Source organism: Rhinolophus hipposideros (assembly GCF_964194185.1).
Source record: "Rhinolophus hipposideros genome assembly, chromosome: 2".
Taxonomy (NCBI): Eukaryota; Metazoa; Chordata; class Mammalia; order Chiroptera; family Rhinolophidae; genus Rhinolophus; species Rhinolophus hipposideros.
Window position 1 is genome coordinate 48,436,533 of NC_138048.1, and position 222,489 is coordinate 48,659,021.

General features: G+C 38.5%; 3 protein-coding genes and 1 pseudogene across 5 annotated transcripts; 2 read left to right on the top strand and 2 right to left on the bottom strand.

Annotated features, from left to right (window-relative positions):
• Positions 1 to 23,891: 23,891 nt before the first annotated feature.
• On the top strand, positions 23,892 to 74,247 carry PARP14 (poly(ADP-ribose) polymerase family member 14). The gene is made up of 17 exons (XM_081067694.1): positions 23,892 to 24,155; positions 28,980 to 29,113; positions 29,875 to 29,908; positions 34,168 to 34,407; positions 36,712 to 36,948; positions 40,341 to 42,589; positions 44,576 to 44,812; positions 45,365 to 45,586; positions 48,540 to 48,618; positions 57,387 to 57,536; positions 57,874 to 57,936; positions 58,287 to 58,454; positions 61,919 to 62,125; positions 64,670 to 65,266; positions 66,564 to 66,697; positions 72,434 to 72,614; positions 72,936 to 74,247. Exons 1-17 carry the CDS (start codon positions 23,969 to 23,971, stop codon positions 73,223 to 73,225), a joined length of 5,409 nt encoding a protein of 1,802 aa, XP_080923820.1. The 5' UTR covers positions 23,892 to 23,968; the 3' UTR covers positions 73,226 to 74,247.
• Positions 74,248 to 76,298: 2,051 nt separating this feature from the next.
• HSPBAP1 (HSPB1 associated protein 1) lies at positions 76,299 to 116,407 on the bottom strand. Of its 2 annotated transcripts, XM_081028719.1 has the most exons (9): positions 115,865 to 116,061; positions 114,656 to 114,760; positions 104,250 to 104,435; positions 95,647 to 95,828; positions 88,138 to 88,274; positions 85,042 to 85,213; positions 82,395 to 82,478; positions 77,773 to 77,883; positions 76,299 to 77,647 (listed from the first exon to the last, which is right to left on the bottom strand). In XM_081028719.1, the coding sequence occupies exons 2-9, from the start codon at positions 114,705 to 114,707 to the stop codon at positions 77,114 to 77,116; spliced, it is 1,458 nt and encodes a 485-aa protein (XP_080884845.1). In that variant the 5' UTR covers positions 114,708 to 114,760; positions 115,865 to 116,061; the 3' UTR covers positions 76,299 to 77,113. The 2 variants fall into 2 exon arrangements, with proteins under 2 accessions (XP_080884845.1, XP_080884844.1); XM_081028718.1 differs by lacking the exon at positions 114,656 to 114,760 and having other exon boundaries at positions 115,865 to 116,407.
• Positions 116,408 to 117,340: 933 nt separating this feature from the next.
• Positions 117,341 to 191,961, top strand: SLC49A4 (solute carrier family 49 member 4). The gene is made up of 9 exons (XM_081028734.1): positions 117,341 to 117,824; positions 128,055 to 128,148; positions 143,495 to 143,760; positions 148,082 to 148,211; positions 156,111 to 156,219; positions 165,740 to 165,807; positions 169,000 to 169,127; positions 180,819 to 181,001; positions 189,727 to 191,961. The coding sequence occupies exons 1-9, from the start codon at positions 117,470 to 117,472 to the stop codon at positions 189,840 to 189,842; spliced, it is 1,449 nt and encodes a 482-aa protein (XP_080884860.1). The 5' UTR covers positions 117,341 to 117,469; the 3' UTR covers positions 189,843 to 191,961.
• Positions 160,546 to 162,442, bottom strand: LOC308506269 (thioredoxin-like; annotated as a pseudogene). The gene is made up of 2 exons: positions 162,439 to 162,442; positions 160,546 to 160,901 (listed from the first exon to the last, which is right to left on the bottom strand). The product of its transcript is annotated as a thioredoxin-like (transcript).
• Positions 191,962 to 222,489: the final 30,528 nt, after the last annotated feature.

The window sequence follows — 222,489 nt, forward strand, 5'->3', positions numbered from 1 at the left end:
GCTTAATTTATTAAATTATTTATAAGCTGTTTAGGAAAAACTCACTCTTCCTGTGTGTTTCTCCTTTACTCTCACACTACTACCACACAACACTTCTGACAAGCAATTCTCTGCAACATCAGCGTGGTGTCCCACGATTTTTAAATATATATATATTTTTTATTTTTCAATTACAGTTGACATACATTATATTAGTTTCAGCTGTACAACATACTGATTAGAGATTTATATAACTTACAAAGTGATCAATCCAATACATCTAGTATCTATCTGACACCATACATTGTTATTACAATATTATTGACTATATTCCTTATGAAATACTTTACACCCCCATGACTATTTTATAACTACCAGTTTGTACTTCTTGACCTCTTCCCCTATTTGACACCCAACGCCCCTCCTATCTGGCAACCATCAAGATGTTCTCTATATCTATGTGTTTGTTTCTGTTTATTTGTGCATTATTTTGTTCTTTAGACTCCATATATGTGAAATTATATGGCCTTTGTCTTCTGTTTGACTTACTCCACTCAGCACAATACCCTCTAGGTCCATCCATGTTGTTGTAGATAGCAAGATTTCATTCTTTTTTTATGGCTGATTGTATTTATGTACCAATGGTACATAAATACAATTTTGATTCTATTTATGTACCAATTATTTACCCATTCATCTATTGATGGACACTTAGGTTGTTTCCATATCTTGGCTATTGTAAATAATGCTGCAATAAACATATGGATGCACATGTCCTTTCAAATTAGGGTTTAGGGATTCTTCAGATAAATACCCTGAAGTGGGATTACTGGGTCCTTTGTCTCTTGTTATAGGCTTTGTCTTAAAGTCTATTTTTGTCTGGTATAAGTACTGCTATCCCGGATTTTTGGTTAATTGTTTCCATTTTCTTAAAATATCTTTTTCCATCTCTTTACTTTCAGTCTGTGTGTGCCTTTCTATCTGAAGTGGGTCTCTTGTAGGCAGCATATGTAAGGGTTTTGTTTTCTTATCCATTCAGCCACCTTACATCTTTCAATTGGAGCGTTTAATCCATTTAAATTTAAAGTAACTGTTGATAAAGATGTAATTATTGTCATTTTCTTATTCATAGTTTTGACCTTTTTTTCCTTCTTCTTAAAGAAGTCACTTTAACATTTCTTGTAATACTGATTTGGTGGTGAACTCCTTTAGCTTTTTCTTGTCTGGGAAGCTCTTTATCTGTCCTTTGATTCTAAATGATAGCTTTGTTGGGTAGAGTAATCTTGGTTGTAGATCCTTTCTTTTTATCACTTTGAAGATTTCGTGCCAATCCCTTCTGGCCTGCCAAGTTTCTGTCGAGAAATCAGCTGACAATCCTTTGAGAGCAGTTAGTAAGTAAATAACTGCTTTTCTCTTGCTGATTTTAAGATTCTCTCTTTGTCTTTAACCTTCAGCATTTTAATTATGATGTGTCTTGGTGGGGGCATCTTTAGATTTCTCTTGTTTGGGACCCTGTACTTCCTGGGCTTGTATGTTTATTTCCTCTGTAAGGTTAGGGAAGCTTTCCATTATTATTCAAATAGGTTTTAAATTCCTTGCTTTCTCTCTTCTCTTTCTGGTACCCCTATGATGTGAATATTGGTACACTTGGTATTGTCCCAGAGGCTCCTTAAAATATTGTCATTTTTTTGGATTATTTTTTTCATTTTTGCTGTTCTTTTTTTTCTTTTTTCTTTTTTTAAACTTTTATTTACTTTAAGTGTGTTTTTCCAGGACCCATCAGCTCCAAGTTAAGTAGTTGTTTCAATCTAGTTGTGGAGGGCACAGCTCACACTGGCCCATGCGGGGATCAAACTGGCAAACCTGGTGTTATGAGCACTGCGCTCTAATCAACTGAGCTAATCGACCGCCCCTTCTTTTTGTTGTTCTGATTGGGTATTTTCTGCTAGCTTACTTTCCAAACAGCTGATTCTATCCTGCTTCATTGAATTTGCTATTGATTTCCTTTAATATAGCCTTTATTTTGGTTATTTTATTCTTTATTTCTGGCTGATTCTTTTTAATATTTCCTATCTCTTTGTTGAAGTTCTCACTGAGCATCCTTATAACCAGTGTTTTAGTTCTGCATTTGGTAGATTGTTTCTCTTCGTTTTGTTTAGTTTTTTATTCTGGTGCTTCCTTCTGTTCTTTCATTTGGAAAATGTTTCATTATTTTCCTATTTTGGCTGTCTCCCTGTTTTTATTTCTGTGTATTAGGTAGAGCTGCTATGTCTCCAGGTCTTAATAGAGTGGCCTTATGTAGTAGGTATCCTGTGGGGCTGAGTGGCATAGCCTCTGGTCACCTGAGCCAGGTGCTACAGGTATGTCCTTTGTGTGGGTTGTGTGTGCCCTCATGTTGTAGTTGAGCCTTGGTTGCTGTTTGTACCACAGTGGGAGGCATTGACCTTCAGGCAGATTTGTTGTGAGGGCTCTCTATGACTACAGTGGAGGAGCTGTTGTGCAGGGGTTGACCCTACAGAGCAGGATTCACTTTAGTGGGGCTCTGGTGCCTGCCTAGTCTTCCCTTTGGGTGTATCACTTGTAGAAGTATTGGGGTGGTACTCTGGTGTGGTCTGAAATTGGCCACCAGGTGTGTTGATTCTGGGGCCTTTTGGAAGGAGCTCTGTTCCAGGCCAAAGTCAGCTGCTGCCTGTGCCTTGCTTGGAGCCACTTGATTGAGCTACAAAGTGATCTGTAGATAGTTGCCACTTGTGCTGGGCTTGGCGGTGCCTAGGAGAGACTGAGCTGTGAACCAAGGGACACTAATTTTATAGGGGTTTTTTCTAATAGATTACCAGTCTGGAAAGAATGCTAAGCCATAATGATTACAATCAGCAAGCATGGGGACAATGAATCACAAGTTTCAGGGTAATTATCTGGGGTAGAAGGCAGGGAATATAATTTAGGTAGTTTCACAATGTACATGAGGTTACTATGGCCACAGGACAACTTACGTGATCCTATTCGTGCGTTCCACCAGCGGGTCAACTATTGTTCAACAAGTGAGGCTGGCGAGTCCTCCCCGAGATTACTCCTGCTGACTGGGGAGTCAATGTCCGGGTGCCACCCAGACAGAGCATTCCTCTGATGCAACAAGTGGAAGGCACAAAGGGGCACCTAAGTCACATTATATTTACTTTATACCCCTCCACACATACACATACACGCACACACACACTCATTTCAGATGCTAATCACAAGTCCGAGGTGGTACCTGTACTTCTGCCTGACTGGGGTTCCCAGAACCCCCTTCTTGGGTTCAATTATTTGCTAGAATGGCTTACAGAACTCAGGGAAACACTCACTTACATTTACTAGTTGATTACGAAAAATATGACAAAGGATACAATGAACATTCAGATGGAATGTTACATAGGGTAAAGTATGTGGGAAAGGACATGGAGTGTCCATGCTTTCTCAGAGCACACTATTTTTCCAGCACTTCCAAATGTTCACCAATTCAGAATCTCCTTGAACTTTATATCTTTGGGATTTTTATGGAGGCTTCATCACATAGGCATGATCAATTATTAACTCAATTTCCAGTCCCTCTTCCCTTTCTGGAGAATAGTTAATGGGGTGGAAAGTTTTGTAAAAAATTAATAATAGATTACCTCAACCATATTGGAATGGGGAGGGCCTGTAGTGGAGCTTTCACGCCTACGTCAATGTCAAAGCCCTATAGGAAGAACTCTTTGGTTATCAAAACCCTTCTAACTTCCTTTTACCATCTATAAAAGAACTTCCTCCCCATATTGCATTGTACAAAGACCCAAAAGACTAATATTATACAGGTAAGGGCCTAAGGATCAGCAAGCCACACACCTAAGAAATAATTAGAAGTGAGGCCAACCCATTTTCTTAGATCATTCTGTGCTGCCAGACTATCCAGGGATTTGGGATCATTATACTTTCCCATCAGTAATCAATATAAAGCCAACACATTAAGAAGGAATAGATTGGTGTGCAAATCAGGTTGAAAGACAATATTAAAAATCAAGATGTAAATACACCAAAATTTTGGAAATAAAAACAAGAAAGAAACAAAACTAGTTTTAAAATATTGACAGGTCGCATTACTTACTACTGGCCTAGTGTTGGTAGACCTGGATTTAATTCTGACCCCAGAACTAATGTGCTAATTGGGTAAACTTGGGCAAATTGCTTAAACTCTCAGAGTCTTGGTTCTTCATATTTAAAATTAGGATAATAATTTCTGCCTTGCTAGTTTCCAGGGTTAAATAAGGTAATACCAGGGCCGGCTATATTAAGTGAAGTTCTAATCAAAACTCGAGTTACTCATCTCTGGGTACTCCCATGTGTGACATGCATGGTGCACAGGTTAATAAACTTCTGTTTGTTTTTGGTAGGGCAATTTGCAGGGCCCTAGGTGGAGAATCTAAAATGGGCAGAGGAAGAGATTTTCCCTCTTCTATAGGAATATGTCAAACACAAACAAGATTTTTAAAGTGTTAGTTAATGCTACAGTAGCAATCATATTTCAATATATAAATCTATCAAACCAACCTATGTACACCTTAACTTACACAATGTTATATGTCAATTACATCTCAATTTTTAAAAAGTTGTTGGCTTTAAAATATAAGAAGGTAAAATGAAATTGTTTAAGGTGAAATGAACCTGTTTTCTTTCTTTTTTTTTTTTTTATTAATTAATTTATTTATTAGTTTCAGGTGTACAAAACAAGGTAATACTTAGACGTTCATCATTTATATCCCTCATACTGTGAACCCCCCTCCCCCCATCCACTATCCCTCCGACCTCACACTGAACCATCACATTATATATATAAAATTATAGTTATGAACCTGTTTTCGAATACGATGGATTAGTTAGTGACAGACAAGCGCTCACATCTCAACCAACCAGAAAATAGAAACAAAATAGAGAAATCATCTATTTTAAGGCAGAGGAGAACTACTGAGTCAGTGAGAACTGGAGAGGCTCAGACTCCACAAAGGGAGAAACTTGGAGAGGGACAGCTGGCTTCTGCAGCCACTTTACTCAGGGGTCATTTGCTGATTCTGGGCATTGGCCAGAGACTGATAATTCTGGGCCTTGAACCCATGGAGGACCATTGCTAGGAGACAGACCAGCAGAGCTATTGGAGGAGATTTGGGAGGACCCTTCAGGACACCTGTTAAATCCTGGGGATGCACCAGGCTGGAGTTTAAAAATAGAAACAGAAAGCTTCTGAAAGCAGAACGGAGCCTTCAGAAAATTCGTGGGACAAATATTAGAATTACTGAATTTACCAGTGGAATTTCTGCTGAAAATCCTAAAGAGAAAGCAGTAAAATAGAAGTAGACTGAGCCTTATGAGTGCTGCAACCCAGCGTCAGCTCAGCATGCTACATTATTGGATTCAGGTGACCAGCCACCAATTAGAAATAAGATGCTTTATAAAATTAATGTAATTTTTATTTTATATGTGAATATAAATGAGTAAGAACATCAAACAGTATTCCAGATGCAAAAGAGATCATGAGAAGATCTCATTAGATCTAATTTGTCCTAGCAGACATTAAAATGTATTGGTAACCAATTCGAGACCCCAAATGAATCCTGGGTAAAGTGGCTGCAGAAGACAGCTGTCCCTCTCCAAGTTTCTCCCTCTGTGGAGTCTGAGCCTCTCCAGATCTCATTGTCTCAGCAGTTCTCCTTTGCCTTAAAATAGATGATTTCTCTATTTTGTTTCTATTTTCTGGTTGGTTGAGATGTGAGCACTTGTCTGTCACTAGCTAATCTATTGTATCCAGAAACAGATTAATTTCACCTTAAATAATTTCATTTTACCTTCTTACATTTTAAAATAAAAAACCAAACAGAAATTTATTATTAATATTTTGGAATGTCCAAAAAATTCCAAGTGGATTGAAGTTAAACTTAAAAATCAAAAGAAATACACTTTCACACATGTGAATAGATTAACACAAGGGGAAATCACTTTTTGACTGTTGATGGAATAGAAATTAAAAAAAAACATGGACAGGTTCATTACCTAGATAGTTTTAGCTTTGATGGAATGAATACCAATAAAGCTGAGATTTAAAAATTCAGAAGAATGGGGAAAATGTTTGCATATAAACACAAAAGTTCAGTAACTAAAAAGTATAGATAACTAGAAGAGTTCATACAAGAAGAAACTTGATTTTAAATCATGATTTTTAAAATATTCAGTCAACCTTGTTGGTAAAATAACTGCAAATTAAACCTACTGTGGAGTTTTACTTTGTACCTAAAAAAATAATTAGAAAAACTTTTAAATGATAAAACCTCAAACCTGCAATGCTTCAGGAAAGCAGACACGCTCATGTATTAATGATAGCAATGTATATATAGCCAGTCTTTCTGAAGGACAAAATGGAACCTTATTGAAAGAGTCATAAATTATGCCTAACCCCTGACCAAATAATAGAATTTATCCTGAGGAAATTACGTTTAATAAGAAACAAAAAAATAAATATACGTTTATTTTATGATAATAAAACTGGAAGAAAACTAGGATCCCCAAAATACAGAAATATGGAAGCTAACTGTGGTATACCAAAATGATATACTCTAGTGATATACTAAGAATTATAAATATAAAGATGATATAAGAAATAGAAAACACTGGTTAAATCATGTTACATAAAAGGAAGAATACCAAATTGTGTGTACACACCCATAATAACTATAAAAGGACCATGAATATGTGTGGGTACAGGTGGCAAGAGCACAGATACAGGGAATGTTTCCAGTTGGGTTAAGATCAATAGACTTGTAGTGAACTGTTCTGTGAAGTTGTTAAAATTAGGTTTTTAAAGAATTTATTATACTTTCAGCTGTGGCCACTGCCGGGGTTGGAGTGCCCCTGCGGAGTTCCGGACACGTGCAGAGGGGCTGGTTGTGGACTTTGGACAGATGTAGTACCAGGACGACTTGAAAGTAGGGCATCCTTGGCCCTCCTGAAGAGAAAATTAGTGGCAGGTGTACAGTCTGTATGGAGTTTTCAGATGCCTTCACCTGAATGAGAAACCTGCCTCCATCATGACCTCATGTCTGACAGCCAGCCCTGTGTGATACCAAGATAACTAATGTATGTCGTCCTTTTGTCATGAGCCAATGTGAGGATATGTATTCATTCATTCACGAGTATTTATGAAGTGACTACTAAATGCCAAGCACTGTGGTAGACAGTACGAAGCAGGGAAGGCGTGGAGCACAGGCCCTGCTTCACGGGAGTCATGAGTTCACACCAGAGTTTAGACCCGCAGCAGCAACATCACCAGGGAACTTGTCAGGAAGACAGCTTCTCAAGCCCCATCGAAAGGTGAGGCCCAGCCATCTATGTAGCAGCAAGCCCTTCAGGTAATTTTGATGCACAGTAAAGCTTGAGAACTGATTTAGAGGAAGGAAAATTTCACTGTGAGCTGCAGTTTCATGGAAGAGGAAGGATTTGAATAGTATCAAAGCTCACGCCTGGGACGGCATGTGAGCAGTAGGTGGTCATCTAAATACCGTCTTGCTGATTTCTTGTTTTTTTAAAAAAAAAAATTCATGCTGTATTTTCCCTTCAAAGATTCACAGCCATCTCTGAGCAAATAAAATTATTGAATTTTTCAGACACACAAAAAAAAAAAAAAAAAAAAAAAGAATTTATTATTGCTATAATGAGAGCATTATAATCATCTATTCTTTGCAGGGCATTGGACTGGCTTATAGAAATATACTTATTTGCTGCCTTCTTAACTGGACAGATGGAAAGATGATGGTATTTCCATTTAGTTATGTGAACTTTATTAAAACTATATTTTCATAGAAAGAAAAAAGGTCAGAGGTCAACAATGGTCAGAGTGGATCACCCATTCCAGGGTAATGTTCTGTAGAAGAGGAAAAATAATTTCCCCTCTACCCTTCTGAGTCCTTGGCTGAGACCCCTGTAATAAAAGAATACTTACTAAGAGAAGTTTATTAACATGTATGCCTCATATAAACGTGGAAAAGCCCCAGGAAGAATGAATAACTCCCGGAGGTAGCTTAGAATTCAGACTTAAATGCTGTCTTAATAGCTATAGGGATTGCAGATCTGTTAGGGGAGAGTAAGTGATTTTTAGGAAAGATGAAGGGCCCTTAGAAGAATGAGATGGGAGGTATGATAGTGTGAAGTTTGTCTGGGTATTGTGTCAACTTCTAGTCTCTCCTGTGAAGAGTCAATCTTCCTGGTTCATGAAACTCCCAGGGAGGGGGTTTATGACAACTGAGTTCCTTTTGGAGGATCTGTCTTTAGATACATAAAGGGAGTTCAGAGAAAGCCTCTCCCTGTACTTCCTGCTTTAGAAGTCTCTAAAGCTCAAAATAATGAATATACTAAAGTAGCATATTTTGCGGGTGGCCTGGTCTGAACTCCTACAGTCATACTTTGGGGTGGCATATTCTATTACCCTTTTGTTCCAAATGAGAGTGTTAACAATAAAGTATGTTTCCTAGTTAGTGAGCAGAAAGGAAGAGTTAGGTCCTAGCCACTTGCCAGGAAGAAATCTGAGAAGTGGAACTATAGTGATTAGAATTGTGTTCCCCAAAAGGTATGTTGAAGTCTTAACCCCAATGCCTGTGAATGTGACTTTTGGAAACAGGATCTTTGATGATGTCATCATCCTAAAATGAACTCATACTGTATTAGGGTAACCCCCTAATCTGATGATTGGTGTCCTGGTAAGAAGATGGAAATCTGAACACAGGAGGATATCAGGAAAAATACTATGTGACAATGGAAGCAGAGACTAGAGTGATAGGCTGCAAGCCAAGGAAGGCCAAGGATTGGAGACAAGCAGCAAAAGCTAGGAGAGAGGCAGGGGAAGGTTCCCCCACCACGCCCCCACAGCCCTCAGTAGGAACCACCCCTGCTGACATTTTGCTTTCAGACTTCTGGCTTCTAGAACTGTGAGAGAATAAATTTGTGGTTTTTAAGCTACCCAGATTGTGGTACTTTGTTACAGCAGCTCTAGGAAATTAATACAGGGACTTAATGTGTACAGAATGGCAGAAATACTAATTAAAACCCAAACTGACCACGGCTGACTACTGGGTTCCAAGGCAGTAGCAAAATCCATGGTTCATTGTTTTTAGGACAGCACCTTATATGAAGGCCCCACCCCTGCCATAGTCTAGGTCAGGGGTTGGCAAAACTATGTGTGGCCTGCAAATCTAGCCCACTGCCTGCATGTTGAAGGTGGTTTTTACATTTTTAAATGGTTGGGGGGGGAATTTTTTAAAGAGTAATATTTTATGGCATGTGAAAATTAAATGAAATTTAAGTCTCTGTGTCCTTAATAGAGTTTTACTAAAAAAGTCATACTCATTTGTTTACATATACTCTATGGCTACATAAGGGTGAATATAAATAAAAAATTAATTTGCTCAGGCGTTAGAAAGGGAAGAAATCTCGCCTCCACTTTCCATTTTTACTTTCGAAAACTTGCAGTTAATTCTTTCTCTGCCTCTTTGAGATGTACACAAATCTTGTTGAAAGCCAAAAAAAAAAAAAGAAGAAGAAGAAAAAAAGGCTCTTGACAGTTTTACAACCCAGGAATGTTTTCTCAAGGATCTGGGAACCATCTGTTTGAAATGCAATCATCAAGGAAGGTGGCGCCCCACCTCCGTTTTCCTGACAGGGCGGTGGTCTAAGTTCTACCTGCATCTGGCTCCAAGCTGGAATTAAAACCTGTCATAGAGACATGAGAAATTGTGTTATTCTTTTGGATAAAGGCAATTAGCTAACACAGATGGACACCCCAATTGCCAGGTGATTTTTACTTGAGGACTAGTTATCATTTATCTCGAGAACATGTGTATAATGGGTTGTATCTGCCTGGGTACATAAAAAGGTGAGATTTCATTCTGTCTTTGCAATCCCTTTAGTGGATTGCTTATGCTGAGCATCACACTAGGGTTTAATGCTTAATCAATAAAAACTATTTTTCTTTCTCTTCTTCTTGGTGAAGGGCTTTCGGGGCTATCAGATGATTTGTTTTTTAATTACATTTTCCCTCAAACTTGCTTCTGATCTATGATGGCAGAATTGAGTAGTTGCAACAGAGACCATATAAATGATCCAAAATACTTACTATTTGGCTCTTTATAGAAAAAGATTGCTGCTGACCCCCTGTCTAGGTGACTAGGTGTGTAAGCAAGATACCTGGGAAAGCTGTAATAATATAGTAAGAGGAATTTGGGGCTTGTCTAGTAAAGTGAGAGGAATTTGGGATTTGTGTGGGTGGCCCAAAGAGAGGTGGTAGGGGCCTGGAACCTGGAGAAGGTGTGGAGAAGGAAGTGGAGGGAAAGGGGTTGCAAACCCAAATGTCTAGAGGGGCTGGAAGTTAAAATAAATGCGTGAAGTGGGCCCAATGAAAATTTTAGGGAACAGAAGCCAGGAGTTGTCAGCTGGTCCTGGCTCCACTTGACTGCTGACATATGAGGAAGTAAACCAACCAAGTGTTGGCAAACCATCCGATTTTTTTCCAAGAGCTGCTGGAAATCTGAGGTTTGATATGAAAACTCATATTGCTAAAATGTTAGCATCTAGTTCAGATTCAAAAGCAGGCCTTCAGGACAGGCTTCAGTTTGGTGGCCACCAACTTTTAACTTCTAGAGAATAGGGGAGGATCTCTCCATGTTAACAGTGAATGAGGAAATGGTTCCGATAGGAAATAGCTGAAAAATTCCTAGAAATACTTATGTGTGACATTGACCTGGGAGTTGATTCCTACACTGAGATGTAATTAGTAAACTTAAACCTTCAGTGCATGTGTTAGTGATGATTTGAAGGAAAGAAAAGAGGTGGTGTCTCTAGCATAGGAGCAGGGCAGAAATAGGAACCAAAACCAAATTTCAATGTGGACTTTCTCTGGAAAAATGTAATCACCTGAAAAGAGGGTTCTGGAACTTCCCGCAGTACATTGAATGGGGACTTGGGATATTTTGTTTGGATATTAGTGAAGAATAATTCAAATAGGGTAGAGGACTTGGGGACTTAAAATATTTGACTAGCATATAAGCCCTCAGTAAACTTTGGCTCTTCTAACTAGCTATTGTTTTCTGGAATACACAAGGAAACAGTTCATTTGGCCAGGCTGCAACACCTGCCAAGAAAGAAACAAAGGAAGTGCAACTGTTTTTAGTTCAAAAGGAAATGGTTTGATGTTTTTAAAAAATGTCTGCAAATTCTTAAACACTCCTCCCATGAAGAAATGGAGTCTAATTCTCCTTTCCTTGAATGTGGACTGGACTTAGTGACTCATTTTTAATGAATAAAATGCTGGAGAAGTGACACTGATAACTTCCGGCAGCTAGGTCATAAAAAATGATACAGCTTTGCCTTTTCTTTGTCTCTGCTTCTCTCCACCCCTCTCTCACCCATGCCATAGGAGTTGAACTGCCATGTTAAAAGTCCAGCTACTTTGAACCTGCCATGCTGGAAGACCATGAGATGAGCCCACATATTGATAGAGATGCCAGAGGAGCCCCAGCTGCTCCAGTCCCTTGCTGTTTGAATTGTCCCAGTCTAGGGACATGTTAGAGAAACATAGCCTTTGGGATGACTCCAGCCTCACTCACAAACACATAAGAGACTTTGTAGGAGATTGCCCAGATGAGCCCAGGCAATCCCCAGAATCTCGAGAGATAGTAGTAATAAGTGGTTGTGGTTGTTTTATGCCACTAAATTTGGGGGAGGATAGTTAAGCAGCAAAATATAGCTGGAATAATGTACTCAGCTCAAGAATTTTTTAAAATATAGGTTCATTGCCTGCTATAAAAAGAACAATTTATACTGAAATTTCTTTATGTTTATGTCTTTATTTCACTGACAGATTATTGGATTCTGGGAAGAAGTTGATATGCAGGATGGAGATTTCATTTGTTTTCATTTGGGCATATGACTGACTCATGGAAACAGAAGTGTGTACAGAATAACTCATAAGATTGTCCTTTCTGATTGATGATAGATATAATATCCAAATATCCTGAATTTGGGACTGCAAGGCGGAAGGACACTGCTGATTTCTTCAGAAGGTGTTCTGGTTGGGCTGTGAAAGACACATGGATTGAGCAGATGGCACTTGTTCCCAATCACCAATGCTTTAAAATGTCAAACCCAATTACGTTACAGGCTGGCTTCTCTAGGGATTAGACTCTGACATGAAATGTAATGTGCACGATGTTTATTAGGGAGTGTCCTTAGGTCCACACTTGTGGAAGGGAGACAGAGGAAGCAGAATTGAGCAAAGTGGTCAAGCTGAAATGCTGTACTAGAAACAGTCTCAGTTGACCCCAAGGGGTGCTTGAGCACTAAAAGGGCCCATCTGAGTTGTCCCATGTTGGGTTGGAAATGCTGAGCCTTTATACTCCCAATGAATCAGTCATTGGATGGGTGTTTCCCCAGGAAGGCCATGACCTTGGGCAAGGTAGCTCTGCAGATGATGCAGTCCTTAATGGCTGAGAACTGAAGGCTGTTAGCAGATAGAACTTCCAGCAGCTGACTCAACAGGTCCTTCCTTAAAAGGGCCTCTGCGTGTTACATCACTGTGACTTTGGCCTGTGAACCTCAGCATTCCAACCAGGGCGATGAGTTCCAAGTGGAACTGACTGAGCCATGAGAAAAGGAGACTCAAGGAGAGGATATTGTCTCACTGGAGTTTTAGAGATGATTTTATGAACCCCTGAATTATTCTGAAATTTCTGGCTTTGTGGCCAAATTCTGGGCAGTTTGTGTCAATTCAAGTTTGTGAATATATTTTAGTTTCTGGCTAAGAAGTGCATTTTTATGACTCTTCTTTTGGCTAAGTTTGGGTTTGACCATATCCGTCACTGCTCACTAGACTTGAAAAACTTTTTTGAAGTAAAATTAGTAAAGGCACGGGATTTAATAAAAACAAATTTGAATGTTGCATTGTTAAAAGATGCTTTTCTTATATTCTACGACTTATTTGGTTATAGAAAACTTGTAATCCCATGTGACCACATTGTATTTCAAGTTACCACTTTGAAGAATATCATTGTGGGGACAGAGCCAGCAGTGCAGTTTCCAGGCTCTCGGCCTCACGTGGAAAGGTGCTCACTCAGGTAGTAAATGGCCATCAACTGTGATCAGATGGCCACCAGCTGTGGCTAGTTGGCCATCAGCTGTAACCAGTGAGCCATTGGCCACTAATATAACTGCTGTGGCTACGCTAGCAGCAAATGGGGGCTAGCAAGAAGATGGTGGCTGAGCTAACAATAGCGGATTGCAGTTAGCAAGTGAGGTTGGTTGGCAGAGAAACGGACGGCGGTTGCGGATTGTGAGGCTCCTGCTTCCTGTGTCTCCAACCCAGCCGCCAGTGAGAGTATCGTGGTATAGATCCCCTATCTATGGCTCCGTGGGTGTTTCTTTTTGGCCTCACCATGTCTTGCGTTCTTATGTGGGGAGCGGGACAGGAGACCCCGCATGACACCCTGCATGACCATCGTTTAATCCAGTTGATTTGGCAGGAACATGCTTTTGCAGGAAAAAAAGAGTTAACGTAGCATGCCTGAGACAGTTATCCTTAGAAAGGCCTGCTTGCAAGGTTGGCCACTGGCTTGCATCTGAATTTAGATCTGGGGAGGGCTCCCACAATTCCCTAAATACTAAGAGCGGCTCACAGACACTACAAACAACATGGTTTGTGTTGTACACCTGCTTTCCTTTGGGAAGTCTGGATTTTTGGTATATGCTCAGCAGAGGCTGCCCACATGATCGGCGCTACATGGAAACTTTGGGCACTGAGTTTCCAGTGAGTTTCCCTAGTATACAACTGTAATGCGGGGTCTCCGGTCCTGCTCCCCGCATAAGAATGCAGGAGATGGCAAGGCCAAAGAGGAACACCCATGGAGCCATAGATAGGGGAGTCATACCACTATATTCTGGCTGGCGGCTGGATTGGAGACACAGGAAGCAGGAGCCACACAATGCGCAATCCACCGTCCGCTTCTCTGCCAACCAACCCACCAATGAACAACCCCCTTGCCAGTATAGCCACGGCAGTTATATTAGTGGCCAATGGCTAACTGGTAACAGCTGATGGCCACCCACCTACAGCGGATGGCCATCAGATTACAGCTGATGGATATTTAATAACAGTGCCAGCACCTTTCCATGTGAGTCCGAGAGCCTGGAAACTGCTCTCTGGGGCTCTGTCCCTACAACAACATTTCACATGTGTTGTCACAATTCAGCGCTTGAGGAAAGAAGCACATTCTCTGGGACTCCACTGGGAGAAGGCCCTTGGAAGCTTGTGTCTGGTTTCCTCTAGACTTCTCCCCATACACTTTTCCCTCTGCTGATTTTGCTTTGTATCCTTTTATTACAATAAATTACAGCTGTGAGTTAACTGTATGCTGAATCCTGTGAGTTCTAGAGAATTACTGAACCCAGAAGAGGGGCTTAGGGATCCCCAACACAATGATTTTGTATTGTATATGTAATACATAATAATATGTGTAGGGATAGAGCCAGAAGTGCAGTTTCCAGGCTCTTGGCCTCACAAGGAAAGGTGCTCACTCGGGTAGTAAATGGCCATCAACTGTGATTGGATGGTCATCAGCTGTGGCTAGTTGGCCATCAGCTGTAACCAGTGAGCCACTGGCCACTAATATAACTGTCGTGGCTACGCTAGTAGAAAATGGGGGCTAGCAAGAAGATGGTGGCTGAGCTAGCAAGAGCGGATTACAGCTAGCAGGTGAGGTCGGTTGGCAGAGAGAAGTGGATGGCAGGTTGCGGATAGTGTGGCTCCTGCTTCCTGTGTCTCCAACCCAGCCACCAGTGAGAATATAGTGGTATGACTCCCCTGTCTATGGCTCCACGGGTGTTCCTTTTTGGCTTCACTGTATCCTGCATTCTTATGCAGGGAGCAGGACCAGAGACCCTGCACGACACCCTGCATGACAATATGTAATTAAATCATATTTCTGCCTGATATTCTACAGGTGTAACCTGTAGTTCTCAATTGTACTTCTTCCTTAATGAAATCCAGAAATAGTAATATTTGCTCATAAAATTAAGTGAATAAAGGCTTTGTGGTTAATATAGTAGACAAGGGATAGATTTTAAGGGCTAACTATAGAAAGAGCTATATCTACTATTAGCCATTTCCTTAGAACGGATAAACAATCTGGGACCTAGTCTGTAACCAAGAATTCCAGTGTATTTTCTAAGGAGGCCCAGAAAGAAGTCTTCACCTCACCAATCCTTATCACACCTTTGTACCCTCCATCCCAAACAAAGGCTGGGATACAGCTCAAACGGTACTAAGTGGGAAAATTATAACATTATAATGTAAGATATTTATATCTAAAATAAGAGAAAGGCCTCACGTCAGTGATATAAACTTCTACTTAAGAAACTAGAAAAAGAGCAAGTTAATTACAAAACAAGCCAAAGAAAGGAAACTTAAAGATAAATGCAGAAATCAGTGCAATCAAACATAGAAAAAGAATAGAGAAAAAAATCAATAAATCTGAAAGCCAGTGCCTCTGAAAATATCAATAAGTTGATAGACCTCTAGCAGACTAATAAAACATAACAGCATAATTAAAACTTGGGTCAGGCACTATATAATGTTCTTTCTATATTTGTCTTTTTATCTTATGTAATCCCGAAACCTACCCTTCCTAATAAATAATATTATGCCTATTTTTGAAAGATAAGAAAACTAAGATTTATAGCTTTTGGTTAATTTGCCCAAGGTCACATAGCTGGTAAAATCCAGAATTAGTCTTGAACCCAAGTCTGTGTGACACAGACCTTAACCATCATGTTACTCTAACTCTTAATACCATGAAGAACATACAGTGTGTCCATCCAGATCACCATGTTAGGAATAACTAACTTTTCTCTCAGCTGCTAGGAATATCTGCTGCTGACAGGTCACAGCTGCATCCCTCACTGGAAATTAACCTGAGCCTGCAGAGAACTGCCTCCCAGAAAAAGATTCAAAGGAGAGAAGCTCTTTCCTACCTTTGGGACAACTACAAAAGCTGTCTTAGTTCCAGAGTTCCTCATGGGATCCTTTGAGGCTTCAATTGCAATTATATTGCCAGTCAGTTTCTCCCAGTGCCCAGACCTGCCTCTCTTAATTCTTCACAGATATGCTTCCCAAACTTGCTCCTTAATAAACCTCCGCACTCAACTCTCTCTCTGAGTTTGCTTTTAGGGGAAACAATTAAGACATGTTCTTTCCATTTTATGGTTTGCTTTTCTAAATAAAATATCAACTACTTATAATAAATCAATACACTTATACATGATGGGAAATAACAATCATGTCAATGACTTACTTTCAAATCATTCAGAAAAAAATGTTCTTTGTACTACTCTTGCAACGTTTCTGAAAGGTAAAAATTATTTCAAAGTAAAAATTATCTTTAAGATTAAAGATGTTTTCAGACAAACAGAATGAGGAAGTTCACCATCCATAACCTCTTGCAAAGAAAATCGCAAAGGATAAGTATCTACTTTAGGAAGAAGAAAATTGAATGAGGAAGAAAAGAGAGGGTTTAAAAAACAGACATTGTTAAATATGTTGATAAATCTAAGTAAACATTGACCAGTTTTAAGAAGACTAATTTAAAATTTTTATAAAAGTAATAGCAAAAGGATAGCAAGGTAGAGATAAATTTTTCTCAGGTTTTTATATTGTTTGAGAAGATGGATTTATTAACTTTAGACTTTGTTAAATCTAAGATCTGCAAAAAGATAAATACAGAACTTATAAATTCAAACCAAATACAGAGTGAAAGAGGGAATAAAGAAAAACTATCAATCTAAGAAAGGAGGAAAAATAAGCAAGTAAAAACAGTTAATTTAAAAACTTGCAAAATAAAATGTTGGGAATAAGTCTGACTATATTAGTCATTTGTAATGCCTATAAATTTATATTTACTAACTAAAATAAATTGGATTAAAAATAATTCAGCCATAGGAGATCCAAGACGGCAGACTAGATAAACACTGTGCCTGCTTCCTTCCACGAACACATTAAAATTACAATGGAATTATAGAACAACCTGGAGAACCATCTGAAGTCTGGCTGACCAGAAGTTTTATAACTAAGTATATAAAGAAGAAGCTATGTTGAGACTGGTAGGAGGAGCAGAGATACATAATGGGCTGGCCCCAAATCTCTGTGTGGCAGTTGAGAATCAGAAGGGATATCTCAGCCATGGAGGTTCCCCCCAGGGGAGTGAGGGACCCCAGCCCCACACCAGGCTCCCCAGCCCAGACTACTGGTTCTGGGAAGAGGAGCTCCCACAACACCTGGCTGTGAAAAATAGTGTGAATTCCTACCATCCAGGTGGGACAGAAGGCTGCAGAAAACCCAGATATCCTCTTAAACAGCCCAAGCACAGACTCTCTCACTTGCAGGCACTCAACCTGGGCTTCGGTGGAGCGATAATGATCTGGGGGGGCATCGGAGGCATGCTGGAGGCAGACTGAGGTGTGTGGCTACAGAGCAAGAGCTTCATGACAGTTGGCATTTTTCTTCTTTGGGGTTCTCCTTCCATGCAGCTGGTAGGTGGGCTCCATCTTTCCTGTGCTGAGCCCTTCCTCACACAGTCAAATCTGAATCTGATTGGTCTGGTGAGCTCCGCTGGGACCACCCCCACCCACTTCCTCCAGTGCTGGAGGCACTTACACCTGAGCAGCCAGCCTCGCCCACATTGCATTCTTTCTTGGAAAACTATGGAGTCTGGATGACCCAGGTGGGTGGCGACTGGCCTTGGTGTGCTGAGACTTCTGCTGAGTAGCTCCAGGCTCAGAACTGGCACCAAACCAGAGTCTACATTAACCTGGTGACCACAACTCTTCCCACTCTAGTGACTCCCTGAGGCCCTGCCTCACACAACGTGCATACTGCATGAAGCTTTATCAGTGGCTGAACCTTAAGGGAGTTGGCAGGTGGCAGCAGGCCTCAGGGTGTCCTGGCTTTTTGTGGAGCTATCCCAGGCCTAGTACTGGTGGCAGCCATCTTAGGTTCCCAGTGTGGCCTCTCCCATGTGCCTTCTACTTTAAGCACAGGCAGAGAACAACTGCGAATAACTTTGTAGCTCCTACCGGGTAGTCCCCAGCTGGTCACAGGCAGTGGGTAACCTGGGCCTGCACTGGAGCCCCTCCCAAGAGGCCCCAGAACCAACATATCTTGAGGTTGGCTTTACTGAATGCCTAACTAAAAGAGGCTTAAACAATAAGGATATTTACTGACTCACTTAATAAGGAATTTGTAGATAGGTGATTCTAGGGCTGGTTCTGCTGCTCAGTGATGCCATCAAGACCCAAGGCTCTATCTATCTTTCCACTTTTCCATTCTCAGTGTTTCTAAGATATTGGCCTTCATCTTTATAAAATGGCTGCAGTATCTCCATTATCCATCCCACTTGATAACATCCACCCCAAAAAAGGCGGGAAAAAGGGTTTCTCCCTAAGTGTCTCTATTTATGGAGGAGAAAGTATTTTCTAGGAGCAGATAGCAGACTTCCCTTTATACCTCTTTCCTAGAACTGCATCACATGGCCATTCCTAAATCAATCCCATTAGAAGGGAATGAGATGACTAAAACTGGCTTATAAGTATATTATAATTGTTCTATTTTATTATTGGTTATCATTGTTAATCTCTTACTATGCCTAATTTATAAATTAAACTTTATCATAGGTAAGTATGTATAGGAAAAACATAGTATATATAGGGTTCTGTACTAGCTGCACTTTCAGGCATCCACTGGGCGGTCTTGGAATGTATTCCCTGAATATAAGGGGGGACTACTGAACAAAGAGAAATTAAATCACACACCACATATGAGAGACTGCATTTCCCCATACCTTTCTTACCACAGCTTTGTTATTTGGACCACATAAGTATGATATGGTTAAGTCAGTCTGGGGGTAGAACTAGACTCAAATGTAGGAGACAGAAATATTCTCTGCCATGAGGAAACTATAGATAGGAGAGAGGAGGCAAAGGCGAGGCCAGTGTGGGATATGCTGTGAGCTGTCAACAACTCCAGCAGCTGGAGAATGGGGTTTGTCACCCTAAAGAAAGGATCTAAACAAAGCATCGCTATGTACGTATAGCAGCATAATGTTGCGTTCTAGAGCAAGAATACCTAGGTTTATATCCTAGCTTGACCATTCACTAGCCGTGTGACCTTGGGACAAGATATTTAACCTTTTTGTGCCTCAATTTCCTCATAGTAAAATGGAGTTAACATTAATTTTCTTAGAAGTTTTTTGTGCATATTATTACACTTTAATTTTTTTAAACTACATTTGTCCTTTTCTATGATTTTTAAGGACATTTATTTCTTCCAGAATAGATCAATGAGTGTTTGTCTTGGTGACTAATTGGCTGTGGGAATGAAGAGAAGCAATCAGCTTTAAAACCTATTTGACTAGGAGAATATCAGTACAGCAATTGCACTAAGATGTGTGTGTGGGCGGGGGGGGTGGTACTAGTGGGGTAGATTGTACTGTGTGCTCTAACTGATAACACTACCTCTGTTGATAGAACAGACAGTTTTATGTTGGAGCCAGCGCATACTGGCTCAGTTGAGCTGATTGTTAAATTTTCAGAACTTTTGTGAACCAGTTGTTAACCACCATTATTTAGAATTACATTGTATAAACTTATAATAAAATAGATTATATTTAAAAAAAATAAATACTGAAAATTCATCATTTCCTAATTACTACACTTTACTGTTAGCTATACTCTTGAGTTATTGATGTCTGTTGTATCTGTTTGGTAGAAGTATTATGTAAGGGTGTGCTACTGGTCAACTCTTCCCAACTCTTCATTCAGTGATACCACATTGGGAACTGAAAATCGGCCATGGCAGGAATCTTTACACCATGGAATTGGCAAACACTACAAGTCAGGGTTTGATTTCTTCTTTTGTTGATTGTCTAGAATTAAGACAGTGATGGAGAATAGCTAATAAGGCAGAGTAAATTTAAAAGTCTGTCATGTCTGTAGTTATTACATTGTAAAGAACACAAACAATTGAAGAATATTCTACTATGTGAAAACTATTATCTACTCCAACAAATCAGGAGCTCATGTCACTGACAAATAAGAGAAGTTCTGACATATGTCTTCCTTGTCTCATTTTCATTTCACTTGTTAATGTAAACAAAAGTACTAAACAACATTTATGTCAAAATTATACTCATTCATTATTCGCAACCAGAGAATGGCTACAAACATGAGCCGGGCAAAAATCTTTGAAACATTCTGTAGGATTTATTCTGTGGGAATAAATCATCTAGTTGAAATTTACCATAAAGAGTGTTGTATATTTTATTATTATTTGTAAATTATGTGCTATACAACCTTTATATTCATAAAATTTTAATAAAAAAGGTATATTTATAAACTTTTTTTCTCAGAGAGCTGCCTGTTCAGCATTTAATAGCAAATCACTGGTGGAGATCATGCATGGCATGGTTTGAAAACAAAATATTTCATGTTTTTCTTCTTTAATATGATCTAGGCTATACTCTCTCTGAAAGTTAATGCTTGTCTTGAAACATATGTATGTATGTTTGATTCAATGGTAACCTACTGGATAACCAGGAAGGATCTTTACTCTGCTTTATTCTTCATCTCACAGGAACTTAGAAAGATCCAATCTCTTCTACAGATGCCTTCCTCTACTTTCCACTCAATGGTAGTATTAGTAAACTTACATGACTCCTTTTCGGGAAAATGTACCACTAGGGATTACTGTACTGGCAGAGTGAGAGGTATTGGAGACTTTCTCTGTGCAGGTTTGAAGATGAAGCTCCTGAAAGGGGCCTGAGCACAGGGAATAAGGGCAGAAATTGGGTGTGTCTATCAGGTGACCCTTTAAGGACTGAACTTGGAGTAGTAACCGAGAGGATGGCTTGCTTTACTTCTTCTGAGGTCACATGCTATTTGGTGGTGGTGGTGATGGGGCTGGGCCAGGAGTTTCAGGGGCAACTTGAGACAGAGAGGTAGGTATGAGGAGCTCACAACTCCCTGATTCAGGATAGATGGGAAAGCCCCTTTTCCCCAATATACAATGCAATGGGAGGAATGGAGAGATTAGGGAAGTTTATAGAAAAGCTTGTAGAGAAGTTGAAAGGAGCTTGATACTAGAAGTTTGCAGAGAAGCTGAAATAGGAAATTTAGATGAAGCAGAAAAAGAGAAGTGCTGCCCCAAAACTCAGATGTGGGTTGTTATATTAAGATCAGCTGTGCCCATAAGGTGGCAGGAGAATCGAGAAACAGCCATGTGAACATGGCCACTCCTATGCTGGAGGGCCACCATTCCCAGGCCCGGAGAGGACACTTGCTTCATTGGAAGAAAATGAGTTTCAGGAGGTAGACAGCCCTTGGAGACAGAGAATTGAGAGAGAAGATAAGCACACTGGGAGAGGAGAAAGGTACAAGTTTAACAGTGAATAGGGTTAAAACAACTTAGGAGAGAAGACAGAGTACTTCCTGGGCTGACGATGGTCAATAATATGCTTCTTGTAGAATTTTCTTTCCTTGACTTTTAAGACCGGCCATCCTGATCCTCTGATAGTGTTTTCCCAGTCTGCCCTGGGATGATGAGCAGACCTCGAGTGGCAATGCACATTGCTGATAAATAAATAAATCCTTGAAAGAAAAACAGAAATTGGCCAGCTAAAACTTCTACTATAAATAAAGGGTTTCAGTTTTACTCTGATTTTATTTCTTGTAAATGATAATATGAGGAAAAATATAAACTGTTCGCCCAGTTCTGGACCCCCAAACTCTGGGGTGAGAAGGATATTGATTTTAGTTGTGGTTTGGGGTGGAATGCCTTGTGGGGAAACAGTCACTATTGTGTGGCTGAGAGCTGTGACTGGCCCTTATGTGTCCTTCCCACTTCCTCCATTGGGGACCAGGGTGGTTTGGACTGGATGATGAGCGCCACCTGTAGGTAGGAAACTGGAGGCAGAGGACAATATGGGAATAGTTTATTATGGATCAGGAATAAAAGTCCAGTAAACTCTCTTTGGCCCATATCTGGTTCTCTTCATTTTGAAATTTAGTTTCATTGTGATTAAGAGACAATATGCCAAGCCCCGTCCTGTGGGAAGAAGCAGCTCTAACTTTGGCTGCTTCTAAGAGCCAAAGACCTAAGAGTCTAAGACCTGACCACTTCCTCACAGAGAAAACTCCCATACCGTCCTATTAAGTCGTTCAGAATTATCAACATCTGTAATCAATCTCCACCTTGTTCCTGGCGCAGTGGGAAAAGTGTCCCCTTCCTAGAGATAATGCTTTCAGGGTCCACTCCCATCTTTTTCGACCACTTGTGGAAACCTTCACTTCTTTCTATCAGTATTTAAATATGCCTAGGACTCTTCCATCTTAAAAATGTTTTAAAAGCCAGAAAATTAACATAACAAATGCCTGATTCTGTAACCCCATAAGCTGCTGCCTAACTCATTTTTCCTCTTCACAGTCACACGTCTGGAAATAGCTGACTAAGCTTGTTGCCTCCACTTCCTTCCTTGTTTTCAGTCCTCTGTCCACTCATTTCTGTCTCCTGCTCCCTCAGGGGGTGTCTAGGAGACAGTGCTTGACAGGTCCCCAGAAGTCCAAGAGACACTTCTCTTACCTGATATCTTGGTAGTGTTTGAATGATAATCCCTCCTTTTCCCTGGAAACACTCTTTTATTATGGGTCAAGGATACACACATTCCTAGCCTCTCTCCCACATTTCTGGCCTCCCGTTGGTGCTCCCATCTGGTAGACATCACTATTATTGAGCCAGTTGCTCAGGCCATCCATGGACGACCATGGAGTCATCCTTGAGCATCTTCTCTCACTGCCCACATCCTTTAGTAAGTCCTGCAGCTGTGCCTTCAACAACCATGGGGAATTCCATTTTTTCTCAGAAGGTCCTCCTCTGTCAGAACCCTGGTCTCAGCCACCCTCATCTCTCACCTGGCACACTACAGTAGCCACTTAGTGATCTCCTTGCCTCTACTCTAGGTACCACACAGCAGCTAGAGCGTTTCTGCACAAATAAATCATATTACCGACCTCCCTTTTTTCACCCCTCCAAGGTTATCCCCATCATCCTTAGGCCTCAGGTTACATGTCACTTCCCCATAAACCCTCTTGAGCTCCTCCTAATTTGTTCTGGAAGCACCTGTATGTTCCTTCCAAGAGCACTTATTTCAGTGTGTCCTAACTCTTCTGTTTCCCACTGCTTTGTGAGGTCAGAGAGGGCAGAAACTGTGTTCATCTGTTGAATCCATCCCAAGTACATGGCACCTAGTAAATATTCCATAAAAAACTGTGACTGTACTGTCCCATTCCCCAATTTCTAGACAAATGATATTAACAGATCAGGGAACAAACTTCAATAGAAGGAAAGCAAGGAAAATTCTGTCAATTAATTGATTGTTGTAAGAAGTTCCCCAATGGGCTCTAAACATTCTAAAGCGTCATGGTTTTGATGAGCCATTTTATTTTCTTGTAAAATGTCAGCCTGTGGCAAAAATAAAACTTTGTGGTTGCCCGAGGTCCTGTGACCCAAAGCTGCTGATTTCACCTGTGGCACAGGTGTGAGTGGCACATAAGCCCTGAGCTTAGGGACCCGTGTACACAAATGGAGGGAGATCCACTGCAGGGAGTGGCAATGGCCAGCCTTTGCTGTGGTGCCCAGATGAAGGTGAAGATTTGGGGGGGGGGGCAGGGGGGGGGTAAGGGGGTGGAGGGGGGTGTCTAAATCCGGGTCTGCTTTTTACAGTTAAAGGCAGAACCTAAGGGCAGGGAGGAGTTTTCCAGGAAACGAAAGCGAAAGAGGCAAAGTTAACCGCCGGGAGTTGGGGTGGAATTGGCAGTCCAGCGCGGGCGAGCTGAACCGAGGATGGCCGAGCCCGGCCGCTTCCCGTTGCTGGTGGAGGGGTCCTGGGGCCCCGACCCACCGAAGAACTTGAGCACCAAGTTGCAGATGTACTTCCAGAGCCCGAAAAGATCGGGAGGCGGGGAGTGTGAGGTCCGCCAAGAGCCGGGAAGCCCGGCCCGCTTCCTGGTGCTCTTCTCCCCGGACGACGGTGAGCGCCCGGGCGGTGGATGAGAGGGGGCACCCGGGCTTTTTCCCCAGGGAAACTTGGAACTGGGGCACGCAGCGGGAGACTGTGCCTCGCTCCAGCAGCGGCGATAGGGGAGGGCCTGAGGGGTTGCAGAATGGACAAAGCATGGCCGGGGGTGGGAGGGAGGTGGCGCTGGGGTCCCTCTCTCCTGCGCTTCCAGGCGCTCACCGGTGCTGCTTGGGGGGAGCCTCAGAACCGCGCAAGGTGGAACAGAAAATAGCGGACTGGTAGCTGATTCACTCACCTCTTTTTTTTCAAGGCTACAGAGTGTGTTAATGGCAGAGTTGCAATTCCATTGCAATTTTTGTCTTCTGCCTATTTATGCAGCAGTTCTAGAGCTCCAGAGGTTTATGGAAGCACGATTTTAAGGGAAGATAAAGTTTCCAGGGACAGTCACATCTGTCTCCGGAGGGTGAATTCAGTTCCTGAGAGGCGAAATATTAGGGAGGCTCTTCAGATGGTAGCACCCTGCATGAATAAGTGCTGGGGGCAGGAAAGCACAAGGCATCTTTCAGGGAACATGCAGGATGGCTTGACCAGAGGGTGGTCTACTAACCCCTGTGCACAAGGAAGTCTGAAGACTAGATAATAAAGAGAACATGTGGGCTCTGCAAAATTTTGTAAGATTGCAACGGAGGTTCTTGTTTTTAAAAAATCTTAGGCCTTCTATTATTAAACCTTTTGTGAAGAGGTGAGGATGAAAGTTGGGTTGAGATGATAGAGGACCTTATCTGTAAGATACCACAAGAGGTATGAACTTTCCCCTACAGGTAGGCAGGGGAGAGACATGTCCTTATACTTTAGGGAGATAAATTTGGTTGAAAATGAGTACATTGATTTCTGTTGGGAGAGTATGAAAATAAGCCCTTTTAAGAGATTGATGCAGTGATCTAAGTGAGGGCCAGTGAGTCCTTGAAAGTCAGTGTGGGGATAAAAGATACATATTTGTGTACTGTTCTGGATTTGGTAATTGATACTGTGGGAATGGTCAATGCTCCATTTGAGAAGGAAGGAGAAGGAGGGTCCCTTTTATTTCTGTTAATTTTTAGGTGGTGAAGGTGAGGGGTTAAGCCATGTGAGAAGTCATGGGGATTTCCCCATGGGTCAGGGAGATTCCCAGTGGTTTAGGATTACCTGGGAGAGCGGCAGAGGCACTGCCTAAAATCACATTCGCTGGGTGAAATAGTTATTGGAGGGGGAAGGCAGCGTGCTGTTGATCAACACAATATTGAGTTCCTCTGGCACTTCTTCCCTCAGTTTCAAGGTAGACCTCAGACTGGGTTAAAAGTGGTTGGGAGTTTTAAGCTTTTGAGGGGGAAGGTTCCTCCCCACAGGCAATTGAGCAGCTGACTTCTCCCCTCCTCCCCTTGCTGCTGCCATTTAAGAAAGGGGGTGGACAAATACCCATCAAGTATCTGCTTGCTTAAGATACCCACCAGGTCCTGTACTGGAGGTACATGACCTGCGGCTTCTAGAGCACACACTTTTTCCTTTGGAATCTCATTGGAAAGGATGTGGACAACTCCTGATCCTGCTTTCCTGTTACTGGATTTGGAGAAGCATTTGGGCCAGAAGAGAGGCAAGGAGGCTTACCAGGCCCTGAGAGCAATTGGAATGCTCTAGGCAGGGATCTAGAAAGGGAAACTGAAACCGAGAGAGCAGAGGGGTGCACAGATAAGAGTGAAGGAAGTGAGGTGGGAAGGGGACAGGAGACCCGCTTGGCTCAGAGCCTTTATGAAAACATACAAAGTTTTCCAAGGACTAATTTCACCAAGGGATGCTCAGAAAGGCAGCTGTGCATTGTAAGTCTTTTCCTCAAGGGATGTTACCACTTTGATTCTAGCTGTTAACATCACCATGGGCCTGCCCTTTAGGGACATTTCTCACTTCCTCAGCATCCCATTATCCTCAGGAGTAGTTCTCAAATTGGGGCCACACACCCCCTGCATCCCTACTCACAGTTGTTTAAGCAGCCACAGCCCCAGCTCTGTGTAGAGACTCAGGAATGCTGAGTGTGGCTGGGTGGGAGTTTGCACTTGGAATCAGCACCCCAGGTGACCTAGCTGTACTAAAGTTTAGGAATCCCTGTTGTTTGTTGATGACCCTGAATGAACAAAAAGGGAAATGATTATAGAAAATAGAAACAGCTTAAAAATACAACCAGTGACCCCAGGTGACCTAGCTGTACTAAAGTTTAGGAATCCCTGTTGTTTGTTGATGACCCTGAATGAACAAAAAGGGAAATGATTATAGAAAATAGAAACAGCTTAAAAATACAACCAGTGACCCCAGGTGACCTAGCTGTACTAAAGTTTAGGAATCCCTGTTGTTTGTTGATGACCCTGAATGAACAAAAAGGGAAATGATTATAGAAAATAGAAACAGCTTAAAAATACAACCAGTGCAATATATAATTTTGTGATGATAACATCATTCTGTTCTAGCCCCTCAAAGCAGAACTGATTTCAGTCTCCTGCCAGACTTTTTCCTTCACATCTCCCAGCCCAAGACCCCCTTCCTCCACCCCCAGGCCACTCCCATGGCCCCTTCATGTTACTCTCAGCACAGGTAGGTATCTCAGAACTCAGTGCAACTCAAGATCTTTTATGGTCAAAGTTCTTGAAATGTGGAAAGTCCCTATTCAGTTTCAGTTTCCTACCAGGAGAACCGCTTTCTGAGCAGCAAGTTGCCAGGAATTTGCTAACAATGAGTGACCTGCCCTAGCTGTCCTAGGGCAAGAGTTCTGCAGTGATTCTCTCCCCCTCTATGACAGGAAGTGGCCACAGCAGGCCCATAGTGTAACATGACTTTAGTCATATAATTCACATAATAAGAATGAGCCCACCAACATTTCTCTGTAGAAATTAGAGCACCCAGGAACTATTTAGAAACTGTATTTTACTTTTATATGGTTTAACTAAATTTCTGAAAAGTTGCATATAAATTGATTTAGAAGATTCTAAACCCCGTTTTAGAGGTGTACATGTATCATCCTTTCTGGTCATGATTTGGCCCCTGGTTATTGTCAGTCTCTGTGGTAAGAGGACCCATCTTCTCTATAAAGTTAGTGTGGGTGGTCTGAGGTTGGTGCAGAAGGGAGATGTCCACATGGGTAAGGGTGGTTGGACATCAGAGTTTCAGCTCTTTTTCCTCCCAGATTCACCTTGTTAGGGAGCACTTACTGATATTGCTGCCATCTGCTCTCTTGCAGTGGTATTGCCCACACATACATATTATACACAGCACAGGTTGGCACATTTAGATGCCTGGATAGGACTCTACCAAACTCTAAGGAATAATAAAAGGAATGCATTACAGAGGTCCATGGAGGTCTGGACAACTTGGCTTACAGAACATAGCTTCCTCTGTGGCTTCAGGGGTCTTCTCCTGTCCTCATTCTACCTCAGGGCAGCGCCTTAGGAGGCCTCGTGAAAACATCTTCCCTCCCATAAAGAGTGAAATTAGAGACTGGTGTTCCTTCTTATATTGTTTTTGGGGTCTGTTTCATCCAGTTGGCATCCAGTTAAGGCCTCACCTCCCCCATCCCTTCATGGATTGTTGAGGTGCAAAAGCTATTCAAGCCCCTCTTTTTGAAAGATTGCTATCTGTAGCCTTGGCCTGTTCAGGCCAACCATATCAGAATATAACATGGTAACCCAACTTTTATGGCAGAGTTACACCTGTGAACAGTAGGACACTCTGAGGGTTCCCCTTCCCTCTGACCTATTTGTACCATCTGACTCTGTCAAGCACGCCTCCTGGTTGAAGCTCATTCATTTTCTGCCCTCCACAGTCTGAAGCATACTGTTTACCCTTTCTCTCTCTAGCTACTTCTTTTTATAATTATAACTTATATTTGCATAGCTCTTGTGGGTGTTATAAAATTCATTCACAGTCACTGGGTTAAGTGAAGAAACAGACTTAAGAAAAATTGAGATATTTTCTCAATGTCACTCATCTAGTTTGTGACAGAGATGGAATTTCAATCCAGGTTTTTGAATGCTTATGTCCACTGTTCAGTTTTTTCACTGCAGCCCTCTGCCTGATGTGCTAATTAAAAAAAAAAAAAAGTATCTCCCATTCCTTCTTCTCTACTCCTTTTACTAATGAATGTGAGGCTCGTATCTTCACAGGTTAAATAATGAATTGAAACAGCTTTTTACCTAGTTCCCTGGTCATTCTTTCTCCTAGCCATCCACATCACCTTCCTAAAACATGGCTTTTATCATGCCAGGCCCCAACACCCAGGCTTCACTAGCTAACCATAAGGGATGCTGTAATTATTTCCCTTTACTGTAGAATAAATATTGTTCCCTTTCTGAGTACCTACTGAGCATCAGGTTCTGTACTAAATTCTTTATAATGTTTCTTCAACTTAATCCACATAACACCCATATAAGACAGTCCTCATTAATTATTTATTAATATACAAGAAGACTGAGGCTTTTGAATATGCTGAAGTTAAAAAAAAATAAGTTTAAAGATGGAATTCAAATCCAAGTCTGCTTGCCAAACTTTACCTCTTTTCACTACACAAGACCTCTCTTGGGAAACTGACCAAATCATTGATTGATGATGACAAAGCCTGTAGAAATCATGGAATAATTTTTGTGAGTACAGATTTATTGACAAGTGGCTTCTTCTTCTTCTTCTTCTTCTTCTTCTTCTTCTTCTTCTTCTTCTTCTTCTTCTTCTCCTCCTCCTCTTCCTCCTCCTCCTCCTCCTCCTCCCCCTCCTCCTCCTCCTCCTTCTCCTTCTCCTTCTTCTTCTTTTTTAATATTTCAGTTCGGCAGAAAGTTCTGGAGAGACAGAACCACGAGTTAGTATGGCCAGGGAAAGGAACATTCAAGTTAACTCTCCAGTTGCCCACAGCCCCAGATGACGTCCATGATGACTCTGAGGGGAAAATCTCAATGAAGGTGAGTAAGGGAATGAGTAAAAGGGAAGAAAGATGTTTTCCCAAGGTATCCGGGTGGGGAAGCACAATGAGGAAAATCTAGTGGAATGCAAAGTGTAAATCAATATGGGGTGAGAAAAGCAACTTACAGATGTGGAGGGAGGGAGACTAGTGGGAGGGTAGGTATGAAATAATGAAGGAGGGGGCACTTTTTGTTTGATTTTTAGACACTTGGAAAAGTCAAGATTTGAGAGTTGTAATAAGGGTGGTTCGAGATGTGAACTTTTGTGTCTGTTTGTCCTGGGTGCTCTTAACCTGGAACTTGCTTATTTGTTTAATTTTTACATTGTTTTGAGGGGATAGTGAGCCATACTGCATGTACTAAGTATTTCCTCAGTTGTAAAATGGTATAGTAATAGTACCTACTTTGTTGGATTGTTGTGAAGATTAGATGAGGCAATCTCTGTAAAGCAAATGGCACAATGCTTGTCCACAGGCAACATTCAAGAAATGTTAAATGGAAGAAAGATAAGTCTTACCCCATACCCCGGACACTTAGTGTTTATTGGGGTTCTGTTATTTGTGACTCACTTTTACCAGTGATTTTTGTGCTGAGTAAATGGATATGCCCCTATCCATGAGGTGCATTCAACGGCATCATTGCCAGAACTTTTCATTATCGTTTCTATTGACCCTACATCTTCAGACTGGTCGCAGCACATTTTCTTAATGTAAATAATTTATTTGTAATTTATTAATGCTACTTTATTGTTTGGATTTTAGGAATCCAAGACCAATGAACGTGCCAAAGAACCAGGTAAGATCTCGGTTGAGATGATTGGCCTTCACCAAGCAGTTTTACTGTTATTAAAGATGGCACTTGTAGACGTCATCCTTATCTTCTTGACTTCACAAGGCAGGGTTTGCTCAGCTTGGAGATGCTTTGGGCTGCACCATCTATATGCTCTCAGCCAGCTGTGCAGAGGGTGAACACTAGGGAAGCCTCTTGAGTTGTAAGGGCTCAGGTCAGAAGGATGGGCACAGCTTTTTCTGTGGGGACTGGGAGACACCTTGCAATTGATGGGAGGCCAATGAGGTGCTTGGAAAGTGGTGATGAACTGACCTTTAGAGTCCCTGTGCCCAACCTGCCATTAAGAAGCAAGGACATTATGTGTCATGGGTGCCATGTGTGGCTAAGTCAGTTTCTGAGCACTGAGTGTGGAAAGTGCTGTTCTCTCGAGCCACAACAGGAAGGTGTAGTTTCACTGTGTATGAAAGATCCTGGGTGCTGAGAGTAGGATGTGGGTGCAGCCCTGCAGACCAGCAGCAACTCTTCTGGTCCCATCTGCTGTAGGAAACAGCCTAACACCTAGTAGCTGTTGTAGACTCTGCTGCCTGACTAGTGTCTGGGCATTGGCCTATAGTACCACCTGACATTTACTAAAGAAGTGATTAGTTTTCCTGGCTAAGTATGCTGTTATAAAGGGGAGGAAATGATGAACTGTATTGAATGGCTGAGCAAGAAAGATAAAGTGATACTTATATCCAGATCTTAGGGAAAAGGAATTCTGAAAAATATGTAAATATTGGCCTCTATAGTTGAAATTGTCTTGAGAACATGTTCCAATTTTTGCAATTTTTCTTTTTGAAAATGGTGCTAGGGTGAGAACTGCCTTTACTTGATAAAACGACTGGATAATTTATATATATATATATATATATATATATATATATATAATTTTTACCTAGCATGGATGTACTGTTAAACTGTAGAATCTAGGGTGCATGGTTTCCTTAAAAATCTCATGGTTCTTATGAGATAGGATTTTTTTTTCTTTTTGGTCTCTTTAGTGTAATTTCTGCTTTCCATTCTTCAGATATTGGACTGGTTCACCCAACTCCCAATGTTCACTAACTCCCAATAGATAAATCCTTATCTATTTCTTGGAAGATGCCTTAGATGCTGTACCCTCAAGTTCAATTTTAGACCAGGAAGTGGTTTTATATTTCTGTATTTATATCTGTACCATTTCCTGCATCTAGAATTTAATCAAGTCTGTGTTTCTTATGGTTTCATAGATTTTACCCTAACTCTGTCTTAACTGATTTCTTGGCGCTGTTTCAGATTTGCTTAAAACCCCAAGTGTGTGTATTCTCAGGAAGAGCCATCCAGCCCCACTCCACCAATGGACTTTTCATTGTCCTGGAAGTTTTAGACCCATTTACTAACCTGACCTAAACTCTAACGATAGTAACCAGCCAGGAAGTTGGGTAGTCTTCAACAAGATACTTAAGTTGACCCTTTTAAGAAATGGAAAAGCAGGTCCTTTGTGGAATGGTTGCTCCACACTGAGTTCTGACAATAGCTCTAAGAATAGGACTCTTGAAATTAATTGGAATGGTTTAGACAATTTTCAGAACTGAGCAAAATGAAGGTGGAGGGTGATTATCTAATAGGTCCCATATCTCACGGATGAGGAGATCAGAGAATGCTGCACCATTAAGGCACTAGGCATGCCTGAAACCCAGAGCTTTAAGTTAAAGATTGGCATGCAGCTGACAGAGCAGAGAAAGTTCTATCAAGGCACACACCAGCATCAGGGGATGTGAGCACTACGCCAATGTCCTGTTCCAGGCTAAGCTGAGTCAGGCTGGGCCAGAAAGGTAGAAACCAGCAAGTGAGAGAATCAGAAGAGACATACTGGTCACTTGTGGTTGGCAAATTCTGATTTTTCCAAGTCTGTGTTTCTAGCCTGAACTCTTTTCTAAATTCCAGACCTTGTGTCTGACACTCCTGTTAGAAAATGTGTTAGAGCCAATATGTTTGAAGCCACCTGTGTCGTCGGCTTCTCCAAACCAGTGCCCTCTTCTGGCTTCGTTATTTCTCTTGAAGTACAAAACTAGTCTTCCCATTACCTATTAGAAATTTCAGTCATTTCTCCTCTTTGAGCTTTCACGTATACTGGTCACAGAAATGTATCAATTTTTAAAAAAAAGTTTTCCTCATCCATTCCTTTTTCACCCCAGACTCCTATTATTACCTCACAAATCCCGGATAGCAGGAGCACCCTGCTTAGTCTCTCTATATCTGATGTCTTTCTCCTTAATTCTGATCAGTTCTTTGTACTGTTGCTGGATATCACGTCATCCTTTTCACAGAAACATTCCCTTACTTACCCTTACCACCAACAGCAAGATAAAGTCCAAACCACATTCTGGATGAAGCTTTATTGGTCACATCACCATTTTCTAAATAGTTTGGTGCAGTTACGACACTCTGCCTGTACTTCTGTTGTTCACAATACTCTCTACCCCACTTTTCTATACCCTTCAAGATATACTCAGTTTCCTCCTCTTCTCTAAAGCCTTCTAAGCCAACCCAATCCCTTTATCTCTTTTTCAGGGAATCTTGGCTTAATTGTTGATGCTCTTTATTTGGCAGGGAACCAAGCTTCCCTTGTGAAGAAGCTTTGATAGTCATGGGGTCATAAAACTATATCGCTGGAAAGGCTCTTAATATTTGCTTAGTCCAATAGTCTCATTTCATAATTAAGAGATGTGCCTGAGGTCACCTGGCTAAAGAATGGTGGAATCAGGGGTTGAACTCATATAGCCTCACCCTCAGCCCAGTAGTCATTTTGGTTTGTCAGACCTGTCTCATTGAGTGCTACTTTATATTGTTATTGAATCCTTAAGCTATTTTTTATTTGGCATGAGGGTGTGTGCGTGGTGTCACCTGCAGCACATAGCAGGAGCGTTTGTCAGAGTGATCTAACTGTTGTAACAAACAGCCCTCCACATCCCAGTTCGTGTAGTGGGCACCTCGGGTCACGTGGGGAGTCTAGACCTCGTCATGCAGTCATTCAGAAATCCAAGCTTCTTCCCAGATCACTGCAATGGAGAATGGAGATCCACATGAAGGAGACTTGTGTTGGCCGAGCTTGCAAGTGAAATTGACCACTTCCACCCATATTCCATTAGCCACGTGAACTCTACTGTAGGAACTGAACTGTACAAAATCTTGGAAATATTTCACGAAAGAAAACTAAATGCATTTGATGAGTACATAGCACTTTACTCTGCCATAATAAACATTTACATACGTCAGTTCCCTTTCTCATTTTTCTTAAATACTTCCATGAGAAATGCTGTTCGTTCCTTATCTAATGTCTATTGTATGCATCCCTCTCCCCACTTTCAGTGCCTTGAACATAATTAGGACCCCAATTGAATAATTGCTCAAAGAATGTCTAAAGATCATTTACCGTGTTTCCCCGAAGATAAGACCTAACCAGAAAATAAGTCCTAGCATGATTTTTCAGGATGATATCCCCTGAACATAAGCTTTAATGCTTCTTTTGGAGCATAAATTAATGTAAGACCTGGTCTTATTTTCGAGGAAACACGGTAGTACCCATCATGCTTTACTGCACTGGACAAGCTTAGAGTGAGACTGACCTCATACATATGTATAATTCACTTATAGTCAACAGTAGAGAGGAACAAACTGGCTGGAATGATTGCTATTCAATGAGTTTGATATATGCATACAGCTCTCTAGGCTGTTTTACCTTCTATTTGTATTCCTTAGTCATTCAGTGCAAGTATCTTTTTTTTTTTTCTTCAGTGATGAGAAAGTATTGCCTTTCAGAGCATAATGTGTTAGATGATGCCCATATTTGGGCATCATCAGATATTCTTGCTTTCCTGCAGTGGTCTAAGCATTAAATCTCCAATTCAGCAAACTTTTATTGAGCCTCAAGTATATATATACTATGTGCCAACAATACAAGGATACATAAACATGTTCCTTTCTCTGAGAAACTGAGTTCAATAATTATAATATGATAGAAATATATGTCACTAGAAAAGGGTGTAATACAATTGAAAATAATAATAATAACATGGTGCATTTTGTTTTTAATTAATTTATGTGAAAAGCCTTATAAAATCTGTTTTTGTTTGGGTTAGCCAAGAAATTGGGAAGGAAAGAGAGCAGTGTCTCATGATAATTTAATTTGCTAAGACCATGGTAGTAAATATAACATTGTGACTTCTTTTACATCCTAAAATCAGATACGTCAGAAGAACTGGAAGAAATCTCTCTCAATAGAAGATCAGAGAAAAAGGAAGACATCCCAGAACAATGTGAAAATATTCCCTCTTTGGTTGCATTTAAAAATCTCCAAGCAAATGTGACTGATATAATGTTAATCTTGTTAGTGGAGAACATAAGTGGCCTGTCCAGTGATGATTTTCAAGTTGAAGTAATACGAGATTTTGATGTTGCCGTAGTTACCTTTCAAAAATATATAGGTAAGATTAATTGATGCTTCATTTGCCAGTCTTCTTTGCACCCCACTTTTGGGATTTGGGACACCCAGCTAATGGACTATCTCTGAAAATTTGACTCTTTCTAGTAGCTAGTAAGAGAGGACTTCTAGTTAACATAGATCCTTTTTTATTTGAAAAAGAAGCAAATTTGGTTTGAATACAAATTCTCGTATGTTTAGTAGATCCAACTTGATTGGATGACGTGTGTGTGTGTGTGTGTGTGTGTGTGTGTGTGTGTGTGTGAGAGAGAGAGAGAGAGAGAGAGAGAGAGAGAGATAACACATCCAAATAGAAATCTACAGTCTAAGGTTATTAAAGCGATTCCAGGCAGAGGAGTCAGCATTTTCACAACCTCATTGGGAGAAGTAAATATTGATCTGAGTTACCAAACTGGACTTGAAAGTAATAATAATAGCAAATATTCATATAATGTTATTATAAGTCAGGTATTATGCTAAGCTCTTTACACATGTTAATTGACTTGTTCCTTTCAACAACCTTTTGAGATTATTATTATTCCTCATTTTACACTTGAGGAGACAGAGGTGCAGAGATGCTAATAAATGGAACGATTGGATTTAAACCCAGGCCGCACACCTCTGTACAGCCTCTTCTCTTATCCCCTTTACCACGTATTTTCTTAGTACTTTCCTGCTCATCCACATATGCAGGGAGAGAAAGTGCATGTGATGCAGAAAATGAGCGCTCATTGAGATCTGTGTGAGGAGTCTGTGGACAATCTCTGAGGTTAGAAGAGCCATCTCCAGAAAGACAAGGACATTTTCCAATTCCAAACTCTCACTACTCATAGTCATGACAGTGGAATGGTTAATTAAGAGCATAGGGTATGAAGTCAAAATTCTAGCTTCACTATTATCTAAGTTGGCCAAGTTACTGCCTCTGTGTGTTTTACTTTCCTCACTTATAAAATGGAGATAATAGTACCTACACAGAGTTTGTGTGGAGATTAAATGAAATAATGTTTGAAAAACTCATAACATAGTACCTGAGACATGGGAAGGACTTAATAAAGGGAGCTATTCTTATTTTAAATTTATGATTATGTCTTATAAAGGTAACACTAAACAGACTGGCTATTGTTCATTGATCAAAAATCTCGAATACCTACTGTAGTTCACTAGTCTAGGTGCTGTGGGTACAGAGATGAGTAATTCTTGGAGATGAGTTCCTGCTCTTGAGGAACTCATATGGGGCAGGGAGGAAACCCATATGTTAATGAATAATGAAGATGCAAAAGGAGAAGCTGCCTTCCTCGGCTGTGAACAGCAAGCTGTGGAGAATGGGAGGAAAGGGGACCCAAACAAGGAGGCTTGGTTTTGCCCTGCCTACTCACTTCTATGAAGTTTATACTCCAGAAGTACCAGTCTATCAGGTCCCAAATACACTATGTTGTTTCATGCCACTGTTGTTCCCTCTGCCTGAAATGTTTTCTCCTCTTATTTGTCTGGTAAACTTTCCTTCATCCTTCAAAACTCAGATCAGTGAACACTTACTCTGGGAATCCTTAATCTTCCCACCTCATTTGATCCCACAATCAGACATTTGTTTGATTTTAAGACTTCCTCAGTCCTGGATGGTGAATGGTTACGGATTTGTTATATTCATTACTCTGTCTCCAGCTCCTAGCCGAGTGCCTGCTACATTGTAGGCCCACCATCAATATTTATTTATTTGAAAGCGATAATTGGGCTGAGTCCTGAAGGAGGAATAGGACCAGGATAAAAAAATTCGAGAAGGGCATTTCAGGCACAGGATATTGTATGTACACAGGCAAAAGAGAATGGGTTTTCAAAATAATGACTACTTTTTGTGGCGATATGGAAAATAAAATGGCAGACCATAACCCGAGGTGATATTTGAAAATTAGTTTGGAGTTAAATAGCCAAGGGCATCGTAAGCCTAGCTAAGGAGTGTGAACTCATGGCTGCGAGTAATGGGGAGCCACTGAAGGACTTTAGAAAGGGGTGAAATAAGATTTGTATTATAGAAAGAGTACTCAGGTGGTGATGTCAAGGAGGGTTGGAGAGGGTTGTGAGCAGAGGCAGGCACACGGCTCAGTGGCAGTAATCCAGGTAAGACAGTCATATGTGCTTTGTTGTTCAGAGATTGGGAGTTTTAGGCATGTAAATTCTCATTTAGGAATTAAAATCTTGCATCTAAAAATTGAGTGCTTAGCTCCTCCCTTATCTTAATTCATATTCAATTTCTTCTGTATAATATAAAGATATAATCATAACTTTATGATTGATTGATTTTGTTTTGTAGATACCATGAAATTTGTTAATGACTGTATCAAGCACCATTCAGTGAAAAAACTTCAACTGTCTCCAATACTTTTGGAAGTGACAAAAACAATCAGGGTTGAAAACCTGCCGCCTGGTGTTGATGACTATAATTTAAAACATTTATTTGAAAATCCTCAAAATGGAGGGGGAAGAGTTGCCAGTATTGAGTATTTTCCTGAAGAGAGTTCAGCTCTGATTGAATTTTTTGACAAAAAAGGTAATATCTATTTGCCTTATTTTGTAAACCTGGCATAATCTAAACCATTTTAGCAGATCTTAACAGTTTATCAATTGAATTTTGATATATTTTGTTTTTTATTTTCATATTTCATTGGTAATCCAATTAGTAATCCTATTCGTGTGGGATATGATGCGTAATGAGTCCAGTGATTCAAACTTTAGGAAACTAATGTCAAGTTTTTATCTAAGGATATTCTCTCATGAGTCTCTACCTATGATGAACTGAAAAACATATAATTTTTACAATCTTGGAAATACTGTATTAAAAGAGATGATTTGTTTTTAAGCTGTGCACTTGGTAGAAATTCTCAAGTTAATTTCAACAAAATTAGGTAAACAAATGCTCAGAAACACATACAATTCCTATAAAGTATCAACACTTCTCCTGGAACTTGTCAGTGCCATCATTCAGAAATGAATAGGGATGATTTCACACGATCAGTGGATGTCCGCTGGATTGTTCTTTGCAGTGAACCAGTGTAAACCATGTCCAGCTGAACCTTAGGAAAACACTTGTGAGGGTTTTGCAGACATAGATTGCCCATTCTCTGAGGCATTTGCAAAGTCATCTTGGAGAGTCCATTGATGTTCAGAGGTCAAGGCTGAGGAGTAGGAATTAAGGAGCCAGATGTCTTAGGGAAAGAAGGAACATTGTGCTTGGGATTAACTGGGGGAGCATGAAACAGGATCATGTGGTATGCCACCCACTTAAGGTAAATTGTTTCATGGGGTACTTGGAAGAGCCTCCTTTCAGCTTTTATGAGTTGGAGAAAATGGGGTGAAGGTATGGTTTAGATTAAAATGGAATGGAAGACCTAGTGTTCCTTGGGCAAAGGGACAAAAGATGATCCTCTGTTGCATGTTCTTTATATCTCCCTCAGCCTGGTCTTGTGTTCAGGGAAAGAGCTACATAAAGCTGTCTCCTCGAGAAGTGAACCGCCCAGCTTATGGTGGGAGTTGACAACTTTGGGGATTTTGAACATCTCACGGGCAGGGGGCAGTTGGGTGTGTCCTCAGAATGTCTAGTTACATGTGTACAACTAATAATAAGAACTATTTAGTTAAGGTTTATTTTATGCCAGAGCTACACCTGTTAACAGAGGCACTCTCAAAGGTTTCATTTCTCTTGACCTCTTTGCACCATCTGACTATGTTGACCATTCCTTTTACTCTAAGCTCACTCATTCCCTATTCTCCACAGTCTGAGATACGTGGATTTCCCCTTGCTCTCTCTAGATGTTCCTTCTTAGAGCTGTGACTTATGTAGCTCTGCAGGGTGCTACAAAGTACATTCACAGACGTTGCTTTATGGGCATTGTTATTACAATCCCTATTTTACAAATAAAGAAACGGAGGCACAAAAAGGTCAAACAACCTGACCAGAGTTACACAGTAAGTGACAGAGCCAAGATTTCAACCTGGGTAGTCTGGCCTCATACTCTATGCTCCTAACTTCTCCACTTTTTCCCAATCTCTTCTTCACCTATAATACTAATTTTTCCTGTGGGATATTTCACCCCTTACAGTGGTTTACCAATACTGAGGCAAATTGTAGATAAAGCTGGATCAAGAACAGAATTTATTTTGCAATATTGTATTTTATGTAGACTATTTGAGAGGAATGTTAGGCACTTCACTGTGAAATTATTTGGGTCAACTTCATAAAATCTGATTCATAAAATCTAAAGGAAAGGAACTTTTATTAAACACCTATTGCATATGAGATTTTTTTTTTTTTGCTGCATTTTCTACCACAGTATCTCACTGAATCCCCATAATAACCTGCACAGTTAGCTATAGTTACTTTTTCTTTACAGAAGACGAAACAGGATGGAGAACCTAAGGCACATTAAAGTGACATCTATGATGGTTCTTGGATCAGATAGACCCAAGTTCAAAACCTGGCTTTGGTGCTTACTAGCTTAGTGATCTTGGGCAAATTACCTTAACCCGCCAAATCCTCTGTTTTTTCATCTGTAAAACAGAGTTCATGTTACTACTTACCTCAGAGGAATGTTGTGAGGATTAAATGAAATTGTACTTGCAAAGTGCTTATTATATGGTAGGTAATCAGTATATGTTAGTGGTCACTGGTATTGCCCAGACTTGGAGCCTGTAGGGGGCCATGTTGGGAAGTTAAAATTATGTGTCTGGACCTCCGAAGGCCATGTTCTTATTGTGTCTGTCTCAAGGCCTAGGAGCCAATCATGCACAGGTGAAGTTATTTTTACCATTTTTCCACAAGAAGGTTATTTTAATCCAAGTTGTTACTGGAACTCATTTCAATTCCCTTCCTTTTTAGACCCCTTTTACCTGTCTAATAAATAACACAAAATGAGGAGGGGCTTTGGAGAGTACACCCCCTGCACTCGCTCTCTGTCTCTGTCTCTCTCTCTCTCTCTCTTTCTCTGTCTCTGTCCTTCTCACACACACGCGCACACACACATACACACGCGCACACGTGCACACAAACACTTATATGTCCCACCCTATGCACTGTCCCAGTAAAAGTGTCAGGAGGTGGACTGTAGCAGGGACAGGGAAGCAGGGTGAGGACTTACTGAATCAGAGTCTCTGGCTGGGCTTTCTGATGACTTTGGGGGTGACCTTGGTTTGGACTCCCTGGTAGAAAAGCAAGAGCATGAGCTTTGGGGTCAGATAGATTGGCTTGAATCTTAGCTCAGACATTAACATTCTACATGACCTTATTCAAGTTATCTAACCTTCCCTAGCCTCAGCTTTATCATTTGTAAGTAGGGATGATGATAATAGTCTCTACCTCAAGGGGTTGTTGTGTGGATCAAATTAATTAAATATATGTAAAGCACTTAGAATAGCGTCTGACACATGGTAAGCTATGATAATGATTACTGTGTTCCTCCCCCTAGAAGTATTAATGGAATCTAAGTCATCTACGAAGCCTCAAGTTGTGAGACGTGCAAGAAGCAGCAAATAGTATGATTCTTAGACAAGCTTTGCTTTCAACACCAAAATATTCTTCACACTGGAGTAAACATTATCCCCTTCTTGTGACCAAAGTCCTATTTGGTTCTTAACCAGGTGGTGATATATCAGTGTTATCAGAAAAACAGAAAATAGAATTGATGTGACAGAATTTCAACATAGAGTGATCTTGGCTGGAAAGTATTTACTCCATTAAACAAGGGATACCTATGCAGTGTTAATACATATCAATTTATATTTGAGTACTTGGAGAGTAGAGCTGCTTTTTAATAACATGTTGTAACATCAAAGTTCTACAAACATTAGAATTTTTTCCCCTCTAGAGTAGGAAATTTGTTTTCTTGTTTGCTTTCCTTTGAAACATAGTACCCTGGGATTACCTTATTTTCTCTCTTTCCTTTTAAGTGTTAGGCACCATCATGACCAAGAAACTTCACTTGAATAATATGCCACTGTCTGTGTTCCCATACTATGCCTATTTGGGCACAGCTTTGTATGGAAAGGAGAAGCCTCTGATCAAACTTCCAGCACCATTTACAGAATCACTGGATCTTCCTTTATGGAAGTTCTTGTACAAAAATAATCACCTGATTGAAGAGATAAACGAAGAAGTGAGACGTTGTCACTGTGAGCTAACATGGTCCGAAATCAGTAGTGAAGTTACCGTGAGACCTGCAGCCACCTTAGTCAATCAAGGCAGACTAAGAATCAAGAAGTGGAAGAAAGATGCTTGCACAGCATTCTCTGACATCAGGTCTAGATATAAAGTGACACCATTTAAAGTGGATCCAGTAGTGTGGGACACCATGAAAAACGATTTAGAAGCTGACAGGATTTTGATTGAATTTGATGCACTTATGGGGATTGTAACCTTAGTGGGGAAATCAGAGGATGTGCAAAGCATGGAGCCACAAATCAAGGAATTAATAGAAAACACCACTCAAAGAATTAAAAGAGAAGAGCAAAGTCTAAAGGAAAAAGTGGCCATTTCTCCAGGAAAGTATTCTCTTTTGTGCCACAGCGGTATACAGGAGCGTTTCCACACGGAGTTCCCAGACATGGAGATTTTTTATGATGAAGCCACTCAACACATGTACTTGAAAGGATTCCACTCAGATGTGTATAAAGTAAAGTGTGAAATCCAGGAAAAGGTGTACAACATGGCTCAGAAAAACATTCAGCTTCCCCCTGAGGTTTTCCAGTTTTTGCAACAGGTCGACTGGGCAGAATTCTCTAATTCTCTTTTTATAGCACAAAAAATTCTTGCAATTTATGAACTAGAGGGTACAACTGTTCTCTTAACCGGCATTTCTTCTGAAGTCCTATTAGAAGCTGAAAAGCAAATGGTCAGTGCCCTGAATTATAAGCGCATAGACATCGAGGACAGAGAATTCCTGAATGACAAGAAGTGGAAAGACATCACTCACCATTTGCATAGGAAATACAAGTCTTCCTCAAAGACTGTGATAATCAATGAATTAACTTCAGAAACCACAGCTGCGGTCATCATCGCAGGCTGTGTGAGAGAAGTAAACGACACTCACAGCTTCCTTCTTGACTTTTTGGAAAGAAACGTGAAAATAGAGAGATTTGTTGAAGTAAAGCCTCCCTTAGTTATTCATTATTTAAAGGCAAAGAAGAAGCTCTTCTTGCAAAAGACAAAGAAGATAAATGTCCAGGTAGAGTTCAATCCTGCTGGCAAACAAAAAGGCATTTTACTAACTGGCTCAAAGACTCAAGTCATGGAGGGAATAAACATCCTCAAGCAAGTTAGGGATTCAGTTTGTGTTAAAAGCATCTGTATTGATAAGCCAGGCACCAGCCAGTTGTTCCAAAAAGATGCAGGGAATTATAAAAGACAGGCCAAACAGTTATTTGATTGTTTTATAGAACTACAGCAAAATGAAGAAGAGGAGAAGGGAGGTGGCGCTGACGGACAGAAGCGTTTCTCCCGGGCAGACTTAGCCCCTGGAGTCTCGCTGATTGTACAACAGGGCGACTTGACCCAGTTTCCTGTCGATGTGGTGGTGAATTCGGCAAATGGGGACCTCCGGCACAGCGGTGGTCTTGCCGCTGCTCTTTCAAAAGCAGCTGGCCATGAGCTCCAAGCAGACTGTGAGCAGATAGTGAAGAACAAAGGCAAAGTCCTACCTGGCCATGCTACCATCTCAAAAGCAGGAAAGCTCCCATACCACCATGTGATCCATGCCATAGGGCCCAAGTGGAAAGAAAGCGATGTCCAGGGATGTGTGTTCCTATTAAAGAGGGCCGTGGAAGAAAGTCTCCATTTGGCTGAAAAACACCAGTACAGATCCATAGCCATCCCTGCCATTAGTTCTGGAATCTTTGGCTTTCCTTTATCCCAGTGTGTGGAGACCATTGTTTTGGCCATTAAGGAAAACTTCCAATATAACTGGGAAGGACGCACCTTGAAAGAGATTTACCTTGTGGATGCAGCTGAGAAGACTGTTGAGGCCTTTGCTGAAACTGTGAAAACTATGTTTAAAAACACTCTGCCTGAAACTGCTTCCCCGCCCAGTGTACCAGCAGCAGTTCAGCCCCTCTTGAGAAAAGATCATGGGAACAGACAAATGCTGTTGTGCCCCGGAGGCCTGAAGATCCGGTGGTTGCAAGAAGAGGTGCAAAATGCTACAGTGAGTGTCCCTATTTACAGAACACCCACCAAGGGGCTGCAAGTCCAATTAGGCTGTTGCCAAAGGAAGATTAGGATACAGGTTGAATTTTGAATCAAGGGGGAGAATCCCATGCCCTCCCTCCTGGTCTGGGAGCAGATTTCCTTTAAAAATTGGGCTACTTGGTTGTGGCATTTACTGAAAGAGATTGGCCAGTTATGCGTGGGAACTAGAAGTGTATTCAGATCACTAGGTTTAGGGTAAATGTGAAAATCCACAATACCTCACGTGTACAAGGCTCTCTATCCTTTTTCAGTGCCTTAACATCTGTCATATTTTGATGAATCTAAGGTTAATTTCCTGTCAAATTTACTGATAGCAGTTACAGAAAAAATAGAGCATAGGATGGGTGCAGAGGACAGGAATGTTGTTAATGAAGCTGAACCAGGGTGGGCGGGGCGGGGCTTTGTCTGAGGGATCGTTGGCACCCAACACCAGTAAGAAAATATGGAAAGCACAGTGGGCAGTGGACCTGGGAAGGGTCTGGGTAATATGTAGGGATAATTCTTGTAGGTCTGCCAAGGGGTGACATGTTTTCAAAAAATGTATTTAACAACCTTTGCAACACAGGCTCAACTAATGGGAACAGCAGCCCTGGAAGCCCCTGCTGTGCCAATTGTTACTTCTTTAATTTGGGGACTGTGGGCAGGAGGGATTCCTAGGGAAGGCCATTTGCATATCTCCTTTGGAGAAATGTCTATTCAGATCCTTTGCCTACTTTTAAATTGGGTTGTCTTTTTTATCACTGAATTTTTAAGAGTTCTTTATATATTTTGGACACAGGTCCCTTACCAGTTATATGATTTGTAAATATTTTCTCCCATTCTGTGGGTTATCCTCCCTATATAGTAACTTTAAATAATAATTACAAGAATAATAGCTGACATTGAATATTTAGTATGTGCCAGGCATTATACCAAGTGCTTGGCATGCATTTTCTCATTCAATGCCCTAAGGTAGAGTCCAAGATTATTATTCTTCTCACTTCACAGATGAAAGAATGAGACTCAGAGGGTTTAAGTAATTTGCCCATGCCCAACTGCTAACAAATGGCGGATCAGGATTGGAATTTGTTTCGGCTCTTAACCATTGCACTATTATTTCAAAATGTTAAAAATAATTTGGTTTCTCATTTAAAAAAACAAACAAATAAACAGGAAACTTTTGACCAAGCGTCAGTAATTAGAATGGGTTCCGTTCCTCATCTGCCTTGAACACTGAATAATAGTAAGACATTCCTTCCATTCCTTTTATTCCCATAGATGTTTTGGCTTCTGATGCCACAGTATCTGCTATGCCTTGGTCCTTGGTGACTCTTTTGAAAATCACTTGGTCATATGCCTTCTCCTCTCTTCTACTGAGGTCTTAATCTAGCCAATTAATCTGCTCACATTAACTGTCCTGCTGAAAAGCTTCCATGGCTCCTCACTGTCTGTGGGGAAGTCCAGTTGGCCTGGCACTCAAAGCCCTCCTCAGTCTCACCCCAGTGAAACATTTCTAGGCTGGCTTGCAGCATTTTCCTGCAGAAACTCTCTATTAGGTCAAATTAATCTGCTCACGGCTCATGACCTACCATACATAAATGTTCCTGCCGTTCCCCCTTCTGAGTGACTTCCCTGTCTCTCTGTGCCTGCCGCCACTATTCCCAGGTCTTAGAATCCACATCACCCATGGTGTCTTCACTAGCCACTGAAGGCACTCCCTCTGGGCTCCCTCAGTGATCCCACACCATTTATACATTGCTTTGTGTCAGCTCTCTTTTTGTCCTGGAGTGTTATTTAAATGAAAATCTAATAACACTTAATCTTTGGGGTGGTATTTTAAATCTCTGAAAACTTAATCATCTTGTTGTTCCCCATTGTGCCAAGCCTGGGGGCTCAAATATAGCAATTGTTGATGAATGCTTTTTGTTAGAATTTGAAACAAATTGTTGGTTTTGTCTTTAAGACCGATGTTATCGTCAACTCCATTTCCTCGGATCTTGTGCTTAATAGAGGGCCCCTTTCTCAAGCCCTCTTGGGAAAAGCTGGGCCAAAGCTCCAGGAAGAAGTGAACACAACAGGACAAGCGATGACTGTTGACGTGGGCACAATTCTCCAAACCAGTGGTTGCAATCTGCATTGCCACCTTGTGCTTCACGTGGTGGCTCCGGACTGGCAAAATGGCAGCACATCTTCAAGGGCGGTAGGGCATGGTTTTAAATTCTCAGGAAATTGGGTACCCCTTTGGACTCCTTTCAGTATAATGTGGATTGAACCCTGTCTGTTTCTCTTCTGTAATAACGTCCCATCCTTAGCAGATTTCGTTATTATGGCTCTTTCTTTCAACTGTAGCTGACTTCTCCTGAAGACTACTTAATAATATAAATTAATTATAGTACTCAATCATTGGGGGTTAGGGAAGAATATTAAAGATAACACATCTTTTGTGAAGAAGACAAGGCAAGGTCACGAACAATGGAAGAGCGTGGGGGATGAGAAGAGTAGTTGTTTTGCTTCTTTCCTTCATTGCTGAGTGAGTTTGAATCTTTTTGGAGGGTTTCTCAGATTGTCTTTTCCTCTTCCTCATCTATTCCTATTTTTCTTTTCACTTCTGACTGCCCTTAAACTGCCTTTTGTTGAAAGCAAAAAAGGAGTAGACAGAGATCACAAAGTTGCTAAATTCTTCTTATTTCTTTTTTGGTCCTAACTCCCATTTCTAGGCAAAATGTGTAAGGATGTGCTTTGTATTTTTCAGATCATGGAAGACATCATCAAAGAATGTTTGACAATCACTGAGAACTTGTCCTTAAAATCAATTGCATTTCCAGCCATAGGAACAGGAAATTTGGGGTTTCCTAAAACTGTTTTTGCTGAATTAATCATTTCAGAAGTGTTCAAATTTAGTAGCAAACATCAACCGACAGCTTTACAAGAGGTTTGCTTTCTCCTGCACCCGAATGATCTCGAAAATATTCAGGTACAGCCTTACTCATTTCTGGTTATTGTGGCAACTGACCCTTAATGGCCTCCAATGTCTTCATCATCTCATAGATTATTTCTTTCATGTATTTTCCATACAGGAAAGTAAATGAGTAGTATACTAGTTGTAGCATGGCAAATTTCAAGCAAATATATGGATATAGAAAAAAAATTAACTTCTTATTAAGGGAAATTTCAACCACATACAAAAGCAGACAAAACAGTATAATAAACTCCCTTGGATCCATCACTTAATCTTCATAATTATTAAACAATGGCCAAAATGTTTCATCTCCATCTCCACTTATTTTCCTTCCTCCCATATTATTTTGAAGCAAATCCCAGATATACATTTTACCCATGAACAATTCAGTATGTATTTTAGACATTAGAATTCTTTTTAAAATGTCACATAACCACAATACTATTTCACAGATAAAAGAAATTGACAATCATACTTTTATTTCATTAATTATCAAGTCAGTGTTCAAATTTTCAACTGTCTCATAAATGTTTTATTTTTACAGCTTGTTTGTTTGAATCAGATGAGGTCCATGTATTGCAATCGAGTTGACATATCCCCTAACCCTCTTTTAATCTACAGGATTCCTTTCCATATGAACACAGAAATTGTAATACATAATATAAAAGCACAGTTGTGGTCCTATATGTAGGAGATTTTCAGGGTGAGATACACTGAAGGGTGTGATTAGAATGAACTCAGCACATCCCCATGGAAATAGGGAGTTGGGACCAGAAATACCAGAACTATCTTCAGTCATAGAGAGTCTGTCGACCTTCTTATACTTGCTGAACATCAGCTGTGGGTGAGCCGCTGGACTCAACATTACGGGATGACAAGAGGCATTTAATAAGAGGCTGTTATCCCTGTCCTACAAGTCATTAGAGTCCAGTAGAGTAAATGACATTAAACATTTGAAAAGTCCCATAATGATGCAAGAATTAAACAGATTAAGGCTAGCAACCCAGAAAATGTCTATGGATCATTGGACCATCTGAATTTTTAGATCATACTTAATTTTTTTCTGGATCTAGACACAATCTTTAAGTTCTTTGGAAGCAAAAATCTAATCTAAATTCTAATCAGACAGCCAAACCACCCAGGCAAATGTGTGATCCATTTAATTGGTCTGCATAACTATAGTAATTCCTAGTCAATAAATACTTTTTGAACAACCTCTGTAGATTTGCATTATACAAGGTTGTATGGATCATGGAATTGGTATGTAACACATAATTTTTCTCCTATAAGTCACAATGACTTTGGGAGCTAAGATGTATACATATGAAATGAACTAAATTAGAGATATAAAGTGCTGAGAGTTTTTGCTTTTTTTTTTTTTTTTTTTTTTTTTTGAGAGCCCACTGGCCCCATGTGGGAATCGAACCGGCAGCCTTCGGAGTTAGGAGCATGGAGCTTTAACCACCTGAGCCACCGGGTCGGCCCCATGCTGAGAGTTTTTGAATGGGTGAATAGGGGAGCGAGTCCTGTGACACGGACCTGAACCTTCAAATCTCACTATTTCTGTGCAACCCCAGATCCTATTTTCTTTCCTAAGGACTCAGAGTCCTCTGCAAGTATTCTATAAAAGGATTAGTCTACACAGACACTTTTATTGCCATTAGAAACAGTATTGATTCTCCATAGATGGCCATGATACTTTTTCCTCTGAAGACTTTTAAAGACAGTTAAACTTTGGTTATCTTTGCACAAAAATCAACAAAACTTATTGAGATGTGTATAGGTAGACACTGTAAGAGAGGTTGCAAAACAGCAGTCCATGGTCTGAACACGGCCTCTAGATGTGCTTTGTTTGAGCTATTTTTAAAAAATTGAATCAGTTGCTAACCGTTAAAAAATCAAACATTTCACGTAAAGCTCCAGGTGTCCACTGTAACCTAAAAATTCAAATGTGCTGGCACATTGGGCGTGGATTTCTGCCTGAAGTGTTTGCTGTGGCTGAGTGGCAGGTGCTGTGTAGTCCAGAATCACCTCAGTCCAGCTTTCCACTTGTAGCTTCCCTTCCTGGCCCCTGGAGGTCTATGAGCCTGACACCTTGGCTGAGTAGTCTCTGCTGGTCCCTCTCCCTTGATCGTATCAGCCTTTTAGCCAAGATTTTCACTTATTGTTTTCCAACAAAATTATCTGTGGCTTGTTTACAGGGAGGAAGAAAGTGATGATTCGGGGGTGTCACTACCAGGCAAAGAAATGGAATTCACAGGTTCATTAACCCTAACATACACCAGCCTCTTGCTCAAAAAAGCAATACTCCCCTAGCCATTCCTCTTCTGGTACAAATGAGAAGTTAAAAATCGAAGTGTTGTGATTGTCTTTCTCTTAACCCTGTATTTTTAACAACTGGAAAGTTATTTGCTCTTACTTACAACGAAAGTAATACATGTTCATTGTAGAAACTTTGAATAATACAAAATGTGTAAAGTATTTTAGTGTATTTCATTCCAGTCTTCTATACATGTGTACTTTGTAAAATGGTGTTATATAACATAATTAATGTTATTCTTCTTTCATTTAATAATGTAAAATGAGTATTTTCCTATTCCATTACATAGTCTTTGAAAGTGCAATTCTTAATGGCTGCTAAGTATTTTAACAGGTAAATATACTAAAATTTATTTAACCATTTCCCTGTTGGGTTTTAAACTGTTTTATTTTTTCTTGATTATCAATGGCATTGTAATGAATTTTTTTGTATTTGTATCTTTGTTTACATTGTTAATTTCCATAGGATGCATTTGTAGAAATAATATATGTATTGTTTTCATAACTTTAAAAATCTGTAATGATAATAAATAATACTTTGAGAATTGTTCTCCTAAATATTTGTGCATATAGGATCAAAAGCCATGATGAATCAAATTCATTCATCTACTGAGGATTATAGTAGTAAAAAATGTCTTTGTGTCTCCAGGCATTTTCAGATGAATTCGACAAAAGAACGAATGGAAATTTCGTCAGTGACAAAATTCCCAAGGCTGAAAATACACAAGGTTCAGTAAAGCTTTTAAATTGAGAAATTATTTCAAATTACTAAATAGCTATTTAGTGATAAGTGAAAGATGGTAGTGATGAGTCTTATGAAAAAATAGCTTTGATAAAAAAGATATTAAATTATGTCCATATACCTGAGCTGGAAGACACTGGCCATGTTTGTGTGATTTAGAGTGAAAGAGTAGGCAGGCCTAGTTAGATAATCTGTACAATGGGTTTTTTTTTTTTTTTTTTTTTTTTTTTTTTTTTTTTTTTTTTTTTTTTTTTTTGTCATTTACAGCTTTATTTTATAAAACACAGAAATACGCTTTTTTTCTATTTTTTCTGTTCCTTTTTTTTTTTTTTTTTTTTTCTTTTTAATTTTTTTTTTTTTAATTTATTTATTGGGGTGACAATTGTTAATGAAATTACATAATTTCAGGTGTACAATTCCGTATTACATCATCAATAAATCCCATTGTGTGTTCACCACCCAGAGTCAGTTCTCCTTCCATCACCATATATTTGATCCCCCTTACCCTCATCTCCCTCCCCCCACCCCCCTTACCCTCTGGTAACCACTAAACTATGTCTGTGTCTATGAGTTCTTGTTTCTCATTTGTTTGTCTTGTTTTTGGTTTATATACCACATATCAGTGAAATCATAGGGTTCTCTGCTTTTTCTGTCTGACTTATTTCGCTTAGCATTATATTCTCAAGATCCATCCATGTTGTCAGAAATGTTCCTATATCATCTTTCCTTAACGCTGAATAGTATTCCATTGTGTATATGTACCACAACTTCTTTATCCATTCATCTATCGAAGGACATTTTGGTTGTTTCCATGTCTTGGCCACCGTAAACAAAGCTGCAATGAACATTGGAGTACACGTGTCTCTATAGAGAAATGCTTTTATATTTTTGGGGTAGATACCCAGGAGAGCGATTGCTGGGTCATATGGTAATTCTATTCGTAATTTCTTGAGGAACCTCCACACTGCCTTCCATAGCGGCTGCACCAGTCTGCATTCCCACCAACAGTGTATGAGGGTTCCTTTTTCTCCACAGCCTCTCCAACACTTGTTGCTATTTGTCTTGTTGATGATAGCCATTCTGACTGGGGTGAGGTGATATCTCATTGTGGTTTTTATTTGCATTTCTCTGATGATTAGTGATGTTGAGCATTTTTTCATATGTTTATTTGCCATTTGTAAGTCCTCTTTAGAGAAATGTCTCTTTAGGTCCTCTGCCCATTTTTCAATTGGGTTGTTCGTTTTTTTGTTGTTGAGTTTCATGAGTTCCTTGTATATTTTGGATATTAGACCCTTATCGGAGGAACTATTTGCAAAAATCTTCTCCCATTCAGTCGGTAGCCTCTTTATTTTGTCGATGGTTTCTTTTGCTGTGCAGAAACTTTTAAGTTTCATATAGTCCCATTTGTTTATTTTATCTTTTACTTCCATTGCCTTTGGAGTCAAATTCATAAAATGCTCTTTGAACCCAAGGTCCATAAGTTTAGTACCTATGTTTTCTTCAATGCAGTTTATTGTGTCAGGTCTTATGCTTAAGTCTTTGATCCATTTTGAATTAATTTTGGTACATGGTGACAGATAGCAGTCCAGTTTCATTCTTTTGCACGTGGCTATCCAATTCTGCCAGCACCATTTATTGAAGAGGCTGTCATTCCTCCATTGTATGTTTTTAGCTTCTTTGTCAAAAATTATCTGTCCATATTTATGTGGTTTTATTTCTGGGTTCTCAATTCTATTCCATTGGTCTACGTGTCTGTTTTTCCGCCAATACCATGCTGTTTTGATTATTGTAGCCCTGTAGTACAAGCTAAAGTCAGGCAGTGTGATACCTCCAGCACTGTTCTTTTTTCTTAAGATTGCTTTGGCTATTCGGGGTCTTTTGTGGTTCCAAACAAATCTGATGATTTTTTGTTCTATTTCTTTAAAAAATGCCATTGGGATTTTGATGGGGATTGCATTAAATCTGTATATTGCTTTGGGTAATATGGCCATTTTAACTATGTTGATTCTTCCAAGCCATGAGCACGGAATGTCCTTCCATTTCTTTGTGTCATCTTCAATTTCTTTCAAAAATGTCTTATAGTTTTCAGCATATAAATCCTTCACATCCTTGGTTAAGTTTATTCCTAGGTATTTTATTCTTTTTGCTGCAATTGCAAAAGGAATTGTTTTTTCTATCTCTTTTTCTGAGATTTCATTGTTGGTATATAGGAAAGCAATGGACTTTTGTACGTTGATTTTGTAGCCAGCAACTTTACTGTATTCATTGATTGTTTCTAATAGCTTTTTGGTGGAGTCTTTAGGGTTTTCTATGTATAGCATCATGTCATCTGCAAAGAGTGACAATTTAACTTCTTCATTCGCAATTTGGATGCCTTTTATTTCTTTCTCTTGCCTGATAGCTCTGGCGAGGACTTCCAACACTATGTTGAAAAGCAGAGGTGATAGGGGACAACCTTGTCGTGTTCCTGAACGTAGAGCAAAGGGCTTCAGCTTTTCACCATTAATTATGAGGTTAGCTGAGGGCTTGTCGTATATGGCCTTTATTATGTTGAGGTATTTTCCTTCTATACCAATTTTAGTAAGTGTTTTAATCATAAATGGATGTTGTATCTTATCAAATGCTTTTTCTGCATCAATTGATAGAATCATATGATTTTTGTCCTTTATTTTGTTTATGTGATGTATCACATTGATGGATTTGCGAATGTTGAACCATCCTTGTGCCCCGGGGATGAACCCCACTTGGTCGTGATGAATAATCTTTTTAATGCATTGTTGTATTCGATTTGCTAGAATTTTGTTTAGGATTTTAGCATCTGTATTCATCAGAGATATAGGTCTGTAGTTTTCTTTTTTTGTGTTGTCCTTACCAGGTTTTGGTATCAGGGTAATGTTGGCCTCATAAAATGAGTTAGGGAGTACTGACTCTTCTTCAATTTTTTGGAAGAGTTTGAGCAGGATTGGTATTAGATCCTCTTTGAAGGTTTGGTAGAATTCACTGGTGAAGCCATCTGGTCCAGGACTTTTGATTTTGGGAAGGTTTTTGATGACTGATTCAATTTCCTTACTGGTGATCGGCCTGTTAAGATTTTCCAGTTCTTCATGATTCAGCCTTGGAAGGCTATATGTTTCTAAGAACTTGTCCATTTCTTCTAAGTTATTAAATTTGGTGGCATATAGTCCTTCATAGTATTCTTGGATAATCCTTTGTATTTCTGTGGTGTCCGTGATAACTTCCCCTTTTTCATTTCTGATTTTGTTAATTAGTGTCTTCTCTCTTTTTATCTTAGTGAGTCTAGCCAAGGGTTTGTCGATTTTGTTAATCTTTTCAAAGAACCAGCTTTTTGTCACATTAATTTTTTCTATTGTCTTTTTGTTCTCTATTTCATTTAGTTCTGCTCTGATTTTTGTTATTTCCTTTCTTCTGCTGACCTTGGGTTTCGCTTGTTCTTCTTTTTCTAGTTTTTTAAGGTGTAACATGAGGTTATTTATTTGGGATTTTTCTTGTTTCTTGAGATAGGCCTGTAATGATATAAATTTCCCTCTTATAACTGCTTTCGCCGCATCCCAAAAATTTTGGTAGGATGTATTTTCATTGTCATTTGTTTCTATATATCTTTTGATCTCTCCTCTAATTTCTTCTTTGACCCAGTCGTTCTTTAAAAGTATGTTGTTTAATCTCCATGTATTTGTGTTTCTTTTTGCTTTCTTTTCGCAGTTGATATCCAATTTCAAAGCCTTGTGATCAGAGAATATGCTTGGTATGATTTCAATCTTCTTAAATTTGCTGAGGCTGCTTTTATGTCCCAATATATGGTCTATCCTTGAGAATGTTCCATGTACACTCGAAAAGAATGTATAATCTGATGTTGTAGGATGAAGTGCTCTATATATGTCAATGATGTCCATTTCATTTAATGTGTCATTTAGTGCTGCAATTTCGTTATTTATTTTCTGTTTGGATGATCTATCCATAGCTGTCAATGATGTATTTAAGTCCCCTAGTATAATTGTGTTTTGGTCAATTTCTCCCTTTAGTTCTGTTAGTAGTTGCTTGGTGTATTTTGGTGCTCCCTGATTGGGGGCATAAATATTGATGACTGTTATGTCTTCTTGTTGTATAGTCCCCTTTACCATTATGAAATGTCCATCTTTGTCTCTTGTTATCTTTTTCACCCTGAAGTCTGTTTCATCTGATATCATTATGGCTACACCTGATTTTCTCTGGGTACCATTTGCTTGGAGTGCCAGTTTCCACCCTTTCACTTTGAGTCTATGCTTGTCCTTGTAGCTGAGATGTGTCTCTTGGAGACAGCATATGGTTGGGTTTAGTTTTTTGATCCAATCTGCTACTCTGTGCCTTTTTATTGGTGAGTTCAGTCCATTTACATTTAGGGTGATTATTGATACGTGAGGATTTCCTGTCATTCTATCTTTAGTTTTCTGGTAAGGCTGTGTCTCCATTGTTTCTTTGCCTTTTTGTTGTTGTCTATTATTTCTGTGTGGTGGTATTCTATGATGTTTCCCTCTGTTTCTTCTTTTATTACAGTATATATTTCAGTTCTGGATTTTTTTTGAGTGGTTACCCTTAAGATTATGTAAAAGTAAGTTTGATATTTAGAGTATTCCATTTTCTTCAGCACGCTTACTTTCTCCATTCCCATATTCCGGTTCAGGCCTTTACTCTCCCCCTTTTTATGTTTCGGTTGCCACAAATTGTCCCTGTTGATGGTGGTTTAATAGCCTCCTTTAGTATTTCTTGTAGTGCAGGTCGTGTATTAGAAAATTCCCTCAGCTTCTGTATGTCTGGAAAGGTCTTTATTCCTCCTTCATATCTAAAGGATATCTTCGCTGGATATATTATTCTTGGCTCATGATTTCTCTCTTTCAATAGTTTGAATATTTGGTTCCACTCCCTCCTGGCTTGTAGAGTTTCTGCTGAAAAATCGGATGATAATCTAATGGGCTTTCCTTTGTAGGTTACCGTCTTCTTTTCCCTGGCTGCCTTGAGGATTCTTTCTTTGGAGTTAATTTTAGACAGCTTGAATACAATGTGTCTTGGAGAAGGCCTGTTGGGATTGAGGTAATTAGGTGTTCTATTTGCTTCTTGGATTCGAGGATCCAGTTCTGTCCACAAATTTGGGAAGTTCTCATTGACAATTTCTTTGAGTATATTCTCTGTTCCCTTCTCTCTTTCTTCTCCTTCTGGTATGCCCATTATTCTTATATTGCTCTTTCTGATGGAGTCAGAAAGTTCTTGTAGAGTTCTTTCGTTTCTTTTAAGTCTCAAGTCTCTTTCTTCTTCCATCTGTGTAATTTCCAGGTTTCTATCTTCGATGTCACTGATTCTTTCTTCCATCTGGTCAACTCTACTACCTAAGCTGGTTATTTCATTCTTAATTTCTTCTATTGAGTTCTTAATCTCCAGAAATTCCATTTGGTTCTTTTTTAAAATTTCAATCTCTTTCGTAAAATGCTCATGTTGTTCTTTGATTGCGTTTCTGAGTTCATTAAATTGCCTTTCTGTGTTTTCTTGCATCTCTTTGAGGTTTTTCAGAACTGCAATCTTGAATTCTCTATCATTTAAGTCACATATTTCCATATCTCTAAGTTCCTTTTCTGGAGACTTTTCACTTTCTTTTTGAGCTGTCTTGTTGCCTTGGTTATTCATGGCAATTACTGATTTATTATTTCTCTTCCTAGACATCTACAGGAGTGGTTTATTCAACAGGTTGATAGGAAGAGGTCTCTCTGACACAGTAGTGCTATATTTTCTCTGCACTTTTCCAGCTTCTCACACGATGGGGGGATTCCCTGGGAGACGGGCCTCTCCTCTGTTAACAGTTCACCTGGGTCATAGGGCGTCACCTCCCTGTGGGGGTGCGGAGAGCTTTTGAAGTTCCAAAGCTCTTTCTGCACCCGATTCAGAGCCCGTATGTTTCAGCAGTTCTGTTTACTCCTGCAGGGATCCGCCCAGATAGGTGGGGCCAGGGGCGGGGTGGGTTGTGAGAGGTGGCCCAGAGCAATGGCGGCGACCACCACCACAGCTGGTCCTGCTTCCACAGCTCCCTCCCCTTTGCCGTAACTAGTTGGGCTGCGAATCTGTTTCTGCAGTCCACAGTTCTCAGAACAGCAAAGATCCTGTCCTTGTGATCTGACACTGCTAGTTTATCGCTTCTAGCACCGGGCAGGTGGGGGTGGGGCGAGCTCTGGGAGGGTAGGGAGGGGCGGCTAGTCTCAGTGCCTAAGGCTTCCGTTCTCCGCTCGGCAGTGAGGGCTTAATCACAGTTTTCAGCCTTCTTCCCTCAGTCTTTTCTCCGAGGTCTGCCGTGAACGTTGGGTTCAGCTGTGCTATATGCTGCCCCCTCAGCCCTGTGGGCCGTAAGCGGAGCCCTAGCAGTCCGAGTCCTTCCCTCTCCCGCAGCTGCGGTAGTTCCGGGATGCAGCGATCTCGGAGCACTGAGCTAGGTCTTTGTCCTGCGCCCGCGGGGCTCCGTCCCGCACTTCTCCCTTCCCTCCTCCCCCGCTCGCGCGATTCACCCACCTGGAGGTGAATTCAGTAGTGGACCTCTTCGTCTTGCCTGTCTGCTGTGCAGGGAGTGTTTTGTGGAGTTATTGTTGTCCAATTAGTTGTAAATTCCAGGAGAGCTTTACAGAGGCTCACCTCACGCCGCCATTTTGATCCGGATTCCACAATGGGTTTTTAAGTAGTGATGAGGCTATTTTCTAAGAATGATGTGACATGTGTTTTTGGAAATAGATACATTTAAAGAGACAATACCAACCAAATGCTTTTTCTCTGTTAAATTTGCTGTTGTTTATTTGAGTTTATCCTATCTGGTATTTGCCGAGGATTCTTAAATCTGACTATATATGTCTTCCATCAAATTTGGGAATTTTTCAGTTATTTATTCAAATATTTGTCCTGCAGTGATCTTTTTTCTCCTCTCCTAACATAAATAGTAAGTGCTAACATAAATAGTAACATAAACTAAGTGCTAACATAAATAGTAAGCCTTTTAATAGGGTCCTACTGGTCCCTGAGGATCTGTTCTTTTTTCTTTAAAAAAAGATTTTTTTTCTCTATTTTTCAGATTGGATAATTTTTATTGATCTACCTCCAAGTTCAATGACTCATTTCTCTGTCTGCTACACGATTGAGCCTCTGCAGTGAATTTTTTTATATCAGATACTGTATTTTTAAGTTGTAAAATGTCCTTTTGATTTTATAATTTATATTTTTCTGCAGAGACTCCTATTTTTCCATTCATTTCAAATCATTTCCATGCATTCAGATGTGTTTACTTTGACCTCAAGGAGCATAGTTATAGTAGGTACTTCAAAGTTTGTCTAGTAATTCTGACATCTGGATCATGTGGAGATTAGCATGTATAGTGAGTGTTTTTATTCTTGAGAATTCGTCACATTTTCTTGGTTCTTTGTATGACAAGCAATTTTGGCTTATAGACTGGTTATTTTCATTATTATGTTGTGCAACTTGGGTCTGGTTAAAATCTGGAAAATGGTGATTTTTTTTTAGCAGGCAGTTAATTGGTTAAGTTCATTCTAAGAGTTCTGTCTCACCTTCTGGGTGAGACCTTCCAGTATCACTTCAGGTCTGAAAACCTTTGCTATGCTGCTTGGGTCTGACTCCATATATGTAGCTCTGGAGTGAGCTCAGGATTTATTTCAGTTCATGCACAGAATAGGGGATCACTTTCTCTAGCTCTCCCCTCTCTAGGATTCCCCTTATACTCTCTGGCTTGTAGGAGCCCATTTTGCAGGTCTTCTCACCAGAAAGACAGGGTTCGCTTGGAGTTTAAGCTGCCTGTTCTGTTGCCTCATAATTTTGTGTGATCAGTGTTGCCCTTGGGCAAAGTGGAGAGAGAAACGAGAGAGAGAGAGAGAGAGAGAGAGAGAGAGAGAGAGAGAGAGAGAGAGAGAGAAAAGTAACAGAGATTTCCCTCTCCCCCCACCCCCCATATATACACTATTCAGACCACAAAAGTCCTTTTTCCTGATTCTTCCGGATAGAAATACAGAATGACTCTCAGAGTTTTAGCTCTGTGTGGTGCCACTGTGGAGTTCTGCAGCGGTGGTCACCTTGGAGGTAGGGCCTGGATTAAAAAAGAAAAAAAAATAGGGAAAATAAGAAGGATCCCTGCCATACTCATCAGCTCACAGGGACCCTTTTTCTCAATCCTCTGGCCATAAAGACAGGGATTCTCTGAGAGTTTTGCTACCAGTGCTTGTTGTGCAGTTCTGCAACTAGGACCACCCTTGGGTTCAACCTGGAAGAGAAAAAGAAAAAAATTCTCAAAACAAAGTGGGAAACTCCCCTCTATACAAGTTGCCTCTTCAGATTTTGACTCCCCTCCCCAATCTGTCTGCTGTTTACTTTTCAGTCCTCCATTAGTGGCTTTTTGTATTAGTGCCATGTTTTTAGTTGTGATCAGCAGGAGATATAGGCTTTAGTGGACTAACTTCACCTTGACCAGCACCAGAAGTCCATGTTTGATATGTATTATATTTTATAATCCTTTTTCAAAAACAGAGCATCACTGGGGCTGAGAGTCAGGGCCAGGTTAAAGGCCAGAGATGAGAGAGAGAAAGGGAGAGAGAGGGAGGCGGGGAGGGAGGGGGGAGAGAAAAAGAGAAGTATGGCAGGGGCACATGTGGGAGCATGAGACCTAAGTCATTCTTGCTGTAGTTGACTTGGTTATTGACTTCATTATTTTCTTTTTCTTTTCAGGTTTCTATAAAACTGTTTCTAGCCCTGACTTAGGACTGCATGAAATGAAAATTGGCCCCATCACCTTCCAGGTGGCCTCAGGAGATATCACGAAAGAAGAGGCAGATGTGATCGTAAATACGACATCAAAAGCATTTACTCTCAAAGCAGGTATTGTAGGACTTTGACTGGTATAATAGTCACAGCAGATCTCATGAAGGAGGGTTATTATAGCCAAACTATTCTACACTTGCTATAGCCAAACTGGCTTCTACAACTTTGGCATATTAATATTAATTAATACTTTTAAAATTATTTTGACATGGTTTCTTGTAATCAGTAACAATTTTTTTATGAACTTCTCTTGTTTGTGAACAGAAATACCCAGGTTATAGGATTCTTTTGATGATGGGGAAAGTGTTTAGATAATGAGGCAATTATTCTGATCCAAATATACTGTTTCTGAGTTTTTGTTTGTGTTTGTAACCATCTTGATGGTCTCATGTAGGGGTCTCCAAAGCAATTTTGGAACAGGCTGGACAAAATGTTGAAATGGAATGTTCTCGTCTAGGTAAGGCGCAGTGCTGTTTTTTGATCCTAAATTATAAGTGGAAGCTCAATGTGGGGGACTGTAGAGAGGCTGGGGAACGTCTTGGGATTGAGGAGACAATATATTGATCTTAAAATCATACATTTTACTAAAGAATTCCAGTCATAGAGAATTAGAAATGAAAAGAAATGAAAGGTGAAATCATGGTTAAAAAGAGAAGGTAAGCAAGAAAGATTCATCCATGGTAATATTTTAGGAGTCTCTTATTTACATTAAATTCTTTATTTGCCAAACTAGACATTTTGCATTCTAAACAACCAAAGAGTGGGTTCAGCACATGACTTTGCATGTTTTTGTTTTATGTTTCTTAGCTCAACTGGGCAACAATGAGTATATAATTACCGAAGGTGGATTATTGAAGTGCAAGAATATTATTCATGTCATAGGCGGAAATGATGTCAAGAAATCGGTTTCCTATGTTTTGCAGGAGTGTGAAAAGCGGAATTACTCATCCATTTGCCTCCCAGCCATTGGGACAGGTTTGTAACCTCTCAAGACTGAATCCCTAGGTGACCCCTTTCCCTTGATTTGGTGATGACTTTAATATAGTTCATGCTGAGTGTTCGTAAGAGCAGCTTCTGATCCCAAGGCAGCTGCTGAGGGAATGAGCAAAGCCTGTGGGTGTTTTAAGTAAAAGAGGGAAAAATGAAGAAAACTGAAGAGACTGTTGGAATATTAGAGAGAATTTGCTCTCTAATATAGAGGGGAAAGGAGAGAAAGGGAGGGGAAGAAAAGGGAGGAATGAGTAAGAAAGGCCATCTCTCCTCTTTCAGCAGTTCCTTTTTCTTTTTTTCCATCCCCTATACAACCCCCATTTTAGTCCTTCACTTCCTCCTCCATCCTCTCCATGGACAATATGTTAATTGGCTTCCACCTCCCTGTAGCTGACTCCCAGATGAGCATTTCCAGCCCTCTTCTCTCACCTCTTCCACAGTGGCTGTGTAGGTTGGCCTTAGGACATCTCTGCACAGAGATAACTCAATGGGTTCTAATGGGTCAGAAACTCCATTCGCCACTCTCTTTTCAGCCTACTTGCCTCTTTCGATTTCTAGTTTTCCTCAAAGTATATGATTGTGTGATTCTTCAGATAGAAGGATGGTGCTTTGGGTTTATCATTAGAAAGGTGATGCGCTTTGAGCTCTTTTCCTGGGAATCTGAGTCATGAGCATTGATCAGGATTTCCTACTTGATCTCCCTTAATTGAGCTGGTCAGGGGAGGCAAACAGCCTTAGCTTTAAGTGGAATGGAACTGACCTGTCTCAGAGAGAGAACACTGGGCACTGGATTGGTCATTTCAGTGCTCAGGATTCTGAGTTTGAATGTCTACACTGGCATGTTAGGCCCTCCAGAAGTTTAGCCTCAATAAACTTAACCATCCTTGTCACTTTCTGGGCCTTCTTCAAATCCTCTCTGTCACATATTTTGATTTGTGTAATTCTCGACCATTCCTCTTAATGTTCCCATGTGGAATGTTATGTCTACTTTATTACTTTTCTATTTCTAAAAATATAATTTATAGCCCGTTTGTGTTTTTATTCCCCTTGTAGTATCATCCAGTCCTAGTAGATTAGCCAACATGTTATCTGTCTATCTATCTCTGTATTTGTCATCTTTTATGGACACCCACTGATGACTTCCCAGTCTTTGTCTCAACTGCTTTTTCCTCTTTGCTCTGGTCTTGTGTTTCCACCTTAACTTTATTTGGGCCAAGAAAACAGGCAGTCCACAGGTGGCACAGACTTTTCCAAGGGAGTCCCTGGGTGGACTCAAAGATGACACAAGGAAATGAGGTGGTTTTAGTTTAGTATAAATATATACACATGTTTGAGTATTTCTGCAAACCTGTTGTTTCTTCCACTGATCTGGGGGCATTGCTAGTCTGCACAGATTCACCTCGCTTGTCTTCTTTACCTATTTCTATCATCACCTGAGCTGGTCCTTAGACTAATGGGTGGGGAAACTTTTCCCCTTTAGTGGCATTTATGAGTTGAGTGAGGCTGTGAACAAGACAGCTTCTGGCTGTAAAAGAAGCCCTCTTCCTATTACCTACAGATGCTTGTCTTAGGGGAGAGAACGTTTGGTCAGTGATACCTGAAAGCACCTCAAGATCAATGTAAACTCCAAACTACAATTCACTGTCTTCTCCCCCAAACCTGCCCTTCCTCTTACATCTCTGATTATGTTAAAAGCATCAATTTCTATCTAGAATTCTTGACTGTACCCTCTTTATCACTCCTATATTCATTAACTTATTAATTAGTTTGATCAAATAGTTACTGAATGCTTGTCATGTATCAGGCACCACTAAAAAGGGGTCCAGTCCACATAGAGCAGCACCTACCCTATTGTGAGAGACAGACATGTAAATAAATAACCTTAATATAGCGTGCCCATGACGTACACATGAAGGCATGTTGGTGGCAAAAGAGGGGGAACAAGAGATCAAAGTTGGTCACTAGGTCCTGCTGAGTTTACTTCCTAAATGTCTCAATCCCTCCACCTGAGTCTTCATTCTTGCCCCCTCTCTTTGTTCAACTCTTGTCTTTTGCCTAAACTTGTTATATTCCCCTCTAGACCTGCTTGATCCGGGCTCTCTGTTTTAGTGCCTCCTCCACCCCATCTCTCCTACCCCAGTCTTATTTTTCTCAAAAATAGATCTATTTCTCTGAGCACACTAGGTTGAATCTCTCACACCCATTACACATTTCTATCTGACTTGGGTGTTCCCTCATTTTTCCACACTTCACCTACGGAACACCTGTTCAACCTTACACATCACATCCTCTTGTCCTAGTGCCTAGATGAGCATGAGTCTGTGATGGGACACAGTAAATTTTTATTGAGAGTGAATGAATATATCTGAACACTCCCATTCAAATTCTCCCAAATATCATGAGATAACGCAGTTTTGCAAAGGAGAATTTCCCTCTTTTCCTGCTCATCCAATAAAAACCAACCAAACAAACAAACAAAACCCTGAGTAAACCCTCTTGGTTTGTTTTATATGGGGTTTGTCTACGTCCCCCAATTGTCTACATAGCCAAGTAAAAGAGGCCTACTCTTGTTTCTGTAATAATGGTGAGCACCTTCAGCAGGGATAATCCAAATGGACCCTTAGTCTATCACACTAGATTGGTCAGGGGACTTACACAATGCCACCCTCCCTGCCATGTGAGAGCTGTCATTCATATGGGACTACTTCCCTGGTTTTGCATGAGACTTTTCGAGGAACCTGTCATGATCTTACCTAGGCAGTAGGCCTGAGAAACAAGATATGGAACATGCTTAATTAGGAAAAGACCTGCTCAGGTAACAATCTTGAACCCTGCTAGCCAGTTAAAATCTCACTGAGTGTGCAAGGAAAGACTTCCTGGAGGCTTGTGGATAACTTACGTGCAAAAAAGTATAGATTATAACAAATAGCTCCAGGTGTCTTACAAAATTAGCTTAGTTTAAATCAAGTCCCCAAAGATACCTTGGAAAATAAGAATACATATGTAAAGTCAAGTGATGACTGAGCAAAAAAAAAAAAATCGTGGTTCTCTTTAAAGAGCATAATATTTCCACATATTGTAGCATCTTTTACTTTTTATGGATCTTTTGAGGACACTAGTGGGCTAAGATAGATTAACTGTGCTGTGTGACACAGAGGAATACAGTGAGCTGGGATCTGCTGAATAGAGTAGACATGAATGTCAGATACCAAAACATTAGGTCCTTTATTCATTTGTTGGGCTGTTGGCTTCCTGACATCCTGGGACAAAATCTCCCCATTGCATCTAGGACTTCAAAAACGTTTGCTGATGCATTGTTAGAAAGGTCTACAGTGATGAAAGAGCTGGGGAGTGGGTATTTAGTTTGTGAGAATTGGAATCCCTAATTTATTCCTCAGCCTTTTTCAGATCTTTTTTCCCCCAGTCATTTTTATCGTTTGCTTTCCCAGGAAGTGCCAAACAAGACCCAGATAAGGTTGCTGAAGCCATAATTAATGCCATTGAAGACTTTGTCCAGAAAGGATCAGTTCGGTCGGTGACAAAAGTTAAAGTTGTTATCTTTCTGCCTCAAATACTGGACGTGTTTTATGCTAACATGAAAAAAAGAGAAGGTTCTCAAGCTCCTCCCCAACAGTCTATGATGTCTAAATTTGCATGTGAGTTGTTCATTTTTATGAAATACACGTTCCTAATATTGATATCATATGAGAAATAGCTAATGTTTTTAATCTAAATTCTTTTTTTGGTAGTTTATTGGCTCCACCCCCAGTTTTATTGAGATATAATTGATACACATCACTGTAGACGTTTAAGGTATATAACATAATGATTTGACTTCTTATATTGTGAAATGATTATGGCAAAAAGTTTAGTTTACTATCATCATCTCATATAGATATATTTCTATCCATCATCTCATATAGATACAATGACAAGAGAAAGCAAAAAAGGAAAAAGGAGTTTTTTCCTTGTGATTAGAACTCTTGGAATTTACTTTCTTAACGACTTTCATATGTATCATACAGTGGTTTGAACTATAGTTATCATGCTGGACATTACAACCCTAGTACTTATTTACCTTTTAACTGGAAGTGTGTATCTTTTGACCACCTTCCTCCAATTCCCCCTCCCCCCACCCTCTACGTCTGATAACTATGAATCTGATCTCTTTTTCTATGAGTTTGGGGTTTTTTGGGGGGGGTGAAGTGGGGAGGTGTTTGCTTTTTTAGATTTCACATATAAGTAAAATCATACAGTATTTGTCTTTGACTTGAAATAGCTAATCTGTAATGAACTATCAGAAAGTGAAATTTTAAAAAAATTTCATTTACAATTACATAAAAAAGAATTAAATACCTAGGAATAAATTTAACCAAGGAGGTGAAAACTATAAGATACCAATGAAAGAAATTGAGGAAGACACAAATAAATGGAAAGATCTTTTGTGTTTCTGGATTGGAAGAATCAATATTGTTAAAATATCCACACTGACTAAAGCAATCTACAGATTTAATGTAATTCCTATCAAAATTCCAATGACATTTTTTCACAGAAATAGAACAAGCCATCCTAAAATTTGTATGGAACCACAAAGGACCCCAAATAGCTAAAGCAATCTTGAAAAAGAACTACAAAGTTGGAGGCATCAAGTCATCACACTTCCTGATTTCAAACTATATTAAAAGCCATAGTAATCAAAACAGTATGGTATTGGCATAAAAACAGACATAGATCAATAGAGGAGGATAGACAACCCAGAAATAAACCCATGCATGTATGGTCAATTAATTTGCAACAAAAGAGACAAGAATATACAATGGGGAAAGGATAGTCTCTTCAATATAGTGTTGGATGCTTGCTTCAGCACTACATATACTAAAATAAATGGTGTTGGGAAAACTAGACAGCCACGCAAAAGGATGAAATCGGACCACTATTGTACACCACACACACAAATCCACTCAAAACGGATTAAAAACTTGAATATAAGACCTGAAACCATAAAACGTCTACAAGAAAACACAGGGGGTAAGCTCCTCCACATTGGTCTTGGCAATAATTTTTTGGATTTGACACCAAAAGTACAAACAGCAAAAGCAAAAGCAAAAATAAGCAAGCAGCACTAAATCAAACTAAAAAGCTCCTGTACAGCAAGGAACGGTCAATAAGATGAAAAGGCAACCTATAGAATGGGAGAAAATATTTGTAAATCATCTAATTGATAAGGGGTTAATATCCAAAAATATATTAAAAACTCATATAGCTCAATAGAAAAACAACAACAATCTGATAAAAAAAATGGGCAGAGGATCTGAATAGACATTTTTCCAAAGAGGACATAGAATGCAGATGGCCAACAGGTACATGAAAAGGTGCTCAATATCTCTAATCATCAGGGAAATGCAAATCAAAATCACAATGAAATATCGCCTCATAGATGTTAAATGGCTATTATGAAAAAAACAATAAGAAATAAACAAGTGTTGGCAAGGATGTGGAGAAAAGGGAACCTCTCCACATTGCTGGTGGGACTGTAGAGCTGTTCAACCACTATGGAAACCAGTATGGAGGTTCCTCAACAAATTAAAAATAGAACTTCTAAGTTCTATTCCACTTCTGGGTATTTATCTGAAGGAAACACAATCATTATCTCAAGAAGATATTTGCACCCCCCATGTTCATTGCAGTATTATTTACAATAACCAAGACATGGAAACAGTTTAAGTGTCCATTGGCAAATGAATAAAAGAAAAATAGAAAATGGAATATCATTCATCCATAGAAAAGAGTGAAATCTTGCCATTTGTGACAATATGGATAGACCTTGAGGGCATGAGGCTAAATGAAATAAGTCAGACAGAGAAAGACAAATACTGTATGATAATCGCTTATACATGGAATCTTAAAAAATAACCCAAACTCATAGATACAGAGGACTAATTGATGGTTAATAGAGGCCCACCTCTAATAAAGGCCCACCTCTGGGTGGGAGTGGGGTTTGGGAAGTGGGCGAAATGGGTGAATGGGGTCAAAAGGTACAAACTTCCAGCTATAAGATAAATAAGTCTTGGGGGTGTAATGGACAGCATGGAGACAAAGAAAAAAAAAGGAAAAGAAAAAAATAACGAATTTTCCTTTCTTTTTTTAATTTTCATTTTATTCAAAGCATCTGTTGCATCCCCTTTTTTCTTCTTCTTTAGCATTTTTTGGCTTCTCAAAGCAGTCTCACTCCCCAAAAAATCGTTTGGTTTTGGAAAAGAAAACAGAATCAGCAATTTTTCAGGTGTGTGGTGAAAATGAAATATCTGTGGAATCCACCCTCTCTTGGATACAGGAAATTATTAAAAAGGAAGAGAGTCATTACACCAGTGAAGAAGAATGTATCAAACACTTTGATGACAAGGAACATCAAGAATTGATTAAGCTGCAGAGGAACTTAAATATTGATATTTGCTTGGACCTTGAAAGACCTCTGATTAAAGTTTCCGGAATTAACAGAGATGTGGAACAGGCCAGAAATGCAATTGAGAAAATGATCAAGACAGTTCGATTGGCCAAAGAGCAGGAATCCAGAGCAGATTGTATTAGTGAATACGTACAATGGCAATATAATGACAATAACACTTTTCATTGTTTCGACAAAATAACCAACCTGCAATTGGAGGAAGCAAGACAAAAGAAGGGGACAGTCAAGGTGGAAATTAATCACCATAGCTACACAGTGGACGTGAACAAATGCGTTGCGAAAAATGCAAAGGGACATAGTTTACCTGTTCAGCGCATCGCGAAACATGAAGGTCAGTCAAACTTTCATGCTTGTTATCCGTTAGTTTACACTTTGGGCTCAACACCATTTTGTACATACATCAAAATGGTATTCAAGTAGATAAAATTCAAAGAACCCTATGGAATAAAATAGAAAACTTGGTATCTGAGCTTAAGGAGCTTACCTTATGGCTGGAAAAATACAGCATGGGCATGCCCAACCACCTGAGGACGACCGTCTTAGTGATAACACTAGCCAAACCTTGCGTTTTTAGAGTTCACAAGCTGCCCAGAGCTAGTTCTTCTGCAGAGGTAATGGCTGCCTCAGTCAGGAGAGGGAAAGCCGTGGGCTTTAAAGAAAAGTGGCCCAAGGTTTTCTAGACCAAAAGGGAGAAGACAGCCTGGTCAGAGAGTGGGCGCTTTCTGCGTCTGCAACTGATACCCAAAGAGGATCAGGAGCCTTGTAGAATCATCTCCCAGAGGTCACTTCCTCCTCTGCCCTGAAAATAAGGTTCCTTGACACACATCAGGAGGCAGCCTTCAGATTCTCTGACTGGATGTGCTCCCTGAGAAGGGAATGCTTGTGTAGACAACCATTCCTGCTTTCAAACCACGGAAGTCCCCCACTGAAAACAAGTAAATTGGCTTCCCTCCCAGTGCATTATCTTCATTTCTTGTGAGATTAGTGTGAATGAATTCCTCAGACTCTGAGCAGCCCTGGGGAAATGATAATAATAATAGTCTGTTTAGCAGATGGGGAGACAGAGCTGCCACCACAACCTGCCACATAGCAAAACCTGCTACCCACTCAACTCTTGAAGGAAACTGTGAAGAATGATGAAGGAACAGGTGTGGAGGACCTTGTGGTGGTGTGGAGTTCTGGCAAAAAGCCATGAGTTTGTAAACAAGACGGTAGCAACTATTTAACACATTGTAGGGAAATAATTTGTTAAATTATTAAATTATGGCAGATCAGAGGCTTAACAGAATATGTAGCTGAATTACACTACAGCAGCAGTTCTCAAATCTGAACATGATGAAAACTTGTTAAGAGGTAGGTACACAGGTTCAACCCCTCAGAAATTTTGATTCGATAGATCTGTGGGTTTTTTGTTTTTTTAACAAGCATTATAGTTGGTTCTGTGGTCCACGCTTCTGCTTTGAAAAACAGTCCCCTAGAAAGATAAGGAATTTCTTGAATACACTGAAATAGGAGATTGTAAAACAAGAACACAAATGATACTCAATTTTTCAAAGCATACCAGGAATGTGGACCGTGTAGATGAGCCTTCCCGGGTGCGAGGGTGTCCTTAAATGTCTACTTTACAGTTGAGATCCCTGTGCACTGGAGTGATATGAAGCAACAGGATGTCTGCCTGGTTGAGCTACAGCCTGGTCATGCAGAATATGACATGGTGGCAAAAAAGTTTAATCAGACCTGCTCACAATTCAAGATAGAGAAGGTAAGCCTTCTGCTGACATGGAATTTTCTTAAAGGTGGAAATAAGGGGTATCGTGGTCCTGGATAAATACATTTTGATTCATTTCCTATCACATTTTTAAATCCAGAATTAGAATATATTATGGTAATTAGATGTTAGATTCTAGATTCTACTCATGTCACCATAATTACTGAGACATTAAGATTGAGATTCTTGTGACAATTATTACAATATAAAAATAGATTGCAATATATTATCATACTAAAGGCATATATTTCCTTTGTGAACAAAGCTAACAAAAATTCAAAGATACGGGTTCAAAGTTGGAGTTGATAACTAGCAAACCACGACGAAGAGACACGTGGAGGCTCCTCAGGTTAGATTATGTGGCCCTGCCCCACCATTCACAGATCAACAGGGCTTCCTTCCTTAATATATCCAGTGGTTCTTTCTTTGTCCATCTCATTTATTTTGGTATCTTCCATTTTTAAACATTAATGTTGCTCTGTGAAATTACATTCTCCCTTTATGGCAGTATTATTTTGATGCTTTTTTCTTCTTTAATTCTCCTTTCATTATCACTGGTATCTGTTTCTCCTCTAAACCCCAAATCCTAGATTTACCCACAGGATTTATGCTTTGGTCTTCTGTCTCTGCACTTCTGTCCCTGCACCAGGAAATGTTTTTACCCTCCTTGACTTCAGCTAATATTTTAATGTTGATAGCTCCCAAATCAACATATCAACAACTTGGATTTTTCACTCCAGCTGTAGAACATATTCCCAGTAGCCTAAAAAACCTCTGCTGGATTATCTATTTGCTAAATCAATTTCCCTAAAACTTAACTCATTGTCTCTAAGTAATGGTCTTTCCCCTTCCTTATCCATTTCTGTCCTCGGTTCCACCACTTTCTGAGTAAAGCTAGAGATCTCTGAGTACCTTCCCTTTGTCCATAATAATGAGTCTACTGGTAAATCCTCCATTTTCTTTCTTTGCAAATTTTCTCTTACTTTCTATTTGCACCACCACCATTCTGTTTACCCATCTGGTTAAGCACATATAATTCAAAAAAGATTTGAAATGCCCTACAAAGATATATATCATACCTTCAGATAAAATAAATAGATGAAGGAAAATGGACAAAGAGAAAAAGTAAGGAAAATAACACAGAAGTATTGTTAGTTCACAAAAATACATGACATGAAGTCCTAGATAGCTACAAGAGGAGGACCACAAATTTGTCCCTGAGCTTCTTTTTTTTTTAAATTTATTGGGGTGACAATTGTTAGTGAAATTACATAGATTTCAGGTGTATTACAGAAATTACATAGGTTTCAGGTGTATTACAGAATTGTACACCTGAGCTTCTTAGTAGACAAAGCAAAGAAGTAAACAGCCAGCTACAAGATTCATAGTCTTGTCCATAAATCAAAAAACAAACCACTTGGTCAGGAAACTCACAGCTTTTCACAATACTGAGACTGACTCCTGAGAGATTTATCCTGTGAATCAAGTACTGCAGAATATATTCAAAATCATCTTTATCATAAATTCAATATCCAATTTTATACCACTGTGGTTTTGGTTTTGGTTTTTTTTAAAGTCCCTCATTGTAAACCTGTTGCACAGAACAATTCTGTGAGTTACTAAGACAATGTGATTCAAGCATGCAGCCTTTTGATGATCTGGTTCTGAGATGACAAGTAAGTGTCATTCCACATACATCTACACTGGCTGACTGGCACATGGTGATGAGATGCCACACCCAGGTTGAGCAGCAGTGTCTGCAGTGCACCCTGGAGGCTGGCCATGTGTTGGCAGATCTTGGCCAGATAAATGATTTCACTACTTTTTTCACAGCCCTTTTTTCAAATAAAATTTCATGTGAAATCCTAGTGTATGACACTGATAAAATCAGAGCTTAAGATAAAAGCAGTACTTAAGACACCTCTGTGGAGGTCTCTAGTGAAAACATTAACATGAAAAATGGATGGTCTGTCACCCTCCATGACAGTTATGTCTGTGACTAAGATTTTTAACATCCATAAACTTCCACCTGGATTAAAAAATGTTGCCACATTTGCTTTTTTTCCCTCTCAGTTTTTGCTGAAGCATTTGAAAGTAGGTTGCAGACATCATGACACTCCTAAATATTTTAGCACATATCTCCTAAGAATAAAGACATTCTCCTAAATAACAATATCATTATCCTGTGTAAGAAAATTAATCCCATGAATTAAAATTAATTCAACAATATCCAATATGGAGTCCATATTCGAATTTCCCCAACTGCCCAGAACATCTGTTTTATAACTCTCATCCCCCGCCCACCCTAATCTGGGTTCATATACTGCATTTGGTCATTATGTTTCTTTCATCTCTTCTGATCTAGAACAGTATTACTGCACTTTAAAAAATGATTTTTCATATTGAATTTTTTAAAGAGTTTAAGCCAGTGTTTTTTAAAGAACCCAAACCAGCTTTTATATAGGTTCCAGATTTGTCTGATTATTCATGGTGTCATTTAATTTATTCCTCTATTCTCTTTATTTCTGGTAAACAGGGAGTTAGGTTGAAGGGCTTGGGTAAGTTCAGATAAATATTTTTTGCGAGAATATTTCATAGGTGATACATCACATCAAAGCCTCGGATGGTGAGGTTGTCTCACTATTAATGATGCTAAGTTTGATCACTAGTTAGGGTGGTAACCACCATATCTCTCCACTGGAACCAGTAGTAATCTGTGGGATGATACCTTGTCACTGTATAGTAAGTACTCTGTTCCCCAACAATCTTTTACCCATTAACTTTAACATTCTTTGATGATCCTTTCTTGAATCCATTATTACATGGGAGGTGCAAAATGTAATTTTCTAGTTCTGTCATTCTTTCTACATTTATTATCTGGCATTTTTATAAAGAAGAAATTTTTCCCCCGGCTTGTAAAAAAGTTCACTATCTTATATTTAATTACAGTGATTATTCTTTCAGATGCACAAGTGATCCTACATTTGATTAATAGGGGCCCTTTTAAGTTGGCTGCCATGTCCTTTTCATGACCCCATTCATCTCTGAACATTTCTTCACTTTCTGCCACAAGATCTCTTCAGCTCACCTTGTACTTTCTCTGTCTCAGGCTGGCATCAGACATTTCTCTAAGAAGTCCTGATTCCTTTTAGTGAGGAATAGTAGTGAGAAACCAAGATCTGTGTGCTGGATATGCTCACTGCTACTGAAGTGTTCATTGCTTCCAGGCTCTTGCATAGCTAGAGCTAAGAAAACCATGAGTTCATATTGATGTTTTCAATTAAAAGTTAATATTATAGATTTTTCTGAAGTTTTTATATTATATTAATCTTTTACTGTACAATAGAAATTTTGGTTTCTAATAATATTACATATTTATTTGTTTTTTTATCCTATAGTATATATAAATTTTTTTCAAAATTATGACACCAAAATTATTATTAGCAATATTAAAATAGCTATGCCAAGTTTCTTTTGGTTATTGTTAGCATGCTGTATCTTTCTGTACCCCCTTTTTTTTTAACCATCTGGTAACTGTATGTTTAAGATGTGTCTTAGCAGCATATACTTGAGTTTTGTTTTTCTTCTTCCAGTCGGACAATCTTTGGCTTTTAATTGGAGTACTTATTCTGTTTAATGTATTTACTGTATTTACTGGTATGTTTGGGTTTAAATATACCATATTAATCTTTGTTTTCTATTTATCAGATCTATTCTTTGTTCCCTTTCCTCTTTTTTCCTACCTTCTTTTGCATTAAGTATTTTTATTATTCCACTTTATGCCCTATTAGATTGTTAATGCCCTATTAGATTACATTATAATTCTTTAACTGTTTACCTAGAGACATAGTGTTCATCTTTGACTTATTAAACTTTGATGCAAATTAGTATGTTTATCATTTCTCAAACAATACAATGAACTTTGAACACTTTAAATTCATTTATCGCCTCCTGCCTGATGTACTGCTTTTAACATGTATTTTAATTCTATGTATACTTGAAACTCTATAAAATATTTTAATTTTTTTAATACAGTCAGTATTTATTTATATTTACCAACATATTTAACTTTTAATCCCGCTGCCCTTCAATTCTTCTTGTATTTCCATGCCTCCAACTTGGGATTATTTTCCTTCTGGTTTTAGTTTATCTTTCAGTGTAGACTGGTAGTGATGTTTCTGGTAGTCTCAGTTTTAGTTCATCTGAAATTGTCCTCATTTCACTTTAATTCTTTGAAGGATATTTTTGCTGAGTGTAGATTCTGGATTGGCAGTTATTTTCTTTACGGATTTTGAAGAAATTATTATATTGTCTTCTGACTTTGTTTCACTCTGCAGTGCCCTTCAATCTCAGAATTTGCCCCATCAAATCCTGTTGCCTTCAAACAGACATTTCCCTCGTCCAGCTCTTCTAGTAGTTTTTGGCAAGTGGATTGCTCTGATACAAGTAGTCTACCATAGCCAGAAGTCTGCTGTTAAAATAAACCTCTAAATAGAGTTTAAGATTGATGGTGGTTTTCTTTTTTTACTTCATAATTTATCCCACTAGAAATATAGAATCAGATTACTGTTTTCAAAATTACTTGAAATAATTCTTTTCTTTGTGTGGTTATTAAATTTTAAAAGGGTGAGTGTTTGCTTTAGTAGCACATATACTAAAAAAAGTGAGAAACAAAGAATGAGAAGACTAAGACTGGTTTCAAAACTCTGTAAGAAGAAATTTTTAAGGCTTTTGAAAGATGTGTAAAATAAATAAAATTTAAGGTAAATAGAAACAAAATAGAAGTAGGCAGTTTCAAGATTAGAAAATTAATAGTAGGTAAAAAAGAAAAATCAATTTTAAAATCACAAATGAGATCAACAAAATACATGATTATGCCAAGACTTTGAGATAGAGAGCAAATTGTATCTTAATTAAAAATAAGAAACCCCAAACTGAAAATAAATACATAACCAGAGGGAGGCAGTATTTGTGTTAACCAAGAATTCTCTAGAATGGAAAAAGATTCTGTCAACATGGAACCTTCACCTTGCGCCTTTTCATGAAGGGCCTAGCCCCCCCTCACCCATCCCTTACTCTTTCCCAGGACAACTTTATGAAATGACCACTACCTCGTGATTAGGGAAGTTTGAAGCTGATCTGCAATCCAGGATCCAAGGAGTTTCCACCGTCCTGAAAACCACTGTGCAAAGAGGATGGTCAAAGCATGGCCACTTGGGTCTGCAACCAGATTAGACTCCCTTCCCTCAGGATTCATGCCCCACTCTTCCAACTGGACGAGAGATTAATTTTCAGTAATTAATTTCCTTCTTGCCTAGATACTCTAGTATTTCTCCCAGTTAGAATTTGGCTAGGTAAACCAGTATCTCTTAAGGACTGAAGGGGAGACAGGCAAAGTGACAAAGTGAGGTAGACAGCAACAGGAGCAGTTACTCCAGTGAAGGTAAAAAGCAGGAGTTGGAGCGGCTTGGTTGGCCAAGATCCTAAATGTTGTTTGCTCTCATGTGGTGCATAAAAGATGTTAAAAATTAAATTAACATTCTTCCCAAGGCCTGATTTGTGAAACACTGGATCTGAAAAAGAATTCTGAATGCAGAAAGCTGCCATCTGGCATTGAATTTGCTGTTTATTGTAATTTCTAGTTAGAAAAAATAGTGGTCATGTTTCATTTGCTGTATCTTGCCAAGGGCTCTTGGCACTAACATAATATTTTTCCTCATTGATTTGCAGATTGAGAGGATCCAGAATCCACGTCTCTGGAAGAGCTACCAGATACAGAAAAGAATCATGGATGACAAGAATAAACATACAACAACAACAAATGAGCAGCAGCTTTTCCATGGGACAGATGCCGACTCGTTACCACACGTCAACCAACATGGCTTTAACCGCAGTTATGCTGGAAAGAATGGTAAGGAAGCGAGTAATGTGGGTGCTCCCAATGAGGTGTCAGCCGTGTGACCCCAAACTGGCTGCGGGACCATGTAGACTGTGCTGTGTTCCCTCATGGTTGGTGGCCATGTTGTAGCCAAAGTTTCAGGTCTAACTAACTATGACCAGCCCTCTGGGGTGGAGGAATGATTGTCTTTTATTAGAAACACAGAAAAAAAAGTTTTTTAAGAGGCTTTAGAGAGAACTGAATATGATGTTAACATTATTTGACATATTGGGTCAATGTGTCAAGTTACAGACTAAATTGAAATGCTTAAAACTGTTGTTTTTCTCTTCACAGCTGTGGCATATGGAAAGGGAACCTATTTTGCAGTTCATGCCAATTATTCTGCCAATAATACATACTCCAAACCAGACGTAAATGGGAAAAAGCATATGTATTATGTGCGAGTACTTACTGGAGTCTACACACTTGGAAACGCATCATTACTTGTGCCTCCTCTAAAGAACCCTCAAAATTCTGCTGACCAGTATGACAGTGTCACAGATCGCATGCAAAATCCAAGTTTATTTGTGATATTTTATGACCATCATTCTTACCCAGAGTATCTCATTACTTTTAAACAATAACATTTTGGTATCCTTCACAGATGATATTATACGTCTATACCTATCCAGTTGTAAAACAAGTTTTAGATGTTTTCCCTCTTAACAGCTTTGTCTAAGCTCAAAGGATCCTTGCCACTGACATCAGACTTTCTTCAGCTTCTCTTTCATAACTGGAATGAACCTACCTTGAAAGCAATAAATTTGAGAATTTAAATCCAATCACTTAGTTACAATTGTGTGTCCACAATCATGAACATCAAATCTGTAGAAGAATGGAACAGGTTTATATTCTCAGGAAGGAGAGAGTAATATTAATCTTAAAAGCAAAGGGCACAGCTCTGCAATTTCAGCTGCCCCTGACGCAGATACCTGGTATCCCGTCAGGATGCCATATTGCTGTGGGAGCACAGTATTATTAAGTGGGTGGGACTGCTATCTTTCCTGGGACCAGGGAGTGTGTCTGGCTCATTATCCCTGAAGTCTGTACATGATGTACAATGGATACTCCAGAAATGTTTCATAAACCAATTAAGAATGAAAAAAGTCTAGTCAGAGTCTTAACCAAGTAGGAACCATTTCTGCAACATCCTTGACTTACTGTCACTTTGCCTCAAATTGAACATATTCCATGACAGGGAACTTTGGTTTTCATGAATCAGCCCATGACATACGGGACAGCTGCAGTCAGGACTCTGGGACTGCAATGCAGCTGTGCCCTGCACAGCCCAGGGACCATGGCCTGGCGTGTGGTCTGTGGGAACTGTGTCCCATGGACTTGTGCAGTGCAGCTGCCCTGGCTCCAACTGGTCCTTTGTATGTTGGACCCAAATTTGCCTTATCACTCCTACTCATTGGTCTTAGTTTTTTCCGATGAAAACAGTGGGGCAATTAATGCCTGCTGCTACATCTTCAGTGTGAAACCCTTCTATGTGAAGATTAAATGAATTCTAAGGTTATTAAATGTCATATTTTCCCTGGCAACCTAGCTTTTGATGATTTTAAAGGTACCTAAATAAAAGAATTAAACATATTGCTAATTTGCTACTCAGTATCTATTGAATGGTCAAGGGAAGTTTCTTTTTTAACTTTCCCAGGTAAATTTCAGATTCAGACACTATTTATTGAGCACTTAGCTTGTATCAGATAGTGCAATAAGTAGATGCTTTCACATACAATATTCATTTTATTTCCCCAAACAATCCTGTGAGGTAAGAATTTTAAACATACTGGGTCAGAACCATTTTAACATGGTTTCCCATTTTAAAGCTGAGGAATCTGATGCTGAGAGTGCAAGGAAATTCCTCACCTGGGGGTCACCTAGGTAATAGCCCTCAGAGACAGCAACTGAATCTTGGTCCCTGTGTCATCAAGCCCTTTGTTCTTCCCACTACAGAAAATGGCACTAGATTGACATTACTGATTCAGGAACATCTCAGAGAATCTGTGAATGACCCTTTTGGCTCCTTGGTTTTTTTCCTTCTGGCTTTGGTTTCTATTATAGAAACTGATACCATGTTTCCCCGAAAATAAGACCTAGTTGGACCATCAGCTCTAACGTGTCTTTTGGAGCAAAAATTAATATAAGACCCAGTATTATATTATTATATAAGACCGCGTCTTATATTAATTATATTAATATAATTATAACGATTAAATTATATTACATTAATATAAGATGCGGTCTTAGATTAATTTTTGTTCCAAAAGACACATTCGAGCTGATGGTCCGGCTAGGTCTTGTTTTCGGGGAAACATTTTATAAACATGAATGTAATCAAGGCTGTTTCTAAAACATTTTTGTGGGTCCTTGAAAGCTCGTGGGTCCTAGCCACTGTGCCTATTGGATAGGTCGGCCCTGATACGTGGATACTGTGACTATAGGTAACTCTGAGCTTGTATTCTTTAATCCCTCTGGCCTCTAGAGGAGCAGTGTGTTTATTTAATAGTTGATTTCACTCACTCAGGCATGCTCATCTGAGAAATGCAGGATGAAACGGGGCTCAGTTATCTTATGGGTGTCCGACAGCCTCCCCCTTTCACTATCTTCTCTCACTCTCAACACCCTCCTTTTGCAGGTAGCCAGGATCTCTTGCTGTGTCATAATCTCTCTCCAAATATAAAATGAGGAAATTTTCTCTCATCACGTTTCCATTCATATCAATGTCTTAACTCTCCAGGGCTCCGCAAGTCAAAACCTATAACCTCTAGCTGAATTGAATGCTTTGCCTCAGAACAACGTTCAAACTTTTCTGACCCCAACCTACTAAGAAATACATTTTATATCAGGTTCAATACACACACAGATATAACTGAAGTTTTGTGAAATACATTTACCCTGAAGAAAATACTTTTCCTGGAAAGTTTCACATAATATTTAGATTTACTATTGAATTCACTCAAATTACTTCTGTTTCATTTTTAAATAAATGCTGGTTTCGCCCACTAAACTGATTTTATGACTCACTAATGGGTCACAACCTGCAACTTGAAAAACTGGTCAAAGGAGTAACAAACATAAAAAATACAATATCTGAAGACAAAGAGATGTCTATTTCTGCAATAGGAATATACTTACTAAGGGTAACAGACATCTTACCCTTGGTCACAGCATACTCTGCCCCAGTGTATTTGATGGAGTATTATTGCAAACAAGGTCTCCTTTTTAAAATAATCCACTCAGTTGAATATTTTAATGAGCACCTACCACATGCTGGGCACTGATCTAGGCTCTGCAAATACAGCAATAATCACAACAAAGTCCAGACCCTCATGTAGTGACATTTTGGTTGGGGGACGTAGAAACAATCAAAGAAATAGATAAATATATACTGGTCAGATGGTGGTAAGTGCTACAGAAGGGTTTCTTCCAGAGCCTTCTTTTCCTGGGCATGTTCACATAATAACACCTCCCTCCCTCCCTTTCCCAGAAGGTACATACTTTATTTGGATTGATAACCCCAGTCTGAAGACTGAGAAAGATGGGGCCATTGGTCAGATCATCTAAAAAGGTGACTTTGTGTATCTTTTCTATTATGTATTTGTTTCATGAATGGTTACTCAGAGATCAATATACTTTTTTAATTTCTAAATTCTTAGTCAGTAATGGTAGCAAAATCTTGCAAAATGGTAGCAAGATCTTGCAAAAGTAATGAGAGTGGGATCAACTTCACCAAACCAAGCTTTTAGTCAGTTTCAGGAGTCAGTAGCAGCCAGTCCTTTTCTATTCTCAGGATTGGTGTTCCTGGGTGTCCCAGTTCCTCTCATAAGACCTCCTTGTACTGGACCCCCACTTACTTTTCTCCTGATTGGTACCCGTCTCTGGATGCAGGGGTTATCCAGTGAGAATTATGCAGGTGTTAGAAGTGTGATCCCTTCAAATCAAAGCTAGAATTCACCCAATGGATGCATTAGGCCGGGGATTGCCAAAATTTTTCTGTAAGGCAATAGTGAATATTTTCATCTTTTTGTGCCATATAGTCTCTGTTAAGACTCAACTCTTCCACTGTAACCCTAAAGCCACCATAGACAATCTGTAAACAAATAGCATGGCTGTGACCCAATAAAACTTTATTTATAAAAACAAGTAGCTGGCTAACCCCTGCTGAGGCTGATGGAGAGATTACTTCCTGTTGAGAACACTTGGGGCTTACATTTGAGGTAGGCTGAAGGGATGGGATGGCAGAAGAAAAGAAAAGGCACAGAGAGAAGGTCTAACAAATAACAAAGAGCCAGTTTGGCCAAAAAGCAATGTGCATACAAGAAGGTGGCAAGAGACTGAAATTTAACTAGGTAAGAATAAGTACATTTACAAGCATATGAAAATTGACTTTTTACTATTTTATCTTTTAAACACCATATTGTTTAAAAATACTTTAAAAATATTATTTAAAAAGTCGTTTTCTATTACAATTACAAACTTCTTCCTTGTATCAAAAGTTGTGCCACTATCTTGGTTACTTGGGGATTCACCAAGCAGTCCAGCACGTCATCTGTAGAAATGAATGTTTGAGAATGGGCCGGAGCATGATTTGAAGCAATCTGTTCCACAGTTGCATTCTCACTTTTACTCATCCTTCGTTGCCTCTTGGTACAATGCAATTTTCCAAAGTGTTCTCCACCTTTGCCAACAAAGTCTTTATCATCATTTTCAAATATGCCTCCACTTTCTGAGGGTGGTTTTTCAGAACTTGGTAGCACAGGAAGCAGGTCAGGGACAAAGGGGCCTGCTGCCTCCTGTTTTACTGTTTCCAAGGTTAAGTTCGGGCTACCTGTTTGTTCCACCTCCATAAGGTGGTGAACATTTAATTCGTCCTTTTTCATGTCCTCTCCATTTGTTTTGAGTTCTTGGGTTTCTACCACCTTAGATGTTCTGGAATGATCGAAAAAGGCAGAAATAGCTCCATTTAAGTAGCGACAATTGACTTCATGGGATGTTTCTTCAACCTAAGAAATAAAAAACCCTTTAGAATGGTTATATGCACTTACATAAATTGGAAAACAAATGTTCTGGCCAGGGTTGATTTATCACAGGAAACTAACTGCCATGATGAAAACCAGAAGTGGCCCACCTCAGTTGGGTTTAACCAAGCTCTGGTATTGTGTGGATCCTCGGCACTTTTCAGGGCACATACAAGCATGCGGGTGATTGCCTCTTCTACCCTGGCTTGATGGTCCTCTTCCTAAATTGAGATAAAAAACAACAATAACATTGCTTTCATTTGTCTCTGTGTCCCCTGGCTTAAAACAGAGTAGGAGTTCTCTTACTTGTGTTCCATTTTCTCATTAATATAAGCTTTGTTACAGAAGGAATGTGTTGTTGACAGACCACAGTTTTTATGTGTTCACTGTCATTTGCCATCTAGAAGAGCTGTAGAATATTTCAACAATGAAATTTAAGTATGTATCTGGTCTATAAGACACAGGCCATAAGTGTGAAGCACACTGTGATGTTTTTCCAATCTTTTCCATTCTCTAACATGTTTAAAGTTAAAAAAAAAAAAGTATAACATACAGAGGAATAATCCCTAGCAAGTCTGAAAAGCTAATTGTTTGAGGAGTGGAAGAAAATTAAAAAAACACACACATGCTTAGCCACAAGAATGAGATGGATAAACATGTAATTATGTTTTTCTAAGATACAGTTAGTATAAACTATAGCATCACTGATAAATTACATTAGCATCAACAACTTCTGCTCATCAAAAGAAACCATAGAAGAAAAAAACAAACAGATGTCTGTAACATGTATAATTGATATGAGATTAATATATAGAATATATAAAGAATCTATAGCCATCAATAAGACAACAGACCCAATTTTTTAAAATGGTCAAAAGACATGAGGACAACTATTTTTTAAAAAAGCAATCATATGACGAATAAACATAAAAGTATGTCAAACCTCATGAATAATAAGGGAAATGTAAATTGAGAAACCCACGAAATTGGCAAAAGAGGGTCTGATAATTCCAAGTGATGGAAAAATGTGCACTGACAAACAGAAATCTCATACACTGATGATGGGAGTGCAAACTCAGAGAGGCATTTGGAAAACATACTGGTATTATCTTGTAAACTTGAGTATTGTACACCCTACAGGCCAACATTTGCATTCTGAGATAAATATATACTCTCCAGAGAAACGCTTGAACATTTGTACAAGAATATTCTAGTTATAAAAGTGAAAAAAAAATTGGAAACATCCCAATTATCCATCAATAGAACAATGAACCAATAAATTGTGATACATTTACACAAGAGAACATTGTACCACATTGAAATGAATGAACAGCTACCTGTGACAACACAGATGAATCTTAGAAACGTAGTATTAAATTGAAAAAGCAAATCCCCATGATGAGACACCACTTCACACTAGGATGGCTATAATTAAAAGACAGATAACTGCAAGTGTTGGTGAGGATGTGGAGAAATCAGAATCTTCATATATTGCTGGTGGGAATGTAAATGGTGCAGCTGCTTTGGAAAATAGCCTGGCATTTCCTCAAAAGGTTAAACAGAGCTGTCATAAGTGATGGTTAATTTTATGAGTCAACTTGATTAGGTTATGGTGCCCAGTTGTTTGGTCAAGCACTAGCAGAGACGTTACCAGGAAGATATTTATAGATGTGATTAAAATTTATAATTGGTTGACTTTAAGTAAAGTCTTGTATCTTACAAATATGCTACATACATATATAGATGTATACACACACACACACAAAAATTATGTATATTTTAAGAAAGAAAAAACTATTAAAATTGTAATACAATGAATGACGCTAGCATTCATTTAACGCCATCTTTTGAGTGAATGTCATACTCTACATTGCTACTGTAATTCCACTTCGAAAATTAATGCATAGATGACATCTCTTAAAATGTGTACATTTTTTTGGCACCCCGGTATATATAAAACACATAATAAAGAAAAATTAGGAGAGTGAGAGGAAAGCCTTTAAAAGTAACAAAAATATTTTCTAAAAATTGTTTGGAAAAAATACTGATAAAATAAATACATTTCGAAACTAAAAGAATAAGGAGGTAAAATGGATGAAAAAGGCACCATCAAGAAGAACTGACAACATACTTTATTCCCTAGAATATATTAGGACAGAATCTACATTTCTTTAAACTGAGAAACTGAGAAGGGATGAAGGCTACACCATCTGAACAGAACTATTATCTACTTTTTTCCCAAATTTGTGACAGGAATACCATGGCCTGGAGTTAGCTTGAATTATATGAAGATGGTAGATAGGCTTTAAGACCTAAGGGCTTTGGGGGGCTCAATTTTGGGGGGCAACAAGAAGGAATTATGGCCCTGTATTTGAAGAGGCAATGATAGACAGAGGAAGATATAATTACTGAACTCCTATTTTGCACTCTAGTTTTTCAAGAAAGAATAAGTGGTCTTCAAACTGTGATGTATTCTGAAAGAAGTTACAATACCAATCCTTTGGAAAATTCTAGGAGACAACTAAATAGATGGAATACAACAAGCTTTTAAAAAGACCAGGGTGACGGCTTTCAAGCTCTTGAGGCCATGTAAATCCAAATCTAAATAAAATATGAACAAACAGTATTCTTCAGTACATTAAAAAATAACACATTACAACCAAGTGGAATTTGTTCCAGAAATTAAGGATGGATCAATATTAGGAAATCCATTGATATAATTTACTACAACACCAGATATTTACTAATGAGAAATATTATTTGATCATCTCCATTGATGTTTAAAAGGCATTCAACAAAATTCAACACGTTTTCCTCATTAAAAAAAAGGTAATGAAATAGGAATTCAGAGATACTTAACATGAGATAAAATATATATGCAACTCTGCCCCAAATCCAGCATCTTATTTAAAGAGAAATCACTAGAGGAATTCCCTCTAAAGTCAGAAAAAGACAAGGATGCCCATTATCTCCACTAATATTTCTTAGTGAATTGGTTATTACCCAAATCAACATGATCAAAACTAACAGAGATGACTAAAGTACAGGATTTAGGTGTAAAGAGCCAGTTTTACAGGTTCAGGATGGAGGACCATCTGACATGGCAGCTGATCATCTGAACAAAAAAACAACCATGGGTGTTTTAGAGCTGAATAGGAACCCAAAGTGAGATAAGACGACTGAAAAATCTAATGTCATATTACAAGCAGCTCTGAAGATCTAAGTCCCCTGAGGTAGAAATATTACACACCACCAAATAAGGCCCCCTGGTATTCAGCTTTAGATGCTATACATTAAGTGGGCTATTCTTGACATAATAGCTCTTCCTACGCGGCATAGCAATTTCTATTTTTAAACACTTCCCATGTGCCAGGTGCTGTGTTAGATGCTTATATGTTTTGCCCAATTAAAGCCTCACAACCACCCTATTGAGGTGGATGCAATTATAATTCTTGTTCTACAAGTGAGGAAATTTAGCCTTGATGAGATTAAGTAACCACCCTAGGTTAAACGGCTAACAAAGGTAAAGACCTATAACTTAAATCTGCCTCATTCCAAAGTCTACAACCAAAATGGTGAAGCGTCTGAAAAGAAAACCACATAAAAAACATCTTTCAAGAATCCAGAGGTTTTGAGCCTGGAAAAGAAAAGATTAAGGGGACACATGGTATCTTCAAATATTCAAAAGGGAAAAAAATTCTGTCTAGTTTCAGGAATAACTGGTATGGTTACGAGCAGGCAGATGGCAGCCCCACTGTTTAACAACAGAATGGGCTACCCTGGAGGAAAAGCATCTGTCAGGGCTACTGTAGACGTGACTGGTGCTGGGAGTAGAAGTGGAATTCCTGGACTCTACCTTGACAACTCTTCCCACTCCAAATCTGCATGCTTCAAGCAGGACTTCAGTGAGCCTACTGATCTCTCATCATACCTCTCACCTTAATGCCTCAGGGTTACAAATCTTCCCTCAGCTCACACACTACAGCTTCTTGTTACGTTACTCCTTTATGTTCCACCTATGCCAAAGCCCTTATCATTACCAGAGGGTAAGAAGAACCTGACTCAGGGAGGGTGCAACTGCCAAAGAGGAGATGCAATCAGGCTTTGGGTAGAGGAGATCACAGATGCAATCAAAGCCTCTTGTTAACGAGCGCACAGGTGCAGTCAAAACCTCTGGTTAAAGACAGCACAGATGCAATTAAGGAGTTGGGTGGAAGAGACAGGCTTGCTCCGTAATGGGCAGCTATTTTAATAGCATATTGGAGGGAAAAAGCCTCTGGCAGAAACAAAATGATTAAAACCCTAGCACTGAAAGACTCTGCTTTGAGAAAGTGTATAAGCCAGGCCTGAGAATTCTGCTATTAATTAGAGAACCCTGAACCGAGAAGCAGATGTGTCCTGCCCAGATGGTGTGGGATGGGACTGGCGACATGGGACACACATGGCAGATCAGCCGGGGCCAACCCAATTCTAACAACACTGGTCAAAGGAGAGGATCCCGCATGACAACATCAGTGCCCACTGCATGTCCTTAAAGGAAGGAGAACAGCGCATCACCAAAAATCCTATTGCCAACCTACACTTCCATCAACACAGCATGGAATACATAAACTACAGCATGTCAAAACACAGTAACACTGGACTTTTAGTTATATTAATCACCAAATTTTACAGATAGGCTGCTCTGTGTATCTTGAAAGTAAGGATTACATTTATTTTTTTAAAAACGTACCAGCTCAATCCATGAGTTTATACTGACGGTGACAGGATCAGTGCATTCTACGTAATGCCACCAGTGTCTGGGAACAAACAGAACCTGAAAAGCAAACAAAAAAGGGTTAGCATAAGAACAGGACATTTTATTTCTATGTAAGAATCAAACCCAACTTGAAGTTGCCAGGGGGTTAAAAATGAACTTATAGTAATATTGCTGTAGGCAACGGAAACAAGAAAACTCCACAACCTTTTTATTAACAAGTTGCAGCATCTCTAGTCTTTACTCTCGTGAATCCTGGACCTCTTCTGTCTGCATCTAAATCTTTGTAAAGGATTCTGTGATTCTAATTTTTCTTCTTTTCCATTGCGAAATAGTTGCATGCATTCTGAGAAAGGACATAGGTGAAAATATAGGACCTAATTTCTGTCTTCTCAAAGTCTAAAATCTGGCCAATGAAGAAATAATACAGAGAAAGGTGGCCTTGTCTAAGTGGTAAATCAGAGGAGTGGACACTGGTACAAGAGAACTTCAGAGGTAGGAGAAGCAGCCATGAACGAGGGCGGTCAGGGGCAACCTGGATGGAGGAAGTGTGATTTGAGCCAGGGCTGGTAGAGAATTTAGACAGAGAAAAACAGGGGGACATGCCAGGAGGGAGAAGTGGCACAGGAAAAGGAGGAGGTGGGACTGCTGAGGGACAGCGAGGAGTGCAGTCTTACTGCTGCAAAAAGAGTAACGAGAGATAAGGGAGGAGAATTAGTTAGGTTAGGTCTGTGGAGGGCTCCGAATTCAGAATAAGGAATCTGCATTTTATCCCTAGGCACTAGGAGCTGCTGAGAAATTTTGAGTAGGGGAATGGTTAAAATAGTGACATTATGGGAAGGACAGGAGATCATTGCAATGGTCCAATAATTAGACGTTAAGATCTAAATAGGAAGGTGTAGTAAACAAAAGCACTGGTCAGAGTCAAGGAGGACTGCATTTGTCCAGGCTCAGGATGAGACTTCCTCTGGAGGGCTGAGCAGAGCAGATGGAAATGACCTGAAGCTTTTGCGCTTCATATTTAGGAAACTGGTGACACTTGCTATGGACAAGGTAGAGCTGAGAGAGGGGAAGAGAGATCCTTTGAGTACAACTGGGCACTAAAAACGACTGTTGGATTTATCATTAGGAGGTCATGAATGTCCTATCCAGAGTATACTTTCAATAAAGTGCTGGGAGAGAGAACCAGCTTGTGGTAGATTACGAAATGAGGAGGATGTAATGAGGAAAACTGATACAATAAACAGAAACCCTCAGTCAAATTTGGCTATTAAAACTGAAAAACAAATGAATTAGCAACCACCTCACACCTACTAGAATGTTGTGAAGGAGAAAGAGAGGGAGGAGGAGGAGGAGGAGGAGGAGGAAGAGGAGGAGGAGGAGGAGAAGGAGAAGGAGAAGGAAAAGCAGAAGGGAAATAACAAGTGTTGGTGAGGACATGGTGAAACTGGAATCCTCATACATTGCTGATGGGAAGGTGAAATGGTGCAGCTGCTGTAGAAAAGTTTGGCAATTTCCCAAAAAGTTAAACACAGAGTTACTATATGACTGGCAATTACACTCCTAGGTATATATACCCAAGATAACTGAAGACATATGTTCATACAAAAACTTGTACACAAATGTTCATAGCGGCATTATTCATAAAAGCCAAAAAGTGGAAACAACCAAAATGTTCATCAACCGATTAAAGGATAAACAAAATGCATCTCCACACAATGGACTATGTTAAGCCATAAAAAGGAATGAAGTTCTGATAACATTTTACAACATGGAAGAACATCTGAAAACATTATGCTATGTGAAAGAAGCCAGTCACAAAAGCTCGCAAGTTGTATGACTGCACTAACATGAAATGTCCAGAATAGGCAAATCTATACAGAAAAAAAATAGATGAGTGGTTGTCAGGCGCTGGGGGGTCAGGTGGTGGGGTGTAACTACTAATAGGTTGAGGCAACACGGTCTAGTAAAATTGTTTGAGTTGGCCTACTCTAGTGTGAAGGAAGCAGGAAAGAAACCAGCGAGAACGGAGCAAAGGAGGGAAAACAGGCAGGGGAGAGGGATAATCGAGGGACTAAAATCTCAGTAAGAGGCAAAGAAAACCTTTCAAATTGTTAATAAAACATCAGACAGCAAATGTCAGTGTTGTAAAGGTGACTTTCCCCACTGGGCAGCCGCACTATACAGAAGCAGTACCATACCTTTGGAAATGTTTCAGAGACTGTTGCAAAAGCAACAGCCAGCCATTCCTGCTTCCAAGCAAGTCATTCTCAGTTCATCCTGCGTCTTGTTGGCCCAGTAGGTGCTTAAGTACCAGGCCTCGACACTTTCTCTTAACCTGAATAAAAATGACTGTTTTCTTCCTCCAGTTCATTCTCCTCTTTACCAGGAGGTGGAGCAATGTTCCCTCCTCCCGTCTTTCTACCGCCTGAGAAGCAGAAAACAGTGTGTGAAGCCTATAGGTGGGGAAGCTACCTTCCAACAGCAGAGCACTAGGGAAGGAAACCATTCTCAGTTGTGTTGCGGAGGAGGGGGAAGAGTCACGTGGCACAATAACAGAGAAGTTATAGCTACGGTGTCCTCTGACACCAGAGGTCATCAAGGTTTTAAAGCCCCCATTTACCTGTCCTGGGTTCAGCGTAACCACATGTCTTCGAGCTTTCTGGAACTGAGGAAAACGTTTTAAATCAGGATTGACAGCATTGACTTTACTGAACACGCTAGATTCTTCATAAGGGATTCTAGTTGGATAAAGGAAAGGAGTATCTTCAGGAGGAAAGAGATGCCATCTTTTCCTAATTAAAAAACAAACAAACAAATTAATACTCTGAACTGGAGACAAAACATGCAAGAAAGCAGCAGCTAAGGGTCAGTGGTCACCTGGCCCACCTCTCCCCTGCTGGAAGCTGGTGGAGGTCGGGCAGGAACTGGTGAGTAGCTCATGATGCCCCTTTGCTGGAACAGGATCTAGTTCGGAAGATCATTTTTTCTTATCTCAAAACAAAGTGGTCATAAATTGTTTCTATCCCCTGATGCTAGAACTACACAGAATAACCCCCCAGCCTTTCAAATATTTGTATTCTTAACTTATCCAGGGCAACCGCCAAATAGTTTCCAGATTTCTTCCTGTTTTGTTTGAGTTGTAAATTCCTTAAGTTAAACACTTGTTAAGTTAATCCATTCAGGGAAAGAAATGCACAAATAATGCCACACAACTGAAAAGTAGTACAATATGGGAATGTTCAAAAAGAGAAAACTATAAAATGTTTCAAGTCACTTAAGACATTTTTGAAAAATGGAGGTGATAAATTTTAACTTATAAAACACAAGACACTTCAAGCTAATAGAGGTTGGGCATCGGAGGCAAAGAAGAAAGCGGTGTGAAAAAGGGAGAGATACAGACAGAAATACACAGATGGGGAAGCAAAGAGAAAGATTAAAAAAGACCTCTAGTTCCGAGAAAAGCTCCAAAGCCCTCTAGTGACCCTATGCAGATATAGTGAGGCTATTAGGTCCTTTCAGAATTAGAAGTTCACTGCTATTTTCAAACGAAGAAGTATATATTAAAGTCTTATTTTGCCTTAGAGATAATCCAGTGTACCTATGGCTAGTTTAGGAGAATTTTCAGCATTTAGTATGTTTAGAATGTTAGAGTTAGAAGGACCCTTAAGAGATCATCAGTCTAATTTCACTTCAAAGTAGTGGAAGAGGGACCCAGTCCTTGCTCAGGTCATTCACTGAGCTAGTGGTTAGTTGTGAAACCAGGACTAGGTCACAGATCTCCTGACCTCTCCAGGTTCCAGCTCCTACCTCTGCACCATAGCTGTGTTTCCCAAAGGAAGAGCCACAAAGATAACCATCCCATACAATCTGCTTTGCTTGGCTTAAAATGTAATATGTATGCATCCTTCCTTTGTTAATCAGAAAACTCAGCCAATCATCATGTCAGCCCCTGCTCAAAAAAACCTCTGATGGTTCTGCAGGCTGAAAGAACAGAGACTAAGCAGTATTCTCCTGGGAGTCAAAGACTCAGGCTCCAACCTGCCTTTCTGGCCTAATCCCTCTGTCTCCAACACACAAGTTACACTGGACCACTCACAGGTGCTCTGTATGCCCCGTCCATCCCCAGGGCTCTGCTCAAGTTGGTCCCTCTGCCCCTCCTGTCTGTGTCTTTTGAATACTCACCCATCCTTCAAAGTCCATCACAAAAGGCACATCCTCTCTAAAATCTTCCCTAATCTTTCCAATAGGAATGGTCCCTTTTCTACTGTTCCGTTCCACAGCTCTGTGAAACCTTCCTCAAGAGTATGTTCATTCTGCCTTACATCACAGCTCTCTGTGGGCTTGCCTGCGCTCTAACTGTAAACTCTGAGGGCAGAGAGGCGTCTCACTCACATCTGTTTCTGCTGTAACACACGGTACCTGCACGGCAGGACATTCGATGAATATTTACTGAATAGTTATTTCTGACTCCAGAGCTATATAAGGCCAGAAGATAGGCTCTATTACAAAGTTAAAATAAATATACGTTAATTTTATAACATTGGAAAGAATCTAGGTGTTTTTGGTAATCTTTTTCCAACCTGAATTTCTCTGGCTTATTTCCCAGTTCAGAACACATGGAAAGTGGCTACTTAAAATGATGCCCTCTCTTACCAAGTTTAAGGTTAGTCTATTAGCTTCACGAGGGCAGGGACCATGTGCACTTGATTTCCTGCTGCATCCAGTGTGTAGGACTGCACCCAAGATTTTCTAGGCCTTTTAATAAAGACTTGATGAGTCTAAGAGTGGACTACCTTCTACAATTTTATAGTTTTTCAAAGTAGTTCACATGTGAAATCTATTCACATACTTTCTCACTGTTTCTCTTGGATCCACTCATAATCCTTTCGTGTCTAAAGGGTCTGAGAACTTGGACATGGTCATTTCTGGTTTTCCCTCTGTGCTGTCCTATAAATGTCCTGAAAGGTCAGGAGAGGAGACTGATGTATCATTAATTTGGGGAAACTAAGACTGCACGTACAACCGCCAGAGTACATCCTCCACCTGGGAGAAACACTTAAACCCTCACATAACTCCTAGAACTAGGGACTATCAAAAGTATTACCTGGCTTAGCTCTTTTATCTCTTAGGGTACACAGATAGATGGAGGTAGTAAAAAAAAATACTGCATTGTGTCCATAAGTAGGTACAAAATAAAATTTAGAGTTCAAAGAGGCCACAAATACCATCTGGTCCAGCAGTTCTCAAACCAGGCTCCCTGGCATCCCCTCAGGGGCCCGGGGGTAGCAGCAAAGCCTCTTGCTTTCAATAAACTGCTCTGCTCTTAGTTATTTAGGTTTGAAGAAAGGGTGTTCCTGCTTTTAAATAAAAGTTTAAAAACACAAATGCAGGCTTTTATGTAAAAGAGCAAAGCAGAGAGCTGTCTAGCTGAACTGGGAGTGGAATCCTCAAGTTCTAGGATTAGCTTTCAGAAGGCAATCCTGAACATGGCTAAGAAACACTCATGGAAACCATCATTTAACTGTTCTCACTTCACAAAGCAGGAAACTGAACTGGAGGTCAGGAGATCTGTCCTGGTCATAAGGCAGGCTGACAGGATAGAGCTGGGACTAAACCTTGGGGTCCTGCCGCCTACTCAGTACTCATTCCTCTTCCTGCGCAACAGATAGTCTCTCTCTCTCTCTCTCTCTCTCTCTCTCATACACATGTGTATTACCTTCCTTGTACCTGGAAGACTAAGTTGCAACCATAGGAGTCCAGATGACAGGGTGTATGGGCCCCCAGGGAGCCGATCCACAATGTACTTTCCCGTCCATTTCTTCCAGGAAACCCGAAGTCAGACCATATCACATCCTATTTTGAAAATAAAGTTACAGTCCATCAAGAACCAAGTCCTCTATATGGCAGTGTTGTACAACTTCACTTGCACATCTTGTTTTTGGATTTTGGAATACTCTCTTACAAAAAATGCTATAGATGGAGGAGGTTAGGTTTCCAGGGCAGTGTAAGAAATCTTTTTAACCAATAAGATGCCTGAATTACCTCACTAATAGTAGTTATTCAACAAATACTTACTGAAGATCCACAACATGCCAGGCACTGTTCTAGAAGCTTATGACAAATCCATGAATAAAACAGACAAAAATGCTCACCCAAACGAAGCTTACGTTTTAAAGGTTAGAGACAGACAATAAACAATCGACGTAATTATGCAGCTATCTAGGGTGTTTCAGGCAGTGGGAACAGTGACTGCACTAGAAATAGTATTTTAATATTGCTGACGTTCAACTCAGGAAGCCAGAAAGCCATATTCCTTCTACGCAATGCAGGTATGTCTGGGCATAAATAATGTATGAACTCTGTGCACTTCATATGACCACATAAAAGAAGCCTTCTCTTAGGTTAGGGGAATTATGTAAACTATAGATGATGCCTTAGTTCATACCTACTAAATCAGAGTCTCCAGGTGAGGGTGCCACAGCATATCGTTTGAAATACATATCCATAAATGACTTTGGCTATCATCCCAAGTCATGAACTCCTTACGTGTAAGGAACTTGAAAACAGAGAGAGCACAACATTCTAGACTTTGCTCTCCTTATGCCTGGCTCTCTGGACAGATCATGACCAAGTCAACCACTGACCCACAGATACCATGTGGTCCAGCAGTTCTCAAACCAGGCTCCCTGGCATCCCCTCAGGGGCCCAGGGGTAGCGGCAGAGCCTCTTGCTTTCAATAGACTGCTCTAAGTCATTTAGGTTGGAAGAAAGGGTGTTCCTGCTTTTAAATAAAACTACAAACATAGTTTGACATAAACCCAAATCCGTGGAATTAAAAATATGCATAAGCTAGAAAAGAATAAACTAGTGAACGAGGCATGTAGATTTTGTTCTTTTTTTAAAACCACAAATTTTTTGTACTGAGTTTTAAAAAAAATGAGACAGGACGAAAAACACTTCTGTGTGCAAAACATGGTCCTAAACGCTGACACTGCTTTTATCTGGGTCTTCAATCTATATTTTCTATTTTTAGAAGCAAACCATTAACAGCTGTATTCAAAGAGAAAGGGGGTTTGGGGGAAACATTTAATAGATGGCTCGGAGGAAAACTAGAAAGAGGATTTTCATTTTTGTTTCGAGTGATGAAAATTGCGTAACGTGCACATAATGAATGTCTGTCATAGGAGGGGTAGTTTTTGCAAGGTCGGCACCATTGTAAATGCACATGACTCATGTGCAGCAGCTCTAGGGAATGGCAAAAATCATGCGCCCTCTGGATACAGCCCAAAAGCTCCATGCTGTGAGCTTACCTCTGTATCTAACACCTAACATAATAATACTTGGCTCAGTGTAAGTGCTTAAAACATCATCTGCCTGGGAAGGAAAAAGAGCCTGCTGGCTGATTATGGATAAATGGTTCAGGTCAATAACATTTTTAAGCATCTGCCACATACCAAGTAAGATGCTAGGTGTTTGCAATACAAAAAAAGTAATACAATACAGGCCCACCCTTCAAATCTAATAAAGGGAGACAGTCCCATAAACGGACCCTTTCACCATAATGTGGCAAATGCTCTGACAGAAGTGAACAGAAGGTGCTCTAAGATCATAGAAGGGCTCCTGGTCCCAAGCTTGTGGAAGGCTTCCAATTAACTCGGCTCTTGTTGAACAATTCACTACACCTCAGTCTGGAATTTAACTAAAGGCAGCTTATGCAGTATAAAAACAAAAAAGTAGGGATTTGCCTTAGCTACAAGGTATAATCAAACAACATGGTGAATGTTTAAATAAAAAAAAATTATTACAGTAAAAGACACATTGCCATTAACCCCCCTCAGAAGACTCCCCCTCGCTTCAAACACATCCCATCGTCCTTGCCACTTTCTGAAGCAGTTCTGGAAGTCCTCTTTTGTGAGTGTCTTTAGTTGTGCTGTTGTGGCTGCCTCAATGTCCTGAATCTTTTTGACTTTGGGGAAGAGCCAGAAGTCACATGGTGCCAGCTGTGGTGAATAAGGTAGATGAGGATGCACTGTAATGTTTTTATTTGACAGAAATTATACCAGAAGCGATGTGTGACATGGAGCATTGTTATGATGGAGGATGATTAATGGCACGCTTTAAAATATACCTTCTCTCAACCGTAGCTCACACCTGACTGATTGCACCGAACAAGTTGAAACTTGTCACACAGTTACTAAGGTTCAAAGTGCCGCTTCCTGTACTGAAGATCCCTGCCTTTCCACTGGATGGCACTCGGCAGCAGCATTCACCATATTTTGTGATCACAACAGAAAGGCTTCATGTCACACATTGCTTCTGGTATATGGCAATTTCTGTCAAATAAAACCATTATGGTGTGTCCTCATCTACCTTATTCACCAGATCTGGCACCGTGCGCCTTCTGGCTCTTCCCCAAAGTCAAATTACCATGAAAGGATAATGTTTTGAATGGATTCAGGACACTGAGGCAGCCACGACAGCACAACTAAAGACACTCACGAAGAGGACTTCCAGAACTGCTTCAGAAAGTGGCAAGAACAATGGGATAAACGTGTTCGAAGTAAGGGGGAGTGTTTTGAAGGGGACTAATGGCAATGTGTCTTTTACTGTAATAAATTATTTCTTAAATTTAAACATTCACCGTAGTTTTTGATCACACCTCCTAAGAAGAGGCTGGTTTAAGTGATTCTTAATCTCCTTCTAGATACACTCCTTTGGGAAGCTAATGAATGCCATCACCCCTCGCCTCAGAGAAATGCACACACACAAAAAATTTTATATATACTTTGAGGGAGTCAATGGACTGACCCCAGGTGAGAAACTGCTCGAGAGCACTGCTTCAGGAAGAATCACAGAAAAAAGATTTTTCTACAGGGTAGGGGTGGGGATGGAGTTACTGTATGAGAAACTGACAAGAGGCTTCCCTGACCTTTTATCTAACACAATAATGACTAAAAAGGGAAAATTATTTTGGAATGATTAGATTAAGGTGACCTAAATTACCTAAAATTTAGCAGCAAACTGGCTGGGAAAACCAAAGGATTGGGGTGGGGGTTGGGGTAGGTAGAGTTGCAGAGAGAGAGAGTCAAAGTAAATGTGTCAGAAAATAGTATCTGAGGTACCTATTTTGTTTCTTTTCTCATAGGCTCTCAAAGAGTTGGGTCTTTCTTGCCAGTTGAGTTCAGCTACTTACAGGTAACCAAATGTTTGAAATCAATGTGGGCCCAGGAGGAATTGGCCTTAAGTCTTACTAAAGTCAAGTCAGTGAGACCAACAGTGAGCACTGCACAGAGAGCACGGCATCAGTGAGACCAACACAGGTGATCGATGGGGTGATCCATTGATCTTCCCGATTGTCTCATCTACTTCAAGAGTTGGAAAAATCTTTAGAAATAGCTATATTAAAAAAATTCTATTCTAATACCACCCCTGAAAAGAGCAATCAAGTGTCTAGTTAACTGCTTACTAAAAACACACCATCTGCTTTCTTGTAACTTCCATAAGAAAGTCCTAGATTTGTTTTCTACAGATACTGACCAGTTTATTTTCTCTTCTTCCAAAACCTGCTATCCTAAATTATCTGAAAAATTGTCACGTCTTTTCCATTATCTTCCTTCCTCCCCTCCCTTCCTTCCAGAAAGTTCCCTCTTACTCCTGTACAGTCAATTCTGCTGCTTCCACTCTCCGCCCACAGCAATCATTGATCTGCTCTCTATTATCACAATCATTTGAAACTGGATTCCTTTCGGTACACATAATAAATGACAATGAGGTTCAGTTTTGAAAATTGCTCAATTAAAAATGTTCCCAACATTTTAAACAAAATTAGAGACTCTGAAAAAATCTGGTTGTAATAAAAAAAAATTCAAGAAAATATATGCTTCAGTATTGTTGATCATGTGTAATATTCTAAAATTACAACGTTTAAGTGATAAAATAATGTCAGAAACAGTATTGAACTATTCAAAGCACATTTGATATGCGTCTACCTTAAGGCTCAGCTTCCGCATTTAATATTAAAGTCCCATGGGGTCCCAATTTCATTCACGTTGGCATCTCTAGTACCTACCTAACACAGTCAGCATAACAAATGATAAAAAATTGCTCAATTACTGATCTAGGTAACTAGATCTATTTTTATCCTTAGCATTGTCTACAGCTGTTCCAATTAACAAGTTAAATAATTGTTGCAGAATCAAACACCATTTTTAAAATGCTGTACAAATTCTCCATAATTTTACAGTTTTAACCAAAACCTGGTAAGATGCTTATAATAGAGAATGGTGGCATTTTTTGGCCTACCATGTAAACTAATCATCAAAATAATTAATGCTTAAGTTGTTTAGTTCTAGCAGATGGTATACCACTTGGTAAAATATGCACTTAAATAATATTGCCACATATGCATTATTACTTTCATTCCTGTGTCACAGATAAGAAATCTAAGGTTCAAACAGGTTAAATAAGGGTACACTAGCTCATATTGAATCTAAGCTCTGAGAGCACCCCAACTCAAAAGTATTTGTTCTTTTACATATAGCATGCTATTTGGGTAACTTGTGATCATGGTTAATTTGAGTCCGTCACATTAAAAGTTGTCTTCTATTTTTCTCCATGCCTACCTAAATCATAAATACTATAGGAAAACTGATTACACATAATTCTGTAATTAACTTATATCTGAACAGAGAACCCTATGATTTCACTGATATGTGGTATATAAACCAAAAACAACAAAAGAACAAGACAAACAAATGAGAAAGAAAAACTCATAGACACAGATAATAGTTTAGTGGTTACCAGAGGGTAAGGGGGGAGAGGGGTGGTAGATGAGGGTAAAGGGGATCAAATATATGGTGATGGAAGGAGAACTGACTCTGGGTGGTGAACACACAATGGGATTTATAGATGATGTAATACAGAATTGTACACCTGAAATCTATGTAACTTTACTAACAATTGTCACCCCAATAAACTTTAATTAAAAAATAATAATAATTTAAAAAAAGAAATGCTTGTGTTCAAGTTAGCCTTATTTAATAACAGCCCCAAGCCATTCCCATAACTTTGATTACAGTGTATTATAATTGTTCTATTTTATTTTTAGTCATTGTTGTGGATTTTTTACATTGTTGTGCCTAATTTATAAATTAAACTTTATCATAGGCATGTATGGTTAGGCAAAAAACCATAATATGTATAGGGTTCTGGACTATCTATGGTTTCAGGCATCCACTGGGGGTCTTGGAACAAATCCCCCACAGATAAGGGGAATTTCTGTATTTAGCACTATGTTAGCAGTTTTGGGGAATAAAAAAAATATAAAACATAATCCCTGTTTTCCAAAGAGGTTATAATTGTTAGATGAATTCTATGCCACATACCAATTAAATAACAATCCAAGTAAAACACAGAGGAATGAAGGCAAGGGATGACTGGATGTGGATACATGTGGCTGAGGTTTCATATCCAAGGCTGAATCTGAGCCGGCCCCGCCTCACCCAGAGGGTCTATGGGCCACTTTAAGAACCTCTGGTCTACCACATCACTTCTGAAATTATTCCTTATTCTTCCAGTTTTGGGGGTAGCCTGCTTGGGTTACTCTTTTCTTAGTTGTATGAGTATATTTTTAGAAAAGGGTTACTTATCACTTTGTGTTTCATTTTTCTTAAAATAGGGATCATTATTAAATCATAGGGTTACTGTGAGGATTATAAATGTAAAGCACTTAGAACAGCACCACGTACAAGACAGTACTTGATAAACATTACTATTATACAATGATTTACCTCAAACCTGGAGTAAAAAAGTCTAATCTAATCTACAGGGTGGGTGGGGATATGAAATATAATGAAATACACTAAAAGTTAACTTTTATCTAAAAGTTATAAACTTGATAAAAGTTAAAACTTGACATCTAAAAGTTCCAGAGTTAAAGATCCATAAAGTGATCACAACTAAGGTGGTAAGAAAAAAAAATTACCTCAAAATTATCATTTAAAAATGAGTCAAGAGTAGATTTGGGATAGACTTTGGATTCAGAAAGCATCTACTGAATGTTTTCAAAACTGATGCATTTCCTTCATGATTTTGAAAATAAAAATATATCTTCAATTAACAGTTATGAAGCAAATGATATACTTTTCATTTTTTTAATGAAAAGCAAAATTAGTAGACATTTAAAAAATGTAATAAAGGAAAGCTACAAAGTACTGACACTTGTATTATAGCAACTATGTAAACACCAGCATCCACACCTTGAATCAAAGTGAAAAAGAAAAATATAGGCTGAATGAAAAACTAGTCAGGAGTCCGAGACCTATCAGCCTATGTGAGAGGGAAGTACTGAGAGGGGGTGGTGGTGACCATCAGGAGGAAAGGAGTGGGGGTTAACAGCCTGCAGTGATGGCGAAATACTTCTGTCCACAACGGATTGGGGGCAGGATAAAGGACTCTAGAGCCTTCACCTAATTGTGGGCAAGGCAGAGCCATCCAAACAGCTTCCTGGGACTATTCCCATTCCTGCCCCAGGCCTAAGACACACACAGAAAGCAGAGCAGGGAGTTTGCAAAATCACCCCACAAAATAAACTGGCAGTTTGAGGTAGCAAACACTGAAAAGCTAAAAGAGGATATTGTAGTCTGCAAACTCTGCTGTCAATTATGTGAAAACATGGCAGAGAACTTCCACATTCTTACTTCTGCAAGAGCTCCCACACTTCTGCAGGACTTCTACAATCATATTCTGGGAGTCCAGCATCTGACTCAGGCAGTAAACCTGTACTAAACCCCAAGAGCAGGGAAAAATGGAAGCAGCAGCCTGGAATGCTTCTAGGATTCTAGGAGTGCTTCTTCATGTAATCAGCTTTATGCCTCCATCGGCCTCACTGACAGAACACGAACTTACATATAGGTAAGGTGAAAATGAAGTTTTATGCACATCCTATGTTTCTAATATATTCCAAACCAGCTCAGGTGCTGTTTAAACGCACAGGAGGAGACGTATAGGAAATTTGGTGAGTAGAAAAACAGTGAGAAGGCTACTCATCAGTGTGAGCCAAACGTTACACTTCTCTTGAGCAAATCTTTCGGATAAAATACTCAACACTCACCATGATTACTTCTGAGAGGAAAAGACAGTGAAGGACAAAGGCACCAGGGGAATTCTAATTTGTGATCTTTTCTCAAAAACAATTAGCATGATTAAAAGGAATGTATTGACTTACCTGGAAAATATCTGTCTTGTCTTCAAATAGACTGACAAAATATTTATAGTCAGCATAAGCCCAGAATTTGGAATGATCATAATCCCTGAATGGTCCAGAAATACCAGAGTGGTCACAGTTCCAGGCCAGAAACTCTTCAATTGTAGCTTCTACGTAACTACATGTAGTTTCAAACTGAGGAACTGCAATGTAAGAGATCCAACTTTAAAAGTATATGGAACACAGTTCCAAATATTTTGGTTTTTTCAAATGAACACAATTTCAACCAAAAATGTTAGCTATCATTTAACATTAATTAAAAGCTAATTTTGTACTTGTTATATAATTAAAACCATTTACAACACTCATAACACCCATGATTAAACACAAAAGTAACAAACATGGTTTTAACTTTACTAAGGCACATTCATGTTAAAAATTAAAATCTGCATATTTAAGAACTGATTCAATTTGATAATTTTTGAGAAGCACTTAGAACAGTGCCTGGCACACAGTACCCCATCAATATGTAGAAGCTTTTAGTATTATCAACATCATCAAGAATTTACCATAACATAGTTTTTTTACATAGTTTTTTTTTACAAATACTTTTTTAACAAACAAAAACCTATGTGGCAAGAAAGCCGTATGATGCTGAGAAATAGAAGTCATGTCTAAATCATCAGTAAGTTCCAATGTAAGCCTGAAGACATTGCACGGTCTTGCGAGTTTTCACTTCATAGAATTCAACCCCACTGATCCCACTGAATGCAAAAGCCATTACTTGAGCCACTTGCTCTTGGCGTGGACTGGCCACAGTTAAGGCCAGGTGGTAGGCAGTCTGCACTGCAGCCTCATCAGGGGACTTCATTTTCTGTCACAGCTGGCTCTGTACTTTAAAAAATGAAAAGCTAAAAATGCAAAATTTACGCATAGAACTGTTACTGTCATGGGAAAATTGCAATGAATGGAATGAATGGAAATGACAGACTTTTTCATTTACATAGTGATTTCAAAACAGAATCTTTTCACTCCTTCCTGGTAGTAGCAGCACCAAAGGTACTGTTTTCATTTTGTTATCATGACAATGTCTGTCTGGGTAGTACAGTTGTTTTCTTTATTTATTCTATGCAATGGAATTGTTCCTTTCTAACTTCATTATTATTGTTCTTTCATTTAACATTGAAGTAGCCTAAGCAGCTGCAACTTTCATCCCACTTACTGTCAAAGAATTAAGAAGATTCTCAACTGAGTTTAGTTTGGAAATAGTGTTTAACTGAGTTTGCTTTTAACTCTCATAAAAGGGAGTCTTAAAGTATTTTTTGTCCAACAGGGAAACAAATACTTCTCCATTTTGTTAGACTTCTTCATTTTATAAGCAAGAAACACTGCAAGGATTATAGGTACTGAGTAGGACTTTTGATCATCAATCTACCCCCTATCTACAAATGTTTAGAGTTATTTCTAAAATTGCTTGCCTAATTACCGCTAGCTGAGTTATAGTGTTGCCACTGAGCACTTATGTTGGTAAATTTGATCCACATGGTTTCTAAGAGTTACTTGATATCATCTACTTCCTAAAATAAGCTAAGAAGTACATTATATTCAAATATGCTAATTATTATTAATATTATTTCAAGCATTCTAAAAAAATTCTAACCAATGCCTAAAACAGAAATAAACTCAATAGAAAAGGAACCAAGTTATCATTGCTTATAAAATTATATGCCTGTGCTCCTAGAAAACCCACAAGAATAAACTAAAAAACTATGTATACTAATAAGTGGCTGGATAAAAAATAAACATGCAAAAATAAGTGGTTTTTATTTATGCACCAATCACAACTAGTTAGAAAAATATAATAGGCTAAAAAAATTCCTCATGACAGCTATAAAAATTTTCAATGTCTTAAGAAATCTGTAGACCTACATGAAAACTCCAAATCTTTTTACTGAGAGATAAAATGAACTTAATAAGTGAAGATAACATGTTGTATAGAAAGATACAGTAGTATTACAAGGTAGATTTGTTACTGTAGGCAGAAAGAATAGGGCTGTGGAGTGGGGGGGAGAAGAAGGGAAGGAGTAAGTGTGGGAAACGAAGGAGGAGATGAGACCATTCTTAAGAAAAGGTGCAGCCACAGCAAATTGTAATAGATTATAATACTATTAGCATTGCGGTCAGGGAAAAATCTCCACCCCCTGTGTCACCATGACAGTTCTGATAAGGGCGATGTAAAAACCTCCCTATGGGAGGGAGTGCTCAACTAGGATCGGCCTGGGAACACCTGCAATGCCACCCCTAAAACTTGAATATTTCACGCCCTCCTTAGAATAAAATCCTAAGCTTCCTTGTTCTTTGGAGCAGTTGCCCTCCTTCAGGCCTGCCCACGCCCACTATTTTGGGAGTGCACTCTTTTTCTTTACTTTAATAAATCCACTGCTTGCTTGGCTTTGTTCGTGTGGCTTATTTGTACATCCTGCAATGCCTTCCTACGATGGTACAAGAACCCTTTTTCTCCGGGAACAGATTCTTCCCAAATTAATTTATAGCATTTAATACATTTTCATTTAAAATCTGAATAGGATTTGTTTAATGTGAATATATTATTTAACTCTAAAATTCATTCAGAGGAATAAAATTCAGTAATATCTAAGAAAATACTGAGAAAGAAGAGTAATTTAGAGAGCACGAGTTATTCTTCCAAATATTAAAATATATACCAGTTGCTAAACTAGTTTTTTAAAAGTGTTTTTTAAAAACTGATAGCTCAATTTGTGGTCCAAAAACATGCTAGAATATATAATAATATAGTAACATAATAAAGATGGTTTCAAAGTCAGTATGGGAAAAAAAGTATTATTCAGTAAATGGTACTGAAATAAAAGGTATTGATATTTCCAACTTAACTATTGGAAAAGTCAGTGAACACCATATACTGAAATAAATATGGAATAAATAAAGAGTAAAATGTAAAAATGAAATCACTAAGTTATTAGAAGAAAATATTAGGATAATAATCTATTCTCAGGATACAGGAGACATTTTTAAATAAATAAAAATAAGATTTAAAATGTTAATGAAACATTATTTAATTTGACTATTTAAATGTAAAAATGTGAAGCAAAATTAAAAGCCAAGCAATAGGGGCGGCTGGATGGCTCAGTTGGTTAAGAGCGCGGGCTCTCAACAAGGTTGCTGGTTCAATTCCCGCATGGGATGGTGGGCTGCGCCCCCTGCAACTAAAGATTGAAAACGACAACTGGACTTGGAGCTGAGCTGCGCCCTCCACAACTAGATTGAAGGACAACGACTTGGAGCTGATGGGCCCTAGAAAACACGCTGTTCCCCAATATTCCCCAATAAAAATAAAAATTTTTTTTAAAAAGTTAAAAAAAGCCAAACAATAAACTGAGAAACATATTAGTAACAAATACAGTATTCTTAATATATAAAGAATTTATTTTTTAAAAAAATCCAGAAACCCCCAATAAGGAATAGTCAAAGAACAATTACCAGAAAAAAAAAATACAAATTACTAATAAACATGAATACATGTTCAACATCACCAGCAATCAAAGGACTGTTAATTAAAATCATGAGATACCATTTTTCACCTATCAGCAAGATTATTTTTTAAAAAGCACTTTCTTCAAAGCATTTGACCATAGTATGAAATACCTTTCAATCTTTCCCTCCACAAATACCTGAATGTCCACTAGGTGCTCGACCTACGATGACACATGGCCCTCACAAAGGTGACCTTCTTGAGGGGAAGAGAGACTTTAAACAGTTAATACATAACCAACCATGTGATTATAACTGTGCTAAGGGTTACTAAGAAATATAAGGTGCTCTAAGATAAATAGTCAAACTGCTTTGGGGCGTGGGAGAGGGAGGTGTAGTCAGGAAAGACTTCCATGAGAAAATGACATGTGAGCTAAGAGCTGAAGGAAGAAGAGGAATAAACTAGCACAAGCAGGGGTAAGGGGAACTGGGAGCAGAGAGAATGGCTAGACTACATATGCAAAGGCCCTGAAGTAAGAAGAGCAACCTCTGGAAATACAAAAACTTAAGAAATGCTTGTTTGGTCTGAGCTCAGGCAGGGGGATTACGCTGAGGCTAACAGAGCTTTCCACACCACCATAAAAATGTTGGTCTTCAGCATAAGCGTAATGGGAAACCACTGCAACATTTTAAGCTGAGAAATAAGATGAAATTTGCTTTTTAAAAACTGTCTCTGGTTTCAGCATGAAGAATGGCCTAGGTGGGGAGTGCAGGCAGTGCAGAAGGACAAGGAATTCGGCTACTGCCACTATGGAGGTGAGAAAGCAGGGTAACCCAACGAGAGGATGGCCATGGAGAAAGAGAGAAGCACGTGAACACTAGATATTTAGGGTGTAAGTTACTGAGTCACAGCCACCATTTAGGAGAGGCATTCAGAACGACTCACACGTTTCTTGTGTAAGAAGCAGCTTCAAGGATATTGCTGCTACTGATGATAATAATCAGACCCGTTGACCCAGTCATTCTCCTTCTAAGACTCTATCCTACAGAAATAATCAGCAAGTTGGACAAGATTTATTTTCAAAGATGTTCACTACAGTACAGTCTTATTTATAAATGTAAAACTTGTAAGCAACTTAAAAACAATCACTAATAATGCCAAGTGCTAGAAAAGATGCGAAACAACTAGAATACTTCATTGATGGGAAAGCAAAATGGCACAGGGACTCTTGAAACAGTTTTCTAGTTTCGTATAAACATATATTTATATACACATAACCTAGAAATCCCCCTTCTGGGTACTTACCCTAGGAACAAATGTTTGTGTGTACTCAGAAACCTATACAAGAATGTTTATAGCAGCTCTACTCGTAGCAGAGAGAGAGAGAGAGAGAGAGAGAGAGAGAGAGAGAGAGAGAGAGAGGGAGAGAGGGAGGGAGGGAGGAACAACATAAATATACATTGGCAGGTGAACAGATAAACTGTGATGGATAATATTTCATAATATGATGGAATGTTATTCAACAGCAAAAAGGAACAAACTACTGATAAGTGCAACAATATGGATGAATCTCAAAATCATTATGCCGAGTGAATGAAGTCAGACGCAAAAGAGTACCTAGTGCATAATTCCATTTATTTGAAAGGCTAGAAAAAGCAAAACTAATTTATAATGACAGAGCAGATTAGTTGTTGCCTATGGGAGTGAGAGCTCTTTGGAATGATGGGAAAGTTCTATGTCATGATCAGGATAGTGATTGCATGGGTATATACATTTATCAAAACTCAAAGTTGAAATGGTCATATCTTAAGACTTAGCCAGCTCATTTTTAGGTATAGAGCAACATTTATCAAACTGCTTATAGAGACCTATTATTAGTGAACCATTAAATCAATCTAGTGTGTCTACTCAGAGGGATATTTACCCTAAAACTAATAAAGCTTGTTTCAGGCCCTCTCACTTGCAAAGCTTTTTCCAAGGCCTAGTTACTAATTTTTCATTTATAATTTTGTATTCTTTTTCTAAAGAGGGCCCTCAAATTATAAACTTTAGGCCCCCAAAAGCAGGATGTGTATTTGGATGACCAGAATTTTTTTTTAATGAAATGGAATAGAAAATATGAGACTGTTTTGTAAAACTTTTGTTTCAGTTTATATAATGGATCATAAAATTTTAATTTTTTTTTTATCAGGGTTTGTGTTTAAGAAAAGAAAAACAAAATGAAATTTGGAAAAAAAACAAAAAAAAAACTTCTAAGCAACTAAATAATCAAAATCAGAGGATTTTAAAAATCAATTACGATACTATCATCCAATGGAATATTAGGTAGCTATTTAAAAGTCACGTTTACTACCAAGAAAAGCTGCTCAGAATATGTTAAGAAAAAAAGAAGCAGGCTGTGAAAATTAATAAAGCTTTATTTTTAAAATACAAAAAGACTTGCATGGACATACGTACACTTTGGTAATAGGAGCGAGTATCTTTATCTCTTGGTAACAGGACCAAGTGTTTAAAGTTTCTTTGGATCTTCCCATTTTTTCAATGTTCTCTACAATGAGGAAGTCATACCTTTTTAACGATTTCTAATTTTAAATAACATTTGTTGAGCATTTACTATGTGCTAGGCATTATTCTAAATGTTTTATGCATACAGACGCATTTAATCTTGAAAACATTTCTAAGATAGAGAAAAGTTAAGTGATTTGCCCAAAGTCACATAGTAAGTCAAAATTTGACCCAGTCAGTTCTTTTATACCACTCTACCCTATATTGTTTGTGGAAGTATTGCATTTGTACTCAAGTAATAACTTTAAATAGAACAAATTAAGACAACCCACAGAATGGGAGAATATATTTGCAAGTCATCTGTCTGATAAGGGTCTAGTATCCAGAACATATAAAGAAACCTTTTACAATTCAACAATAAAACAAAAAAACCAAAAAACCCCAAAAGCAAAAAACATCTCAATTAGAAAATGGGCAAAGGATCTGAATAGGCATTTCTCCAAAGAAGATATCTAAACCAGTATGTCAAAACCGAATGAGATAATACTTTACACCCACACTAGGATGGCTAGAATAAGAGACGGAATAAGAGTTGGCAAGGGTGGAGAAATTAGAACCCTCAGACATTGGCGTGGGAATGTAAAATGGTTCAGCTACTTTGGAAAGCAGTTTGGTAGTTCCTCAAAAAGTTTAAACAGAGTTACTGTATGACTCGGCAATTCCACTTCTAGGTATAAATCCAAGAGAAATGAAAACATATGTCCATACAAAAACATGTACATAAATGTTCATAGCAGCATTATGCATAATAGCCGAAAAGTGGAAACACCCATATGTCCGTCAACTGATGAATGAATAAACAAAATGTGATACATACATACAATGGAATATTATTCAGCAATAAAAATAAATGAAGTACAGATACATGCCACAACATGGATGAATCTTGAAAACACGCTATGTGAAAGAAGCTACACACAAAAAGCCACATATTGTATAATTCCATTTATATGCTCTGTCCAGAATAGGCAAATCAATAAAAACGGAAAACAGATAGATTAGTGGTTGCCAGGTGCTGGGGGAAAGGTGGAATAGAGTGACTGCTTAAGGGGTATTGGGCTTCCTTATGGGGTGATGAAAATGTTCTGCAATTAGAATTAGATTAGATGGTTACACAACATTGTGAATATGGTAAAACCACTGACTGTGATTTTTAAATTATGTGAATTTCATCTGAATTTTTTAAAAGGAACAAATTATCTTTAGTTAAAAACTCAGCGGAGTTGCTCACAACTGCAGAGACTTTCTACTTTCTTTTTCTTTTATGCTTAAGTATTAACTTGGAAATGTCAAATTACTGTGCCTAATCTATAAAACAAGATAATATTAGTACATTTTAAGAGGCTTTTAGAAGATTAAGAGAGTTAATATGTATAAAGCACTCAGAACAGTGCCTGACACAACAGCTCTCAATAACTGTTAGCTATTAGTAATATTATTGTGTATTTGGAGTCTAACCAGAATACAAAAAAAAGTTATAATTTCTACTTTTCCCCAAATTATTGTCTAACAGACATTTCAATGATTGGAAGATTTATTTCACTACAATCAAAAAGGAAAACGCACAGGCTGATTTTTATGTGGCTGCTGCTGGTCTAGCATTTAATTTTAAAATACAATAACCATTTTGGTCTGTGATTGGAATGAGATGCCAAAGAGTTTCAGGTATATTAGTCCTGATTTACCTGTCATTGGAGTACAAGGGGGCTCTAGACACCGAAAACCAAATCATTCTAAGAGATCTACTAGAAGGTGAACATGAAAGAAAGAAGCTTGGAGAAGATGGGTAATTCTCTAGCCCCTTCTGGCTTATTAACAGATATTCATAGAGCCACTTATCGTGAAACTTAAAACCCTCAATTGCTAGACTACCAAACTTTACCCGTATTTAAACAGAGGTTAAACATACATTCTGAAGCCAGACAATGGTTATGGACTCCTTTAGATGAGAGACAGCACTACTTTCCTTTAAATTAACTATTTTTAGAGTTAACAGTAATTGCTTTATCTGACTATAAAGCAAAAAATCAAAATGTTACAAGTCTTCCGGGAGGAAGAGTGAGCTGGCAAAATCTAATTGCTTAAGGAAATGAAAAAACAGCTTTCCCTATGCTTCAGTTAAGCAATGCAATAGAGGTCAGGCTGTTGATAAAGCAGATAAAATTACAACCAAGACTGAGCACTATAAATAGTGCCTAAAGCCACAAATAAAAGGACACATTCTATGTGAGTCAAAGGGGAAGCGACTATTAGGTTAGTAATGGTCTTTTTCAATCACATGGGTACAGAAATAATAGCACATTAACAAATATTTATTAAGTGTCTACCACATTCAATGAATCATGGTATGTGAACAAACACATTTTTATATGAGGTTATAAACTACAGACTGTTTATTCTGAAAAAAACATGTTAATACATACTGTCCTTCTAAAATTTCCAATAAAATATCCCTATCTGCAAAGGATTCTCTAGAGATAAAGAAACGACTGCTGGGAATGTGGAAATGCTACTGAAGAGACATAATTATTATGATTATCTTTGGTCCTACCTGTATCTGTGCTTTTCATTCCCATCCTGAATCGTATCTGCTTGCCATGGAGGACCTCAGAAAGGTATTTAGCAGTCCAGTGTCGTGCTGGCCAATCAAAAACCATGTTACAGAAGATTGCAGGTTGTTGTAAGGACATGACAATTTCTTTTGCTTTCTCTGGCGTAAAAGGTTTGACAAGTTCACCTGCAGAGAGAAATAAATAGAGCAATAGATAGACAACTATAAAGTTATTTCATATAATATTAAAAAATAGCAATATTGTTTCTATTATGGCAAATCTTTCTGTGTAATTACACTGCACTTTATGCGTCATTTATTACTGTTTATATAAATATTTGGCCTTAAAGAACTGTAATTGTTGAATGATTTTTCTCATATTAAATTTTAAATGTTGGAAAATATTTACAATTTTCAATGTGAAAAGTGTTTTTAAAGAAGGCTTGCCAACTATTTAACTTTAAAAAGATGCAATTTGTTTGAAAACATTATTTCCCAAATAGAGGAGTATATAAGAAATGCTGATGGAAGCTACTCTAGAACAGTTGGAGTTGCTTGAGTCAGCAACAATTCTACTTGCTATATCACGCGTTCATGCCAAAAAGACCACCGAATTAATAAAAATACATCAGTCAATTGGAAAAGGGGAATTCCTTTTATTGCAAGATTTTAAAAGATAGAAAATGTGCTAGGATGAATATCAGTGTTAATCCTTGGCTTCAATTGCACCTACTTGTATAAACAGTAAAGGGGATATGCACAAACTGAGTACCTCACTAAATTTCACAAAAGCATGGAATATTGACTCTAGATAGGATAGTAAAGATTTGTATTTGTTAAATAAAAGAAAAGTAAGTTTCTCCTTAAAGATACCTTAAGATGAAAGTTTGGGGGGAAAGTTAAAGAGTGCTTCATTCTCTGATCCCCAAAACATATAACGGGGGTACCAAAAAAATGCATACAAGTGGATAGTTTGGTCAATGTTGCTCAAGCAGTAATTAGCCGTTATCAGAAGTAACCACTTTGAGTAAAGTGGTAACCACTTTGAGCACCTCTTGTAATTACAGAAGTCAAACTGACTTGTATTCATCTTTTGTTATCAATATATACTGAGTATTACAATTTTAATACAGTTTTCCTTTCTTAAAATGTATATACATTTTTTGGCACCCCATGTATTTATGATTCTCTAGAACAATTAGCTAAACCCTCTATTTCAGTTACCTTATATGTGATTATACTTAATTCAAAGAATTAAGAAGAGCTCATAAATAACCCAAATTCTCTCATCATCCAACTTTCTTCTAAACTTTCTGATAAAAGGAAAAAGGAAAGGAAAAGATTCATTGAGGAACTTGAGTAATTCGTACTGGCCTGAATGTAAGTCTTGTTTTTAAAGAAAATGAAATTTTAAGTCCATTTGGCCTCCTTTCTCAGTCCAGAGCAAAAACTTGGAATCCTTTCCCAAACCCTTGGTAAAAGGGAGCAGGCTCTCAGCCCTCTGCAGTTGACATTGAGACCGATCTGTCACCTTCTATACAGACAGGGCTTCCAAGTGAGATCAGTGTGGATGCTTACAGGGAGAGGGCAGGTAAAAGAGCGGGGAACTACGTGAGAGGGGAAGGGAGAAGGCACCGTAAGGTCTGGATGTAAAAGAAGCCCCGAGTCTATTTTTAACTGACCTTTAAGTACTAAAGAGCCCGGTTAAGGAAAAGAGGATGTGACCAAGAATAACATTTTCTGTCTTTCCTTGGGATTTTTCCCTCACTTTGACATATATGATAAATTCACATTAAAGACCTGAACCCATACTAGCCTATAAATGTAAATACAAGGGTAAGGAAGACTGTAATGCCCCAAATCTTCCTGGACTTGGGAGTGCCTGGATTCCATATGTATGAAAACGGACCAGTTGCGCTTTTATTATATATTTTTAAAGTTTTGCTAGACTATGAAAAGCTATAACACATTCCTGATAATACTTTGTTGTTTGTGGCATATAAATTAGAATTATCCTTTGGGGAACAACTAAGAAAATGAAGGAGTCTCAAAGAACCACCCATTAACCTGGTAACTCATGTTATAGGAATTTGCTTTTAACAAAATAATTAATCATAAGCTATATGCATATTCACATATATTATAAATGTATACACATACACATAAAATATCTACTACTACAATGTAAAACTCAAAATATAAACAACCTAATGTCTAAAGGTAGAAAAATATGTATTCAATATTTTCCCCATGGTACATTATACCCATTAACAATTAAAATGAGGGCTACATAGAAATGTGTGGAGATGTAGGGACTGGAATTGACCCAGAGAGCCACTGCAATAGCCAAGTGAGACGTGTGATAATAAGGCCCTGAACAACAATGGGTAGCAGTGAGGAAGGCAGAAGATTGTAGAGATGGAGAAATACTAAGAGAATAATATCAAAGACTGTTACGATCAAAGAGACGTGGGGTGGGAGGCAGATGCAGCTGTAAGGAAGACTGAGGTTTCCTTACTTTGTGACTTACCGTAAGAGAAAAGTCAGAAGCAACAGCTGGACATGCTGGGAAGATGAAGAGTTTGGTTTCGAAAATCATCATCCTAACAGTACCATATATATATTGTATAATGCATTACTATTTGCCACATATTTTTATATACATTGAAATAAAAGTGCTCATGTGACTCTCTAAGAAGCCTGTAAAACAGAGGCACAGAAGGTATTTTATTATCATTATCCAAAGGAAGAAATGGAAGCTCAGAGATCAAAGATCAACACCCCAGTGATGAACTGGACCTATAAGTCAGGTTCCCTGATTCCAAGTGCAGTGCTCTTTCTACTGCACAATCCTACTTCCAGAGAGCTAAAACTGAAGGCCTTACACTAGCACTAAGAACTCAGGAGAGATAGTAGAACCTGAAAAAATAAATAGGTTCGGGAAAGTTTTAGATCAATTCATAGATAATGAATCTATGTGTGCAACTGAGAGGGAAGAATGCTTTGGTTTGCATGTGCGAGCCTATGTGTGTGTGTGTGTGTGTGTGTGTGCATGTGCGTGTGTGTATGTATACGTGTGTTGGGAGAAGTACTAATATCTGCAGTAGAGACTAAGAGTTGGCTACCTTACCCAATACCCATTTTCTTCTTCCTTACTAACAGAACTTTGGGCACTGGAAGTGGCTGAAAAATTACATTTCCTAGACTCCTTTGCAGACAGGAGTGGCTAGAGATATGTATCTAGAAGTTGCTGAGTCAGCCTTTTTGCCCTTATTCTCCTCTCCTATCTTCTGCCTGGAAAACAGACATAGTGGTTAGCCACGCTGAGAGATAAAAGAAAGACCCAGGGAACTGCAACCTCAGCTTGCAAAGATGTCCATCTTTGTGTCACTGAGCCAAAACCAGCAAAATTCTACGTCCTGAATCCTTTCACAAAAAACTAACTCTTAGAGTTAAGACTCTGGTATTAGTTCATAACTGGTATAACGTTCTGAGGCTATCATTTTCAAGGACAACCATACTCTCCCTGTTAGAAACAAGACAACAGGCCCCAGATAGAGCTGCTTATGTAAGCCCCACATCACCAAACCAAGACCTACAGGTTCGGCCTCTCTCAGCAGTGGAAACTTAAACCAGTCCATCAGGAAGCATCTGGTCAGTACTAGTGCGGTAATCTGCCCAGGAAACCTCTGCCACCCACTAAAGGAAAATGACCTTGCCACAACTAACCCACTTTCTGCTGTAGGGTAACTTCCTTATTCCCATTCCCTTCTGCCTTTCATTTTGTACAGCTCCTCGGAGCTCCTTTCTATCTGTGAGATGGAATGGTGTCCAATTCAGGAAACTTTGGATAAAGCCAGTAAGATCTTGCACAGTTGAATTTTTTTAAGCCTAAATTTTAATAACTGTTAGATTTAAATTACTAGTTTTCAACCTTATTCAAAAACATTCAGAAGGTGACATAAGAGTAAGCCACAAGTTATAATACAGAAACTCACCATAGTGACACAACATGAATAAAAAACTGGGTTCTGGCATGGGGAGCTAATTTATTTCTAAATATATATACATGCCTATGATGGCTTTATCAATCTGACAACTATTCTATAAACATACAAGCAACTTAAAAACCTTTGGAATGGTAGATATTAGGGTGAAAAATAATGAACCATATTGGGGCCATGTCAGAAAAACACGGATGGGATTATTCAAGTATTGTTTAACAAAATGACTGCAGTGTTTGTGCTAAACACTGAATGGTAAAACTTATACCGAAGATAATATTTTATTTTATAGTCACTATTTCAAACTGTCAATACAAACTGGAAAATTCTCCTGGAAGTTAACTTAAGGCTTAAGTAAAATGATGAAGTTATAAACCCTTTGAATTTCAAGCTCTCGAAAGTGGAGCCACTGAAGAAACCACAAAAGAAATGCTGAGGTGTTAGGATGTGAAGTCGCCAATACCAATGCTTAGTGTGGTAGTGAGCACCCCAGCACATTCATTTGGGGAAAGGAGACAGCCACCATCCTCTTCTCATCTTCGTCTCATCACTCTCGCCCAGCTTATCCAGAAAATTGTCTTATCCTCCTCACTTCAATCCATTTATGAGCCAGAAAATGGCTCCTAAACATTTATAAGTTCAAAGTAATACTGGTCCTAAACCTAAAGCAAGAAAAAGTAAATCTATATTATAAATGAAGTTAATACTAGAAAGAATGATGTCTCGAAAACTAAAGCTCTTTAAAATGTTCCAAAGTATCTTCAAAATTTCTACCAAATGTTTCCATCTTTTCAGCTTCCAATAAGTAAATTTTCCACAATCCAAAATAAACTGGTTATTTCATCTCACTTTTCATATCCAACAGCGGAATCTTGAAGAGATATGTGCACACCCATATTCATAGCAGCACTATTCATAATAGCAAAAGGTAGAAGCAACCCAAATGTACACTAACTGACAAACGGATAAATAAAATGTTTATCCATACAGAGGAATATTGTTCAGTCTTAAAAAGGAAGGAAATTCTGCCACATGCTACAACATGGATGAACCTTGAGGATATTATGCTAAGTGAAAAAAACAGTCACGAAAAAGCAAATACCGTATTATTCCATTTATACAAGGTATCCGAAACAGTCAAATTCATAGAAACAGAAAGTAGAATGGCAGTACCAGAGCTGATGGGAGAGGGGAAAAGGGAGTTGTTTACTGATTTATAAGGTGCAAAGGTCCTGGAGATTTGTTTCACAACAGTATGAATATACTTAACACTAGTGAATTGTACTCTTAACATAATAAACTTTATGTTATTTGGTTTTTACCACAGTTAAAAAATATTCAATAGTATTGTTTCACTAATGGTCATCATTATCAAATATAAAGTATTTTAACCTACATACGAATTACATATGTGCTCTAGCATGGAAATTTTTTTACTTTTTGAGGTCAGAGAGGTTTTTCCTTGCTTCCCCCTGCCCTTTTTAAAAATGAGAACAAGAATGACATGGAGAGTATCTCAAACTGAAGAGGAGTAAATCTAGTTAAGTAAGAGTGTCAGCTGTATATGAAACTCAAGTCTGTATAATCCTGGAAGGAGATAGTTCTTTGGGAAGGACTGGAAGAACAGTTACAAAGAATTCATCGTTTTCTTCATCAAGGCAGAAACCTGGATATAACTAAAGCTATGAGAGCCCAATAGAAATATAAGAACCACCATCTGAAAGACAGAATCAGATTCAAAGAATTGCAATTTTTAAGTTCACAGAAATGCTTCGATCAATGTGCGATCCTAGAAGTAACATCTCACACTCAGAATTTAAGTTGATTCTTAAGAGTAAGCAGTTTCATGTTTGTTTGAGGTGATTTTTAGAGTAGTTTTAGTTTTACAACAAAATTAAGAGGAAGATTTCCTATGTACCCCCTCCACTCATACATGTACCCCCATTGTCAACATCACTCACCAGAATGGTACTTTTTTTTTTAACCAAGGATGAACCTAAATTGACACATCATAATCACCCAAAGTCCACAGTTCATCTTAGGGTTCATTCTTGGTCTTGTGCAGTCTATGGATTTGGACAAAAGTATAATGATATATACATCATTATAACATCATATAAAATATTTTTGCTGCCCTCCAAATTCTGTGCTCTGCCTACTCATCTCATGTTTGTTTTTAATAATTTCCAACCTGTTGCTTCAAACAAAAAATATCACATCCTTGAAAGCAAACCTGTTACTTTCATATATTTAGAGCTTTTAGCACAGTGCTTGGGAGAAACTAATGCTAAATAAATGCTTCCTGAATTCACACCTTACTTTTAGCAGCGTACAAAGATTTCTTAAAACTGACCATTTGCCGTCTCCACTTTTGCATAATGAACTATTAAGCACAATCAGACACAGTCTCTAAACAAAGGGATCAGGTCAACAATTTCATGCTCACCTCTGCAAGTTCCCTTTCCTGGTCCCAATCACACTATCAGTGATTCCTAATCACCCTCGCCCCTACAGCAATCATTCCAAAGCCTCTTCACTCTCCAATCCTCAATACCTCTCTCCACTTCCTCACTCTATGTGGTGCCTTGCTCTATTTTTCTGAGAAAACTGAAACCTATGATTTCACTCTTTTCGCTTCAACATTTCTGGTTCTCGTTGCTCTTCTTTGGTCTCAAATAACACAATCTTCCTCCTTTTCACCTGCATACTCTGCCACACTTCCACTCGAATGGAACGAGTCTGTCTCCTCACTCCCCTCCCCTGCCTGCCCCTACATGCCTCAGGCCTCGGCCTTGGTCTTTTCTCCCCTCACTTTCACTCCTGGCCTCGCTTCACCAGAAATTGCCTCTTTCATTCATTTCCAGAGTCAAATTACAGTCATGAGCCACATAACAATGTTTTGGTCAAAGAAGGACGGTGGCCCCATAAGATTATAATGGAGCTGAACAATTCCTATCGCCTAGTGATGTCACAGTCATCTTAACATTGTAGCGCAATGCATTCCTTACTCAGCTGTTTTGGGATGCTGGAGGAAACACACCTACTGCTCTGACAATTGTGTTAAAAGTATAGCACATACAACTCGGTACAGTACATAATACTTGATAATGATAACAACTGTTACTGGTTTATATATTTACTATACTATACTTTTTATCGTTTAGAGTGTACTCTTCCTACTTATAAAAAAAAAGTTTGTGGTAAAACAGTATGCCATGTGACACCAGCAGCCGCCTCATCCATCTCGTTTACCGCCTCTCTTGATTATATTGTTTTCTCTTGTGCTTGATTGAATCTCATGTTGTTTTGTAGAGTAACATGCGGTGCAGCCTTATAGTCTAGGAGCAATGGGCTCCATGTAGCCTAGGTGTGAGTCGGCCATACTATCTAGGTTTGTGTGAGTGCACTCTGTGTGTGCAAAATGACAAAACTGCCTAACGATACATGTCTCAGAACATATCCCATCGTTAAGTGGTGAATGACTTTATACCAAAATCTTCAAATTACTCTAAGAAGCACAGACACAATCCAATTTTTATTAGTTCTTTCTTCTCTCAGCCCCCAAAGCACTTAATGTGTGTAATATTTACCTCCCATCTAATTAATGGCTTCCTGCCTTGTGGATATGTCTTATCCTACAACTCTTTTTATCCATGTCTTTTCTCCCCAAACTGTATTTAGAAGCTATTTTGGGGCAGGACTGTCGTCTATCTCACTGTATGAAAGCATCTCCTGTTTATAGTGTACATACAAATTTTTGGATAATGGTGTGGTAATGAATTTGCTCAGAAATAACTTTTCTATGACTCCCATAATATTCGTCGTTATACTGACCATACAGACCATTTCACATGTATTTGATTATTGTATGTTTTTGTACCTTTTATTCATATAAACTTTTTCTAATTTAAAAGAAAGCTTTTATCTTCCAGTAGAATTTTGCTCATTTAATTTACTTCATAATGGTAATAAGTAGTCACCCCAAACTGGTGTTTCTGGAAAGGATGAGATTAAAATAGGGCTGAAGTTCCACAGATAGGATTCAGAGAATCCTTTAACACAAAAATTTGAAGTCACTTGCAAAAATATGTATGCATGCTGCATCTTTCAGGGAAGCAAATCCATACCTTCATCAGATTTCCCTCCTTAGGACTTCAAGATTAAGAATTACCAGTTTCCTCAAAAAGTTAAATATAGAATTATCATATAACCCAGAAATTCTCCTCTTAGATATATAACCAAGAGAATGAAAACACATGCTCATATAAAAACTTGTATATGAATGTTCACAGTAGCATTAGTCACAATTGCCCAAAAGTGGAAACAACCCACACGCCCATCAACTGATAAATGGATGAACAAAATGCAGTATATCTATACTATGTATGGACCATAAAGGAATGAAGTATCGATACATGCTACAACACAGATGAAACTTGAAAACATTACGCTGTGTGAAAGAAGTCTGACACAAAAGGCCATATATCGTATGATTCCATTTATATGAAATGTCCAGAACAGGCAAACGTGGAACAGAGAGTACACTAGTGATTGCCAGGAGCTGGAAAGAGGGGCAAATGGGGAGTGACTGCTAATGGGTAACAGGTTTCTTTTTGGTATGATGGAAATGTTCTGGAATTATAGTAGTGATGGCTGCACCGCTTTGTGAACATAATAAAAACCACCGAGTGGTACACTTTAAAAGGGTAAATTTATGGTATGTGCATACCATTAAAAAACAAAACAAAACCCTTTCTCTTCCCCTGCTGCACGTTTGACATCCCTTGCAGCACCCTTCCAAACGTAAGCTACATTAAAACTCAACGGTGCTCTCCCAATGACCTCCTCTTCATGTTTCTCAGGCTGGATCAATTTCAGATACCGCTAATTTCTTTTCTTTCAGTTTCAACAGCAGTTAGTCACCAATGACAGCCAGCACTTTCCATTAATAATAAAAATGCTTACCATCCTTGAATACACAATTCCTGCCAGATACCATGTTAGATGATCTACAATTATCTTTAATTTTCACAACAGTCCTGCATTTTACAGAGAAGAAAACTGAGACGAAGGGGGATGATGTACCTCGTCTTTCAAGCCGTTCTCCCTCTAAGCTTATCCTCCACCCTTCAGCCAGAGTGATCTTCCAAAAACTAAATTTGATCATGTCACTCCCCCACCTAAAACTCTTCAAAGGCTTCCCAATGTCACAAAGTCCACACTCCTTAACTTGGTATAAGATGCCATTCGGGATCCTTCTTCTTCCACCACTCCTCACAACAACTTTGTTCAGTTCCTGGGCCATGCCAAGCTTTTTCTCCTCTTGCCTACGGACTTGGCACAGGGTTCCCGCAACAAATATGTATTAAGTGCCCACTATACCTGGCATTGTACTTGCTGCTTGAACACATGCCTTGAACAAAACAGATATATGTCCTGACCTCAAGGTACTTAAGGTTCTAATAGAAGAAACCATAAACAAGTAATTACAGGTTGTGGTAAGTGAACTGAAGGAAGCAGCGTGCTGTATTATAGAACATCTAAGATTAGAGGTCAGGGGAAAACTATAATGACTATTTTAAATAGGATGGTCTGGTAAGGTCTCAGGTGGGAACATACTCTGAAACCTGAAGATTAAGGAACCAGCTATGTGAAAGCAGGTAAGAGGAAGGGGTGTGTGACAAGAGGTGATCCTGGAGACAACAGCAGAGCTCAGACCAAGGATTTTTGTAGGCCATGGTTAGGACTTTGGATTTTAGTCTAAGTTTTAAGGGCAGTGGAATTCAGTAAAGAATTTTAAGGAAGGAAGTGTCACTTTTTGCTGCTGAATGGAAAAGGGATTGGAGGAGTACAAAATAGGAAACAGGGACACACGGCCTGAAGATATACCGTGTTTTCCTGAAAATGAGACCTAGCCAGACAATCAGCTCTAATGCATCTTTTGGAGCAAAAATTAATATAAGACCTGGGATTATACTTATATTATATTAATTATATTATATTAATTTATATTCATTTATATTATATTATATTACATTATATTATATTATATTAAATTATACCCGGTCTTATAGTAAAATAAGACCAGGTATTATATTATATTATATAAGACCCGGTCTTACATTATAGCAAAATAAGACAAAGTCTTATATTAGTTTTTGCTCCAAAAGAAACATTAGAGCTGATTGTCTGGCTAGGTCTTATTTTTGGGGAAACACGGTAGTAGAGGTTTAAGTGAGAAATGTGGATAATTTGGACAAGGGTCTGATAGTGAAGGAGGAAAAAATAGACAGATTAAATGCAGAATTGACCAGCCTTACAAAGTCATCAGCTGGAAATGAGAAAGAAATGAAGAGAGGACATAGTTTGGGGAATTGTCACTGGAAAAGAAAGTAGGCTTACCACAGAAATGGAAGATCAGAAGGCTCTCAGGACCATTCAAGAGATTGACCATTTTTATTTTACCGTGTCATCAATTTGTCCAGGACTTTTTCCAGCGAAGTTCAGCTATACAGATGCAGGTGCAGAAGGCAAAAAATTGGGTTCATCCAGAGAAGGGGTTTTGCCAGAAGAATAAAAGGCAATGAGGGATAAGAAATAGTGTATTTTCAAGGGAGAGATCATAATGATATAAACTATTACATGCACTCTCAACTGTCTTGGGGGTACAGATGGGCAGAAAATAGAAGGATCAATGAATTGGAGGTATAGATGAAGTTCATGAATTGTCTCCTCGGGGTGCATAAGTGAGTTATAAAGGTAGGAGTTCAGAGAGTTAAAAGTTATCATTTGTTTTTTTCTGCTTGGAATGCTCATCTCCCCCTCTAGGCACACGATCATTTGATCTCCAGCCATATCCAACCTGTGCTTTCCTGCTCCCTGTCTTCCCAGGATTCACCATTACTACCACCTAAGATGGTCACTACTATCTCATCCAACACAAACGCCCACCTCAAACTATTCTCTGCTTGACTCATTTATGTTCTTCCCACTGGGATCTGTCTCCTGGTGACAGCCCTCATGCAGTGTGTACTACTGATAGTATTCATGTTACCACGTATATTAATCATTGTTTTTTCCTTTTTAGGCCTCTTCACTCAATTGGGAAAAAACGTTGTTATAAACAGTCAAAGTCTCTTGATCCCGTATAGGTCCCCAGAGCAGTTCCAGGAACGGAGCAACCATTCACTAAATGCTAACAAGAATCTCAGGCTCATGGGCCTCCAAACCTCACTCCTTTTCTAACGCAGGATCCCACCGAATCCAACAAAAGCTTGTAATCCCTGTTCACAAAGGTCCCAGATGTCTCCATTTACTTCAAGGGGGGGCTCCAACTTCACAAATTAATGATAATCCATTGTAGCATTCAGAAACACCGTCCTGCGTTTAACAGCACCGGTAGGATGCAGGGATACGGGGCCTGTACAATGATCTGGATACAACTTGAGAAAAGCCACAAGAAAACAAATACACGTAATTTTCCTCCGAGCTTAATGCAGGGCCAGACAGACCTGGGATAAACGATAGACCAAACGGTCACATGAGAGATGCCCAGAGCAAGTGGGCACAGGGTCGTAATCATTCATTGGTCTGACTCAGCCCGGCCCCTACCTTCCTCCTCTCCGGCTCCAGCTGCAGGGCCCGTATCAGTGGTCGCTCCCGGGCCTGTCGCCATGGCCAGCAAGACGCGAGCACCGCTCGAACCCCAGAAGTGGAGTGGGGCGTGAGTGGGGTCCGAAGAAGATCGAAATCCCCAGTCTGAGGCTGCCACACAAGAAGCGGTCGCAGAGGTTGCTGCGCGGCTCTCCAGGAAGCGCCGCGCGCGGGAAAGTCATGTGACCGGCGCTGGGCAGGGCCACGCGGGTTTGTTTTGATCCCCGGGATGTGGAAATGTAAGCACGTGGTCTCGGTTGGGGCGGTTTTTGCCTTCCCCAGAATCTACTGTCCCCTCTTTCAATGTAGTCTTTTCTTAGCTTCGTTTCTGCTGCTCCTCGTTTTCCAGCCGGTCAGGTCCTTCCTCTCCACCTTGGCGCTTTCCTGATCCCAACTGTTTTGGAGTTTTAGGGAATGTTTGGTTTTTGTGTGGAGCTAGGAGCAGTGGAATGTGGCTCTGTGTTCGTTTACTCTGCAGCAGCGCTTACCGCCTTGGATCCCAAGAGAGGTCATGCTTCGCTTCCCACTTCTTTTGCCCTTTTGGCAGCAACATAACTCCATCTGGTTTTCGTGGCTGCCAGGGCATATGAACCTCAGGCAAATGTCCTTTAATTGTGTTCCTCATGACTCATTTCCCCGCCCAGACATGTCAAGTCGCTTAGGTTTTCAAGGACACTAACCAACAGCTGTCAGATTTCTGGATTTGGGTATAAAAATAAACAACCGGCTGTTTGATCAAGAGATCAACAACTCTCACCCTTCTCGTTTACTCTTCCTCAGGTCAAAATCGTATTAACTGGAGCTGGATCTAGGTCATTTGGGGACAGATATGTTCCAGTCGGAACATATTTTTACTGATCGCCTATTAATGACAGGGAAAAGAGTAGAAACATATCTATAACTTTTATATCTATGAATGTAATTGGCTAGTTTATAATCTCATTCGGTAAGATAAAAAGCTGGTAAAACTAGGCAGTATTTACTGTACATTAAAAAAAAAACCCACAAGATTTTCAAGTGGCAATCCTCTGCGTCCCTAGTAAGCCTCCGTTTATACTATTTTCCCCCATAATTTCTGAAGTTATAAGCCCAACAAAAAAAAAGAAACCAAATATAGAAGCAAACATTAGCTTCAGTGACCGGAGGCCACCAAGTTGTTTATTAGGCACATGATGTAAAACTTGGACACTTCCTCCATCAACACAGGTTCCTTGCCCAACAGCCTCTCCGGGAGTTTCCTTTTCCCTGGGCTCAGCCGCGCTCCTCCCTGCCTTTCCAATTCCTCCCCACCTCCCTTCGGAGGCCGGATCCCTTCCGTCTCCTGCCTCCCGGGGTGCTGGGGGCGGTCCCACTCCCGCTCCCCCCCCCCCCCAGCCCCGCGGCACCTGCCACCCCGCCCTGCCAGGGGCCTCCCCGTTCCGCGCAGGCGTACTAGGCGCGGCCGCGAGGCCGAGGGCGACCGACGCTGTCTCGGCCTCCACCTCCTCCGGACCCATCCGCGCGCGGCTGGTCGGCGGCCACTCGGATCGCGCTGGGCAGGGGCCCCGCGGCCAGCGCGCAGCCATGGGCTCCGGCTGGAGCAGCGAGGAGGAGCGGCAGCCGCTGCTGGGGCCCGGGCTGGGGCCTGCGCCGGCGACTGCTCGGCGCACCCGGGAGGCGGCGGCGGGGCCGGCGGCGGCTGCACTGCCCGCGGCCGCCCCGGGACCCGGGCGGGTGTACGGGCGCCGCTGGCTGGTACTTCTGCTCTTCTCGCTGCTGGGGTTCGCGCAGGGCCTGGTCTGGAACACCTGGGGCCCCATCCAGAACTCGGCGCGCCAGGCCTATGGCTTCTCCAGCTGGGACATCGCGCTGCTCGTGCTGTGGGGACCCATCGGCTTCCTGCCCTGCTTCGCGTTCATGTGGCTCCTGGACAAGAGAGGTGAGGGGCTCCGGGGAACACCGGCCGGCACTGTCACCCCTGGGGGAGCTTGCTCCCTCACCTTCGCCTTGGGGGTTGTGTGAGATGACAGAGTGTCGCTGGCATCCCATTCCTGACTAGGAACCCTCCGTACCCAAATCGACAAATACGGGAATGCTTTTTTGCAGCTATTATGTTTTTATCAGGGCCCAAAGCAACAGCCGGGATTAAGCCTTCTCTAAATGTTCATGTTGATGCATGTCGTGGACATCAGAGCATTCCCGTGCACGGGCGATGTATGTTTTTCACACCACCCAAAAAATGACTGATGCTTTGACTTCAAAAGGATTTGGGAATGTGGAGGGTGATAGGTCAGAAAATAGATAAATGATGCCCAGATATAAGGAAGTAATGAGTTGGCTTTGAATAATAGATGACTCCAGCCCATAAAGAGCTGTTGGGAAACTTGGATCTGTTTCATTGGTTTCTGGGAAATGGTGCACGGCAGCTTTAAAGTGTGTATATGTGCCCAGGTGGATGTGTTAGTTGAAATTTATAACTGGTAAAGCTGGCAGAGGAATGGAGACTCTTCATACAGGAATACTCTGAACAGACATCTCACTATACAACTTGCCAGTGTGCTTCTGTGAGGACACAAAAAAGGTCATAGGATTGAATGGTAAGGTATTGGATTATACCACACAAGTGTGCGTAAATGATTCGTGATGGATGTGATGTAGCTTCTGAAAAATGAAGGACAATTTTAGGCAGAGTGTAGCTTCTGAAAAATGAAGGACAATTTTAGGCAGAGAAGCATAGTGTCAAAAAGAAGGGAAATAATTGGATATGCTCTACTTCAGTGTTCAGTTCTGAGCATTAATTTTAAGAAGGCCATTGACAAATTTGAGTCCTTTAAAAGTTGTGTGAGAAGAATGATAAAGGATGTAAACGTCAAAATGTGTAAGATAAAGGGAACTGGGTGTGTCAAGCTTCAAAAAGAAACTTGAGGCAGAATATAAAATATGTGGAGATCAAGTAAAAGAGGAATTAGACGTCATGTGTGTAGTTCTAGAAGGAAGAACTAACACAAATGAAGTTACAAAGGGATGTAACTCAAAGCTGTACAAGGAAGAACCTTCTAACAATGAAAGGCACCCAGCCCTGGGAGGTGTGTCATGATTGTCGTGGAACTTCCAGGTAGAGCAAATACTTAAGCAGAGGATGTGTGCTAGATGCTGGGAAAGAGTTTCTTGTGCTGAATGGAGGTTTTCTTTGTTTGGGCTTTTTTGTTTGCTCTTAAATTAGATTATAGACTTTATTTGGATTTCACCAGTTTTACCACGAATGTCTTTTATTCCCTGTCCCAAGGATTCAGTTGAGCGTCCCAAATTGCATTTAGTTGTCATTTCTCCTTAACCTCCTCCAATCTGTGGCAATTCCTCAGTCATTTCTTACAAGTTTGGCTAAATTTAGGGGGAAATGCAATTTTGTTGTTTCTTTTTATTTATCTTTTTATTAGAAGCATTTTTCAATATTATTCACTAAATTTAGCCAACCTTGTTTTTATGGTAGAAAATTGTTAATTTTTACTCTTCTTATAATTAGGGACTGCCTATTTGCTTTATAGAATAAGTTACTTTAGGAGTTCTTTCAGAGTTCCTGTGACTACATGGTGAATTCAGTTTTGTATTTTCCATTGATTGAAGCAATAAAAAATAAACTTAAAAATTTCTTTCAGTAGGGGAAAGCTAATACACTGTCATACGCTGGCTGTCCTGCTGCAGATGTTTTATCTGCATACATAGAAAGTGAGCTCCCATTATCCCTGGGTACTGAAGTATCTTTCTCCCTGCTACCTAGAAGGTAGGTAGTTATTTGGCCTTCCTCCTGTGGTAGCCAGCTGGTAGTCAGCTTAGAGTAGAAGACTGCTTATCTTCCTGAGATTGGTTTTGTACTCTCCCACCCCTTTCCATTTTCCATCAAGGAGACAAAAAGGACTAATAGTGAGCTAATAGGAGAGCCAAAAGCGAGTGTTCCCTCAAAGTCAAGTGAAGAAGGATTCAAGAAGGAGATAGCACCTAAATGTATGCTAAGCACTGGGGAGAGATAGTCCTCACAGAGCATACATTCTAGTGACAAGATCCAGGCACAAAACAACAATAAAATTAAATATTTAGTGTGTCAGATGGTAATAGTGCTTTGGAGAAAAAGAAAGCAAGGCAAGGGAGACGAGGATGTGATTCACTGATACTCTATATAAGTGTCATGGCCTTACTGATAACATGTGTTTGAGCAGAGTTCTAGACAAGACTGTTTTGGGAAAAGACAAAGGTCCTACACTTGTTGGGCATATCCAAGAAAGAGGCTTGTGTGGCTGGAGATCAGTCATGAGAGAAACAACAGCAGGAGGTGAGGTCAGAGGTGGTGGGAGGCTGAATCATGCAGGGCCTCGTAGGCCACTGTGCGGACATTGGCCATTGAGGAGCGAAGAGGGCTCTCTCCACCGGGAGGCTTTGAGCAGAAGCGTGAGAAGATGATTCTGCTGTTGTCTTGGGAACCAGAGCCAGAGCAGGGAGACCAGTAAGGATTTACTGGACTAACCCAGATGGGGCTGGTGGTGACTTCCAACTCGGGTGATAGTAGTGGAGGATTTGATAAGTGATTAGATTTCTGATATATGTGGAAAGTAGATGTTTCTCAACTTTTTAGCATTAGTAAATGGGAGAATCAAGCTGCAACTTTCTGAGATACAGAAGATTATAGAAGGAGCAATTGGGGGGGGCAGATGGCTTGAAAATCAGGGGTTCGAAATGCCTATTAGATATCCAAGTGGACAGGTTAAATTGTCTGTTGGGTTTATAAATAGGAGTGCAGGGGAAAGGCCTGAGCACTTAATTTGGAATTTATCAGCCTATAATGGTATTCAGTCTTAGGGCTGAATGAGATCACCTGTGGTGGTCATTAGATGGGCGTTGCTTCAGGAGAGGGCTGACCCTGGGGGCATTCCAACATTTAGAGATTGTACAGGTAAGGAAGAACCAGCTAGTCATGACTGACAGTAGAACCTTGGATTTAGCAACACGGAACTCTTTGGTATCCTTTAAACAAATGGTCTCACTGGAGTGGTGGTGGTGAGTGCAAAATAAATTGCAAGATGATTGGAGACAGTGTTTATATTTCTTTCAAGCAGTTATACTGTAAAGGGCAGCAGAGAAATGGGGCAGTAGCCAGAGGGACTGTAGCTACTGAGAAGGTATTTTTAAAGATAAGAGACATTAAAGCATATCTCTGTAATGCAGTATCCTCATGGAGCTAGAGGAAAGCGGGAATTTAACAATACTGGTAGGAGAGGGAAGAACTACTGTAGCCATACGCTTGAGTAAGCAAGAGGAGATGCAACTCTCCAGAGCACAGGTAGACAGGTTGGCCTTAGATAAAAGTGGTGACAGCTAATTCTCCAGTAGTAACAGAAGAGAAGAGAAGAGTGGATAGATATAGATGCAGATGGTGGGTGGTAGGAGCTTATGGAAGTTATCTTTTCTTATAGTTCTCAGAAAATAGGAAGCAAAATTATCACCTGACAAGTGAGGATAGGGAAGCAGTTATTGGAGGATTGAAGAGAGATGATAAATTGTGAAACTATTTCCTAGGAAAGTGGAGAACACATGGACTAGGAAATTATAGTCATGCACCCTTGAACCATGGGTATATGTTCTGAGAAATGCATCATTAGGCGATTTTATTTTGCGAATAGCATAGAGTACACTTACACAAACCTAGACTGTGTAGCCTACTACACACCTAGTAGCCTATTGGAGTAGCCTATTTTCCTAGGCTACCAGTCTGTACAGCATGTCACTGTACAAAATAACATGAGATTAAATCAAGCATAGGAGAAAATGATGCCATCAAGAGATGTGGTAACCGCGAGATGTCTGAGGCTGCTGCTGCCTGTATAACATGGATACTGTTCTACAGCAAGCTTTTTTTTATAAGTAGAACAAATACACTCTAAAATAACAATAACAAGTATAGTAAATGCATAAACTAGTAATAGTGGTTTATTATCATTATCAAGTATGTACTGTACATTATTGTATGTGCTACACTCTTATATGACTGGCAGCACAGTAGGTTTGTTTACACGGGCATGACCACAAACATGTGAGTAATACTTTGTGCTACGATGTTACAACAGCTATGACACCACTAGGAAATAGGAATTTTTCAGCTCCGTTGTAATCTTATGGGACCACCATTCATTGTATATGTCCGTCGTTGTCCAAAACGTCAATATGTTTAGTAGGATTGTTGGGCACTAAGGGCCTGCTTTAAGTTACTGGGCGTTAATTTCAGTAGAGACCAATCAGCATGGTTGTGTGTTTTCCTCCAGCCTGTTCTGTCAGGCAAGCGCAAGCATGGATAGAGTTGGCAGAGAGAGATTTAACCACAGTTGCAGGTTACCAGGTGAGTAGGACTAAGAAAGTGCAGACCAAGAGTAGAGGGTTATGTATAGAGTGATATAACAATGGAACATGAGTATCGACTGGGTAAAGGATAAAAGGAAATGTATTGTGTAGATGACAAAACATAGTAAGATCCAAAATTGTCATCCCCAATTGGTTGAAGATTTAGAGTACCAGAGGGAATGAGTGGGAAAGAAAGGTCATGGTTGAATAATGGAATGCTCAAAATTGAGATTATGTCATAGATGCAATTATTGTAAAATTAAGGTCAGACTGTAACCAAGAGAGTGAACAACTGAGGTAGAGTAAAGGGCATGATCATGGAATAAGAAGTCAGGGGACCATGGGGCCAGGATATTGAAAGGATCGTCTAGTGGATATTGAAATCACCAGATTTATGAAAGAAACAGTGTCCTAAAGAAGAAGAATAAGCCAGCACATTTTCAGGTAGTGAGGGTGAATGACCTGAAGGCAGGTATGTGGTGGTCTATAGACAATTGCATCAATGAGTGGTGAGTATTACAGTCAGATAGAATTAAATCAAAGGCTGTTCTGGCCATGATGGAGTAACAGGGACTGGATTTATCCTTCCATCTTAAAAAACTGAGAACAAAATCAAAATTTATGAAACAATGGTTTTCAGACATTGGACAACAGGCAGAGCAGGTCGGTGATCCCTATGATTATTTCAGCTTACTGCCTAGAGAGACTTTCTAAGCAGCACTGAAAAGATGGGGAGCCCAAACAGAGCCCCGCAGTTTTCTTGAGTTGAGGAGACAGTTGAGAATTCAAAGAGGCCAACATAGCTAGAATTTTTAGGGTAGCATACAGAGAGGAAAAAGCTTCACAGAGAGAAAGTTCTAGATCTACCATGTTTTCTCGAAATAAGCCCAGACAATCCACTCTACTGCGTCTTTTGGAGCAAACATTAATATAAGACCCGGTATTATACTATATTATATATATATTTATTATATTATATTATATTATATTATACTTATATTATATTATGTTATATTATATTGTATTATATCTGGTCTTATATTATGGTAAAATAAGACCAGGTCTTATATTAATTTTTGCTCCAAAAGACACATTAGAGCTGATTGTCTGGCTAGGTCTTATTTTCGGGGAAAGATGGTATTGGGAGTTCCTCTTGAGTCTTCAACTAAGCACTGATTAGTGGATACATGTGAGGAAATTACCCAAGTTTAGAGAAATGATCACCAAAAAAGGAGCAGGCAAAACAGTTCCCAAAGATTATACAAGGCTGGGAATAGTTCACTTTCCCAAGAGCCAGAATGGAAAAACCTCACATTACATAGGAGGTTGGGTTGAATACCCAGAAGGGCCTCAGTAGTAAAGGCAGCTGATCCCTAGATTAAAGCTGCTGTGGTTCCACCTAGTAAAGCTTAAAAGTACTCCTTGAAAAGATCAAAGGTAACTTAACTGTGTCCTAGAACATTGTTCAAAAATATTTAAAGAAATGGAAAAAAAAATTCATCACCCAACAAAGTAAAATTCAGAATGCCTGACATCCAAATCAGAAATTACTACGCATGCAAAGAAACAACAAAATTCAACCCTTACAGAGGAGAAAAAGGTATCAATAGAAACAGACCTAGAAATGGCACAGATGATCGAATTAGTAAACAGGGACATCAAAATAGCTAGTAGTAGAAATATACTACCGTGTTTCCCCGAAAATAAGACCTAAGTGGAAAATAAGTCCTAGCATGATTTTTCAGGATGCTTGTAATGTAAAATAAGCCCTACCATATTTCCCCGAAAATAAGACCAAGTCTTATATTAATTTTTGCTCCAAAAGACGCATTAGGGCTTATTTTATATTATGAGCATCCTGAAAAATCATGCTAGTGCTTATTTTCCAGTTAGGTCTTATTTCCTGGGAACCACGGTATATGTATTCAAGAAGATAGAAAAAAGCCTGAGCATGTTAAAGACAGGGAAAAAAGACCAACATTAAAACTTATAGAGATTTTTTGGTCTGAGACCAAAAAATATATACTGGACAGGATTTAACAGCAGATTAGACCTTTCAGAAGAAAAGGTAAGTAAACTTGAAGACATAGCAATAAATACTATCTAAAATGGAACACAGAATAAAAAGCTAAAACCCCCACAAGCATCAGTGAGCTGTAGGACAGTTTTAAGTGGGCTAATAATATGTATGTAATTGGAGTCCCAGAGAAGAAGAGAGAGGTAATGGGAGAGGGCATGGAGTGAGATGAGGTAGAGGGAAAAATGAAATAATGGCAGAAAAATTACCACATTTGATATCTATAAACCCATAAATTTAAAAATTTAAGAATCTCAGGAGAAGAAACGTGAAGAAAACTACACACATCATAATCATATTGCTTAAAACCAGAGAAAATCTTAAAAGCATCAAGAGAAAAGAGACTGGAGAACTTTAGGAAGGAGAGAGTAAACTAATCTAGAAGTGACTGGGGAAGCAGTGTAGAGGAGGCTTCAGTGGGAGTTAAAAGGTAAAAAGAATGTTTAGAGAAGAGCTTGAGAATATAGGGATTCTGCTCTTCCACTGGTTCTGAGTACTCCAGAAAGATTTCAGGAGTTGGGGAGGTGGCAAAGATAAGGTCAGATTATGGGATATATGAACCATGATGGGATAAGGACGACCTGTGAATCTTGAATCTCTCCTGACCGATGTAAACAGGGAAAACAAGTGCAATGTGATTAGTCCTGATGGGGTCTCCAAGGCAAATTGTGGTGGCAAGGATGTGACTGTTGGAGATAGGAAGACTAGGGATCTTGCCAGGAACAAACAGTTTGTCTTCAGTCCAACAGATGGAAGTATGGAGGCTGGGAAGGGCAGTCTTACCAGATAAACTTTGGGGCTATAACTCATTTCCGATGTATCTGCTATGTGTGTGTGTGCGCGCGCAGATGAGTTTAACTTTTGCATCCAATTAACTCTGCATCCTGATTTTCTAGGCATCTGTTGCACAGACTCCATTGCTTTAACCAAATAGGTTCCCAGCAAGAGGAGTTATCTCATCCATTGGAAGGAAGTTTCCTGCAGTGTCTAGATGCCATATTTGAATAGAATTTATTTTTATTTTCAGTTATGTTTGCTTTCCCCAAATTGTTCTAATACGTTTCATCAAATGGTTTTTGCACTTACATCCTAATAATGTAATCACGTAGGATCTACATATACAAGGTGTGATTGAAAAATACGGTGAATGTTTAAATTTAAAAAAATTTATTACAGTAAAAGACACATGGCCATTAATCTCCCTCAGAAGACTCCCCCTCGCTTTGAACACATTATCCCATCGTTCTTGTCACTTTCTAAAGCAGTTCTGCAAGTCCTCTTTCGTGAGTCTACTTCATCCTCCATCATGACAATGCTCCGTGTCACACATCGCTTCTGGTACAGCAATTTCTGTCAAATAAAAATATTATGGTGTGTCCTCATCCATCTTATTCACCGGATCTGGCACCATGTGACTTCTAGCTCTTCCCCAAAGTCAAAATGACCACGAAAGGAAAACATTTCGAATTGATTCAGGACATCGCGACAGCCATGACAGCGGAACTAAAGACATTCACGAAAGAGAATTACAGAACTGCTTCAGAAAGTGGCAAGAGCGATGGGATAAGTGTATTTGAAGCAGGATGGGGGAATTTTGTGTGCTTTTTTTTATTTGAACATTCACTGTATTTTTAAAATCATACTTCATATATTAAATGTCCCAGATGTCTCATAAGCCTGTTTTCCTGGGGTCCTCATACCTCTCCTTCCCAAAGTCATTTGATATCTTTTTGATTACATGCAATTGTAGAGTGCTGCCTTGTCGCGATTTGAATGAGATAAAGAAAGCATTCTATTAAAAACTGAGCATCAGCGGGGGTGGGTTAAGTAATACTTGGCAACAATTAAAAATAAGCAAGAAAGCCAGAAACTACCTGTGAGGTTGCTTTAATAATCAGCTTTTCACAACTTCTTTATTCTTAAATGTTTATAGTAGCCATTATATTGTCATTTGTTTGATAAAAAGCATAGTTGAGTAGAAAAGTGTGCTAGCTTTGTAGTGATAGGTAACCTGGTTATTTGGACCATATGGCAATAAACAATGCCACACTGCTCACTTGGTGGCTGCTTATCTTAATTACAAACCAAATATTTAGGAAAAAAAATAAACATCACGTAGAATATAAGCCTTACAGTCCCAAATCTGTAAAATTTTATTCAGTATTTCATAGGGCGTCCAGTATAACCTTAGAAGAGCCACATTTTGCAAGTTTAAGGTATTTATGACCATGAGTGTACTTTTTGTTAATTACACTCTATTTTCTGTGGCTGTAATACGGTTTTAAAATCTGTGTTCTTTTAGTAGAAGCAGTAAATGAGTAGTATGTATGCATTACTTGTTACCGAAAAGCACAATTTTCTGTGTTATTCCTTTTGCCAAATTGTGTTAATCATGTTTGGATCATATAAGAATATTACAAAGTTAACTCAGTTCATATCACAAATCATCCTCAAAGTAGCATGTGTGTGCCTGATCCAGATCTCAAGATTGTTTTCCTTAGTAGGTTTAATCTGCATAGTTACAGTTTTGTTGACTTTCAGTTTCCTTCAAGCAGAGAAGCCCTTTGAAAACCACACATTTAACCATCTCCCCTTTGCCAAAAAAAGAAAGGTTCGAAAAAGAAAAAAAAATGCATTATACAGTTTAAGTCTGTTCACTTTGAAATGCTTTCAAAGAGGTGTTGAATTTGGGAGAAATTGGAAGAAATGTTGCTACCTTTGCCACCCACTCAGTCTGAGCCACCTCTGTGATGTGGCTGCCACAAGCAGTAAGGTAGTATTAGTTTAGTAGTAACAGAAGTACAGCATTCCAATAGTATTAGTTGGTGCAAAAGTAATTCCGGTTTTTGCAATTATTTTTAACCTTTTAAACCGCAGTTACTTTTGCACCAACCTAATAGAAAGCTATAGCCCCGTTATATTACTCTGCCATAACCTGACTATTGTGTCTATTTTTGGTTACCTTATTTTTATATTCTCTTTTATCTTGTGACCAGCCATTGGCACACATTTTGAAAATAATTGGTCATACTAGGATACAATAGGAAAAACTGTCGGATCCACAATATCTTCTAAAATCCTAAACCATGTTTTTTTTTAAATGGCGTAATTCTGTAAGTTGAAAGCCATCTGATAAGTCAAGAAAAATAAAAAGACCATTGTATTAATAATCAAAGGGTTTTAAAGGACTACCACCTATGACCCTATAACAAGGATTCACTTATCCTAGTTATAATATAAAATACATAATTGGCCAGCTGTCATTTTTTGAGAAAACTTAAAGTAATGATCTATCACCTTAAAAAACATTTTAGGGACAGATTAGAGTTTTGTAACTTGCATTTGAAAATTAGAAATTTTATATTGAAGATATAAAACTAAAATACCTAGTTTTTTTAAATTGTTTTTTAGTGTTACATGTGAACAAAACATTCTAGCCATTTACTGTGAAAAACTGGAGCTAATGGAACTTCTTTCTCTATCCTTGATGTGATCATTCAAGTTTTCTATTAAAGTTAGAATAATTTCATTTTGACCATGTAGAGGATTTTTCCCCCCATGTTAGGCATTATAGCCCAAAGCCATAATATTAGAATATAGTATCAGTATGATTGAGTAATAAAAAAAAAAAAAAAACCTTTGTTAACATTGGACTTACTTGAAGAGAAAATAGAAAATAATGCAGATGTTTATGTTTCCTTTTAGGTCTTCGGATAACTGTGCTTCTGACGTCTTTCCTTATGGTTTTGGGAACTGGTCTAAGATGCATACCTGTGTCAGACTTAATGCTCAAAAGAAGGTAAATCCTATCAATAGCTTAAAAATGTTCCTCCATTTTTCCTTTTGTTATGAGTATATTATATATGGTTGGTTATAAACTTTTAGTGAACACTTCCATTTTTAAGATGATCAGTAGAAGGTTGTATTTATAGTGGTATTTATTTTATTCACTATTTGATGATTCAATATAGACATTTATTAGTTGTCATAGGGAAGATACTATGCTAGTTCCATAAATAAAAAGAGAACAAGTTCATCTTCATGCTATCCAGCAGTATAATAACCACAGGAAAACAATAGTGTAATATAAGGAAGAGTAATGTATTTAATGCCATAGGAGAGGTATAAAATTGCCCTGAGAAACTGAGAGACGTTTTAGCTGAGGGTATCAAAAAGAAGAGTTCTTAAGGAAGGTGATAATTAAACTAGGCATTGAAGGATGAGTAGAATTTTAATAACTATAGTTAGGGAAAGGATATTCTGGGGTAGAGGAACAGCAGGAGCAAAGGCATGGAGGCAGGTAAGCATAGGCCTCTTCTGGGATGGGTACCGTGTTTCCCCAAAAATAAGACCTAGCCAGACTATCAGCTCTAATGCGTCTTTTGGAGCAAAAATTAATGTAAGACCCAGTATTATATTATACCCAGTATTATATTATATTATATTATATTATATTATATTATATTATATTATATTATATTATATTATATTCAGTCTTATATAAGAAAGACCCGGTCTTATAGTAAAATAAGACAGGGTCTTATATTAATTTTTGCTCCAAAAGATACATTAGAGCTGATTGTCCGGCTAGTTCTTATTTTCGGGGAAATACGGTAGGTAGTTTCATTTCTGCAACTGGGGTCCTTGGATTTATTCTCAGGGGGTGCAAGGTATATGAAGATTTTAAAATTTTGTTTTCCTTTTGGTTATAATATTAAAATTATTTTGCCAGTAATAATCTATAATTAAAAGACATTTTTATTCACCAGAACATTTCTTTGACCATAATTTCTTAAATTAGTGTTTCTCAAACTGGGATCCTTGGATGTGACCTTGAAAGCCATTGAGAAGTTTTTTCCCTTTAAAAAGAACCCATAAATTGTTTAAGTTTGGGAGACAGGTCTACAGAATAAACTATAAGAATGGAATATAAAGAGATGAGTGTAGAGCAGGGTCTCTAGATTATGAAAGATCTTGATGCTATCCTATAGAATTGTATTTTCCTCACTAGACAGTTGGGAGCCACTTAGGTTCTTAATCAGAGTAGCAATAGAATCAGACCTATGTTAGGTAAACTACTGATTTGAGGTATATAAGATTAATTACAGATACTGCCAGCAAGAGACTAGGAAAGATGCAATGAGAGCCCAAGCTGGAATCATTCTTTTGTTTGTTTATTCATTTATTAGTTCATTCATTCAACACAATATACAGAGCTCTCACTGTGTGTTCTGGACATGGGGAATACATCAGAGAACACAGTAGACAAATCACTGCCTCGTGGAGTTTACTTTCCAGTTGTGGAGACTTACAATAAACTAGGTAAATAAGAAAAATATATATTATGTGCTATGGAAAAAAAAAAGAAAGAATGATTTAAAATGTCAGGGGAAGGATGGTAAAGTTTCAGAAAGAATGGCTGAAAAAAACCTGGAAAGATCACGTTTTCAGATAAAAACCTGAAGGAATGATGCATATCTAGGAGACAAGAGAGAAGAGCAAGGGTAAAGAGTGGGAAGGGAAGAACACAACTCGCAGGGAGGCTGGTATTGCTGGAGCTGAGTGAAAGACTTTATGGGAATGGTGGTAGGAAATGAGACCAGAACTAGTATGCATGGTGCTGGGAGTGCGAGGCAAAGTCCTTTAAGACTGTCAGCTTTTTCTGAACTAGGAAACCACTGGAACCTAGCTCAGTTTTGAGCTGAGGAGAACCATAGTCACAGTCTGCTTTATTGAGAATAGACTGAAGTTGAAGCAATGGCAGGAGTAAGGAGACCTGTTAGGAAACCAGTGCAGTAAACTAGGTGAGAGATGATGGTGACTTGGGCCATAGTGATGGCAGTGGTGGTGGTGAGAAATGGTCAAATTCTGATTATATTTTGAAGGATTTGCTGATGGATTGGATAAGGGGAATAAGAAAGAGTGGAGCTCTGCAAAGTGAAAAACATACCATAACTTAATAAAGGCCATATACGACAAACCTGCAGCTAACATCATACTCAAAAAGAACTAAAAGTGTTGTGTTCTCCTTAAGATCAGAAACAAGACAAGAATGCCCACTTTTACCACTTTTATTCAACATAGTTTCGGAAGTCCTAGTCACAGCGATCAGACAAGAAAAAGAAATAAAAGGTATCCAAATTGGAAAGGAAGAAGTAAAATTATCATTATTTACAGATGACATCATAATATATACAGAGAACCCCAAAGATTCTACCTAAAAACTGTTCAAACTGATAAATGAATTCACTAAAGTAAGAGGATACAAAATTAATATTCAGAAATTGGCTGTATTTTTGTACACCAATAATGAACCGTCAGAAAGAGAAATGAAGAAAACAATCCCATTTACAATTGCACCAAAAACAAAACAAAACATAAAAAAACCTAGGAATAAATGTAACCAAGTAGGTAAAAGACCTGTACTTAGAAAACTGTAAGACACTGAAGAAAGAAATTGAAGAAGATACAAATAAATGGAAGCCTATACTGTGCTCATGGATAGGAAGAATTAACATCATTAAATGGCCATACTACCTAAAGCAATCTATAGATTCCATGCAATCCCTATCAAAATACCAAAGGAATTTTTCACAGAACTATAATAAATAATCATAAAATTTATATGGAACCACAAAAAAAAAAAAAAAACCAAATAGCTACAGCGATCTTGAGAAAGAAGTACAAAATCGGAGGTATCACACTACCTGGTATCAGACTAGACTACAAGGCCATAGTAATCAGAACAGTATGGTATTGGCATAAAAACAGACACAGATCAATGAAACAGAATAGAGAGCCCAGAAACAAACCCACTCCTCTATATTCATTTAATCTATGACAAAGGAGGCGGGAACATATAGTGGGGTAAAGCCAGTCTATTCAATAAATGGTGTTGGGAAAACTGGACAGATACATGCAAAAAAAAAAAAAAAAAAAGAAAGAGAAACGGAATCACCTTCTTACACCACAAAATGGATTAAAGAGGTAAATGTACTCGTAAAACCTGAAACCATAAATTCCTAGAAGAAAACAGAAAGTAATCTCTCAGACGTTGCTCTTAGTGATATTTTTTTCTGGTCTGTCTCCTTGGGCAAAGAAAACAAAAGAAAAAAGAACACAGATGGGACTACATCAAACTAAAAAGCTTTTGCACAGCAAAGGAAACCACCAACAAAATGAAGAGACAATCTACTGAATGGGAAAAGATAGTCGCCAGTGATACATCTGATATAGGGTTAATATACAAAATTTATAAAGAACTCATACAACTGAACACCAAAACAAACAAACAAACAAACAATCCATTTTAAAAAATGGGCAGAAGCCCTGAATAGACATTTTTCCAGAGGACATACAGATGGCCAGTAGACATATGGAAAGATGCTTAATGTCATTACTCATCAGAGAGACGCAAATAAAATCCACAGTGAGACACCACCTCACTCCTGTCAGAATGGCTAGCATCAAAAAATCAGCAAACACCACGTGTTGGCAAGGATGCAGAGAAAAGGGAATCCTTGTACACTGTTGGTGGGATTGCAAATTGGCACAGCCACTGTGGAAAATGGTTTGGAAGTTCCTCAAAAAATTGAAGATAGAACTATATTATGACCCGGCAATTCTGCTTCTGGGTATTTACCCAAAGAAATAAAAAACACTAATTTGAAAAGATATATGCACCCCTATGTTCATTGCAGCACTGTTTACAATAGCCAAGATATGGAAGCAACGTAAGTGCCCATCAATAGACAATTGGATAAAGAAGATATGATACATACATACAATGGAATATTACTTGGCCATACAAAAGAATGAAATCTTACCATTTGCAACAACACGAATGGACCTAGAGGGCATTATGCAAAGTGAAATAAGTCAGACTGAGAAAGACAAATACCATATGATCTCACTTATATGTGGAATCAAAAGAACAAAATAAACAAACAAAACAGACTCATGGTCAGAGAATAAACTGATGGTTGCCCGAAGAGAGGGGTATTGGGGAGCTGGGTGAAAAGGGTAAAGGGATGAAGAAATACAAATTGGTAGTTACAAAATAGTCACAGGGATGTAAAGTACAATAAAGGGAATATAGTCAATAATGTTGCAACTACTGTGTGTAGTGCCAGATGGGTACTAGACTAATGGGATGTGGGGTCACTGCATAAATTATATAAATGTCTAACCACTATGCTGTACACCTGAAACTAATATAATAGTGAATGTCAACTGTAACTGAAAAAAATTTTTAATAAATAAAAATACCTTCTTCATTAAAAAAACAGGAGAGGGAGGGAGGGAGAGAGAGAGAGAGAGAGAGAGAGAGAGAGAGAGAGAGAGAGAGAGAGAGAGAGAGAGGAATCCAAAATGACTACTTGCTCTGGGAAGTTGTGGGAATGGAAAGGACAGCACAGATGTGTAGAGTACATGAGAGAAAGAGATTGACGGCAAGATGATTGAAGTTTCACTCTAGAGACTCTGAAATTATTGAATCCATTCACAGAGACAGGGGACACAGAAATAGGAAGGAGTGAATTTTAGGTACAAGATGTTGACTTTTCTATGAAACAGAATTTTTCAGTTTCAAAATAAATGCTGTTCATTTTCAAATTTTCAAAATGTGTTATCTTTCCAGAAAATACAGAGCACAAGTGTTTTATATTTTAAAAGGAAGACAGCAAAATCATATGGGTTTCTCTGGAAAGCTAGTCTTCATTAACTGTCCTTCTGAGTGAGGTTTAAATGAGGCATTTCATTATTGTGTTATAGATAGTCTTAATTTTTCAAACATCCAGTTTTTTTTAAAGTATCTACAGCTTTTAAGTACAACTTTCAGTAAACTTAAATTCAACAATGCATTCTTTAAAAATGGCTATTAATATTTTTGTTAGCTTTTCTTCTGTTTTGAGCCATCATACTATATTTCTCTCTAATCTTACATCTTTCCAGATATATACTTTCCAGATATATACTTTCATATACTTTCCAGATATAAAATTCCAAGAATAACAAAGAGTTGACTCTCTCTGTTAGTGGAGAAGATGGTATGAAAAAGAAACAGAGCTCATAAAGAAATGTAAACAAAGATAGGAAAGTGAAGAAAGAAAGAAAAGTTCAGAGAGATTGACTCTTTCCTAAAAAGAGGATATAAATTGAATTTCAATCCTTGTGTGTTCATCTATAAAGCATGTAGGAATATTATCTCCTTGAAATGAGATTTTATTTTATGTCTATACAGTATTTAAGTAGTATTATTGACAGTGCATATGCAGCTGTTAAAATGCAAATGCTACAATTGGAATATGTATTTTTGACTAGTACATTCAATACATCACCCGTTTAAAGCTTCAGTCTCCATCTGACACTCAGTGGAAAGGATTAAAGACCTTTAATATGCATTTGCCCAGCATTAAAACAAGCATTTCACCGTTTGTATTTTTGTGCTCCCGTTTTTTACTTGGAGTTTTTTGAGTTTCTGGGCTCAGCCCTCTGGAAAGGTGTCTTTGTACCCTTGGCTTCCTGTATCTTAGATTCTGTAAGTCTTAAGACACAAGAATAGCAGCTTCCTGCTATTTCCTCCATAAGCGCTTTCCTCCATCAAACAACTCTCACCACCTTCCTAATAGTATTCTATCTCTGCATAATATTATTTCTTTTATGTGCATAGTACCAATGAAAATTCAGGAAAAATTGTTTTGCCACTTTTGTCTTATTAACATCATAGATAAATAAGGAACTTAGAGTAATGAACTATAAAAGCATTTCTTCTTCTATGATAGAGAAGAAATCATACCAAAAAAAAGTGTAGAGGGCAGTGCTCTATAGTGTGAAATGTTTTATTGTATGCTCAGTAAAAAATTTAAAAATTTCTAAAAGATGAATTTATAGTAAGTTATATCTGCTCTCAATCATAAGAGTATCTAGTTACTTCCATAACACATGCCCTATTATCTTTCAATTTAGTGTAACTTTTATTAGTACTAACAACAGATAACATTTACTAATGTGTGTTAGATAAATAGTATGGATCTAGTAAATATAGATTTTCTAGAAATATACTTCCTTATGAAATGCTTTGCAGCTGGCAAAATTACATTTAAAATAATTATATACCAGAAAAGATAAATTGTGTAGTTTATGGTTTTGTAAGAACTGCTTATCTATCTGAAAAAGAAAAATGAAGGTGAACCTTAACTCTCTACCTTATCACTTAGGTAAATTTTAGTTGAATCCAAGATTTAAATGTAAAACCATGAGCCATAAAAGTATTGGAAAATAAGACTGTTCTTTAAAAACCTTAGAATGGAGAAGGCCTTCCAACTACAATACAAATCCCAGAAGCCATAAGTGAAAGGCTTACTACATTTGACTACACAAAAATTTAGAATATCTGCATGGTTAAAAATACTATAAATCAAAGGGCAAGTTAATAACTAGCAAATGTTTGCAACAAGAAGAAACATAGCAACGCAGTAGGAAAATGCATGACATGAGCAAGTATGAAAGAAATTAAAATACAAATGACATAAACTTAAGAAAATGCTTAATTTTCCATCATAATTAAAGAAATGAAAATTAAAACAGCGATTAGATATGTATTAGCAAAGATGCAAACGTATGACAATGTGCTATGTTGCTGAGGTGTAGAGAAAAACAGTCATCTCTGATGTGTGAGTACTTTGGGGCATCCTATTTGGAGGGCATTTTGGCAGTTTTACCAGCTTCAAAATGCTCATGTCCTTTAATCCAGTGTTTGCACTGCTAGAAAATTAGCTCACATGTAAAGCTCTGCCAGTTTGCAAGGACAACCATGTTTGTTCAGCTTTGCTGCTAATAGCATATGGCTGGATGCAACCAAATGTGTTCAACAGGACTGGTTATGGTGAAGTACTATTTGGTGGAATAGTACGCAGCTGTGAAAAGGAAGGAAAAGTTTTGTAAGTGCTGATATGGAGTCATCTCCGATATATTGCTGAGTTTTATAAAAAGGCAAAGTTTACATGTTATATACCATATTATGTTTAATATCTTCCTGCATAGAAAAAACTGGCGTGGATATATATGCTATAACAAGGACGGTTTCTGAAAGAAACCATTACCTTTGGTTCTTTCTCGGGAACTGGTAGTCTAGGTGGAAAGGAGATTTACTTTTTATTTTATATTCTTTCCTACTCTTGGGAATATATTTACCATATGTATATATTACCTTTTGACTGAGAACACTAGTTAAGTGAAATAATGAGAGCTTCGATAATGAGATTAAGAAAAGGAAAGGCAAGAAAGGGTTAAATGTAAATCTTTTAATGTAAAAATGAACAATTGGTAGATGTAAGAATTCACGACTCTTCTCTGTAAAACATATAAGATTCATATCCCCCTAGGTCAGTATTTCTTTAAAAGTATGACCCACAGACTACCTGCTTATGACAACTACAACTCTACACCTACAACTCTAGTCCTACTTATTTCTTCTCTGGAATAAATCCCCATAATCAACGATTTTAACAAGCTCCTCAAAGGAGCAAACCCACAGTCCTGTCCAATTATTGTATCCGACACAAAATCCAGAATCTCTGGAGTCTGTCAGGTCTTTGTGGCTCTGGGAGTGACTCCTTTCATTGTTCTCGTGGCTTTTGGCTTTGTCCTCTGGAAGGCTCTTTTTTGTCCGTGATCCTCAGGGGCCACACCCGTGACTGTCAGAGGACATGCGCTTTCTTCATGGGGTCTGCAGAGCTTTTGCATTTCACTTTCTGCCTGGTGCTGAGTTGGGGACCTGAGGATTGCTTTAGGGATCACAATCTTAAACCTTTCTAGAACTGTTTTGTAGTGTCTTCCTTCTAGAAAGGCACATAGCTGTGCCAACACCTTGATTGTGGCCCAGAGAGACCCACGTTGGACTTCTGATTTATAGAACAGTAAGATTATAAATTTGTATGATTTTAAAGCTAGATTTTAAAGCTTCTAACTTATATTAATCCATACTAACTTTGTGGTAATTTGTTATAAGAGCAATGGAAAACTAGTACAGCAAGTTACTTATGGGTATATATTTTTTAGTGATACTCAGTGTCAGGAAGGCAGGTCCTGTCAGCCACTACTAATGGGAATGTAAATTACTGCAAACCCTTCTGAAAAACAATTTGGGAGTAGGTTTCATAAGGCCTAAAATGTTCATACCTTTGATTTATTGACCTTAAAGAAATAATTTGGAAAGTGGCAAATATTTACATACACAGATTGTCACAACAGCATTATTAATATTAGCAAATCAGTAGCAAACATTAGTAAAATGTTTAAATAAGTGTTTGTACATCTGTATAATAGGCTTCATGGAGCCAATAACAATTATAATTATAAACTATAAAGAATCTTTAATAAAATGAGAGAATGCCTATGATAAACTATAAAGTTAAAATAATTTAGTACATAAAACTGTATATTCAGTATAATATCTGTGGTTACCTATGCTTAAGTATTGATTGAGAGATACATTGGAAAAACACTAAAAGAAAAAAAGACTAAAAAATCAAAATATTAGTCGTGGTTGAGTTATTTAATTGAATTACTGACTGTATGGATTTTTTTCCTTGCACTTCTTTTCTACTATGAGTATATCTACTTTAAAGCTAAGAGTACAAATAAAAGTTTCAAGACAAGAAAAACATTATGAGACAAAGTGGGGGGTGATAGACATCTCTCAGATCTGTGTCTTGCTGAGAGATTATTGCATTTGGCCTTAGTAAAAACCCTGCAAGATAGATAGAGTATCTTTGAAGAAATTGAAACAGAAAAAGAATAAGTGATTCACCAAAGATTACGTGGTTAATATATTTAGCTAAGACTGGAAGCTGAATCTTCTTATATCTAATCCAATATTCTTTCACTGTGTTTTTTATGTACTTTCTATAACCGGTACTTAATAAATTATTATAAGCTTCTTTAGGGCCAAAGCTGTAATACTCGTCTTTATATTCCCTTCAGTGTCTAGTTGCAGGTATCTTGACGATAGTAGATATTTAATAGATATTGTTAATTGAATCATAATTAGCCAAAATTATTAAAGATACAAAAATGAAATAGATTTTCATAAAAGAAAACTGAAATTACTATAACAGTCTTTAGAAGGCTCATTTCCTTTCCACCATCATCCGTGTTTCTCCCTTCCTAACTTCCTTTTTCCTGTAATTAATTCATACCATCTCTGACCCTTTTTATTGCCCTATCTTTTCTTGGGTTACATAAAGGAAAACTATTTATAGCACTTAACGCCATTTTTAATATCCAGGAAATGCTGTAACACATGAATTTAGTCTGATGCAAGATAATTAGGAATTGGGAGAAAGTTTGTGAACCATTAGCATATTCTAAATTATTTCATATTAAAAATATATAGAATTTAAGTTAAGACTGCTAAACTTACACTGAGGAAGTATCTGCTAAGTTTCTAAAAAGCCTACTATCTAATGTTATCACCAATGCTAGTCATAATAAACTGAAGGTTTATAAACTAGGTCTATACACAGAATAAAAATATGCTAGCTACAACACGCCTTTGGATCTGAGAACCTTGGGTTATCTTAACAATCAATGATTTTTATAACTACTACTAACCGAGAACGTTCAGAATGAGACCAGATGGAAGAGTAGAGAGATTTGTGGACTGGTGAAATCAGTTCTAATTTTACTTCTAGTCCTGGCTTGGCCATTAGCTAGGTTTATAACGGTGGAGCTCCCCCCAATAATTTTTGTTATAAAGGGAAGTTATAAAATTATAAGTGTGATTTTTAAATGTGTTGTTAGCCTTTCTGGAACTCAATTTTTATATCTATAAAATGAGGAGAATGGGTTGTCTAGGTGAGGTTTGACATCTTTTCCAGCTATAAAAATTCTAATGCTAAAACATATTATTCTATGTAGAAAATAATTTAAGAACGATAGGTGTTTGTTCCAGGATGTCAGACAGCAAAAGGTTAGGATATCAGAATATCATTAAATACAAACTGAAATGTCAAGTACATTAGAAAACGTGAACTATAGGTCTTTAGTTTGAACTTTAGCTATTGGCATTTATTTGAAAAGCTGTAGTATATTGAACAATATGAAAAAAATGCAACTGTGAGCAAAGCCATACCATGTGCCCTGAGGCCTCAGCCTCTCTATGGGAAGGGGCTCTCACTGGGGCTGAAGGTGCACAGGGCAAGGGCAGGGCTTGGGGAGGCCTCAGTAGGTGCCCCCTGGCCTACCGCAAGCCCCAGCAGTCTGATGCTAGTGGGCAGCAGCCGGCCTTCCTAGTCTTGGCCATCTAGCTCTGCTGATGCTGGAGAAACTGGACCTTTAATCTTCCTCTCTAGGGAAATTTCCCTCTCTTTCATCCATTTTCCCACCTGCCTGTGGGGATGGCACAAACCAGGCCTCCAAAGTATGCAGGAGCTAGGTAAGGAGAAAGAAAGAGAAAAGGAAGAAGACCAAAAGGAGGAAGAAGACCAGAAGGAGAAAGAAGGGGTGAGGTGGAGAAGGAGTAAGTTAAGGAGTCAGTGAGAGGAGACTGGGATGGAGAGCATGACAGTTGCCCCTTGGCAGATCTATCACAGTATGACCTACAGAGGTCAGACTTGGCAATCCCCTAACTGCGAATATACACAGTCTTCATCAGGCATGAATTTTCAAGAGAGGAAGCAAGAGTTAGACCCCTGAAATTTGTCAGTTTCCAGAGAGCTCCCTTTCTGCTACAGACCTGATTGCCCAGGAGACAAAACTGCTTCTTTACACTCCTAATATCTGCCTACCCTTCCCAAGTCCATTATTAAAGACAGGACTAAAGTGTTGCCTCGCTTTTACCACCCTCAGTGTCTTTTTTAAAAAGCTTTATTTCCAGAATATTTGTTAATCACCTTGTTTTTCGTATTGCTGAATTTAAACTCTTTAAAATTTGTAACTGGAACTGATGTGAGATATGTATTTAGGTAACTGAAGTTTTAAAGCGCAGGCTAGTTGTGTATTTCAGTGACCCCACTTCTCTCTATTGAATTAGTCCATGCATTCCTAGAGAGCATCCACACTGCCCTAGCACTTCGTGAATCACTGGGGAATTCAGAAGCCCTGGTCCTTCCCCACAAGGAACTTGGCTGTTACATGCAAAACAACACTGCAGCATGGCACGATGACACAGAACGAAAGACATTAAATTACATGAGTTACTTCACTTTACTGAAAATTGTGAATCACTCTTCTTTTGTTTTTCTGTGTTAGTTTTAACAGTCAGCTCAGATCAATAACTATTAATTTCTGAAATCCGGGTTCTTTCACGAGTGCTTAGAAAGCATTAGGACAATCAGGAGTTGCATTTATCTTTCCATAAGTGAAGGCAGAGAGACTTCTTCAGTTCAGACTATTGATTTAAGCGGGGTGTTTTTTATTTTCACATTGCCAAGCTTATCTCCCTAATTTTTGTTCTGGCATTTGTTTCTAACGACTAGAATGAATAGTCTAAATTGAATTTCCATTTCCTCAGGAGACTGACTTCCACCTTCAACGTACTGAAACTGTTCCTACTCAGATCATGAATGAGCTCCTTGTTGCAGAATCCATTTCAGGGAAATGATCTTTTTGTTTGATTTGATGCTATCAACCACTCATTCTTATGTTCTTGATACCTTTCTCTCCTTAGTGGCTATGATGGCAATCTTGCCTCTTTTATTTTTTTCTCTGCCTCTATAATAGCTCTTCTCAATCATCTTTCCAGATTCCTCTTCCTCTATTTAAAAAATATTGGTATTCTCCAGTGTTTGTTCCCCACCTCCAACATATATCTCTTAGCTCAGACCTCTTTCCTTAGCTTCTAACTTATATTAATCCACTTAGTGAACAGTTTATACAGTTATGCATACACCTCCCCCCAATAACCAGTCATTCTTCTATCCGCATCTATTGTATGGCTAGAAACAGTTCTCCAAACCTGCTCTCCTCTGTGGCCCCACTGTTTTTGTCAATACTGTCAAAGCGTCCTGGTCCTGGTCCACGCCTGCAAATGTCCCCCTCTGGCTTTCCTTCAGCTTTGCCGTTCCCCATGGGCTGAGAAGCCTGTGGGGCCAACGAAATGCACGCGCCTTGCCCACCACCTTCTAGCTGCACCAGACCCCAGGAATCCGTGCAACAGTCTTCCTTCCCAGGCCTGTTCTTCCAAGAGTGGACTGCATCCCTGGTGTGAACTCCCTAGGCCCCAGGGGCAGCTGTTTGGAAGGGGATAGATGGAGCTCAGCTGGAGCTGGAGCTGGAACCCCTTGCATACATGTGAAGCCCCTGCGCAGAGGTGAGAGGAGACGGAGGACAAGCCGGGACCTCCACTGTCACAGGCCCCGTAAGCAGGAGGGACAGCACTAATTATTGTCTTACTTTCCTTTGCATTCCTGATAGGGTTCTGGTAGATGATGCTTCAGCTACTTTTAGATTCTTAAGGACAAGGGCTTTAGCTTTTTAATTTTATTTTCCTATATGCTTAGTGAGGCCTCTTACAATGCTTACTCAATACACAGTGAATCCTCAGTACGTGTTTGTTGACTGAGTTAAGTAACACAGCTTGTATTGAATAATTTATAAAAATTTTATCTCCTTTATTGTCATTACAAAGAGTTTATTGTAATGTTTGTATGGTTTGATTATGTTTCATGGCCAGCATTTTTCCAGAAAAGCATACTTTTAATTTTGCACTACCATTAAATGGGAAAACTAGCTTTTATATATAAAACTGAATTTTATTTTTAAATATATTTTTACAAACCTTAATTTCATAAAATAGAGTAAGTTAATGGTGGTGACAGAGAATAGTATCAGGCAAACATAAAAATCTTGATAATACAGATTAGTGTTATGTCCTGGTTACCAGGACAACAGTGCTTATAACTAGTTATATAAGTAACTGTGAAGCCTGAGGGACTCTAGGATACAAGTGTGAGAAGGAGCAGGGCTAAGTTCTGGAAAACTTCAGGCTGCTGGAAAGAACAGGACTGGGTTTTCCTGCGAGGTTTTCCGTAAATTCAGAGGGTAACCCCAAGATCCTGTAGGTCTCAGTTCTCCAGAGCTCGTTTGTGAGGAGTGTTTGTGTATGATGAATTTTAATGCAAAAATCACATAATTATTTAAATTAGAGTAATTTAAAAATACCAAATCAGCATGTTTTAATTCCTGAGATGATTTTTCACTATGATAATACATATGTTCTAGGTTGGCCCCCCAAGTTCAGTGATCTTGTAGACTTAGAAATGTCCCTAGTATCATACTTGCTTTGGATTCTGCTTTAGCATACGTACCATGTTGTAATGAGAAATATTCTGCTCTGAGAATTAAGTCAACTGGACTTGGATGACCCTTACATTATTGCAAGCTCACATGTTCTATGACTCTGACGTTTGCTGCTTGGAAAATAGTCCATTTGTAATCCATGGAGGGGTAACAAAGAGCTAAGCTATAGCAATACTTTGAGTTTTAGACCTTAACCTGAGGACTCATACTGTTACATCAAGTTTTTGTTTGGTTTGGTTTTTTAATGGGTTGTTTCTTTCATGTCCCCCTCCTACTCTTAACATTTTTAGGCATAATGAAATATACTCATTCCAACCATTCTGCCTCTAGATGAGTGTTTCAAGAACTCCTCATTAAAAGCAACAACAACAACAACAACAACAACAAAAGTATTAAATATCAAAGCAGTTAATCTTTATGAGCCATCATGCACTGTCTGATTGTTGTGCCATTGTGAGTCATGATTAAGGGAGTCATGATTAAAGCCACTGAATAACATTGCTTCAAAACTATTTCTTGTGAAGAAATTGCTGTGTGACAGCGTGGGATCCACTGGCTTTGAAGGAGGCATTCGGTTTATAAACAGTTTAAACTGTTTTTATTATCTGGAAAATAGTTCCCTTACACAAGATTTTAAAATGTCATTACTTTTCCTAATTTAGTAATGATGCTTGGAGCTATTTTGCCTTCAAATAATTTTTCTAACATTTACAAAGATGTGAGCAGACCTAATTCACATATTTCCCTTCCCACTCACTTATGCTTCTGTATTGGGGCCCTACCTAACTCTTTCTCATATGCCTGTTCATTACCTCCTCCTGCAGTCAAGAAACTTTTTCTAAGTAGCTTGAGGTGGCAATTGTTTAAAAAGAGGATTTGACACCCACGTGGTGATTAAAAAGCAAAGCAAAGCAAACAAACAAACAAACAAAATTCATAGTTAGTATCATGTATATGTCACACATATTGTCCCTGCCCTTTCCTCTGCCTCTGAGGCATAAGAGGTGAACTCACCTCCCTTTCTTGTCTGTGCTTTTTGGGCTTCTGGCTGCTTCTTCTAGGCTACTCATGAATATAAATATGCTAAGGGTGGAGGAAGAAATGTAGGGAAAGGGTTTGATCAGTAAGGCACAGGATAAAGCACTAAATAAAATACTGAGAAAAGATACCTTAACCTAACAGGGAGATGCTCAGTACATATTGAATTTAATCTCCTTATTTTACAGGAAAAGAAATGGAACCCCACAACGATAGTTAGTTGCAGACCAGTTCCTCTTCTATAAGAAGATACCATAATGACTTTTCTTTTTTATATTTCCATCACTTGTCACAGAGTAGGCATGGCATTTTGAATTCAACTATATTTGTAGGACGAGTGGCAATTACTAGGTCTCTTTATGAGTGGCAGTCTGATAGGATATGGATTTTGAAGTCAGACCTGGGTCTGAATCTCAGTTTTGCCTGTTAGCATTTGGGCAAATTTCTTAATCTTTCTCAGCCAAGCCTCTCCCATCTCGATAGGTGGAGACAATAATAGCTTCCACATAGTGTTGTTAAAACAAATGAAACAAGGTTATTTGTAAGCATTTAGTTTGGTATGTGGCACAAATCAGAGGCTTCAATAAATATTTATGAAATGAATAGGGAGTAGCTATTACTGTATTTGATCTCCCTTATCGAGAATCAACATATATTACCATTCAGGTGTGGCATATTATTTATAGGGATGTATTCTTATTGCCCTAGTTAACTGCTATTTGGCTAATATCTATTTGTCTAGCAAATGCTTCGCCTACCTCACAGCCTCTTAATTTGTTTAATTTGTTTGATTTGTTTGATTCCAGACTAATCCATGGAGGACAGATGTTAAATGGACTAGCAGGTCCAACCGTAATGAATGCAGCTCCGTTCCTCTCCACAACGTGGTTTTCTGCAGATGAACGGGCCACCGCCACTGCTATTGCATCAATGCTCAGTTATCTTGGTGGAGCATGTGCATTTTTAGTTGGACCACTTCTTGTTCCAGCTCCCAATGGGACGTCACCTCTGCTTGCTTCAGAGAACAGCAGAGCCCACATTAAAGATCGCATAGAGACTGTATTATATGCAGGTATTTTGAAGTTTTATACTTTGTCTTTTATCCCAGTCATCTTCACTCTGCTTTTTGTATACCAGATCACATCTTACAAAATTTAAGAGGATGACTATATACATATGTATACATGTGCTTTTCTTGTCATTTAATATGGAGCTGCCTCCTAAACTTGCCCTTTCTACAAAGTTATTAAGTTTCAAATGTATTATTGCTACATGGAAGGTGATTTTCTTTACTTTTCCCATCCATTTACAATTAAGCGCTATGTAACACATTGTCTAGTGTCTTTTCTAGATATCTTATCAGTATATAAAACTAAACATGATCAGCGAGAAACATTAGTTAAGCAACTATTGGTAGGTGTTAAGCTTGTTTTCTTCCTTGCAATTTCTCCTTTATTGGCCATGTTCTCTAACCTAATAAACCTAGGTCACCCACAGTTTATTGTTCTCTGCGTTTCCTACTCTCTGTGTGTTTAGTCTATTTATAAGGGATATTGACCTTTCCAAACATTCTTTTGGATCCTTTCTCTTTATTCCTAGAGCCAAACCCTAGTCTACGCTTATATTACAGTCTCCTATAAATCTCCTTAAATATATTCCCTCTCCCCATGTGGCTGTTCATTATTTCCTTCTGTATTCAGAAAACTTTTTGTGTTTATTGTACTCATATACCAAGCACTGTGCTAAGCACTGGGAGTTGGTAAGATCACTGGTGAGACAGTTGTACTACAAAGAGAGACATACAGAGCTTGGAAGGCCTAACTGGCCTGGGTTTGAAGAAAAGTTGAGGAGTCAGGGAAGGTTTTACAGGAAAAGAAGGTTTTACCACGAATATGTTAATTAAAATTAAGAATTTCATCGCTTCTCGGCCTTTTGACTAAGATCAAGGGAAAATTAAGAATTTCATAGGAGTTCACCAAATGTTCAAGTCAGTTAGAGTATTCTGTACAGAAGGAACAGCAACTGCAAAGGTAGAAAAGGCATGAGAGAGCTCAGCATATACAGGGAACTGCACGTAATTTGGGATGGCTAGAGTAGTGTAAATATGTGTGTTTGGGCGTAAGTAGCATGCGGCAGAAAATGAGGCTGGACAGATAAGGGACCAGATTATAATGAACTTTGTACTAATTCATTTATTCACTTATTAATTTAACAAATACATTTTGAGCTCCTCTGTATCTGTCACTGTTTGAGGCACTGAGATAAACATGGTTCCTGCCCTTACAGAACTTATAGTGTCCCAAAGGATACAGGCAGATAAACAAACATTTGTAAAACTGAACGGTAAGTGCCATAACCATAGCCCTACAATTGCTCTGACAGCTCAGAGGAAGACCACTTGACTCCAGTTTTGGAGGTCAAGTAGAGTTTCCTGAAGTTTATCCTAAAAAAAAGACAAATTTTAGGATGCAAGATTAATATATAAAAATCAATTGTATTTCTGTACATTAGCAGTGAGCAATCTGAGCATGAAATTAGGAAAACAATACAATTTACAATAGCCTCAAAAGAGAATAAAATATTTAGGAATAGATTTAACAAAATAAGAATAAAAATCTGAAGATTATAAAACACTGTTGAAAGAAATTAAAAAGACCTAAAGAAAAGGAAAGACTTTCATGTTCATGTGTTGGAAAATTTAATATTGTGAAGATGAATATTCCCCAAATTTATCTACAAATTCAGTGTAATCTCAATTAATATTCAGCTGCCTTTGTTTCAGAAATTGACACACTGATCCTAAAATTTATGTGGAAATGAAAGGAACCCAGAATAGCCAAAACAATCTTGAAAAAGAATAGAGTTGGAAGATTCACACTTCCCACTTTTAAAACTTACTACAAAACTACACTGATCAAAATAGCATGGTACTGGCATAAGGACAGACATATAAATCAATGGAACAGAAATGAGATTCAAAAAAAGTAATCTTACATTTATGATCAGTTGACTTTTCACAAGGGTGCCAACGCAATTCACTGGGAAAAGAATAATCTTTTCAACAAAAGATACTGGAATAACTGGATATCCACATGCCAACTAATCAGTTTGAACCCCTTCCTTACACCATACACAAAAATTAACTCAAAATGGATTATAAACATAAACATGAGAACTAAAACTATAAACTTTAGAAGAAAACATAGGAGTGAATTTTCATGACCTTGGGTTAGGTGAAGCCTTTTTATAAAGGACACTGAAAAGCACAAATAACAAAAGAAAAAATAAGCAAATTGGTATTATCAAAATTAAAAACATTTGTGCATCAAAGTACACCATCAACAAAGTGAAAAGACAATCCACAGAATGGGAGGATATAGTTGCAAATCATATATCATGATAAAGGAGTTTTATTCAGAATATGTTTTTAAAAACTCTTATAATTGAACAACAAAAAGAAAACAACCCAATTTAAAAATGGGCAAAGGACTGAATAGACAGTTCTCCAAAGAAGATATACAAATGGCCAACAAGCATATGAAAAGATGCTCACTGTCATTAGCCATCAGGGAAATGCAAATCAAAACCATAATGAGATAAACTTCATACACAGTAAGATGGCTATACTGAATAAAATGGAAAATAACAAGTGTTGGCAGAAAGTAGAAAAATTGTACATTGGAACCCTTACACATTACTGGGAGGAGTATAAAATACCACTTTGGAAACAGTTTGATAGCTCCTCAAAATTTTATACATAGATTACCATATAACCCAGCAATTTCATTTCTAGATATATACCCAAGTGAGATGAAAACATACATCCATGCAAAAATTTGTATATGAATGTACATCTTATCATTATTTATAATAGCCTAAAAGTAGAAACAATCCAAATGTCTGTCAGCTAAGTAGATTTAAAAATGTGCTATATCCATTCAGTGGACTATTATTTGGCAAGAAAAAAAAATAATGAAGTACTGATATATACTCCAATATGGATGAACCTTGAAAACATTATGCCAAGTGAAAGAAGCCCATCACAAAAGAGCACATGTTATATGGTTCCATTTATAAGAAATGTCTATAACTCTCAAATCCATAAATACTGAAATTAGATTCATAGTAACCTATGGCTTGGAGATTTGTGGGGATAATGGATACAGTTTCTTTCTGGGATGATGAAAAAGTTCTAAAATTGATTGCTGTGATGGTTGCACAATTCTGTGAATATACTAAAAACCACTGAATTGTGTCCTATAAATGTGTGAATTGTATATTATGTGAATTGTATCTCAAGCTGTTAACAAAAATGCCAGTAGAAAGATGGGGGAAAATATGAACAGGGCAATCACAGAAGAAATACAAATGGCCAGTCAGCATAGGGAAGTTGCTCATTCATTGTTACTAATAATTCTTAAAAAACTGTAAATTAAAACAATTCATTAACTTTTTGTTACTCTTCAGATTCACAAAGAAAGACATTATTTGTGGTAAAGCGTCTTATAAGAATATAGCCCTACAATTAGAATTATCCACTGAGAGGTCCTCTAGAAATCACTTAGTCCAATCCCTTTATTGGTATAGAAAGAGTAAGGGATTCATTCAAGTTCCAAGTTAATTAATGGCATAGGCATGTTTATATTTCAGGGCTTCCTGACTTTTCTATGAATTTGGACACAGTTAACAAAAGCTGGGACTTCTAGGTGTCAGAACTCTGGAGGGAATGATTGAGACTCCTGGGAACGAACCTTCTCTTCTGTGGTGCTAAACTCAGACTGTTTGGATACTCATTTTAGTTCTGATTGTTTAACATTCTACATTAGCTAGTCTTGTGTTTATAAATTTTCTCTCTGTCTCTTGGTTTCTTATTTTAGATACTTTCCTGTTCTGTTCAAATTTCCTGTATAGCCTTTCAATGGAGTCCGTCCTGCACGATGCATCGGAATATCGTATCATCGATCAAACCTTCTCCAGTCCTGTTCTTACCAACTTTCTCAATCAATTTCTTTATGTCTGAGGACCATGCTTATTAGATAATCATCCTAGACCTGTTTCAAAATCTCTTATAGTTCAGTACTGTTAGTTTTTAATGTTTTCTCCATAGAGTAACACTTGTTTACTGCCTCAATCTTTTTGTCTACGTAGTATACCATAGCACGCCATACTTCTTTGCCTATAGTATCATTTGTTACCTATGACCTGCTGAAATGTATATCTGTACATATCCATCTTTCTCACAAGACTGAACTGTTTTGCCTAGGTACTATATTTTGCTTATTTTCATATGCCTAGAGCTTAGTTGATGCTCAATAAATATGTGTTAAATTATACTTGAAATATTGAGCTTTTTGTGTTGTCTGGTTAACAGTTTACTTTCTTTTTTCTTTCAGAATTTGGAGTTGTCTGCGTAATATTTTCTGCAACTCTAGCTTATTTCCCACCCCGGCCTCCTCTTCCTCCCAGTGTTGCTGCAGCTAGCCAGCGACTGAGTTATCGGCGGAGCTTTTGTAGATTATTAAGGTAAGTGTACTTAGAATCACGCTCAGTGTTCTGACCAGCACCTTCAAGATAATTCCACATTTATTTAAGAGCATTAAAGATAGTAATTTTTCAGCTACCTATGAATTAGATTGTAAATAATTGATAAAATACTGATTAAATACTTTAGAAGGACTTCTTATCAGACATCTATCTTAAAAATTACACAAAACAAAAACCTCCATAATTTTTGTCATCTGTCCATAACACCTATACTATTATTTGCTTAATATTTTTAAAATCAAATCTTTTGCTTAGTTTTATTTTATAAGGAAACATATCACATAATAATATCTGTGAAATCAGGAGTTATATCTGTTTATTTTTTCTAATATGTAAATTCTTTTTATTCATTTTGTATTTCTTAATACACATTAAAATAAACAAGTGCTAGTCAATACAAAGTGAATAAAATAAATAATATTTATTTATATACCTCCAGTGGGATCATACTTTGAGAAACAATATTTTATTTTATTGGTATAACTTAAATGTAATTAGATTAAATTCAGCCCGTGAATGCTCAGCTGTCCAGTACTGAATTCAATTCTTTGGATATATAGACCATCACTGGTAATTATGATTTGCAATTGGGCAACTAGAACTTACCTTTTGTATTTTTTCCCTGGTTAGTTGTGATGAGTTTTTAATGATTCATTAGCAACTCTCTCTAGTTGGTTCTTTGTTTCCTAGTCTTCCTCTCCTACCAGATGGTAAGTTCCTGTGGTCAAGAGCTATGTCTTTGTGCCCATATAGGAATTCTTGTCTCATTTGGAATATAGTATGAGCCACATAATGGGTAATTTTTAATTTTCTAGTATTTTCATTTTAAAAATGTAAAAATATGGTTTAAAAATTAATTTTTATACCATATTTTATTTAATTTTTATACCATATTTTATTTAACCCAATATATCTAAAATACTATTTTAACATGTAATCCATATCCAAAATTATTAATGAGATTTTGCATTATTTTTTTCATACAAAATCTTTGAAATCCAATGTGTATTTTACACTTACAGCATATCACAACTCAGATGCTAAGTTTTCATTAGAAATACTTGGTCTGCACTTAAATTTCATCAAATTAACATTTGATCAGTGTCTCCCATATTTCACCATTTATCTAAAATTAAAAATGAGTTTTTCAATTTTGTATCAGCACATCTCTGATATTGTTTGAAAGGTCTTATATTCTATAGACAGTTGTTTGGGCCTTAATTGAAGATCTTTCGCTTCACCTCTGTAGAATACATTTTTTTCATAATGGTTAAAAAAATTTCCATACTTGAAATAATTACTTTTACCATTTCTCCATCCAAAAATGGTTTTATTTTTATGCAGGAACACAAACTGTTTTATAGCCAACTGAAATTGCAAGCTCAAATCTGTTAAAAAGTTATTTTAAAATGTTTGTTGGACATTTAATTCTCTGATTTTGGGCAACTAATTTTCTTGATTTTATTTTTTTGCTGTTGAGAAGAAACTTCTTATAAAATTCACTGTGTATTTGTTGAACATCTCTTAATATTAACCACTTAATTATCTTAAGTTTTTTTTCACACAAGAGACATCATTTTGCTCTGCTACAGCAAATTGCAGTTGTCATTCATTATGAAATTTGCAGCATACTTTCTTCCAGTCTCTTATTTCTTCTCCATAAAATATTCAGATAAACAAATTACAATGTTATATCATTGCGTAAAAAACAAAATATTTGGAATTGACTTCACTGACACCAAGAAGATCAGTGGCAGTTTATAATACTAGAAACAATACATGCTACAATGTGACACTATAATATCTTACCCAGAGTAGCAGTTAAAGTAAATTGCAATTCTACCAAAAAAATTAAGTTGTATTATATTTAATGGAAAAATACTTTACACTGCTTCTGTTTTTAACACTGCTTCTGTAAAAACACTGCTTCTGTTTTTAAATTTTGATTTCAATTAATTAAAATGAAGTAAAATTAAAAATTAGTTCTTCAGTTGCACTAGCCACATTTCAAATGTTCAAGAGCCCCGCTGGCTACTGGCTACCATGTTAGCATAGCTATGTAACATTACTTTTCAAACTTTGGTTCTCACCCAAATAATTTAGTAGGCTGTTCACTTTAAAAACAAAAAAAAAGTAGAATGGAATAAAATAGAGTAGAAAATATTACTGCATCACTTGTAGTAATGACATTTTTTGTGACACTTTCGTTTCAGTCTATATGTATGTATGGGTAGGTCACAAAGAAATATGTTTCTTACTCTGGAGTACAGTAAAAAGTTTTTGAAAACCACATTGCTACAGCACCTAGTACATTGCCTTCCACATAATAGGCAAAGAAAACATATTAGTCAAATTGAATTATTATCAGTGGCACACAATTTATAAGATGACGTTGAAATAGTTTTTTTTTTTAATGTTATTTAAGTTTTTCTTTATGCCAAGCCAGAGATTAGATAGTAATAGATAATGCCTAACATTCCTTTGTCTCTTCTCATATTCATCTGTTTACTCTGCAAGATGGCTTGCTTCGATCTTTGGGCTGGCCACAGGAGTTCTTTGGGCCTACCATGTCCCATTCCCCTAGCTGACCCATATAATTTTCTCTGGTCCTTCAAAGAACCCCTGAAATCATACTTCCTGGATCAATCGGAATAACTGCTTTTCTCGATTCTAATTCCATTATCTGGGAGGAAAAAATCAATGGTTATGTGCCAAAGTTTCCACCACAAATTTATTTACTATTCATATGATTCCCATCTCTTAATATACGTTCACCCTGTGTAACCTAATGTAAATGTTTCCCTCCCTTTATATATTGATTCAATGTTTGATGATAATGGTCGTTGTTTTTGCCTTTTAAACTTCAAGACTGCATAGCTGAGTTGAACATGTTCCTTGCTTCAGGACACAAGAACACATTCATTTATTTAGTCATTCATTCTTTTATTTATATTTCTCACTCCCATTCACTTTCCACTTCCCTACCCAAGCCACTTCTCAATGCATTTAATGTGTTATCTGTCTTTGTGCTTTTGCAATATGTGTACTATTTTGTATGCATCTTTGTTTAATTTACCTAAATGATGGCACATTATATATCTCATTCTGTGTGAACTATTTTTGCTAAACACTGTGGTTTTTTATAACTTCGTTTTGGAAATTTATAGAAATATGCAAAGTTACAATAGTATAACCTTCAAATCCCCATAATCCAATATTAACAATTGTCTATTTATAGCTAATATTGTTTCCTCTCTACTTTACCCACTCCCCCCCTTCCTGTATTCACGAAGCAAATCCCAGATGACAAGTCATTTCATCTGTAAATATTTCAATATGTATAATATATGTTAAAGAGTCCCTAGTTTTTTAACATAAATATATTACCATTATCATACCTAAAAACTTTTTAACGATAGTTTGCTAATATCAAATCAATGTTTAAATTTCCAATTGTCACAATTGTCACCCCAATAAATTTTAAAAAAATAAAATAAATAAATTTCTAACTGTCTCATAAATGTCATAAATGTTTTTTAAACAATTTGTTTGAATGAAAATTCACATAAGGTCCATGCACTGCAGTTGGCTCAAATCCATTATAATATTTGGTTTCCTTTTCGACTCTCTCGTTTCCTCTTTTATTTGTTGAGGAGCCATCTCTTTTGTCCCCAAGGTCTAGATTTTGTTGTTTGCCTCCTTGTGGTGTCATTTGCCATGTTTTCCTGTCCTTTGTATATCCTATAACTTGTTAACCAGAGCTATGTTCTGATTCAGGTTTCTATTTTTGCTTTCGTTTTGGTTTTACAAGACTAATCCGTAAGTGATGCTTCGTCTTCCGTCTGGAGATGTACGGTATCTAGATAACTCTCCTTTTGTGATATTAGCGCCCTGTTTTCAAGATGCAACTACAACTAGTTCTTTGTATCCCATCATATTTTATCTCCCCCCTCCCATCGTGTAACCACATTTCCTCCAACTCATTGTCATCACAAATACTACTGCAGGGACATCTCATGGGTCACAGTAGACCTCAGAATTTCTTTGGAAAATAGACACCACAACAGGATTGCCGGGTCATAATACAGTTAAGCTTAATTTGCCAAGTGTTGCCAGATTGCTCTCAAAAATGCCTGCACTTATCTATACTTCCATCAACAGTGCCCACTTCCTTGTATGCCCACCCAAACTTGGTATTATCCATCTTTCTAATTTTTGCTCTTCCAATAGGTATAAACTAATATATTTTTTACCTTGCATGGTTATTAATGAGTTTGCAACTCTCATTATGTGATTGTTTGCCTTTTAAGTTTTATCTTCTATAAATTCCTCTTCATAGTTTTTGCCCATTTCTTAATAGTAGTTTTTTTTTTTTTCTGTCTTAAAATTGTTTGTTTGTTTTTTTTTATTAATTAATTTATTTATTAGTTTCAGGTGTACAAAACAAGGTAATACTTAGACGTTCATCATTTATATCCCTCATACTGTGAACCCCCCTCCCCCTTCTTAATGATTTACATATTCTAGATACAAATTCCTTGTTGATTTAAAATTCTAAAAATTCAAATATATATTCCCGTTCTGCCTACTAATTTTGTCCATTAATTCCTTAGTTAACAACTTTCTGGTTTTATTTTCCTTATTTAGGTTTTCAACCTACCAGAATCTTCTTTAGTATGTGATATTAACTATTAGGTTGGTGCAAAAGTAATTACAGTTTTTGCAATTATTTTCAACCTTTTAAACCGCAATTACATTTGCACCAACCTAATAGTGATGCAGGTTTGTTTTTGTTTTTTTTCCTCCATGAAATGAACTAGCATCATTTGCTAAAGAATCCCTAGCCCTTTCATGTATAATGCCACTTTTATTATGTATTGAGTTTCTGTATCTTAGCTATTTTCCGCCATTGTTCTCTTTGTTCTTGGGCCAGTATTTTTATTACTTTGACCATATAGTTTGTCTTAATATCTGATAGGACAAAGACCTCCTTTTTCATACTGGGGGTGCCAAAAAAATCTATACACATTTTAAGAGATGTTATCTATGTGTTACTTTTCGAAGTTGAATTGAATTACGTTAGCAGTGTGTAATTGCAGAAGTCAAACATGACTTGTATTCATCTTTCATTATCGTTATACTATATTGAGTATTACAATTTTAATAGTTTTCCTTTCTTAAAATGCGTGTACATTTTTTGGCACCCTCTGTATTTTGAAGGGTGAGTTTGCTTTCCAGGACTTTCATTCTTCCATATAAACTTTAGAGCATCGTTCTTGAGTTTCTAAAAAAAAAAAAAAAAAAAAAAAAACCAACTGGAATTTTTATTCTGATTGCATTGAATTTGTAGATTAATTTGAGGTGAATTGATAGCATGGACTGTCTCACCATCTATTTAGATCATCTTTTGTTCTCTTAATTAGATTAAGACTTGCTTCTTTTTATTTTCCCCCATAGAGATTTGGTCCTTCCTAGTTTATTCCTACATACTTTATAGTTTAGAACTTTTTAATAGTTATTGTGAATGATATCTACTTTTAATTACATTTTCAAAAAATTTTATTGGGGAACAGTGTGTTTTTCCAGGACCCATCAGCTCCACGTCACGTCGTTGTCTTCAATGTAGTTGTGGAGGGTGCAGCTCACTGGCCCATGTGGGAATTGAACCCGCGGCCACGATGCTATGAGCACTGCGCTCCAATCCACTGAGCTAACTGGCCGCCCTTAATTACATTTTCAAATTTAAACTTTTTATTGTGAGACCATTGTAGATTCACATGCAGATGTAAGAAATAATCCAGAGAGATGACATTGACTCTTACCCAGTTTCCCCCAATGATAACAATTTACAAAATCATAGTATAATGTCAGAATCAGATATGGATACTGATGCAGTCAAAATACAGAACCTTTCCATTATCACAAGGATCACTCCTGTTGCACTTTTATAGCCACACCTACTTCCCTCCCACTCTATTCCTTAACCCTGACAAACACTAATCTGTTCTCATTACTAAAGTGTTGTGACTTGAAAAATGTTATATAACTGGAGTCATAGAGTACATAAAATTTGGGGGTTGACTTTTTCACCCAACATAATTGTCTAGAGAGTCACCCAAGTTGTTTTGTGTATCAGTAGTTATTCCTTCTTATTGCTGAGTAGTACTTCGTGGTATTCGTGTACACAGTTTAACCATTCACCTGTTGAAGGGCATCTGAGTTGTTGCTAGTTTTCTTGGCTATTACAAATAAAGCTGCTGTAAATATTTGTATCACACAGGTTTTTGTGTGAACACAGTTTTCATGTCTCTGGGATAAATGTCCAGGAGTGAAATTGAAGAATTGTATGGTAGTTGAATATTTCTTTTTTTTTTCCAATGCCATTTTCCAGAGTGGCTGTACCATTTTTCATTACCGTCAGCAACATACGAGTCATCCAGTTAGTTTCTTTGCATCCTCACCAGACTTTGGTGTTACCACTATGTTTTTGTTTTAGCCGTTTTAATAGGTATGTAGAGGTACAATTTCTGCAGAAGGCAATTGGCATTACTTAGTAAAGATACAAATACACATAATATATGCCATGGCAGTTGCACTTCTAGAAATCGATTCTCCAAGTGTACTAGTGCATATGTGAAATGACTGTAAGATCAAAGGAGTAAAACTATATTATTGTGTATAATATATAAACATATAAACATTATATTGTACAAAATATATAAAATTATATATCTATATCTCAGTAGAGTGCTGGTTAAATAAATTGTGATATACATTCCAAAATAATGCAATACTATGCAACTGTGAAAAAAAAAAGAATGAAGAAGCTCTACATATATTGACTATGGAAGAGCTTTAAGACCTAAGTTAAAAAGGTAAAGTTCAGCAAGTGGTTATAATGTGCTACCATTTATGTAAAAAGATTGCGGAAAGAAAAAAATATATGTATATGTATGTATGTATTTGTATTGGCTTGTATATGTTGAAATATTTCTGGGAGGTTATCCAAGAAAGTCATAACACTGGTAATTGTGGGAAGAGGGGGATTCAGGTAAAAGGGAGACATTTTCCCTATATTTTTATACTTGTTTGTTTTTGAACCACTTGAGTTATATTGCCTATTAAATAATAAGACAAATAATAATAAAGTAAAAGTTAAAACTACTCTCTGAAAATGATAAAACTGGTAAATTATATATTTGTTTTTAATCTTTGTTTTTTCTCTCTATCTTGTTTATAAGGAAAAACTAATATTTTTTAGCATTTGAATATTTTTATTTTTCTATCACAGTTGAAATACAAATATTGTTAGCGGGTGTACAACATAGTGATTAGACATTTATATAACTTACAAAGTGATCACCTCAATAAGTCTAGTACCCACCTAAGAAACAGTAATTTATCCTTTCAAATACTAGCGTGTTTTTTTTTTAACTGAACCTACCTACTCGTTCTATGAAATAATGTTGGTAATTCATACATTTAATAAACACTGACAATTTTAAGCAATATGAGCAAAAAGGCTATTCTTATAAAAATAAAGTTTAAGAACTTTGAATTTATTTATTTACTTATTTTATATGGAAAAATAGTTCAAATAGTCTCTTAAATCAATATAGAAATACACGAGGACCTACATTGACTCATTAAAGAGCAACGTCTAGTAGCAGACTTACAATTAGCCTAATTGTGAAGGAGGGCCTTAAACATTTCAAGAATCTGAACTAACTGATGTAAGAACTTTGAATTTATGAACAAACTAACAAATATTTTTTATTTTTGATTCTAATGTTCTAATTTCCAAGTGACTCTTTTCTGAGTAGGAGTTTGAATTCTAAATTTTGAATCTGTAATAATGTTTTCTTTTCATTTTTACAGCAATTTGAGATTTTTGATGATTGCATTAGCATATGCAATACCACTTGGAGTATTTGCTGGCTGGTCTGGAGTTCTGGACTTAATTTTAACACCTGTGCATGTCAGCCAAGTAAGCATTTTAATTCTTTATATGTTATAGGTATTTTTAGTTCATTTGAATTATAAATATTATCTGTATGTTCTTGGTTTTAGCTTCCAGGTCTGGGTAAAACATTATTCTATACCACTGTTGCAAAAACAAGATTTTTATGAAATAGTTATAAACAATATTGATTTTCTTCCTGGGTTTTGTTAACAGTCATGAATTTCACATTTATTTAGGGGTTATTAATGATGCTAATAAACAGAAAAATATTAGTTTTGTTGACTCCGTCCTTTATCCTTACTTCATACTTTATAAAGAAGATTAAGGTCCCACCATCAAATATATGGCTTTTCCTACATCTAATTTCTCACTTTCTCTCAAGTCTCAGAATAAGGGTACCTCATTTCTTTAAAAACAATCATTTCACCTATATGCTTGATGCCATTCATTCCTTCTCCTTGCTTCCATATAGCATGGTAGAAAGAGATAGGGAGAGATTTGGAGGGGCAAATGGAAGAAATCCAGTATACTAGTATGATATTCCATTGTACGAGGTCAGACAATTAAGTTTGTAAACTCATCCTAGCAAAAGTGCTACATACCTCATTGCTGAATATCACTATGGTCACCTTAGAAGTACTTCCCTTGGGAAGCTATGCACCAATGCCAGTGCCTAGTCCACCCTTCAAAGCAATTTTGGAACTCTTTCTGGAATGACCATCAGAGCTGCCGTCATATTACCCTTGATATCCTGAATGTCATCAAAATGTCTTCCTTGCAATATTTCCTTTATCTTCAGGTAAAGAAAGAAGTCTTTGGGGACCAGATCAGGTGAGTGGGGAGGGTGTTCCAATACAGTTATTTGTTTGTTGGCTAAAATCTCCCTCACAGACAGTGCTGTGTGAGCTGGTGCATTGTCGTGAGGCAAGAGCCATGAATTGGCTAAAAGTTCAGGTTGTTTACATCTATCTTTTTCACGCAGCCTTTTCAGCACTTCCAAATAATAAACTTGGTTAACTGTCCAGTTGGTACAAATTCATAATGAATAATCTCTCTAATATCAAAAAAAGTTAGCAACATCGTTGCAACCAGTTCGCTACTAAATTGTCAGATCTCCTATACTATACAATTTTTTAAAATGCCAAAGCATTAGGTATACAAAGAAACAGGAAAATGTGACCCATATTTAAACAAACAAAAAGCAAAAAAAACCAATAGAGAGCAACTCGGAGATAGTCTAGATCTTGGATTTAGCAGACAGAGATGTAATGCAAAAGAGAGAAATCTTTGCTTGCTCCAAATTCAAGAATATATCCCCCTATGTTATTTTGTAGAACTGCATTGTCCAGTACTGTAGCCACTAGCAACATGTGGCTATTTAATTTGAAATTTTAATTAGTTGAAATGAAATAAAATTAAAAATTCACTTCCTCAGTAGCACCAGCCACTTTTCAAGTGCTCAGTAGCCACTTGCGCCTTCTGACGACCATATTGGACAGTGCAGATAAATTACATTTCCGGCATCACAGAAAGTTCTATTGGACAGTGCTGTTCTATCCTTACAAGGAAACTTTATTGTTATCCCTGTCACATTTAAACCTAGAATTGAATTTTGTGCTAGTTATAGGGTAGGGGTTAAATTTTTCCCCCACTATAGATATGCATTAACCTAATATCAGTTTTTGATAAGATCATGCTTTCTCCATTGCTCTCTAGTGTCATCTTTGTCATAATGAAGTGCCCTTATGTGCATGGATGTGTTTCTAAACTATTTTTTCCTCTGATCAATTTGTCTATCTTTGTACCAATACCAAATTGTCTTAAATATTCTGGTGTTATAAGTTTTGATATCTAGTAGAATATTAGTTTTATTGGAATTTTGATGAGAATTTTTTGAATATATAGGTCAGTTTGAGAATTAACTTCTTTATAATTCTGAATCTTTCAAGCCATGATTGTTATATTTCTCTTCATTTACATAGGCCCTAATATCTCTGAATGATGCTTTGTAATTTTCTGCAAAGACTCCTATATATTTGTTAGGTTTATTCCCAGGTATTTGATCCTTTTTGAAGCTATTGTAATTGGTAACTTTGGAATTTTCTCTTGACTGACATATAGAAATATAGTTGATTTTTGTGAGTAATTGCAGTACAGCTGATCTTGTATCCAACAACTTTGTTAAACTCACCTACTTATTGTATTAATTTATCCATAGATATTTTGGCCTCTCTACATATATGCTCATATCAATTGTGATAAGTAACAAATAGATGGGAAAAATACATTTAATAATACTCAACATTGAGATAATCGTGTGATTTTTCTCTTTTAAACTATTAATGTGGCAAGTTACATTTCTTTATTATTAAATGTTAAACCAATTTGTCATTGATTTGTTATACTTTTTATATATCAGTGGATTCAGTTTGCAGGATTTTTTGCAGATATGTTCATGAATGAGATTGGCATATATTTTCTTTTCTCATCCTATCCTTTCAATTTTTGTATTAAGGTTTTGCTAGTCTCAATCAAAAACAGTTTAGGAAGTGCTTCCTATTTTCTTAGTCTCAGAAAATTTTGTGTAAGTTTAGTGGTTTAGAAATTTTGTTTTTCCTTAACCATTTGGTAGAATTCACTGATGAAGCTATCTATTTTTCTTTGTGAGAAGATCTTTAATGTGGATTCAATTTCTTTAAGAGTTATAAAAGTATTCAAATTTTCCATTTATTCTATTCAATTTTGATAAGTTGGTAAGAAGCTCTTCACGGTATCATCTTATGATTTTATTAGGTCTCCAAGATAAGTCATTATATTATTCCAGATAATTGATTATCTATATCTTCTTTCTTATTTTTTTCCTTGAATAATTTAACCAGGGACTCTTTCATGAATTCTTATTTTCTATTTTATTGATTTCTGATTTTATCTTTATATTTTTCTATTCCTTTTTCTTTGAGGGAAGTTATTTTGCTCTCCTTTTTCTTTTTTTATGTGAATGCTTAGCTTTTCGATGTTTAGTTTTTCTAATATATGTATCTTATGGCTATATATTTCCTTTTAAACACAGTTTTAGCTGCATTCTATAAGTTTTCCTAAGTAGGATTTTCTTTATTATTTAATTTAAAATATTTTCTAGTTTTCATAGTGATTTCTTCTTTGAACCATGGGTTATTTAGAATGACATTTGTTAATCTATAAACTGTTGAAGATTCTGTCGTTTTTTTTGTAATTCCTAACTAAATTGCATAAATCTGGTCATAGGATATACTTTATGATTTCAGTATTTTCAAATATTCGACCCAATATATGATCACCTATATTTTATAATTCTTGGGTATCATGTTTTAGTTTTTATTTTATTTTTTTAACAAGCAAAAATAACCAAATTTAATATATACATATGTATGGGAGCCCCACATACATAAGAGAGTCTGAGGCCCCACCTGCAAGAGTGGTTCAGACATAGAAAGGAGAATAGAGGTATATTAGACATTCTGAGCGAGGGATGAGTTAAGGTGGCTTGGGGGCTTCAAAAGATCACTGCACAATTATAAGAGTAGATGTTTAGTAAATATAAGTTTGCTCTGCCATACATAAGTGGGTCAAAAAGAGATTATCTCTGATACTCTCCCATTATGGGCAAGGCCCCTAATTCAGGTTCTTCTACATAGTCAACTGAGTGGCAGAATTTTTTCTTGAACCTGAAGCTAACATTACCTTTGGCTCAAAATAATCTGCATACCACTGAGGGATTGTGTTTTATGTACCATATGTCAGTTAGATCAATTCTGTTAATTGTGTGTGTTCACAACTTCTATATCTTTACTTATTTGCATTTGCTTGTTCTATCAGTTACTGAGAGAGGTGTGTTAAAATCCTGCACAATTATTATATATTTGTCTATTTCTCCTTTTTATTTTTGTCAATATTTGCTTTATATATTTTTAAGACTATATAAGTGATACACATAAATCTAGATTTGTAATCTGACCAGTGAATTGAACCTTTCATCCACATGAATGGTTTATTTCTAGTGGTGCTTTCTGCCTTAAAGCTTATTAGTTACATCAGCCTTCTCTTGGTTAGTGTTTGCATGGTATGTCTTTTTACATTTTTTCACTTTCACACTTTCTTTAGGTATACCTCTTGTAAGTAGCATATCATTTTTTTCTTTAATCCAGTCTGATAACCTTTTTTTTAAAGGGTAGAATTAATATTTTATTCTCATTTATAATCAGATGGCAGTTGAGTATTGTCTTTATATAATACTTGATCTTTCCTTTTTGTAAATAAAAAAATTACAAGTTTTCAAGACCCAATGGCTGGTTATGTTTTCAGAAAACATGATTAAATTAATTCATTGAGGGTGAATTCAAGTTTTTCCTCATTAGCTCCAGAAAATTTACCCACATTTTGTCCATTTTTAAAAAACTGGAAGGTTGGCATTCATTTGACTACACACTCTGAAACAACATTCTGATAGTCGTCCACATGTACTTCAAGGAACACCACATTGGAATACTTTTCAGAGAGCGAATGAAAGAAAGGCTTGATCATTTTGCAAGGCCCACACCACATGGCTGAGACGTTAACTACTATTATGAGTTTATCTTCTGCACTGTTCAAGGCTTCCTTAAAAGCATACTTGCTCTCGATCTGCTTCACCTTTTTGGCAGCTGAGGTCTGACAAGTGACTGTAAAAACTGACAGAAGTGATTACAAAGCATCAGACAGAGCTGTAGTCTGATAATCTTTGTGTTTTAATTGGAGTATTTAGTCCGTTTACATTTAATGTAGTTATTATAGATTTTGGTTTAAATATACTCTCTGACTATTGATTTTTATTTTGTTCAGTCCAATCTATCCTTTTTTTCCTTCTTTCCTACCTTCTTGTGAATTAAGCATTTTTTATTATTATTATTATTCTGTTTTCCCCCCTCTATTGCTTGGTACTTAAAGTCTTTTTTACTATTTGGTGGTTACCCTATAAAGTACAGAATGCACTCTTGACTTATCAACATCTGTTATGAATTAGAACTTTTACTTCTTCCAGAACTGTTCAAAATCTTTAGAATCCTTAAACTCCATTTAATCCTCTAGCATTATTGTGCTATAATTGTCATGTACAAGACATTGTCATTATTGTTTTACACAGTTAATATTCATTTACATTCACCCTCATATTTACCCATTTTGTTTTTCTTTGTTCCTTTACTTCAGTAATTTATCTGTGATCATTTTTCTTCCATCTAAAGAGCACCCTTTAGAGAGAGAGAGAGAGACAGACAGACAGACAGACAGACAGACAGAGAGAGAGAGAGAGTGTGTGTGTGTGTGTGTGTGTGTGTGTGTGTGTGTGTGTGTGTTTTGTGCAGTTCTGTCTGGCAAATTCTCTTGTTTGGGTTTTGTTTTTTATTTTGGTCTGACAATGTCTTCATTTCACTTTCATTTTTGAAGATTATTTTTGTAGAACATAAAATTCTTTGTTGGCAGTTATTTTGTTTTGATTCTTTGAAAATATTCCATTTTCTTCTAGATTCCATTGTTTCAACTGAGAAGTCAGCTCTCAGATTTAAAAGCTTAAGGTTTTCTCTGTCTTTGATTTCAGCGGTTTTACTATGATATAACTATATAACTATACTATGATTTTTAAAAAAATTATTCTGCTTGATGTATGTAGGACTTCTTGAATATATGGCTTGATGTCTCTCATCAATTTCTGAAAATTCTTAGCCAATATCTTTTTGAAGCATGCTCTATTTTTTCTAATTGCACCTCTAAGGACTCTAACTATATACATTATACCTTCATATTGTATGCCCTGTGTCTCTTACTCTTTCTTCTGAGTTTTTCATCCTTTTGCCTTTCTCTGCTTCAGGCTTGATATTTTTTTGGGGGGTGGGGGTATATTGAGGAGCAGTGTGTTTCTCCAGGGCCTGCAAGCTCCGAGTCATTGTCCTTCAATCTACTTGTGGAGGGCGCAGCTCAGATCCAAGTCCAGTTGCCATTTTCAATCTTTAGTTCCAGGGGGCACAGCCCACCATCCCATGAGGGAATTGAACCAGCAACCTTGTTGTTGAGAGCTCGCGCTCTAACCAACTGAGCCACCCAGCCGCCCCTTCAGAAGCTCAGCGGCAGCTCGTTGTCTTCAATCCAGTTGTGGAGGGCACAGCTCACTGGCCCATGTGAGAATCGAACGAGCAACCCTGTTGTTGAGAGCTCGCGCTCTAAGCAACTGACCCATCGGGCCACCGCAAAGCTGGATATTTTACCTAACGTTTCTTCCAACTTACTATTTTAGTTTTCAGCTTTGTCTAATATGCTATTGAGCTCATCTATGAGTTACTAATTTCTATTACATTTTTAAGTTATAACATTTTTATCTGATACTTTTTCATATTTTATCTGATATTTTTTCATAAAGTTTCCAAATTTCTGTAGAAATGCTTGAACCTATCTTTTATTTTTTTGAACTATTAAAAATAGTTGAAGTCTGTATTTCATAATTCCTTTATCTGGATCCCCTTTGTGTCTTTTTCATATTTGTGGTATTCATTGATGTTTTCTTATCTCCTTCTGTGTTCTATGATTTTTGACTGAATGCCAGACACAGTGTATGAGAAGTTGTAGAGATCATTTAAACTTCAAGATAATGTTATTTTCCTCCAAAAAGAACTACGTTTTTTCTGGCAAGAGTCTGAGGATCACTTAATCCAGTTTCAGGAACTGAAATCATTTAAAACTGGGCTTCAGTCCATCAGAATACTGTTCTGTTTCCAGTTCACAGTACTCTTAGGTATAGCCCTTCAGATTCCCCAGTTAAAGGCTGGGTGTTTTTTTACAGGGCCACCCATCCACAGTAAGCCCCAAATTCATATTTTTATCTTTCTAAGGTCAACGACACTTCTCAGCTCCTTAGCCACCCTTTCTAAAATCAGCAGACATGCCACCCATCAGGGAAAAATGTCCCCAAACACCAGGTTTATCTCTCTGGGTTTCCTTTCCATTCTACATCATGGGTCCATAATTCTGGATTTTCTTCTTGGCTCTATGAGGCCATCAGATAGATTTCCCCCAAGATTTTCTAGTTCTCAATCAGAATATTAATCCAAATTACCTAGTGTATCTTCACCATAAGAAGTAAGCCATCCTTCAGTTTCCTAACCTATTTTTATAGATGGCAGGTATTCCAAGCATTCTCAATTTCAAGAAGGAAAAGTGCAGCACCTATTTAAATGCTTCTGATTTTGTGGATCTTACTATGCTTCATCTTATAAATGCTGAGAAGTTCTTCCAAGTATCTCTGTCTGTACAAACTCTGAGAGATACAGACACCTTGAATCACACCTGGTATTAAATAAAGAGAAATTTAAAATTAAATCAAAGCAAAAATATTAAAACAAAGAAAAAAATAATTACTTATTAAGTACAGTGTTGTTAACTAAAGCAAATGTCATGAACAAAGGAAGCAGAAAATCACATAATAGCCTGAAAGGACCAGGATCTGTACAGTCAGAGGCATAGAGGTTCTTAGCTTGGCACAGGATCCCACTCACCTGCGTAGGGGCTAGATGGAAATGTTTGTGAGCATCTAACAGTATTAAGTGGGCCTTAGACAGTGGATGCTAAAGGCTCTGCCATGAGAGGGGCAGCCCTGTAGAATAGAGAATTCTCTTGCCCCAAATGCCAATGATGTAAAAATATTTAGAGATAATTTAAGCTACAGAATGTTCTCTTTCTCCAAAGAGCAGAATCTTTGTTTCTGGCACCAATCACTGGTAGAATAAAGGACTTGTGTGAAGTTTTTGTATTACTTAGAGTATACTGCTGTGAGAAGTAGAATCCCAAACTTCTGAGACTTAAGAAGAAATCTATTTCTCGTTCACACAGCAATCGAGGACAGTTTGCATAATGATCTAGGGACAGTTGTCCATAGTTTGGACAGTTCTTTTCCTTACACTGATTTAGAGACCTAGGCTGCTTCCGCTTTGCAGCTCTTCTGCCCTCTATGATCTTGTCATTATATGCATGGGTGAAGCTGGATAACTACGTACGTGTATATCCAGATTCCAACTGGCAGAGAGGAAAAGCAAGCATGGAGGAAAGCATACAGCTGTGTACCGGGTTCTAGTCTAGAGGTGGCACACCTCACTTCTGCTCACTTCCTTTCATTAATGAGAGTTTAGTCACATGGTCAAATGTAACTGACTAGGGGCTAACACATGTAATCTAGCTAAGTGCCCAATAACATACTTTGGTGGACAGCTGACAATCTCTGTCACAGGTGTAATGAAAAAATATGACTAGAAAAATAATAAGCGGTAGAAGTTAGGTTAGTCAGCTCTCACTCAAGTGCCAAGTCAAGTTTGGACTTTATAGCCTCAAGGAAAGCCAGTAACTTTCTGAGCTGGAAAGTGGAATGATTGGAATAATTATTCTGGCATTGATGGGAAGAATAGATTGTGGAGACCATTCATGATGTTATTTCAGGAGTCCAGAGTAAGAAATAAGATAATAAGCAAGTGTGGTAGACGTGGGAAGGAAAAAGAGGGGAAAAAATGCACCAATATTATTAGGGACACATGGAATTTCAGTGGGAACAACAACTAACATGTATTGGGTACTTTATTAACTCATTTAATTCTCAAAAAAAAAATCTTTAATTTTCCCCATTCTACTAATGAAAAAACTGAGACTTAGACTGTGAGTTGAGAGAGAAGCCAAATCATAAGACTTAAAGATACATGTGTGATGAGAAAATAAAGGTAGCATTTGTAGATAGCTCTGAGTAAGTTTGGTCGTGAAGGTGGAAAAGAGTTATGATATTATTAGATAGATGGAGAAGCATCATCAGGAGTAACAGCTCCAACCTTTATTGAACACTTCCTGTATGCCAACAACTGATCTAAGATCTGTACACAAATTATCTCATTTAGTGCATTTTATAGGTAAGAAGATATAATTTGCCCAGAGTCACTAAGCTAGTACATGATGGGGCCAGAAATGTTTTCTCAAAAGCAGAGCAGAGCTATACATTTGAAACTCAGTTCAAATTCTCTTTCTCTATCCAGTCTCCCTAAGTGCTCAGCCCTCCACCCAAGATTGCTCCCCTTCATCTATGTTCTGTTAACACATTTTCAGTCGTTGCCAAATGTTTTAACACTTAATTATTTCCTAGCAGTTTCTGTCTGTGGGCTATTTAAACTTTTTGAGGTCAATGCCTACTGTTTATCTTTTCCCAGTTGACGAGTTCTTAGTACAATGCTCGGTATGTAGAACATATTTGAAAAACATTTGTTGTGACGTTGATTATTTTGTTGATTTAAATATTCAATAAGTTGTTCAAGGATATATTGACTTAGATAAGTTTGTTTTACTTAGTCACACATGAATCCTTTCATTTGATTCATTTTCTTAAATAATATGTCCTAGATTTGTTGCCATTTAGCCTTTAACATATTGACTATAGAAGATTTTTTTATGCCTTCTAAATTGCAACATGATGATCTTGAATTAAATGTGTCTGCCACTTTCTTCACAGGTAGATGCTGGCTGGATTGGATTTTGGTCCATAGTTGGAGGCTGTGTTGTTGGAATAGCTATGGCAAGGTAAAAATATTTTATGTTAAACATGACAGTGGCCAGAAACAAACCAAAAAAGTCCAAAGGGACAATCAGCTCCCCGAAATAAACTTTAAAGTTCAAGGAAAAGTAAAACAGGTGTAGGTTAGAGAAGAGCACTTGTTCAGGCTACAAGAAAATCGACATGTAATAGGTAGAATTTGCTGCTACAAGAAACCTCCTCAAGAGTAGTCTGTCCTGAAATGTTTTTGGAGACTAGAGTTGTATTTTCAGTGTAATTAAGCTGCCTCTCTCCCTATTATTAGATAACAACATCTACAAATTGAACCCAAGGAAAGGTGATACAGTAATAAAGGCAAATTAATAGTTATCGAGAACAGAAAGGAATAATTTATAAGAGCATGTGTAGAACTTGCCATGAAAAGGCAATATCCTGATTAGGAGATCTATTTATTTCTGGTCTTGTTTGGCAGGTATGTCCCTATGGTTATTTCATTTTGATGAAAAATGTCCATAAAGATTTGCAGTTTCATCAAACTGCCTATGTGTGATCTTAACACATTATGACAACACATTTTTAGAATGAGTCAGAAGAAAGAAAAAGTGTCATTTATTCTCAAAAAGGAAAAGAATGAAAATGTCACTCATGTAGGTGTCTGCCTATAAAACTACTCTCTGCGTTTCCAAAGAAATAATATTCATTCACTTCCCAAAACATTTTACCCTGTTTAATCAAAAACAAAATTAGGCAATCAACTTTATCAGGAAAGGAAGAATCTAATGACATATTTAGGGAGATCAAATAAGATAGGTAAATCACCTCAATATCTAAATACTTAAGCATAATTGACACAGGATAATATTATATCTAGACCTTAAAGTTTGCATAGTGTTTCTGGGATGATGAAAGAATAAATTGATGCTGTAATTTCTAAATCATTTTATCTGAGGTTTTTATAAGTTAGGAAAATAGAAGAATAAAATCTAAAAGCTAAAGAAGAGGAAAAGGAAGATAGCTATTTGTAGCAAATAATTACACTGACACTGATACTGAAATACATTGACCTGTCACATTTGACAAGAATCATACCTAATTTTTTCTAATTAAATCTCTAAGCTAATTAGAGTGAATCATCATTTACCAAATTCTATTCTGAGTACCAAATAAGTAGGAGGGAACTATTACATATCAAAAATGACATCTCCCATGCTCCTTTCTCTTTATTTTCTTTCTATAAACCCTTAATTTTAACTATAGAGGGAAACATCAGAATGAGGACATTTGGGTTTTTAATTTGTTGAAATGGAAGTTCTTAAAGTATGTACCACCCTTACTCTGGGATTTGAAATCAATTTTAGGTATGTCCTAGGCCTAAAATAAAATTTTAAATTACATTAATAACTCTATTTTGGGGATCTGTAGAATAGAACCTCTTTATAAACTTGAGTGCTTTGGGTAATTATGTTGCTAACTGTCACTACTAAATGTACTACTTTGGTCCTAATAATATACTTTGATGGTATCAGCCCATTTGAAAGGACTAGGTCCCCAAAAAGCAGACTACAGTGGTCACTTTATTCTTGGGTGATCTGGCCCTGTGAAACTTTCTCACTGTTCAACTTCACTCAACTTGGATTGTCTCAGAAAACTGTTTTATTCTCTCATACCTGGCCACCTGCCTATCTGACAAGCAAGTTGATAGCATACCAAGTAAACAGCACACCGAAATGTAAATCAGAAAAGTGATTGGTGAGCATGGAATTAAAACAAGTTGTTTAGATTGTCTTGAGGGACATTTCTGTCAAGCGCTGGAACCTTTTTCAGAATTTTCAAAATAAGAATTTTCTGCCTGTGAACTTTCATAGTTGAGAACAAACCTAAGTCATTGGGCAAAGATGCATCCATTTTTCCCACCAAAAGATGGCATCAGCTCTCATAGCAAGTCCTTTTAGTCTAGATTGTGCTTACATACATGGTCAATCGTGTCACGTCAAATAAATGAAAAACAAGAGATAGTATTAAAAGTGTTAAGAAGGACAGTCACATAATTACCACACAAATTAAAATCCATTTTAAACAACTTCGAAGAGAAAACATGGTAAATGTCATATTTGAGATGGTATCTGTTTTTCTACAATGGGAGCAATTCTGAAGGACAGTGGGTTGTGTGTAGGCGCAGCCAGAGGATTGTACCTATACAATCCACAGTTAATCAGCAGATGAGGACAAGTCATTGGCAAATGGAAAAGGTTTTGGCCATAACTAAATGATAAGCATCTCTACCGGATTCTTTTTAATTTCATGTTAATTCAAGAAAAAGGCAGGGATTTTAAGAATTTGAAATGCTATGAAACAGTAGTCCCAAGCTTTGAAGAATAGTATTCACTATTCCAGAGCTATGTTCTTGCTCTCGCAAAGCTTACAGTCTGATAAGGGAGAGAAAATAAACAAATGCAAAAACAGGAGAAATTCCAATAGCGATAAAACGGTATGAAGAAAATAAAAGAGTGTGGAGGTGGAATGGGGAGCGTTTCTTCAGTGAACATGGAGAGCCGTGTTGACCTGCGACCTGAATGACCTGAGGAATAGCAGGAGTAAGTCATGTGAAGAATGGGGGCACCAGCATTCCAGGCAGACAGCACAAGTCTGTCACTGTGGGAAACAACCTTAGCACATGTGGGAAACAGAAACAGGGCTGTCCAGCTGGAGCATAGGAAGGGAAAGGGAGAGTGGAGACAGAGACCAGATCACATAGGACCCCAAAAACTCCAGGGGAAGCCTTCTGTTTGTTCTTGGAGTTTGAATTTGGGGAGAGCCATCTTTGCAGGCTTATGTCAACAACTGAGCTATTTTCTAAAACTAGAACAATATGTACTCATTATAGAATGTTTGAAAATTATAGGAAAATATAATGAAAGTAGAAGTGGCATTGAAAAACCTGGAATCCCTCCTGTAAGTGATAAATCCTTAACAGAGATTAACTTTTGTGTGTTTTATAAGAGAAAACAACATTTATCACAAAATAATATCACACACACACACACACACACACACACACACACACACACACACTGTACCAGTTAAAATTTTTTTTAAACTTGGCTTTTAAAAGGATGTATAGAAATTTCAAGAAATTACCATTAAATGAAAATGTGTCATTGATTTAAGTAATAGTTTAAAAATTCAGCTAGAATTAATAGAACGTTGTTTCTTTTCAGGTTTGCAGATTTTATCAGGGGTATGCTGAAGCTAATTCTTCTCCTCCTGTTTTCTGGGGCTACGCTATCGTCCACGTGGTTCACCCTGACCTGTTTGAACAGCATCACACACCTGCCTTTAACCACAGGTGAACACAGACTTTGGAACTTTGAGTAAATATTTTCAGTTCCCAGAAGTGTGTATACTCTGACAGTAGGGCTTTTCCTTGCTTTCTCTAAGTAATTGTTAAATGTACAAAAAAGGTCTCCCTTGTTCAATCGTCAAACCATCACCCCATCTAAAAAGAGTTCAAGAAATAACTAAAAAGAAATCTATGTAATTTTACTAACAAATGTCACCACAATAAATTGGAAAAAAAAAAAGAAAGAACTAAAAATATTTTCATTGGTATTTTACATATAGAAAAGAAGTATAATCTTTAACCTAAGCTTATGTAGCATGGAAAAGCTTATATTCTTTTAAAATTCATATCAGAGCATCATGCAAAGATTTTTATCTTCTTTATAGCCATTACATCATTGTGAGACAGTAAGGAACATGAACAAAGGCAAAAGCTAAGATGTTTGAAGTATACTCCAGTAAAATTCTTTGAACCAGCACCTATAGGTTTATTTTATATTTAGTCTTATTACATCATCTATAAAAAAGCTCACTTGAAATACTTGTAGGAAGTATATTAGAGTCAGCTTACTTAGCTCATCCAATTGACCTGAAACATTTATAGTTGTTTTTATTGTTATTATTAGTATCATTTGGGGGTCTGTATTCGTTTTTATGGCTGCTGTTACAAGTTACCACAAAGGCTGTGGCTTAAAGCAACACTAAGTTATTCTTACATTTCTGTAAGTTCTAAGTCCAACTCAGGTATCACTAGGCTTAAATCAAAGTGTAGGCAGACTCTGAGGAAGAATCCGTTTCCTTGCCTTTTCCATCAGCTGGAGGCCGTCCCCATTCCTTGGCTTGTGGCTCCCTTCCTCTATTTTTACAGCCAGCAACACCCTGTCAAGTCCTTCTCACATTGCGTCATGTGCACCTTTCTTCCAAGGCCGCATCTTCCTCTGAACTCTCATCTTCTGCCCCACCTTCCACTTTTAAGGATCTGTGTGATTACATTGAGCCCATCCAGATAACACAGGATAATCTCCCACTTTTAATGTCAGCTGATTAGTAGCCTTAATTCCATGAGTAGCCTTAATCCTTTTTACCATACTCACCGGTTCCAGGGACTAAAACATGAATATTTTGTGGGGTAGGGTGGAAGTGGAAGGACATTATTCTGCCTACCACAGGATCTTTGTAAAATTACTGTGACAAATTATTTTATAAACCAAGAGGGCTCTGTTATTGCTTCTTTCTTTACTTTAACAAAAGATTGTTTAAGATGCATACAGTAGGCCCCCATCTTGTGCGAAGGTGTATTTTCTAAGACCTCCAATGGATGCCTGAAAATGTGGATAGTACCAAACCTTAGATATACTGTGTTTTTTTCCTATACGTACACCCCTTTTCACTTAAAGTGAGTACTTTATGGCTTCTCTTTGGCATATCCAAATTGCTAGCATCATTATTCTTATGTTTTGGGGTCATTATTAAGTAAAATAAGGGTTACTTGCACACAAGCACTTTGATACCACAACAATAACTAACCACTACAATTAATCTAATAACTGAGCTGGCTATGAAGTAACTAACGGGCAGGGAGCATGTACAGTGTGGGTACATTGCACAAAGGGGTGATTTACGTCCCGAGCAGGACAGAACCGGAAGGTGTGTGATGGCATGAGATTTCATCACACTACTCAGAATGGTGTGCAACGTAAAATGTATGAATTGTTTATGTCTGGAATTTTCCATTTAATATTTTTGGACTGCTATTGATCTCAGGTAACTAAAACCTCAGAAAGCAAAACTGCAGATAAGGGGGGGAACTACTGTATTTTTTATTCATTTGCAAGTAATATTCAGCCACCTTTTGGAATATGTTTAATTGTAGGATTGTTTGTTGTAAAGGTAGATTGTAGGATTGTAGGATTGTTTGTTACAACAAGCACTTGTATGAGTAGGAGTAAACAAATCTGGCATGTACGGTCCATAGAACTTCTATGAGAGAAAGGTTCCTTTTGTCTACGGATAATTAAGACATACTGCTTATCCCAATTTGGACTTACTCAGTTTACATATCAGAGTTGTCAAATCTTTCTAAGACACCCATTTATTTGGGAGTTCCTGTCACTTTTACAGTAATAATAGGGCAAGGGGATAAGGTTGTCTTATACCCATGATTACCACACTGCACCAAGCCAGCCGCCCGGGAGTGCCACAGCCAACTCACAAGGCAGAACAGGTTGTTTTCAATTTCCAAAGGAAATGGATATTCCACATCTGCCACATACTGTGTGACTCTCTGGTTCAAGGAACTTCCCACTTTCAGCATTATATCCTGCTGCACTCTTTTTGATGATGTCCTGTCTTTGCCCAGTTAGGTTTTCTGTAGTTGCTGTGATAAAAAGCAAATACCCCACAAAAATCAGTGTGGAACAGGAAATGAGGGTGGTGGTGTCAGTCTGGTTCCAAGATTTGAAAGAGAAGTTGTGCAGTGCCCATCAGATGCACATCCCATTAGTAGATAGTTGTGGTTATTTAAAAATGAAATAAAAATGTATTTCTTTCAACATATGGGTATTATTTTTTTAATAGCTACTAAACTGTTAGGACATATATATATTTATTAAATTGTTTGGACCTAGCTATGTAATTAATAGAATTGTTAGCTATCTCTTTTGGCCTTGGTGCACCACGAAAAAAATCACTGAGACACTGAGGGTGTTGAGAAGGAAGGTTTGGAGACCTCTGCTATATACCGTTGTGCTGGGACTCCTCTGTAATGGTTATTGCTTTTCTTGTGAAGCCCCGTTGTCCAGAGTAATAATTTTTGGATACTCTGTACTTTTTATACACTAACATTCCTACTTTAGGAATTTAGGGTTTTGAGCAATTTTGGAAAGTATTCTGGGCCAGAAGTTTTAAAAATTTTATTCTAGTCTAATTTCATAATTTAGCAGTTGTACGACATTCTGGTAGCACAGTTTTAGTTTACAACTCTTCTTATTCGTGGCATTACACGCAGATTTTTTTGTGATGCTGTATGTCAAGTATTCATCTGTTAGATCTCACAAGAACATAGTCATGAGTACAGATTTCTTTCCCTTGAATTGAGTGTAGAATATTCATCATAAGATAATAACATGTATTAAATTTTATGTATTTTTTATTTGGCATAAAACTAACAGCTTTTCTCTCTGGATGGAGGCACTAGGAATGAATTTAATTTTTTGCCTCTTTTTTTGTCTGAGAGTTGTATAATGAACATGTTTACTTTTGTAATCAGAAAAAAAAGCATATATTTGAAAACAATACATCTTTTTAAATCTTAAAAGAAAATTGATTTAATTGACCCTGGTCAAGACTATTTCTCCAACTGGTTCTTGAAAATGATTATGTTGAACAGAAAGGAAAGCAGAATTCCAAATTAAATCAAGGACAGTACTGAAAGGTTGAGGTTGATGTGGTCATTTTAACAACTACTTAATTTATGAATTCTACTGTTTTCAAATGCAAGTCAGTGTTAGATACTCCCGAAAGATGCATTTTTATTATTTTATATGTTTATATTTTATAAATACACTGGGTTAAGGACTAGATTTATTCACATTCCTTCTCTTAATTATTATATATTTTGTTCTCTTTCCTGATACCACTAATACTTAATTATACCGGGGGTGCCAAAAACATGTATACACACGACTTGTATTCATCTTTTGTTATCGGTATATATTGAGTATTACACTTTTAATACAGTTTTTTCCTTTCTTAAAATGTGTATACATGTTTTAGCACCCTCTGTATGTTTCATCTCCCCTACCAGCCTGAAAATCTGGAGCATGGACTTGTGCCTTATAAATTCTGTCCTCAACTCCTACCGCAATACCTAGCACAAGCCCTGAGGAATGAATGAATGAGTGAATGAATTCTGAATATCAGTAGATATGACTTATTTCCAGTAAGAGCAATCATGGCCATTCTTTGTTATGCAGCATTAGCGGTAGGATGACTAAAGGGCACATTTTAATGGAACAATGGAAAATTTGAATAAATCTGTCACAGATACTCTTACTGTCTTTGTAAAAATATGACGTAATTCCTTTTAAGTAAAAGAGATTTCATGAAAGGGAACTTACTACAAAATCTAATTATAGACAAATCTAGACCTTTAGGCTGATATGTAAAATCAGTAATGGCAAATTCATGTTTCATTTTTAACCAGAGTCATTCTTTTTTTAATTAGGAAAACAGTATATAGTTTTTCTCCCCATTTCTACAAAACTTGGTATTTCTGTTACTGGTTTTTACATACCAGAAGAATCTACATGAAAAGTGAAGACATGCATTAATTGTAACTGATGACATAATAAATTAAAAGCTAGTTAATTTTGTTCAACCCATATGTTATAAGTGCTACTACCACTAAAACCTTCTATCAATATCTTTCTCTTGTCCACTGATCTTGATATTATTGTTGCCATCTCTGTAGAAGAAAACTGGATCATCTGTTCTACGTAGGCATACTGTTTTGATACATGTACTTGCAAACATACATCTGCTTAGAGGCTGTCAGCAGTGTGCTTGATTCCCTTAGGGAAACTCAATATTTAAAATTCTATTACAGCTTCATTAATTGAAGTTTCTACAGTAGGGCAAATAAATAAACTCATGACTAGATAATGAGAGTTTCAAAATCTTGAAATTTATACTTTGTACATTACTCACTTTATCTTAGAACTAGATGTCTAGTCCTATTAGCCACAACTCAGTCATTTTTCACAGAACAGATGAATGCTTTGAAAATGGCATTTTAAAAAATGTTAGCACTTTGGTGTTGAGTTTGCTGAAACAATATAATTTGAGTTTTTAACAGAAGTTGCCGTGGGAGAGGTTCTTCATTTAATTCACGTTTCTAGGATGCCATGATGGTGATGTCAGAAACCAGTAGTGGATGGTAAGTAAGGGTAGATGATTAGCTAGACACAAGCCCCTTGAGAGGGATAGCTGACTACAAGCTGACATCAAGTGATACTTGAAGAAAGAAAACATTTGGTTGTATTGAAAGGCATGTGACATGTATAGGCTAGAGAGTAATCCTCTTAATATATTTTCATGTGTTTTATATTTATTAAGATAATTGTGTCCCATTTTGATAGCATGCAAAGAAATAAAAACATACACTTGCCCCAAAATTGGGGATTAAATGAGGAAATTCGGAAAAGAATGATGAATGTGATTAAAGAAGTGCACATTATTAAGGAAATTAGGGTTTTTAAGCTTTAAGGAAAGAAGGCGGGAGTGATTTAATTATTTTAAATTTTATTAACTAAAGTAACTGTAACTCGTGTTCACGACTGTCTGATCAAGAATGAAAAAGTAGAACGTAGATTAAGAGAATGGATTTGTGAAAAACCTTAAATGTAAGAGTCATGAAATGCTCACAGGGCCTATTGAGGAAGATCATCCCACATATCAATGTGATTTTCAAGAAGAAATAAGTCTTCAAGAAAAGTCAGTGTTTCTGGAAGGTAGAGGTTTGACCAGGTGATTAGTCAGTGTTCCGTGACTTAATAGCTCATTACCTCTTCAGAACCATAAGTAATTCTTTGGGGACTTAAAAGTTACTGATAAATCTCTATCTATGAAATCTGGTTTCTCAATCAGTCTCTACTCTGGGCCCACTATTACAAAGGATTATGTGCTTCATTTCTGTGAGATAGTTACTTTGCCTTCCAGCCCTTAGACAATGTAAACATAACTGTCAACCTTTATAGGACTAAACTATGCCAATAAAGTGGCTAAACAAGGGATACCACAGATTAATAACACAAAGAAAGAAAATGATCATTAATGAGTATTGCAACACGATATGCCCCATCCTCTTTTGGAATCACTGTTTCATGCACAGGATTTTTAAATTAGTGGTAGGTTAGGAAGGCCACAGCAGTCGATTACAGGAAGAAAATGTGAGACTGAGACTCTTCTGTGAGACACAGCTCAGTGATACAGAAATGCATATCCGTGTGTGTGTATACATATGTATATATTCTGTATATTAAACATGCTGAAAAACTATGAAAAAACTATGTAGTTAGTATTGTGGATGTTGACTCCTTCTCTTTATACATCTGTCTTTATTTCCAAAAAGTATTTTCACTTGTAGTATCAAGTTTGGATTGTAGAAATATTTGTAATAAAGGCCTAATTTAAGAATTCCCAGTTAACTTTATCATAAAATAAAAATTCAGTCAGTATGCATAGGAATAAAAATTTATCCAATAAAGTATATTAATATTATAAACGTACTCTTTAGGGAAATTTCTGATTTTGATCTTTAAGATAATTCATAATAAAAATGTATTGTTATTTTAATAATCATTATTTCTTATTTATAATACTTCTTAAGACTAAACACATTCTCTATTCTTATCTAGCTAGAAGCACCTATAAGATTTTTGTTTTTAATATCCTAGTTAACCTCTCCTACATGTATTTAAATTTGTTATTGATGTAGTTAAATGAACCTTGGTCGTCACCTGGTATTATTATTCAATAAATGTATCTCTTCCATTACAGTCCAGATATTTATGCATCTGACGGCAATCTGAATAGCTCCCAAAAGAGTAGACACATTACCTGTTCCGTTGTTAGTCAGCTCTGGGTCCTGGGAAATTCTTCTTCCTTTTGAGATAACTAATTTTGAACAACATAACTTCCACAGAGCAAGTCAGCTGCCTTCCACTTCCATTGATGGGTCCTCAAAACATTTGAAGATATTTGTCATCTCTGGCCTTAGCTTTTAATCTAAACATCCCTCAGTTCTTACAACCTTTTGTCATCGGACGTGGATTCCCCACACTTCCCGTGCTGCACTCAGCACCTAATATTGTGAGGGTCTTGTTTTTCGTGATTAGACATAGTTTTTTCTAAGACAATGAAGTATAATTAATTATGTTCTTAACACTGTGCACATAAATGGCTGCTGAACCAATAGGCATCTGTCATATTCCTTTAGATGAGGCGTGCTTTGAGGATGGAGTATGTCCTATTTACTGTTGTAGCATGGCAGTTTACATATAATAGGCTTCTGATAAATGTTTTGAGGAAAGGCTTAAGCTAAAGTTTTCCATTTTATATATCTAAGCAATAATTTTTTGGACCTATTTTACACTTATCATGATTAAAGTTTATCTCTTTCTTTGTAACCTTTTCGTGCTCTATTTTTTATTCTGTCATCTATCTTACGTGCAATCACTCCCAGCTTTGTACAGAATACAGATTTGGGAAGCATGCCTATTGTGTCAATACCATTGAATGAAAGAAATACCAAGCCTTGTTTTTATTTTATTTTTTTCCAATTTGACAAGAGTGGCTTGCTGGAAAACATGTTAGCTTCTCTAGGCCTTAATTATATTATTAGCACTGCTAACCCACAGTGTTTCTACATAAGTCAATTTGACTTTCAGAACTTTGGTTAGTTCATCTGTAAAATACTTTACCTGCCTCAAAGAGTTGATAGGATGATCAAATATGATCATATATTTGAAAGCATTTTCAAAAAATGTTTTAAAAACTATATAAATCCAAGATTTTAAATTGTTATTGTTATTGATGTTATCTTGAGAATTTCAATCAATGTTGAGTGGAAATAGTTCTTATTCTTATCTGAAATTTTGTGATTTGTTTTATAACCACTGATCATCTAAGGTTTGAGTGTTTTGGTTAATAAGAATGTATTCATACATAGTTTTCTTTCCTTAAAGTTTAGAAATTCGGTTTGTCATTGGCGGTTAGGGTTGGGGGAGCAGTACTTTCAGGGTTGTCATCCAATTCATATTCTTGAAATACATCCATTGTAGCTATTTTGTGCTACACAGGACTTTGTCGTTTTTGCAATGTAAATTATGGGCCTGTGAATTTTATTAGCTCTTTTGAAAGAACTACATCAGCATTGTGTTTGTTCTGCTAAATTATTAATACCCTGACTTCTAATTGAGAGGCAATTTGTTACAATTTTAGTATCAGTACTATAGAAAGTCATGGAAATATTTAATGATCATGTAGTTTGAGCCCTCTCTGACTAGCAGGAAATTATCTTGTCTGCCTGACTTTTAATAGGTGACATTCACCCACTGGATCTGCCAAACGTGTATAGAGATACTGTATCAGACTCTAAACGGAAAACTCAAATGGAAGTCAAATTCAGACTCTTAATAATCGGCTTCTACTTTATGCATGTCCCAGAACACTGGGGAGGAATATATTAAATCAGTCCTGACACAGCTACCTTTCCCCCATTCTGATTATGAAAATCTTAATTTAACCCTTTCCTGTGTAAATTATTTTGATTCTTTAGTTTCTGCAATAAGAAGTGATTTCAGCATATCTCTCCAGGGTAAAACAACCTCTTGGGCATCATTTTTATAGTAATACAAAAAGTAAACATCAAGAGGAAGAGAATTGAATGAAAATACTCTCTTTTTGATTACCGGGCTCTGCGGTTATGTCCTTCATTACAGCCCACTTATCCGATGTGTAACAGGAGTTCTAATAGATGAAGTGGGAATGTTTGTGTTGAGGACCCTGCACTGAGGCCTGCTTACGTGGCTCGCAGGTGTCCACATTGGGGCTGTGGGTCAGCTCACCTGGTGATAACCATTTCTGACTCAGTGAGCCAACAAACTTGCATGGAGTGGAGTGAAATCAGTTAGCCAATTCATTATCAATGAAACTTCTCTTTTTTATTTTGTTAAATAGGTAAGATATACAAATAGTAAAAAAATGTCAAATTCAAATAGTAGATGAAGGGTATACAATGAAAAATGTCCACCTCCTGTAGCCCCCAATTTCCCTCTCTAGAGGCAACCCTGAATGTCAGTTTCTTGGATATTTGCCCAGAGAGTTCTATATACATTTACAAACCTGTGTGTATGTGTATCCTTTTAAAAAAAATAACACTTTTCTGTATCTTTTTTACTTATATATCTTAGATGTTATTAATATCAGTACATACATAGTTACTTCATTTTTAATGGCTGAATAATATACCTTTGTTTGGATGTTTGATACATTTTTAAACAACCAACCCCCTATTGGTAGATATTTAGCTTTTTAAAAATCTTTTCATACTTCAAACTATTTCAGTGTGTGTTCTTTATATACTTGTACCTGCAAAGCTATAGAATACATTCCTAGAACTGTAATTTCTGGATCAAACAATAAGTATATTGTTTACTCTAATATGCATTTACAGATTACCCACCAGAATATGAACTATTTACAGTTCCATCACCAATGTTTAATCGCAATAGAAAATTGATCTTTTCCAGTGACAAAGATTTCCTCTTCCATTTCCAGAATTTAGATACTTAGGAAATGAAAATCAGAAGATTTGTAATGAGCATGAAATGAAGCCACGAGAGTTGCTTCATGGCCGTGAGGGGGTTTTCAGACAAGGTCCCTGCTTCACCAAGCTCTACTACTCTGAGACATCCTGTGTGTGTGTGTGTGTGTGTGTGTGTGTGTGTGTCTGTGTGTGTCTGTGTGTGTGTGTGTGTGACGCTTGATAAAAATCAATACAATCAAATCTCTCTTTTCAAGCTCCATATCAATAGTCCCCTTTCTGTATGCCCTCATCATTACATTATCATTTTTTTTGTTTTACAACTTGCATTGATTGTTACATACAGATTATGATTCTTTTTCAGGTATAACATATTAATTTGCTTGATTACAAATTATATGTGAGTATATTTCCTTCAGAAATATAAGTGTCAAAAGGATTATTTTCATAGTTTCTAAAAAATAGTAATTCCATCACTGGTTTGTGAATAATTACTTAGAAGTAGCACCTTCTGGTTCTTAAGAGAGTGCTTTTTCCTGTCATTTTATTTCAGTGTTGTCTTACTTTAAACTCCTGGGCTCATCTGTGTTTAGGTCAGTAGCCATTTCTACTCTGATTTCCACTAACTGACCAATAAATTATTATAAAGTGTTTTATAGATAGAATATTCTATAAAAGCTACCGGTGATAGTCCCTCCCTAGATTTCCTAATGGACCATTAATGTGCCATATGTTAAGTAAAACATGTTGATTGATTTACGTGATCTATGTCGAGCAAATATACAGTGAGCATGAGGTGTTAGGTTTTGTTCTGTTTTTAAGAGTCTCTTGAAAATTACTTCATGTTTTAAATGGTGTGTATTATAACTATCAGATGCTTCCCATTTAATTCTGTGGATGATTCAGTCACTGCTTTAGCCAGCAGTATGTTCTTTTTCACTGTCATCCTTTTGTTCTCTATTTCCTTATGTGTCTTCTATTCAGAGAAAGTCAAAGTAATCACTAGCTGTTTTTGTTATCAGAATGTACTAAATAGTTTATAATCCTGGAAGGCCAGTATAATGGGAAGAGGAAGCAGGAGTTAGGGTTAATTAGAGAAGTTCTATTAGAAAACAGTGGATATTATTGTTTTTACCCCTTCCACAGTGTCATGGACTGTTAATTATTGTAATCAGTTATAAATTCTGGTAATTTGATATGTTCTATGAGTAATACATAACAGATTTAGGGTAACTCCCTCAATTTTCTGCAGTTCTTGTACAGAAATTTCTTTTCCTTAATAAATATTTTTATTTAAAATATCTTCCTGGTAACCTTAAGCTTAGAATAAATTCTACTCATGATCATCACTGGGCATGATGTACTTTTAGCCTATAGGGGATGTGTTTTAGATTTCTAAATACGAGATGATTTTTTTCCTCATTGGTTCTGTTTTCACCTTCAAATTAAAATTAATGAAGGTTTGTATACAGACAATAGCAATAGTATAATTATTTGGAGTAGGGTACATTTCTCTAAACATTCTTCTAAGAAGAATGTCCTTATTCAAAAATTTCACTACAGAATAGGATTAATAGGCTTTTTATGGGCTAATCTAAGATCCTAATCACTATTAATTATATATTTCTGGGTGAATTTCTTTCTGTGTTCTAAAAACGTTAGAAATTTTTAAAGAACTGTTGACACAAAACTCATTCAAAACTTGAAGACTGGTAGAAGTAAAGGGGCAAAGGGGTCAAATATATGGTGATGGAAGGAGAACTGACTCTGGGTGGTGAACACTAATGCAATATAGAAAATAAAGAAAAAATGTTGATTCTGATAATTTGATATGTTCTATGAATAATTCTATTTTAAGTGTTTCTCCAGGAATTATATGCTGAATAATTTTTATTTTGTATTTGAGGGCTACTATTAATCAGTTTCTTTAAATACATAATTTGCAGTAACAATGTTTCTTACATATATTCTTAGATTTTAAATTCTCTTTAAAATTATAGAATTTGTCTAGATTTTGGATTAAGTTGCTATATTTTATTGATCCCTCTGTTTTGTAGGAGTGTGACTAAGGGGGATAATCCTTTTAATTCTATTATTATGGTAAAATTGTTTCTATGCTTTGGAATAATCCACCAAAAAGATAAAGCAAATAAGCTGGCAATCATCCAGGAACAAAACCTTTTCCTAAGTACTCCACGAAAACCTGAGCAAAGAGCTGATGGATATATGATGCTTTATCAAATTTTATCAACTGCTATTGAAAAGAGGTGAAATTGCATGTCGGTAATTTATAGAAGAGAAGACCCAGAAGATCTATCTGATACTACTCACTGCTGCTACTGGGAAACTAAAATGTTTGTGTTTTTATTTTAGTGACACTGTATGCCTCCTGTATTCTGCTGGGAGTGTTCTTGAATAGCAGTATACCTATATTTTTTGAGCTTTTTGTGGAAACTGTCTACCCAGTTCCAGAAGGAATTACTTGTGGAGTTGTCACTTTTTTAAGTAATATATTCATGGGAGTACTTTTATTTTTTCTCACATTTTATCATACAGGTAAGAAATTTGACTTTTTTGGTTACTGTGTAAATGTGTTATAAGAGAAGTCTGTGGCAATGCTGTATAGGGAATTCATATGGAGAATCCCCACTAAGGCAGATTACTTTATTTGAGCTTTCACATGACATGAAAATACTTTCAGTTGTTTTTTTTGAAATGCATCTTAGCCTGATCTAACGCACCCTCACCCCCTGGAATTTCTGATTTAATTAACGTGGATAGGGGTCCAGCACTTATACTTTTAAAGCCCCCCAGGTGGTTCTAATATGCAGATTGTCATTGAGAACCACTGGTATATTGCTTTTAAAAAAATACTTGGAATCTACAATCTTAACATAAATTAATGTCAAGGGAGTATAGTTTAAAGCCTTAGGAATGAAGGAGAGGTTGCCCCAGGAGTGTATAGAATACACAGAACAGCACTGCCCAGTGGAACTTACGATAATGGAAATGCTCTTTATCTGCACTGCACTGTCCCACACAGTGGCTACAAGCCACTAGTTCCTAGTGCAGCTGAGGAACTGGATTTTTTATTTTATTTCATTTTAATTAATTTTAAATAGCTACATGTGGTCAGTGCAGGTATAGACTAAAAAGAAGGTTGAAGTCAGAACCCAGGAGTGCTCCTTTCAAAAAGAGGGCGATTCTTATGAAAGAGGAAGCGATGGGTCCTGAACCCAAGTGGAGTGCACCTTGGACGAAAGGAGAAAGGGGAGAAGGCAGCGTCAGTGGGCACGGAGGCAGATACCTTTGCTGGGCAGATTGTTGAAGGAATTCCTTCTTGATGGCACCAACTTTCTGCTTAGAAGCCAGTTTATCTGTTAAGAATTGGTGGGAAGAAAGTGGAGAAAGGGCTTAAGGAGAGAATGAAATTTTGAAATAACTTTTGAGGGGAATGGGAGGGGATGCTGTGGGGACAGAGCCAAGAGTGCAGTTTCCAGGCTCTCGCCCTCATGTGGAAAAGTGCTCACTCGGGTAGTAAATGGCCATCAACTGTGATTGGATGGCCATCAGCTGTGGCTAGTTGGCCGTCAGCTGTAACCAGTGAGCCATTGGCCACTAATATAACTGCCGTAGCTGCGTTAGCAGAAAATGGGGGCTAGCAAGAAGATGGTGGCTGAGCTAGCAAGAGCGGATTGCATTTAGCAGGGCAGATTGCAGCTAACAGGTCAGGTTGGTTGGTTGGCAGAGAAGTAGATGGCAGGTTGCAGATCATGTGGCTCCTGCTTCCTGTGTCTCCAGCCCAGCCGCCAGCGAGAATATAGTGGTATGACTCCCCTATTTATGGCTCCGTGGGGATTCCTTTTTGGCCTCAGCATATCCTCTGTTCTTATGTGGGGAGCGGGAGCTGAGACCCCCCCACATGAGTCCCTGCCTGACAGACACTGCAGGGAGAGATTGCTGGGCATGTTGAAGGAAGGCCCCACTGGTGTTGAGGTCCATTTTGCACAGTTTGATTTTCTCTGATATTCTCTCTTCTGTGATCCAGATTCTGTCTTACCATTTCAGAAAATTTATGCACAATTATCTAGGATTTTTTTTTTTGCATGTTACAATAAGCATTTATACTTGTGATTTTTTTAAAAAATTTTATTGGGGAATATAGAGGAACAATGTGTTTCTCTAGGGCCCATCAGCTCCAAGTCGTGGTCCTCCAATCTAGTTGTGGAGGGCGCGGCTCAGCTCCAAGTCCAGTCGCCGTTTTCAGTCTTTAGTTGCAGGGTTACAGCCACTTTCCCATGCGGGAATTGAACCAGCAACCTTGTTGTTAATAGCTCGCGCTCTGACCTACTGAGCCATCCGGTCACCTCTATACTTGTGATTCTTGAATATAAAGTTTTTATTAATTTCTAGTAGATTTACATCCCACTTTATTCCTTCATCTTAAAAAAATCTAATTACTACCTTTTTTCCTCCTTGTTACTGGTCTCTTAAGTACTCATCAAATACCTTAAATTTGCATAATTTGTACATGGAAGAATCTAATTTATAAGATTCAGATGTAAGAAATGCTCTAAAATGTGATGCTCCAAGAAGCCTAATTGTTTATAGGAAACTTTCTGACAGGCTTATAATGGAAACAATAACCACAGTAACCTCCTTGGCTGGAAAATAAATTTTTGAAACTTTCCAAACTGATAAAACACAATCTGCCCTGGGTTTTGGACAAGTTTTGACATAGCACTGTCACCTAGCAGCAAAACGCACCCAAATGATATTATTTATTGTATAATTAACAACAAACTAGATTATTTCTGTCAATCACTAATACAGGTAGAGTAGGTCTTAACTGTGCTAAACTTGATGTGACTTTGGTTTATCATATGAAGGACGGTGATACTGATGAAGTCATACCACTGCTTAATGTCCTCCTGGAAGCGTGTTTCCATTCGGGGAAATGCCATCACCAAGTGTCGGACTAAGGTCTTTGCTCCCAGTAAGGTTTCTAAACAGAATCACCTGACAATTACATATCAGCCTTAATCCGCTTCAGTTACGTCACAGTTGCAGTTCAGAGGCTCGATGCCTCTCTTTGCCTGGTCAGGTATCAAAGATGGCTATGTTGCCCCTTCCAGTGATAGAAACAATTTTCCAGCTCATGGGCACAGGTGCGCTAAGTGATTTTTGCAGCCTGGTAGAGCGTGATTTTTCCTGTCTGCTGGAAATGAAGTTTTGTCCTCCCAGTATTTACAAACACCAACAGTAGATGCCAGATAACGTTATCAGTAAACGTCCTGCATGTGGTCCCTAGAACACCACGTGTATTTATTCATCAGTTCACTTCGAAGACAGTGAATACCTGAAGTACCTCTGCCCTGTCTGACTGTGGGCGAGCCCAGTGCTCTCCTGGCCATTCGCTTGGCCAGGAGAGGGTCTCTGTTACTGCCCTAGGTCCAGCTGCCACCTTCAGTGTGTTCCACAGAGCCTGGTGTCTGGCATCAGTCAGGGCTCACTCCTCATTCTGCAGATTCACGGTGACCAGATGTGGGGACAGAGTCCCCGAGAGCAAATTTCAGTGGATCAGGACTCTCTTGGTTTGATTCCATCATATGACACCGGGCTCAGAATGCACAGGGTTGACTCTGCTACTGCTAAGTCAGGTGAAACTGTTACACAAGCCGTTTCCTATTAGAGCACCTAAGCTCTGGGTTTTGTGAAGGCAGTAGGTGGCTGTCAGTTGTGGCTAGTTGGCCATCAGCTGTAACCAGTTAGCCAATTAGCCACTGATATAACTGCTGTGGCTGCGCTGGTTGGTCAGTCGGTTGGTTGGCAGGCAGAGAAGTGGACGGCGGGTTGCAGGTTGTGTGGATCCAGCCTCCAGTGAGACTATAGTCGTGTGATTCCCCTACCTGTGGCTCCGTAGGTGTTCCTTTTTGGCCTAGCCATATCCTGCGTTCCTGTGCGGGGAGTGGGACTTGAGGCCCCGCAGGCTGCCCCGCACGACACCAGACACAAGCAAATATTTTTGTTTCTTTGGCATGGGCAGCAGAAAAAAACACTTAGCACCATTTCTCCTCCTTCCTGTCTCACTGATATAATCAAGAATTTATGCAGGGAGGTTTTTTTGGTTGGTTTCTGATTACATGTTCTTACACATATCTAGGTAGATGTTAAAGGTTTCTGCCTAAACTCCATGATTATTGTGAAAAATGAAACTTTACATAGTAATTAATTTTAATCCAACGAGGTGATTTTCAGGGGGGAAAAAATCTCAGCACATTTTGACATTTCAGAGAGTTAATGAGAAGATATATGTGAAAGAGCCTCGACCAGGGCATAACTGGCACTCACCAATTGCTTATTTTGTTTCCTTCTAGATAATTAACTCGTTGATGTTAGGAATTTAAATTCCTAACATCAGGCTTCTGTTTTAAAGAAATGTTTTTATATGTTTATTTGTGAGTGTGTCTGTAGGGACAGAGCCAAGAGAACAGTTTCCAGGCTCTCGACCTCACGTGGAAAGGTGCTGGCTCAGGTAGTAAATGGCCATCAGCTGTAACCAGTTAGCCATTAACCACTAATATAACTGCCGTGGCTACGCTAGCAGGCGTGGATTGCAGCTAGCAAATGCGGTTAGCAAGCGGATTGTGGATTGCGGATCCTGTTGATCCTACTTCCTGTGTCTCGCTCAGCCGCCAGTGAGACTGGGGTGCAGGAAGACCCCTTGTTGGGGTGTTGGCAGATCTTTGCTTCTTGTGTCTAACCAGCCACCATCGAGAATATAGTGGTATGACTCCCCTATCCATGGCTCCATGGGTGTTCCTTTTTGGCCTCACCAGATCCTGCGTTCTTGTGCAGGGAGCAGGAGCTGAGTTCCTGCATGACAGTGTCTAATGAATATACACAACTATATCCTCTCTCTCCAAGGCTAAGGTTACTAGAGCTCTGAAAACTGTGTTGAGTTTCTTTCACATATGATTAACTGGTGTTGTCCCAAAGTCCTATAGCAGAAGTCCCCATGCCTTATAACTGAGGTCTGATGACACACATGAATTGCAGATCTGAAAATTCTGTAAAATTATTTCCTAAAAATAACTTTTAGTTCCACAGCTTAGTACCCTGAACATTTTTCATGATAAATTCCCTTCCATTAGAACCAATGTTCGAATGCTATAATTTTGTCATTTTAAAACTTGAAAACCTCACCCAGAAGTTAAAGTTACATGTCAACATTCAACTATTAGTTACATGATTGGAAGGCCTGATTTTTAATCATCATAAAGATCTGTGGGGGGTTTTTTAGGTCAGTTCTCAAAAAAATACTAAACTTCCTGTCTAGAGTTTTTATTTCCCCACAATGTGCTATCTAGTGGTTACAGCGAGCTACTTCATAGTAGATTGTATCAGAGACAGTTTTTCAGGGCTGTACAGACTAACCCCAACATAACCACATAGATTAGCTTGCCTAGCAAGGACGGCTCCACTGGTGATTTGCTTGCAGATTACAGCCATCGCCACCAGTGATAGTGAATGTCACACAGGCTTCGGTACCAATTCCACTGGCTTGTTTGGAGCCGTAGGTCCCAAGTCCTGTTTTGATTCTGCTTTAGGTACCTGGGACAGTGTCAGAAGTTTCTTAAGAGTTTTTCTGACTTGGGTTTTTCATCTTTACTTTCAAAAGAAATTGTTACTTGCTCCCTGGTATAAACATAGTTGTGAAACTGAGTTGCTTTCTATAATGTTTGCTTTGAGAATCTCAGTGAGTTATGTCAGACACTACAGTGACGTTTTGCTCTAATAACTTTACATACAAAACCAATTTGGGGATGCTGTTATATTTTTTATATGCTCTGAAATGCATTCTAATGTTCTATTTTAATAAGTTGGTCACTTATTCTGAAGTTTGTATTATCTGGGGGGGTGAGGGTTGTTCTAGGAGCCTTGCAGCAGGTTTTGGCTAAAATCGTTAAAGGTTTTTTGTTTGTTTTAACCTCAGTCCTTTTATTTTGAAGTAATTGCCCATGAATTTGAGGCTACATTGTGGCTGAAAAGATTCAGGGGCCTGCCTGGCTGAGGTGGGGAGCTCATCGACTAATTGACTAGTGCCAGAACAGGTACAACAGGTATGGGTTACTGAGAAGTAGTTTTATATCTACAGAGTGAAATAATGCAGTGTGATGGTCAGATCTGTTGGGTAATTCATGTGAAGTGAAGGGAGCCGGGAATTGCACTGTGAAATCATGGTGTCAGCTGGCTCCTCCTGAGTGAGAATGGAAATCATTTTGTTAAATCATCATAATTCTCATTAAATTACCAAAGAAAGTAGTTGGTTCTGGAGGGGTGATATCTGGGGCCAGACAAGTACTTGAAGGTGGTAGGAACCAAAAGCGTGGCATCATTAAAGAGAAAGATGAGGTGAAAAGTGTAATAGTGCTCCTGTAAGAAAAAGGTGAGAAGAGAAACAAAATCCTAATTAGTTCGTTCCCAACAGAGCATCAGCACTTGGTGCAGAGCCCACTTCACGGAGTAAAATATAAATTGGCCAAGAAAGTACTCAGGCTACAGTGTAGACAATACACGATAGAGAACCAGCAGGAATATAGAGGCCAATCGCAGAGCCTTGGTGTATGGATTTATATTTTCTCTAGTTAAGAACAAAGAGAAGGAATGTTTGAAAACTGTGCTCTCACTTTAAAATATTTAAAGGGTAATAAGAAAATTTCAGTGGATCAGGACTCTCTTGGTTTGATTCCATCATATGACACCGGGCTCAGAATGCACAGGGTTGACTCTGCTACTGCTAAGTCAGGTGAAACTGTTACACAAGCCGTTTCCTATTAGAGCACCTAAGCTCTGGGTTTTGTGAATGGTTTGCACTGGGGAAAATGTAGAGGCGAAAGGTGGATTTGACTTTTCAGAGAGGCATAATACTAAAAATGAACCAACAAACCATGACACCAGAGAACGATTATGAGGCATTTTTAAAGATTTCCTCTGTACCGAGATAGAAGGAACCATTTTAGAACTCTGATGAAATCAAAGGTCTGCTTTGGCAATAGTTGATACAGTTTTGCTTTGACAAAAATTTGACTGGGTTTAAGAAGAACAAGGACAAGTTGATTGTTGCTATACGTGTGTTATTCTAGCTCCCCATGAAATATAGTCTCTAGGATCTAGAAAACATCATTGTACAACACTTTGTCAAGTACCTACTTTCTTTAAGCTTCTGCTTAAAATTTGACCTTAAAGTCAAAATGCTCACTGCAAATGGTATGCTGTTGTCACTGTTTTGCTGCTTTTTGTCTTCCTTTTTTTTTTCACTGCTTCATTTTGCCTGTTAAAATTATCATCAGACATCCAGAGAGTCTATGGTTAATATAAAAGCAGAAAACACCTGGGGTGTATTTCAGGGACTATGAGAATAAAGGTAAGATCCTAGAGGTCACAGCCTTCCTGCGGGTTTAGGTTATATTCAGCCCAAGTAAAGTAAAGCTCAGAAAACAATTTTACATGAAAATACCATTGAAATATATGTCTTTGTTAATATGCTATACAAACAGCATGTCTGACTCTTAAAATGTAGAAATTGAGAGGTAGGGAGGCAGCTTTTGTGAGCATATTACAGCGAAAAAGGTATTTCAGCACCTTTTTTTTTTTTTTTTTTTTTTTTTTGCTGATTGGTTTTCTGATTTCCATTCCTGAGCATAAATTGTTCTTTTAGCCATATGAATTATGGATTAAACTAAAGCAGCAGTGTGGAAATCTTGAGGATGAGTTTTGAAGATTAGGGCAATTGTGGGGACAAAACCCCAAAAAGCAGTTTCCAGGCTCTCGGCCTCACATAGAAAGGTGCTGGCTCGGGTAGTAAATGGCCATCAACTGTGATCAGATGGCCAGCAGCTGTGGCTAGTTGGCTGTCAGCTGTAACCCGTAGGCCATTGGCCACTAATATAACGGCTGTGGCTACGCTAGCAGGAATAGAAATGGGGGCTAGCAAGAAGATGGTGGCTGGCAAGCGTGGACTGCTGTTAGGCAGATTATGTAGATCCTGCTCCCTGTGTCTCCAGCCCAGACGCCAGCGAGAATATATTGGTTTGACTCCCCTACTTATGGCTCCATGGGTGTTCCTTTTTGGCCTTACCGTGTCCTGCGTTCTTGGGCGGGGAGTGGGAGCTGAGACCCTGCACGACAGCAATGTTAGCATTTAGAAATACAAAAAGAAGATACCTATGGGAGTGCCCCAAAGAAAAAAATGTACCAGAGAACTTGTTTTTCTCATTTGTTTATTTTTTTAATTGAAACTGCTAAATGGATATTAAGCTAGAGAAGTTACTCCTTCACCAGCACCATCAACCTCTTTATGCAAAGAAGCTGCTCACTTCTGCACCCAAAGCCTTAGGATTGACTGGCAAAGGGGGTCGGGGTAGAATGAAGCTGAAGTCATGCACAGCTACAGGGCCACGAGCTGGAGGAAGCAGCTGGAAGCAGCCACAGCTGCAGTCAGCAGGTGTATTTGTAGCCAGAGGCCCAGGACCAGCCTGTGGGAGAGTCTTGAATTCATGAGCAAGCATTTCTGAAGTAGCATGTTCTCAGTTCCCGTAAATCATCACAACAGAATTGCCTGTTTAGATGATTCTTATAGGTTTTCTGGTGATTGGCATCAGACATAACTATTGCAGAAGAAGGGGGGAAAGGCTAGAAAGAAATACACCAACATATGCACAGGTAGAATTAGGATTATTTTATGTTTTCCTTTATTTTTTATGTATTTTCTCATTTTTTTGTACAATGATTACTACTTGAGGTTTTTGCTGAGAAATAGATGTTTCTATCTAAAAATATATATAAATATGTTATCTCAAAACTCAGGTGATTTTCTTATTTGTCTTTCTAATCCTTCAGATATTTCTAAACAAGGACAAGAATGATGGTGATAGAGGGCACTAAAAAACTAATTAACAAACTATTATAGCATTTAACGGTGATTGATTTTTTTCCTTTGAAGTATTAGATTTTTTTTGTCACCAAAGTCAAGGTGGATTAAATTGATAAAAAGTTATTAACAATATTGATTAAAAATATTCCACATGAAAGCCCATAATATATTACATGCATCACTTAGACTCCAGATTGTCACTGTTTATTGACAGCCGGTTTTCAGGCCTTCGGGGGCACATTTGTTAGAAGCGCTTTTGAATGCAAAGCAAAGTGCTCCCAGCACACAGGTGGTGTTCTGCTAGTGACGCATGGATGCTTACAACTGCGTGTTTCTGTCTTACAGAGTTGTCATGGTTCAACTGGTGCCTTCCCGGGTCGTGTTTGCTCAGTCTCCTCCTCATTCTGTGCTTCAGGGAATCCTATGACAGACTCTATCTCGATGTGGTTGTCTCGGTTTAATAGCACAGGCTTGAAGGAGTTTAAAAAGAGACTGGAAATCAGTACTGCATACTGCACATCTGCTCGGAATTACCCATGGAACAGGAAGAAGGCGAAGAGAGAGACTGCATTCAGAGGTTGTGTTAGGTTACAGGTGATCACATTAACTTAATTACTATTAGGTAATAACGATAATAATGCGGGATTTGAGTGGTCCTAGGGAATTTAAACTTCAATGGCGTACCTGTGCCTGATTCTGGGGTTGGAAGTGTGATGTCTATTACGCAAAGCACTACCTACGTAATACCCTCTGTGTTTTGTGCCAGTGCTAAACTACTGATTGATTAATTGTAATTATGAAAAGAAATAAAGGGTTTCTATCACATAAGGATAACTCCTTCCCTAAGTCACATATCAGAATAGGAAGAAATGCCACTAACTTCTAAAGAAGCTTCAACCCTGTATCCGATTTTAATTATAAAATAGCCAAGAGGTATCTCTATGATAGAAATTAGCCACGTGTACACTACATTTTTTTCTAATAAAGCCATTTCTTATATGACTCCTTATTTTTAATTAAGTCAGAAACTTTTGGCCATCTTTATTACGGTGATCAAGTGCTTTCCAGTGACTTCAGAGCACATACTTTGTGACTCAATCTTAAAGTATCCTTTTTCTGTGAAATACAATTTCATCTACTTGGCTCTTAAATAATTACATTAAAGGTGACTAAATGTTTAATGTAGTCACATTAAATATTGTATGAAAAAATGTAATTCTGTTCTGATGTAGCACTTTGTTAAAAATGAAGTGAAAAATCACATAGAATATTCTGTGTCTTCAGCCCATATACATACATGGGATGTAAGTCCAGCACCAGTTATTATTTCCTGGGGTTACATTTTATTAAATGACCCTTGTTTGAAAGTAACAATTTATAACACTGAAACTTTCAGATCTATTGAATGATTTCTAATTACATTCTTGTATTTCAGTTCAGGTTATAAAATATTCAATTCTGTATGGAGTCAATATATTTGAGAGGGCAGCATTTTGCCAGTATAAGTTTTCTTTCTGTGGATGATATCTTGGTTAAAAAAAAAAAAGAGTAACTCATTGGACAGCTCTCAGACATGTATTTCACTACAACATACAATATGTTCTGGTGGGATTGTAATATTACCATTATCCACATATACATAATGCCCCTCACACAGAAACACCAAACATTTTCCCAAAAAAGTCAAGAATTATACTTTGCTTCCATTATTCTCAGCTTCCTGCAACCCCCTCTCCTTTTTCCTCACTTGAAATTGTGTCTTCATTGTCAGCTAAATATATATTTTGTCTTTTTCTGGACAGTATATAAACCAGCTCCTTCTATTAGCGAAGGTGATGAAGTACGGTTAAGGAAAATTGGTCAGCACTTAATTCTACGCTTCTCTGCGTGTGTGCATAAACCATCACACACACTCATACATAAGTCCCAAATATCCCACTTTTCCCCCTTAATAAGTTCAAGGCTATTCCTTAACTCACCTCAGTCCTAGAGGAAGATTCTATTACTGCTGAACCTTCTAAGATCCTAAATGGTACAATTTGAAAAGTAAGAAAACTCTCAAATTTAACATCTGTCTTCAGTCACCTTAAAATCATTTCCCTTTTATAACCACTCTGCTGATTTAGCAACAAGAACCAAAGAAACTAAGGAAGTTGCTGGGGAAAAAAATAGAAAAACAAAGAAAACTTACGAAAGCTAGGCTTAGATCCAACTAACTTTCTCATTCTTCTTAAATAAAAATGAAACAAAAGGAAAACAATTCTTGAAGATGATTGAAAGGATATCAGTAGTGCATAACCCAGATGCTAAAATAACCACCAGCCCTTCTATTTAGAAAAAAGATAGCGGAGGGAAGAATTATGAAGTATTTGGTTTTAGTCAAAACTGTTGTGTTTGAGGATATTGCTGTATAAAATTCTGCTATAATAATAGTATTGATATAGAACATTATAACTGTGGTTAATTCTAGTTTTAACACAAAGTAAAGAATAACACTTTAAAAATGTTACCTAAATGACTAATTAATTCAAAAACATCCCAATGGGTAGTGATTAAAAATTATTGCATGTGCCAGATACTAACCATTGTGTTTAGCATATATACCATGAGTCCCTCTCTTGTTTATATCCACTTATCCCTCCAGCAGATAATTGTCCTAATTACAAATTACAGCTGTTTTAAGTAATCAAAATCTCATATACCAAACCTGATAGGAAAAGAACCAAAAGTATTTGGGGTGGGGGAGGATTACACACCATTAATTTACCTGATTCAAATCATACAATCAAATTATTTTATTCTTTTTTACTTCTAGCATGCAACAAAATAAACCGCCTGTTATCAGCACTTTCTAAACAAACATATATATAGAATTCTAATCAAATTTTATAACTGAAAGAAATCTTAACCCTCCACTAATCTAAGCCCTCATTTTAGAATTTAATACAAACAGTCCCAGAGAGGTAAAGGACCTTGCTGAAGGTCGCAAGCCTAGTTAGTGACAAAAGTCGAGCTCTAACTAAAACCCACAACTTCTGACTCTCAAAGCAGTATTTTTTCCTACCTCACAGAATTTCGACATTTTGGGATGTTGGTGAAGACTCTTCCATGTTCAAAAACAATGGAGCTTAAGAGTAAACTGCCATTATTTCATGTGAAATTACGGGGATTAAACTGAGGTGATTGTTTGGTTTTTAAGGAAAACCATTCTATTTTCTTCATCACTATCCTGTTGGTGCTCTAATATCTCTAAGTCTTAGTTTGAAGTGACATGATATAAAAATATTCTATGAATAATTCAATCCTCATAAACCGACTCAACAGCATTATTAAGTGCTAAGGACCTGTTACAGCCTAAATTCCCTGTAGCTTATCCGTGAATACTTCACAGTCTATGGGAAGAAGCATTTTTAATATGATCCATGGTAGATGGAAGGAACAAGATAATTATACACACAGATGCATTTCACTGGAGGATGGAGCTAATAAAAAAGGGGGGAGGAATTAAGTACAAGTATAATTTTATACACTTAAGCATATATGGCCTAAGGGCCAAATTTTATCATAGATCATATATTCATGTTTAATTATTGAGAATGTTTACAACTTGTTTTTTATGAAGCCCTTCTAATGAAGGATTCAAGCTAAGAGATTTTAAATTGAAGAGATTAAATTCCCATCTATTTATCTTTTAATTAGTTTTTACTATTTTTTTCACTAAAATCTATGCATTCATCTTGCTGTTTGTATAAGTACAAAGCTTCATTTTAAACTCAAGATCGAATACAAATGCATAGCGTAAATTTGCTTTAAATTAATGTTAAAAAATCACATTAATTCCACATTTGTCCCTGACATATAGGAACCACTATGATTGTACCATATTATCAAGCAAATGCAAAAAGCTGTGATATGAAGAAAGTGCCATATTAAAAACAAAATAGCTAGAAAACTATGAGAAAATTTGATCAGACCTATTTTATAAATTAGGAAAAATAGAATCTCACTCTAATTTGGAATTGTATAGAAAGGGACAGATAAAATTTATTTCCATACTATCAAACAGTTTGCTAATCTCTTAGGAAATATAAGCAATGTTTCAGGGGAAAAGTGTTGGGCCAGCCTAGAAGAATAAAACATGACAGACAGGGAGATCTCTTTAACAGCATCCAGTGGGTCCTTTGTGCTCAATAGAAGTGAGTTGTCTGCTTAGTAAGCAGACACCATCTTGTCAATCCTGAGCACTCATTTCCTTTCAGGTGTTCTCCCAGCTCAGTTGGAACCTCAAAGTTAGAAATGAACTAATACCCAAGGCCCTTGAAAGTGACCTCTCTGGTTAGGGGATGGGAGTGCTAGAGGCTGCAGGCAGACAGTACAGGCAATGTCTCCTCTGAACCTTGCTTCTTTTTATAAACAATTTAAGTGTATTCTTGGTCAGAGCTGAAACAGCATCAGCCTCTTGTTCGACTTAATATTTTTCTGAAACTCTCACTTGTCCTCATTGCCTGGTACCTCAGCTTTCTGAAACCTTGCAGGAATCTGGCCTCAGCTCCATCACTGAGACTCTCTTAGATCTCCACTTCCTTGAACTGACTTCTTGGAACAGACTTCTTTACCCACTCAGCCGCTCCCTAAGCTCCTCGGCTGAAAACCCAGTCTCCTTCCTGACTAGAAGGAAGGCCGTCCGCCTAGGCCTCCCTCTCCTGACCAGGACACTTAACAGGATGGTCAGGACATGAGTAAAACCAGGTACTCCAGAAAGATTCGATTGTTCTTCTCACCTTCAAGACTTAGAAGGTAGAATATTTTCCTGAAATGGGAATTACAAAGATCTCTAACAGGTTTCTATAGTTATGTGTTGCATTTTAGAATACGGACTGATTGAATTCCCTTATGTTGTCTTTCTGTTGTGCCTTGGAACCTGGTAGCCTCAAACAATAGCTTTCAGCCCATACTGAAAAAGAGAGCAAAAACTTATCCCACCCCGGTTCCTCTGTTCGTGCAACAAGGGAAAATTAATTTTTTAAAAAACAGCTAAAGAATGAAACAAAGTACAAAATTCATTTCAGTAACTTTGGTAAAATGATAAAAAAATATATGTTAAACCATTTTAGCTTTAAATATGCTGTACTTGGTACATTGCGAGGCATGGGGCTCCAAAAGGATTGCCAAGAGATCAGCCTCACCACACAGCGCTCTCAGGGTTCCTTCCTGGCTTTTCTAGTTTAAAAGGGAGACTTCTGCAAGTCTTGATGAAAATGGCCAGATTGACTTGGAGACACTTTGAATTTTCCTTAATGTTAGAGAATGGTATTTCTTTAAGAAACTGCAATTTAATTTAGACTTCCTTTAATTCAGATTGGCTTTTTTCCCATTTACCCAGAAAGATCATAGAATTGAAGAGATGATCTAATCCAACCACCTCATTTTACAAATATGTAAACAGAAAACCTTTTAGGTTAAATGACGCGGCTAGGCCACCCGACTCCTAGACCAGCTTTCTTTCTATAAATAATGTGTTAGCCAGAGATTAATTATTAATACTTTAAGTAAATTTTCTTTCTTTTACATTTGTGAAAATAAATATATGAATGAGCACCCATTATAAAATACCCAGTATCGAAGTATAAAGTGTAGTCTACCTTCATACAAACACATGCTGGCTAATCCATTCTCCTTTCCAGAGGTAATTCCTGTGAATCCTTGCAGAAAAATGTTTATGCATTTACATACACATGTATGAAAACTTAGAGAGGATTTAAAATCAAGTCATCTAGGGAACTGTTTCTTAAACTATGTTGGCATTAACTTTGGGGGCAGAAGCAAGAGTTTCTGAGATTTTTATTTCTTTCCCCAATGAGCCTGTATCGAGTGGAGCAGTGGTTCATAGAGGCATTTCATAGACACGGTTATGTACCATCAGGGTCTCTCATATTCTAAGGTTTAAAGGTGAATTCCAATATGCAATATTCTGTTTTGCATTTTGGAAATACAGCTTCTGTTTTTATGTCACCAACGAAGGTCTTTGTATGTCAAAGAAGAAAATGAATGATCCACCCCCCAAATCTAAATAGATTTTCTTGATAGGGCTTCCTTGGGTCACCATCTCAGCAGAGACACGCAATACTGCAGAAAGCAGAAAGTCAAGAGAATAAGCTTGCATGATTCCATTTTTTAAAAATAATAGCTAGTGAAGATTCTAGTAATCCTTACTATTTTCCTGGTCAACTTCCTTAGCTATCCTATCTTTCAAGCTACTAGTAAGCTTGCTTCTCCCTTGTCCTCCTTCCCCTCCACTTTTCCCTTTCTGGTTGTGTCTTCTTACTGATTTTCGACTATGCTTGAAGCAAGTTGTGTGAAACCCAGATTTTCTGACTTGCCAGCATCAGAGAGGAGAGCTGGCCAAGCAGTTTCTTCAAGAACTAGACGAGGGAGGGCACAGAAAAAGCGCCCTGGCCTAGTAGCCCCAGGGCCCAGCCTATTTGACCAGCTGTTTGACCTTGAGCAAATCACTTTGTTTCTCGTTTATCCACATCTCTGAAAGGAGGGAGTGAACAAAGGTGTTCCCTGAGGTCTCTTCCAGTTCAGAAACTCAGGCCCCCTCTTATTTAAATATTAGAAAGTGATGGAAGTACATGCAGTCTAAAACTACAGAGCCTCATAGCACCTTTACGTTTCCAATAGCCTTCCTACCATGCCTCCTGATACGTGAACAGGTGGACTATTCCAGTGCACTCACATTCATCAAGAAGAAATTACTTTTTCATTGTCTGTGGTCTGAGATAAGCTACAGGTGCTGTTTACTTCCCCAAAGGTCTTTATATGTGAAATGCGGGGTTTATTAAATTTACCAAATGCAATAAAGAGAAAATCTGCCATCTGATGTTGAGGTAGCATTCTGGGAGCCAGGTCAGAGTATTGCGCTTGCTCACCAGAATCAGGCCAAACCAGGAACCACGTTTGGTTTGATGTGATTCATCGTGAGTCTGCACCTGCAGAAATCAACTTGTCAGATCTGATGGTAAAGCTGATCCTCGAACTTATATCTCTAGAGTTGTGGCACCAAAGAATTATAAGTTGTTTGCAATGATGTCGTCTCTGCCAGATTCTGCCAGTAGAGCTGTGAAGATATTTTACAGAGAGCAGATCTATACACAGGTGTTAGTAAGCAAGGCTTTATTGAGACGCTAATTACGGCCAAAAACCTGTCACAGAAATTAGAAAAAAGCAGTGCAGCCGCTGAGTATCTTTGGGGCCTTAGGCAGGTCACCTGCTGTCTCTGGACTGCACCTTCCTCACCTCTAAAATAGGAGGGTCAAAGTACATGTTCCTTTTTGCTGGAAAGTTTTGTAGTTCTCTCTACACCTCTTGGTCACTGTGGAGAAAGAGTCCCAGAGAGCAGTTTCCAGGCTGTTGGCCTCACGTGGAAATGTGCTGGCTCGGGGAGTAGATGGCCATCAGCTGTGACTAGTTGGCCGTCAGCTGTAACCTGTTAGCCATTGACCACTGATATAACTGCTGTGGCTACGCTAGTAAGGGCAGATTGCAGTTAACAAGGGGGTTGGTGGTTTGGCGGAAAAGCTGATGGTGGGTTGCGGCTAGCAAGTGGGGTTAGCAAGCGTGGATGGCAGATCGTGTGGGTCCTAATTCCTGTGTCTCGCTCAGCCTCCAGCAAGACTGGGGTGCAGGAAGACCCCTTGTTGGGGTACTGGCAGAGTTGGCTTTTGTGTCTCCAACCCACCCGCCCTCGAGAATATAGTGGTATGACTCCCCTGTCTGTGGCTCCATGGGTGTTCCTTTTTGGCCTCACCATGTCCTGCCTTCTGGTGCGGGAGAGACCCCGCATGACATGCATACAGACACTCATAAGGTCTTGTGAGTCTCCTTTCTAAAATAAATTTGAATGTTAACAAAGACTAAACGCCAAAAGGAAAGATTTCTAATGCTGGGACTTGGGCTGTCAGCCAGCGAGAGAGAAAGGGGCCTGTTTGGGGGCTGCAGATGTTCTGGAAGCCCTCGGGTTTCTCCCCCGGGAGGCTGCCTGAGGCACACTCGATGCCACACTCCACGCCTAGTGAAGTCCTGGCCTCCCTCAGCCTTTGCAGAAACCCAAAGAATGCTAAAAGGACAGGTTCTAGTTCTGTAGATGAGTTACTTACTACAAATGTCCCCAGTTCCAAATTTACTTCCCTCCCTGCCAGAAATATGTCATTTTTTGGAAATTAAGTATTAGCAAAATCCTGCCTCCATTTTACTAAATTAGCTCTACAAGTGCCAAACAAAATCACTTCCTGGACTACACACATATCAGTATGTAGGTCTGTGACTCAGAGAAAGTGCCTGAAAGGAGTCATGGGACGTGACGGATCCCACATCACCTGCCGTAGGCCGAACAGGGCCTGCCCAGTGGAATCCAGGCCCAGTAGAGGGGTGTGTTGGGGTTGGCTCTTTCTTCTTAGTCCTTCTCTGAACTCACTAATCCACATTGCACTGCTCTTCCTGATCAGTAAGTTATTGCTGAGAAAATTGCTTCAGTAAGTGATGTAAATGTCTCCCTCTCTGTCCCTCTCCTCTGTAGCCCCACTGTCCTTTCAGCTTGTGCACTAGAATACTTGCTCCATGTCCCAAAGAGATGCAGTTACCCTGGTCGTTGTCAGGAAAAAACATCAATGTATATTTTAGCCTCTTTTTCAAAATAGAGAATCCTCTCCATATCTGTTGTCTTTTTTACTCAACCTTAATATTTGGGACTCCCCAATGTTCCAGGCAACGCCACGTTACATTCTGTCGCCTATAATTGTCCTTCCATCTCCTGGGGAAATTTTCCTTTAATGAACCAGCTGCTAATTCCTATTTTATCAGCATTCCTTTATAGTAAATTCTTTATCTAGATCCTGACATTTATTTCATTTCTTTACTTTAATTTTTGCTTACAAAATTACTTCTTTTAAAAACAGACTGTGATCTTTTTTTCTTCTAAGTACTTTATAATAAAATTGAACATAACAACGTTCTAAAATCAAGTCAGGCAGGGATTTCATCAAAGCCAATATTAAATGCTGGGAGAGGCAGATCATATTTTTTAAAAAAAAGAAGACAAGGAACTGGGATGGAGAAAGCTGGATCTCATAATTCAACAGTATGTGTGGGCTCCTGCTGCATGCTGAGTGTTGGGCTAGGCCCTAGAGAGAGAGAAATAAGACAGCATCCTGGCTCTCAGATTTGTATTCTGATGAGTCCATTCATAAAACCTTTGATTCAAAGCTAACTACACCATCAAAATGCTGTTGGAAACTTGGTAGCTTATTTCTGCAGCTGTCCATGGGATCTTACTCTATGTTGAAAAATAGGTTCTAAATCCTGTTTTCTTAGGCTGTTAGGAACCCATGCTTGTCCCTAATCGATTTATAATTATGCATAACCTTCATAGAGTAAAAAATGCCCCTGGACAGCTTTTGAAGGGAAAGGCAGAGAAATCTGGTTTGATAGCTTGACAAGAAGTGAAAAGATTTTAGGGAAAGCTCATAAGCTTCCAATGATTTCATATCTGCTAGTGCTCATTCAGCCATGGGATTAGGCAGATAGGAGACAGGGCCATGGAAGGAGACCCAGGAGATCCCAGTGGAAGAATTAGGGAGAGATTAGCCAGGCCCATAGACATTTGTTAATAAGTCTGCTGAGCAAAAGTGGAGAAGGAGGTTGGGCGGTGAGGAGTGTGGTGGAAACAGGTGCTGGAAAACAGAACCCTGAAACTGTTTTGTTCTCACTGAGGCATCTGGTCCAGCCTCCCACCTCCACACACATCCTGCCTGCAGCGTGTCTAGCCAACTGCTTTTTTACCTCCAAGGATGGAGGTTCCATAACCTCCCTGTCATCTGTTCCTGAGCCATCCCCCTTGCTCTTAAAAAGTTCTTGCTTTCAAAGAATGGAGACAAGAGAGATGTGGTCAAGAAATAGAATGACAGAGGGGAGACAAGCAGAACAAAATGGGGCCGAGGATCCCAAATGAAGAGGAACTGTAGTGGAAGAGGTGGGAAAGAGTCTCCACGTCTCACACTTCCTTCCCACTCCGGAGGATGTGGGAACCTAGAAGGTGGAGCCGGCCATCTGGGAACCCCTCCCTCACAGATGCACTGTCTGGCACAATGGAGGTTCCTGTTCTGCTCTGAGAAAGCAGTGAGATCCTAGACACACACCACCTCCCACAAGGAACTGTATTTTATTCCAAAGTCTGTAACTTGCACAATGCCCACCCCCTTTCCATCCTCAAAGGAATGGTCTGTAATTGAAGGCATGCCTTCAGTTCCCTATTAACGTTTCATGCGCTCTGCCCGAGGAATTACTTTTCATACCAATTCGTAGATGCAAAGAAATCGTGGATAGTCCAAAAGACTCAGATCCAAGTAAAGTTACCATGTCTCACTCCATTCAGACTTCTCAGTCACACGCCTAGAAGCAGGCCAGAAAGCCTGTCCGATCAAAGTCACTATCTGCAAGCCCAAACACTTTGTTGTTGTTCTTCTGTTCTCAAGCTATTGTGTATTTGGTCTAATTCCCCATTTTTCTTTTCTTTGTGGCTCTGCATTACAGACAGAGTAGAAGGCAAACAGAGGCCGGGGCAGCAGCAGGAAGGAACTAGATGAGGGATGGCTGCCAAAACAGAGCAGAGGCAGCTGCTGGTACAGGAGCCTGCGGTCCTCCCAGATCCACCGCTCTTTATCCTGGGGGGCCTAGCGCACCAAACAGGTTCTCCTCTCCCCCATCCCCTGGGGGTCCGAGAGGTGACCCTTCCCTCAGTCTGGGGCTGCCCTCTTGGACTTGAGTGTCATTCCAGTTCATGCCCTCCCCTGTTCCTTCCTCCTTGTCCCAGGCCCCTGACTCCCTTTAAGTCTGGGAAAGAAAATAGTCCTTTCCTGTTGGGACCCAGGTCCATCCTGGGAGTGGTTTTGGCAGAAGCTGCTGCAGTGGAATATGGGAAGTCCTGACTGCCAGCATGAAGTAGCTGCCCAGACACCTGCCTCTGGGACTCTAAATCAGAGAACAGGTCGGGACTGTCCCAGAGGACTGAGGATGGGGCACAGAATCTCTGGAGATTCTTTCCAGTTCCAGGACCCGATTTTAAAATAGCACCTCTAAGACCCAGGTGATATACATGCTCTGTGACAGCAGGTGTCGCTCCTCCTGTGACTTGTGTGCCTAGGCAAACTTTGTTCTGGCAGAAGACGTGGTGCACGTAGGAATGGGTGCAGGGAGGGGCTTGGAATCTGCCCGCACTGAGACGCTCCTGCGGAGGTGTGCAGATCTGCCGGCCCAGCTCTGCGACCTGGTGGGTCTATGCAGCTGTCAACACGTGAGCGCGCGTGTGTGTGAATTCCCCTCCAATGCTCATCTCGACTTACGAAGTGCTGTGTGCATTTTTAAATAATTCTTACCATGTAAAGGTTGTATTACATTTTAATACAAGAAATTGTTTTGCACTTTACTTTTTTAATATTCGGGGTTTTCTAGATTTTTATTTTATGGCCAAGTATACTTTTGTAAGGACATGTTGAAGTCTTGAGTATTTTTATTCTTTTAAAACTATAGTTAATGTCCACTGTAAGCACCAGTAAATATTCATATGCAATTTTCCCTCCTTCCCATCGGGTCTTTTTAAGAAACTGTGTCTTGGCTTAGCATTTTATTTAAAACTCTGCTTCATTTTACACATTGTGAATACAGAAGATTCTGAAAAATAAAGATGCGTTTAAAATCTCTGTGCTGTTATATTGTAGAAATGGTAATGTGCATTGCTTTGCCAAAGTGGTAATTAAATGTTTAATGGTTTAGAACTCCCAGCTCAGAATGGGGTTCTAGTCATTACTCGCAGTGCGGGAGCTTCCATATCAGCCTCCACTTTTTTGAAGAATTCACATTAGAATAGCGATCTCCTGTTCAGTTAGGAAATATGGTTATGTTGACGATATAGTTACTGTGCTGTGCTTTTGCAATAAATGTGTATTGAAAGCACTTGTGATAATGTGGTCTGCATTTTGTTTTTAATCAAACTCCAAATGGCAGTAGAAGTGGAGCCAAAGCTCCATGAGCATGTGGCGAGATGTGGAGGGAGAAATCTGAGCCCCTGAGCGGGAGAGGCTGGTCCCAACCCGGCTCCTCCACCCACAAACCCTGGGACTTAGGAATGCCATCGCTTTGGGAGATCTTGTGTTCTCATCCATTAAAAATATGTCATTAAAAATGAAAGAAGGCGATAATTATTCTCCCCTCACATGGATTTTGTGATGATGGAATAAAGTGATGATCATAAAGCACCTGGCACACTTTGGTTGCCTGATAAATGTTATTTGCCTTCTCCCTTTCCTTCCTTCCTGTATCCCTCCTTCAGTCTTCATTTTCATTTAGTTTTGTAATATTCAAGTTAAAATGTATTGACTTGAGTAAGGAGATAATTATGAAATGCTTACATATGTAATACTGCTTCTAATGTATCATACGAGTTAGTTCCCAAAAATGTTGATCATAGCTGGATTGAAAGAGTATTTGGGAAATGCAGCGCTGTTTATATACGACTAAGTAGACCACATTGTAAGTCTACTGGAGATCCAAAGGGATTTGCCTTGTGGAATTAGAAACAAAAGAACAAGCAGCAAAAGCTCCTGACGTAGGTGCAGACCCATTACTAAAACATGGAAGCACTTCCTTTTTCAGTTTCAAAGTAAAGCACATCCACAGTTAAGCAGGGGGCAAACCCAGTCTTGGAACAACCTGGAATGAAGAACGTCCTTTAACCTTTTGGAGGAAAGTTTTTTCTGCCTTTCTGGATCCGTTTCCACACAGTCCCTTTCTCCTCTTGAAGGTTCCAAAGTCTTCATTTGAAAAAATACAGAAAAATACAATGTTTTCTTCTCAATGTAAACAATTTTAATATTGACGAGATCATCACTGTATTTTTGTTGTATAGCTTTAACATTATATCACGAACATTTACCCACGACAAGGGAAACTTTTATCATTTAAAGTATTTCATTTTATTGTCAGACATGAAGGCTGTTTTCTGAGAGGTGTCTTCTGGGGACTTGGAACCTGCATTGTTTTAACCTGAGGTGCGTAAATATTGAGATGATCAGTCAGCTCCTGTGGGGGACTGTATTGTTTTATCTCCATCCTTGTCCTACTTTCCGATTCTTTTTTTAGAAAAGATACCCAGAAGGGGAATTACTTGGTTCAGGTATGAAGACGTTTCGTTCCTGACGAGTATCCCCGTATTAATTTAATTATTTAACCAGCCTAAATGGAAAAAAGGTTCTTCTGTGCTCAGTGCAGGCAAACCTCAGCGATATTGCAGGTTCAGTTCCAGACCATTGCAACAAATTGAGTATCGCAATAAAGTGAGTCCCACAAAGTTTTTGGTTTCCCAGTGCATATGAAAGTTATAAACCATAGTGTCGTCTATTAAGTATGCAGTAGCATTATGTCTAAAAAAATAATGTACATATCTTAGTTTAAAAAATACTTTATTGCTAAAAAATGCTAGCCATCATCTGAGCCTTCAGCGAGTCATAATATTTTTGCCAGTGGAGGAGCTTGCCTTTAATTTGTAAAAAATGCAACACCTGTGAATCTCTTTAAAGCGATGTTCAATAAAACAAGGTAGGCCTGTACCGTGTTTCCCCGAAAATAAGACCTACCCAAAAGTAAGCCCCAGTTAAGATCGTCAGCCAGACGGAAGCATTTAGTGTGTCATGATGATGTTCCAGAAGATGACATGACTGTATTTGAATAAATGTAGATTGTTGTACATGAAAAAATAAGATATCCCCTGAAAATATGCCCTAATACATCTTTTGGAGCAAAAATTAATGTAAGACCCGGTCTTCTTTTCGGGGAAACATGGTACTTCTGACACCAACTGTGTGGGATTTTCCACACGAATCAATTCTCAGCAGACAACAACGACATAACTCAATTCTGACACTGTGGGGACAAAGCCCCAGAAAACAGTTTCCAGGCTCTCGGCCTCACAATAGAAAGGTGCTGGCTCAGGTAGTAAATGGCCATCAACTGTGATCAGATGGCCAGCAGCTGTGGCTAGTTGGCCGTCAGCTGTAACCCGTAGGCCATTGGCCACTAATATAACGGCTGTGGCTACGCTAGCAGAAGGGAATGGGGGCTAGCAAGAAGATGGTGGCTGGCAAGCGCGGACTGCTGTTAGGCAGATTATGTAGATCCTGCTTCCTGTGTCTCCAGCCCAGCCGCCAGCGAGAATATATTGGTTTGACTCCCCTATCTATGGCTCCGTGGGTGTTCCTGTTTGGCCTCACCGTGTCCTGCGTTCTTATGTGGGGAGCGGGAGCTGAGACCCTGCCTGACACCCTGCACGACAAATGGCGCAGCGAGCAGGGTCCCCCGCACGACAGACACTAACCATCTGGAGTCAGGGTAGACCCCACTCCATAAAGGCTCAGCCCCACAGAATTACCGTGTGTCCCCGAACATAAGACCCAGCCAGACAATCAGCTCTAATGCACCTTTTGGAGTAAAAATTAATATAAGACCCAGTCTTATTTTACTATAAGACCAGGTCTATGATATGATATGATGATATGATATGATATGATATATAGAATATAATACTGGGTCTTATATTAATTTTTGCTCCAAAAGATGCATTAGAGCTGATTGTCCGGCTAGGTCTTATTTTCAGGGAAACACAGTACTTCCCACCCCCCCACCCCCCCACTACTTAAGAAGCCAATTGCAAGTCCAACTTGTCACCTATGCTCTGACCAATGAAAGGCTATATATATCAATCGGTTCTCATGACCCAATCCTCAGGTTTTATAATTTGCTAGAATGGCTCACAGAACTCGAGAAAACACTTTTGTGTACTAGATCACCAGGTTATTATAAAAAGATACAACTCAGGAATAGCCAGATGGAAGAGATGAATGGGGCAAGGTGTGGGGAAAGGGCTTCCATGCCCTCTCCAGGAGTGCCACTCCCTCCAAATCCCCATGTGTTCACCAACCCAGAAGCTCAGCTCCCTGAAGACCTTCAAACAGAGATTTTGTAGAGGCTTCATTAGTCATGATGGATTAAATCGTTAACCATTAGTGATTAACTCAACCTCCAGTCCCTCTGTCCTCCCAGGAAGTTTTGGGGTAGGGCTGAACTGTCTAATCACAGTGGTTGCTCCTCTGGCAATCAGCCCGCCTCCTGAGGCTATCCAGGGCTCCCCAACTCCACTTATCTCATTAGCACACAAAAAGACACAACACTTAAGAGATTTCCCTGGTTTTAGGATTGGTGTGCCACGAAGTGGGGACAGAGACCAAATGTATATTTCTTATTGTTTCACAAGCCCCATTAGGGTCCACCAGCAGAGGAGTTAGTTTCAGGGATTCTGCTCTGGTGGGCAGTGACAAGGGGAGACAGGAGAGCAAGTCACACTGGCCTCTCTTTCCCCTTCCTATCCTTTTTTTCACTTCTCATAGCACACCCTTGGCATAGATGGGGCTTAATTAAATAAACCCTTTAGCTCTTTCTTACATTAAAACGCTGGACCAGATGATCTTTAAGATCCTGTTCAATTCTGAATTCCAGCAAGTAAGAGGCAGAAAGGAGGCAATGTCGGAAGGGATGGAGGGAAATTCTCAAGTTTGGAAAAATGGACATAAATGGTAGGCCCTATATAGGAGACTTCAGTTTTTCACTAGTGGTGTCTTACAGAGCTGCTTCATGCATAATTTACTGGGCTGGTATCTTTTGTTCCCCAAAGGAAGCTAGGACATATTTTGGAATTTTGTCAACGAAGCAATTTTCGTGAAGCTCAAGACCATATTTTCCATATTTAGTTTGACATACCAGTGACTCAGATTGCAGAAACAAACCTTAACCCCCATGCTTAGCTCAGTAACAATGACAATGATTTTGGGTGCTTGCTGGGTGCCTAATACTGTTCTAAGCACTTTCCATGCTTTAACCCTCACAGCAAACCCACAGAGTACCTTCTATTATTAGCTCTCTTTTGCATAAGAACAAATTGCCCAAGGTCAAATAGCTGGTGAGCAGCACAGCTGGGTTTGAGCCCTGGCTGTGTAGATGCAGAGCCTGATTCCAACCAGGAGGCAATAGGCCCTGGATAATGCTTTCTCTCTCTCTCTCTCTCTCTCTCTCTCTCTCTCTCTCTCTCTCTCTCTCTCTCTCTCTCTCTCTCTCTCTCATTCACACACACATACAGGAGTTTTCTAAGAGCAGTGCATTTGAATTGCCAGACTTTGTGTGAGGCTCTGTTCTATCAAATTTACTCTTTACAAATGTCCTGCGAAGTAGAAGTCGCTGTCCCCACATTGCTCAGCTGGTAAACAGTGGGTCTAGAATTCGAAAGTCGAGGGTCATTCTCTTATCGGGTTGTGATGATTTTTCCTCGGTTTTTGTCTTCTCAAGGGAAAGAAATCAGTTGAGAGACAGCATTTTGTGCAGGTATCGGATAGTAAGAAGTTTATTAGTAAAGGCAGATACACTCCACGATGTGGAGCGGACCAATCCCAAGAGAGGAAAAGGTGTCTCCTTACATTGTATGAAGGATTTTATTTCTGAGGGTACACTTGCCTCCACCTCCCCCTTCTCCTTATCTCTTTCTCTCCTGCTGAGGTGTTCAGTCCTCCCTTTTGGTTCTCAAGGTAGTCTCTGTCAATTTTCTCTTTGTGATTTGTTCGAGAAGCTCACTAAAATGGTCCTGAGAAGCTCACTAAAATGGTCCTGATAAGCAGGATGTCTTCCTTCCTTCTCTGGCTTTTAACAACATATCCCTTTGATTTAGGGGTATGTGTAAGCCTGGAATCCTGCTGGGCTAATAAGGCATTGGTGTCCTAAGTGAGGGCAGCTGCAAGGGGTCTTGACCCAAGTAGGAGCTGCAGCAAGGGGCTTTCTATTCAAAGCTACGTCTCACCTTCTCCTGCTCATTTCTATCCATCTACCTACCCTGTCGATTCCTTTGCATCGGGGGCCTTCAGTTGAGGGCATGTGAGTGCAAGAGTTCCACAGTATGACAGACTTAAGGAAACCAGGTACTGCCTTTCCTAAAACCTATCTGAAATGGCTCCTGCTGACAGGAAGTCAGGGCTGCATTCTGCTTTCCTGCTACCCCTTTCATATTTGTCCTTTTACCACTTTACAAATGAAAGGCATATCTCTCACACTTAGCAATCTTACTGTGGAGGTCCTGGGATGTGAACACCCCTCCACTGCCCCGAAAAAGAGGGAAGAGGAAGGACAGTTAGAAATACATGTGTCCACAATGGCTCCTACAAGAAATTATCATGACCCAGGGTAGGGCCCAACATCTGTCCCTTTCTTACACATATTTCTGTTACAGAAAACGTGGCATTATAAATGGGGTGCCCTGACTCATGTTGAAATGCTCAGAATTCAGATGTAGTATAGAGGGGGGGGCAGGAAGAGGGACAGCTGTTGCTTAATAACCTTGCCTTTTCTATGTCCCAACTACTGTCAAAGACCGCCAGACTCCCAAGGGAAAGTTCTGAGAAAGCAAAGCAAGGACAACATCATTGAGAAACAGTGAAAGTAGCTGGACCTTATCTCTCCCGTGTGACACACCTTATCCAACTGTCTGTCTTAGAATGTTCAAAATCAGGATAAAGAATCCTGTTTCTGAAGCTCATCCTCTCTGCCTCTTCCCCATTGCCTTTCTCGAGGAAGCTCTCGGAGAGTGCTCTCCTCCACTCAGGCCTCTGTCTGTGCCCCAGGGGCCTCCGTGAGAGTGATTCAAAGATGAGAAGGAAGGAAGTTCCCTGTTTATTTCAGACAGATGACTAGTACACCTTCAAGTAAAGGAAACATCGTAAGAGCTAAGTTAGTGTTTTATATTTTCTTGGACATTTATTTACACTGTTTTAACAGCTTTATTGAGGTATAACTGCTAACATACTTAAAGTATACTATATAAGTTTTGATGCATACATACTCATGAAACCATCACTACCATCAAGACACGTGAACCCATCTATCACCCTCTTTCATGTCCAGCCCTCCACTTTTCCTCTCACCATACCCATCCCTATGCAATCACTGATGTGTCTCCTCCACTATAGATTAGTCTCCACTTTTTAGAATTGTATATAAATGGAACAATACAATACAGTATGCACTCTTTATTTTTGTCTGCCTTCTTTCACTTGGCCTAAGTATTTTGATATTTATTCAAGTTGCTGCATGTACCAATAGTTTGGTTTTTAATTGCTGAGTAGTATTCCATTGTATGGATGTAGCACCATTTTTTTATCCATTCACCCGGTGATGGGTATTGGGGTTTTGACAGTTTTTGGTTCTTACAAAAAAAGCTATGTTATTTTTTTTTCTTTGTGTGGACATATACTTCCTTTTCTCTTGGGTCAGTACCCGAGAGAGTGGAATGACTAGATCACATAGTAAACGCGTGCCTAACTATTTAAGAAACTGCCAAACCGTTTTCTGAAGTGGTTGTTACATTTTACATTCTCACCAGCAGTGTAAGAAGAGTTCCAGCTATTCCACATCCTCACCACATTATTTGGTATTATCAGCCTTTTCTATTTTAGCCATTTTAATAGTGTGTTGTGGTATATCATTGTGGGGATTTTTTAATGTTTTGTTTGTTTAATTTGTTCTTTAGATTCCACATATAAGTGAAATCACATTGCATCTGTCTTTCTCTGTCTTACACTCCACTCAGCACAATACCCTCCAGGTCCATCCATGCCGCCGCAGATGGTGAGAACCCATTTCCTTCCATGGCCAAGCCATATTCCATTATATATATGTACCACCTCCTCTTTATCCATTCTTCCATCAATCAATATCCAGACTGCCTCCACGTCTTGGATGTTGTAAACAATGCTGCAATGAACATGTGGATGGACATGTCCCTCTGAAGTAGCGTCTTGGGTTTCTTCAGATAAATACCCTGAAGTGGAATTACTGGGTCCTTATTTGTCTGTTGTTATAGCCTTTGTTTTAAAGTTTATTTTGTCTTGTATAAGTATTGCTACCCCAGCTTTTTTTTTTCGTTTGCATTCTCATAAAATATCTTTTCCCATCCCTTTACTTTCTATCTGTGTGTGTTTTTCAACCTGAAATGATTCTCCTGTAGGCAGCATATTGTAAGGGTTTTGATTTTTGTATGGAGCACTTAATCCATTTACATAGAAAGCAATTATTGATAGACATGTAGTTACTGACATTTTAGTATTCATAATTTTGATCCTTTTTTTTCTCCATCTGAAAGAAGTCCCTCTAACATTTCTTGTAATACTGGTTTGGTGGTGATGAACTCCTTTAGCTTTTTCCTGTCTGGGAAGCTGTTTATCTGTCCTTCAATTCTACAAGGTAGCCTTGCTGGGTAGAGTAATCTTGGTTGTAGCTCCAGGCTTTTCATCACATTGAATATTTTGTGCTAATCCTTTCTGACCTGCAAAGTTTCTGTTGGGAAATCAGCTGACAATTTTATGGGAGCTCTCTTATACATTACTAGTTGCCTTTCTCTTGCTGTTTTTAGGATTCTTTCTTTGTCTTTACCATTCTAATTAAAATGTGTCTTTGTGTGGGCCTGTTTGGGTTCATCTTGTTTGGGATTCTCTGTGCTTCCTGGACTTGTGTGTCTATTTCCTTTGTCAGGTTAGGAACGATTTCAATCATTATTTCTTCAAATAGGTTCTCAATCCCTTGCTTTCTCTCTTCTCCTTCTGGTACCCATATGATGTTGTTACACTTGATGTTGTCCCAGAGGTCTCTTAAAATATCCTAATTTTTTTTGGATTTTTCTTTTTTCTTTTTGCTGTATCTTATCTTCCAAATCGTTGATTCAATTCTCTGCTTCTTTTAGTCTGCTGGTGATTCCTTCTAGTACATTCTTTATTTCAGTTATTGTAGTCTTCACTTCTGACTAGTCTTTTTTATGGTTTCTATGTTCTTTTTTATGCTTGCTATCTCTTTGTTGAAGTTCTTACTAAGTTCCTTGAGCAGCCTTATAACCATGGTTTTGAATTCTGTATCTGGTAGGTTACTTGCCTCTATTTCATTTAATTCTGTTTCTGGAGTTTTTCTCCTGTTCTTTATTGGGGACGTGTTTCTTTGTCTCCTCATTTTGGCTGCCTCTCTGTTTGTTTCTATGTTGGGTAGATCTGTTATGTCTCCTAGTCTTGGCTAGGTGGCCTTATGTAGTAGGTGCCCTGGCACAGTCTCCTTGGTTACCTGCTCTGCGTGCTCCAGGAGTGTCCCTTTTGTGGATTGTGTGTACCCTCCTGTTATATTGAGCCTTGATTGCTATTGGCACATCAGTTGGTGGGATTGACCATCAGGCTGATTAGCTGTGGGGTTTGGCCATGTCCACAGCTTATAGGCTACTGTATGCGAGGCTTATGCCACTGAGTGGGACTAGCCCCAGCGGGCTCTGGTGCCTGTTGAGACCACACTTTGTGTGTGCACCTTGTGGGGCTAATTGGGCAGTGCTCTGCTGTGGTCTGAAGCCAAACTCCAAGTATGTTGGTTCTGGGGCCTGTTGGGAGGGGCTCCAGTACAGGCCCAGGTCACCTGTTGCCTGTGACCCCCAGCGAGTACCTGATAGGAGCTACAAAGTGATTTATGGTTGTTCACTGCTTTTGCTAACACTGGAGGCCTGTGGGTGAGGCCCCCCTGCGAACCGAGGTCAGCTACCACCAGTATCATGTCTGGGTAACTCCGCAAAAAGCTAGTGCTAACACTGGAGGCCTGCTGCCACCTGCCTGTTCCCTTAAGGTTCAGCTGCAGATAAAGCCTTCTGCAATACACAAGTTGGGTGAAGCAGGATCTCAGGGAGTCACTAGAGTGAGAAGAATTGTGGTCACTAGGTTAATGTAAATTCTGGTTTGCAGCCAGTGCTGAGCCTGCAGTGACTCAGCAAAAGACTCAGAACATACCGAGGCCAGTCACTGACTGCCTGGGGCTGTGAACTCTGATAGTTTTCCAAGAAAGAGTGCAATACGGGAGGGGCTGGCTGCTCTCAAAGAAACTGCCTCCAGCGGTGGAGAGTTGGGTAAGATGGGATCCCAGCTGAGTCAGCAGGGTGGAGCGGCAGAGCTCACCAGGCCAATCAGATTCAGACTTGGCCTGTGGAGGCGGGCTTAACACAGGAAAGATGGCGCCTGCTTCTGCACAAGAGAAGTACTCTTCATGGGGAAAATGCCAACTGTACTCTAGTCTTCCCCCTGAAGCCACACACCTCGGTCTCCACATGTCTCTCCATATGTCTCATCTCCAAGTATCATCCCTCCGCTGGAGCCCAAGGTGAGTGCCTACAAGTGAGTGAGTCTATGCACGGGCTGTTTAAGAGGACGTCTGGGTTTCTCGCAACCTTCTGTCCCACCCAAAAGGTCGAAATCCCCACTGTTTTTCACAGCCAGATGTTGTGTTCCCAGCACCAGTACTCTGGGCTCAGGAACCTGGTGTAGGAGGCTGGGTCCCTCACTCCTCTGGGTGGAACCTCTGTGGCCAAGATATCCCTCCTGATTCTCAACCACCACAGGGAGGTTTATGACCTGTTCGCGTCTCTGCCCTTCCTACCAGTAGCGACATGGCTTCTTCTTTGTATTTTTAGTTATAGGACTTCTGTTCAGCTAGACTTCAGATGGTTCTCCAGGTTGATTGTTCTGTAATTTAGTTGTAATTTTAATGTGTCCATAAAAGGGAGAAGGCACAGTGTTTATCAGTACCGTCATCTTGGATCTCCTATTGTCGTTCATTGTGGTTTTAATTTGCATTTTTCTAATGATGAATATTGCTGATCATCTTTCTACATGTTTATTTGCCATTCATAAATCTTCTGTGGGGGAAGATCTCTTCAGGTGTTTTGCCCATTTATTGTTTGTTTTTTTTATTATTGGATTTTGATAGTTCTTCATGTGTTCCAGATTTGCTTATATTTTCTCCTAACCTGAGGTTTGTTGTTTTAATTCTTTTAACAGTGTCTTTCAGAGAGCAGTTCTTAATTTTTTGATGAAGCGCAATTTATCAAATTTTCTTTTATTTTATCAATATTGTATGTGCTTTGAGTGTCATGAAATCCTAACTTAACCCAAACTCAAAGTTCTTCTCCTATTTTATCTTCTAAAAGTTTTATCATTTTAATCAAATTTTGTTGAAAGATTACCAAATACTATAAATACATATTTATCTTTTACTAGCGTATACATCTCCTCATTATCATTGCCAATTTCTTCTCTATTGTTCTTAATTCCCACCATAGATTTCATTGTCGACCCCCTAACAGAAGCACATGTGGATTCTTCGGTAAATAATATACTTGAAAATAAGCATTAATACATGTAAGGCGCTCTCTCTCTGTCTCTCTCTCATCTCTCTCCTGTTAATCTTCCTCATTCTAGTAATAAGTAACATTTATTTTAAACCACTGCTCTCTAAAATTTTACTTTACATTTAATATTGGAAAAATTCAACTGTCTCTGTAATGTTTGATGTTAATAAACATGCTATCTCAATCTCAAATAATTTTTTAACTTAGATCTTATAGTATAGGAAATTTTAAAAATTAACATTATAATTCATATACATAAATTAGTTGCAGAGCAGTATGATAGTGTAAACAATAAGAGACTTTTAAACTTAAACATATATTACATTAGAATAAAACTGTGGAGAAAGTGGAATGAAATACATGTTCAAAGGGTAAAAGGAACAATATGAATTTCCAATTGTTAAAGTAGAACTCTTCCTGTATTTTTTTAAATGCCATGCTTTTTAAAAAGATTCTATTAGTTACATTTAAAAGAACAGTTTTATTTTTTTAAATGTCAATATTTATAATATGCCAGAAATCACATGCTTTGTAGCTCTTTAAACTATGATGAAAAATTCTACATGTCAGTGTGAAAATCTGAGAGTGTAACTAAATTTTTCAAAATTCTTTCAGAAAGTATGTAGTAAAAAAAAAATAAAAAAATAATAAAAAATAAAAAATAATAACAATAGCCTTTGCCTTCCCCTACAGAACTCACATGAAAGAACTAGCAAGTACATGCATGGTGCTAGTGAGTGCTGGGCGTGCTCCTCAGAGGGAGATAAGATGTTTAGGGAACTGGAGCACATAGACTGTTTTGGGATGTGGCCCAGGCAGGCAAACATGAACACAGCAAATTTCTCTTTTCTCTGAAAGGGAATTTAAAGGTAAAACTCATAAGTTAAGCCAGTCTTTCACCCTGTGGGTGGAGAAACTCCTTGGCAGGGTATCTGAGTGGAGAGAGAAGGTGGAAGAGAACGTGGGCCAGGAGAGTGAGTTCCCAGCCATACCCAAAGGTGCCCCTAAGGTAGTGTGCTGCTATGGTTACAAGAATCACAGAGCTGCCTCAGCCATCTTAGCAAGGTGAGATGACTGGAGATGTGGGCTGCAGCCACCTTTCTCTCTATCTCTCCCAGCCTCTCTCTGTGGAGGTTCTGTGTGTCTACTTCATTCTTCTATTGCTACTGGCCAATCTTATCTTCATTCTTCAACCCAAATCCCACAGAGAGCCAATCTGATAGGCTTAGCTGATTTCCCTCTGGGCTTCAGGGCAGAATACTTCATACCAGGCCACCTGTGGCAGGTGGAGCCAGTCAGTGCCCATCCTGTACAAAGACCAGCCTAAGGTTGCTTGTCTAATGGGAGGATGGCTGGTGTAAGACTGAGGGCTGTGTCAGAGCTTTGGGAATAGTAGACTTGACAGACCATGGCCGATGTGTTCATTTAAGCGTTGTTCTCTGGGGTTGAGATGGAAATCTGGTATTCCCAAGCCGCCACTACAAATCGAGTTGAAATAATGGCCTTTATATAGGGACCAAGGTCCTATACAGACATTACGATGATGATCAAGAGAACACAGGAACTTTCTAAATCCAAAAAGATGCCCTGAGCAGCCAGAGGGCCCTACTCCTTACCCAGATGAAAGTGCTAGAAATAGAGGGTCAGGAGGGAGCCACGGAGGAATTCCAGAAACCTCAGACCTTTTCCCAACTCCTGAAATATGGAAAGAGGTGGAAGAAGGGAGGGTCAGAGTATCCCAGTCAGCTTTGGTGTAGAGGGCTTTGGGTATTCCTCTGCCCAAAATGTCGGTCTCACCTGCCAGGTACTTGATGCTGAGACTTGAAAGTCCCAGTATCACTTACTTCTTTGAGGTTAGGCCTAGAAAGCCTTTACTGTAATTCACTGTCAACCAGTCGCATTGAAGGTGGAGTCTTCTTATTCAATTAATATTTTAGACAACAGGATCCTAGGACACCTAGGACATCAGACAGATAGGGTTTGATGGCAAAAAGAGACCAGGTGTGGTGGTGCCCCCCAAGGTGTCTGACTAGGTGCCTGGGGGACCAGGGCCGTGAGGGGAAGAAGGGAGCTCCTCAGGGACACTGAAATCACCTTGAGTGATTGACTTTCTTTCTCCCAGAATGAGCCCTACCACTAAAACTGGAGAATTACCTCTGAAAGATAGTGACAGATAAAACTAGAAGGTATGAGGTGATGTTACAAAAGCTGGACATTATCCAAATTTAAAATGTGTATACTCTGAGCAATTCTATTTTAAGGAATTCATTCCGCCCTTATAGTTGCACACACACCTGGATAGTCTTTGTAACATTGTTTGTAACAAAAGACTGACAACATCCTAAAGGTCCCTCTGCAGAGGTTTGGTTAAGAAAACAGTGGTGCATTTTGTTATGAAAAAAGCCATGGAGTGCTCTGCGGGATGATTGGTGAACGGACAGGCCAGTGCTGAGCAGTGTGTGCAGGCGGGCTTGAATGTTGCCCTGTCCAGAAGTGTGTACTGGAGCAAATGTTACCTTCAGTATTGGGTGAAACCTGAGGCCAAAGCCAGAGATCTCCATCTAAGAACAAAACTTTGGGGATGTGAGAAATAATCTCAAATTGGGTGGCAATGAATGAAATCATTCTTATAATTCCGTTATTGCAATTGCTCCCCTCAAATGTTAAGTCTGATATTACTGTGTAGGAACAGTGATTGCTCAGCACCATCAGCTGCGGTTTTGGGATACTAAGTAGGTGCTCACTTCACTGAGAACAGTAGAGAAGCAGATTGTTTTTTGTTTTGTTTTGTTTTTTGATATTACATTTTCCTGGACTTTTTTCTTTTCTTCATTTCCCTCATGTTCTATATTATGTCTAGATCAAAGGTGATTTAGCATGGATATTGTACATGATTTGGTAATTTTTTCTGCTTATGAAATGTTGAAGTAGAAAAGCAGGCATTCCTTTTTGAAATCCATTTTTATAAGATGTGAATTCCCAAATAGAGTTTATTCTTGAAAGACTCATAACCTAAATGGAATGAAATACCCGAAATTAAACAACACTTAAAGGTCATTTTGCTTCACAGAGTGAATGCTAGATACACGCCAAACCCTTTGACAAATATTAGAATTATGATTTAATCAAATCTCTATTGTTCTGTATTATTTAAAATTGTTTAACGTTTGTTGGCTCACAAAGACTATAATGTTCCTCCTGAAGTTATCTAGCTAACATTCTCTCGCAATGTTCTTTTAAGCCGCAGTCTTTCCCCCTATTTATTTGCTATTTTAAAATGCTTAACTGTGTTTGAACATAAAATTAGCAGCTTTTACAATCATCATTAATGTGGCACTTTACTCTTACAGTACTAAATATACATATACAGTTCCACTGACTGGTAGAATCTTAACATATGAAACATAAAGAGATTTTCACTTCAAGATTTATCTAGACATTTTTTGGCAAGTATTATCTATTAACAATAGATCTAAATGGTGTGCCTTGTGTATACCACTAGAGTTGCCGTGCTGCTTCCATGTAACGGTAACCCCATGTAACTAACCATGGTCAAAGCCAAATTGTAGTGCATTTTAGGTATATGCACAAAAACACACATAATATTTATGTGTATCCATTGTCCCCCTCTATCTACCTCAGGGAAAAGGGACTTGGGCTCCAGGAATCAAGAATGGGAGACTCACTTTTCACTGGATATCGTTTTGTACTGTTTGATTTTCTTTTTTTTACCCTACGCCTGTATTCTTTTTAAATACTCACTATGCTCATTAAATAAACATATGTATATATAAACATATATATACATATATATGGAAGGAAAGTTGTGAGCTTACTACATTCAAGGAAAGAAATGCTGTTGGTGAAGCTTGCAGCTGGTCAAATGGGAATTTGGTGCTACCTGGATACATCTAGGAGAGCTGTGTGGCAAGAGCTCCTTGGGGCCTGCACCCTTGGGAATCTCGTAAGAGTGGCTTACTGGGGTGAGGGAAATGAACCCTGTGTGTGTGAAAATGTGCAATGCAAGGCACAGCTGATTAGGAATGTCCCAAGTATGGTGGGGCTCTGTGTCCCATCCGGCCCCAGACACTGGGGTATAGTCCTAGGGAAAACATTTCCGTTTTATGGTGTTTGGAAGGACTACATGGCTAAGGATGAATTTTCAGTGACTTTCTGAGTCCAGACACTGAGGCCGGAGCCCCTGCTATGTTCATGAATATAGTCAACACAGCCCTCAAGCTCTGAACAAGTGTCCTGTTAGCAGCACAAGACAGAGAGAGGCTGTGCCTGAGCATGTGTCAGGCTGGACTCAGGGCCACAGAGTGACCTGAGCACAGGGCCAGACTGGACAGAAGCAGCTGGGCCTGTGGGGAGGCCCAGGGATATGGAGACCTGAGTCACTTGACCACAGAATCATTTGAAAGACTCTCCTTAGGGACTGTCCCAGATCTTAGGAACTTGGGGCTTTGGACCAAGGCGTGTGACCCATTATTTGATGTTAACGGCTGAGTGTCTCTTTTCTGCTGGAAGCTCCCCTTTTAGAATGTTGCGATTCAGGGAGTTGGCTCTCTGAGGAAGACATTCCCCAGGTTCCTGTGTGAGGACAGTGGACTCAGGGTGCCTGATTTCCCCAGAAGATGACCCAGCCCTCAGTAGCACAGCAGATTCTGAGACAAGTTATAGGTGGCAGAGAAAGGCCCAGGGCCTGAGCAACACCAGAGCACTGGGCTAGAAAATCAGTCAGAAAGGAAAAGCCATGATGTATAAGATTTGTTGCAAAGCTCTGAGAATCATAGACGTTGGCAGGGATCTTCGACCCAACCCTGACATTACATGGGCCAGAAAAGGGAAACCCAAAGAAGGGAAGAAATTTACTGAGCTCACACAGCTGGTAAGTGGTAAGGCTAGAGACTCTGTGCTCTTGACATTCTGTCCAACATCTGTTCTCGCACACAACAAGTACTCAGAGCGGGTACTGTGGACAGGTACCTGCCCGTTGCCAGCTGCCAAAGGAAGTTTGGGTCAATATCCTCTGTCTCCAGATGACATGTACCCAGTCAGACTAAATTTCAATTTTGAATGAAGAGTCTTGAATTGTGCATTACGACTTGGGAGCAGGACTTGGAAGCCAGTATCTAGTGAGAGAAGACCTACCTGACTCTCGTCCAGATGGACCGCCTCCTGTCAACGGCCCTTCCCTGACCTTGTGGGGAAAGGATCTCTTTGCATCATCAATGGGCTCCTAAACCTTGGATGCTTGCGGGGTAACATGTGACCTGCTCAGAGATACAACTTGTGATCAAGAGTGTCCTGTACTCTGGGTCCGAATAATGATCTACCACTGTGGCCAGTCTCTACCATCTGAGACAGGAGCCTCGGTTTTTATTTCTTATCTCAACTTCACTTGTCCACACAGGTAGAAAGGTCCAGCAATATTTCCTTCTCCCAGAGAAAAGAACCTCTCCATCCATACATACCCTGTTTCTTTTCTCATTCTTAGGCATCCCTCTTCCTCTGGAGAGCATAAGGATGGAGAATCCAAACTGATACCATGTTTCCCCAAAAATAAGACCTAGCCAGACAATCAGCTCTAATGCGTCTTTTGGAGCAAAAATTAATATAAGTCTCGGTCTTATTTTCCTATAAGATCAGATATAATATAATATAATATAATATAATATAATATAATATAATATAATATAATATAATAATATAATACCGGGTCTTATATTAATTTTTGCTTCAAAAGACGCGTTATTGCTGATTGTCCGGCTAGGTCTTATTTTAGGGGAAACACGGTAGTTCCACCGCCTGGACCCTGTCTTTGTTTAGGGTAACTGCCATCATGCATGATACACAGAAGGGAAATGTGTCCCCTAAAGTCTACGTACCTGAGATTCATGGTGGTAACAGCGAGAAGGCTCCTTACCTCAGGGTCATTCATGCCAAATCAGTACAATTTTCATTTTTGAAAAATCAGCAGTTCTGACTATGTAAAAAATTCAAACATCTGTGTTTCAAAACAGGTATAAGGTCAATTAGAGAAATATTTAAATCCTTCTGACCATGGGTTAATATCTTTTATACACAAGAGCTCCTTTAAAGCAATAGGGAAAAGATGACTACCTAAGAGAAAAGGTACAGAACATCCCCCTTAAAAGAAATGTAAACGACCAGTATGTATATGGGGTGAAATGGTCACTCACTAAATATTTAAAAATGAAAATTTAAACAATTGTGCTTAAAAAAAAAACTATCAAATTGCTAACAAGCACATGGACTGCCTGAGTTAAAATTCTCCTCACTACTTGTGTGACTTTGGGCAATAAAATTTATTAAACCTCAGTTTCATCATCTGTAAACTGGGCATAATAATAGCCCGTTCTTCTTAGGATTGTAGTAAGAACTGAGTAAAGTGTCAATTCACAGCGCTTGGTACAGTGCTTCCAGGGGATAGCACTTATCAGTGTTAGCTGTTAGGGTCAGTAATAATAAAATGAGAATACACTACTGGTGGGATGCACTCCCAACAGCAAGAGACTTGGCCATAGATGTTAAGAGCCTTGACTTCTGGGAATTTATCTTAAGGACATCATCAGAGATATGGATACAAATGTCCCTAATAGCATTCTTTGGTAAAGAAAATTTTGAAACAAATGACAGTGGTTTAAATGAAGATAAATGTATGTAATAGAATGATTTATATAATAATAAATACATAAATAAATACATAATAAAATATATAAAAATGTTATTATATAAATAACATTTATATAATAGAGTAGAATCAATTTACATTAATAGAATAGATAAATCTGTGTAATAGAAATAGGATTTATATAATAGAATGTTTTAGGTCAGGATTTTTCAACCATTATGCAAACATTTTCAGAGTAAATCTTCCTCAGTGGTGTAAGCAAATAAAGTATATAAAAACTGAACTTTCTCTTGTTCACCTGGTAGGGATGGGCCATGTCGTTACCTGTGGAGTTCTACAAACAGGGCCGTGTCTCCCCTCCCTGACCCCCTCCTAGAACAGCCACTACAAGGGGTCCTGAGTCTCACGGAATTTTTAAGAATGTGGGGGAAATACTGATATAACGCTATGTGTTAAAAATCAGAATAAAAATCATATACGTAACATGTCTTAATTTTATAAAACACTTCCACACCCACACACAACCCTAGAACAATGCCTGGAAGAGAACATACTAAAATAATGATGATTGTCTCCTGGTTGAGCTTTAGGGCAGTTATAGTTTCTTTTTATAAGCTTCTTGTTTTTATTTTTCAAAATTTCTTCGTGAACATGTACCGTGGTTACAATCGGGAAAAAATTATTTAAAATAAGTTTTTATTCATTTCTTTCCCAATATTTACCCCAACATTCAGTTAGTACCAGAAATTCAAAGGTTTGTCCCTCTATGATAACAAATTATAATATATCTGTATTACAAATTATGCTTAAGTCCATGCAGTGTTTTACTTATTACGATTTCATAAATATGGTTGCCCTAAGTGGTAAAAAATGATTACATTTCTTTTCCTGTATATTCTTTTGTTTCTCCTGGTGTTAATAATTATCTAATTTTTGGAGAAAGAGGGGCCGGTGACAGGGATGAAACAGAACTTTTGTCAAAGTTCTATTTCTTGACCTGGGTGGTCATTACGAAAGCATTTGCCCTATCTCTACTAAGCTACACTTTTGTGGTTTTTTTCTGTACCTGTGTTTTATTTAAAAGTTAAAAAAACAAATCATGCAACAAGAACCCCCTGAAATAATACCGTTTTGTGGGGTTTTTTTTTGCTTAGTTTTCTTTGAACCCAAATTTAACTCTTTCCACACACCTAACGGTTTTATAAATCTTTGTACAATTTTCTATACAAACCTGCTAGGTAATCTGCCAGTCCAGTTTTTCCTGGGTCCCTCTGGGTACCTGCTAGCCTCCGACACTAATCTGTGTCGTTGCTCTCTAGGTGTTTTCTGTCAGCCTGATATCTCTCCTCACCATCTTCCCGTGTTAGATCCCCCTTCTTTTGAATCCACATTTTCTATGTTTACTCTTGTTTTAGTGAAACAAGAAGAGAACATGTGAAATACATTTTTTGAGACTGCGTGTCTGAAAATGTCTTTATTCTACTGATATACAATTCACAACCAAACATTTTTACTTCAGATTTGAGGATAATTTCCACTGTATTCTAACTTTAAATCTTGTTAGGAAGAGATTTATCCCCTTCATACGCCTAATCTTTGTTGTCTGATGTTAGAATCTCCTCTTCAGGCTTGATGTTATCAAATGTCAGGTTTCTGTGCCTCAGAGTAAATCTGGCTCATCGTGGCGTTAGGTACTGGGTGGGCCCTTTGATTTGGAGACCTCTTGCTTTGGTTCTGGCAAGATTTCCCATATTCCTTCTCTGATAATTTCCTCCTCTGAGTTTTTTAATGGGCTGTTAGACTTCCTGGATTGATCCTCTATATTTCTTATCTTTTCTCTCCTATTTTCCATCATTTTGACTTTTTGTTTGACTTTCTGGGAAATTTCCTTTATCTTTAAACGCTTACACTATTTTTTTTCTGCTGTCGTATTTTTTAATTCCTAAGATCTTTGTCTTTTTTTTGGGGGGGAGCAGTGTGTACTTCCAGGACTTCTTTCCAAGTCAAGTTGTCCTTTCAATCTTAGTTGTGGAGGGTGCGGTTCAGCTTCAAGTTGTTGTCCTTTCAGTCTTAGTTGCAGGGGGCGGAGCCCACCATCCCTTGCGGGATTCGAGGAATTGAACTGGCAACCTTGTGGTTGAGAGCCCACTGGCCCATGTGGAAATCGAACCGGCAGTCTTTGGAGTTAGGAGCATGGAGCTCCAACCACCTGAGCCACCGGGCCGGCCCCGATCTTTGCCTTTTTTTTTGCAACTTGTGTTATTTCATGAATGCAGTATCTTCATTTACTCTGAAGAATTATGGTGACTTTGGAAGGTTCTTCTCTATGTATGTACTGTACCTATTTTCATTGAGTTCCTCTTTATCTATGTACTTGTTTTGGTCTTTCTTTTATGTTGGTGCTTTTTCTGATGTCCGTGCCCATTCCTATTTAAGAGTGAAGCACTAAAAACTGACTACAAGCTCTGCTTATCAATGAGTGTACTTAGTTGTAGGATGATTAGCTGGCATATTCTCTCACAATCCGTAGACTTTATTTTTTCCCCTCAAAGAATTGTCTTCCAATCTCCTGCCTGGAGTGGGAGAGGGAGAAAGCTGAGTGCCACAGTCTTGGAATTAGCTGGAAAAGGCAACTGCTAAATCCCCATCGATAATCATATAGTCCATTGAAAATCACAGTCCCCAGGTGTCCAAACAGGCTATTGCCACACACTCACCTCTGTGCCTGTTAGCCCCATGTCCAGGGCTCTCTGATTCAGTGTCTCAAGGGAACATACATATTGCTCCCTGTGCAGACAGAGAAATGGTGACCTAACTGTAAGAGTTGGAAGTGAAGACAACTTGAGCTGAACTTTACAGAGATTTCAACCAACCCCTCTTTTCACACTCTCACCCTCACTGATACCTGGTTCCTCTAATTACTGATTCTTTCTGACATTGCTTGGGTGCTTCGGCTTGACCCACATCCATTTAATGAATGCAGTTCTTCCAGCTGCTTTCTGTCTTCACGTATTGTGATTTCAGATTACAGATACATCCTAGTTTTATTGAAAACAGTGACAGAGCTTTTGTTTTCTTTGCTTTGGGAGTGTTGTTGAGAGAAGGCGGAAGAAATGTCTTCACACCACCTTTAAATCCCTAAGTCTCTGCCTTGCTTTTTAATATAACTGTGATTATATATATTTGGTTTCTCATATTCTCTAAATTTTCTGCCATGAACATGTGTTACTTTAATAACACACACACACACACACAAACACACACACACACACACACACACACACACACACACACAGTTATTTAAAGATAAGAGGGCCCAAGAAGTCTTAGGACACTGAATCCTGCATCTTCCTCCACCTCTTGCTTAGCCAGTTGGGCCCATGAAGCCCCCTTATCTTTCACACCTCAGCTTCCTGACACCCCACAGCCATCGATGTGGCCTAAAGTACCTGCCAGAGAGCACCACACCCTCCCTGCTAAGGAGCACATTCCTGGCTTCCTTATCGCTTGGCCAGGGCTGCTTATGGAGTAGCCTTTGCCAACCATGCCAGCTAATTTGCATGCTGTGTGCCTCCCTTCATGCATTCTGAACGGTCATGCCTCCAAAACAACAAGGTTTTATAAAAAGAAAAGTATGTGTGTGTTGTGTTTTGTCCTGGCACCTATAGGTTTCTTCCCACTGATGCTATTCCAGTCAATACGGGTGGGCTTTACCTGGGAATTTTCCATGACTACTTCTTTACAGACCTGCCTAGTCTCTCAACTTGGACATATATGAGTGGCCCTTGTGAAGTAGGCACACTAGGCCCCCAAACACTCTTGAATGTCACTGGTTCTACCACGTCCAAGGGAATCCAAGACCCCAACATCTCACACACCCCACAGACCCTCACAAGCTTTGGACTCACGGGGCTAACAGGAACCCAGTGAGAAATCCCAAAGCTGCAGAAATATTCCTATGAACCCTGAGCGCTCTCTGATTGGGCTTCACTCCACCTTGGCCTGAGGACATTGCTATTTCAATTGTCCCCGTAAGCCCAGGGATTCCAGGACACGAGGCCCAGGAATACTCTTTTCTTCCTCCTCTACCACTAGGATCACA

Coding starts and splice junctions, on each gene's coding strand:
- PARP14 (XM_081067694.1), top strand. CDS start 23,969: ATGGCCGAGCCCGGCCGCTTCCCGTTGCTGGTGGAGGGGTCCTGGGGC. Junction 29,114..29,874: donor AGGGGAAAATCTCAATGAAG/GTGAGTAAGGGA, acceptor TTTGGATTTTAG/GAATCCAAGACCAATGAACG. Junction 65,267..66,563: donor GCGCATCGCGAAACATGAAG/GTCAGTCAAACT, acceptor TCTACTTTACAG/TTGAGATCCCTGTGCACTGG.
- HSPBAP1 (XM_081028718.1), bottom strand. CDS start 115,928: ATGGCGACAGGCCCGGGAGCGACCACTGATACGGGCCCTGCAGCTGGA. Junction 82,479..85,041: donor TTACGCTGAACCCAGGACAG/GTAAATGGGGGC, acceptor TTTGCTTTTCAG/GTTCTGTTTGTTCCCAGACA. Junction 77,648..77,772: donor CTTGGTTAAACCCAACTGAG/GTGGGCCACTTC, acceptor TTTATTTCTTAG/GTTGAAGAAACATCCCATGA.
- SLC49A4 (XM_081028734.1), top strand. CDS start 117,470: ATGGGCTCCGGCTGGAGCAGCGAGGAGGAGCGGCAGCCGCTGCTGGGG. Junction 128,149..143,494: donor GACTTAATGCTCAAAAGAAG/GTAAATCCTATC, acceptor GTTTGATTCCAG/ACTAATCCATGGAGGACAGA. Junction 169,128..180,818: donor ACACCTGCCTTTAACCACAG/GTGAACACAGAC, acceptor TTTTTATTTTAG/TGACACTGTATGCCTCCTGT.